Here is a 254,177-nt window from a genome sequence, read left to right as displayed (position 1 = left end):
AAGATGCTGAAAGCTATGTCATTAAAGGATTTGCCCCAAGTCACACAAGCAAGATAGTCACACAGCTAGGAACAGATTTGGGTCTTATTCACTTTGACCACAACCTCCTTGCAGTTCCTCAGGTTCTAAAATCTCCACTAAAGCTATGGAAAAAAAAAAAAAAAGCCTGAGGAAGAACAGGAAGTCTTAATGTCACATTTGCCCCAGCCAGCTAGTCCTCACTGCTACTGTTGAGATTACCTGCTGGGTCCATAAAAATCATGAGCCGAGACAAAACAGGAAGCTGAGGCTTTGAGGAGCCCCTGACAGGACAGCATGCTGTTCGTGGCAAAGCTCAGGATCTAAGAGGCATCATTCAGGGCAATATAGTCATCACAAGTGTGGTGGTTAAGGTTGCTTGTCAACTTGTCTGGGCCATGATTCTCAGTGGTTTGGCAGTTATGATGTAGTTTGACAGCTATGTAATGATGTAACATCTCCATAATGAGATCTGATACAACTATCTTCTTGATGAGATCTGCTATGAACAGCCATTCAGTTGAAAGGGAATTTCCTTGGGGATATGGACTGCATCCAATATATATGGACTTTTTGGAAATGCTCACTGGCTTTTGCTCACTCGTGATCCTACAGCTTGCTCATGTTCATCTGACCTCTGGTTCTTGGGACTTGAGCTAGCAGCTTACCTGCCAATCTTGGGATTCATCAACTTCTAGCAGCCTGTGAGCCAGTGGCCTACCATCTGACCCGCTGATCTTGAGTTTGCCGACCCCTATAGCTATGTAAGTCAGAAGCCTCCAGCCTGACCCATGGACTTGGGACTTTCCAGCTTCTACAACCGTGTGAGTCATTGCCTTGATATAAGTCTCTGTCTTTCTATATATATATATATATATATATGTTTATACACCACTGATTTTACTTCTCTAGAGAACCCAGCCTAAAACAATGGGATTGTGACTGCTGCTTTTGATAGCAAGTACTGTGACTGCATTTATTTTTATTCCAAAAGACCAAGATTTATTCCTTGGTAATTCCACCAGCAAAAAGTGGTCTATAAGAAAGATTGCCCCAGTATTAAAATATAAGTCAATAGGTGTATTAAAGTGGAGTTTTAATTAACAACCTTAAAATGTTTTAGTAAGTAGCCTTAATGTTTTTTTCTGAGAGTATATTAGTGTAAAAACAGCTTGGGAGTGGCGTCTGACCACCTCTAACTTCATTGGGAGGAAGGAGAATCAAGATCAAAAGTGCAAGGCTAATTCATATGAGGCAGATGTCATACATGCCTCCTCCCTCTGCCATCTTTACCAATTCTGACACCAATCATCCCTCCCACAGCACTCTCCACTTCTCTGCTGGGTTCAGTAATGCACTGCAAGGGCCACACAAAACTCACAGACAATACACATGATTATTGGGTTTGATAGGGAAATGCTGTTGTTGAGTGCCCCCAAGCCAATTCCGACTCACAGCGACCGTGTAGGACAAAATAGAACTGCCCCATAGGGTTTCCAAGGAGCGACTGGTGGATTTGAACTGCCGACCTTTTGGTTAGTAGCCGAGCTCTTAACCACTGCGCCACCAGGGCTCCTATTAGGGAAATAACAGGTTATAATTCAGGTTCGGGAACACTCAGCATACAGTTCTTTCATCAGGACAGCCTCTTTTCACCTGTGCCACAGACACACCTCTCTGTGGCCCCTTGGCCTCTGCCCTGTTCCTGCAAGAGTTACAAAGCTCTTTTATCTTGCAGATAAGTACCCCCAAGGTACCCCACTCCACCAGTAAGCCTTGGCTCAAAGGTTCTCAGATCTAGCTCCGTGGGTCAGCAAACCTAGCTCCATCAAGTGCCTAGAGGCACCCTACTCCACCAGCAAGCCTCCTGCCCAAAGGCACTCAGCTTTCTTGTTCCTTGAGCCAGGAAGCCCACCACACTTTCTCCTGCTGATCTCTCTCTCTCTCTCTTTATTGTGCTTTAAATGAAAGTTTACAATTCAGGTCAGTTTCTCATACATAAACTTATACACACATTATGTAACCCTAGTTGCTTTCCCTACAATGTGACAGCATACTCCTTCTCTCCACCCTGTATTGCCCGTGTCCATTCAACCAGCTCCTGTCCCCCTCTGCCTTCTCATCTCACCTCCAACCAGGAGCTGCCCATATAGTCTCATGTGTCTGCTTGAGCTAAGAAGCACACTCCTAACCAGTATCATTTTCTGTCTTATAGCCCAGCCTAATCTTTGTCTGAAGAGGTGGCTTCAGGAATGTTATCAGTTTGGGGCTTAACAGAGAGTCCAGCGGCCATGTCCTCTAGGGTCCCTCCAGTCTCAGTCAGACAACATTAAGTCACTTCGAGGTCTGCATCCCACTTTTCTCCTGCTCCGTCAGGGATTCTCTGTTATGTTCCCTGTCAGGGCAGTTATCGGTGGTAGCCGGGCACCATCTAGTTCTTCTAGTCTCTTCCTGCCGATCTGTCTTGCTGCTGTTTCTCTCCTACCTCTTCTTGCTGTCTTTCATGTTACAGCTCCCTCTCTCTCTTGGTCTTCTGGTTCCAGGAGGTTCTCAGTGCAGGGATCCCAGGTCCAAAGTTCATACTCTCTTCTTGGCCCTTCTTCCTTGCCGGTGGTGGGATCCTCTTCTCTCTACCTCTCAGATGGCTCATTTTAAGCCCAGCAGAATGGCAAAACTGACCAATTCCTTCATTAGGGTTCCATTTACCTTGTTAGCATGGTCCCACCCAATCATTTGGTGGGAGTTACAAGACCATGGCAAAAAAGGCCACACAAAAATGATCCACTGCACTGCACTTAGCCACAAGTCTTACCCAGAAGTACGTGGGATATATGGCCACTTGCTTAGCTAAGTAGATGCAACACTTCTGGACAAGAGTGATGCTAAGTGGCGGAGCTGATGTGCTGAAAAGAAGAGTAAGACTGGAAGAAACTCTGTGGTCAACATGGAGACTATCACGAAGACTGGTTAGATATGTTAAAGAACTTTGAATTTGTCATCTGTGGGGATCGATTCTCTGAAACATAGCCCAGATATCGCTGTACCAACCAGAGAATATGAAATCTTCTTGGTTTATACTTATAATGTAATACGGCAGGATTAATGAGAGGAAAACTGTATACATGATATTTGCCCCAGAGAAGGAAGCCTGGACTCCTGAACTAGCAAAGTGAGGAAACAGTGCACCGAGGGGACCAGGAGAGACTCCATTCTGTTAAGGAATTGGATACTTCCTCAAATGTTCTCACCATATAGGAAGAGATAATTTCTCTTAACTAGCAAGGGCCTAATGTGTGCGTCGAGTCAATTCAGACTCACAGCGAGATCCTTAGGGTTTTCTAGGTTGATATCTCTGTATATGCAAGCAGATTGCAAGGTCTTTTCTCCGGAGCAGCCGGAGGGTTGAACTGCCAACCTTTCTTAACCATTGCACCACCAGGGCTGCAAGGGCTTAATAGCCCTGCGCAAAGTCATCCCCAGTAGAAGGTATGTCACTATGTTAGTCACAGGCCTGAGGCAGTAGGCTACAAGCGATACCCATTTGAGACCATTAGGAAAGACCCAGAAGTGAACCTCTCCCCCAACTCTAGGGTAGGGCTGAAAAGGGGACAGGACACCACATTGGAGTGTTTGTTAGAGCAGAGGGGGCGTCAGAGGTGATTTTAGACTTTTTCTTCATCCCAGAATTGTTGGGCGAATTAGCCGTGAGGCTGTAAAGTGATTTAATTGCTTTAGAGAAAACAAGAACAGTATTGTTCTCAATTCCTATTTTTGCTTCTTTAAACTGTTCTCCAAAAATAAGGACCGTTTGGGAAAGCCTTATGTTTTCCTGTTGTTTTGTGCATCTAGGAAATTACAAACGTCTGTAGCACTGGTTCTTTGCGCTGGCTGCATATTAGAATTACCTGGGGAGCTTTAAAAAATACTAATGCCTGGGTTCTAACCCAGTCTAATTAAATCAAAATCTCTAAGGGTCGTGTCCAAGCACTAGGGTTTTCTAAAAGCTCCCCAGGTCATTCTACGTGCAGTTAGAGTTAAAACTATTGCTCTAGAGCCTTATATTGATACGTTAAAACGTGGCTAAAAGGATGTTTTTGGCAGAGTCGTGCGGTTTTTGCGCATGCCCACACCCCTTACGGCCCATGTGGCCCGGCCCACTAATGACATTTATTCAGCCACCGAAACTTAGTCTTTCCCCAATCACTGGAGGAAATAACAACAACGTCCCTTTCTCTCCCTTGAAATAAATCTCGAGTTGGCTCAGGCGGAAAGGCCGCGGACTCCGGCTTCGCCGTCGGCGCGGAGCTTTGTGCCCCCAAAGCGGCCTCTAGTGAGGCAACCCCAAGCGGCGTCAGGTCCCGCCCCTGCTCTGCCCAGTCCCGGCGCCCCGACCTGTTCCGGCCGTGGCGCAGGCGGCCCGGCACGGCCGACTACATTTCCCACAATGCACCCCGGGGGCGGACCAGGCCGAGAGGCTGGAGCCGGGTCTCTGCCGCGAGACCCGAGAGAGTTGTCTTCCTGGGCCGGAGGCCGGGCGAGGGGCGGCGGGAGAACGCAGTGCCCGCTCTGTGGCCATGTCTGCGTCCGCAGGAAGCCGTGGCCCCGCGAATCTGCGCCCTCAGGCCGAACCGGGCCGGACCCCCGCGCCCCCCCGGGAGCCCGGCAGAGGGCAGTGACCAGCACCTTCTGTGCGTCCTGGGTCCCCCCGGAGAAACAGGTGAGTCCGATTGTCAAGCCACGTGGCCCGGGGGTTCAGAGAGACCCGAGTGTTGTTATCCTTGGAGAGAGAGGGCTTCAAGACTGGGGGCCCCTGCGGCCTACGGTATGAGGACCAGGTCTCCCTGGAGTCCCTCAGCAGGCTAGTCCCCCAGCTGGGAAATACGTAACGCGAGGCCTGGAACCCATCCTTTGGCCGGGAGGGCGAGGTCCGGTCCCGGGCAGTGGCCACTTATATCCCGCCCCCAACGCACAGACAGAATCCTCTCAAAGAGGTGCAGAGGTGACTACTGGATGAGCCGCTTAGCCCCTGGAAGAGTCCCGGGGCTGGGACTTTGCTCTCAAGGATGCTCTGGCTTAGACAACCCAACTGCCCCTTGTACCAGCTGAACCACCCTTTCTGGGCTCCAGTTTACTGGGGGAGGGTGAGTGGCTTTTGTCAGAGAGGGGAGTGGCTGCCAGCAATGACATGGACCTGGCCTTATTCTCAGCCTGAGGGAATAGTGATCCTGCTGAAGCCACAGCACAGCCTTACCTGGGCCCTGTCTGCCACTTGTCGGCAGCAATCCCTGGCACCACCCTCCTGGTTGACCACCCCCTGAAGGATCAAGGCAGGAACCATCTAAGCTAAAAGAGAGAGCAAGGTGGTAGGGCACTAGTAGGGAGGGGCTCTTGCAGGCCCTCCCCTTCCAGTGCTTCCTAAGGGTGGGAGGCATGCTAGAAGGGTTGATCGAGTCAACCTGTTTGGTGACATTGCTTGCAGGCAGGGAAGGACGCTTTTAGGGAAAGTGCATAAGCCCTGAGGGCTTCAAGAGAGGTTGCTGGAGAAGAGGCCCAGTAGGGGAATCTGGGCAGGTTCCAGCAGACCTCCCTTGTCTAACTGCTTCAGGCCTAGCCTCCTAGAAGCTTCAGCTGCACAAGTTATGTGGGGTAGTTTTGCTGTGAGTCATTTGCCTTACGTACCTGAGTTTCCAGGGTAAGCCTCCAGAGAGTTTTTTGCTTTATCAGAGCTTCTGGCTGGACCCCCTAGACTTGGAGATGCTAAATGATCTCAGATGACAGGGGGACTGTCCTGAAGGAGATATTCACTAGCCCCCAGCCAGCTGATCCTGCACCCACAATGTAGGCAGCTTAGCCCACAGGAATCAGTTGGTGGTAGGCCCTCAGGTTAGGGGTAAGTTACTGTAGGGGTCTTTGAGTCAAAGGTGCAAAACCTTACATCAGCGTGTGGTAGACCAAGGAGTTCAACTTAGGAGAGACTTCCAGGGGCAGCCAGTGGCTTGTCCTTGAACTCCAGGGAAAGTAAATAGCCCGGTAGCCTGGAGGAACTCCCAGCCCTAGGGCTATTGATAGCTCTTCAGCCCCACATCATAGATGGGTCACTTTAGGCTACACCCTACCTGGCTCCATGGGATCAGAAGCATGTTTGGCATAGCCAGTTCACCCAGGACCTGGCTCAGACTGAGCAAACTCTCAAAGGTCTGATTTACCTGGCAGAGACTACTGAATTGGCATAAATACTCCTAAGTAAGAATAATGTGATGTACTAGTGGCACCAGCAAAGTGTACAAGTGCGTACTCTAGGTAGGGTAACTAAATTATATTGATTATCTCATTTAATCTTTCACAACCCAATGAATCAGTACTATTATTATCTCCATGTTAGATGAGAAAGCTGAGACCTATAAAACTGGGCCAGGTGAATCCAGGCTGCTGTGACTAAGATCCATTGCTTCTTAACAGTTGATTACTACCAAGGACAAGTCTTCCCACAGGCAGGGATTTCCAGAGGCCACATTGTAGATGTGAAGGAGTGGGTATTTCCTACAAATCTTTAACCGTCTCCCTTCCAAATATGTTTATTTGGCAAAAATTGATTAAACTCTTATGTGTGGAGCTGACACTCTGACACACCTTCAGTAGAGAGAAATAAAGCAGGGCAAGAGGGGTAAAGGGCCGAGGTATTACAGGAAGGCCTCTTTGATAAGGTGACACTTAAGTGGCAACCTGAAGGATGTGAGGGAATGAGTCATGTAGATACCTAACCCAGGCAGTGGAATAGGTGAGATGGGAGGCAGGGAGAAAAACAGGGAGATGTGGTCCAGGCAGAAAGGTCAACTAGGGCAAAGTTCTGAAGTGAAAGAGTGCTCAGGATGCTTAAGGAAAGCCATGAGGCTAGCATGTCTGGGCTGGAGCAGTGCGAGTGGAGGGAGACAGTAGGAGAAAAGGTCAAAGAAGTAATGGGGCGAGGGGGCATATGAGTAGGCTCTTGTGCACCACTGTGAGGAAATTGGCTTTCTCTCTGAGTAAGGTAGGAGCTATTACAGATTTATGAGGAGGTGAATTACATGGTCTGAGTTCTGTATCATTAGGATTAATCTGAGTGCTGTGAGAAGGGCAGACTGCAAGGGCAGAAGGGGGGAGACTGTTTAAGACACTGTTGCAACAGTATGGGGAAAGATAATGGTGGCTTGAAACAACATAGTAGTGGTGGAGGTGATGAGAAGTGGTCAGATTCCAAATTCTCACTTATAGGCATTTCTCACTTATATCAGTAATCTGTTCCATGAAAGTTAGACATTCTGCCTGGAAACCATATCTAGGAGTCTATTTCACATCATTTTAAGTGGTAAAATTATAACGCTTTACACATCAACCCCAGATCTCCAACAAATTTTCTAAAATAAAAGCTAAAATGCAGGGAAAACGTGTGATTTACATGGCAGAGACCACTGAATCAGTGTGTAAGGGGAGCCACACCTAGTCCGAATGCTAGATAAGAATAACTGTGATGTGCTAATGGCACAATACATATATTGTGTGTGTGTGTGTAATTTCCAGATACAAAATGCTTAAAACATTCGCTCCTCATCACCAACCATTTTTGTTGCTTTGACACACTATCCTGGCTGGCTTTTTTTTGGTGCCTGTAACAACCATGATGCAAGTAAGTCCTTAGGTTGACACTCAGTGATCTTCTATCAATTGTATTTGTAATATAATTTGAGGCTTCAATGCACATTATTTTGTTAAAAATGTAGATGAAGTTTTGGTGATGTAGATATACTTTTTTTTTTTATGTAAACATAAGCTGACTTTATTATATACAAATTTGGTGTATTAGTTATCTGTTGGTGTGTAACAAATTATCCCAAAACTTAGCACCTTAAAATAATAAACATTTACTATTTCATACAGTTCCTGTGGGTGAGGAATTTGGGAGCAGCTTAGCTGGATGGTTTAGGTTGAGGGTCTCCCATGAGGTTGTAGTCATCCAAAGGCATGACTGGGGCTAGATGATTTGCTTACAGAATGGCTCACTCACGTGACTGGCAAGTTGATAGTGGCTGTTGGTAGGAGGCCTCAGTTTCTTGCCATGTGGTTCTCTCCATAGGGCTGCTTGAGTGTCCTCACAACCTGGTTGATGAATTCTCCCAGAGAGAGTGATCTAACAGGGCAAGGCAGAGGCTACTATGTCTTTTACGACCTAACCTCAGAAGTCACACAGCATCATTTTCATACCATCCTATTGGTTACATAGATCAGCCCTGCTCAGTGTGGGAGGGAAGTATACAAGGCATGGATACCAGGAGTTGAGGATCAGTGGATGCCATCTTGAAGGCTGGGTACCACAGTTGGGTATTGTGATGGTTAAGGTTGTGTGTCGACTTGCCTGGGCCATGATTCTTAGTGGTTTGGCAGTCATATGATGTTGTAATCACTTCCATGATGAGATTTGATATAATGTGATCACCTCTATGATGGAATCTGCTGTGAGTAGCCAACCAGTTGAAAGGGAGTTTCCTTGGGTGTGTGGCCTGTATCAAATATATAAGTGGACATTGTGGCAAGGCTCATGGGCTTTTCCTCATTCTGGGTCGTGCAACTGGCTCCTGTTCATCTGACCTCTGGTTCTTGGAACTTGAGGTAGCAGCTTACCTGCGGACTTGCCTGCCAGTCTTGGGATTTGTCAATCTTTGCAGCCTGTGACCAAGAGCCCTGTGCTCTGACCTGCTGATCTTGGGTTTGCCAGCCCCTGGGGCTATGTGAATCAGAAACCTGTATCCTGACCCACAGACTTGGGACATTCCAGCCTCTACAATTTCATGAGCCATTTCCTTGATATATAAATCTCTCTATATGAGTCGGAATAGAGTCATTTTATAGAGAAATGCTAACTAGAAAGATGTTTTCCTGTGTGTGCCTGTATTCTGAAGTACGGCTGATAGGATTTGATGATGGTTTGGTTTATGAGGTATGGGGAAAAGAGAGACATGAGAGATGACTTTAAGGTTTTTGGGTGAACAACTGGAAGGATGAAGCTGTCTTTCACTGAGATGGTAAAAACTATAGGAGGAGCAACTTTTTAAGGGAATGATTAGGAGTTCAGTTTTGGACACATAATTTTGATTGTAAGATATCCAAGGGGAAGCATCAAGTAGACAGTTGGATGTGTGTACCTCTAGAAGTCAGAAGAGATATTGGGGATAGAAATAAAAATTGGAATGTGTAGATGGAATTTAAAACCACGAGACTGAATGAGATCACCAGGAGTTGAGTAAAGACAGAGAAGAGGTCCAAGGACTGAACCCTGGGTCCTTCCACTATAAAGGGAGTTACAAAGGGGACTCGAAAGGAGCAATCCATGGGGTAGAAGAGCCAAGAAAGGAAAGTAGTATGCCAGAAAAAAAGCCAAGAGGAAAAAGTATTTTAAGAGGGAGGAAATGATCAGATGTATCCATTGCTGCTTATGGGTGAAGTGAGGTGATCCTGGAAGTCATCAGCAACCTTGATGGGAACAATGTTGGTGGAGTGATGGGAGTGAAAGTCTGGTTGGAATGGGTTCAAGACAGGGTGGGAGAAATGGAAAGACTGTGGCAGAGACACTTACTGTTTACCAAGTATCCATGAGCTCCCCGCATTTCCCAATCCCTCCTTGGCTGTGTGACTAGTTTTGCCTAATCCAGGCTGAAGTATTTAAGAGCTGGCATACATGAAACCAAAAGAATTGGTTGGTGCTCAGCTACCATTACTGAACTTTTTGATCAAAGATCCTATAGAAGAATCCTGATCAAAAAGGAGAAACTGCTCTGCTAACTCAGAGCTGAAGCCACTCCTGAAGTCCACCTTTCAGCCAAAGATTAGACAGGGATATAAAACAAACAATAACACACATGAGGAATGTGCTTCTTAGTTCAATCAAGTAGATGAGATCAAATGGGCGACATGCCCAAAAGCAAAGACAAGAAGGCAGGCAGGGACAGGAAGACTGGATGAATGGACATGGGGAACCTGGGGTGGAAAGAGAAAGGGGGAGAGTGCTAACACAATGAGGGGATTGCAATCAAAGTCACAAAACAATTTGTGTATACATTTTTGAATGAGAAATTAATTTGCACTGTAAATGTTCACCTAAAGCCCAATAAAATTTTTTTAAAAAGAGGGGGAAGAATGCAGAACAGAATTTCAAATTCCCACGGACTCCAGACTTCCTGGAGCCATGGAGGCTGGATGAATCCCGGAAACTATTGCCCTGAGATAATCTTTAACCCTTAAACAAAAAATATCTCCTGAAGCCTTCTTAAAACTAAACAATAGCTTAACTAGTAAAAAACATCTGCCTTGAGCATTATGTACATTATGTTCTATTAAGAACTATATGGGATCAGAGTGACAACAGCAACTCAAAAGATTAGATAGGAACCTTAGGGCAGTGAGTTTATGTGAATGGGGGAGGAACAACTCAGAAAAGGAAAGTGAGAGTGGTTGCACACCTCGAAGAATGTAATCAATGTCACTGAATTGTATTTGTAGGAACTGTTGCATTGGTGTATGTTTTGCTGTGTATAAATAATCCTAACAACAAAATAAATACAATTTTTTTTTAAAGTTGGTACATGACCTTTGTCATGGATTGAATTGTGTCCCACCAAAAATATGTGTCAACTTGGTTAGGGCATGATTCCCAGTATTGTGTGGTTGTCCTCCATTTTGTGATTATAATTTTATGTTGAGAGGATTAGGGTGGGATCGTAATGCCCCCCTCACTCAGGTCACCTCCCTGATCCAAGGTAAAGGGAGTTTCCCTGGGGTGTGGCCTGTACCACCTTTTATCTCTCAAGAGATAAAAGGGAAGGAAAGCAAGCAGAGAGTTGGGGACCTCATGCCACCAAGAAAGCAACGCCAGGAGCAGGGTGCATCCTTTGGACACGGGGTCCCTGGGCCTGAGAAGCTCCTCGACCAGGGGAAGATTGAGGACAAGGACCTTTCTTCAGAGCCAACAAAGAGAGAAAGCCTTCCCCTGAGGCCAATGCCCTGAATTTGGACTTGTAACCTACTAGACTGTGAGAAAATAAATTTCTCTTTGTTAAAGCTATCCACTTGTATTTCTGTTGTAGCAGCACTAGATGACTAAGACAACCTTCCAGCTCTGTCTTCCCTTGGCAGGTGAAGTGAAAGGCACATTCATATTCCAAATGGCAGAGCTATAAGATGCCAGTAGCCTGGATTCCAGCATCACTGCTTGGAAGGGAGGAGCTACTCCAGACTGCTGCCAGGCCCATGGGAGACGTTGCATGAACAAAAAATAAGTCTTGATGTGTGAAGGTTCTACCATTTTGGGATTCATTTGTTATACAGCATAGCCTAGCCTAACCTGACTAATATAACCTCTAAGTATTATTTATTCTCAAGGATTTTTTTTTTTTTTTTAATAAAAGACAGCTGAAAAAATGGTGTGGTAGCTGGAGGGTAATGTAGAATTAAGGGGGGATTTGTTTTGTTTCAACTTTTTAAGTGACATAATAAATGTATACAGAAAAGTCCACGAATTCTAAGTACAACTCATTGAATTATCATAAAGTGGACACACCCAAGGGAGGGTGTTTTGAAGATGGAAGAAATGTCAGCATATCGGTGATGGATGGGAGAGAAGGGTAAACTGATGATCCAGCAGAGAGAGGGACAGCTGCTGATGCCATGTGCTTGCGTAGCTGAGAAGGGCTAGGATCTGGTGCACACGTGGAGGAGTGGCCTGCAGTGGAGCAGGGACAGCTTATCTTTATTAAGGGGGGGGGGGAAGGCAGTTTGGCAGGTAGGATGAGGTGGTGGTGGGAGTCTATGGAAGTTCTCTTCTGATGGCTTCTGTTTCCTCAGTGAAATGAAAGTCAATGTGTTCTGCTGAGAGTGAGCATGGGGGAAGGGTATGACAGAAATTTAGGAGAAAGAAGGTGTGAAGTTGTTGACTAGAGGAGTGGGAAAGTGAGTAGACATAGAAGTAAATGTAGGGCATTTCCATTTAAAGCAGTGGTTCTGGACCTTCTCCCCAGAAAAAACGCACATACCAATCCATGTCTGCAACTAGGGAGCCAGGTCTAGAAGCCCTGGCCACAACCCTTGAACTATCAGTAGCAGCTTACCCTCTACCTGGACATGGCAGACTCATTTCTCTGAGGTTACTCTCTCTACACAGAAGTACAGATCCCACCCTGGCTTCTAGGTTAGCAGTGTGAAATACTGGTCTATGAGATTCTCATGTGGTCTAGGTCTTCTTACTCAAGACCTGGACATGCCCTAATTTTCTTATCACCTACTACCCTGGGCTCTGTGGTGTGGCAGTGGCTGCTCTGGCCTGCTTTGGATTGCTTCTCTTGGTCTCAGTCAGATGGACCTCCCCAGGTTCCTGTTGAGGGCACATAGCCTCTCAGCTCCTCTGGCCCATTGTCACACAAGGTGGCTTATGCCTTGGTCTTCTTGGCTCTGACCCTTGCTGGGAACCATAACTCTTGATTGTTCCAATGGGAAGGACTGGTGGCCTAGAAAATTTCAAAAGGTTGATAATCTTCCTTTGGTCTTGCTCCGCATGGGACGATATCGTTGGCCAGTGGTCTTCCAACCTCTATGGCATGCCAGGGCTCAGTACAGGAGTGGCCAGAGGGCCAGTCTACAGGCCAGCCTCCTTGTTCCGTCTGTTTTACACATTGAGCTGCTGCAAAAAATTCACTTGAAGGAAGGATTCCATGGGTTAAAACAAAGATGACGAAAAAGAAGGGCTTGAAAGTTAGTTCTTTTGGCACATACACATAAGCTGCCTGACAGGAACTGTGGGAGGTCCAGAGAGTGTGTTCTTGGACATAGACAAGCTGGGGCTGCACAGATGCACCTGATGGGGTAGCTAGGGGCCCGACAGCCTCATGCTTCAATCCTCAGGGGGCTCTGAGATCACTCTTTTCATGAACATTTTTTAAGCAGGCTCAAGGTGGAGTCATTTGCCCAAGGTCACAGAGCTAGTAAAAGACAAAGCCTCAGGTATTCCCACTGGACCCTGTGCTCTGGGAGGGTAGAGGTGGGTTCTGCTTTGCTCACACTAACACCAGTCCATCCTAGGCCCCTGGCCTGCCTGCAGAATCCTCCTCAGGAAACTCCAAGTGGCTAGCCTCCACTGCCCTTCTCGTCCATCCAGCCAGATCTCTCTTCCCTAAAGTGTTGGTGCCTTGAATGGAACCCCTTCCCCAAAACCCCTCAGCCTGCCACTCAGGGCCCTGATAGGGGCTGACCCCAAGTGGGCTATCCAGCTTGATTACCCCTAATGTCCACTGTGGCCACCCCCGCCTGGCCCTGAGGCTGAGGAAGGACTGGGAGTCTAGGCTGAGTCTGTCCTGGTCATTGAGTGGGCACTGAGAATGGTTGTGTCTGTAGTTGTTTTTCACTGGAAAGGCAAGTCCTGGTGCCAAATTCAAAAGGTACCAAAGGGTATTCAGAGAAAAGCAAGGCTCCAGCCTGAAGACAGGCCTGTTTGCTGTGACTCATTTCTTTCACTGCATGTACCCAAATATCCAAAAAGAACTATCAATTAACTCAGCCTTGAATGGGGAAATGTTCATGGTATAATGTGGAGTGAAATAGATCAGGATACAGGATTGTTTCAGTTCTCAGCTCCAATGCTTCCTTCCTGTAGTGACAGTGGGCAAGTTATACTCTCTTAGCCTCAATTCCTTCATCTATAAGCTAGGCTAATAGGAGCACCTGCCTTAGAGAGGAGTGATCTAAGACTAGAAAACTTAATCTCGGTAAATTTCATAGCATGCTGCTTTAGTACTCAATAAGTGTTAGCTGCTAAAAAAAAAAAAAAAAAGGTACATTTTATATATATTTAAAAAAGACTGGGAGGAAATATACTATAGTGGATGATTCTGAGTGGTGGAAATATGGTGACTTATTTCTTTATACATCTCTGTGTTTTCCAAGTTTTCTACAATGAATTTATTTCCCTTTTATAATCATACTTAATTTTTTAAAAGGAAATACTCAGAATCCATTCCCCAGGGGTTTGAGTTAGCTGGGTCTTAAAGAGTTCAGCTTTTTATTAAACATGTTACAAAAGGAGTTTATCAGAAAGACCAAAGCCCATGTCAGCATTATTGGACTACTCATATTCTTATTTCTTTGCTTCTACTTTCTTCTCAGCTGGGGTAGCAGTGGTGAGGGGCAGCTCTTCCTGCTGGTGCAGCGCCAGCTGTTGGTGCAGGTCCACCAGTCCTAACATTGCAGATGAGGCTCCCCTTGTTGACATTAGCCAGGGCCTTTGCAAACGAGCCAGGCCAGAAAGGTTCAACATTTTACAGTGGCTGCTTTAATGAGGACATTGATATTAAGATCTTGTGATGGTCACCTCATCATTGTGTAAGGTGAAGGCCAAGTAGATGCAGGTGAGCTTGGAGCTGGTGTGGGCAAGTGCTGGACTGGCAACTGCTGGGCACGATGCTAGTTCCCGGCTAAAGTGAGAGCCTCACCGCAACGCGGCTTTAGCTTCCTCAGAAGAACCGAGCACCTTAGTGGAAGCTGAGGCAAGGGGTCCACTTTCCTGTTTACCACAGTTAACTATGCCAGTGACCCTGGCAACAGCACACCCTTCCCCTCCACCCCCTGACACCTTTGTTTGCCCCACAGGAAAGCCGGAGGGATGGCAACTGACATGCAGAGGAAGAGAAGCGGCGAATGCCCTGATGGCACGTTGGCTCCTTCTGATGGGCAGAGTGTGGAAAGAGCTGAGAGCCCCACACCAGGACTGGCCCAGGGAATGGAGCCAGGTATGGCAGGCTGTGCAGCCACAGCCAGCTGACAGCTGGAGCAGCCACAGGGGAATTGGGATTCCTGGCCACTTTTTTCCTCCCACTCATTCATGCATTTGTTCACTCACTCATTGAATATTTGCCAGGTGCTGGGGATACTGCAGGGAGCAGGGTTCACTCTGTGCCCTGTCTTCCTCTCCACTTCATGTGGTGCCACTTGCCCTGTGCTGTCTGGCTGCCCATGTGGGCTCTCCTCCTTCTGTTCCCTGTGTCTCTAGCGCACCCGCCTTGTCTCTCAGCTTAAATGTTACCTTCTTATAAGTTAGGCCTTGCTCTACCACCCTCTGTGCAGGGCACTGGAGTTGTTTTGTAATTTTATTTGCCAGTGTATGTATTGCCCACTTCTCTCTTCCACAAGATTGTGAGCTCTTTGAGCACAGAACAACTGTATCCCCAATGCCTGACACATTGCCAAGTTTGTAATACCAAAAAACTCAAACCAAACCTGTTGCTGTTGATTCCAACTCATAGTGACCCTATAGAACAGAGTAGAACTGCCCCATAGAGTTTCCAAGGAGTGGCTGGTGGATTCGAACTGCTGACATTTTGATTAGCAGCTGAGCTCTTAACCACTGTGCCATCAGGGTTCTGGGTTTGTAATAGAGGCTGAAAGTATATCTGTTGAACTATTCTGCCAAAAAATAAAAAATCAGTAAAGGACAACTGACATAGTCCCTGCCCTGGAGGAGCTATTACAGTGAAATTTGCTAGAAGCTATGGGCTGAGAGAGAGTGATTTACTGAGCACAGTGCTGGGCATACAGCAATGAACAACCAGGTTCCTGCCCTTGGAGGGGATCCCATTGTAGTTGGGGAGAATAGCTGTTAAGTACCACAAGAGAAATCAAAGAGGGACATAAGATAGAGTGCCTGAGGTTGGAAGTCAGGTGAGGAGGTAACATCTGAGCTGAGAGCTGAAGTACAACAGGGGCCCAGCCATGCTAGCAGGTGACAGTGTCTTCTAAGCAGAGGGAACAGCAGGTACAGAGGCCCTGAGGTGGGGGCATGTTGAGGGTGTTCAAAGAGCAGAAGGATGAAGGCCAGCGTACCTGGGATAAGCCTTGGGTGGGCTTCGAGATAGGAGTGGGAGAGGTAGGCAGATACCAGCTGTCACCACTGCTGTGAGTGGTGGGTCTTATTCTCAGTGTGATGGGAGAAGACTGGTGGTCTGTAAGTTGCATGACCTGTGGCAGACGGTGGCAGGAGCACAGAGTGGCTTGAACCCAGGAGGACAGTCAGTCAAGCTAGAGTGGCCATGTTAGGCACCTTGCTGGCGAGGGGGTCTGCCAGAGGCTTCCCCTCTAAGCACCAGTGCTTTTGCCTGCAGGTGCCGGGCAGGAGGGTGCCATGTTTGTCCACGCCCGTTCCTATGAGGATCTGACTGAGTCTGAGGATGGGGAGGCATCTGGGGAGACCCCCAAGGAAGGTGTTGGAGGTCCCCCACCACTGCCTGCAGACATGCGCCAGATTAGCCAGGACTTCAGCGAGCTGAGCACCCAGCTAACAGGTGTGGCCCGTGACCTGCAGGAGGAGATGCTGCCTGGAAGCTCTGAGGACTGGCTGGAGCCCCCAGGGACAACAGGGCGACCAGCCACAGAACCCCTCAGGGAGGGCACAGCTGAAGGGGATGAGGAGGATGCTACCGAGGCATGGCGCCTACACCAGAAGCACGTCTTTGTGCTGAGCGAGGCGGGCAAGCCGGTGTACTCCCGATATGGGTCGGAGGAGGCACTCTCCAGCACCATGGGTGTCATGGTGGCCCTGGTATCCTTTCTGGAGGCAGACAAGAATGCCATTCGCTCCATTCATGCAGGTGAGCCACCTATGGAGGGTAGCAGTGAGGGCTCCCCTGGCCAGGGTTAACTCATATCAAGCTTTGGACCCCTTGGGCTAGAGAACTGGGATGTGCTGTGTGACCAAGGGCAAGTCCCTCCACCTCTCTGAGCCTCAAGGTCCTCATCTGTACATGAGATAATAACACTGCCAGCCTCATGGAGTTGTTGTGAGGGCCAAAGGTGGCTTTACCCTTGGAGAGGGTGAGAATCACAAGAGGAGGTGACAAAAAAATCCCAGGTCCTGAGCCCCACCCAACTCTTGGCAGTTGACTTAGCCCTTGGGAGGGGGAAGTAGGGATCCAAGAACATGTTTTTCAGAAGTGCCTCCATGTTTCAGCAGAAGCCAGTCTGTGAAGCAAATGGCAGGAACAGGCCTGGAGTCCTCAGGAAAATGGGCTGTCTTTACCCGCATCATCCTTAAGCCCCTACTGTGCCCAGAGCTCTGAGCCAGGGTGGAGAGGATATAGGAGGCTTTGGGCTCCTAGGAGGGCCAATCCGAGAGGGCCTTTCCAGAGAGGGTCTAAGGCTGACACCCGTCCCCCCACCCACCCTCAGATGGCTACAAGGTGGTATTCGTGCGCCGGAGCCCACTGGTGCTGGTGGCGGTGGCGCGCACGCGGCAGTCAGCACAGGAGCTGGCTCAGGAGCTGCTCTACATCTACTACCAGATCCTCAGCCTTCTCACGGGTGCGCAGCTGAGCCACATCTTCCAGCAGAAGCAGAACTACGACCTGCGACGCCTGCTCTCGGGCTCCGAGCGTATCACCGACAACCTGCTACAGCTCATGGCACGTGACCCCAGCTTCCTGATGGGGGCAGCGCGCTGTCTGCCCCTGGCCTCAGCCGTGCGCGACGTCGTGAGCGCCAGTCTGCAGCAGGCGCGGGTGCGCAGCCTTGTCTTCTCCATCCTACTGGCGCGAAACCAGCTTGTGGCTCTTGTGCGCCGCAAGGACCAATTCCTGCACCCTATCGATCTGCACCTGCTCTTCAACCTCATCAGTTCCTCCTCATCCTTCCGTGAGGGCGAGGCCTGGACACCTGTGTGCCTACCCAAATTCAATGCCGCAGGCTTCTTCCACGCACACATCTCATACCTAGAGCCTGATACTGACCTCTGTCTGCTGCTGATTTCCACCGACCGTGAGGACTTCTTTGCTGTCTCCGACTGCCGTCGCCGCTTCCAGGAGCGCCTGCGCAAGCGAGGAGCCCATCTGGCCCTGCGCGAGGCACTGCGCACACCTTACTACAGCGTGGCTCAAGTGGGCATCCCGGACCTGCGCCACTTCCTCTATAAGTCAAAGAGCTCAGGACTGTTCACCAGGTGAGGGAGGGCGTTGGGGGCACCAGTTGAGGCAGGGACGATAGGAGGGGGGAAGAATTGGGTGGGGCCTGAACCCGGGGGGACAGTCTTGGGCCCCTCTGGGAATGGACCGGAATGATGGATCTATTTTGCTGTGGCCCCAGGGACCCGGACTTCCAACACCGCTCTTTCCATGGGCGTACACCTCTCTACTTCATTGCCCAGAAGGCCTGAAAATGCCCAATATACACAGGAAGGAAGCTAGAATAGAGGTCTCTCGGGTCCCTTGCCCTGGAGCAACTGTGCCTTAAGCCTCATTCTGGTTCAGCCAGGATGCAGAGCCTCTCCCCCACCCCCTCCCTTCTTGACAGAGGGGCTGGGACTGGGCTGGAGTCAGGTGTGGAAGTTTCTCCTCCCTTTACCCTGTTTTGGCCCAGAGGGTTCCCAGCTCACCTTTCCTCCATTCCACACCTGTCACTCTCAGTCTTTGACACCTAAACTCAGATTGCCTTCTCCAAGGGAGGGTCAGCAAAGACACCATGAATTTGGGGGGTGGGGGTGGGCATCTGGAGAGTAGGACTAGTGGTAGACTCTCCCTGGCTGGAAATAGCTGTTTCTAAAGCTCCAGAGAAGGCAATAGAAGTCATCCTTTTGCAAATTGCACCCCACCCCCCCCCTCAGCCCTGAGATTGAGGCCCCGTACACAAGTGAAGAAGAGCAGGAACGGCTGTTGGGCCTCTACCAGTACCTGCACAGCCGTGCCCACAATGCCTCCCGCCCCCTCAAGACCATCTACTACACAGGACCCAACGAGAACCTCCTGGCCTGGGTAAGGCAGCCCTGGGCTAGGCTGGGCTTCACTGGGGCTCTGGGGAGGGGCCATGAGGGACCACCAGCCTGGATGACCACCCTCTGCCCCCTCCCCCAGGTGACAGGCGCCTTTGAGCTCTACATGTGCTACAGCCCCCTGGGGACCAAGGCTTCTGCTGTCAGTGCCATTCATAAGCTGATGCGCTGGATCCGCAAAGAGGAAGACCGCCTCTTCATTCTTACGCCCCTCACCTACTGATGGGAATGTGTGCAGGCTCAGCCCTCCTGGGCCCACTGGGACATGGGAAGCCATGGGAGCCTCCAGGTGGGGCTAGCCTTTTCCTACCCAGCAAGCAGGCAGGGACTGTGGGTTGGCGTGTGCATTAAAATCCTTTGGGGAAGATATTTGTCAACCCTGTTGCTGTGTACTTCATCCAGCCACTCCTACTCACACACATAAACACTAGATCCTCCTCCCTAGGCTCTGCACATGTCTCCCATGCACAGGGGCACGTGCAAACTTGGGCCCTATTCCTCCCTCCCTTGCACTGGCATCAGGCCACATATGCTCAGAATCAGGCCTCGGGCAGGGACTGTTTTGGTTCCGCTGAAGCGCTGCCCCACGTAAAGGGTTCTCAGGTGCCCCACTGACCTTGCCTCCATAGCCCCACCCCCGTACTCTCTGTGAGCCTCTGTTGCCTCGCCTCTCACTCCTGGTTGGGGTCTCAGCTTCATATCTCAAAGAAACCAACCACTCTGGGAGCCCTGGCCATACAGCTATTTGACAGGCTGCTGTAGTTCAGCAGGAACTGAGCTGAGTGAGACAGGGACAATCAGGGTGGGGGGAATCTGAGCCCCACCATGGGTGGGAGCCCTTGGCGAGACAGCCCAGTGCTTAACAGATAAATCCAGAGTTCAGCTTCCCTGTACCTCACGGGCCTCTGGGGAAACTGTCCTTGCTTAGCCCTTCCCATGAAGGGCTTCTTTCATAGCTTCCTTACCTCCACCCAGTGCATTCCTTGAAATGTCCCCTAGAGTGAGCCGGAGGCCTGAAAGAAGGCCCAGCTGACCTCAGGGCAGGAGTAGACCCTGCCCTAAGAAGGGCTGAGTCCTTTAGGTACACCTAGGGCCCTTTTCAAGCACCTATTCCTTGTCACAGTCAGGTCTGTATGGGGCACATGGACATTCCAGGGGACTCAGCAGTGAAGGCCTGGCCCTGTTCTCTCTACCATGAACCTCTTTGTGGGCAGAGCCCAGGGCACGGTATAGAAAACCTGCACCTTGCTGCTGGGAAGCTCTCCCAGCTCTGCCACAACTTAACCATCTCATTGGCCAGGGGGAATGAAAGGCCTAGGAGTGTTTATGAGAGAGACGTGTCCATTGAATGTGGTCTTCATACCGTCAGAAGGAATCACCCTCATGCAGTCTCTGAGAGCTGGGTCAGGGTATTCTGCCACTAAAACCAACCCAGGCTGGAGGATGTGCCTGTATTGGAGGCATGGGCAAAGAGTGCCCTGGAATGATTCTACTTACTATCTTAGGAAATGACACCATAGCCCCTGCTCTTGGCCCCATCCTGAATCACATAGGAACAGGCATGGCACCAGACCACCCACCTAGACCCCAAGGTCCCTGGGGAGCTGCCACAGGGTTGGTGGGTACTGCTCACCCCGCTCACTTGCTCTGGTCCCTTTTCTTCTGTTCCTCCCCTTGCTCCTGGCCAGGGCACCAAACCAGTGCCTTTGGGGCCGGGATAGTGCCAGGTTGGCTGTCGGTGACAGCTCTGGTGTTATGGTGAGTAGTCAGCCACTAAGTGCCCCTGCTGACTGCCCTAACCCCTGTAGGATCCTTAGTTTCTCTGTAGCTCAGCACCTGTTCTGAGTAGGAGAAGCAGAGGTGCTCACAGTTAGATGAGGACAATGGGGCACTTAGGAGTATGGGGTTACCTGGTTGGGGGTCAGGGGAGGGATGATAGGCAAATAGGAAAGTGCTCCTGGTGGAGGGACATGGTAAAGAACCTAGTATAACTGCTTTACAGTGAAGCTGGAGGAATCTGCAAGGCCTGGGGTTCCGAGATTCCAGCTGAGTCTGGCAGTGAGGAACCACCGAAGGTGTTAGAGCTGTGGATTGATGTGGTCATATTGTGGCTAGAGATTTCCCCCAGACTGAACTCTTCGGGTTGGAGAAAGAGGCTAGATCTAGTTCTCAGGAGTACTGTCTGAAGAGGAGTGAGAACCTGTGGAGGGTAGAGTAGCTAGCCCTCCCTCAAGTTAGCAGTTGGGTAGGTGCTCAGCTGACTGGCTATAGGGCAGGCCTGTTGCCTTCACCTTGGGAGAACATACGTACTCCACCCTGCAGGGCCCCATTAGCTGCCCTTCACCACACAGCTTGCCTACCTCCCTCCTGCAGAGCAGTCAGATGAGGAGGTGGGAAGGGGTACTCTTGTGGGCTTCTGCTATGGAAGAGTAGAGTCCTTGCTGCAGAGAGGGTGCTGGCCTGAGGTCAGCCATCAGCATGGCCACACGGGGGCAGTCGAGAACCAACTGATGGCTGCTTCACTCCTACCCCATAAATGGGGTGGGAGGGGCGACCTAGAAGGGCTAGACCCCACCCCCAGATGTCTCTTAGAACACCCTTCAGGCAGGGTGGAGGTCTCAGGGAACCGAAGTCCCAGAATGAACAGGAGAGTGTTTCAGTTTTACCCAGCATGACTATCTTTAGACATGTAGACTGTGGAATGCAGAAACCACGCCCTGATTTTCACGGGATGTTTATTCCAATTTTATGTTGCTTCCGGGGTGGTATCCTCTCTGCACTGGGTGTGGCCGCCCTGTGCTATTTTCTTTCCCTATCACCGACTTCTCACGGAGCTCCAGCCTGGAGGATGGAAGGAGAAGGAAAGGTAAAGTCAAGCATTCAGAGTGAACTATGCTGGTTGAGTGTATAGCACGGGGACTGTGGGACACAAGAGAGGGGCCTGTTGCACCCTGGGTCAGAAAGTCTTCCCGGACGAGGTGTCATCCAAGCTGCAAGAGGAGGAAGGGAAAAGGTGGTCCCGGAAGAAGGAACAAAGTCTAAAGGAGCCCTAGTGGTGCAATGGTTAAGTTCTTGGCTGCTAAGGGAAAAGTTGGCAGTTCAAACCCACCCAGCTGCTCCACCTAATGATCTGCTCCTATAAAGATTACAGCCTAGAAAACCCTATGGGGCAGTTCTGCTCTGTTAAATGGGGTCGCTGAGTTGAAATTGACTCAATGGAACCTAACAACAACACAACATTTTGTATTACACCAAGGACGCAGGCACCTGGAGCTGGACAGGTGCTGGGTGGGGTGGGGAAGATACAGCTCCCTAAGCCAGACTGAATCATGTGGGGTGAAGGGCTTCTCTCTTCCCCACATCCCATCCCACCCCATCCCTGGGACCCAACTTCACAGGTCCTAAGACCTCAACCCAGGATTACCCTGTGAAGCTTCCCCTCCCTCTAGGGTCTGTGCTGGGGTGGCTGAGGGGCTGTCAGGCTGAGGATGTCTCCCAGAGCCCACCTCCAGTGTCGGGGAACCAGTTACCATGAGGTAGCTGCTAAGGTGAGGGAAATGATGAGAGAGAGACCTACCCCCCACCACACACACACACACACAAAAACACACATACACAGAGAGCTCTGGGTAGCCACCTAGCCAAAACTACATCCTTATTTCACAAAGTGAGAGACTGAGGCCTGGCAAGGCTTACAGAGCAGGTAAGATGTGCCTTGAGGGCCAGTACCCATGCTTCTGTCATATCACAGGGGCACTGGAGCAGGGGTGGAAAGCAGAGGGGCCATCTTGAAAACTAGCATTATGAATTTTGTTATCGCCTGTCCTGCAGCTTCCACACACTGAGGCAGTAGCCCAGGAACCAGAGCCAGTGATGGGCCTCCAGATAGGCTGCCTTTCCCCCAACTCCAATATCCAGCCAGCAGTCTGTGCCCCATTCTATACCCCCCTACTGCTCAGGGTGGGTGGGGAGCAACGCATCACCCTCTGACACCAACCTGATACCCACAGCCCATGGCAGGCCCAACACCCATCGCGTTTTCCCACGTCTCACCTCGCATCCTACACATATGGCTGATCTCTGCTTCCCACGTGGGTGGGCTTCTCCGGCCCCCTGTGCTGTCACCAGCGTCTGTGTGAAGTTGGGAGTGTTGCTGTAAACTGGGTCCAGCGAAAGAAAAGAGCCAGGTTGTCCCTCACCCCTTACTGGTGCTGGGGCCAGCCAGACCACCCCCTCCCCACCTCAGCCTAGTTGGTCGTGGGGCGAGGTATGGTACAGCTCAGGCCTGCTCATCTCTCTACAGGCCACCCCATGCACACACACCCATAAGCCGCTGATAAAAAGGTGCCCAAGAGAAGGCACAAGACCCAGGCCTCCGAGGACCGGGAGAGTCGGGTGGGCGGAGGAGCTTGGCTAGGCCAGACCTTCGACACCGCCCGTCCCCAGCCCCGCCCCTCTCTCTGGTCCGGGCTGCCCAGCCCACGCCCTCTAGTAGACTTTGCTCTGAACGCCCGCTGGATGCAGCAACTGGACCGGCAGGTGAGGCGGCTTCTCCATTCCTTTCTTTCTGTCCGCCGGCTCGCCCAAAGTGCTCAGACCCGGGAGAGGACCGGGGGTTGGGCTTCATAGGAGCCCCGGGCGCGGGCGTCTGCCCCGGGGCTCTAAGGATAGGCGCTGGAGGCTGGACCCTGGCCGCAGCCCAAGTCTCGAGTCGGCTCCCAGCCCGGCCCGCGCCTACAAGGATCCTTGCAGGGCCCCAGGCCAGGCTCAATGGCGCTCCTCCTTCCGCCGTCGCCACAGCTCTCCCTGTTGCTGTTGATGCTGCTGCCGACGACGACGATACCCGCGGCGGACCGGTGCCAGAGCAACCAGCAATGCTCGCGAATCTCCTACTCTGCCTCCCGCGACTTCGACGTGGAGTACTCTGTGCCCAGCTTTTCTGCCGGTGGCCGAGTACAGGCCGTGGCGACCTACGAGGACGGGGACGAGAGGGCCGTTTTCGTGGCCACGCGCAACCGCCTGCATGTGCTGGGGCCGGGCCTGCAGCCGGTCCAGAGCCTGGCGACCGGCCCCGTCGGAGATCCTGGCTGCCAGACGTGCTCAGCCTGTGGCCCGGGTCCCCATGGCCCGCCAGGCGACACAGACACGCAGGTGCTGGTGCTGGAGCCGGGGCTGCCCGCGCTGATCAGCTGCGGTTCGAGCCTACAAGGCCGCTGCTTCCTGCATGAGGTGGAGCTCATAGAGAAGACCGTACGCCTGGCGCCGCCAGCCTGCCTCTTCTCAGCCCGCCACAACCTGCCCGAGAACTGCCCTGATTGTGTGGCCAGCCCGCTGGGCACCCGCGTGACCGTGGTCGAGCAGGGCCAGGCTTCCTACTTGTACGTGGCGTCGTCTCTGAACGCAGCGGTGGCCGCCAGCTTCAGCCCGCGCTCAGTGTCCATCCGGCGCCTCAAGGCAGACGCTTCGGGATTCGACCCCGGCTTTGAGGCGCTGTCTGTGCTACCAGCGCACCTCGCCTCCTACGGTATAGAATATGTGCACAGCTTTCGCTCAGGAGCATTCGTTTATTTTCTGACTGTGCAGCCGGCCAGTGTGGAGGCTGCGCCGGGCGCCCTGCACACGCGCCTTGCTCGGCTTAGCGCCACTGAGGTAGAGCTGGGTGACTACCGCGAGCTGGTCCTCGACTGCCGTTTTGAGCCTAAACGCAGGCGCCGCGGGGTCCCCGAGGGCAGACAACCTTACCCGGTGCTGCGTGCAGCCCATGCTGCTCCTGTGGGCGCCCAACTGGCCATGGAGCTGAGCATCACCGAGGGCCAGGTCGTGCTATTCGGAGTCTTCACAGGGAGTAGGGACCGTGGTCCCAGCGAAGGCCCCAACTCTGTCGTCTGTGCCTTCCCCATCGACCTGATGGATACCCTCATCGAGCAGGGTGTGGAGCGCTGCTGCCAGCCCCCGGTCCCCCCGGGCCTCCGGAGAGGTCTTGACTTCTTCCAGCTACCCAGCTTGTGCCCCAATCCGGTGAGCAGAAAGAACGATGGGATCCTCTCCTTGAGCAGTGTGTACATGGCTGAACCCAGGCTGCTTCTCCTTCCACCACTGAGAGAGTCTGGGAGGGGGAGGGGAAGAGCAGGCATGGAGAAGCCATCTCTTCCATTCAATTCCTCAGTGCTGGGGGTAGTGCACGGGATCAAACAAAGGCAAGCCCAGCCTCCTGATCTGGCCAGACTGGCCTCTCTCTCTGCCCCATCTTGCTCTTCTACCTTCCCACCCTGGTTTCCCTTGTTATGTGAGGTTTGGATTGCATCATAACTGTCTTTCTGCTAGACACAGATTGAAAACTGAGTAGAATGGTGGACATCTCCACCTACTCCCCTGCCCGCCTGCTTATCACACACACCTTTAGGGACATACACACCCAGAAAAGCAGCCCCTTACACACTACACACACCATCAGGGACACACATACCCACAGGAAAACAGCTCCCTACATGCACACAAATAATACATAGGCAGATGCTGGAAAACTGCACACACACTCGCGCAGCTGCTGGAAGTTTTGCTTTCCCTGTGACAGCACCCCTTTTGCTCCACTTTCCAAAGGGAGTAGGGCAAGAGTTGTCAGAGAATGCACCCCTCTCACGGCCCCCCACCCGCTGGGTTCCAGGAAGTCTCTTGGGCCTTAGAAGACTGGGGGCTTGTTGTGGAGCCCATATGACCTGAGCTTCACAGAACCACCCACCCCTGCTTGTCATCCTTGGGGTGATTGGGAGAAGGCCTGGTTACCAGAATGCAATTTGGCTTTAGAAGTTTCCAGAAGGCTCACTCCAGGCCTGTGCAGGGGATGAGCAAAGGTAGACAGGGGTTGATTAGAATTGGTCCACCAGGCAGGAGTCCCTAGATGTTCTACAGTAATTGGGGCCCTGTCACAGGCAGGAGGCTCCAAGTTGGAGAGGCCTTAGTTTTCAGCTCCTTCCAGCAGACCGTGCCCAGTTTTTCTCTAGCTATGGTGTCAGGTAGTTGGAACAGAAACAAACTTAAAATACTACCCTGAGGGCAAAGCCAAACCAATCCCTTGAAACCGTTGGATCAGTTCCACCCAAGATCATAAGAGATTAAACCAAGGAAATGGGGTGAATGGAGTGTTGGACAAGTAGCTTTTCAGTGAGCTGAACCACAGCCACAGCTCTCAGGGTTTTTGGCTGTCCTGTGGTTTTGGCCGTGCTGTGACATTCTTAGCTGACTCCTTTCCAGTTCCTACTGATGCTCCAGAGGTGGACAGAGAACTTACATCAGGGTGGGGGTGAGGGGTCCTTCAGCCACCCTCCCACAACTGAGTCCATCTGGGTTGAGGAGATCCTGGTGGTGGGGACCCTTGTCTGGGCCTCCTGCCTGCCCTCTATTTTTTCCCGCCAGGAAGTCAGAACCTTTCCCTGACTTGGCTAGTTGTCAGTGGGTCAGTAGATACTCGCACAACAGGTTAGTGCCAGGCTCCACGAGGACTAATCTCAGGGCCTGCCCAATAGTCTGGCCAGCCCCCTGAGAGGTGTGTGAATCAACCCTGTACAGTCTTTGTCCAGTGACTTTGGGCATGAAGCCACCAGGACAGCAGGAACTAGGGGCCCCCAGACAAGCCTGGGAACCCGGGGCCCAGGGGCAAGCAGACAAGGATGTGGCCTCTTTTCTGCCCCATCTGTCCCTGAGTCATGCTGAAAACACCTAGCTGGTTTCCGGCTAGGGCCAGGCCTCTCACCTACCTCAAGCAAGGACAGGATCCTAGTCTAAACCCACTCACCCAGGTGACAGGCCCAGTGTGTGTGTGGAGTGTCTGGGCCTAGCTCTGTACCTGCCCTTGCACCCAGAGTCTGTGATCTGCACTGAGGGCTCAGGATTGGGTTAAACCTACTTGGTCTTACAGGGGCTTCAGAGGCTCCAGCTTTGAAGAGTGTCCTTGAGGCTGGTGAGGGAGAGTCTAAGCGCCTGAGGCTGCTGAGCCCGGACCGTACTTCTTTGTTGTTGTTAGTTGCTGTTGAGTCAATTCTGACTCAAGGCAACCCCATGTGTGCAGAGTAGAACTGCTCCATAGGGTTTTCAAGGCTGTGACCTTTCAGAAACAGATCACCAGACCTCTCTTCCGAGGCACCTCCAGGTAGGTTCCAGCCATCAACCTTTCAGCTAGCATGCTTAAACATTTGTGCCACCCAAGGACTGATTGTATCTCTATCCAGCTCCAATACCTGGCACTCACAACCTGACTTCCTAGTTTCCCAGAAGCTTCCACAGTCCTGCCCTAGGGCACTGGGTGCAGCCTTCAACTACCCCCCTGCTAAGATCGGGGAAGGGGTTAGCATCTCCTGGTACCCAGGCCTTTGGGCCTCTGTTTATCTCTTTTGTACCCTGAAGAAAGAGGTCAGGATGACCTTGAAGTCTTGGGGAGAGGGACACTGTTAACTGGTGCTGGCCAACTAGCCCAGAGTACAGCCCCTTGTGCAGGTGGGGAAATCAAGGCCCAACATAGGGACAGGTTTGCTGAAGTGCACATGGAGAGGCAGGGCAGAGCCAGCAGACAGCATGAGAGGCCTCTGGTTAAGAGCTTAAACTTCAAACCTGGCTCCTCTCCTGAAGGGCTCTGAGGCCTTAACAAATGACCAGACTTCTCTGAGCCTGTTCCCTGATCTATAAAATGGGAGTGGTGAGAGTACTCACTCTACAGGGTGGTTGTGAGGACAGAATGGGGTTGGTCTATAAGACTCAGTAACATTATCAGATTGAACACAGCAGGACAGGTTAGGGAGTAGGGGAAGCCGGCTTTCCAGCCCAGACCTCCCTTCCTACCCCTGCTACCTCTGAGAGCCATGAGTATGGCGAGGTGGCTGGCAGGCTTTGGGCCCTCTCTAGTCAGACTGAGTGAGGGGTGACATTCTTGAGCTGCTATGGTCGCTGACAGAGGCCCCAAGGGGTCAGTGTGTGGGGCTGAGCCTTGACCCCCTTCCTGAACCTCCCCAGCCTGGCCTGGCGGCCCCCAACCCCAACATCAGCTGCCATCATTTCCCTCTGCTGGTCAGCAGCAGCTTCTCCCGTGTGGACCTATTCAACGGGCTGCTGGGAATGATGCAAATCACTGCACTACATGTGACACGCATAGAGAATGTCACGGTGGCGCACATGGGCACGGCTGATGGACGCATCCTGCAGGTGAGCTTCTCATCCCCACAGGTACCTGGGTCCAGGTCCCCATCCCTATACCCGTTCCCATTTTGCTCACAGCTGAACTGTCTCAGGTGGAGTTGGCCAGATCACTCAACTACTTGTTATATGTGTCCAACTTCTCGCTGGGCAGCAATGGGCAGCCCGTGCAGCGGGATGTCAGTCGCCTCGGGGATCAGCTGCTCTTTGCCTCTGGAGACCAGGTAAAGTGAACCAGGCTCAAGGGATGAGGTCAGGGCTGTGGGAATACAGCCTCCCCATCCAAACCAGGTAAGCACTGACAAACTCAGGTTCTACCACCCTGACTTAGAATAGGACTGGGGAGTCTATGAGGTCAAGGCCCCCCACTTCTGAGCCACCCGTCTACCACCCAAGGTCTTCCAGGTACCCATCCGGGGCCCTGGCTGCCATCACTTCCTCACCTGTTGGCGTTGCCTACGGGCTAAGCGCTTCATGGGCTGTGGCTGGTGTGGGAACATGTGTGGCCAGCAGAAAGAGTGTCCCAGGTCCTGGCAGCAGGATCACTGCCCACCTGAGCTCACTGAGGTATGGCTTCCCTGGCACAGGTAAGGATGGAACAAGCTGGGCCTAGGGTGGGTTAGCAGGTCTTGACCACGATCTTCCTCAGGCCTGGGGTGTCTTCAGTATCTATAAGGAGGGCATTCTTGGCAGAGGGGATGGCACATGCAAAGAGGTGGGAAAGTGCTTGAGTGTTTGAGGACTAATACGTCACCCAGAGTGGCTGGAGTGTGGGATGGGCGAGGGGTTTGGCAGGAGACTTTGGGGGACACTGGCAGGGCTGAGAGAACCCAGGCCCACACAGAGACTCAGGCTATCTGTCCTTCCCCTCAGTTCCATCCCCACAGTGGGCCCCTAAGGGGCAGCACGAGGCTGACACTGTGTGGCTCCAATTTCTACCTGCACCCTGCTGGCCTGGTGCCTAAGGGCAACCATCAGGTCACTGTGGGCCAAAGTCCCTGCCGGCTGCTGCCCAAGGACACCTCAAACCTCAGGTACAGCCTGGTCCCTGTGCTTCTACCCTTGCCAGGGCACCGAGCAGCTCCTTCCCTGTGAAACTCTGTCCTGTGCTTTCCTGGGGTATGAGGCAAGCTGCAGGCTCTGGCTACTATGTCTGGGGAAACATCTCTGTTCCTTTCTGAGCCTGCATATGTCCTACCCCTCTGTTGAGTCATGGACCAGGCAAGGTTGTTCTCTGCCCCATTAGATCCTGCTTACCCCAGAAGAGGGCATGGGAGATGTCATTCTTGGGCTCAGAGGAGGCCTGTAACTTGTGGCAAGTATGTAGCCAGGCCTGTGTGACCCCCAGCTAACCTCAGGGGTTCCCCCATGCCTCAGACCAGTGCCCCAGAAGGACTTTGTAGAGGAGCTTGAGTGTGAGCTGGAGCCCTTGGGTGTGCAGGCAGCTGGGCCTGCCAACATCAGCCTCACTGTGACCAACATGACAGCAGGCAAGCGCTTCCGGGTAGACGGCACCTCTGTGTTGCAAGGCTTCTTTTTCATGGTGAGACCACCTTGCCCCTTCTGTGCCCTTGGCTGGCTGGGCAGTACAGGCAGGAAAGGGCATAGAGGAGAGGGCCTGTTCCAGCTAAGTCACCTTTATGCCTTCTTAGGAGCCAGCGCTGACAGCCGTGCAGCCCCTGTTTGGCCCTCGGGCAGGGGGCACCCTCCTCACCCTCAAAGGTCAGGGTCTGTGTGTAGGTACCAGCCGAGCTGTGCTGGTCAATGGGACCGAGTGCCTGCTAGAACAGTAAGTACTAGCATGCAAAGAGATGGGAGGCTATGGGACCCTGCCCAGGGGAGCCCTCACCAGTGGGAACCTGGATCCCTGTCAAAATGTAGGGAGGAGGGCTCAGACACTGTTGATGTGGGGAGTAGGTCCATGAAAAAGAGTCTGCTGCCCCCTCCATCCCAGAGGTGGCTTGTTTCCAGCACATGTGCTGGCATGGGTTGGCAAGAGAGCTCATTGCAGAATCCATGGGATCCAGCCAAGGTTGTGAGGAACCTGTTCCCTCCTGGCCCTCTTGTGGTTCTCAATGGGACCACCCTGTTTTCAGACAGACCAATGGGTTCCAGGCATGTAGGGGAAATGACCAACAGAGGAACTGAGAGGATGGACAAGCCCCTGTAGGAGATGGGCCTGGCCACCACACAGTGGTGCCTCTGAGCCCAATCCCCATTCTGCAGGGTCAGCGAGGGGCAGCTTCTATGTGCCACACCCCCTGGGGCTGCCACGGCCAGCGTTCCCCTTCACCTGCAGGTGGGGGGTGCTAAGGTGCCTGGCCCCTGGACCTTTGACTACCGGGAAGACCCCATTGTGCTGGGGATCAGCCCCAACTGTGGCTACACGTAAGTGCCACCTCTCTGCCCACCTGACTTCTGAGGGGTTAAGGAGCCACCCTGTGAGAGCTCCCAAGCCCATCACCCTGCCCTCCCCAACAGTGGCTCCCATGTCACCATCCGCGGCCAGCACCTGACTTCAGCGTGGAACCTAGTGCTATCATTCCATGATGGGCTTGGGGCAGTGAAAAACAGGGTAAGCGGGCATCAGCCAGGAGGGAGGAAGGCCGGACCAGTCCCCCAAGCTCCAGCTCTACCCCATGCTGGGCTGAGGAGACTGGAGCAATCATAGGTGGAACACCTGGCTAACCACCATCCTCTGGGCCCCAGCAGTGTGAACAGCAGCTTCCGGAGCAGCAGAAGTGCTGCCTGCCTGAATACATGGTCCAAGGCCCCCAGGAGTGGGTGACAGGGAGCCTGAGTGCCCAGGGGGATGGTGCTGCTGGCTTCACACTGCCTGGCTTTCGCTTCCTGCCCCCACCCCAACTGCCCAACACTGACCTGGCCCCATTGAAGCCTGAGGAACATGCCATTAAGTTCCAGGTAGGTGTGGGAGATGGTTGGGGGTGGGCATTGGGAGGGTTAGGGCTGAAGCCTCCCCAGTGGAGGCAGGGGCCACTGGCCAGTCCTCACGATCATCTCTGCAGTATATCGGGCTGGGTGCTGTGGCTGACTGCGTGAGTGTGAACGTGACCGTGGGTGGTGAGAGCTGTCAGCACGAGTTCCGGGGGGATGTGGTCATCTGCTCCCTGCCTCCCTCCCTGGAACTTGGCAAGAGTGGTGCCCTGCTGCAGGTAGGTAGCCCAGCTGGCCTTCCACAAGAGACTTGGGTCAATAAAGAGCCTGGAGGCTGGGCCTGAGCTGCCACCTGCCCCCAGGTTTGCGTGGATAGCGTGTGTCACATCCTGGGCAAGGTGATGCGGCTGGGCCCAACAGGGGTCCCACAGGGCATACTTCTTGGTGTCCTGCTGGTCCTGCTCCTGCTTGTGGCTGCACTGGTCATCACTCTGGTCTTCAGCTACTGGTGGCGGAGGAAGCAACTAGGTGAGCCTCCAACCTCTGTCCCGACTCAGCTCCTACCACCAAACAATGGCAGCTCCAAGTCCCTGTGCCATCATTCTGCCTGGGCCTTGGGAGTTTGCCAATACCTCATGGATGGGAGCAGGCTCCGAGAAACTTTGAGAGGCTGACTGTCAGAGGCCATCGTTCCACAGTCCTTTCTTCCAACCTGGATAACCTGGCATCCCTGGACCATACCTCTGGAGACATCCCCCTGCCTCTCCTCCACTCAGGTTCTGACTACAGAAATAGCCTTGGTGAGGCTGTGGAGGTGCTGGAAGCTGGAGCCATCCCCTCTGCCCTCCAAGCCCCTCATTCCCTCTCTCCCACAGCACCCCCTGCCACTGAGGGTCTGGGCCCTGCCACCCAGGGCCACGGAGTGTCCTCCTCAGATGACATGGATGGGTCCTGTGTCCTGCTGCTCCAGACAGAGTCCATCCAACTCCAGGACCTAGATCCCAAGCTCCTGGCTGAAGTCAAGGATGTGCTGATCCCCCATGAGCAAGTGGTCACCCACAGTGACCAAGTCATTGGCAAAGGTGTGGGATTAGGCTGGGCTGGGCTGGGGCAGAGATGGAGTCCTAAGACGATATGGGCTCAAGGGACAGTTGGGCTGGCCTCTGCTCTGGTCTTCTCACCAACTTGTGTGATCTTGCACATACTGCTTAACCTCTCTGAGTCTCCATTTGCTCAGCTTTGAAATACGGATTAGAAGTTTTCTGTCTTTAGTGGGTTCTGGTATGGATTAAGTGGGCATTGGAGGGGTGCAGGCTCTTTCAGCAGATGGCTGCTGCTTATTTTTAATGTTGGATTGGTCAGAGGTCTGGTTGCCAGTAAAAGGGTATGGTGCAAGTCCTGGGGATTGGGGGCCTTCTCACCACCTCCCCCTCTCCAGGCCACTTTGGAGTTGTCTACCATGGGGAATACACAGACCAGGCCCAGAATCGAATCCACTGTGCCGTCAAGTCGCTGAGTCGTAAGTGGGCTGGGAGCTGAGAAGTCAAGGGGAGAAGCACCAGGCTGGGAGGGTCCTCATCCCTGCTGTGCCACCACCTTGCTGCGTGACCCTGAACAAGAGACTTCTCCATTGCCCCATCTGACCCTTGTAAGGGGCCTCCCTGCCCTGGGCCTGACTCAAACCACTCTGTAGGCATCACTGAGGTGCAAGAGGTAGAGGCCTTCCTGCGCGAGGGGCTGCTCATGAGCCGCCTGCACCATCCAAACGTGCTGGCTCTCATCGGTATCGTGCTGCCACCTAAGGGACTGCCCCAAGTGCTGCTGCCCTATATGCACCACGGAGACCTGCGCCAGTTCATTCGTTCACCCCAGCAGGTCAGTACTCAGGGGGCCTGGGTTGGGGGACTCAGGCAGCAGCTGGGGATGGAGCTGCTCTGCTCTTGCCCACCAACCTATCTGTGTCCCCAGAACCCCACAGTGAAGGACCTCATCAACTTCGGCCTGCAGGTAGCCCGCGGCATGGAGTACCTGGCAGAGCAGAAATTTGTGCACAGGGACCTGGCTGCTCGGAATTGCATGTGAGGGGCTGGAGCACCTAGGGTGAAGCAAGGGGGCAGGGCACCAGGTTATGCAGCTGCCCAAGGGTGTCTTAGGGAAGAGCCCAAACTCCAGCCCTTGCTATGCAGCCCTGGGCATGCCCTCTCCCTCCATTTCTGGGCCTGAGTTTTCCTGTCTGCCCAGTGCAGTCTTGGATTGGGCACTCTGGCCCTGAAACCTGTATGATCCTGGAACGGGTGGGTTCAGGGCCTGATGTGGGCCAGTCTTGAGTGTGATCCCCCCTTCCAGGCTGGATGAGTCATTCACAGTCAAGGTGGCTGACTTCGGTCTGACCCGTGGCATCCTGGACAAGGAGTACTACAGTGTTAGACTGTACAGCCACGCTCGCCTACCTGTCAAATGGATGGCACTGGAGAGCCTGCAGACCTACAGGTTCACCACCAAGTCGGACGTGGTGAGGCCCCTCCTGCCCCAGAGTTTGCATGGCCTCAGTGCTTTGGAAGACCACTCGCCTTGCCCATTCAGCTCCCAATGATGATCTGAGCCCAGGAAATCCATAGGCTGGGCGACCCCCATAGCCCATTCACCTACTTCTTGGGCAGGCATAAAAAGGAACCTGACTTCCGCCAGGGCAAGAGGAGGCTGTGAACTCACTGGCTTCTCATGGACAATCTAGCCCCTGCCCAATCACAACTCAATTGTTTCCTCTGAAAAATAATCCAAGGCTGAGGTGGTGGGAGGGGACAGAGGGAAGACATTGGAAAGTATTGAGGGATGGGTTCTAAATGTGGGATGAGGTCCCCCATACCTACCTCTGGGAGGTAGAGGACATAAGGAGCCACCTGCCCCAAAATTTGGGGTAGGATTTGAGTCCCTTGTCTTCCCTTTCTCTACAGTGGTCATTTGGTGTGCTGCTCTGGGAGTTGCTGACACGGGGTGCCCCACCATACCCTAATATCAACCCCTTTGACCTTACTGACTTCCTGGCCCAGGGGCGGCGCCTTCCCCAGCCTGAGTATTGCCCTGATTCCCTGTGAGTATGAGGGAGTAGTTGGGCAGCAGACAGAGCTCCTGGTCAGGCCCTTTGTCCAACTCTCTCTTTGACCCAAGCAGGGACACTCTCTGGGCCTCAGGTTCCTCATCTGCAGACTGTTGGTTCCCATCCCCATGCAAGGCAGGGTGCTGGGAGGCTATCATGGTTGCCATGGTAACGGCATTCCCAACTAAGAGTCTGGGTTGAGGCCAGTGATTTGATTTCCTCTATCCTCACCCCCGCTAAGGAGGGCTGTTTCCTATCTTTTCCACCCGGCTTCACGGAAAGCTTCCATCAGCTCCCACACCAGCCCCTTCATTGTCTCCAGATCAAGTGTTTTTCATTGGATATAGTTTCAGATTCCCCATTCATGGAGGGATGGCCACTGCTATGTTGTTATTGGTTCCTGAGGAGTGGGTTTGATGCTGAGGTTCAGCTTCATAAGCAGCACGCCAGCCTCAGCCGTGCCCAGGTCTGCGCTGTTAGAACAGGGAGAACCAGGTCACAGATAAAAGTAGTTGATGACTCCTGTCTTGGGCGGGGCTCCTGGAAGGGTGAGTACCCCTTCCTCACAGCCCTGGCTGCCTTGGGTTTGATCTCTGTTATTCACTTCATTAATGCATCTGGTTTGAAGTAAGAGACATTAATTTCACTGTGTACATGTGTTCAGCTCGGGCTCCCTGAAACAGACTCTGAGACAGAGATTTGTGTACAGGGAGTTTATTGGGAGGTTATGGGTAGTGCAAGTAGTTTGTGATCGGTTGCTAACTGAAAGGTTGGTGGTTTGAATCCACTCAGCAGCTCCGTAGAAGAAAAGGCCTGGCAATCTGCTTCCATAAAGATTACAGCCAAGAAAACCCTATGGGGAAGTTCTATTCTGTAACACATGGGGTCGCCATGAGCCAGGGCCAACTCAATGGCAGCTAACAACAGGGGCAAGGAAGCAGGACTGAGCAGAGGGAGAAGTTGGGATGCCACGCAGATGCAACAGAAGCTGCAACCCATCCCACTGGGATTTCTTAAGCTGGAATGGTCCTTTAGAGTGTTATAAAATTGAGACCAAAGGGCAGGTCTTTATATCAAGCATCAACCACTGACCATGGCTGCCCCCAGGGAGGAGGGTGTGAGCTTTGGGAGGCAGTTCCCAGAGAGGGCCCCAGCCAAGAGCTGTCAGAAGGTGACACTCCCAGGCACTAGGAGAAGGGAGAGGGAAATCTGGGTGGCATAGCGCAGCATCTGTTTTGCCAGGGCAAGTCCCATCCCCTCCCTGAATCTGTTTCCTCATCTGCAAAGTGAGTACAGTAACAGTACCACCCTTGGAAAGTCTGAGAATTACATGAGACAATATGTGTAGGGCACCTAGAATGTCATTTAAGGCAGGTAATGGGGTATGCATTAGGACCCACTGGACAAACCCAGCGAACCTCTGCTTGAGAACCATGGTACCACTGGTACTGCCCCACAGGCCCATCCCAGGACTTTTAATCCCCATTTCACCAGATCCAGGCTTCTTTGGTGGAAGGTGTGTAATGATAACCGTGATAGCTCATGAGCTGAACCCTGTGCTAAGCATTTCACAGTCATGCTCTCACCTTATGCCCCAATAGCCCTGTGATCAGAGGAAAACCTGGAGGAACAGAGAGGTTAAGGAACCTGCTCAGGATCACACAGCCTAGGCCACAGGGCTCAGAGGCCCAAGTTCTTAACCCCCTAAACAGCCCTGCCCCAGGCAATTCAACCTCCACCAGGGTTGAAAGGCAGGACTAGAACAGCAATCACAGTGATGAACAGAGCTGTCCCTGACGGGGTAATGCTGAACACCAGGCCCTGTCACCTATTCTCGATGCCATTTTTTGAGCCAGAGGTTTAACGGTAGGTGGACAGCTAGGAGGAAGCCTTAGGTAAGGAATTCCCCTGTCCCTGATGCTCCCTGTCCCCTTGCAGGTATGCAGTGATGCAGCGCTGCTGGGCCACAGAGCCAGGGGCCCGACCTACCTTTGGGGAGCTGGTGCAGGAAGTAGAATGTGTGGCGGCCATGCTGGATGGGAACCACTACGTGCAGTTGCCTGCAGCCTATGTGAACCTGGGCCCTGGTGCCACGGACTGGGCAAACGCACCCGTGGAACAGCTACCGTCCCCTCCAGTGCCTCCAGTGCGTAGGAGTATGGGTCGTCCCCGGCCCCTCTCAGAGCCACTGTGACCCACATGACCACAGCTCCAGGCCCCTGGGGGACAGACCTGTCTAGTGGCTTCCACCAAACCCCAAGCTGCCCCTGGGACATGTCAGGCTGGAGGGAGGCCCCAGCTGGCCTCACCCTGTCCCTACCCCCTAACCTCCAGTGGCAGTGGGGCCTGAGCAGGGCACATTTGGCCCCTCACTCCACAGAGGAAGCAAGTGAGGCGGATCCTTCATACAATGAATATTTATGAAGTGCCTGCTGTGTACCTGGCCCTCTGGCCGAAGGGAACTCAACTGACTCAGCAGTGACCACACAGACACTGGCTTTTGAACCAGTAAATGAACTAATGAATATTCAAGTACAAATTGTGGTAAATGCTATGAAAGAAAAAGACAGGCAGCTGCTTTGAGGGAGTGGAAGACTGCCTTAGATAGCAAGTTGAGAGAGGCCTCCCCAGGGGGTGACATTTGTGCTAAGGCCTGAATGGTGGGAAAGAACCAGGGCAGTGTTGGGGGAGGAAAGTTTTGGGGCAGAGTGAGCAGCACATGTAAAACCCGGAAGCTGAAAACAGGTTGGGAGAGCAAGAAGGCTCCGGAAAGCAGGAACCGGGCAAGGCCCAGAATCCAGGATACAGAGCCCCAGGGGCTGTCGAATGGGACCAAAGAAGAGGTGGGTTGAGTACCATGGCATGCTGCAGCCTAGCCCTCCTGTTCCCCTTCCCCAGGTCCTGATCCCTCTGCAGGACTCCCTGCTCCACCTGCTGCACCCCTCGTACACACACACACACAGACTGTCAGGGCATGGAGACCTACCCCTCCCACACCTCCCCCTGCCAACTCTGCCAGCATTGCCCCAGCAGCCTTGAGAGAGACAAGCCAACAGTAAGGCCTCAGCTCCACACTTTCAAGGCGCCAACTGCAAGGTGCCGACTGCCTAGGCTATTTATACTCACCAAGGCCACTGCACAATAGCTGCTTGGGGGGAGGGGGCAGGCTCTACTGGAGGAGGAGAGCAGCTCCCCTTCCCACTGCCCCCGCCACCACTTCACTGCTGGGAGGGGGACAGCTGAGCTCTCCTGGTGCAGAGATACCTAGGGTGCCTGGGCCCAGGCTGTGGATCATGATGGTTCCTCTCCCTTGCTCAGGAGCCATTTGGCCCCCATCCTACCAGCTGGGAGACCCAGCTCACCTAAGAGGGAAGGCTCTTTCTCCCAGTTCTGTGCCGCTGTTACACATGGTCCAGTGGGGTTGGGGCAAGAGTTCACTGGTGACCTGAGTAGGGGTCTCCTTGGGACCAGAGCTGCCCAGCTGTTCTCCATCCATACTGGCTGCCTACTTTGTCACGTCAGGCTGGAGAGAGGCCCCTTAAGGACCCTGAGGACTGGTGGGTGAGGCTTAAAAGAGGACTTTTCTGCCTGGGGCAGGGGTGCAATGATCAGGAACCTATGTGCTGGAGGGGGCAGAGACAGTCTGTCCACCTGGTCACCACTGTATCCCTGATGCCCACTGTAGGCTCGGCCATTGTCCCCTTGTCCCTGTGTAGGGTGGGGAGGAACAGTTGTGTCATCCCTGATTGAGGCTGGGAGAGAGATGAGTGGAATGTCCTCGGACAACCGTCCCCCACCAACTGTGACCCCCAAACCAGTTGAAAATGATTGTATCCACCTCCAACTTGCTGTTCACATCCCCTAGCACCATCCTAGGGATCTAAGGGTCACCCAGAGCTCCAAGCCTTGGAGAAAGGAGGAGAGGAGGGAGGGGACTCTTAGGGGTTTCTCTGAAACTGGACTGTGGCTCTCTCCACCAAACCTCTGTGGCTCATGGACCACTGGCTCACTTGTTCACAAGAAAGGGGCCCAGAGAGGAAGGGATCTCTGGATGGGAAGTGAGCTTAGATGGGAGAGCTCAGAAGGAAAGATCTCAGCAGGGTGTCGGTTGTCCTGTGCAGCTAGAATGTGGGACTTCGAGTCTGTTTCTGGGTCGAGGGCCTCCAGGGCCAGAACTCTCCAGGGAGAGGTCCCACTTAAGCAGGCTCCTGGGCTTCCTTCTGGATCGTGGTACAGCTGCCCTTCCCCCCACTGACTGATGTGGCCCCCTAAGGCCTGAGCTGTAGCCTCAGAGTCTCCTGACAGTCCCAAGCCCACCTGGAGTGTCAGGGGCTGGAACTATCTCAGAGTTTCAAATTCTTGACTAGACTTCCAGGGAGGACAGGAAGCGAGGGGTAGTTTCAGGCCCCCAAGAGTAGTGTCTGAGGGGACCAAAAGATTCCTGGGTGGCTTCCAGGACTGGTCAAGGCTGGGCCACCCCTTCCAGAGGGAGGCCTGGGTAGTCCTCAGGGATGGTAGGCAGCCAGTGCAAGAGGAAAGTTGCTGGTGGTCCTGGTAGACCTGGGCCTGCCATCAGGGTGGGGATGGGGTGAGCAGAGCTTTCTTCTAGGGAGTTGGGAATCTGGCCTTCCCACCATGAGCTGTGGGGAACAGGTGCCAGCACCTCTGCCTCATCTCCTCTGTCACAGCCCAGAGAAAAGCAGGTGCCAGTAAAGGCTGAGGTGGAGGCCAGCCTGGGAACTGGGGCCTAGAAGACACCAAGTGACTCACACCCTCCTGACTGCCCATTAGTGTCAATGTTGTCTGGCACCTGGAGGGCATGCATGGGGCAGACTAACTCAGTTTGTTGAGGGACCATGAATCTGGCCTGAGATTCCCCTTACACCTCAGCCCCAGCCTTTGGGGCAATTTTCCCAGGGATTCAAGGCTTTCTGGGTAGGAGGACACACCTGAGTACTCCAGATATAGCCCATTCCAAACCCTGGCTCCTTCATGGGACAGTGGCCTCACCAGCCATTCCCTCAGCATAGCCTATTTCATCACCTAACTCCCTTCACCTGAGGGAGAGAGCAGGACCCCCCGGTGCCTATTGGGAGGGGGAGGGAGAGAGTGCTGCTGGAAATGGCTGAGGCTTGGAGAGGCCTGGCTACAGCTCTTGCACTTACCACCTCCACCTGGGGAGAAGCAGCTCTAGGAGTCAGTAGTTAAGAAGTAAACTTCCATAGGCCAGTCTGTAACACGTGAAAAATACTATCCGCACTGGGCTGGAGAACTCCCCTCCAAGAAGAACTCAGGAGCAGAGATCTCCTCACCCAGAACCTCAGCTCTGCCCATGTGGGAGTCCAACCACCCCAGAGGTGTGGGTTATCAGCCTGGGGGAGTGGGGATGACTCCACAAAGAACCCCCACTCTCTTTTGAGGTTTATTCCCAGCTGTCAGGGTTTTTAACCCAATGAGCACAGATGCCAGGAGAGCCTGGGCAGCAGCCACATTCACCTCTGGCTGCAGTGGCCCCCTGAGTGGGCTGGCTTCTTGACTAATGATCTGGAGCCCAGCCCCCACGCTTGGTACTCCACTCCCCTGGTGGGAGTCCCTAGCCCAAATCTAGGCAGCAGGTGCCCAGTGGGTGACAGAGCCTGCCTGACTCAGTTCAGTTTATAGGTGTGGCACCTGAATTCCAGCCACCTCATATCACCACCCTTGGACGCCATCAGAAATAACAATTTCCCCTGACTACCTATTCCCATTAGTCCATCCCAGACAGGAACTCAAATTCCAAGCCTCTCTATAGGAAGGGGTGACTGTGGTCTGAGCCTTACCAAGGCCTCTCCATCTTGCTCTGTTCTTTCAGTGCCCTCAGCATCCTCTGTCCCATTCCAGGATGTTCATGCCAGACCTATCAGAGACTGTGCAGCCGCCCTGGGGAGAGAGGCAACAAAAGCATTCAGAAAAACTTGGGCAGAGGGAGAGCAAGGAGTGACCACACCAGAGTGGGAGCTGCATCCCTCCTCACTCTCCTCTTGGTAGGATGAGGACCCCAGCACTGAATTCCTGCCCCGCCACAATCTCCTGTCCCCCTACTACCTCTGCTGTACCCATCTGGCAGCCCTGCCTCTGGAAGGGAAACAAAGTTCTAATGGCGCTGATGGCCTGCCATTTGCTGGGCAAGTGGCAGGAGGGCCCTAGTATTTGGCCCTTATCAGTCCCCTTGTTGCTTCATGGGAGCTCAGAGGCCAGGTTCACGGCAGTTCCTATTTTGAGTTCAGGTTGTGGAAGCTGAGGGAAAGTGCTGAACCCCTGGTGGGCTCAGCATGGGTAGCGGCAGAGGGGCTGGTGTGCACCGGAGGCTCCCAATATCCAGGGCGTTCTTATCTCCTCTGTCAGGTTGGTACAGCTACCTGCACACTTGTGGCCTCTTAGACTGGGTGCTTGGGATCTGGGGGATGTATCAGGGAAGGCAGGGGATCAAAGCAGCTGCTGGCCAAGATCACAGGGCTCAGCTTCTTAGCCAATATTCCTCCCGCATGCCGCAAGCCCTTCCTGGGTTGTTGTGACCTGAACTGTGGTGACCCGGAGGCCCCAAAGGAGCCAGCTCCACACCTGAGCCCCATGGCAGTGACAGCTTTAGCAAGGTATCAGTTCTGCTGACTTGTGAGGAGTCCCCCCCTTCAAAGGGGGAAAGGAGTCCTTTGGGTAGCTCCAGTCACCCTGCCCACATGGGCTTACGTCAGCCCCCCACCAACTGGGCCTGGATCCTGCAGGGACCCTGAGGGAGGGCAGCCCTCTGCACATCCCCTCTGCAGGCATGGTTGGAGGTCTCTGCTTGGCAGTCAGGAGTCATGTGTGCTTCCGGCAGCACTTCCTTTGCCCCCACGGATGCTGGCTCCTGGAGGCACTGCTCCCAGGGAGGGTGAGTAGCTTGCTCAGCCCCTAAGCCAGTTGTGGAGCCCCTAAGCCAGCTGCGGAGCTGTGCTGCTGCCCTCCCTCCATTCTGGTATGGCTGGCCATCTTTCACGCAGGGTTACGTAAGCTTGAGTCAATTGGGGCTCAGAGCGGTTCATTGTGGGCTATTTTTAAGCTGTAACACATCACAGCAGAGGGGTCACTGCACTGCCGGCTTGCAGGGAAGGTTGTTTAAACATCTGTTATTTAAATTTCCCTGTGCCTTAGAGATTGGAAACCACATCCTCCTGGCATGGTTGGGTTCTGCCTTTCCCATCCCAGATTAGGAGGTTATTGCCCCCCACTTCCTCTACAGGTCCCCCTAGGGCTGGGGTTCACCACGCCCTGACTGTCTTCCTCTGGGGTCAAGTCGGAGGGCCAGAGACCTGGAGGTGCCAACTCTTTTAGAGCATGGTGCTGCCTCTGTGGAACGGGAGCATCCTGGTCAGGAGAGGCTTCAGGGAAGCAGGAGGGCTAGGGTTCACAGGTTGCTTGGATAGCTCCAGGAAGAAGGGCTGGAGAGGATGACAGGACAGAGCACTGGCCATGGAGCTAGGAGACTGAGAATGCATGCCTTCCTACTCGGGGGCCTCAGTTATCCCATTAGCACTGAGAGAGGGTTGGATCACAAGATCCTTTTCAGAAGCCTGCCTTTGCCTGGGCTTGCTCCTACCTGGAATGCCCTCTCTTCACATATCTAAATGCTCCCCATCTGTAGCCTCTGGGGCAGCAGGGCTGGAATATGAGCCCCTGGACAGTAGCAGGGCAGAGATGCCTCTCTGGGGGGACAGACTTCCCTTTTTGCTCCATTATCAAGTGAATGGCGGTACTGGGTGCCCTTTAAAGCTCTTTCTGATCCTAGTTTTTTGGAGATGTCCAGCACCTTCCCAGGGCACAGGGAGGGGAGGGCAGGTGGACTGGAAAGGTGTAAGGCCAGGAACTTGATAGAGCTGCCTCCTGAGAATGCAGTGGAGTTGAAAATATCTCTGTGTTAGAGAAGCAGACCTGGGGGACTTGGCTGGCCACGAGCTCCTGGTAGAGCAAAGACTTCTGTGTTCTCCCATCCATGCCCTTCCTGCCACTCCCCCCTATCCTCAAGGCTGCCTGGGTGAGAAGTTTCCAGCCTGATCCATGGGGGAAAAGGGCTTTTCAGGACAACCTGACTCTTCTCACCTCCTAAAGTCCCACCCTCTCCACAAGGGGGTTGTCCTGGCTTTTTCCCCAAGCCTACCTGGAGGGGCAAGAGGGAAGGCAATGCTAGGACTTGTCCTCTCAGAGAAACCGGGCCTCCTCCTCAGACTGAGCTCTTCTTAGTTCCTCCTTGTTCCCTCCACCACTGACAGCACTCAGACTGGGGAATGGGCTCAGCCTGGGGGAGGGGCTCTCCAGGTTGCCATGGAAACATACTGGCCCTCCTCACTTCCCAGAATTGGAAATAGAATTGGATGCCCTTCTTCTTGGTGAGAGACTATTTAAAAATATGTGGGGGTAGGGAGGCACAGAGATGTCATCCATGCACAATCTCTAGGAGCTGAGAGAAGGGGCCCGGCTTGGGAGTCCTTCTACCTACTCTGCTGCCCCTCCCACCAACAGTGAGAATGGGCTCTTGGCCAGCTGAGGATTTTGAGTAAAAGAGACTCAACCTAGGCCCATAGGGTGTATAGCTGACCTATACTCAACCCCACCAGGTTCCTAAGGGGGCACTGGCTTAGGGATGCTATCAGCGAAAATGCCTCCTCCTGGGCCTGAGCACCTGCTAAGCTATTGGGAGGAGAAACAGGTCTCTGCAGAATACAAGCTTGGGTGTGGGACTTGGAGCTGCAGTACTGGCAGGGAGGCATGCTGACTCCCCTCTGGCAGGACCAAAGCCTACACATGCCTCCCTGGTGGGAAGGGCCATCTCCTCTCTCCTGGCTGCCTCCTTTGGGCCTTCTTTCATGGGCCAGACCCTTCAGCCCCTCTACTCCCTTCACTTGGGAGCCATCAGGCCAGTTGTTCACAAAGGCTCCTTAGCACCTGGAAAGAAGTGTTATACCTCACTTCTGTAGTCAATGAGGGATGGTTCAGTGGTTAAACAGGCCAGGGTCTCTCAGGGCCTCCTTCCATACCTCCCCAGCCCTCCCAGGCACAGCCTAGCTCAAATGTTGCACAGGCACCAGGGGCTGCTACTGGCGTCTCTGTCGTGGAAAAAAACAACTTGCCTAGGGCCAGGGATCGATGAAGTGCATAGTGTTCAGTATGGCAACGGACTAGAGGAAGAGTGAGTGTTTGCGTACATGTGCATGCATGCAGGCCACAAACCCTTGTGCTCTGTCACCTTCCTGGGCCACGTCATGAGGGTGAGCAGTTCCTCCTCCATCTGTCCCCATTCTTAACCAAAGGCAGCATCCAGAGAAGGGGGAAGGGACCCAGGGGGGCTGAGACATGGCTGAGCCAGGCTTTGCCCAGTGCCGAGTCAGGAAGGTACAGATGTAATGCAATGCTAGCCTTGGCCACTGGTCATATAGCCTTGCACCCCACGGCCAAATGGAAGGACTATTTTCAGCCTCTGTGAAAGCAGACTGCTTTGGAGAACAACCCTGCAGCAGCACTCTTCACCAACCTATTTCCTAGGTGGAAAGACTGAGGCCTGAAAGGACACAGACTTGGTGCACAGAGGAAGGTGGACCAGAGATCAAAGCTGGGGGGAAGGAGGATGGCCTGATCCCACCCCAGGTCAGAACCTCTAGATGCTGGTCTATGGCAACGGGAGGTTCCCCAAACTGCTGTCTAGGCCTGTTCTCTGTGGCTACAGGGTACCTCTGGACCTGGGCTGGTGGCTTAGGCAGGCTCTGCCCCCTTACCCCTGTTTCCCTATCTAAGAAATGGAGAATAGAACTGGCCACCTAGTCTGCTACCTTATATTTCTTACATGCATGCTTTGTGTCCAATCCTGTGTTGAACTTGTCCTCACTGTATACACAGCTCTGTGGCTACTGTGCTCCTACTCCTGTGCCCTGCCATGTTGCCACTATGTGAACAGCCACTTGGTCACTGTGTGGCCAGTCCTGAGCCTACCACGTCCCCATTGTATGCTGAGCCCTGTGCCTTCCATATCCAAACTGTTTGACCCATCCTGGGCCCACCGTGTCCTCATTATGTGGCCAGCTCTGTGTCCACTGTGTAGCCAATCTTGTACCTGCCACATCACCACTGTGTCCCCACCATATCCCTACTGTTTAGCCAGCCCTGTGCCCAGCCCTGTGCTTGCCATATCCCCACTATGTACCCTGTCCTGTGCCCAACATGTCTCCCCTGCATGGACAGCCCTGTACCCACAACATCCTTACCATTTGCTCAGGTTTGTCCCAGCCACATCCCCACTGTGTGGCCAGCCCTGTGCTCACTGTGTCTCTACTGTGTGCCTCATCCTGTAATCACCACTTACCTGGCTCTGTGGCCACTGTAGCCTAGCCCTATGCCCAGTGCCCTTGTTCTGCCCCCCGTCTGACCAAGGAAAAGCTGACACAATGTGACAAGAGCTAGAACATTCTTATTTGAGGATTCTGAGCTGTGGCCCCACCCATGCCCTTGCCACCCCTGTCTCCACCCCTGCAGGATACTGGTCCTGGACTTCAGGGACTTACGGCTCTGGGGAGGGGGCTGTATGAGGCACAGGCAGAACAGAACCATCTGGAGCAGCAGAGACTGCCAAAGAGCTGCTTGTCCCTGGAGCGGAAGCTGGGGAATGCGGGGGAGGGGAACTTGGGCCTGAGCCTGGGCCCCTCACCGCCTTCTGCCTCCCAGGAAGAAGTGGTAAAGGGGCTTTGGCCTCCTAGAAGGCCTCTTGTCCACATGTATAGAACTGCATTCCTGCGTCAAGGCTTGGGTCTCAGGTTGCTACATGGGAAATGAGAAGAAAGAGTAAGTCCTGGCATCTCGTATGGGCTGGGAGCCCAGGGGCTTCCTCAGTCTCCCCTGTCTTTCTCCTCTAGCCTTATACTGGATCACCCCTCCCCCTGGGGGCACTGTCCTCCCTCTGGGATTGGCCTGGGCAGAGTGGTCTCCTGGCTAGTAAGGGAAGAAGAGCTTGACCTGGAGCTGGCAGACCTCACTAGGGTCCCTGGGTCTTTGTGCCTCCCAAGGCTTACTGGGTAGGCCCCCATTCCTCAGGGGGTGGGGCCCCTTGGCTTCCCACACTCTGTTGTCCCCCAGGTCACTGGGGGCTGTGATGTGTGGGGTTGCCATGGCAATGAATGGGGGCAGGGCACCTAGGGCATGGAGCAGGACTATGGAAGCCACCAAGAAGGTGGGGGGCCCTGATCCATCAGGCCCCCAAGGCCACCCCTCAGCTGGAAACCAGCAGCTGGGGGGTGACTTCGGAGGATCTCAGGGGCCATGGATAAGCTCAGGATCCCTATACTTTAGGCAGGGGTTGTCATTGTCCACTGAGCCCATTATCAAAGGGGCCTGTGGCCCAGCCTCCCAGGCTCAAACCCCTGAGCCCATTCACCAGTTACCCCAGGACCCTTCCGGGGCTAGCTCCCAATGGGGCTGCGTGCAGGCCTCCCAGAATGCCCCAAGTCTCTCCCCAAATGACCTGCTCCAGAGCCCCATCGCGGGAGACCAGCCACATCTCATCATGGAGGATGGGACCCTGGCTCTACCTGTGCGCACGTGCAGTGACAACAGCACCATCAGTGACGTGACCCAGCATGGATGCTGCCACCCCCGGCTTAAGGTGCAGGTTAGGGGGGAGGGCAAGACCCCATCCAAAGTCCTCGTGGGCTGGGGCAAAGGCCCCAGCATCGCTGAACAGATGGCCCCCTTGGGCACTAGAAAGAGCCGGTGGCTACCGTACTTCCCCTCGGGGGAGGATGGGGCAGCCATAGCCCAGGGTCTTCTTCCAGATTCAGCTCAGGTTCCTGCCAAGGTTCCAGCACAAGGTCAGGGCCAAGGCAAGTGCCCATGCCCAGCTCAAGCTACAGCTTCTTCTACATCGCTGCCTCCTTCAACTCCAGCTCGGGCTACTACTCCAGGTCTGGATGTGGCTGCAGTGCCCACTGTGATTGAACCTTATATCTGCACCCTTAACAACCTGACTAACACCATCGCCATCACCAAGAATCTGTCCCAAGATCTCCTGCTCAGGAAGTGTGGCAACCAATGGTCAGTCCCCTTGGAGTCTTCCAAAATGGGCACATCCTGCCAGGACGAAGTGAGTTTCCAGCCTCAGGAGGAGTCTTTAACCCCACTACCCACTCGATTGGAGGCCCCAGACCGTGTCCAGGAACACACGGTTACTAGAAGACAAGTGCTACCTGAGCAACCTGAGAACCTGGTGGAGAAGCCCCTGGTTGGACCATGCAACCCAACACCAGGCCCAGAGCCCCCAGGCACCCCCAAGCCCCAGAGAATTGGCCAAGAAGGTTGCAACTCTCAACCAGACCAGCAGCTCCTAAACATCTGCAACAATACCTGCGCCAATGTGCCACTGCCTGCCTACCAAACAACCTGCCACAGGCAGCCCCCATTCCAGTCTCCCAGGGAAGCCATGCCGATCCGCCCTTCCAGTGCTCCCACCTGCCAGCTCCGGGAAGCCATGGAAGACCGTGTGCTGGTGTTTGATATGGCCACGGGCAACACCAGGATGGGGCTGCTGTGCCATGACCCCGCGGGCTCACGGGCAGTGCTGGTGGGCGTCATGCCCAACCACTCATCCATCTATGTCCCTGAGAATATGCGGTCATTGGCCATGCCCATCCACTCCCCTGATAACAATCACTCCAGCTTCTGGTCCACCACACCCATGCTGTCCAGCCCCGTGCCTTCAAGCCTCTCCTCTGGCAGCTACCGAGAGGTAGCCCTACTTCCCAAGGAGGCCAGGATCCACCTGGAGTCACAGAACTCTCCTGGTACTGAGACTCCCATCAGGGTCGGAATGCTCACTGGGCCCGTCCCACTGGCAATACCACTCCAGTTTGGTGAGAGGATACTGACCCATGTCCCCAATCCTGGCTGGTCCAAACCCGATGCAGAAAAAAATGAACCCAGTCATACCATCTGGATGCTGGACACCTCCAGGTTGCCAGATGCCAACATGGTCCAGACCAAGAAACTGCGGTGGATAAGCTCAGAGCAGATTCCAGAGCCTGCTCCACCAGCCAGTGCACAGGCAGTGCCCAGAACCCAGCTCCAGGAGGACATAAGCAGTCACAACAAGAAAGAGGACACTACTGTGCACCTTGACAATTCTCTAGCCGAAGGTGCTGGGAAGGTCCCCCTCACTGATCAGCCCCCACTAGCTGAGCAGCACCCCCTTGCCAAGAAGATCCCCCCTGCTGGCCAGCCTCTTCCAGCTGACCAGCCCCCCTACACTGAGCAGGCCTCTATCACTGGTCAGGCCCTCCACACCGGGCAGACACAGCCCCCCTCCACCAAGCAGCCTCCCCTTCCTGGTCAACTCCCCCTTACTGGGCAGCTTCTTCTCACTAGGCAGGTAACTCTCACTGGGCAGCCCCCTTTTTCCAGAGAATCCCTCTCCACCAAAGACCCCTCTCCCTCAAAAGGGTCCCCTATCATCAGGGAGCCTGGACAGACCTCCATCCTGTGCCAGGAAGGTGAGTCCTTGGGCCTGCCCACTCATGTGGGGGTACTTCGGGTGCCCCTGGCCCCTGAGGAGACCTGTATCTATGTGAGCAGAGAGAAGGTCAGCATTGGGGCTACTCAAAGTTCCAGTATGCATCGGCTCGGATGGCATTCTGATAGCTCCCCCAGGGCCCGGGAGGAACAGCTTTCCCTGATCACATTCACTACGCCTAGCACTGGCAAGGTCTTGCCCATGGCCATGGTGGGCACTGAGCCCCAAGGTCCTCGGCTCAAGATGACAGCTGAGGACATCACACACTCATCAGTAGTCACGCACCTCGGCCTGCTCCGTGGGACCTGCAATGAGCTGGTGTCCACCATGGGTGCTCTGCCAGTGCAGTCCCCAGCAATCTGCCGCCACTCCCTGGGCCCCTACCAGGACATGGCAGCCATAGTGATAGACACAGGCACAGGCTTCACCAAATGTGGGCTGGCTGGGGAGGACCATGTCCTCAGTGTGGTGCCTTCACGTGTCCAGCTGCTGCGGCACTCAGCCCAGGGCCAGCCCCAGTATGTGGTGCCTGAGAACCAAGAGGGCTCCTACCCAGTGCTGAACCGAGGTGTGATCTCTGACTGGGATGCACTGGAAGTGTTGTGGCAACACCTGTTCTACTGCAGGCTGGGCGTGCAGCCTGAGGAGCTGGCTGTGCTTGTGGCGGACTCACCTATCTCACCGCGCACCAACCGAGAAAAGGTAGCTGAGATACTCTTTGAGCGTTTCCATGTGCCTGCTATGCAGACAGTACATCAGGCCCTGCTGGCGCTCTATGCTTATGGGCGCACCACTGGGCTAGTGCTCGGCAGTGGCCATGGCACTTCCTATGTGGCACCCATCCTCACTGGGGACCTGGCCCCAATTGACACCTACCAGCTGGACGTTGCTGGTTATGACCTCACTGAATACTTGGCTCAGCTGCTGCTGGCAGGTGGCCACTCACTGCCCAAGGCAGGGCTGGTCAACCAGATTAAGGAGGCCAGCTGCTATGTGGCTATGGATATGGCAGCAGAGATGGCCAGCATCCAGGCCCAGGCTTGTGTGGACTTTGTTCTCCCAGACAAGCAGGTCATCACACTGGGCTCTGAGCGCTTTCGCTGCCCTGAGGCCCTTTTCCAGCCCAACCTGCTAGGCCTCAACCAGCCGGGCCTCCCACAGCTGGCCCTCCTAAGCATCAGCCAACTGGAAGCCAAGCAACAAGAGCAGCTGCTGGCCAATGTGGTGCTGGATGGTGGCAGCACCCTGTTGAAAGGTTTTCCTGAGCGCCTGAGACAGGAGCTGGGCCCCCGTGCCACCGTACTAGGGTCTCCCCACCGTGCTGTCGCTGCCTGGCTTGGGGGCTCTATCATGGCATCCCGGGACTCCTTCCAGAGCCTGTGGCTCAGCCGTCGTGAGTACGAGGAGGAGGGCCCGTGGGCCATCTATAAGTACCATCTGTGAGCGCATAAAAGTTATGGTTCTGCTTACTTTGAACACTGTAGCATGTTTTGGGCACAGGGTGGTGAAGGGAAGAATAGGGGTTTGGGCGTGGGGTTGGAGGTAGAGACCCTGGCACTTCCAAGGCGTATCCTGCCTCTGCACACAAACTCCATGGGCCCTGGCAATCCCACCCTTTTCAGGAAGCCTCCAAGCCCCTTGGTTGACATTGGCTCTGGTCTAGCCTGACCTTTACTGCACCCCAAGGGCAACCACAGAGAGTGGCTGGTGTGGGTTTTGCCCTGTTGCCCTGGTGACAAGTGCAATTACTCTTGATTGCCAGTTGGTTGCCATGGCAATTTCAAACATAATGTAATAACCCACACAGCCTAAAGTGAGTCACAATGGGGATGGGGTGGGGGGAGAAGGATGAAGGTGGGGGAGCCCACTCCCCAAGCTCTAGAGGAAAGATGCTTGCTACCCCACTTCTTGGGCCCTCTCCTGGGGGTGGAGGCCAGTGACATGAACAACCACCAAGCAGTTCCAAAGAAAACTGGGGACCTGGAGTGTTTGTTGCCCCAGGAAAAGTCCATGTCAGAGTCTGGGCTTCTTGGGGAGCTGGCCTGGTGATGCAGGTGCTATCTGGGTCTTGGTTGGAGTTCCATTTTGGGTTTGCAGGGGCTCCTGCTGGCCAGCCAGAGCGTGAGGGTATGGGAGTGCCAGCCTTTGGTGTCCCAGGGCAGGAGGGGAGCAGATAAGTTCTGGATCATGGGTGGGAGGTACAACCTGAGCTGAAGGATGAGGCTCTGCTCTGCCCAGAGTGGATATGGAGGCTCATACCCTGTCCTGGCACCCTGACTGTCTCTCTCTGGTCACAAGCCAGACTTGTAAACATTGGGCCCCCTTTTTCTCCTCAGTCCCCTAACCAAGGCAGCCTCTGTTTGCAGGGTGTCAGGCAGAGGCCTCCTCAAGAGGGTCCTCATAGAGGCTACTGGGAAATGCCAATGCTAACTGCCCTGCTCTTGTCCCAAATTCTGCCTGGGGCTGCGGGGACTCCTACCACCCCTCTGGCCAGTAGGGTGGCTAGAAGCAATGGCTCCTGGCTCCATCTGGCTCTGAATGTGGGTAGGAATGAAGCTCTGCATCAGCCCGGTCCATTGCCTGGAAGAGCTTAGAGAATAGTGTTCAGCTGTTGCTGCTACCCCTTCGCCCTACCAGGAGGGCAGCTAGAGGTTGCAGCCAAAACACTGGAGTTGGCCCTTCCCTTCATGTGCCTCCCTGCCTGGAGGCTGATGGGACAAGCCATGCCCTAGCCACAACCCTAGGTTCTCGTCTACATACTTGTGAGGGGCTGCTCTGGGTGGGGGTACTGGGAGCAGCCAACCATGTAGGGTCATCACAGCCCCTGGCTGCCTCTGGGCATGGTCCAGCCTCTTCCATGCCCTGCTGTCCCACCCTAATGGTCCTCCCCCAGATTCAGCCTCCAGAATCCTGTCAGGAAGGGAGGCAGGGAGGACCAGTGGCTCCAGGGCCAGCTACAGCATCCGCATACACGTGCCAGCAAGCATGCCTGGGTGCACACAGAATGCAGACACACGTGCCCCTGAGCACCACTGCACACACTGTGCTGTTGCCATCTCCCTCAGCACAAGAGCACACACACACACGTGTACTCATACACCCTGCCATGTGCTCTCACCCACACGCACACGGTGTGTGCACAGGACCAAGAAGAGGTGGAGTACTGCCAGCAGCAGCAGGGCTCCAGGGAGTCAACCTTTTCCCTGCATCTAAATCTCCCATTCCAGCTTTTCCTTGGCCCCTAGGCTTCCCACTCCTGACTGCCTGGATAGCCATGACCTCGGCAAAGGTAGGAAACATGTGTGACATGCTTCAGTTGCACCACACAACTCAGAGACCTATTGTTTCACAGACAGTCAGCAGATCACAGGAAGGACTGAGTGCCAGGCCATTCATTCATTCTGCAGATGTTAACTGACCAAACTGAGATGAGAAGCCAGACTTGCCCTGCAGATCCCCAGCACTCCAGGAGATGCTGACCCAGTGGTAAAGCTGGTGCTGGGACTGAGACCCAAAGAGCCCAGAGGCCTGAAGGAGGTAACCCAAAGCCAGGGAAAGATTTGAAGGGCTCTTTGACACCCCTTCTGGAGGAAGAATTTGAGGGGCCTTGTTTGAGGCATTCCTTAGGCTAGCCTTCCAGCCGCAACCACAGCCCTGGCCCTGGCTTCCTCACCTGGGCAATCCCTCCTGCCATCATCTATGGGGAACCGTGCAAGGGAAATCAAGTCTCACTGGGTAAGCTAGGGAAAACCACTCGACATGGGTGAGGGTTTGGGGATAACTCTGTCCTACTAGGGCCAGGTCAGAAGAATCACTGGGAGGGGTGAAATGGGATGGGGTTGAGCCTAGTGCCAGGCACTGTGAGGCCTAGGTCTGGCCTTCAGGATGATCCTCAGGGCTTGTGAGAGTGGCGGTTCAGGCACTGGGTTTATCTGCCTTCCCACAAGGTACAAAGAAATGGCCAAAGGCTTCCTTGAAAGTTTCTTGCTTGCAGTTCTGAGCTTCCTCCAGACAGGGGTCAAGCCTGGCAGGGCACCTCCGTGCCACTGTTCTCCCAGGTCTCTTATGCTGCTCTTCCTCACGAAATGTTTGAGGTTGATTAGACTTGAAAGAAAGCAGAATCCACACCATATTGTAGGTGACTTTTACAGCTTGGGAAGTTCTGTGCCACACAGGAGGGTGCAGACTGAACCAGCCACCCTGGTTGGGACTTGGGAATGGAGAAGACTTTGGCCTTGCAGGATTGGGAGGCAGGATGGGATAGGAAGCTCTGCCACCACAGTTGGGGCTCTAACTATGCTGCACACTGAAAACCCACTCACACTCCCCATGTCTTCCTAGTCAGGCAATGCCAGTCTGTGAAGCAGCCTGCTCTAGCGACTGTCCACGTGGTTTTGCCCTTTCGGTCAGGTTTGGGGAGCTGGACAGTGCCCCATCCCCTGGGGACTACTGCCTGTCAAGGGACTTTTGTGCAGCTCCAGGCCTCAGGCTCCCTCCCAAACCCAACCCCTGCCTCTTACAATGGGCATAGGAAGTTTCCCTTCGGCCCTTGTTGCCCGGTCAGGAGTCTGAGGGCCTAAAGGAGCATTTGAGAGCCCGGCCGGGGCTAGGGAGGCCAGCGCTCACGGGCTTCGCTGCCATCCCGCGTCTGCTGGCCAGCGCGTGAGATCCCGGCCTCAGGCTCCTCCTGGGCCCGGGGCGGGGCTGGCTAAGGGAGGCCCCGCCCCCAGCCCGCCCCCGGCCCGGGGTGCGAATCCGATGCCGGCTAGCGGCTGGCGATGCTAGAGGTTCGCGAGCCGAAGCGGCTGCAGCTGGCGCCGCGTCTGCCCCGCGTGCCCGGAGCGGATTCTGCCCGCCGCCCCCGGAGCGCCTGGCGCCCAGCTGAGCCCGCGGTCGCTTCCTCCCCGTGACGGACCGGCGCTGCAGGTGGGGAGCGGGCCGGGCCGGGGGGGCTTCCTGAACGCACGTTGGGGGGCTCTGGGGGACTGAGTCCCGCCGGCTCGAGGTTCGGGGCGCAGAATGCGCGGGGGCGCGGCGAGGACGCGGGGTCTTGGCGGGGCTAGAACGCGCGGGCTCTGCAGATCCGGGGGCGGCGTGCAGGGTTGATCTAAAGTTCCCTGTCTCCTTGGACGGCTTGGGGGTCCCTGGGGAAGATGGGGCCTGTCCGACTTAAGTACAGGCTAATACCCCGCGCCACCCTAGTCCGTCTCGCTGGGCTTCGAATTGTGAAAACATTAACCCTCGAAGATTCGTGGTGCCTCCCGGGGGTGGGGGCCGAGGGTAGAGCCGTCCCTCCCAGCTCTCAGAGCTGCCTCCAGCCCCTCCCAGCTGCCCCCGGCCCCCTCCCTCCCGCTAAGCAGTCACTAATTTCCATGACAACGGAGAGTTCTTTATTGGAGACAACCCGTAGGGGGCTGGGCGGGGCTGCCGCGGGGTGGGGAAGGAGGCCCCAACTCTCTGGGGACCACGGCCCCCCAGCCTACTTCCAGCTGCCAAGCCTTGACGTGGAGGCCAGCCGGGGGTCTGGGGCACAGTCCCACGTGCGGGGTGGGGGTGGCACATGTTCCCGCTGGGATGCGGGGCTTGGTGCTCACACGTGTGCCTCCCGCATGTGTGTGCTGTGCCAGCGGAGGCGAGGAGCGCTGGGGAAGGGGGTCAAGGTGGCACCACGGTGAGGGGCAGGGCCCCTGCGGTGGAGGGTCGGGGGGTGAGACAATGTGAGCCGAGCCTGTAGTGTCTCGAAGAGACCCCAGGCTCTTGAGTCCCAGCCCCCCACAGCTCTGCCAAACTGCCTTTGTCGCACCCCCCCCCCCCACTCCCACGGGGCAGAGCCTGTTCCACCAGGTTCCCTCCTAGGGAGCAGGGCCTCTGTCTTTCATCAAAAGCTCAGACCCCGTAGCATTCCAGCCCCTGTCCTGACTCCCCTCTCCCAGCCTTAGGCTTTGAGCACCCCCCAGGCCCACCAGCAGAGACTTGACACCCCCAGTTGATTTTTGCCAGCTCCAGCTGCCTGCTGGGCCCTCATTACCTCAACTGGGAAATTTGTGATTCCTCCTCCCTCAGTGCCAGCCTAATCCCAGGGTGGGGCCAGGGTCTCTTCTCCCTTTTTTTTTTTTTTTTTTACTGCATTTGGGATGGGCACCCAGGTGCCCTACGGTTGGCTGTTGACATGTCTGCCACTTTCCCTCTTCTCTGGCCCCATGTCCTGGCCACCATTCACAGGCAGGCAGGTAGTCCTCCATCCTGGGAGGAAGCCACTGAGTCCTTGATCTCTGCCCTGGGAAGCTGAGGCATAGAGGGAGGGCTGTGCAGTTGTTATCCAGTTGAGTTGCTTGGGGTGCCACTCCTAGCCCTCTCCTGACAGGATCCACTACAGGGGGACTAGGCTGTTACAGGAGGGGCCCTAGGGACTCAAGGCCTGGAGAAGACAGCAGATGGGGGGGGGGCCTGGCTGGGTGGGGGGCAGAGCTGGATCAGCTGAGAGGAGGGCCATAAAAGGAGGCAGCCAGTTCTCCAAACCTCATTTCCATCCCTCCCCCTACCCCTTGTGCCTTCAACATGTTAGATCTGCCTTACTCTGATGACAGGGAGAGGGACTGAGGGCTGCCCTGGCTGAGGGGCTGCAACAGTTTACTTCTTCCCCAGGGCCCTGTCTCCCACACCAAGCTCAGGGGATATAGGAGGGTTTGGTGCCAAAGATCCAGGCACCAGGGACAGCTTCTGGCACAGGTGTTCAGAGCACACGGCTATGGAAGCCTTAGGGCTCTGCTGGGCACCCATAGGCCCCTCAGAGCCCCCTACTCACCTCCCTCCCCCTTCTGCCTGTGCCCCTTTTTCTCTGTGGCCTCCTTGCTCCCCCTCAATCACAGGTTCTGCCTTTGTCTCCCTGTGTCCCTGCCTCTCTCTCTCTTTTCTAAAGTCTCTCTGTACTCCCACATCCCCTTCCTTGATGGGGACCCATGTCACAGAACCTTCCCAGTGGGGAAGGAACCAGGCCAAAGTCTCAGAGTTATTGGAGAGGAGGCCTGACCAACACCTCACTCCTCCCCTGCCCCATGTTTTAAAACTTCCATCACCATAGCAACCCTTTACTCCAGTGCCTTCCTCTGCATTTCCCCTCCTCCCATCCACAGGGAAGCAAGGGTTCAAAGAGTCCCTCTAAGGGCAGCAGGTTGAGGGCTGAGCTTTCTAGTGGCAACACTGGACTGAATACCCACACCCAAGACTGAAGAGACCCCCCCCAATACCCTCTACTTAGAGGGGGGAGAGTAAGCCCCAGGAACCATTGTCATCCATGGTTTAGCTGGAGCCTCATGCCCCAGGGTACCTCCCTCCCCAATTCCTGAAGCTGCTGGATGGTGGGCTAGAACCTTGGCTCTACCTCGTGACACAGATTCTTCAGGTAAGGCCTCCACCTCCCCTGGCCCTGTGAGTGAAGCCTCAGCTGTAGACACGCAGGGCTTGGGCCTGGGTTTGTCCATTGCAGCAGGAAACCTTGCCCCAGGCCCAGAGAGAGACAGAGAACAGGGAAGGGGAGGGGGTGCCAGCAGGCTGGTATTCACAGCTGCCACTAAATCGGGAGGTGTTGCCCATAGTCGTTGGGAGGCAGCTGGAGGCCTCCTGGGTGCCTCTTGGACTCCCTAGATTTACAGCAAGCTCTGGAGTCCCCCATGGGGCAGGGGCCAGGGCAAAGGGAAACTCCTGTAAATGACTAGGAAAGGTGGGGTCTGAGCTAGGCTGACCCCAGTAGAGGAAGGGGCCGGACCCTGATGTGGGGTATCTGGGCCTCGAGCTGGCTTCTGCCCCACTCAGGCTTTCCCTGGGCCAGACTCACCTAAGGCTGCAGTAGGGCCCCAAGGGAACCATTTATTACCATGGCACAGTAGGTAGAGGGTCCCTCAGAATTGCTTGAGGCCCAATTCTCTGAGCCCAGTGGTCAGGCCCAACGGGCAGGCAGTAACTGGGGAGTGGTTGGCCCTGAGGCTTTCTAAGAGGCAGCTGGAGGCAGTGGCAGGGCCATGCTCTGCAGTCCCCGCAAGCTGCTTTTTCATACTGTTCAGTTCTTCTGCAGCCAGTGAAGGGTGTCACATCTCCAGGGAAATGGCTGCTGTGGGGCTCCTGTGCCCTCCCATGATGTCCCAATGTGGACCTGAGGCAGAGCCTAGGTCTCGTGTTGCCTTAAGGAGAACTTTCTCTTCTTAGGGGTTGGGTCTGGATTATCTGGGCAACAGGAAGTGAGAAACACAAATGCCATTCTGCCAGCGGCCCCCCTCATTATAAGCAAGCAGCAAAGGCTTGATGCATACAGCCGAGGCCTCCCAGGCAGCAGCAGTGGGGAGCAGATGGTATAATGGGTGGGGGTAGAAGGGACCAAGGCGCTAATCAGAAGTAGAGCCCCCCCCCCCCCGCTCCATTTCTCCTTTCTCTGCCCTGGGGCCAGTTCTGGGCAAGCCCAAGCAAGTGCAGTTGGACTGTTAAGAAGGGGCAGTGACTGGCTGAGATCAGGGTAGCCATAGTGGGAGGGGACAGATCTGTCCCTGCCCCTGTTCTGCCCCTGCCCCAGCCATGAGGCCTGTAGGACATGGCTCCAGGCCTATGTGACTGAGTTTTTGTTGGTGGAGGCAGACTGCTAGACCTGCCCTGGGCCCTCTTGGACACCAGTGCACATGCATGGCAGCAAAAAGCTGGGGGTAGGATTGGGGACAGGCATACACAAAACCTCCCACACCTTCCCTGCGGGGCAGGGAGCTGTTGGTGATGGGGGTGGGGCGGAGGCTGAGGAAGTGTCTCAGAGGAATAACATTTTGAGTCTGGCCTTGGAGCATCAGAAATGTTTTAGACACTGTATTGCACAAACAACCTTATAGTGTCAGAAATCACAATGAAAGGAGAGATTCAGCCCTGGTCTCAGCATCTCACTCATACAGAGGCTGTGCCAAAGGGAAGCTGAGGTGGGCAGCACCCTGGCTAGTGCCCACACTTTCTGCCATTGAGTGGACACAAACTGGCAAATCACCTGTTGTTGGACATTTAGGTAGTTGCTGATTTTTTTTATGTTATAAATAACTCTGCTGTGACAAATCATGGGATTCTGATGGGAGGCATTGGGGGAAGGGCACTCCCACCAGAGGGAACGATCGATATAAGCAAAGCAACAGATCTGGGACATGGGCCCCTCCCAGCTCCTCCTGGGGTACATGCAGGCTGAGGTACCACCCTCCTGCCCAGTGCATGGCCCTCAGAACCCAGCCTGGGAAGGGAATTGCTGCCCACCAGAGCCGTTGGGAGGACTGATGCTGTCCTCTCCCCTAGACTGTTATGGCACAGAGAAAGGTGGCTGGCAGTGGTGGGAGGCTGTGCCACTACTCTCAACCACGAGAGCAGGATTCCAGCCACGCTCTCTTCCCCGCAGACCTAGGAGCAGGACTGTGGCTGTGGTGGCAAAAACACTCAGTTGGGGATGATTTTCAAAGCTTCTCTTGTTTGCCTCTTTGATGTCTCACAAGATGGCTTAAGCCCTGACTTAAATGATGCTGATGAAATGTGTTGTGTTTTCTGAGCCCAAGCAACCCAGATAAGGGAATGATGGAATTTATTTTCCAATGCTGTAGGCCGATTTGAGGAAGAACTTCCCAGGACCACGAGCCCTGGGAAGTAGGTTGACTGGCCTCTGCCTGGGAGGAAGCGAGCAGCAGCCAGGGCTAGGCACAGGGCTTATCTGGCCCTGGCCCTTCATCCCGGCTGGCAGAGCCCCTCTGGCCCAAACTGCACTCTCTGGGAAGAGGAGGGATGGTGTCCCCCCCTTCTCTACTACTCTGAGGCTCCCTCCAGGCAGAGGAGCATCTAGTTAGCCAAGGCCCCACCCCAGGCCCTGTGCACAGTAAGTGCTAATCGCTGTGGAGGGAGAACTTGCACAGTCAGCAGAGGCAGAGCAATTTCAATGCAGCCTCAGAGCAGAGCTTGCTGTGGCCGCAGTGTCACACTGACCAGACGCTGGGGAGGCAGGCTCTGGGGGCAAGTCTGCAAAGGTCTAGAGACTATCACCAAGCCACCTTCCCACCCCTCCAAGCATACCGCAGAGCAAGGGCTTCCAGTGCCTTTTCCATTGGGTGCGGGAGTCTCTTAACTATTTCGGATGTGGCTATAGCTCGTTCATTTCCATTGCTGTATAATATTTTATTGTGTGACTATACCGCAAGGGAGCCCTCGTGGCACAATGGTTAAGAGCTCGGATGCTAACCAAAAGGTCGGCAGTTCGAATCCATCACCTGCTCCTTGGAAACCCCGTGAGGCAGTTCTACTCTGTCCTGTAAGGTCACTATGAGTCGGAATCTACTCTACAGCAATGGGTTTGAGTTTTATACCACAATACATTCTTCGGTTGTTGGATATTTGGGCTGTTTCCAGTTTGGAGCAATTATGAGTATTGCCTCTATGAACATTCTTTGTATGAGCATCCTGATGCACAAATATACATGCTTCTTTAGGTATATATTTAGAAGTACGATTGCTAGTTCCTAGAGTATGTTTGACTTTAGTAGCTTTACCAAACTATTGCAAAGGAGAGAGTTGCCTTCTACCAGCAGTATTACATTCTCTACATCTTCACCCACACTTGGTATCCTTAGGCTTTTATCTCTGGTAGTCTGGTGGGTGGTAGTTACAGTCCCTTTCACCTGTGAAATAGTTGCAGTTTAAAGATTTTTTTAAAAAGAGATCTTTTGAGAAATCATTTTTGAATGTATATGATGCAAAACTATTCTCCGATATATCCGTTTTATACATTTTTCATTGATGGTGGTGGTAGTTGCCATTGAGTTAGCCCTGACAAATGGAGACCCTGTGCACAACGGAACGAGATGCTGCCCACTCCTGAACCATCCCCATGATCAGTTGCAGGTGAGACCTTTGTGGTCCATAGTGGTTTTCATTGGCTAATTTTTGGAAGTAGATCTCCAGGGCTTTCTTTCTAGTCCACCTTAGTGTGGAAGCTCCATTGAAACCTGTTCAGCTTCATAGGTCTCCCTCATAGAAGGTGAGAATTCTACCACTGAACCACTGCTACCCTCACAGTTTTCGTAAGTGGGGGCTATTGTTTTATTGTAGCCCAGGCAGCCAAGCTGAGTGGCCAGAGGTGTGGCTAGAAAAGCAGGGGTAGAATCTGAGCCTACTTAACCTTTAGCCCCTCCTGGTGGGAGTCTCTGCCCTTGGCTTGGCTTGAGCCAGCCTAGGGTATCCCAGAGGCAGCCACTGTATTGTGAGAAGTGGGGAATGGTACAGCTGAGCCAGACCTATTATGTCCGCAGCTCAGGGCCTGGCAATGCCGTTTGGGTGTGTGACTCTGGGCGATAAGAAGAACTATAACCAGCCATCGGAGGTGACTGACAGATATGATTTGGGACAGGTCATCAAGACGTGAGTGCTGGGCCTGGTGGGCAAGGGTCGGCAGGCTGGGGCTGGGGGAAGGGGAACAGATGGCAGCCTATAATCAGGCCAGGGCTGAGTGGGGTACCTTCTCGCTGCAGTGAAGAGTTTTGTGAGATCTTCCGGGCCAAGGACAAGACAACAGGCAAGCTGCACACCTGCAAGAAGTTCCAGAAGCGGGATGGCCGTAAGGTGCGGAAGGCAGCCAAGAACGAGATAGGCATCCTCAAGATGTGAGTGTGAGGCTTGGGGCCGGGGTGGGGGGGCGGGCAGGAGGCAGCAGGTAAGGGCTTGGAGGGCAAGTGGCCTCAGGCAGTATCAACCTCTGGCCAGTTAACTTGCTGCAGCCCTTAATGGCAACCAGACCCTCTCCCAGGGGTTCACCCAGCCCTAACTACTGACTTACTGCCAGGGTGAAGCATCCCAATATCCTGCAACTGGTGGATGTGTTTGTGACTCGCAAGGAGTACTTCATTTTCTTGGAGCTGTGAGTTTGGGTCTGGGGTCCCAGGATTCCCCGGGCCCCAGGGCCTTCACCTGCCCCACCCTCTGTACCCAGGGAAAATTCTCTTTCTGGACCCCTTGGGTCCCAGGTCCCTGTGCCTTGCCCAGCCAGCTGCCTGGTGCAGGTAGCCCTCCCAAGCACTCTCCCCAACCCCCATCCTGGTCACTCCGAGCTCAGGGGCTGGTGTCCCTCAGGGCCACAGGGAGGGAGGTGTTTGACTGGATCCTGGACCAGGGCTATTACTCAGAGCGAGACACAAGCAACGTGGTGCGGCAGGTCCTGGAGGCCGTGGCCTACCTGCATTCACTCAAGATTGTACACAGGAACCTCAAGGTGAGGCCATGGTCTAGAGTCAATGGACTGCCGGGCTGGGGCTGGACAACACCTTGGGGCCTTGATCTGGCCTCTAAGGCCCTCATGGTGTCTTCCTTTGCCCACCCTCATGCCATTCCCGGCTGGAATAGCTGGAGAACCTGGTTTACTATAACCGACTGAAGAACTCGAAGATTGTCATCAGCGACTTCCATCTGGCCAAGCTGGAGAATGGCCTCATCAAGGACCCCTGTGGGACTCCTGAGTACCTGGGCAAGCAGGGAGAGGGAACAGGGACAGGGCAGGGTTGGGGTAGCCTTCAAGGAGCTGCTCTGGGTAAGGTGGAATGAAGTCCCCATTGCAGGAAGTGGGTGCATATGGTACCGGGCAGGTACTGGCCCAGCCAGGTGCAATGCTGACCAGCAGATGGACATTGTTTCCAGCCCCTGAGGTGGTAGGTCGGCAGCGGTACGGACGGCCTGTGGATTGCTGGGCCATCGGAGTCATCATGTACATCCTGTGAGTGGATGGGCAGGCGAGTAGGCTCAGCCAGGCAGGGCGGGAGCCTGTGTCTGTGGCCTTCCTGGGTGACCCTGCCCTTCCATCTCCACACAGGCTTTCAGGGAACCCGCCCTTCTACGAGGAGGTGGAGGAAGATGACTATGAGAACCATGATAAAAATCTCTTCCGCAAAATCCTGGCTGGCGACTATGAGTTTGACTCTCCATACTGGGATGACATTTCGCAGGCAGGTAAGGAGGTGCCTGGCATGCCAGTAGAGTGCAGTGTGGGGTGGGGGTGTTGGTCACAGCTTCCTCTGCTGGACTACGCTCTTGCCTTGTAGTCCATTCAACTACCCCTAGACTGTTACATAGGGGTGCCCATGTGTAGCCCCTCCCTGGCTTTGTCCCCAGCCAAAGACCTGGTCACCCGGCTGATGGAGGTGGAGCAAGACCAACGGATTACTGCGGAGGAGGCCATCTCCCATGAATGGTGAGCACGGTCAGAGGTGGATGAGAGGAGGAAGATGATTAACACTGGGTTCCCTCAGCCTCTGTCCTCCTCCCACCTAGCAGCCTCCATCCATGAGGCCTTGAGTGGGTGGGGGCACCCAGAGCTCAGGCCAGCCCAAAGGCTCTGTCTGGTAGTCTCTGGATCCCACAGGGAAGTGTTGGGCAGAGTCTCCATGGAGGCCCATACCCCCCAGAACCAGATGCACTCAAGTCTTTTCTAGGATTTCTGGCAATGCTGCTTCCGACAAGAACATTAAAGATGGTGTCTGTGCCCAGATTGAAAAGAATTTTGCCAGGGCCAAGTGGAAGGTAAGGCTTGGATAGCTTTCTTTCCTGGTCTGACCCCAAGTGCTCCTTTGAGCAGTTGCCTCTTGCCCGCACCACATAAACTTTTCTTTAGCCATCAGGAGTGGCTATAGCCAGTCACTGCCTTAAAGCAGGCATGTTGAGCAGCTGGGTCCTTGGCCCTAGGGCAGCTGGGGGCACCACAGAAGGGGCTGGGTTTGGCTACTGCCAGGGAATGAGTCCAGCTTCTGAAAGTCTCACCCCGAGCCTCTCCCCACTCTCCTTCAGAAGGCTGTCCGAGTGACCACCCTCATGAAACGGCTCCGGGCGCCGGAACAGTCCAGCACTGCAGCCCAGTCTGCCCCAGCCACAGATACTGCCACCCCTGGGGCTGTAGGCGGGACCACAGGTGCGGCTGCGAGTGGGGCCGCCCTAGCCCCAACAGCGGAGGGCAATGCTGCTCTTGTGACAAAGAGTGAGAATGTGGCCTCCGCAGACCGTAGTGCCACCCCAGCCACGGATGGCAGTGCTACCCCAGCCACTGATGGGAGTGTTACCCCAGCCACAGATGGGAGCATTACCCCAGCCACTGATGGAAGTGTCACCCCAGCCACCGACAGGAGTGCCACTCCAGCCACAGAAGAGGGCTCCATGCCCACCACCCAAAGCAGTGCCACACCAGCCCCCAAATCAGCTGCTACCCCTGAGCCGGCTCTGGCCCAGCCGGACAGCACAGCCCCAGTGGGTGCAAGAGGCCAGGCTCTACCCTCTAGTAAAGGGGAAGAGGCTGCTGGTCGTGCCCAGGAGTCTCAAAGGGAGACCAGCTGAGTAGGCAGGCTGGTGGCTGGTGGACAGGGGATGGCAGGAGGGTGGAAGAGTGGATGGGGGGTTCTCACTGTACATAGTCACAGCATGATGCCCTCCTTCCCTGCCCCTCTGCCTCCCAGCACGGGGCATACCTGGTGGCCACGGGAAAGCAGTCTCGTCTCCCGTGTGTATGTGTGTGAGTGGTGGGCAGGCCAGAGGCAGGGCCGGCCCAGCCCCTGCATGGATTCCCTATGGCTTTTCAGTCTTTTGCTAGCTTCACCAGTTTCTGTTCCTTGTGGGATGCTGCTCTAAGGATACTCAGGGGCTCCCTGCTCCCCTTTCCCATCCCTTCTTGCCTCATGATTCCCCCAGTCAGTCCCTGCGGGTCCCCTCCTTTCCTAGGCCCCAAACTCAGGTGGCCTTGCTCTGAGAGCTAGCCCTCCAGCAGGGCCCTGTCAACAATCTTAGGCTCTTGCACATGAAGGTGTATGCCCATGGTGTGTGGGCTGCTCTAGGAGTAGACACAGACTGATACAGAGGATGTGGAAGTGTAGGGCTGTGTGCTTTGGGACAAGACTGGTTGCAAGGGCCCATGGGGGCCCTCAGAAGTGGAAAAGAGTGAGTAGTAGGGTAGAAACTTCCATCTTTGGCCCTCAGAAGTCCATCCCAAGATCCCTGTGTCATTTCCTGTCCTCCTACATCCTGCAATGGGTTCCCCTGGACCCCAAGCCTAATAAGCCTGTAAGTGAGAGGAGCATTAAGTATATGGCAATGAGACACTCTGGGAGGGCAGAGTGCAGGCCTAGCCCTCAGTGCTCCAGCCCAGCTTGGTCCTTAGCCTGGGCCACATGGAGGGCTGATATCCCTTTGCTCTTCCCAAATACCTTCCTCCTCAGGCTCAGCCCTTAAGTCTCCTCCATCTCAGCATGCCTGCCTCATGGCAGTGCCCCATAGTCTATGATTTGGGGGTTTGCTCTTTACACAGGCATATTATCTGTCCTCTGAACTCAACAACAAAATGGAGTGGAACCCCCTCTTTCTACAGCCCACTTCCCCTTCTCTCAGAGCTTGGAGGGAGGCCCAGGCACCTCTGAGCCATGCTGAGTTGCTTTTGTTGAGATGAGGAAGTGGAACAAGGCCTCCCCCAGTTCCTTGATGGACACTCCTGGCAGGTACCCTGTGTTAGACCCCACTACAGTCTGGGCAGGCAGCCATTCCAATCCCAGACCCTGCTCAGCTCTCCTTGGCGGTCCTGCCTTTCTCCCTGCATGCCTGTGGGTCTACTCTGGTGTGTGTGTGAAGGTCGGTAGGCTAACTGTGTGCCTGCTGAACCTGGCAAATAAACATTACCCTGCCAAAGCCTCTGGCCACCCTCTCGAGTTTGCTTCCTCTGTCCTACTGGGGAGGGACCCTTGGAAAGTAGTGGGGAGGGGGAGTGTAGGAACAGGTTTGGTGGTAGCCTGTGCTCAGTGCCATGTGAATTGCCTGGGCTGGGAGTGAAGACCATCCCACTACAGCATGTTTTTCTCCAGCCCCTTGGTATGTGTGTGTGGTGGGGAGAGAAGGGGGGAGTGCCCTCTGGACGCTAGAAATCCATGTGGGTGGCAGGTCCTGGACTGGGCTTGGGCCAAGGAATACCCTGGGCTGAGAGCTTGAGTCAGGGCTATTGTTCTGATGATTCCCGCTGACTTGTCTTGATTTGGACTTAGAGCTGGAACTCACCCAGGGCCAGCCAACACAGGGAGACACCTTGCGCATGGCCAAAGTGGGCTTCCCTGGGCTGGGGAAATGGTGCAGGTGGGCACTGCACAAAGGTTCTCTGTTGCCCTGTGTGTCGATTCCTCCTTTCTGTGAACAACACCTGTGCTTTTCGCACAGGCCCAAAAGACTTCCATCTGGGGCTACTTCAACTGGAGCAGATCAGCTTTAAAATATGAGTTTCTGTATAAGGTTTCTCCTGGGGAAGGGAAAAGGAACACTGCAAAAGATAGTGTGAAAACCCCTGGGCCACATCGAGACTTGCTCCAGCCCAGACTGGCCCAGGTGAACTCACCAGGGATGGTACTCTCTCTCAGGGAGGACCTCAAAGATAACTTCTCAGATGTGGGAATGAGAAAAAAGGGTTTGTTAGCCCCTGGTGTTAGTCACTTGTCCATGAACATCAGGACCTTAAAAATTCCAATCTTCTGCAGTCCCAGAGGCACAACTGATCTTCCTTAGCTCCTGGAAGCTAAGAGAAAACTCAGGGATGTCATGCCTTGCTTGGACACAGCTAGAGTGTCCCGAGGAGTTAGGGTTTATGTGTCAAATTTCCAAGACCACCCAGAGCGGGTGGAACATTCTTTTGGCCTGCGGAAACCATGGGCTGCCAGTGGATGGCCCAATACTGCCTAGAGCCTAGGGAACCCGCTTCTCATCGGGGCTATCGTCCCATCCTCCTGCAGCCACTGTCTTCTCGACCCTCCCGAATGGCTGCCCAGGGAGAACAGGGCTGAGGGTCCCATGCCCAGCCCACCTCATATCAAGTCTGGCTTGGGATCAGCATGCCCCGCCTGGAGAAGGGCCCAGCTGGTGGTGCGGCTGCTCCCCGTCCTAATGCTCTGGGGATGTCGGCCGAGTCCTAGGAACCGCCGGAGGGCGGCTGGAAGCCCTGGAGCTCTGGGACCCGACAGCGCCCGTGCGCGGCCGTAAGCTCCTCTACGGTACGAAAGGGGCCAAGCCCCTCCCCTGGTGGCTCGCCCAATCCGGGGCTAATCTTTAGGCTCCACCTCCGGGTTTGAGTCGTCATTTCCGGCCCGTTCCCGGAAGCTGCGCAGTGGAGCCAAATTTGAACGGAGCCGGGGTGTGGGGGCGCAGCGGTGAAGCTCGACCTGCCGCGGTTTCCTTGGCTACCCCGGCCACTTGAGTCCGGTCGCCATGCCTATCCGTGCGCTGTGCACCATCTGCTCCGACTTCTTCGACCACTCTCGCGACGTGGCCGCCATCCACTGCGGCCACACCTTCCACCTGCAGTGGTGAGTGAACGCTGGGGTCGGGGCCCGGCGCTCGCCCGGGTGCGATCTCCGGGCCGTGGGGTCTCAGGCCTCCCAACGACATGTCCCTGGAATCCAGATGGGTGACGACGACGGCACTAGACGGACCCCCACGGGAGGTTCCCGACCTGGTCAAAGCGGATTAGGGCAGGCTTCCCGGAGAAGGTGACAGTTGAGCCGAATCCGGGGAAGGGACTTCCTTGATAAGCTGTGCATAGAAGTCTGTCTTCAAAACTATTAGCTCGGACAGACGTGAACTTTCACCACATTAACGACCCCTTTTTATTTCTTCTTGGCAGAAACCCGATAGGCCCCTGCCTGCATGAGAGAGCTTGCTGTGGTTTGCTTGATGGTTTGGAATGATTCTATCCAGAGTCATCTCATTGGTCAAACATCCAGTGTATTCACAGATGCCACAAACCCATTTTAACATCAAACAGCAGGGAGATCTCCTCATTAAGGGGTCTTGCTGACCCTGTGAGACCATTCTGTTGAGTGTACAGCTGGCGTGGAAAGATTACCTACCAGCTGTGGACAGACTGGTTTGGAGCCACCAGCAAAGGAGTTAGGCAGAGTGATCCCTGGGCACTTTTGGGGCAAAAGCCGGGGGTGACAGCATCCATGCTGGGTCACGTCACTGATGGTGCTGTTGTCACTGCACGTGTGCACAGGTAGAGCCAGGGTCCCATCCTCCATGATGAGATGTGGCTGGTCTCCCGCGATGGGGCTCTGGAGCAGGTCATTTGGGGAGAGTCTTGGGGCATTCTGGGAGGCCTGCTCACAGCCCCATTGGGAGCTAGCCCAGGGAGGGTCCTGGGGTAACTGGTGAATGGGCTCAGGGGTTTGAGCCTGGGAGGCTGGGCCACAGGCCCCTTTGATAATGGGCTCAGTGGACAATGACAACCCCTGCCTAAAGTATAGGGATCCTGAGCTTATCCATGGCCCCTGAGATCCTCTGAAGTCACCCACCACCATGATGAGGGAGCTATTGCTGTTCTGTCAGACTGGAAATCAAGCCTCTACGAGCTATTCTGTATTTACTCTGGGTGCTCTTCTTCCATGATTTTATTTTCAGTTTCACTGTGTATTTATGTTTTACATGTATCTCTTGAAAACAGCATTTAGTTGTTCTTATTTTTTAAATCCAGCCTGACAATCTTTGTGTTTAATTAGACCATTTATTCTACTTAAAATTATTGCAATTACTGGTATATTGGGGTTTAAATTTACTGTCTTATCTGGTATTTTCTTTTTCGATCTGCTCACTTTTTTTCCTGCCTATTATTCTTTCTTGTCTTGGCTAGGATTGGTTGAATATTCTTTCACTCTCCATTTTCCTGCTTGATTAATTTGGAAGTTATGTATTCTATTTTCATTATTTTAGTGGTTATCGTAGAAATTAAAATAACCCACTACCCACTGCCGTTGAGTCGATTCCAACTCATAGCAACCCTATAGGACAGGGTAGAACTGCCCCATAGAGTTTCCAAGGAGCGCCTGGTGGATTCGAACTGCCGACCTCTTGGTTAGCAGACATAACACTTAACCACTACACCACCATGGTTTCCGAAATTAAAATACGTGTCCTTTTTTCTTATAACTTATTTAAAATTTTTTGTTGCTGAGAATATACACAGCAGAACATACACCAATTCAACAGTTTCTACATGTACAATTCAGTGACTGACATTGATTACATTCTTCAAGTTGTTCAACCATTCTCATCCTTCTTTTGAGTCATTCCTCCCCCATTAACATAAACCCACTGCCCCCTAAGTTTCCTATCTTTTGAGTTGCTGTTGTCAATTTGATACCACGTAGATATTAAAAGATCTTAAAACAGTATGCTAAAGACAGATGTTCTTTACTAGTTAAGCTAAACTATTGTTTGGTTTTTAGAAGTCTTCAGGGGATATTTTTTGTTTAAGGGTTTAAAGATTATCTCAGGGCAATAGTTTTGGGAGTTCATCCAGCCTCTATGGCTCCAGAAGTCTGGAGTCCATGAGGATTAGAAATTCTGTTCTACATTTTCCTCCTTTTGATCAGGATTCTTCTATAGAATCTTTGATCGAAATGTTTAATAATGGTAGCTGGGCACCATCCAGTTCTTCTGGTCTCATGGCAAAGGAGGCAGTTATTCATGGAGGCAGTTAGCCACACATTTCATTTCCTCCTCCTAATCCTGGCTCTTCTTCCTCTGTTGCCAAAATATGTGTCCTTAACCTACCAAGTTCAAATGTTAATCAGCACCTTTTTCATTCTTCCAGGCATCTTTGCAGGGGGTAGAGGAAGGTAGGGATGGGGAGGTATTATTCTGCTTACTACACTTTCTTTCTGAAACTCCCAGTTATATGTATATTAGATAGACCTTCTCACATTATTTTCTATGTTTCTTATCATCTCATATATATTTTCCATCTTTTTAATTCTCAGTGTTTTCTCTGACCTAGCTTTCAGTTTAGTGATTCTTCATCTGTGTCTAAACTGCTGTTAAACTCATCTATTGAATTCTTAATTTTGGCCATTTTTCAGTTTTAGAATTCCTATTTCGTTCTTTTTCAAATCTGCTATGTGATTACTTTTTAGTTTCTAATTCTGTACTGATGTATTCAAGCTTCATTTATACTTCTAGCATAACTGCGTAATGGTCTGTGTTTGACAATTCCAGTATGTGAAGTCTTTGTGGGTATGCTTTTCTAGGTTTTTTTTTCACAGTGTTTTGTACTTTGTGTGCCTGTTTACTTTAAAAAAAAATTATCATGGTATAATATAGTTACAGAAAAGTACACATATAATGAGCGTATGGCTTGTAAAATTTTCACAAAGAGCACACCCACGCAACCAGAATTCACATCAAGCAGCAGGACATTATCAGCACCACAGGAGCCTCCTCATGCTGTCTTCAGTTACCCCTCCCCTCCACACACATATAAGGATAATCACTGCCCCAACTTCCAGCAGCAGAGAGGAGTTTTGCCTTTTTTTTTTTTTCACTTTATGTAAATAGAGTCATGCAGAATGTACTTTTTTGTGTCTGATTTATTTTTCTCAATGTTTATGTGATTCGCTCTTAGTGTTCTTCTTAGCTGTAGACTCATTCATTCTCATTGTTGTGGAGTATTCCATTGTGTTTGGTTCACTTTGATTATATGCTGTACAGGGTATTTGAAAAATAATTTATAGGAAAAATTTGAGGCCTGGGATGATAGTATCTTATTCCAGAGGGAATTTTGTTTCTCCCTGCTCCCAGTCTACTACTAGGAGACTACCTTAATTCATGTTTAAGTCTTGAGGTTTCTGAATGAGCTAGACAGGTGATGTGAAGCTGGGCTGTGTTTTGCTTTTACTGCTCTTTACCTTTATTTCTAGTTTACACTTGCCTTGAAAGTATAGCCGTTTGGGGTCCCAGCTGAAAGTGGTCTCAGACTCCTGCCCTCCAGTCAAACCCCAGAAGGTTGCTAAAAGATTAGCTCAGGGGTTGTTGTTATTGTTAGTTGCTGTCAAATTGATTCTGACTCATGGTGACCCCATGTGTGCAGAGTAGAACTGCTCCATAGGGTTTTCAAGGCTGCGACCTTTCAGAAGTAGATCTCCAGGCCTGTCTCCTCAGGTGCCTCTGGGTGGGTTCAAACCACCAACCTTTTGGCTACTAGTCAAGCTTTTAACCATATGCACCACCCAGGCATGGCCAAACCAGCAGAGCCAAAAAAGGGGCCAGCTGGTTTGAGTGCTGAGAACTGGTTAGGCCTTGTCTGGTATGCTGTCATCACCTGCAATGCTGCCATCCTATGCAGGCAGTTGTTGGGTTGAAGAGGACCTGAACAGACCTCATTGTTAGCAGAGCAGCTGCCTGACCTCTGTGTCCCCAGCCAAGCCAGAGTTCACCAATCTGTTTTTCTGCTTCTCATTCCAGCCTGATTCAGTGGTTTGAGACAGCGCCAAGTCGGACCTGCCCGCAATGCCGAATCCAGGTAAGGGTGTTGGCGTGGGACCACCTTAGCTGAAGATATCTTCTCCTTGCCAGGAAGCAGGAATGAGGAAAGATCTCTGAAAAAGAGCAGTGTTTCCATCCTTTTTGGACTCTTATGATTTGAGGCCAGTTGAGCCTCACTTGCCATGCCCTTGAGTGGCTCCGGAGGCCTGCTTACAATCCAAGGGTAGCTGGCAGATGGACTCGTTGCCTAGGCCAATGTTCACCTGCATAGATTTAGCCACTTTCCCTACCTTTCCCCATTTCCCCAATTCCCCAGCACCTAGAGTTGGAGTATCTTCGGAGCAGTTACCACACGGGTCTGTAGTGACATGACTTCAGCAACCACCAAACTAGCAGTCCTGGCTTGGGTTGCCTGCAAAGTTGGAAAGGTCTTCAGCCTCCAAGGGATGTGCTGTGAAAAGTGAGACTTGGGCACAGGCTTGGCATGCATATTAGGTGGGCAGTCAGACCCATGCACACCCCACTTGTTTGTGACTCAGCCATGCAGTCATACTCTCTCTTGTTCTCCCATCCAGGTTGGCAAAAGAACCATTATCAATAAGCTCTTCTTTGACCTTGCCCAGGAGGAGGAGAGTGCCTTGGATGCAGAATTCTTAAAGGTACCTAGAACCTATCTCATCCCACTGAAGCTCAGGCCTTCTGGGAGTCCACTCCCCGCTCTCACCCAGGGAGGATGCCTAGAACATGGAGATGGGGTTATTATAGAGAGATTTGGTGGAGATTTCAGGGCGGGAGCGAGGACAGCAGAGGACAAATAATGATGAGGGATGGGGTGAGACATAGCCATGAGAGACGTATGCTGTTAGGGAAGAAGGGGAACGCTCCGCTGTGAGCCTTCCCCTTGGGATTTCAGGGCAATTCTGACCCAAAGGCAGAGTGCTTCTCCCAAAGGCAGAAGACTGCAGCTATCTTGCCCAACCTACTTTGCTGCTAGGACAGTTACAGACAGGTTAGAAAACTATTCCACTCAGCCAGGGAAAATGTGTGGACCCACTGTTCCCAAAACTGGCTGTGCCTTAAAACTGCCTGGGTAGCTTGGTGTAAACCCAGGTGCCTGAGCCTTCCCCAGATTGGAGACAGAAGGCAGAGCCCCTGGAATCAAGATATGTAGCCAGGGTAGAAACCCACACTGCAGGGATAGGTGGCTTCCCTCCTATACTTCTACTACTTTTCTTTCGAGTCTAAAATTTAGCTTTTTTGTGCATGAGGGGCTGGCAGAAACTTCTCGGGGGTGTTGGTTTTGGGCTCACAAGTAATCCCAGGACTCCGAAGGTTAATTTGTATCTGTCAGATTAGGGTTTGTTCAGTCCTGGCCCGGGGGTGTCGTGATGTCCTTGGAGCCCCATTGCTTCAAGCACATCTTTGTGCTTACAGCTAGCATGTTCATCATCATGGTAACGGCTTCTAGTTATAAGTGGTGTCCTCCCTGTGATGAAGCCAACAAAGGCAATTTCATTTCTATCTGGCTTTCAAAGCCAGGTTGAGGAGACAGGGAGAAAATATCTCGAGTAGCTTGGAGCTATGGTTTAGAAGGCACTCTGCTGGGTGGAAGGGGACCATGGGTAGTGGTGCAGCCGCCTTGGACTGTTGTCTGTTCTTAGGCAGCTCCTTTCCCTATCCCCTATCTTGATCGTCAGCTGTTCAGCCCACACTGACCAGCCTGGCCACCAGAAGCTCCTGCCCCAGAGTCCTGGTAGAGCATTTGATAGCAGGGGGCATGTCCGCTCCTCGGGACCAAGCCTTAGTATGGGTCACTTTTGAGATTCTAAGTTTGTGTATCGATCTGGGAAGGGTTATCTGGTAGAGGGTTTGCCTGGTTCCATATAGCTACTACCATGGCACTTGGCCAAGCCTTTCAGATCTGTATTGCTTGATTTTCCTGCTTGTGGAGTATGCACCTTTCTTGCCCACAGGGATGTTGATTGCTCTGGATTCCTGAATGGGAGAAGGACTCAGTTCTGCCCCAGGCTCTTGGTAGTTCTGCAGGCAGTATCTCTAGAATGTGTGCATGGACTTCAAAAGGCTTACTTGACCCTCATGACAGCTGATTAGAACCTAGCACGTATGAGGTTTCATCCAGGGGTGCACAGTTGTCCTGATTCACCTATCCTAGCTAGTACCTCCTATTGGATTCTGGGGCTGGAGGGCTTATAGTCCACAGTGCCAGCCTGGAGCTTGGAGGGAGGCAGGCTGTGAAGCAGGCAAGACACTGGGTAGGAGGAGGGGTGGTGGCCCAAGGTCCTTGGCCATTCCTACTCTGTGTCCCTTGTGAGTGCAGCTGATGCCCAGAGAGAGTGAGGGTCAGCACAGGGCCAAGGAAGCAATGGATGCCTCTGCTGTTGAGAGTGATCACACAGGCCCAACTTCACTTCTTCCCGTTTTGTATCACCCTCCTGTCCTGGCTTCTTGCTCCTGAGATTGTTTCCCTACCGTGTCTACTTTTAAAGGCACATAGAGATAAGCAATGCTTGATGGCTTTAAGGTACAGCAGGGTCCATGCCTCCCTGGACCTACGGGCCTCACTGTCCCCTTTTGGGGCTCCCCTTAGCCTTATAGGAGGCCATGTGGAGGCCAGTTACGATGCTTTCCTGCTGCTTATTGTGGATATTACCTTGCAGAATGAACTGGACGATGCCAGAGCCCAGCTTTCCCGGAAAGGTACATTAGCAAGAGACAAGGGCCCCTGGGAAGCCCCTGACTTAGGGTTAGAGGGAGGGGTCCTGGGAGGAAGGTCTCCCATTTTCTGGCAGAGCTGGGAACTTTCCCTGCTTTATCCCTGAGTCTTACTCGCTCCTCTGACTGGCAGAAAAGCAGAGGAAAGGGGTTTGGTTAAAACTGGCCACCAAGACAAGGTGAGCTTCTTGCCCAAGACTCAGGCCGGGGGACTTGGAAGATATGATGGGATAGAATATCCAAAGGAGAGGGCTTAGCTGCTGAGTTTGGCAAGAACCTGTTTAAGTTTGGGGATGATGAGGTAACTAAGTCCATGGGAGGAGGGAGCAGTGGAATGTTTTTTCCAAGTAATCCCAAGCACCAGAAAGAAGGTCTTATCCCCTGACTGAAGAGACTCTGGCTCAGCTTCCCTGATTTAGCACATGCCAGAGAGAAGAGTGGGCAGCCCAGTTTTCTGGCCGGAGCCCTGACAAATCACCTGGCTCATGAGTAGGGTACTGGAGCCCAGGTTCTCATGCAGGATGGGCTTCCTGCTCTGATCCTCTCTTCAGAGAAAGAAAAGCGAGACAACCAGTCTATCATTGACAATCTGCGGGACAAGCTGGAAGAGCGCAACGCCACTGTGGAATCTCTGCAGCAGGCCTTAGACAAAGCTGAGATGCTGTGCTCCACCCTCAAGGTAGGTCCCCTGGTCCTATGGGCAGAGTTGGCAGGGAGGTAGCCCCAGTCCTGTGTTCATCACTCTGGGTTGAGCATTTGGCTCTGCATTGGTCAATTCCTTGGTTTGTGCAGTTGTAAAATGAAAGTAAATCCCTTTTTCCCCAGGCCCTCCCATACTGTACCCATCCAGCCCATAAGAAAATATCTGTGTTGGATTTTGTACTAGGTAGCTTGGAGAGGTGAGGCCTTCCCAATGCTCCATGGAGGAGCTGTTCAGCCAAGACTTGGTGAGGCTGGGTCACGTTTCCAAAAGTGGTTCATACTCCACTGACAAGGCCAACCTGAAGAGCCTTCCATTAGCACTCCAGTTCTTGGCTGGGCTGCTCTCTGGAGCCAGATCAAACAGCATCCCAGGGAGAAGCAGGAGCCTTTGAAGTCGGCTGTGCCGAGCTGACTGGGCAGATGAAAGCCTGCAGAGCAAGCGGCCCCAGACCCAGATAAATTTTGTATCAATCTGGGTTGGTGAGCCTCTTGCTCTCCAAGGGGTATGAGGTGATTGATCTGAACCTATAATTGATATTCTGGCCTCGCAGGCAGGAGCAGCCCTTACTGGATGCCATTTGAAAGGGGAAGGGAGAGCCGTCTCTGTGAACAGACAAGGCCGCAGGATGTTCATTGTCTCTGCTCCTGCTCACGGGCTGGGCTGGATCATGTGGTCTGGCTGGTGGAAGGGAGGGAGCAAACCAGCACCTGCTGCAGAGCATGAGTCTCTGAAGGTATTCCCAGGACGGAAGTAGAGTGGTTTTGTGCTGAGGGCTGCCTGACCAGCTGCCTCTGGCTCAGCTCTTTTATCCTGACAACTGTCCATGGGTCTAGATAGTGGATGGTGAGGCCTGGGTTGTGCCCTGGGTTTCTCCAGCTACCTATACAACATGTACTGTGAGGCCAGGTCAAGGACCTCAGCAGCCCACAGTGGGCCTGCAGATGCTGTCAGTGGGCTGTGCTATACTGAGAGATATCTCAGGAAGAAGCAGACAGGGAGATAAGGATACAGCTGGCCTAGGACCTCTCAGCAGAGTAAGTACAAGCCAGAGTAGAGCCCAGGAGCCTTGCCTCCTGAGGGCTGGGGACACACGGGTATCAGCATTTTCAAAAGATGTAGGGGAGACAGTTCTAGGTCAGAGTTCTACCAGTGACCTTAGCCATGGCCTCCTGGGCACCTCCAAGTAACAGGTATGGGCATGCTTGCTCTTCAGAAGCAGATGAAGTACTTGGAACAGCAGCAGGATGAGACCAAACAAGCACGGGAGGAAGCCCGCCGACTCAGGAGCAAGATGAAGACCATGGAGCGGTGAGCTTTAAGCCAGGGCCTACCCTGTGTCTTTGCACCCAGGATCCCCAGGTGGCACAGCTCTCAGGACTGTGGCAGGGAGTGGGGTTGGGCTACCTCTGTAGCTCAGATCTCTATAGGCCATGGAGGGCTCCAGCCAGTTGGGCATGGGGACAGGTCTCCTTGCTCAGCTTCTGTGGTTTCCACCACTTTCCATAGGGGCCCTTGCCACAATCCTCCCTGTCCCTGCTGCTTGTGGCCAGATGACCTGGCAGGCCTTTCCCTCTGGAAACCTCTCTAGGAATCCCTGTCCTTAAGGTCCTTCTGCCAGTACCCCTTTTTCTCCAGCAGCCTCCCTGGAGCTGTGCTCATCTCTGCTGTGGGGCCTGTTGTTGGGCAGACCCACCTGCTGAAGCATCCTAGCAGCCGAGGCTGTCTCTATAGCAACGGCAGCAAAGAGAAGCAGAGCTGTACTGGGTAACTACCCATCAGCCTCCAGATTTCAAATGCCGTGGGCCGGGTGTTTTTCAGGATTGAACTCCTACTCCAGAGCCAGCGGCCTGAGGTGGAGGAGATGATCCGAGACATGGGTGTGGGACAGTCAGCGGTGGAGCAGTTGGCTGTGTATTGCGTGTCCCTTAAGAAGTGCGTTCTCTGGCCCCTCTCTCCAAGCCCAGGAGCCAGGCCGTGGGGCCCCACCCATGCCTCTCCATCTGTTGCCCATGCCTTGTAAAGCAAAGCAGACAGAGTTAAGGGGCAAGCTCTGGAGCCACGCTACCTCAGTGTGAACCCTGAGTCCACCTCACACTGGCTGTGTTGCCTGGGGCCAGCTTCTTAGCCCCTCTGACCCTTAGCTTCCTGAATGGAGATGGTAATAGACCTGGTTCATAGGGTAGTTGAGAGAGTTGAGTGGGTACTATAAGTGTTATTTCTAAAGGGATTGTCACAGCTCTCTGAACTGTAAGCCCCATCTCTATATCTGGAGTTTGTTTCCCTCAGCGCTGTTACTGACCCTGCCTGGCTTGGATCAGAAATTTTGTTCAGATTCTCCACTCTTAACCCCGTGTTTCAGTAGCAGTAGGGTCTCTGCTAGGACTGTGGTGAGTTTATTGGTGAGGAGGTGGCCACTTGGCTGACAGGTATGGGGGCTGGGTGGTATGGGGGCACCCTTAGTGAGGCCGGGGCTCCCTGCTCTCCAGGCAGGGAATGGAGTCTCCAGCTCTTTTGCGTTCAGTGCAGGACCCTCCACAGCACTGCCTGGTCCCTGCTGGGCCCAGCTGTCAGAGTAGAGGTGAGAGTAAGCTGAGGGGTGGGGCTACACTTTGTGTTATGTTGATGGCTCAGGTTGACTGTCAGGACAGCAGAGTGCAGAAGTCTGGCATCCTGATCTCCTTCCATACCTGCTTTGCAGAGAGTATGAGAACCTAAAAGAGGCACGGAAGGCCTCAGGAGAGCTGGCTGAGAAGCTGAGGAAGGACTTGTTTTCTTCCAGGAGCAAGGTAACTTAGTGGGAGCAGAGAGGGAGGGGAGAGGCCAGTTCCTCAGAGGTGGCTCTCCTTTTGTCATTCTCACTTGAGTCTTCTGAGCGAGGCCGTGGGCGTGATGGCACAGCCTCCACAAGGCTGTTGGATGACTTGCAGGGACTGGTCCTTACTAGGCATTGTGGCTTGTCCGCTTGGGGTGGCAGATCATGGAGGTATCCCCCCAACCCATGCACGCTCATTCTCCCCTCTACTCTTCTGGCTCCAGGGCACTGCTCTGCAGGCTGGAGTATAGGCCCCAAATGTGACAGCTTAAAGGCCTGTTCTTGTACCAGACCTGGAGTACAAGGGCTTCTGGAACCTGATTTAGTCGGCACAGCTGGCCTCACTTCTGGGTGTGGTGTGTCCATGGATTGCAGGGTATAGGAAATAACCCCACCTCCTAGGCAGCTCCAGAGGTACTTTGCCAGACTGAGGCCTAGCTCCAAAGAGCTGGGGTCTCCCCAACCCCAGTCTCTTCTGTACCCTGGACCACCCTGACCATGCACAGGGTTGCAGCAAGTTGGGCAGGGCAGATGGCCACCCCATGGGTCTTCCTTTTCCCCTGCATTTTCTTGTAGTTGCAGACAGTCTACTCTGAACTGGACCAGGCCAAGTTGGAGCTGAAGTCATCCCAAAAGGACCTACAGAGTGCTGACAAGGAAATCACAGTGAGGAACATCCCTGGCCTGAGAGGAATGAGGGCTGGCTTGTGTGCCCTTCAAGAGCAGGGCTAGGCTATCTCTTCCCAGGCGCCAATCAGTGGTGGAGGTTCTGGGCTCCGTCCTCCAGGGGCAGACTAGATCAGGGTGTGCACCTTGGTCCTGAGCTGGAGCCTGTTTGTCAGAGGGGAGACAGCAAACTGGGTCTTCCCTCACAGTCTGTCCTATATCCCTGGGGTCTTTACTCACCAGAGGAAGGGCTGTACCACGGGAGGGGTTCTGGAGCCTGGTGGTCCTGGTCATCTGAGTCTGGTGCTGGAGTTTCAGGCCTTGCTCTGTTCCCTGTGGGCCTGCCCCTCATGCAGGCTGCTCATGACCTGTGTACTCTCTCTGGACTTGGTGCCTCAGCAGGCATCCTTCTTTCACACCCTTCTCTTTCTTTCCCCAAGAGCCTAAAAAAGAAGCTAACGATGCTTCAGGAAACCCTGAACCTGCCGGCAGTGGCCAGTGAAACTGTCAACCGCTTGGTCTTAGAAAGGTTTGTTGGGCCTCTGGGGTGGGAGTAGGGGTGGGAGTCAGAGGCTGTGGAGTACCCACTGGTAAGAGTCTTCACTCCTCCTGACTTTGGTGGGATGTGTGGTACATGCAGCCCTAAAAGCTATGGACCTCCTGCCCTGGGAGCCAGCCCTGGGGCTTGGTGGGAAAGCAGCTTCAAGTACAAGCGCTCTCTCTTGAGGAGAGGCCAGGGTAGGCCAGAGAGGAGCTGCGGCTGGTCTGAGAATGGGCAGGAGGACTGGCTGTCTTGGGGCATTCTGTTTATGGAATGGCTTGCCAAATGCATTGTTGTCACTTGCCTCAAATTCTGAAAGAAACTTGAAAGAAACGACTCTGAATTCAGTTCCCTTGGGTCCCAGGAACATGTACTTTAAAGCTACCAGCAGAGGGAGCCAAAAGGCAGAGGAACTGGTGGCCCTCCTTGGCTTGGCTCCCATTCCTCTTCATGAGTGTTTTACAGAAGCCGCCTTGTTGAGAGCACCCAGAGCTATCTCCTGCCTGCAAGACGACCCCAGCTGATAACCCAGAAAGAGCACACAACTCCTCCCAGTCTTTTATTAGAGCTACTTTTCATTGTTTTTCAGAAAATCAATAGCTCCTTCCCTCCCACATCCAGTGCGTTGCTAGAGCCTGTCCATCCAACCTCTTTGTGCTTCCCGACCCTTCCCCTGACACCACCTCCACACACTGCTGTGACCCATGCCCTTGCCTCTCCTGTCTGCCCAGCACACTAGCCCCCGAGAGACTTCTCTGAAACACAGCTCTGGGCATCATGCCACCCCCAAATACTCCTAAACCCCTTGGCTTTGCAGGCCAGCTGACCCTTCACTGTGGGAAAGAGTCGAAGCAAAGCCACAGAGATGGGAAGGCAAGGATTCCTCCTGCTGTGTCTGACAGTGTGGTTTGGTCAAAGCCTAAAGATAAACTCTAGCCCACAAGGCTCGTTCATGAGTGCCTTGGGCACAGTGCCAGGGGGCTTGAATAATGTTGAGGGAGGTGACATGTCACCAGCTTGATGGGTGTCATCCTAGACCTCTGCTTTACTACAGATGAAGACTCCCATGAGACATACACTGCAGTGTGGCGTGATTTTGAGGTTTGATTTTAGGCGTTTCTTGATACCTTGATGTCATTCTATAACTTAAAGTATGACTCCCTAAGGCCTTGGAGATATATCCAGGTGAATACACAGAGATCCATGTTGTTTCTCCTGCCACCCAGTGCTTGTGGAGCAACAAACTATGTCTACTCAGATGTTCCCTGACATTCAGGATGGTTCCAGTTTTCAGGCTGACAGCACCATAGGGAACACCCAAGGGTGCAAGGGCGAGGCGGCCTGGTAAGGCAGTCACTCTGGGACTTCCCTAATTCTCTCCTGGATTGGAGCCACTATTTCCTTTGTCTCATGTTTTACTTTTTCTTGATTTACTTCCTTGTTTTGTTGAAGTTCATCTTGAAATAATTCCTGAGGAAGGAAGCTTGGCTGCGTGTCAAAATACCTTCATAGCTTTTTGCCTAGATTGCCAGTTTGAATTCTAGGATTAAAGTTATCCTACCTCCGAACCTTGAAGGCCTTGCTTTCCAGCATCTAGAATGCAGCATTGCCTCTGAGAAGCCAATGCCTATCTGACTTTTTTTTTTTTTTTTGGTAAAAATATAACACAGCATTTGCCAATTCAACATTTTTCACGTGTACAATTTGGTGTCACCAATTACATTAATCATGTTGTGCAGCTATCACCAATATCTGTTGCCAATTTTTCCCTCACCAGAAACAGAAGTTCTATGCTTCCTGAACAGTGACTCCCCTTTTCCCTCTCCCTCCCGCCCTTAGTAACCACTAATACGCTTTGGTCTCAATACATTTGCCTATTCTAGATATTTAATGTAAGTGAGATCATACAATACTTCTCCTTTTGTGAAAAGACTCAGCATCATGTTTTCAAGGTTACCATGTTGTAGCTTGTATCAGGACTTCATTTCTCTTTCTGGCTGAGTAGTGTTCCGTTATATATATGGACCACATTTTGTTCATTCATCAGTGGATGGACATTTAGGCTGTTTCTATCTTTTCACTATTGTGAACAGTTCCACAAGAAACATCGGTATATCGCCTGATTCTTGATCCTTTTGTAAGTGAACGTGTTTTCAGTCTCTGGACAGTGTAGGATCCTTCCTTTATCCTTGACTTCTGTGATTTCACTGTGATGTGCCTGGATGGTTTTTTGCTATTCGTGTTGCTCAGCCCTTGGCAGGTCCTTTCGGTGTGAACACTCGAGTCTCCCTTCAGCTCCGGGAACTTTCTTGTCTTGTTCCTTTGAGAATCTCCTGCACTCCAATGTCTCTGTCCTCTCTCCCTGGAACTCCTGCAGGTCTAATGTATGACCTCCTGGGCTGGTCCTTTGTGTTTTTGTCTTAGTACTCTACATTCTGGGAGTGTTTCTTAATTTCTACTTAGAATTTCTTAATTTTTATAATCTTTATTTCAGCAATCGCATCATTAATCCTAACAGTTTTTTTCTTGCTTTTGGGTGCATCCTTTGCAAAACGTGCTGTTCTTGTTCTGTGGTCTCACGTTTGTTTCTCCCAGCATCAGTGTTTGTGCATCACGGCTTTTCTTTTGGGCTTCCCTCCCAAGCCTGGGGGTTGTTGACTGCCTGTGACCCTCTAAGGAGGAGGTAACAGGAAAGCTGCCTAGGAACCCGACCTATGTGGGCAGGGTTTATGGGGAGCGTGCAGCAAGCTGGTATCACGCTGGGTCTTACCTGAACCCAGGATGCAGAGGGCTTTGCCGTTGGATCCGATACTGGCGGCACTAGGTCACTATAGATGGTTTTCTTTGTGTCTTTGGGAAAGGCCGCTCCATTTCTCGGCCTGGGATAGTAGGCTGGCCGCCTGGTATTCCTCCAGTGCAGATGTACAAAGGGAGTGGAGCTGACCTCATATCTTCCATCAGTTCTCCAGTTTTCAGTCCTGCTTAATACTCCTCCTGTGAGTCCAGAGCTCCTCCAGCCTTCCCTTGAATTCGCAGCTCCCTCCTTGAGGGTCCTGGCTGCTGTGTCAGTCCCTCATTCCCAAGCCACACTCTTCCTCCCAGAATTTTGTAGAGATTTCTGGATGCCGATGGTGGTTTCCTGTTTTATTTGTTGCAATACGATTATCCTTCACCCTTTGTCATTCTAGGAGGCCTCAGTAGGTAGGGGTAGCCATTGCCCCACTGTGGAAGGGATAATAGGACAACCTCTCTTATGGGCCCCAAGGACCCAACCTCCAGGCTAGAGGGAGTTGAGGAGGCCTTTGTTTAGGGTAGGTCTGCCAGGAGGAACCATGAGTTCTTGAAGAAGACGTTGACTGGCCCCATGTCATGCAGGTGTTGGGTCTGCCCAGGGCTTTGGCTCTGCCTTGGAAAGGGGGTCTTTGAGTACGTTGCCATGCCTCCTGAGACCTCTGGCATAAGCCCTGTGAGTTGGCCATGGGTGAGTGTCCCAGGGGTGATGGTATTAACCCAGGAAGGCCTCAATCCAGGCCCTTAACTAGTGAGGGAAGGGTTAATTGGGTCCCAGGCTATTCCTCCCCATAGGACTGACAGAGGTGGGAAGGAAAGAAAGTGGACCCTTGGCAAGAAGGGGAACAGGGCTCAAGCTCATAAAGAAAGAAAGGTATACAGAAGATGATCTGAGCATTCTGGGGGAACAAGAAATGTGTCCATATAAGCCAGATGTGGGTATGAGAGGTGAGGGGGCACTGTGAGAACCTCCTGAGTCTTGAGTTTAGTGTTATGGATGGCCAGGAGGTACAAGTGAAGAAGACTGGCTTGCCTTGACCCAAGGCTGGGCACATGCACTGGGCAAGGCCCAAAGGTATGGCAGCAGGAAGCCCTGCTGAGAGCTACCTGGAAGGCATAATGGCTGCACCCAGCCAGATCGGATAGGTCCAAGACCCTGCCTACCTCTTGAGTGCACCTCTTCTTACTAGGCCTGGAATTTTTGGGGTTGGTAAATGGTGGCAGAATGGCAGATACTGTGAAAAGTTGGCATAAGTGGTCTTGGCTGTTGCTTTTTGCAGTGACTCCCAGAGGGAGAAGCAAAGCATCTGACACACAATGTGGAATTGAGATGGATTTGTGCAGCTTTCATTTCTACTTGAGGGTTGGGAGGAGGGCAGAGCTTCCAGGGGCCTGGCCAGGGGGAGGCTTCCCAAATGGCTTACCATCTAAATTGGTGCAAGTAACTCCCTTTACCCTGATTTGCGTATCCCAGTGGGCCTTTGGCAGGCCCTCAGAGTGGCTCACCCTGGAGACTGACATCCCCACAGCTCTGACCAGTGGGAGTAGGGCTCTGGCATAGCCCTGAAGGGATCCTGAGGGAAGAAAGAAGAGAGCATGTCCTTGAGGCTGCCCCACCCCTCACCAGGGTTCTGTCCAGACCACAGTAGCTGTGGATGGCCTGGAAAAATCCTGTTGGCTGCAGTTTTCTAATAGAATAAAACTCTCCCCGCCCCTCAATTATAGCAGTTAAAGTATACTTATTGTTGAGAATTTGGAATATATGGAGTTTTCACAGATAGTCACTTTTGGCGTAAGGTATATTTCCTTCCGGTCCTTTTTCTGTATGAGGGTGTATGTGTACAAATCATGTGATTGTATAATACATAGAGTCTTGTGTTACTTTTTAAATTTAACATATGAGCATTTTTCTATTATTAAATTTATTCTCCATAAATGCCACTTTAATGCCTGTATCATATTCAGTTATGGAAATGCCTGTCCTCTGGGCATTTCTTTTGAATTATGGTGTTGGTGAAGAATATTGAATATACCGCGGACTGCCAGAAAAATGAACAAATCTGTCTTGGAAGAAGTACAGCCAGTATGCTCCTTAGAAGTGAGGACGATGAGATTTCGTCTCCCATACTTTGGACATGGTATTAGGAGGGACCAATCCCTGGAGAAGGACATCATGCTTGGTAAAGTAGAGGGTCAGTGAAAAAGAGGAAGACCCTCAACGGGATGGATTCACATAGTGGCTGCAACAGTGGGCTCAAACATAGCAACAGTTGTGAGGATGATATGGGACTGGGCAGTGTTTCGTTCTGTTGTACATAGAGTCACTACGAGTCAGAACCGACTCGATAGGACCTAACAACAACAACAACCAGGAGAGTCACTTCAGCAGTTTCTAATATTGTGCCATTTGCCATGATAATTAATACTGGTGAGGGAACAACCATCTGCATCAGACTGGCCACATCTGACTGGCTCCTTGGGCTGTGTTCTGAGAAATGAGGCTACTTGTTCAACTGGCAGTTCTTTTGTTTGACTGTTTGTTTTGTCTGGCTTTTTGCTTGCTTCCTTCTGTATCTTCCAGACTTATATTCCTCACATGACTGTGCAAAGGGGTGAGCCAAGTGGTTTGTTCTGTAGAAATTAGGGTTTCCTTTGGGGGTGACCCTGTGCCAGGAATTGGCTCCAGTCCCCTGGAGCTATTTTTGACACTTGAGGGGCTCTTGTCCTTCTGCGCTGCCTCTGTGGTGTTGAGTGACCAGGCCATCCCTGCCCTCAGCCCAGCTCCTGTAGAGATGCTAAACCCGAAGCTCCGCCGGCCAGCCTTCAGTGATGACATTGACCTCAATGCCACCTTCGATGTGGACACCCCACCGGCCCGGCCCTCTAGCTCCCAGCCTGGCCTTGCCAAGAAGCTCTGCCTGGAGAAGGCACAGTAAGTGGCAGTCCCTGGCCCTGTTTGTGACCTGAAGGAGAGATGGCTAAGACATCTCTGCAGGCCCTGTCCTGAGAGCTTGAGTGGCTGATGGTGGGGCAGCAAGGGCCACCTGGACTTGGCTGTGGCTTTGATTCCCACCCACTTCTTTCCTTTCCTGAGCACTCACTCTCCACAAGCCCTTCTCTTGCTTATATCATTAATCCATACCATCAAAGCCTTTGAGATGCTGAGCTGACAGTGGAGGGAACACAGGGACCCGGTGGGGGTGGATCTGGGCTGGCCGGGTTGGGAAGGAGCTCCTGGCACCTTGAATGCCTGTCCACCAGAGTCTTGAGCCAGGGATGCTCTGATTTTCCTTTCTTTGTGTGCCTCTGAGGCTTAGGCTTGAGGTGGGCCCATCTCAAACCACAGAGCCAAATGTGGCTATCTAGCTGTCCACAGACCTGCACTTCAGATGGGGGTCACTGAGGTGCCTTGCCCAGCACACAGCCATGACAGCCACACAATGGCTCCCCAGTGGTGTGTGCTGAGCCCGGCTCACCTGCCCCTTGCCTTCACATCTCCCATTTGCAGCTCTCCAGATCAGGACGTCCACAAGACGATTCCAAAAGGCCCTAAGCAGGTAAGAGCTTCCCAGAAGCTCAGGCAGTCACCATCCAGTCCTTACCAGAACTGGGCATGAAGCTAGACTTCTAGAAGTCAGAGTCTTGCCAGAGCATCTCACTTCTGACCCAGGACAGAAGCACTTCAGAGCCACCCTTGGGACCCTCCTTGTTAACCTTTGTGCCTTCTGGCGAGGGATCAAAGATCCTGATCCTGCTCCTCTACTTTCTCCCCCAGTCAGCAGCCCCCATTCTTCTCTGCTGCCATCAGGCTTATCAAGTCTAGCCCTGGCGTCTTCTTTATAGGATTTCCAGCTCTCATTGGGTGGCCAGTGCTGTGCAGGAGAGCCAGATGAGGAACTAGCTGGTGCCTTCCCTGTCTTCATCCGGAATGCCATCCTGGGTCACAAACAGCCCAAGAAGACTAGGGTAGAGTCCTTTTGCAGCACAGATGCGGTGAGTGTGGCTTACCACAAGTGATAGGTGGCAGCCTTCTCGATGGGAGCTGGGCAGCCAATCCCCTAGCCCATTGACCTGGGCCCATTCACCAATTCCTTCTGTCCTAGATAAGGACAGGCTTCGATGGACTTGGAGGCCGGACAAAGTTCATCCAACCCGTATCCTTGTTCTGTGGTGCTGGGCTGGGTGAAGTGAGCTGTAGGCCTACACAATCCCTCACTGGTACCCCCAGGCCCCCACCTGCCAGTGCCTATAGCCTTAGGTGTGCAGAGCTGGGCCTTGCTCAGTGTAGCAGGGCTGCCCACCTCTAGGTCTGAGCCTTTCCTGCTCTGTTCAGTCACCTCTCAGTCCTTTTCCTTGACATCTACTCCAGACTGACTCGGCTGTAATCCGCCCACTGCCTGTTAAGCACAAAACCAAGGCTAAGCAAAGAATGGGGATGAGAACAGTTTCCCCTCCCTCCCAGGCTAAGCTGGACACCTTCCTGAGGTAGCTCAGGGGCCCTGACCTTGGCCTCCTGGGGTTAGGGCAAGGACAGTGAATCTGATTAGTGGCTGGCTACATGACTTCAACTCATAGACCAAGGGTTGGGCAGGCAGGGGGCTGCTGGGGGACAGCCCCTATTCCAGGACCAGCCCTGATGGCAGGGACAGACTGGCAGGTGGGAATGAAAGTGAGGCCAGAAGCTGCATTTTTCCTGCACTCACCCTGCCCCAGCCTCACCGTACTAGAGCTGAAGGGACCAGCTCATTGTTCCTACTAGTGAGGTCTGCTCCTGTTTTTAGGCTTCTGCTTATAACCACGATCAGAGGCAGCCGGGCTGCTTCTGGTCCTTGAGACCAGGGTCTGTTGTTGACTGTATGGACCAAAGTGCTTGACGCTTCTCAGGCAGTCTCAGGCTGGAGCTCCTGCCTGTCTCCAACTTTTGCTGGGCATGGCCTAGGCCAGGCACAGTGGGGAGTTGGGATGGTGGTAGGGAGGGGATGGGGAAAGATTTCTATGTAAAATAAAAAGATGGCACCTCTTCCTGGCTCTGGAATGTAAATTCATACCAACAGTTTGGAAAACTGCTTGCCCTGATGACTTTCTAAAGTGAGACCTTTATCTAAACTCATATCTAGCAGTTCAACCCCTAGGGGTGTGCCTTCTCCCAGGCTAAAGAGAAACTCTAGCAAGAATGAGATCTGCAGCTTTTGCCTATAGCCTCTAAACTGGACATAGCCTAAAGGCTGTCAGCAGCAGTGTAAATGGGTAAACTGAGGTCTATCCACACAGACAACTCACACAGTAAGCACAACAAATAACCAGTGACACCCGCCCCAAGTCGAATTTCTGGCTTTGACTGCCAGCCAAATTTCTAGCCTTTGGGTCTTGGCTTCAAGGGTACTTTCTTATAGAGGACTTCCCTTCTTAAACCCTAGCCTGGGTGAGGTCCCCTAAACTTTCCCTTCTCCCACTACTGGGCAGGGAATTCACCTCTTTCCCCAGGGCTCAGTATGAGCCTGGCACAGGTAGTGAGTTGTTGCTGTTAGTTGCCATTGAGTTGATTCTGATCCATGGCGACCCCATGTGTATAGAGTAGAACTGTGCTCCAGAGGGTTTTCAAGGCTGTGACATTTTGGAAGTAGATCACCAGGACTGTCTTCCGAGGTGCCTCTGGGTGTGTTCAAACTGCCAACCTTTCAGTACTTATAATCCTGTGAGGTGTTTGGTTATGTCTATGCAGTATATGTAATTGTACCCCAATGTGCTTTATTATCTATATGAATATATGTGCATACAGTCACCTAGATAAATATACATATGCATACACATATATCTACATACATACATATATACCTATTGCTGTCGAGTCGAATCTGACTCATAGCGACCCTTAGGACAGAGTAGAACTGCCCCGTAGGGTTTCCAAGGCTGTAATCTTCACAGGGGCAGACTGTCTCATCTTCCACCGAGTGGCTGGTAGGTTTGAACCATTGACTTTTTAGTTAGCAGTTGAGCACTTAATCACTGCACCACCAGGGCCCCTTACATACATATATATACCTGCACATATATTTTTTGGTTGTTTTTGCTGTTGTTTCAAAAATTATATATACCATAGCAATTACCAACAGGTATTTTTTTCTTGTTTACATTTCAGTGACATTGTTTACCTTTGTCAAGCTGTGTACACTGCACTCTCATTCAGCGTTAAACCTTTCCCACCACCAAAAATAACAAGTGTCTGCTATTGACAGAGTGAATTCCCCCTAACCCCAACCCCTGACCACTAATGAACATTAATTTATATATATTTATGTGTTCATGTCATTTCATAAAAGTGAGAACATACATTTTTTGTGTGTGTGTGTGATTGACTTATTTTGCTCCAGAACACTTAATTGTGCACATGAGGAATCCGTACATGGATCAAGAGGCAGTCGTTTGAACAGAATAAGGGGATACTGCATGGTTTAAATTCAGGAAGGGTATGCATCAGTGTTGTATCCTTTCACGATACGTATTCAATCTGTATGCTGAGCAAATAATCTGAGAAGCTGGACTATATGAAGAAGAACGGGGCATCGGGATTGGTAGAAGACTCATTAACAACCTGCGTTATGCAGATGACACAACCTTGCTTGCTGAAAGTGAAGAGGACTTGAAGCACTTACTGTTGAAGATCAAAGACCACAGCCTTCAGTATGGATTACACCTCAACATAAAGAAAACCAAAATCCTCACCACTGGATCAATAAGCAACATCATGATAAACAGAAAAGATTGAGGTCCTCAAGGATTTCATTTTACTTGAATCCACAATCAACACCCATGGACAGCAGTCAAGAAATCAAAAGACGCATTGCATTGGGCAAATCTGCTGCAAAAGACCTCTTTAAAGTGTTGAAAAGCAAGGATGTCACCTTGAGGACTAAGGTGCGCCTGACCCAAGTCATGGTGTTTTCAGTTGCCTCGTATGCATACAAAAGCTGGACAATGAATAAGGAAGACCGAAGAAGAATTGATGCCTTTGAATTATGGTGTTGGCGAAGACTGTTGAATATACCATGGACTGCCAAACCCATTCCCATTGCCGTCTTGTCTATTCCAACTCATAGCGACCCATAGGACAGAGTAGAACTGCACCCTGGGGTTTCCAAGGAGCGCCTGGTGGATTTGAACTGCTGACCTTTTGGCTAGCAGCTGTAGCTCTTAACCACTACCACCAGGGTTTCCATGGACTGCCAAAAGAATGAAAAAATCTGTTTTAGAAGAAGTACAACCAGAATGATCCTTAGAAGCAAGGATGGCAAGACTGTGTCTCACATACTTTGGACATGGTATCAGGAGGGCTCAGTCCCTGGAGAAGGACATCATGCTTGGTAAAGTAGAGGGTCATCAAGAAAGAGGAAGACCTTCAATGAAATGGATTGACACAGTGGCTGCAACAGTGGGCTCAAGCACAGTAACAATTGTGAGGATGGCGCAGGACCAGGCAGTGTTTCGTTCTGTTGTGCACAGGGTCACTATGAGTCGGAACGAATTCAAAGGCACCTAACAACAACATTGAAAGATTTAAGGAACAGAACCTTGAAAACAATATGCTAAGTGAAGTAAGTCAAACACAAAATGACAAATATTGATCTCACTGACATGAAATATCTAGAATAGGCAAATGCCTACAGAACAAATCAAGTTACCAGGGGCTAGGGGAAGAGGTGAATGAGGAGTTATTGCTTAAAAGGTACTGAGTTTCTGTGGCAGGGGTTTGGGGACCATGGTTTCAGGGGACATCTAAGTCAACTGCCATCATAAAATCTATTAAGAAAACGTTCTGCATCCCACTTTGAAGAGTGGCATCTGGGGTCTTAAATGCTAGCAAGCAGCCATCTAAGATGCATCAATTGGACTCAACCCACCTGGATCAAAGGAGAATGAAGAGCACCAAGGACACAAGGTAATTACGAGGCCAAGAGACAGAAAGGGCCACATGAACCAGAGACTACATCATCCTGAGACCAGAACTAGATGGTGCCAGGCTACAACTGATGACTGCCCTGACAGGGAACACAATAGAGAACCCCTGAGGGAGCAGAAGAGCAGTGGGATGCAGACCCCAAATTCTCATAAAAAGACCAGACTTAATGGTCTGACTGAGACTAGAAGGACCCTGGTGGTCATAGCCCCCAGACCTTCTGTTGGCCCAGGTCAGGAACCATTCCCCATGTCAACTCTTCAGACATGGATTGGACTGGACAATGGGTTGGAGAGGGATGCTGGTGAGGAGTGAGCTTCTTGGATCAGGTGGACACTTGAGACTATGTTGGCATCTCCAGCCTGGAGGAGAGATGACAGGGTGGAAGGGGTTAGAAGCTGGCGAAATGGACACGAGAAGAGAGAGTGGAGGGAGAGAGCAGGCTGTCTCATTAGGGGGAGAGTAATTGGGAGTATGTAGCTGGGTGTGTGTACGTTTTTGTGTGAGAGACTGACTTGATTTGTAAACTTTCACTTAAAGCCAATAAAAATTATAAAAAGAAGAAAAAAGGTACTGAGTTTCTGTTAAAGCTGATAAAGAAAAATTTGGAAATTGAATAGTGGTGATGGCTGCGCAACATGGTGAACATAATTAAAATTAGTGTCACTGAATAGTACATATAAAAATGGTTGAAATAGCAAATGTTTTGTTCTATGTATTTTACTACAATAAAAAATTTTAAAATAAGACAAAAAAAAAAAATCCTTTCATTCCTGAGAATAAACCTAACTGATTTAGGATATATTATCCTTTACATGTATTGCTGGACTTGACTTGCTAAAATTTGGCTTAGGATTTTTTTGTGTCTGTGTTGATGAATGAGATTGGCCTGTCATTTGCCTTTCTGAAACTGTTATTGGGTTCTGGTAACAAGGTTATAAGAAACTATTTGCTGTTGAGTCAACTCCAACTCATGGCAACCTCACATCTGTCAGAATAGAATTGTGCCCTGTAAGGTTTTCAATGACTGATTTTTTAAAAGTAGATCACTGGACCTTTCTTCCAAGACACTTCAGGGTAGACCTTTCAGTTAACAGCCAAGCACATTCACATTTTGTACCACCCAGGGACCCCCCAAGGATATATGAGCCTCTTAAAATGAGTTTGGGAATATCCCATCTATTTCCAGTCTCTAAGAAATTGGAGCTGTTTTTTTTCCTTAAATGTTTAGCGGAATTCAACCGTGAAACCGTCTAGGCCTGGAGCTTTAATAGTATTTGTTTTCTTTTTCTTCTGTATCAATTTTGATAAGTTGTGTTTTCAGGGAACTTATCCCTTTTATTTAAATGTTAAAACGTATGACATACTGGGGTTTTGAAAGCCTGTGAGCGGCCACCTAGTACACTCCGCTGGTCCCACCCCTTCGGTAGCAAGGAATAATGAAGAAAACTAAAGATACAAGGGAAAGATTAGTTCAAAGGACCAATGGACCACAACTACCATGGCCTCCACCAGACTGAGTCCAGTACAACTAGATGGTGCCCGGCTACCACCACTGACTGCTCTGACAGGGATCACAATAGAGGATACTGGAGAGAGCTGGAGAAATTTGTAGAAGAAAACTCTAACTCACACACAAAAAAAGACCAGACAGCTACAACCGATGACTGCCCTGACAGGGAACACAACAGAGAACCCCTGAGGGATCAGGAGAACAGTGGGATGCAGACCCCAAATTCTCATAAAAAGACCATACTTAATGGTCTGACTGAGACTAGAGGAATCCCAGCAGCCATGCTCCCCAGACCTTCTGTCGGCACAGGACAGGAACCATCCCTGAAGACAACTCATCAGACATGAAAGGGACTGGTCAGCGGGTGGGAGAGAGATGCTGATGAAGAGTGAGCTAATTATATCAGGTGGACACTTGAGAGTGTGTTGGCAACTCTTGTCTGGAGGGGGGATGGGAGGATAGAGAGAGAGGGAAGCTGGCAAAATTGTCACGAAAGGAGAGACTGAAAGGGCTGACTCAATAGGGGAAGAGCAAGTGGGAGTACGGAGAAAGATGTATGTAAACTTATACGTGACAGACTGATTGGATTTGTAAACGTTCACTTGAAGCTTAATAAAAGTTAAAAAAAAAAAAAAAAGGACCAGACTTAATGGTCTGACTGGGACTAGAAGGACCCCAGTGGTCATGGCCCCCAGACCTTCTGTTGGCCCAGGACAGGAACCATTCCAGAAGTCAACTGGTCAGACATGGCTTGGATTGGACAATGGGTAGGAGAGGGATGCTTGTGAGGAGTGAGCTACTTGGATCAGATGAACACTTGAGACTATGTTGGCACCTCCTGCCTGGAGGGGATATGGGAGGATAGGGGGGCTTAGAAGCTGCCAAAATGGACACGAAAAGAAAGAGTGGAAGGAGGGAGCGGGCTATATCATTGGAGAGAGAGTAATTGGGAGTATGTAGCAAGGTGTATATAAGTTTTTATGTGAGAGACTGACTTGATTTGTAAACTTACACTTAAGGCACAATAAAAATTATTAAAAAAAAAAACAGACTTACTGGCCTGACAGAGACTGGAGAAATCCTGGGAGTATGGCCCCCAGATACCCTTTTAACTTAGTAATGAAGTCACTCCATAGGTTTACCCTTCAGCCAAAGATTAGACAGGCTGCACATAAAACAAAATAAGACTAAAGGGGCACACCAGCCCAGGGGCAAGGACTAGAAGGCAGGAGGGGACAGGAAAGCTGGTAATAGGGATCCCAGGGTCGAGAAGGGAGAGTCTTGACATGTCATGGGCTTATTCACCAACGTCATGAAACAATGTATGTACTGTTTAGTGAGAAACTAGTTTCTTCTGTGAACCTTCATCTAAAGTAGAATAAAATCAAATGTATGACATAAAGTTCATCATAACTAATAAATTTCTCACTACATTAGAAAAAGAAAGTTGGGATATTACTACTGATTTCACAGAAATAAAGACGATTTTAAGAGAATAGTATGGGGAATTGTATACCAACAAACCGGACAACTCAGATGAAATCAACAAATTTCTAGAAACAAACAAATGACCAAAATGAACTCAAGAAGAAAAAGAAAATCTGAGCAGACTTTTAACAAGCAAGGAGATTGAATCAGTACTGAAAAACCTCCCAACAAAGAAAAGTCCAGGACCAGATGGTATCGGTGAATTCTACCAAACATTTAAAGAAGAATTAACACCAATCCTTCTCAAACTCTTCCAGAAAATTGAAGAGGAGGGACTACCTCCTAATTCACTTTATGAAGGCTAACATTACCCTAATACCAAAGCCAAAGACACTACAAAAAAGGCCAATATCCCTTATGAATATAGATGCAAAAATCCTCAACAAAATGCTAGCAAACCAAATTCAGCAGCACTTCTGTATAACATAGTAATGGAAGTTCTAGCCAAAGCAATTAGGCAAGAAAAAAAAAAAGATAACCCAATTGGAAAAGAAGTAAAATTATCTCTTTTCACAGATAGCATGATCTTATATATAGAAAGCCCTAAAGAATACACACACACACACACACAAAACCTGTAAGAACTAATAAATGAGTTCATCAAAGTTGCAGGATACAAAATAAACACAAAAATCAGGTGTATTTTTCTGTACTAGCAATGAACAACCTAAAAAAGAAATTAGGAAAACAACTGTATTTACAATAGCATCAAAAAATAAAATACATATGCACACCCATGTTTATTGCAGCACTGTTTACAATAGCAAAAAGCTGGAAGCAACCAAGGTATCTGTCAACGGATGAATGGTTAAATAAATTATGGTATATTCACACAATGGAATACTATGCATCGATAAAAAACAGTGACGAATCTGTGAAACATTTCATAACACAGAGGAACCTGGAAGGCATTATGCTGAGTGAAATTAGTCAGATGCAAAAGGACAAATATTGTATAAGACCACTATTATAAGATCTTGAGAAATAGCATAAACTGAGAAGAACACATTCTTTTGTGGTTACGAGAGGGGGGAAGAAGGGAGGGTGGGAGAGGGTTATTTACTGATTAGATTGTAGATAAGAACTGCTTTAGGTGAAGGGAAGGACAATACTTAATACAGGGAAGGTCAGCTCAACTGGACTGGACCAAAAGCAAAGAAGTTTCTGGGATAAACTGAATGCTTCAAAGGTCAGCAGAGCAAGGGCTGGGGTTTGGGGACTACAGCTTAAGGGGACTTCTAAGTCAGTTGGCAAAATAAATTCTATTATGAAAACATTCTGCACCCTACTTTGAAGTGTGGCATCTGGGGTCTTAAATGCTAACAAGCGGCCATCTAAGATGCATCAACTGGTCTCAACCCACCTGGATCAAAGGAGAATGAAGAACACCAAGGTCACACGATAACGATGAGCCCAAGAGACAGAAAGGGCCACTTGAACTAGAGACTTACATCATCCTGAGACCAGAAGAACTAGATGGTGCCCGGCCACAACCGATGACTGCCCTGACAGGGAGCACAACAGAGAACCCCTGAGGGAGCAGGAGAACAGTGGGATGCAGACCCCAAATTCTCATAAAAAGACCAGACTTAATGGTCTGACTGAGACTAGAAGAATCCTGGCGGTCATGGTCCCCAAACCTTCTGTTGGCCCAGGACATGAACCATTCCCAAAGACAACTCATCAGCCATGGAAGGGACTGGCTGGAGAATGGGTTGGAGAGAGATGCTGATGAAGAGTGAGCTACTTGTATCAGGTGGACACTTGAGACGTGCTGGCATCTCCTGTCTGGAGGGGAGATGGGAGGGTAGAGAGGGTTAGAAACCGGCAAAACGGTCACGAAAGGAGAGACAGGAAGGAGGGAGCGGGCTGACTCGTTAGGGGGAGAGTAAATGGGAGTATGTAAGGTGTATATAAGTTTATATGTGACAGACTGACTTGATTTGTAAACTTTCACTTAAAGCACAATAAAAATTATTTAAAAAAAAAAAAAAAGAAGTGTGCTTATAACAAAATGTATTAGGAAAACGTTCCACATCCCACTTTGGTGAGTGGCATCTGGGATCTTAAACACTAGCAAGCAGCCATCTAGATGCATCAATTTGTCTCAACCCACCTGGAGCAAAGGAGAATGAAGAACAACAAAGACATAAGATAAAGAGCCCAAGAGACAGAAAGGGCCACATAAACCAGAGACTATATCGGCCCCAGACCAGAAGAACTAGATGGTGCCTGACTACCACCGATGACTGCCCTGACAGGGAATACAACAGAGAATCCCCGACGGAGCAGGAGAATAGTGGGACGCAGACCTCAAATTCTCAGAAAAGACCAGGCTTAATGGTCTGACTGAGACTAGTGGGACCCCAGAGGTCATGGTCCCTGGACCCTTTGTTAGCCCAGGACTGGAACCATTCCCAAAGCCAACTATTCAGACAGGGATTGGACTGGACCATAAGATAGAAGATGATACTGGTGAGGAGTGAGCTTCTTGGCTCAAGTAGACACATACGACTATGTGGGCAACTCCTGTCTGGAGGTGAAATGAGAAGGCAGAGGGGGATAAGAGCTGGTTGAACGGACACAGGGAATACAAGGTGGAGAGGAAGAGTGTGCTGTCTCACTAGGGGGAGAGCAACTAGGAGTACATACCAAGGTATGTATAAGTTTTTGTATGAGAAACTGACTTGATTTGTAAACTTTCACTTAAAGCACAGTAAAGAAAAAAAAGGAAGTGTGCTTATCCAGTACTCAAGCATATCAAGAAACTTGCCATGAAGGAGATGGGAACACCAGATGTACACATTGACACTAGGCTTAACAAAGCAGTCTGGGCCAAAGGAATAAGGAATGTCCTATACCATATCTGTGTATGTTATTTAGAAAACATAATGAGGATGAAGATTCACCAAACAAGCTCTATACATTGGTTACCTACATACCTGTCACCACTTTCAAAAACCTACAGTCAATGTAGATGAAAACTAAGAGCTGGTTATCAAATAAAGTTTTTTGTTTTGTTTTGTTTTTTAATTGCTGAAAGAAATTAAAGAAGAGCTAAATAAATGGAAAGACATCACATGTACATGGATTGGAAGACTTACTATTAAGTGACAGTACTACCCAGAGCAATACAAAGATTTAATGCAATCCCTATCAAAATCTCAATGTGTGTGTGTGTGAGGAATGGAAAAACCCATCCTAAAATTCATATGGAATTATAAGTGACCCTGAATAGCCAAAAGAATCTTGTAAAAGAAGAACAAAGTTGGAAAACTCAGACTTTCTGATTTGAAAACTTACTGCAAAGTTACAGTAATCAAAACAATATAGTACTTGCATAAGCATAGACATATAGACTAATGGAATAAAATAGAGAGCCCAGAAATAAACCATTGCTTATATGGTCGATTGATTTTTTTAAAAAATATTTTATTGTGTTTTTGGTGAAAGTTTACACTGCAAATTAGGTTCCCATTTAACAATTACTACACAATTTGTCAGACATTGGTTACCTTTTTCACAATGTGTTAACATTCTCATTAATTCCTCTCTGGATGTTTTGCTTCCAGTAATCTGGTTTTCCGGTCTCATTACCCTTTCGTCTTTGCTTTTGAGTAACTGTTGACTTGGTCAACTGATTTTTGACAAGGTGTCAAAATAATTCAGTGGGAAAGGATTGTCTCTTTAACAAATGGTGCTGTGACAACTGGATGTTGTTGTTAGGTGCCATCGAGTCGATTCCGACTCATAGCGACCCTATGCACAACAGAATGAAACACTGCCCAGTACTGAGCCATCCTCACAATCGTTGCTATGCTTGAGCTCATTGTTGCAGCCACTGTGTCAATCCACCTCATTGAGGGTCTTCCTCTTTTCCGCTGACCCTGTACTCTCCCAAGTATGATGTCCTTTTCCAGGGACTGATCCCTCCTGACAATATGTCCAAAGCAGTTTCGCTGTCCTTGCTTCTAAGGAGCATCCTGGTTGTACTTCTTCTAAGACAAATTTGTTCGTTCTTTTGGCAGTCCATGGTATATTCAATATTCTTTTCTCCAACACCACAATTCAAAGGCATCAATTCTTCTTTAGTCTTCCTTATTCATTGTCCAGCTTTCAAATGCATGTGATGCGATTGAAAATACCATGGCTTGGGTCAGGCGCACCTTAGTCTTCAAAGTGACATCTTTGCTTTTCAACACTTTAGAGGTCCTTTGCAGCAGATTTACCCAATGCAATGCGTCTTTTGATTTCTTGACTGCTGTTTCCATGGTTGTTGATTGCGGATCCAAGTAAAATGAAATCCTTGACAACTTCAATCTTTTCTCCATTTATCATGATGTTGTTCATCAGTCCAGTTGTGAGGATTTTTGTTTTCTTTATGTTGAGGTGTAATCCATACTGAAGACTGTGGTCTTTGATCTTCAACAGTGAGTGCTTCAAGTCCTCTTCACTTTCAGCAGGCAAGGTTGTATCATCTGCATAATGCAGGTAGTTAATGAGTCTTCCTCCAATCCTGATGCTCTGTTCCTCTTCATATAGTCCAGCTTCTCAGATTATTTGCTCAGCATACAGACTGAATAGGTATGCTGAAAGAATACCACCCTGGCCCACACCTTTCCTGACTTTAAATCAATCAGTATCCCCTTGTTTTGTCCAAACAACTGCCTCTTGATCTACGTAAGGGTTCCTCATGAGCACAATTAAGTGTTCTGGAATTCCCATTCTTTGCAATGTTATCCATAATTTGTTATGATCCACACAGTTGAATGCCTTTGCATAGTCAATAAAACACCAGTTAACATCCTTCTGGTATTCTCTGTTTTCAGCCAGGATCCATCTGACATCACCAATGATACCCCTGGTTCCACACCCTCTTCTGAAACCGGCCTGAATTTCTGGCAGTTCCCTGTTGATATACTGCTACAGCTGTTTTTGAATGATCTTCAGCAAAATTTTGCTTGCGTGTGATATTAATGATATTGTTCTGTAAGTTCCACATTTGGTTGGATCACCTTTCTTGGGAATAGGCATAAATACGGATCTCTTCCAGTTGTTTGGCCAGGAAGCTGTCTTCCATATTTCTTGGCAAAGACGAGTGAACACCTCCAGTGCTGTATCTGTTTGTTGAAACATCTCAATTGATATTCCATCAATTCCTGGAGCCTTGTGTCTGTCAGTTTGTTGTACTGCGGGGTCTTGCGTGTGGCTGTGATGCTGGAAGCTGTGCCACCGGTATTCAGCTATCAGCAGGGTCGCCCATAGAGGACAGGTTTCAGCTGAGCTTCCAGACTAAGACAGACTAGGAAGAAGGACCCGGCAGTCTTCTTCTGAAAAGCATTAGCCAGTGAAAACCTTATGAATAGCAGCGGAACACTGTCTGATATAGTGCTGGAAGATGAGCCCCCCAGGTTGGAAGGCTCTCAAAAGATGACTGGGGAAGAGCTGCCTCCTCAAAGTAGAGTCAACCTTAATGACGTGGATGGAGTCAAGCTTTCAGGACCTTCACTTGCTGATGTGCCACGACTCAAAATGAGAAGAAACAGCTGCAAACATCCATTAATAATTGGAACCTGGAATGTACAAAGTATGAATCTACGAAAATTGGAAACTGTGAAAAATGAAATGGAATGCATAAACATCGATATCCTAGGCATTAGTGAGCTGAAATGGACTGGTATTGGCCATTTTGAATCAGACAATCATATAGTCTACTATGCTGGGAATGACAAATCAAAGAGCAATGGTGTTGCATTCATCGTCAAAAAGAACGTTTCAAGATCCATCCTGCAGTGCAACGCTGTCAGCAATAGGATGATACCCATACGCCTACAAGGAAGACCAGTTAATACGACTATTATTCAAATTTACACACCAACCACTAAGGCCAAAGAGGAAGAAATAGAAGATTTTCATCAGCTGCTGCAGTCTGAAATTGATCGAACATGCAATCAAGATGCATTGATAATTACTGGCGACTGGAATGTGAAAGATGGAAACAAAGAAGAAGGATCAGTAGTTGGAAACTATGGCCTTGGTGACAGAAACAATGCCGGAGATTGAATGATAGAATTTTGCAAGACCAACGACTTCTTCATTGCAAATACCGTCTTTCACCAACACAAACGGCGACTCTACACATGGACCTCACCAGATGAAACACACAGAAATCGAATTGACTACATCTGTGGAAAGAGATGATGGAAAGCTCAATATCATCAGTTGGAACAAGGCCAGGGGCCGACTGTGGAACAGACCATCAATTGCTCATGTGCAAGTTCAAGCTGAAACTGAAGAAAATCAGAGCAAGTCCACGAGAGCCAAAATATGACCTTGAGTATATCCCACCTGAATTTAGAGACCATCTGAAGAATAGATTTGATGCATTGAACGCTAGTGACCGAAGACCAGACGAGTTGTGGAATGACATCAAGGACATCAAACATGAAGAAAGCAAGACGTCATCGAAAAGGCAGGAAAGAAAGAAAAGACCAAGATGGATGCCAGAGGAGACTCTGAAACTTGCTCTCAAATGTCAAGCAGCTAAAGCAAAAGGAAGAATTGATGAAGTAAAAGAACTGAACAGAAGATTTCAAAGGGTGGCTCCAGAAGAGAAAGTAAAGTATTATAATGACATGTGCAAAGAGCTGGAGCTGGAAAACCAAAAGGGGAGAACACGCTCGGTGTTTCTAAAGCTGAAAGAACTGAAGATAAAATTCAAGCAAGTTGCAATAGTGATGGATTCTATGGGGAAACTATTAAACGACACAGGAAGCATTGAAAGAAGATGGAGAGAATACACAGAGTCATTATACCAAAAAGAATTAGTCGATGTTCAAGCATTTCAAGAGGTGGCATATGATCAGGAACCGATGGTACTGAAGGAAGAAGTCCAAGCTGCTCTGAAGGCATTGGCGAAAAACAAGGTGACAACTGTATATATGCATGTAAAAGAATCAAGTTGGACCCATACCTCAGACCATATACAAAAATTAACTTAAAATAGATCAAAGACCTAAATTTAAGAGCTAGAACTATAAAATTCTTCGAAGAAGACACGTGACCTTGGATTTGGAAATGGTTTCTTAAATATGACACAAAAAGCACAGGTGACAAAATAAAAAACAGATAAGTTAAGCTTCCTTAAAATTAAAATCCTTTGTGCATCAAAGGACAATATCATAATGTGAAAAGATAAGTTACATAATGGGGGAAAATATTTGCAAATCATATATCCAATAAGGGTCTAATATCCAGACTATATAAAGAACTCCTACAATTTGACAATGAAAACACAAACAACCCAATTTAAAAATGTGCAAAGGACTTAAGTTGATATTTTTCCAAAGAAGATATACAAATTGCCAATAAGCACATGAAAAGATGCTCAACATCTCAATATCATTAGTTGTTAGAGAAATGCAAATCAAATCTGCAATGAGATATACTAGGATGACTTTTATTAAAAAAAGAAAAAACAACAACAAAGCAAAATGAAAAACAGCAAGTGTTGGTGAGGAAGTGAAGAAAATGAAACCTTCATGCATTGCTGGAGGAAATGTAAAATGGTACAGCTGCAGTGGAAAACAGTTCGTTGGTTCCTCAAAAATCTAAACACAGAATTACCATACCTTACCTGTTGCTGTCGAGTTGATTCCGACTCATAGTGATCCTGTAGGACAGAGTAGAGCTGCCCCATAGGGTTTCGAAGGAGCGACTGGTGGATTGCAACTGCCGACCTTTCGCTTAGCAGCCGTAACTCGCCATACCTCTTAACCGCTGTACCACCAGGGCTCCAGAATTACCATATGACCTAGCACTTCTACTCCTAGATACATATCTAAAAGAATTGAAACCAGGGACTCAGAGGGACATAGCTATTGTTATACATATTTTTTACCGCAATAATTTTTTTTAATGGGCAAAGGATCTGAATAGACGTTTCTTCAGAGAATATATACAAACGGCCAACAGCATGTGAAAAGATGTTCAACATCATTAGTCATCAGAGAATTGCAAATGAAAAGCACATGAGCTACTACTGCACCTCCACTGGGTGATTACAGTCAAAAAGAGGTTAATGCTGTCAAGATGTGGAGAAATTGGAATCCTCAGATACAGCTGGTGGCAATGTAAAATGGTGCAGCCACCTTGGAAATCAGGCTGGCAGTTCCACAAACAATTAAACATAGAGTTACCATACAATCCAGCAATTCCACTCCTAGGTATCTGCCCAAGAGAAAAGAAAACTTATGTCCACACAAAAACTTGTACAGAAACGTCCATAGCAGCATTATTTATAATAGCCAAAACGTGGAAACAACTCAAATGTCCATGAACTGATAAATGATAAACAAAATGTGTTACATTCACACAATGGAATATTATTTGGCCGTTAAAAAAGTACTGATGCATGCTACAACATGGATGAAACTTGGAAACAGTATACTGACTGAAAGAAGCCATTTGTATGAAATGTCCAGAATAGGCAAATCTATAGAGACAGAAAGTAGAAAGTGGTTGCTTAGAGCCAGGGCTATAGTAGAGTAGAGGAGTGATGGCTAAAGGGCATGGGGTTTCTTCTTGAGGTGACGAAAATGTTCTAAAATTATCAGTGGTGATGGTTTTACGTATCTGTGACTATACCAAAAAACATTGAACCGTACATTTTAAATGGGTGGGTTGTATAGTATGTGAATTATATTTCAATAAAACTGTTATTTAAAAAGAAAAGAAAAGCAGCGAAATCCTAATACATGCTACAACGGGGATGAACCCGGAAGACATTATGCTAAATGAAAGAAGCCAGACAAAAAAGGCCACATATTCCATTTATTTATAATATCTAGAAAAGGAAAATCCACAAAGATAGAAAGTAGGTTAGTGGTTGCCAAGGGCTAGGTGGAGGGTGGAATGGGGAGTGATTGCTTAATGGATACGGGGTTTTCTTTTTGGGGCGATGAAAATGTTTTGGAATTAGATAGTGGTGATGGTTCCACAACATTGTGAATATTTAAAAACCACTGAATTATAACTTTAAAATGGACTTCTGTTACATAAATTTTACCAAAATTTTTTTAAAACGTTGTTTATACACAAAAGAACTTATGACAGCATCTGGCACGTGACCATCGCTTAGTAGAGGTTAGCTGTTGTGTTAGCTGTTATGGAGTGTTTGGGAAGCTGTGGCCCACACTCTAGAAAACTGACCCCAAGTAAAAGGACACTCGTACACAGGACCTCTCTGTACTATTTCTGCAACTTCCCCTGAGCCTACCATTATTTCAAAACAAAAAGTTAAAAAAAAAATAAGGATACAGGGTAATGCAGTTACTCCATACCTCCCACTTTCACATCCAGCACTCAGAGACCAACCGTCACCTTGGAGGCCTGGGGCTCATCCCAGGTGGAACACCCTGACTGGCCCACCAAGGGCTGTCATCTACCCTGGTCTGGCAGCTGTGGGCAGGTGGTAATCTGATTCCCTGAGGAGATGGCTCAGGGCTGGGCAGATGCTCCCAAAGACGTTAGGCTACTCCAGGAGTCTGCAGTTTCGGGGCTGAGGGTGAGAGAGTGTAACCCCAGAAACCCCCACTACCACTGGGGTGGGGCTGGCTCTGCCTCTGCCTCTGTGTGGTGGGCAGCAGGTCATCAAGTCCCCAGGATGAGGGAGTTCTTACCAGGGCTCTGTGGGCAGGAAGTCCGTTCAGACAGAGGCAGCCGCAGGGGATAGGAGCCTGGAGGTTTGGGACACCTGTGGAGCCATGGGAGATGGCCCCATCTGGCCCACATAGGCCCTTCCCATGGCTCTGCCCCTCCCCATGAGAGGCACTTCCTCTCTCAAGCCAAAGGGACCTAGAAACTCTGTCCCACCTTGCCTGTGTAGCCCTAGGGCTGCAAAGACTTGCTGAAGTCAGAGTGGGTTGCCCAATATCTGGAGCAGGGCCAGCAGCCGACTAAGAGTTTAGTTTCACTTTTGTTTTCCCTGAAATGACAGAGGAGCCAGAAAAAGAGCTGTGACTAGCAGTGTCCTTCACTCCCTTGGCCTTGGTGCTTGCTTGCACTAGTCCTTGCTGGCACCACCACCCAGACAGAGGCCCTGCCTGTGAGCATTACAGCCCACTGTCTAACCTGGACCTCAGGATGGACATCCTAGAGACCTCCAAGTTACTGGATGAGGAACTGTATTCACGGCAGCTGTAAGGCCAGAGGTGGGGTGGGGAGTGGGGTGGCTTTCTTATCTCTGGTTTCCAACCTGCCCTCCTACTCCCCATCCACAGGTATGTACTGGGCTCAGAGGCCATGCAGAGGATTCAGGGAGCCAAGGTCCTGCTGTCAGGCCTGCGGGGCCTGGGGGCTGAGGTGGCGAAGAACCTGGTGCTGATGGGTGTGGGCAGCCTCACTCTACATGACCCCCACCCCACCTGCTGGTCAGACCTGACTGCCCAGGTGAGGATCCTGGGGAGTTGTGGGCTCCCAGCCCAGAATAGGGGCAGGGCCCAAGAGGGGTCTCCCTGCTCAGGCCGGACTGGCCTTCTCCCTAGTTCTTCCTTTCAGAGGAAGACTTGGGGAAGAGCAGGGCTGAGGCCTCTCAAAAGCCTGTGTCTCAGCTCAATGGAGCCGTCCAGGTCTGTGTCCACACAGGCGCCATCACTGAGGACCTTCTGCTGGACTTCCAGGTGACCCCCCCACCCCCACTCTCCAGGCTGGCCCAGTCCCCTTCTCCATCCTCCACCTAATCCTGCCCTCAAAAGCCCACCCCAGAGAGGGCTGGGCAGTGGTTCTGGCCCTGCTGATTATAAAGTCCCACCCAGGTGGTGGTTCTGACTACCTCAGAGCTGGAGGAGCAGTTGAGGGTGGGCAATTTCTGCCACCAGCACAGGATCTGCTTTGTGATGGCTGACACCCGAGGCCTTGTGGGGTGAGTGAGACTGCCTGCCCAGTTTGTCACATGAAAGTCAGCAACCAGTCCCAGAGCCAGCCCCAACTCCAGGCTTGTCCCATTGCTCCCTCCCCGGCCCCCCACCGACTCTGGTCTCCAGGCTCACTCCTCAGCTTCCTTCCCAGCCTCCAAACCCACTCCAGTAACCCCCTCCACCTCCAGCTTCCAAGCCTCTCCCAGCATTCCCTTCCTAATTCTGGCCCTCTGGGCCTGCCCTAGTATCCCCCACCCTTAATCACAGTAGCTGAGCCACCTCAGTCACCCCTGCCACCCCGCCCCAGGCAGTTGTTCTGTGACTTTGGTGAGAACTTCACTGTATGGGACCCCACAGAGGCAGAACCACTGATGGCCACCATCCGGCACATCTCCCAGGTGGGTGCTGAGGTGTCAGCACTACCTGCTGCCCAGGGAGGGGCTGCCGATGCCTGGGAAAGGTAGGTATAGGCGCCCCTGAGACAAGCCATCACTTACTCAGGGCTCTCCTGGTGTTGTCACCCTGAGAGAGGCTGATGTCCACTTCCAAGACGAGGACTTGGTGACTTTCTCAGGCATTGAGGGCATGGTTGAGCTCAATGGCTGTACTCAGCCCATCCGCGTACAGGGTAAGCCAGCCCCACTCTAACCCCAGTCTCAGCGCCTAGGCCCCCACTGAGGGTAGACATAGCCTGATCCTTGGGGGAACATTCCCCCCCCTGACCTTCCTTGGTGGAGCAAGGTCGGGGACACAGATGCAAGACAGGACAAGGCATGGGGAATTACTCTGGGTCAGGGGTCATACTGACTAGGCTTGATATACCCCAGAAGATGGGACCTTGGAGGTTGGGGACACGACAACCTTTTCCCGTTACCTTCGTGGTGGAGCTGTCACTGAAGTCAAGAAACACAAGACCGTGAGCCATGTGAGAGCAGGTTCACCTGAGATGGGGGAACTTGGATACCTCGCGGGGCCCACATCATTCTGGGTCTAACTCTGAGCTGAGCACCCTCTGCAGGAATCCCTGGCTGCAGCCCTGCTCCAGCCCCGTGTGGTTGCCCAGAGTCCCCGGGAAGTCCGCCGCGCCTGCTGCCTGCATCAGGCCTTCCGTGCACTGCATGAGTTCCAGGCCTGCACTGGCCGCCCACCCAAGCCCTGGCATCCTGTAAGTGGCCCCATCATCCTCCACCCCCACCACCCCTGCCTCTGTCTTATTGGGGTCTCACCTGCCAAGCGGTGACAATTACCATATCACAAATCCAAGTTTGAATCTCGGAGGAAGTTTTACCACTTGTAAAAGTGAGATGATAAGGACTGTCTTGAGGCCAGAGCCTGGTCCATGACAGCAGCAGATACACGGCACAGACACTCAGTGTGTGTGAGGCAACAGGGCCAGGCCCTCCCCCTCAATATTCTGCATCCTCTTTTGTGGAACAGGGTGGATGACTGCCCACAGGATTTATGAGGGGTTGAAGCTCAGGCTAGGGCTGTCGTGTCCACGGTGTCCCATCCTGCAGGGTGATGCAGAGGCTGTGGTGCGTCTGGCCCAGGCCCTGGGACCATTGCAGAGGACACAGGAAGAGCTACTGGACGAGGCCCTGGTACGGGCAGTCGCCATGTGTAGCACCGGTGACCTGAGCCCCATGGCAGCCATGCTGGGTGCAGTAGCCGCCCAGGAGGTGCTGAAGGTGAGCTTGGGCATGGGCCGAGTGGGCTGGGGAGGGTACAGAGGTCAGTGTGGGTGCCATACTGTGCAGAGCCACCAGAGGGCGCCAAGCACCAGAAAGCAGCCCCGGAGGCTTCACTAACTTGAGTGCAGTCTCCAGCAGGGATCTGAGGGGGTGAGGAGGTAGTAGCGGTCCCCCAGCTAAAGTGTCGACCCCCAGGCAATCTCCAGGAAGTTCATGCCCCTGGACCAGTGGCTGTATTTTGATGCTCTCGAATGCCTTCCAGAAGATGGGGAGCCCCTTCCCAGCCCCGAGGATTGCGCTCCAGTAAGAACTGCCGGTGGAGGTTTAAGCCCTGTCCAAGGCCAGGACTGGGGCAGAGATAGGATGAATGGGCCTGGGGCACTGGCCCAGAAAACTCAGTGTGATAAAGAGACTCAGCACAGGTCAGTGGCCATCACTGACCCCCATCTGTGTCCCCCAGAGAAGCTGCCGCTATGACGGGCAAATTGCAGTATTTGGGGCTGGTTTTCAGGAGAAGCTGAGCTGCCAGCGCTACCTTCTGGTGAGCTGGGGGGTGAGGTTGGGAGTGTCTGGGCAGGCTAGTCCAGGCCCTCAGGGCTAAGGCCTCTCCCTCTGGCAGGTGGGCGCAGGCGCAATTGGCTGTGAGCTGCTCAAAGGCTTTGCCCTAATGGGCCTGGGGGCCAGTGACAGCGGGAGCATCACTGTTGCTGACATGGACCACATAGAGCGCTCCAACCTCAGCCGTCAGTTCCTCTTCAGGCCCCAGGACATTGGTGTGAGTGCCAGCCCTTCCCCACACCCATGTCCTGACTTCCCCACAATGCCCCCCACAAATGCCCTCCTGCCTTCTTCCCAGAGTCCCAAAGCAAAGGTGGCTGCAGAGGCTGCCAGTCGCCTGAACCGAGGCTTGCAGGTGACCCCGCTCACCCACCCGCTGGACCGCACCACAGAGCACATCTTTGGGGACAGCTTCTTCTCCCGTGTGGACGGTGTGGCTGCTGCCCTAGACAGTTTCCAGGCCAGTGAGTGCCCAGCCTTGGAACTCAGCCCCAGGCTGTGCCAGCCCCACCTCTGACCCTCTGCCCCCCTTGCCAGGAAGCTATGTGGCTGCTCGCTGCGCCCACTATCTGAAGCCACTGCTGGAGGCAGGCACCCAGGGCACCTGGGGCAGTGCTGCAGTGTTCGTGCCCCATGTGACTGAGCCCTACAGAGCCCCCGTCTCGGCTGCAGCTTCTGAGGATGCCTCCAACCCTGTCTGTACTGTGCGGTTCTTCCCCAGCACAGTTGAGCACACTCTGGAGGTGGGAAGTACCCCAGAGACCCCTGCTCCAGCGAGCCTAGCCCTCTGCTATAAACCTGTTCCACACCTGACACCTCCTTGCTTCCCTTTCCCCACAGTGGGCCCGGAATGAGTTTGAGGGGCTCTTCCGACTGTCTGCCGAGGCCATCAAGTGCCATCAACAGTAAGGCCACCAACTGAAGTGGATGGGAGTCCAGGGCCCCTGGGACCGGAGTATGCAGGATTCAACCTCAAACTTCCCCTCTCTCCACAGGGCACCCACTTCCCTGGCAGACGTGGATGGGCCGCAGGTGCTGACTCTGCTGCAGCCCGTGCTGGGTGTCCTGAGGGTGCGTCCACAGACCTGGCAAGACTGCGTGGCATGGGCACGTGGGCACTGGCAACTATGTTTCCATGACAGCATTACACAGCTCTTGAAGTGCTTCCCACCCGATAAGGTGGTTAGCTGGCGGCTTGGGGGCTGAAGGCTCAGGGGGACAAGGAAGGGGGCCAGCCTGAGGCCAACAGCCTCTATTTCCCCAGGTGCTTGAGGACGGAACACCCTTCTGGTCCGGTTCCAAACAGTGTCCTCAGCCCCTGGAGTTTGACGCCAACCAAGTGAGTGGGGTTCCCTGGACAGCCCTGAGATGGGGATGTGGCTCCTCAGAGGAGAGGTGGGCACCTCCAGATTCTGCAGAGAGGCACTTGTGCCGAGGGAGACATGTTTGTACACATGTGGTGTCCACATGGGAAGCAGAGCCAGGCACTCACACAGATCCACAAAGGGCTGGTGCTCCCCTCCCCCATGTTCCCATACATGCTCACTGGAGCCCATGCATCTGCCCCTACTCTGAGTCTCGCTGCAGGACATGCACTTCTTCTACGTGCTAGCAGCTGCCAACCTGTATGCCCAGATGCACGGGCTGCCTGGCTCAAAGGATCAGACTGCACTCCGGAGGCTGCTAAAGTTGCTGCCACCGCCCAGTCCACAGCACCTGGCCCCCATCTTTGCCAGTGACCTGGAGCTAGCTCAGGCTTCCACCACGTTTGGTAAGACCCCTTGCCCTGCCCCTTATGCTGCCACCCACAGGTCTGACCCTGCCCTCAGCCTGTGCTGAAGAGGAAGATGGCACCTGGGGCCCCTGCAGCCAACCCACTGCCTCTCAGGCCCTCTGACCCTGCTTCTCTCTAGGCTTGGGCCCATCCTCTGGCCCCTCTGCAGGTCCTCTCCCTTTGACCCTCAGCACCCTCAGCTCTCTTGACAGATTTTCAGCAAATAAAAAACACTCCATTGGCCCCTGGAAATCCCCTAGCTATGGCCCCCCAGGGAGGACAGAGTCACAAGGCACATGCACGGGTGAGGGCTGGGGCTGCTGGAGAGGAGTTTATAGCATCAGTCAAGGGGGCTTCATGGAAGCACTGAGTGAAAGGCTTGGCAGAGATCAAGAATAGGTGCCAGGCTACAGACATGAGTGCTGGAGAGAGGGGCTAAGGACTGCTCCAACATCTTCCTCCCCTGGTAGGCCCTGAGCAGTTGAAAGAATTGCACAAAGCCCTGGAAGTCTGGAACGAGGGCCCTCCCCTACAGCCTCTGCTGTTTGAGAAGGTAGGAGCCCAAGTGGGTGTGAGAGCCTGGGCTGGGAAGATTGTGGGTGGGAAGTCAGGAGCTAAGAGGGTGGGTTTGGAGCCCTTCGGCTTGAGTTCTCCTCCCAACAGGGCCCCTGGAAGAGGCTCGCCCTCCCTGAGCCTCAGTCCCCTTACCTGATAAATGGGGAGATGGGGAGCACTCACACCATAGAACTGGGTGAAGACCTGTGCAGTTGGCCCTGTGAGAAGCAGTTGTTGCAGTGTGAATATTACTTGTGACTTGGGCCTCACAGGATGATGACAGCAATTTCCATGTTGACTTTGTGGTGGCAGCGGCTAGCCTACGAGCTCAGAACTATGGGATCCCACCAGCCAACCGTGCCCAGGTAACCCTACCACTTGAGACCTGGACAATGTGGGTCAAACTCTAATTCCATACCTTGAGCCTGAAGTGAATCTCCTGTCCTTGGCAGAGCAAGCGCATCGTGGGACAGATTATCCCAGCCATTGCCACTGCAACAGCAGCTGTGGCAGGCCTGGTGGGCCTGGAGCTGTATAAGGTGGTGGGCGGGCCGACACCCCTTGGTGCCTTCCGGCACAGCTATCTGCACCTGGCTGAAAACTACCTCAGCCGCTGGGTGCCTTATGCCCCAGCCATCCAGACGGTGAGCCCTGGTTTCCTCCACCTCTCCAGTCCTGGGTTTTCCCTGAACCTCCCCAAACAGGCCCTGCTGTGGCTGCCTGCCTTCATCTGGGCCCAGACTGTGGGGGAGTCCTTAAGACTCCCTCCAGCTCCCTTCCTGCTGTGAAGCCAGGCTGGGACCTGTCAGACACAGGAAGCAGCCGTCAGCTACCCCCAACCCCCACCTCCTACAGCCTAGGGTCTGGGGGAGCAGCAGCTTTAACTCATTAGTGGAGCCAGACATCCCCCTATACCCGCCTCCTTCTCAGGAGTGTCCCTGAGGGGGAAGTGGTGGGACTAGGGCCCCAGCTCCAGACAACAGAGCCTAGCTTCTCCTCGCGTGGTATGGGGGCCCTGGCTGCCTCTCCCAGCCTTGTGGGGATGTGTACCTTCCCATCACAGGTGGGAGGGCGTGGCGTGGGTGGGGAAGGGTGTCTGGGAATCCCTGGCCCACGTGGGCATGGAGGGATCAGGCTTGCACATCTGTATGCTAGGTGAGAGTACAGGGCTCTTCCTCAGTGTGGGCCTGCCTGGGTGTGCATGTGGGTACATATGTGATGTTCCTTATGCACATGTATGTTCCTTCAAGTACAGGCGGTGAGTGCTGGACCCTGTATCTAGGCTCCGCGGTAGTTGGCATTTCCTTGGGGCACAGGAGAGGGAGTGGAGGGAATTCCCTCACTAGGGGAGAGGACAGAGGTCATGGACAGGCACTGGGATTTGCTGAACAGTCCTGGGGTCCCTCCAGGCACAGCGCACAGAGCCCTTTTGTGAAAGACCAGCCTCTAGGCAGCACACAGGCTGCCTTTGTCTATGGTGGAGGGGAGGGGAGGAGCCCCCCATCTCACCTCTGGTCTCATCTCAGCTTAACCCCAGTGTGGTTTCTGGGGGGATGGCAGGGCCCTCCTAATCTGATGCCTGGCTACCCACCATCCTTCTACCCTCAGCCTCAGGCACCAAAACTCCAAGACCCTTGGGATAGGGAGGAAAGAGGGGACAGAAAGAGAAGGCCCTTATGGACTGTGTCCCTGCTGGGGCCTCTGAGCCATTAGAGCCCCAGTGGTCATTGTGCTTCTCACCCATGTGCCCATGAGTAGTCCAAGACCCTGAAGGAGCAGGATGGGGGGGACATCCTGTCCCCTCCAGCTACAAGCAGCCTTATCCGAGACTATAGCGGCCCTGCCCCCACTTCCTCAGGAAGCATCCCCCCCAACACACACACACACACACACACACACACACACACAAGACTGGCCTGTGTGATGGATCGCTTGTTTCCCTTTGTGGGCCCCGTTTCCTGTGCTGGCCCCAGCACAGGCAGGGAGGGGGGCTGAGACTCTGGGCCCAGAGCCTACCTTCTACCTCCACCCCTGGCTCCTGCTTTCTGCCTCCCAACCAGACCTGCTCCTCCCCCAGCAAAGGGGCCATTGACTGCTAGTAACTGGGGTGGGGGGTGAGGGGGTAAGAGGTCTCTCACTCCTTCCTACCCCTCCCAGTTCCGTCACTTGACGTGGACTTGCTGGGACCGCCTGAAGGTGCCTGCTGGGCAGCCTGAGAGGACTCTAGAGTCACTGCTGGCCCATCTCCAGGTATGCCTTGTCCCTGCCTGCCCTCAGGCCCAGCCAGACATGGCCTGGCCCAGCTGGCACTTGACTTACCTCTCCTCTAGGAGCAACATGGGCTGCAGGTGAGGATGCTACTGTATGGTCCAGCCGTGCTCTACTCAACGAGATGGCCCCATGACAGGCAGGCCCAGCACTTGCCCCTCAAGTGAGTCCATGCCTGGGCTCAGCCAGACCCCGTACCATCCCTGAGGTGGGGGTGGGGGACACAGGGCCTCTCCTCCTCCTACCCCCATTCTGGGCCCCTCACACCTTCCTGAAACTTTTTTTTGCCAAATGGAGCCAGCAAATGGGCTGGGGGCAGGGCAAGGAGTCGCCTGCTTGGCCAGCTCCACCAGCTCCCCCACACCCTGCAAAACCCCCCCTTCACAGCCCACTCCCAGGGGACCTGTGGCTTCCTGCCTCCTGCCCGCCCCACCAGCCACTCCTAAAATAGTTTCAGATGTTTCCTGTCTTGAGCTGCTCTGGCTCCTGGCTTGGGCTCCTGATGGCCCACCAGCACCCTCCACTCCATGCCAGGTCACTTGCTCTCTGGCTGCCATTGTTCACTTACACACTTCCCTCAACCCCTGCCTCCCCCGCCAGGGTGACAGAGCTGGTGCAGCGGGTGACAGGGCAGGTGCCTGAGCCTGGGCAGCAGGTCCTGGTACTGGAGCTGAGCTGTGAGGGTGAGGAGGAGGACACTGCTTTCCCGCCTCTGCACTATGAGCTGTGATAAGGCAGCAGCCCTGACACCTGGCTCTACCAAACCCACACCTGCATCCTGAGCCCACAGCAGGCCTTCAATAAATGCTTACTGAAGACCTAAGTGCAGAGGATGGATGATGGGACACATGGAGCATGACATGGGCATGACAGGGACCCCAACCTGGACGGGAAAAGTTCTTTAGGTTCTCTCGACTCAGTTGTGCCTCTTGGGGCTGAAGCTACTTCCTGGAGCCTCAGGGGTATGGAGCCAGGACAGTCCAGAGAAAGGCCTTTATTGTCCCCAGGTTGGGGGCAGGGTCAGAGGTAGCTGATGACATCATTGCAGATGATGGGCTGACGGCTGCGGCAGCTCATGAGGGCAGCAAAGCGTGAGACGTCAGCAGGCAGCTCAGGCTCCGGGCGAGGTGGGCACGACAGCCGCTTTCCCGCCATAGCTGCCCTCCGTGCCCCAGCCAGCCGGCGCCGCAGCTGCTCGGAGAGGCCAAGCAAGAATTGCGGGGGCCGAGTGCGGGCACGGGGCCCACCCCCGCCCCCACTGCCCCCCTCACTCGCTGTCTCGGGCAGTTCCATCCAGTTGTGCACCAGGTCAGCGAAGCAGTTGTCCCCCAGCACCAGTGGCTGGCGACTGCGACCCCTGCTCAGCAGGGCTGCTGTCCAGTCCTCCGCGTCCAGTCCCTGCCAATGCTCCAGGCAGGCATCAGGGGTGGACTTGGGCCGTGGTCTGTGGGCAGGTGGTGCACTGGCCAAAGAGGCCCTGCTAGGCAGGGGGAGGCCATTGGCTGAGAGGCGCTGGCTGTCCGGGGGCCGTGCTGGGGGTGTTGGGCGCTGTAATACGGGCAGCTCTTCCTCTTGCCATGTGCTCCCTGACACCTCTGAGAAGCCAGAGTCCCAGTCCAGGGTGTGCTCCCTGGGGCCCCTCAAGGCTGCACCCCTGTCCCCTGTCATCATGACTTCTTCCTCATCCTCCTCTTCCACACAGCAGGCCGAATCCTCTTCTGAGGCATCTGAGGCCCTGAGCCGGTGGCTGGGCTGCACACCTTGGCCAGGTTTGGGGGATGGCTTCAGGGAGCCAGGCATCTGGGGTGAGCCTGTGTCCCGGCCACACAGCTGCAGAGGAAGAGAGAGCACAAGTCGGAGCAGCAGCACTTATTAGCCCTGCCTACCTGCCTGGCCCAGCGAGCCCTGAGAACAGAGAGCCAAGGAGAGCTGGAGAGATCTGCTGGCCTGGGTGGCAAGGCTGCTGGGGGGCACAGGGCCAGTGTTGGGGTGCTGGCACACGAAGCCAGTGTGGCTCCCATCTGCCCACCTGGTGGCAGTCCAGCAGGCTGCAGCACGCAGGGCCAGGCAAGTCAGTACCCGCCACTAAGGCGGGCCGGCAGGGGTGTGGGCCTGCACAGCGAAGTAGGGCCTGCCCAGTGCTGGGGGAGGCATCCCACAGCTCTTGGGGGATTCAACTCTCCCAAGGCCACAGCTTCTTTCAGAGGAGGTTACAGTGTTTTCCAGGTAAGGAGTGGAGGAAAGAGGGACAGGCCAGCCCGGGGTAGGGGGAGTCCACAACACTAGCGCCTCTTCAGTCCCTTGGTTTGTCCTGCCTGGCCCCAAAAAAGGTTTCTCCCCCACCACCACTACCCCCCGCCGTCCTGGCAGCACGGCCAGCTGGGTGGCTTGTTACCTGATGCCCAGCACAGCTCCCAACTGTCCGAAACCCGACGCGGGCCATCTGGGCCATTTGCGCCGCCCCGCCCCCATCCCTCCTCGGATGGGCACTCGGGACAACCCCCACCCGTCCACTTTCGGGACAGGCGGCAGCAGAGCATCCCCCACTCGTCCCCACGAACCACACCCGCGCCCAAGCCTCACCAGTTCCCAGCGGAGCTGGCCCAGGAAGCTGTCAAGTCGAGCGCTGTGCATACCCGTGCCGGAGTCTCTGTCAGGCCTGCCCCCTTCTCCTCGAACCGCTGCACGAGCGGCGCAGAGAGGGCCTGGCGGGCGGGCCAGCGGGGCCCTCGCCCTCCGCCTCGAGCCGCAGCTCCTCGCTCTCCGTAGCTCCCGCCGCCGCCGCCCCAACATCTGGCAGCAGCACCCCGCCCCCGGAGCCTTAGCCAATGGGGGCGGGGCGGGACTGAAATGACCCCGCCCCTCGGGCCGGCAAGCGGGGCGGCCCGGAGGCCTCCTCTCCCTCCTCTGCCCTGGCCTGGGGAGGCGGGGCTGTGGCTGGAAGCTGGGTGGGGTCCGACCCGGAACCCCTCCCCCGACGCCCTGATTGGTTGAGCTAACCCGGGGTTCGTCGCATGACACAGGGCAAGTCGCTTCCCCGCGGCGGCTTCTGCTTCCCTGTGGGACCCAGGATAGGACGGCGGTCCCTCCTACGTAGGCCCCGTGAGCGCGGGTCCCCCCGCGGCGTCCACGTGCCCGCCCGGCGGGGCAGTGAGCATCCCGAGTCGTCCGGCCCGGCCATGCTGTGGCCTTCTGGGGGCCAGACCGGCTGGACCCGCTTCGCTGGACCTCGACAATCGCTGGAAGTGATGGGAAGGCGACCGGGCCGAATTCGGGGGACGCGGAACCTTGCGTCAGCGCAGGGGGAGGTCCTCAGCCAGGAACCAGCCCAGCCCTCCCTGCCGCTCCGAGTTAGGCAGGGTCGCCCCCTGGTGGGGGGCGCGCGATTAGCCGCGAGTCCCGCCGCTATTCGGGTCCACCGCATACTCTGTGCGACAGCCCCTCTGCAAAGCACCACATGCATACTGAGGATCAGTGCGGGGGGGCAGTGGGAGAGCGGGAAGAAAGAGTGCCACTCATCTGACGGGATGGCCAGAGTCGGTCCCCTTGAGGGTGCTCTGTGATCAGAGGCTAGGCTCAAGGGTACAGTCTAACTGGAGACAGAGTAGACACCAGCAGACAAGAAAATGTCCGGAATGAGGGCCATGGGCTAGCTTGGGAAGGGGGTTCTTGGAGGAGTTGGTACTCAGGATGAGATCTGGGTGAGCCATCATGGGGCAGACCTGAGGAGGGGCATTCTAGGTGGAGGGACCAGCCGGTGTAAAGACCCTGAGGCAGGAATGGAGCTGGACAGGGCAGAACACAGATCTCTGCTGGTGGGGGGGTGGGGGTGGGGGTGGGGGTGGGGGTGGGGGTGGTGGTGAAGAGGTTAAGAAAACCAGACTCCCTGCAACCTTAGAGAGAAATGCATGTTTTGTTTTGGGTGTGCTGGGGAGCACTGGGATACTTTGAGCAGGGAATTACCTGGCGTGTCTCCTTTTTAAAGAATTCTGGCTGCTGTAGGAGAACCAACTGTGTAATCAGAGTGGAAGCTCCTGCCCTCATGCAGGCAAGGGAGGGGATTGGCCTGGATCTGCGAGGAGCAGGTTCACAGAAGGTGTCAGTTTGGGGTATATTTTGGACCTAAAACCAAGCCTTGCTAATGCATGGATGTGGATAGGAAAAGAAAGGCATCAAGCATGACTCCTAGATTTCTGGCCTAAATGACTAGTTGAATGGAGTTTGCATGAACTGATCTGGGAAATACTGAGGAAGAGTGAGTTTGGAGAGGAAAATTAAATGATCATTTGTGGATTTGAGATGCCCATTAGACATCCAAGAGGGAATGCAGGGTTGATCTTGGGCTGTGTGACTCCGGAGTTTGGGAGAGAGGCCAGTACTGGATGCTTGGATCTGGGAGACAAAGTAAGTGGATGTTATTTAAGGCCATGGGCCTGTATGAGATGGGAAGAGATAAGTGTAGACAGAGGAGGGCAGCAGGTAGGACTGAGTTCTGGAACATTCCACCATTAGGAGGTTGAGGATATGAAGCAGAACCAGCAAAGGAGCTGGGCAGGAGTGGCCAGGGAGGTGGGAGGATACCAGAAAGAGTGTGGGATTTGGAAGCCAATGGGAGCAAACATCAAACAATCCTGAGGAATCACCAATCCCAAGGAAGTGAGTAGAAGCCACTGGATTCAGCAGTGTGCAGGTCACTGAGGACCCTGACCAGGGAAGTTTTGTGGAAGGAGGGACGAACCTGACTACAGTGGGTACAGAGAGTGAGAGGTGAGGAACTGGAGAGTACAAGTGTAGCCACTTTTACAAAATTGACATGTAACATAAATACGATAAACAGAAAAATCTCAAAGGTACAAGGAGCCCTCGTGGCACAGTGGTTAACCACTTGGCTGCTAACCAGAAGGTTGGTGGTTCGAACACACCTGCTGCTCAGTGGGAAAAAGATGTGGCAGTCTTCCATAAAGATTTAAGGTCTTGAAAACCCTATGGGGCAGTTCTACTCTATCCTATAGGGTCACTGTGAATTGGGATCAACTCGATGGCAGTGGGTTTGCTTTTTTAGTTTTCAGAGGTACAGCTCAATAAATGTTGAAATCTGTAGACCCCTGTGCACTGGACACCCAGGTGAAGATATAGAACATCCCCACACCTCCAGAAGGCCACCTCGTACCCCTCCTAGCTGATAATTCCAGAGGTAACTACTAATTTGATTTCTATTCTATCCCAATGATTCCTTTTCCTTGTTGAATGTAGACAACTTTTGAGAGATTTTGCTGATGGTTGGAACTCAGGTGTCATGGGCAGATCATGTTCTCATGAGGGTAGAGAGGAGACAGCTAGAGTTCATGTGCTGTGTGTGGGGTAACATACCCTGGGCCCAATTTTCCTGGGCACTGTGCTTGCTCTGTCTCCAAGGACTGAGCGATCAGGATTTCCCCAAGCCTCAGTTTCCCCATCTGAATCTTTATCCTCCTCCTTTCGTGTTCCGTTAGGGTTGTGGTAATGAATGGGTTGGGGACAGTGGGAAATGGGATTGTCTATGCCTACCTGGGATCTACAGCTCAGTCACCAGGGATGGGCGGGGCTAGAATCTGGTTGGTCCAGGAGTCCTGCCTGCCCAGCTGTGTCTGAGCAACTGACCTGGCAACCAGGTAAGCCTGTCAAACACATCAAGCTTTCTGGAGTGCTGACTGTATCTTCTGGCCACCATGGAGCTACTCAGGCCCCTCGTGCTCCTTCTTGCTCTGGGTGTCTTTGGTGAGGAGCTGGTGGGTAGGGGAGCCCCAGTTCTCACCTCCAACTCCACAGTGGAGTTCTGGCCTTTCTTAGATAAGCTACTGTGGAGGACAGGGACTGGGGAAGAGCCAGGAAAGGGCAGGGGTAAGAGCCTCTGACCCTCATTTCTCATCTTGGTTGCTTCCTCAACCAAGTCTGTGAAATGAGCTGACCCACATTTAGATGGGGGGGACAGAGAAGGGCTTTGGCTGCTTGGCCCCAAGACTGCAGTAGACAGGCAGGGCTATGCTCACATCTGTGGTTCTGTGAGCATAGGCGGGCCTCCGGCCTGAATCACCTGCCCCTTGCAGACCTCCACAGCCAGCCCTGGTTCATGAATATCTCTGAGAGCCTGGGCCCTGGCACAGTTCTTGAGCCTTTCCCCTTCAACTGCACCTCCTCCGCACCCACCTTGGAGCTGCTCTATGTGCAGCCACCCACCACCTTCTTCAACCCACCCAGCCTCAGGAGGCAAGGCTCCTACTATGTGGGCACGGTATGGCTTTGGGCACAGCTGGGGACCATGGGGACACAGGGTGGACCTGAAATTCCCAAAGTTGAAGGTGGTATAGGGAAACAGAGAGCCTAGACCCCACGTGGCCTGCCCACATGCCATAGGTGACTTTCAGCAGCTCGGTTCGGCTTGATGCTCTAGCAGTAAACCACTACAGACTGCAGCTGCGATTCAAGTGTGGCATCCATGTGACTGAGGGGCCACTCTTTTTGGATGTGCAGCGGGATCCCAGTCATGTCCAGTGTGCCGGCCGATTTGCCAGCCCAGGTGAGGCTGGGGGCAGCTGGCAGGGGGTGGGCAGGCATGACCTGAGCAGAGCCTCCCTAACCTCCCTTCTGCTCAGCTGGGGAAATCATTGAGGTGCCAGAGACGGTCACACCGGGGGCCCGGCTGTACACTTTGCTGCTCCCAGGCCTGGAACTCAAAGGAGCCCAGGTGAGCCCAACACACGGGGCAGAGAGAAGTTACAGGGAGATGGGAGACCAAGCCACAGGGTCATCTCAGGGGTTCTTTCAAGTTCTCCTGTGTGTTCTGAGTTTTCCATGACAATTCAGTATCACTTTTATAATCAAAAAAAGAAATGCAGTTTAAAAACAAAATAATTGGTTTAAAAGCAGAGAGGATTGTGGATAAGGACCAAGGGTCAGGTGGAGGGAGGGGAGCCCAGCCTGGTGTGAGGGCCAAGGGCTGGAGCATGGGAGAGTTGGGTGGGGTGGGTGCCTGTCAGGTTGTTGGAGGATGTTGACAGGGGTGCTTGGAGCACGAGGAAGCAGATGGAGCTTCCAGCATCTCTGTCCTGTCAGATGAGCATCACCAGTGCCCAGGACCCTTCATACTTCCCTGGATCTTTCTCCATCAATCAGCAGGGTTGGCTGCAGGTGCCAGCCCAGGGCCTCAAAGGCCAGTCTCAAAAGGTGAGCATGACCTGGGACCTGGGGGGTATCCATGGACTGGGGATGCAATGGGTAGAGACTCTACCCCCTGGAGATTTCTTTGTTCTTGGCATTCTCGATTATGCTGCTGCTTCCAGACCTAGCCCATACCCTGAACCTGCTGCTGCATGCTGGCTGTCCCCATCTTGGCCTGGTTCTGTGCTGGTATCTGGAATCCAGAGAGAAGAAGGGTCCCTGGCTCTTAAAGCTCATAGTTGCTGTAATAGAAAGGAAATTGTTGAGGGCAATCACCTAAAGGGAAAGTTCTGGGTAAAGTGGCCAGTGTAGTCTGGAGGAGGTTAGAGAAATCCCTTCCTTAAAATTTTCACCTCTTGATGATTGGCTCTTAGCAACTCTAAGATGATAATTCACATTGTGAATGACTCAGATATCATTCTTGGGCTATCTGTATCCTAACAGAAGAACTTATGGTCCAAAGGAATGGGGCTCAAAGGTATACCTGTCAGCAGAGTGACTGGTCATGGGGAGGGTGAGTGTTGGGGCTCCTTGAGAGGGGAAGTGGGCATAGACTATAGAAGAACACATATCATGGTTCCCTTCTGGTTGTGTGCACCGCAGGTCTTCCAGCTGCGGATCTCAGTGGCTTTCGGACAGGGCCAAAACTGCCAGGGGATGCTGACAGTGAAGGTTTTGCCTGTCCCCTCCAGTCAGGTCTCCTTCCAGTAAGCCTCCCCAACCTTGGGAACAGTGGGGGAGGCAGGACATGGCCCCAGGACATCAGTGGCAGGGGTAGGGTATGGGCAAGGGTGCGAGGCTGCTGGAGTGGCCTTAACTTACTCCAGGAGCCTAGGGAAGGGGCAGGCCTGTGGATTGGGCCAGAAATGGACAGGAGTGGGTGGGAGCCAGTGCCGCCCTTTTGGCTCAGGCAGCCGGCCCAGAACATCACCATCCTCGAGAACCTAGCCCCCGGAGAAAAAGTGATTCAGGTCCGGGCCCAGGGCTTAGATGTGCGCTACGAAATCGTCTCCCCGGTGCCCTGTCCGTTCTACTCCATAGGACACGGTGAGGGGCTTGGGAGGGGAGGGCGAAAGGCAGATGCTTCTGCCTCTGCAGCATAACCTCCTAGCCCCCGTGAGAAACCGGGGCGGGGGCGGGGCGGGGATTGCCACAGAGGTCGGGTTTGCTGCAGAGGTGTAGCCAGGGTAACGAGTGCCCGGGCGGTAATCTCTAAACTTGCGCCCCCCGCCCCCTCTGGCCTCGTCGACCGGGGAGGGCGGTGATTCACTGGCCTTGTCTGGTAACCCGCTTGGACTTGCGCCCGGGTGCAAATGCCCCCTTCTAGCCCCACACCAGTCGTCACTCCTCTGGCTTGTGGGCCTGGCCAGAGTTAGAGGCGGGTTTTGGAGGGGGTGGCAGGAGTAGCCAGGCTCAGCGCCCAGCCGGCTCCGCGGACCCTCGGGGGCCCGGGGCGTGGGGCCGAGCTGCGGGCGGGACCGGACGCTGAGTCCCCACCCCTCTCCCCGCCCAGCCGACGGCGTGCTCCGCCTCACTGCGCCGCTGGAGTTAGCTCGGGCCCCGGTAGCGGCGTTCACCAGGCTGCAGGTGAAGGCCTTCGAGAGACTCCGCCCGTGGGCCAGCGCCGAGCTCGATCTCACCGTCAGCGTGCGGTCGGTTAACCGCTGGCCTCCGCGTTGCCTCCCGGCGCTGCTGGTGTGAGTACCCGGGAGCCTTAACCTGGGCTGCTGGGGCGAGAACCACGGCTCACTCCCTGGCCCGGCTCCCGCTCTGCCGCCCACCCTCCACTCCTAGGGCTCAAATCCCTGAGACCGCGCCCGTGGGCACTGTGCTGAACACCCTCACTTGCACCGACCCTGACTCTGCCAGCACCACCCTCGACTACCAGTTGTGGTTTCACAGCCCTCCCGGCCGGGCTAGCCTCTGCCTTCGCGACAGGGTCCTGGAGGTGACTAGCCCCTGCCCCCAGAGCCATGTGCAGGGTGCTTGATGCTGGAAGAGACCGGTGGGCCAAGGGCTTGTGGAAGTCTAGTTGGGGGAGGGGTTGTGGTGGTGGTGGTGGAAGGGCCAAAAAGAGGATCAGAGTAAGCTTATCTGTGGATGTCCTGGCCTTAGGCAGCTAAAAGTTGTTCAAAACTCTCCCAGGCCATGTCTGGGCCTCACTCTCTGGCCCCTCTGGCCAGGTGAACACCACGCTGGACTGTGACACTCCAGGGGCCTGTTTCCAGCATACAGCCTCCATTCTGGTGTTTGATGATGGTCAGCCTCCCATGACCAGTGAGTGACCATACTAGGCTGGCCCATGTCACCTCAGACAAAGCCCCCTGCCTGGACATTCGAGACAGGGCTGTGTTTGCCTGTTCCCATCCCCGCACTCCTAGGACAGGTTTCTCTCTCCTCAGAAACCAGTAAGACAGGGTTGTCTGCACTTTAGACCCCTAGGGTGGGGCACAGCTCCTCTCTTGGACCCCCAGCAGGGAAGAGCCTAGGGGCAGCACTGGGAACTGCAGGCCAGCTCCTTGACTGCCACATGGTTCACAGCTGAGGTGCCAGTACTGGTGATGGTGACACCCATCAATGAGTTCTCTCCAACCTGTGCCCCACGCACGTTCCGGGTTCGTGAGGATGCAAGGCCCCATGCACTGCTGGGTTCTGTGGTGGGCGTGGACATGGATTACCCACATGACAGCATTGAGTACTATGCTTCTGGCAGGCCTGCCACCTTTACTGTGGACCGTCTCAGTGGTACTCCCATCCCAGGGCTAGGATGGAGGGGTGGGGCCAGAGTCGGCTCTGCAGGCTGAGGCCATGGCTACCCCTTCTAGGGGAGGTTCACCTCCTGGGAACTTTGGACTATGAGCAGCAGAGGTTGTACAGGCTCACTGTCCAGCTGATTGACCATGGCCAGGACCAGGACCCCACCAGCCACCGCTCAGGCTCCTGCACCATTACTATCGAAGTTGAGGTAATTCAGCCCGGTGGCCTTGGAAAGAATCAGAAAGACAAGGGTTCAAATCTTCTGGCACTCTGCATTCCCACTTTGTGCCTCAGTTTTCTGATTGGCTGACTGGACAGGGATGGGGCCTCCTTTGTGGAAAGCTTTGGAGCCTGATACCTGACACTTAGACTCTGGCTGTGGTGGGAGGAGGTTGAGGGGCTAGCCTGGTGATTTCGGGAGTGGGTTGTCCCCACCCCTAACCTGGCTGGTTTTCTGCAGGATGTGAACGACCATGCACCTGAGTGTGAGCCCCCATACCAGGAACTCACCATCCACACACCCCCAGGCCGTAGTGTGGAGGTGATCAATGTGTCATGCCGAATACCCCAGGAGCCACAGCGCCTCACCTTCTCCTACAGCATTGTAGGAGGTAAGGGCCATGGGAGACCACCAGGTTATGAGGAAGGGGCAGATCAAGGCCAGGAATGGTCACCTCCCCCTGTCACTCTGTTTGCAGGGAATACCCAGAGCCGATTCAGCCTGAAAGGTGCCATGCTGGTGCACAGCGACCCTGTTCCCAGCCCCCCCTGGTCACAACAGCCCAACACCTACGAGCTGTTGATCCGCGTGACTGATGCAGGTCCCTCCATCCCCTACCTCAGCACCACAGCCACCATCATTGTGCATCTGGTTCCCTGGAGGGCCAGCACAGTGGCCACGAGCACCCACAGAACCACAGTGAGGGGGTCCTCAGACCCTTGGGGGGTGGTGTGGGGAGAGAAGACCTTGGAGGATGAGAAGACCCAGTTTTCCAGGTAGAGCAATGGGGGAAGGCATTCTAGAGGGAACCGTAAGTGCAAAGAGCCTGGGAATACAGAAAAGTGAATCTGAGGTGTGCGGTGGCTCAGCCATGGAGGGGTTTGAAGGCTGGATGGTCAGGGTGTTTGGCAGGGCAGTGTTGAGGCTGTGACCTCCATTTCAGATGCCCTCAATGATGACACCCCTGCTTGTGACAGACACAAAGGTTTTCTGGCAGCCGGAGCCCTGGTTTGTGGTGGTGCTGACAGTGACTGGTGCCCTTCTCCTCTTTGCTCTGGGCTGTCTCCTCAGCAGGCTCCTCAGGGGGTAGGGCTCCTATTCTCGCACTTCTCTCCGTCCCTCTGTCCGCCTATGGACGCTGGCAGTGGGTAGGTGATTTTGCCTCAGATTCGATGACAATCCCCACGTTGATGGGGCAGACAAACTGCCCCTTCAAAAAATATATTGTAGAGGGCTCCCTTCCCTCCAGAGGTCTTCAGATTAGAGTCAGAGAGACACTGGGAGGAAACTGTCCCCATTGGTGGTGGAGCTCAGTATAGGTGTAGATGAGGACCGGGGCTCAAGACTCTAATTTTGTCATCCATTGAGCATTAATCCCTATTCCTGACCCTTGATTCTCACTTGAAACCTGTCCTGGTCCTGTAGACTCTGAATTCCTGATGATCGCAGGGCTGAGCCCAGGGGAGGGTGGGGTAAAATGTGGCCATCACATTGACTATCCCCAGTATAAAGTGGCAGATAGATGCCAGTTCCTGAAGCTATTAGGCTGGTCGTCCTCACTGCTTGGTCCCTCCTTCTGGCATTTTAGCGTGGCCCCGTTGCTACAGACACCAAACAAATCAGCCCAGGATTTGCTGCTGAACAGGTCAGCTGTCTTTATTCACCCCAGCCCCTGGGAGCCCACATCTGAAATTCAGGCTGGAGCCTAGAACCTTATCCTGTACTCCTGCTCCTACTTTGTCATAGCATCCAGGGAACTGAGGGGTCCACTGAGGGGTTCATGGAGGCACCAAGGATGGAGACACCCCAGGTACCAAAGCAGCGTCATGATCCTGGTATGGCAATCCCCCACTGAAGTAGTGGGCACTGAGGCTACTCCAGAGTCCTTTCCGTCCTTGCCAAGTGTATCCCTATCCCAGTGGGTGGCTGCTCCTGTAGGAGCACCCACTCTAGCATCATCAGGATGGAGGAAGCAGGTGGGCTTCTGGCTCCTTCCGGGGGAGGTCAACTTATTGCACCCTCTCAATCTTTCCCTCAGCAGTCTTTTGATGGCAGAGCACAGGACCCCCGTGAGTCATTCTCGTCCCAAACCGGTCTCTACCTGGGCCCACCTTCTCTCATCCCATCTCTATATCTCCTACCTCTGGGCATCTGCCATTTACCCTTTCCCTGAGTAGGGTCTGCTCTCCCCACTCATTCTTCAGCCAACGTCCCCCCCGACTCAACCCTCAGCCAATGTTGACTAAACACCTTTGGTGCCAGGAGATGACCCAGATCTGGTCTGGTCCCTACCCATGGGGAGGGGAGGATATATAGAGAGGCCCCCAGCTTACTGCAGTGTTATTCGTGAATTATGGCATAGTGATCTGGCACTTAGGAGGGTTGGTATCTATTTTGGGGGTTCATTTTTGGAGAATCAAGGAAATTTGCTGTGCATTTGAGCCAGGCCTCAGAGGACTTCCTGAGATGAGAAGGGAAGAAGAGGACAAGTTGGATCCCAAAAGAAGGGGGGGGGGAGGGTCACACCAAGGGTCCTGAAATGCCTCCCCCTGCGTTCAGCGGAGGAGGCCAGTCCTGCTGAGCCAGTATTGCTCTCTCTTTCTCATCACCATCTGGGCTCAGGTACAGGCAGAGATTACCTGTTCAACACGTGCACAGGAGCCCGGCGCTGGCTCTGAGGCCAACCAGCTACGTCACTATCAGTGGAATTTCTTCTTCACATGATCATGGGCTGGGTTTTCAAGTTGATTCAGTAATAAACAAAATTACAAACAGAAAAGTTCCAGCCTTATAATGTACATGTGGGAGAAGATCTGAGATTCCTTGTTCTCACTTGGAGAATGCATTACCTTATGGGCACGCTCTAGGGAGTAGTAGGGTTACAGTTATTTTTCTTTGGAGAAGGCATTGTATGGTACTCTGATGGATGTTCCATGAAGGTAAGAGGCTGTTATCCTTGTCAGTGACTGAGGGGGCCTCCAGCTGCCTGTCCCCTCAGAGGTCACCTGCTCTGGCAGGTGGGGAGGGCCCAGGAATTTCTTTTTCCCACAGAGAGGAGGACATTGTTGCTGCTTGAGCATCCTCCAGGGAAGTTTGCTGACTGTGTGCTTTATCGGGAGGGATCTGGAACTTTTGCCCTGAGGTGAGGGGTGGTGCAGACTTGAGAATCCTGTGGCATGGCAGGCCATGGAGGGGTTGATGGCAGTCCTTTCTGTGGGGGTGTCCCGTTTCTTCCTTATCTCTTCTGGTTACTCAGCTTTTGATGCTTCTGGCATTGAGCTGAGCTGTTGCACATAGCCATGTAGCCTACAGTACAGTAACCTACAGGAGGGCAAATCCCGCTTAGCTCCATACTCAGCCTGGCATTAGTCTTGGATTACTGCCAGTTCTCCAAGAGGACGTGCTCTCTGGGTGAGGCTACCTTTAAACTCAGGCTGCGGCCCAGAGGTTCTTTCCGAAATGCTTAACCACGGCGCCAACCAGGGCTTCATGGTGTCCCTAGGTTCTTTCAACCTTTCAATCCTCTGCCGAGCCTGTGGGCCTGAACCCTTTCAGGGCACTGCAGACTTTACTTCTGAGCCAGTTATGGTATTCCAGACTGTGGAGTAACAGGCCAGGGGGTAGAAGCTGCGTATCTTCTGGGAGGGGAAAAAAAGGCTTCACAGGGCTTTCACTAAAGTGAGAGCATCAGAACAGGCATCAGGGACAGCAACCTGGGAGCATGCTATTATAGGAAGTGGGTGCAGACGGACTTTTCCTGAGCACTTACCCTGCTCTAGAGATATAAGATTAAAAAAAAAGAAAAAGATTAGGGGATCATTAAATCTTTACCATCATCTCTGAGGAGCTTGACTGTTACCCTCATTTTACAGATGCAGCAACCAAGGCTAGGAGAGGAGACTCAAAAGTCACATAGCTAGCTAGTCCCAGTACTTGGATGTGGACCTGGTGGTGCGACTGTATCCGGGCTCCTAATCCTGGAGCCAAGCCAGGTGTTTGTTGTGGGGGACCAGGGTTGACTGTACTCCGAGGACACATAGTTCAGGGCAGGCTGCCTGACAGGCAGGTCATGACAGTCGAGGGCACGATATGCTGGCATAGGAACACAAGATGCTTAGGGCAGAGAGGAGGAAGTGCTTGCTGTGTGCCAGGGCTTGCTCTGGGGCAGAGCTCCAGGCAGAAAGAACAGCGTTGGTACAGAGCCAAGGGCTGCTGGGCACAGCACAGAAGGCTGCGCCTCAGGACTGGTGAGAGGCAAAGCTGGGGAAGCTGCTGGGAAGAGAGCTTCTAGCCTGGAGCCAGTAAGAGGAGGTGCGAGACCTAAAGCTTTCACTAACAGGGGTAGTATGACCTTGGCCCGGCCTCCCCTCTCTGAGCCTCAGTTTCCTCGCCAATGAACTAGGGACAATCCCCCGCCTCCTATGGCAGGTGATTAAAAAAAAAAAAAAGGCAAATAGCATACATAGAGCATTTCCTAGGCGTGTGCGCCTGTGTGAAAACATGATGCAGCCCCGAAAGGGGACCACGCACGCAAAGAAGCCAAGAGCGCTAGGACTCCGGAGTCGCTGACAAGAGCTCTGCAAACAACTCAGAGCCCGGCGCGCACGCGCTAACTCGTGCCGTCACAGTCACGTGTCTCAGGCGTTCGGCACGGACCAAGGGAGGGGGCAGGCTCTGACTGACAGGCCAGTCGGCCTGTCAGCGGGAATCACTCTTCAGAGCGGCGGGCGCAGAGGCCGTTGATTGGGAACAGCCGCAGTTAGGGGAGGGTTCTTTGCAGTTCTGGTTGCTATGACGCCCGGCCCCTGCCCCCTCGGCCGGCCGCCATCTTGTTGTTGATCCGTACCCAGTGGGCAGCGCCGGGAGCTGGACGGAGCGGCCGGTAAGGGGCCGCTGCTGCGGGGCTCAGCCGCCTGCGCCGCCTGCCAGGGGGCGGGCCGAAACCTGGAGGCCTGGGGGGCCCAGCTCCCGTGGGGAGCCGTGGGCACCCGCTGTCCAGGCCGGGACGGTGAGTGACAAGAGCCGGCCTGAAAGGCCGGCCTTACAGATGTGGGGCGGGCGGCGGCGGGCGCAGGGTCGGAACCGGAGGGCGCGGGGTTGGAGAATCGGCGAAGCATCACTCGAACATCGCTCGAGAGTCATGAAAGACTGCCCTCAGGGCCTCCCAGATGCTGGCGCCGAGTCCGAAGGGACGTTCAAAGTAGAGGTCGGAAAGCCTGCCTGGCCGGCGGGGTAGGGGGAAGCCGGCTTGTCCGACAAACCCCAGGGCTCCGTTGATCCGGGGCGCTGAAGCGTGTCTAGTGCCAGCCGGAATCTGGGGCGTTGTGTTGCTCCGCGTGGGAATATACGTATTTCTTTTTTAGATGTCGCTCCTGTGAGTGATTTTCAGATCGTTTGATACTAAGACTTGAAGCAGGAGAAAGCCAGGTAGGCTGGTGTCACGGCTCTGTGATTCTGGCAGGGTGAGGGCCTTCTGCGTGGCTGCCTGGCGCCTTCCTCTCGAGACTTACTCGCAGCCGCCAGTGCTCCTCGGAGCTCAGTACCCGTTTGCTTCTTCCTGAAAGGCCTGGTTAAATGCCCATGATGTCTGAATTTTACTTTGTCATGTAATTTCTTTGGTTTTCGACCACCACTTTTTGGAGTGTGGTAAGGTCTTAATCGTTTTGCTCTCTAGGAGAAAGCGAATATTATGGTGATAACTTCGTTGATTTTATCTCCTAAAGAGATTTTTCCACCACTTTGATCAGAAGACACAGGAAATACAGGAGTGTGTTAAGAATTGAACTTGTTTTTGTTGTTGTGGATGGTATTGAACTGCCAAATTAACAGTACTAAATTTATCTTGCCCGATGAAAACAGACTGTCAAGTTTCCTTTCCCTCTGTGAGGGTGGGAGGAGGGAAAGGCGTACAGGACTTGGAACAGTTCTGACAGCTCCAAAATGCGTTTCTCTTTTCCTGTGATCCCTTAAGTTCTCCATACAGGTTCCTTGTATGTGGTCAGACAACAAGCTTGCATGAGATAACTAGGAAGACAAGCAACAGTACTTTGTGTGCTCGGGTCCGGATCTTGTCACCTCATAATGTTTAACTTTGAAAGAAACCAGCTGCCTTCTCAGGAGGTCCTTTTGGAAAGGCGATACTGAAACCAGAGGAAGGTGGTGGCCTGTTCCTTTTCACCTGAGATTATACTTGTGAGAAGAGAGAGAAGCTGAGTATTTTTTAGCTACTTATTTTATTGCCCTTATCACCACCATTTTTTGAAACTTTAATGAGTTTGGACCAGGTTCTTGGGCAGTTCTTCACAAGAAAGTAGGGAGATAGTAAAATTTTGGGGGCTCCTCAAAGTTGTCCCAAGCTAACTTCCCCCACTTTGATTAACACTCCCTTTTGAAAGTAAGGTAGTAGCCACAGGGTTAAATTCTTGCTGGTTTCTAATAAAATAACCCTAAGTTAGGTACCTGTCCTGTTTTGGATATCAGACCTCCAGCAGATGACTCTTGGAAAGTTTACTGACTTTTGTGTACCATTTTAAGGGGCTCAAGGACCCATTAGTCCTTTCCATACCCTAAACCTATGTTAGAACTGTTGCCCTAAGGAGATATGGAATATCCAAAAAGTTTATTGTTCTTGCTTAATGCCCTTGGTACCACATGACTATTTGGTATTGATTTAGCATGATAGTGTACAGAGGTAGCTAATAGCAGTACTTCTGGCTTGGACATTTTTAAGTGCAGTTAAATGAGACTTGTTATAATAGTGGACCTTCCACTCACTTTAACTTGTTTGTTTTTAATTCACCTGTAAATGTCATCACTTTTAACTATTATGGGCCACAGACAGCTTCACAGAATATGGGCGTCCTACAGTGAAGTCAGGAACTATTGCAGGTTTAAGGGATTGAGATCTGATGGCCTAATGTTGCATTCAAGGTGTTACTGCCCAGCTGGCCCCAGTCCACCTCCCCAGGGCTTATCCTAATCTCCACTAACCAAGTGGTTTGCTAAACATTGTGTGCACATTTTTTTCCCATCCTCTCACCAGCTGAATCCTAGAGCCTTTCCCCTGTTCGGGATGACCTTTTCCTTCAACTCCACGTCTCTTTCCTCTGGGGTTCAGCTCAAGTCCCACCTACCAAAACATTCTAGCCCTGGGGCATACTCTCTCAGAACTGCTGTAGCATTATTGCCCTTTTGGCTCTTAAAACAAAACAAAAACACAAGGTAGTAATTGCTCTTCTAAAAATATTTTTTGTTTTCTCTGATAGGACCTAAACTCCCTACTACAGGAACTGTATTTTATACCTTTTTGTGTCTTCTACCATTACCCAAGTGATGTCTGGCCATCTACTTCCTTAAACACTATAGCCAAGAAAACCTTATGGAACTTAGTTTTACACTGTAACACACAGAGTCACCATGTGCCAAAATCGACTTACTGACAGCGGATTTGTGTGTGCATGTGCTTTCTTGCACCTGTACATAGTAGATGATTACTAAATGTTTAGAAAGATGTGCTAAATTTATCTGAGTTGGAAACACCCGCTGTAATTAAACAGGGAAATGGAGGGTGTGGGCAGGTAAACTAGGGATTCAGTGGCCGTGGATTTCAGCCTCCTACCCTCGGTCCTATAGGGTCACTATGAGTCGGAATCAACTCGACGGCACTGGGTTTACCCTAAAGTGGAGCCCTGGTGGCACAGTAGTTAAAAGCTTGGTTGCTATCCAAAAGGTTGGCAGTTCAAATCCACCAGCCATTCGTTGGAAACCGTATGGGGCAGTTCTGCTCTGTTCTGTAGGGTCACTATGAGTTGGAATTGACTTGGCAGCAATGAGTTTGGTTTTGGTTTATCCTGTCTAAAGGAGCCTTGGTGGTACAGTGGTTAAGCGGTGGGTTGCTAACCGAAAGCTTGGCAGTTAGAACCCACCCTGTGGCTCTGAGGGAAAAGAGACCTGATGATCTGCTCCCGTAAAGATTATCGTCTAGGAAACCCTATGGAGTAGTTCTACTCCGTCTCATTGGGTTGCTATGAGTCAAAAATTGACTTGACGGCACCTGACAACCATACAACTCTGTCTAAAGTCCTTGAACATGTTCATGCTAGTGCCTTAGGGAGGCAGGCCCAACGTCAGTGCTTCAGAACAGAGGCAGAACTCCTTCAATGCAGAACTGAGGCCTAAAAACAGAAAGTAATTCTGCGTGTCAGAAGGTGCTGTATGGCCCACCCTCCTTCCTGGCTAAGCTGCTGTTTTTGTGTATGTGTGTGTTTTAAGTGAAAGCTTACAATTCAAGTCAGTTTCTCATACAAAAACTTGCATACACGTTATTATGTGACCCTAGTTGCTCTCCCTACAATGTGACAGACAACACACTCCTCTCCACCCTGTATTTCCAATGTCCCTTCAACAAGCTCCCGTCCACGCTCTGCCTCCTCATCTCGCCTCCAGACAGGAGCTGCACATGTAGTCTACTTGAGCTAAGAAGCACGCTTCTCACCAGTATCATTTTATGTCTTACAGTTCAGTCTAATCTTTGTCTGAAGAGTTGGCTTCGGAAATAGTTTTAGTTTTGGGCTAACAGAGAGTGGGGGGGGGGCTGTGGCCTCTGGGGTCCCTCCAGTCTTAGTCATGCCATTAAGTCTGGTGTTTTTACTGGAATTTGAGGTCTGCATCCCATTTTTCTCCTGCTCCACCAGGGATTCTCTGTTGTGTTCCCTGTCAGGGCAGTCATTGGTGATAGCTGAGCACCATCTAGTTGTCTGTAAGATGCCATTTTTGACTCTTGGAAAATACGTGCTGGGTGACCATGGCACTGGGTGCCAAGATTCTTAGACCCTCATCTTGGTTGAGTCTTGGAATGCTGTAAACGTGTTGGTAGTATTTGCTGCTTGCCTTTCTGTCAGTGCTGTCCTGAGAATATAAAAAGCAGTGATGGGCAAAGTGGGGAAAGGCTGCACAGTGCATTCTGCCTCTGGTTTGGGACAAGGGAACAGTCAGGCATTAGTATGTTTGTGCACTAGACCTGTACTCTTGCACTTGATTTTAAATTTCGGTACTATTATAGCAGGATTTGAGCATTAGATTCTGGGTGGGAAAACCTCAGACATCTTGGTTCTTTTATAGAAGATGAGAGATGAAGAACTCTCATATTTGCTATTATGGTCTGAGGTTACATTTGTGCAGGAGGCATTACAAATGAATTTTGATGGGAGTACCTGTTCACTTCAGTGCTGGATCCCTGTTAGGGATTTTGTTTTTTTGAGTGCTTGGGAAATCTACTTCTGATCTTTTTGAGCAAACTTCTGTAAAATTTTGTTGTGAGTGGAAGTTTAGCTCATTTATTTTCTTAACTCCTCATTACATGAAAGATGAGCAGAATAGGGGAACAGTTCTAGGACTGGACTCTTTCAAGTTTAAAATTTGATGTGAGTGAATAAGAGCACTTTGAAGTCCATAAAAAACTGGGCATATTATAATTGAACACTTATAAGCAATTTACTCAACAACTAGTAAGTCAGAAAATAACAAGTATTGACAAGGATGTGGAGAAATCGAAACCCTCCTATATAGCTGGTGGAAATATAAAATGGTGAAGCCACTTTGGAAAACAGGGTGGCAGTACCTTACACATAGAGTTACTGTAAAACCAAAAAACAAACTCAGTGCTGTCGAGTCGATTCCGACTTGTAGTGACCCTATAGAACAGAGTAGAACTGCCCCGTAGAGTTTCCAAGGGACGCCTGGTGGATTTGAACTGCTGACCCTTTGGTTAGCAGCCATAGCACTTAACCAGTACGCCACCAGAGTTACTATACCCAAACCAAAAACCCAGTGCTGTCGAGTCGATTCCGACTCATAGCGACCCTATAGGACAGAGTAGAACTGCCCCATAGAGTTTCCAAGGAGCACCTGGCGGATTCGAACTGCTAGCCCTTTGGTTAGCAGCTGTAGCACTTAACCACTACGCCACCAGGGCTTCCAGAGTTGCTATGTGACCTAGCAATTCCATTCCTTGGTGTCTGCCCAAGAGAAATGAAAACATACAGTCACACAAAAACTTGTAGTGAATATTCGTAGGAGCATTATTCATAATAGCTAAAGGGAGAGATAACCCAAATGCTATCAGTGGCTGAATGGATAAATAAAATATGGTATTTAAATGCAGTGGAATATTATTTGGCCATAAAAAAGGGTGAAGTACTGATGAATGACACAACATAGCTGAATCTTGAAAACATACCGAGTGAAAGAAGCCAGTCACAAAAGATGACATGTTACATGATTGTGTTTTTATGGAATGTTCAGAATAGGCAATTCCATACAGACAGAAAGTGATTAGTGGTTGCTTAGGGCTTAGGGGTAGGTTGGGGAATGGGGGTGATAGCTAAAGAGTACACTCAGGGTTTCTTTTTGAGGTGATGAATATGTTCTAAAATTGACTGTGGTGATGGTTTTATATGTCCATGACTATACTAAAGGCCATTGAATTGTACACTTTAAATGGGTAAATTGTATGGTATGTGCATTATATCTCAGTAAAGCTTTTATTAAAAAAAACAACTTATCATTATATTAATAATATGTGTTCATTAGCGCTCACCTCAAGTGCCAGCTGGCAGTGAATGAGGGAAGTAGGGCTAAGGGCAGTGGGAAGTGGTGGGGACCTGGGTGAACAGGCCCTATCTAAAGAGTTAGGTGTTGCTCAATGTTAGCCAGGTGTTGTATTACCAGATATTGTGATTTTTTTTTTTTAAGGGAAACAGAAATCTGGATTTTTATGGAAGTTTTCTGACTTTTAAATTAGGCAATGAATTAAAAAAATTGAGGCCACATCACTGGTCAAAGAAAACCCTCTGCAGATTAGAAATGGCCTATAGATCTTTTATCTCTGATCTTTATATCATTGTTCTTAATGATTTTCCAATTTTATTGAGGTATAATTTCTATATGGTAAAATTATCCAAGTATACATCCAGTTCAATGAGCCTTTTTTTTTTTTTTTTTCATTCAATGAGCTCTGACAAATATATATATCCATGTAAACACCTCAGTGGAAACATTTTCTCAGTCACAGAAGCTTCTTTTCCCCAACTCAGTCAACCCCAACCTGCTCCTCTAGGCACAGATAACCACTAATTTGTCAATGCGGATTATGTTTGTGTTTTTGGAGTATTATATAAATGGAATTATGTGTCTGAATGATTTTTTTTTTTAATTGTGCTGTAAGTGAAAGTTTACAGTTGAAGTTAATGCGTGATGTTTTTGAGGTTCATCTGTTTTGTTGCCTTCCTTTGTATTGCTGAGTAGGTTTCTGCTATATAGCTATACTGTGAGTTATTTATCTGTTCATTTACTGATGGACATTTACGTTGTTACTAGTGTTTGGCAGTTATGCATAAAGATGTAATAAATGTTTGTAAAAAGTCTTTGTGTGTACATTTGTGTTCACTTCTCTTGGATGAATATCTAAGAGTAAAATTGCTCCAACCCTGGACTACATCAAAGGGACACTGTCCCAGGAGAAGTGAAAAGCAATCATATGGGCTCTGGGCCCAATAATGTTTCAGAGTCCTTAGCTTTATTTTCCATTTTTGTCAGATTCCCAGATCTACCCATATTGAGTCAAGACTAATGGATAACCTATTGAGATGGGAGGTTGAAATAACCAGGAACTGTTGTAAGAAGACACAAGTTTCTAGAATGAGAGGGTCTGTTTTCCAGATCTACGTGTACATAGATAGACCAAGAGGCAGTCATTCTGTCAGAATAAGAGGATACTGTGTGGCTTAAGGGGCCCTAGTGGTGCAGTGGTTAAGAGCTGTGGCTGCTAACCAAAAGGTCGGCAGTTCAAATTCAGCAGCTGTTCCTTGGAAACCCTGTGGGGCAATTCTGCTCTGTCCTGTAGGGTCGCTGTGAGTCGAAATCGCCTCGATGGCGATAGGTTTGGTGTTATGGTTGTGGTTTAAAATCAGAAAAGCTATGTGTCAGGGTTGTATCCTTTCACCTCACCATACTTAATCTATATGCTAAGCAAATAATCTGAGAAACTGGAATATATGGAGAAGAGCATGGCATTAGGATTGGAGGAAGATTCATTAACAACCAGCGATAGCAGATGACACAATTTTGCTTGCTGAAAGAGGACGTGAAGCACTTACTGATGAAGATCAAAGACTACAGCCTTCAGAATGGATTACACCTCAACGCAAAGAAAAAAACCCTCACAACTGGACCTGTAAGCAACATCATAATAAATGGAGAAAATATTGAAGGTGTCGAGGATTTAATTTTACTTGGATCAACAGTCAATGCCCATGGAAACAGCAGTCAAGAATTCAGACGACATATTTTTTACATAGGGCAGATCTGCTGCAAAAGACCTCTTTAAAGTGTTCCAAAGCAAAGATGTCACTTTGAGGACTAAGATGCCCCTGACCCAAGCCATGGTATTTTCAGTTGCCTCATATGCATTTGAAAGCTGGACAATGAATAAGGAAGATCGAAGAAGAACTGATGCCTTTGAATTGTGCTGTTGGCGAAGAGTGTTGAATATACCATACCATGGACTGTCAAAAGAATGAACAGATCTGTCTTGGGAGAAGTATAGCCAGAATGCCTCTTAGAAGAGAGGTGCTGAGACTTCCTCTCACGTACTTTGGACGTGTTATCAGGAGGGACCAGTCCCTGGAGGAGGATATCATGCTTGGCAAACTAGAGGGTCAGCGAAAAAGAATAAGACCATCAGCTGGATGGATTGACACCGTGGCTGCAGCAGTGGGCTCAAACATGCCGACGATTGTGATAATGGCACGGGATGGGTCACCATTTCCTTCTGTTACACATAGCGTCACCATGAGCTGGAGCTGGCTCTGCAGCACCTAACGATGCGACAACAGTTGCTTCAGAACTTGCTTCACTACTTGTCACGTTTATAGGTTTCTGTTAATATAGGCCAGGTGGGTATTTGGTCATCCACAAGGATCATGAAATTCATCCTTAATCTCTCTGTGGAGTCTGGCCTTGGTGATTTGTGCCTTTGTAAGTGTCCTGGTCCAGTTGCCACAGCGGGCACTGCCTCTTTAACCTCTTGGTCATCTGGCACGTATTTTGCTATTTTAAAGAATTATGTGTGAATTAATTTTTGGAACTTAAGGCGTCCTTGTCTGATATCTATCCATGTGTGGGATTTAAGAACTAATATCAACCAGAGGTTTCCAGCTAAGTGGTCTAGATTTTACTCTCTGGGAGTAGCTGGCGGTGCTTTTGGTGATGAGATTCATCCTTTAAATCTTCCTCTCCAAAGGTTGCCTGTTATGCATATCTCAGTTGGGGATAGTGTGTTCTTTTCACCACTGACTTCTTGGGCCAGTATTCAGTGACTAGTTTCTTTGTAGCCAAGACTTCGTTATTAGAAATCTTCTTTAAAGCTTCCCAAATCTTTTACAGAATTAAATTCATTCTTATGGAGTGGATAAGATGACTTTTTTTTTTTTGCTATCTACATTATGTACATAGCCTTTTGTGTCTGTAAGCTTGTATCTCCTTGGGTGAAGATTTAAGATGAATTTAAAAATGTCCAGTTTATTTATAGTTTACTGTATTTTTTGTAATACAAAATTTGCCATTTTAACAAATTTTTAAATTATCGTATTTTGGTAAAAATATATATAACAAAACATTTGCCAGTTCACCATTTTTTTACACATACAATTCAGTGATCTTGATTATATTCATCATGTTGGGGGACCATTACCACCATCCGTTTCTAAATTATTCTACTGCCATTAAGAGAAACTCGATGCCCTCTAAGCAAGGACTTCCCCTGGTAACCACTAATAAATTTTGGTCTTTATACATTTGCTGTTCTAGGTAGTTTTTTTTTTAATTAATTTTTATTGTGCTTTAAGTGAAAGTTTACAAATCAGGCCAGTCTCTCATACAAAAATTTACATACACCTTGCTGTACACTCCTAATTGCTCTCCCTCTAATGAGATAGCACAGTTTTTCCCTCTATTCTCTCTCCTTGTGTCCATTCGGGTAGCTTCTGGCCGCCTCTGCCCTCTCATCTCCCCTCCAGACAGGAGATGCCAACACAGTCTCATAGATCTACTTGATCCAAGAAGCTCGTTCTTCACCAGTATCATTTTCTATCCCATATTCCAGTCCAATCCCTGTCTGAAGAGTTGGCTTTGGGAATGGTTCCTGTCTTGGGCTAACAGAAGGGCTGGGGACCATGGCCTCTGGGGTCCTTCTAGTCCCAGTCTGACCATTAAGTCTGGTGTTTTTACGAGAATTTGGGGTCTGCATCCCACTGCTCTCCTGCTCCCTCAAGGGTTCTCTGTTGTGTTCCTTGTCAGGGCAGTCATCGGTTGTGACTGGGCACGATCTAGTTGTTCCAGTCTCAGGCTGATGTAGTCTCTGGTTTATGTGGTCTTTTCTGTCTCTTAGGCTCATAATTACCTTGTGTCTTTGGTGTTCTTTATTCTTCCTTGTTCCAGGTGGGTTGAGACAAATTGATGTATCTCAGATGGGTGCTTGCTAGCGTTTAAGACCCCAGATGCCAGTCTCCAAAGTGGGATGCAGAATGTTTTCTTAATAGATTTCATTATGCCAACTGACTGAGGTGTCGCCTGAAACCATGGTCCTCAGACCTGCGCCCCTGCTACGCTGGCCTTTGAAGCATTCAGTTTATTCAGGAAACTTCTTTGCTCTTGGTTTAGTCCAGTTGTGTTGACCTCTCCTGTATTGTGTATTGTCTTTCCCTTCACCTAAAATAAAACCTATCTACTAATTAGTGGATAGTGTTCTCCTTCCCTCCCTCCCTCCCCCCTTCATAACCATCAAAGAATATTTTCTTCTCTGTTTAAACTGTTTCTTGAGTTCTTATTGTAGTGGTCTTACATAGTATTTGTCCTTTTGCAACTGACTGATTTCACTCAGCATAACGTCTTCCAGATTTCTCCATGTTACGAAATGTTTCACGGATTCATCATTGTTCATTATCGATGTGTAGCATTCCATTGTGTGAATATACCATAATTTATCCATTCATCCGTTGATAGGCACCTTGGTTGCTTCCAACTTTTTGCTATTGTAAACAGTGCTGCAGTGAACATGGGTGTGCATATATCTGTTTGTGTAAAGGTTCTTATTTCTCTAGGATATATTCCAAGGAGTGGGATTGCTGGATTGTATGGTAGTTCTATTTCTAGTTTTTTTTTTTTTTAATAACTTTTATTAAGCTTCAAGTGAACGTTTACAAATCCAATCAGTCTGTCACATATAAGTTTACATACATCTCACTCCCTACTCCCACTTGCTCTCCCCCTCTTGAGTCAGCCCTTTCAGTCTCTCCTTTCTTGACAATTTTGCCTGCTTCCCTCTCTCTCTATCCTCCCATCCCCCCTCCAGACAAGAGTTGCCAACACAATCTCAAGTGTCTACCTGATATAATTAGCTCACTCTTCATCAGCGTCTCTCTCCCACCCGCTGACCAGTCCCTTTCATGTCTGATGAGTTGTCTTCAGGGATGGTTCCTGTCCTGTGCCAACAGAAGGTCTGGGGAGCATGGCCGCCGGGATTCCTCTAGTCTCAGTCAGACCATTAAGTTTGGTCTTTTTATGAGAATTTGGGGTCTGTATCCCACTGATCTCCTGCTCCCTCAGGGGTCCTCTGCTGTGCTCCCTGTCAGGGCAGTCATCGATTGTGGCCGGGCACCAACTAGTTCTTCTGGTCTCAGGATGATGTAGGTCTCTGGTTCATGTGGCCCTTTCTGTCTCTTGGGCTCTTAGTTGTCGTGTGGCCTTGGTGTTCTTCATTTTCCTATTTCTAGTTTTTTAAGGAAGTGCCAAATCGAGTTCCAAAGTGGTTGTACGGTTTTACTTTCCCCCCAGCAGTGTTGCAGTCTCTCCACAACCTTTCCAACATTTATTATTCTGTGTTTTTTGGATTAATGCCAGCCTTGTTGGACTGAGATGGAATCTCATTGTAGTTTTGATTTGCATTTCTCTAATGGCTGATGATAGTGAGCATTTCCTCATGTATCTGTTAGCTACCTGAATGTCTTCTTCAGTGAAGTACCTGTTCATATCCTTTGCCCATTTTTTAATTGAGTTATATGTCTTTTTGTGGTTGAGTTTTAGCAGAATCATGTAGGTTTTAGAGATCAGGCGCTGATCAGAAATGTCATAGCTAAAAACTTTTTCCCAGTCTGTAGGTAGTCTTTTTATTTTTAGGTAGTTAATATGAGTAGGATTATATACTATTTGTCCTTTTGTGACTGACTTGTTTCACTCAGCATAATGTTTTCAAGGTTCATCCATGTTGTAGCATGTCAGGACTTCATTTCTCTTTATGGCTGAGTAGTATTCTGTTTTATATATGTACTACATTATGTTTCTCTGTTCGTCTGTTGATGGACAATTGGGTTGTTTCCACCTTTTGGCTATTGTGAACAGTGCTGCAGTGAACACTGGTGTACAAGTTTCTGCTAGCCTTCCAGCCTTCAGTTCTTTTGGATATATACCTAGGATCAGGATCGCTGGGTCGTTTGGTAGTTTGGTGTTAAACTTTTTGAGGAACCACCAAACTGTATTCCATAACGGCTACACCATTTAAAAAAATTATAATAATAAATTTTTTTTTTTTTTACTAGCAGTGTATGAGGATTCCATTTTCTCTGCATCCTATCCAGCACTTGTTATTTTCTGTTTTATTTTTTTATTTTTTATGTCTTAAAATCACCATCCTGGTAGATGTGAAGTGGTACCGTTCCATGTTCTTATTGGCCATTTGGAGATACGTCTATTGAAGTCTTTTGTTCATTTATTTACTTGGCATATTTTTTAATTGGGTCGTCTGTCTTTTTGCTGTTGAGTTCTTGGTATTTTTTATATAGTCTGGATAGTAGATCCTTATCAGATGTATAATTTGCAAATATTTGCTCCCATTCAGTGGGTTGTCTTTTCACTCTCTTGATAGTGTCCTTTGATGCACACAAGTTTTAAATGTTGGTAAAGCCCATATTATCTGTTTTTATTGTTGTTGTTACCTGTGTTTTTGGTGTTATATTTTAGAAATCATTTCCAAATCCAGGCTCATGAAGATTTGTCCCTGTGTTTTCTACAAAAGTTTTACAGTTCTAGCTCTCAAATTTAGGTCTTTGATCTATTTTGAATTAATTTTTGTATATGGTCTAAGATAAGGATTCAACTTCATTCTTTTTGCATGTGGATATCCAGTTTTCCCAGCACTGTTTGTTGAAAGGACTCTTCTTCTCCCATTGAATGATCTTGGCACCCTTGTCAAAAATCAATTGACCTGGTCTCAACCTACCTGGAGCAAAGGAAAATGAAGACACCAAAAGACATTGTAAAGATGAGCCCAAGAGACAGAAAGGGGCACATAAACCAGAGACTCCATCAGCCAGAGACTGAAAGAACTAGATGGTGCCCTGCTATCACCAATCGCTGCCCTGACAGGGAACACAACAGAGAATCCCTGATGGAGCAGGAGAACAGTGGGGTGCAGATTTCAAATTCTCGTGAAAAGACCAGGCTTAATGGTCTGACTGAGACTGGAGGAACCCTGATGGTCATGGTTCCTGGACCCTTTGTTAGCCCAAGATTGGAACCATTCCCGAAGCCGACTCTCCAGACAGGGATTGGACTGGACTGTGAGACAGTGATACTGGTGAGGATTGAGCTTCTTGGCTGAAGTAGACATATGAGACTATGTGGGCAACTCCTGTCTGGTGGAGACACGAGAAGGAAGAGGGGGACACAGCTGGTTGAATGGACATAGGGAATACAGGGTGGAGAGAAGGAATGTGTTATCTCATTAGGAGGAGAGCAGCTAGGAGCACATAGCAAGGTGTGTATAACTTTATGAGAGACTGACTTGTAAATTTTCACCTCAAGCACAATGAATAAATAAATAAATTTAAAAAACCAATTGACCATATATATATGCGTAGGTTTATTTCTGGGCTCTCTTCTATTCCATTGGTCTATGTGTCTGTGCACATGGCAGTATTATACTGTTTTGAATACGTAGCTTTGTAGTAAGTTTTGAAATTGGGAAGTATGAGTCCTTCAGCTTTATTCTTTTCTAAGATTCCTTAGTTTGAAATTCATGTGAATTTTAGGATGGATTTTTCCATTTCTACTAAAAGCACTGTTGAGATTTTGATAGGGATTGCATTGAATCTGTTTGGGTATATCACTTTGGGTAGTATTTCATCTTAACCATATTAAGTTTTCTAATTTATAAACATAGCATGTCTTTCCATTTATTTAAGTCTTCTTTAAAACTTTCAGCATTGTTTCGTAGTTTCAGTGTGCAAGTCTTGCTCCTCCTCAGATTTATTCCTGTTTTATTCTTTAGGATGCTATTATAAATGGAATTTTTTCTTAATTTGCTTTTCAGATTTTTTGTTGCTAGCTTGTAGAGAAATACGATTGATTTTTGTGTGTTGATTTTGTATCCCTTTACTTTGCTGAATTTGTTAGCTCTTAACAGTTTTTTTAAATAGATTCATTTGCAAACAGAGGTAGTTTTACTGTAATTTCTTTTTCAGCAGCCCTGTGAGACAAGTGGAGTCCCGGGGTAGTATAAATGGTTAATGTGTTCTACTGCTAACTGAAAGGATGAAGTTTGAGTCCACCCAGAGGTGCCTTGGAAGAAAGGCCTGGAGATTTACTTCTAAAAAATCAACCACTGAGAACCCCATGGGGCACAGTTCTACTGTTGACACACCTGGGCTTCCCCTGAGTCGGAGTCGACTTGACAGCAGCTGATTTTTTAGTTTAATGAGCCAAGTACTAGTACATCTATTTTACATTTGAGGAAAATGAGAATAAGCTGTTCATGACTCACAGCCAGTGAGTATCAGTGCTCAGACAAAGCATGTGCCTTGTTACGATAGACGGGCTCTGCCTTTCAGGGTTGGTTTAGGCATAGATGTATATGTTTTTCCCCCTCCAGTGATTACTTTGCCCTGTTAAATTTTAGTTTTCCTCTTTAATAACTTTTATTGATGTATAAAATACATATATAAATACATGAAATGTATTTAAAATGCATAAAATTTGATGATTTTTGTGCATTTATGCACATTTGTAATTGCTAAAATAAAAAAAAAAAAGCTCATTGCAGTTGAGTTGATTCCAAATCAGGGCAACACACGTGTTTCGGGGTAGAATTGTGCTCCATAAGGTTTTCACTACCTAGGTAAAATAGAACTTTTTAAATAATTTGTTTTGTATACAAAAAGATTTTGTTGCTTGCATTTTCCTTAGGATGAAAAACTCTCTTTAAAGAAGAGTAACATGGCATTTCATATTTGTTATGACATCAGATGGGCATTTAGATTCAGAAGCTGTTATAAGATGGTCCAAATGCAGCTTTCTCCTTTTTTCACTTTAGCTTTCATCTGCTTATCTTCTTTGTACTTTAGCTTCCACATCTATTTAACTGTAGGCAGCTTCTCTTTTCCTCTTAAACAGCTTTACAGCCTGGAGTGATACCTGGGAAAAAGGGCTGTCTGTGGGGCCCTGGTGGCACGATGGCTGAGAGATCAGCTGCCAGACAAAAAGGTGGGCAGTCCTAATCCACCAGCTGTTCTTTGGAAACCCTGTGGGGCCGTTCTCCTCTGTCCTGTAGGGTTGCTGTGAGTTGGAGTTGACTTGACAGCTATGGGTTTGATTTTATTTATTTATTTTTTGGTGAGTAGGTAATCATTTTACCTGGAAAAATGTAATCTGTGCAGTTGAGTGCCTTATTGCCGTTCTTTGGCCCTTGTTGAAATACTGGCCCATGTGAGCTGTGAGGGCCTATGTTTGTAAAACTTCTGCATGGTAAAATTTTATCAAGAATCAGGGATCTGAGATTTAGGTAAAAATACTCAGAGGTGGTAAAAATGCATAAAAAGCAACTCTCCTTTAAGAATTTCATCTTCTCACATATAAGACTATGTAGACAGAGCTGCTGTTGAGTTGGCTCCAACTCACGGTAACCCTATGTGCAACAGAAGGAAATATTGCCCAGTCCAGCGTCATCCTCAGGATCACCAGCATGTTTCAGTCCGTGATTGTGGCTGTTGTGCCAGTCCATCTCACGGAGGATCTCCCTTGCCCTTGCTGGCCTTCTATTTCACCAAACATGATTCCTCCTGATGATGCGTCCAAAGCAAGTGAGTCAGACAATGTTCTGTCGTGATCCATAAGATTTTTCATTGGCTGATTTTTAGAAGTAGATCACCAGGCTTTTCTTTCTGTTCTGGAAGCTCTGCTGAAGTCTGCCCAGCATGGGTGACCTGCTGGTATTTGAAATACTGGTAGCATCGCTTCCAGCATCACAGCAACATACAAGCTAACCACAGTACCATAAGCTGACAGACAGTGATGCTATAGTTAGGGTCATACCCATGGAATAGAGCAAGTTTTTTTCTAGTCCTCATAAAACCGAGATTAAGATAAAATTCTTTTTGAGAAAAAAGTTCAGATAATTGGTTCTGTAATTTTTCATTTGACTAATAAACCATAAAAGTCAGGAAGGGGGTTTTCTCTTCTCTGCTCGTCTTTTTTTTTTTTTTTTCTGGGTCTTATTTTCATGCTCCCCTTTCCCTTCTCTCCCTGTCTCGCTCTATCTGTCTTTCAGATCTCAGTTTAGATGCCATACCAAGAAGCCTTCTCTGACCCCTACTCTCTGTCTTGGTTAATGATCATTCCCAGTGTTCACACAGTACCTTCCTTGTTGTAATATTTGTCTTACTGTATTAAAATTGCTTAATCACCTCTCATCTCTGCCTGCCCTCAGTCCTCACTTTCAGTACTCTGAGGGCAGGAACTGTGTTTGTCTTAGTACAGTATTTGTTTGTATAGTGTCTGACTTATCATAGATTCTCAATATGTACTCAATTAAACAAATACTTAAAGTTTTTTTCAGATTTTATTTTAATGGTCCCTGATTGATTTGGAGACTTTATAGTTGCTATTTGGACACAACTGGTTTGGTCGAGAGTATTTTCAAACTTACTTATAAAGACATCAGCTCAAATGTAGGATGTTGTATGAGTCAGGGCCAAGCAGCACACTGGATATTTCAGACGCACACAGGAAATGCATAGGCTGCTTTGGCTCACTGTTGTTGATGTCCTGCAGGGAACCAATGCAGCAAAAATTAAAATGATTTCATTAGCATAGGAAATATTATAATGACTGCTAAAAAGTTTCTTCTCTCTTTGGGAAGCTGTATAATAAAATATATGCTTGTGTTCAATATTTGATGATTGTCTTCAAAGAAAATACTGACCTTGGTCTCAATGAGCCGAATAGTAATCTTGAGTAACTTTATGAAGCAGAGTGTAACAGGTAGGGCTGCTTGAACTCTTTTTTTTTTTTTTTTTTAACTCTTAAAATATATTAGCTTAGCTGATTATAGTGTTGTATTACTTTCCGTTGATAAGAATTATGAATAAAGTATATGGATTTTATGTAGTTAATAAAATTTCTCATTTTTGGTTTATGCTACTTAGGATTTTCAACTCATTGAAACAACTGTCAAGGTCCATTCAGGAGACGGAAACTGCATAGTAAATTTGAACAGGTAAAGTTTAATATAAAGAATTATTAACTGTTACAGGGCATTGAAGTAATGAGGGATTGGCTAGGAAGTAGAGAAAACTCTGAAGAATATAGGAATAGCAAAACGTGGGAGCGGCCAATATGCCTAGGTCTGAGATAGCATGTTCAAGGAAGTCACCTTCCCAGGGCTGAGTGGCCATGCCTAAGTGGATGACAGAGAAGTTCACTGTGATGCCATGTTGGCACAACATGCTGGAAACCCACCATCTAGAATGTTAGAGAAGGAGCCCTGGTGGTGCAGTCGTTAAATGCTTGGCTGCTAACCGAAAGGTCGGTGGTTTGAACCCACCAGCCGCTCTGCGGGAGAAAGATGTGACAGTCTGCTTCCATAAAGATTGCAGCCTCGGAAACCCTATGAAGCAGTTTTACTCTGTCCTGTAGGGCCGGTGTGAGTCAGAATCAACTAGTCTGCATTGGGTTTTAGGATATTAGAGAAATCCGTTTGAAGGGAGGTGTCTTACCTCAAGCACTCTGCCAAGAAACCTCTTGAGGGTGGGTGTTAGAGGAGGCCATTGGCTGCTGGATGCTGCTGATGACTGTACACTTTGGGACTCAGGCACCCAGCAGAGGCTGGGCACTTGGGGAAGCTGATTTTGTGGGATGGGGGCAGGGAGGGAGGTGAGTGTGAGAGGAGCATACTGGAACCAGGAAAAGAAGCCCCTTCCTTTCGTAATGTCTCTCCAGTGCCCTCTACCGACTAAGCTTAGTATCATGCCTGTTGGCAAAGGAAAAATTTTTAATAGGCCCATCTCCATTTTTACAGAGCAGGCAATGAAGAGTGGATTTGCACTGAGAGGCAATACATTGACAATTGACACAACTGCTATTATGCAGAGTTATAGGAAAAACTCATTAATAGTTTTTTTTTCATTAATAACCTAGTATTTTTTTTCTCAACAGGATACTCTTGGTTACTACCATTTTATATTTTAAATATTTCTTTAATATAGGAATTAATTTAAACTGCTATGCCAGAGGCACCCACTGCTCTTATTTTTTTTTTTATTATAGATGAGTTTGGTTTGTTCTAAAACTTTTATATACATGGAATCGTACAATATGCACTCTTGTGTAAGGTTTCTTTCATATAGTATGATGTTTTGGGGATTTATTCATGCTATTGAAAAAAAATTTTTTTTTTTTTTTTTTTACTGCTGGTATGGAAACCCTGGTGGCATAGTGGTTAAGTGCTACAGCTGCTAACCAAAGGATTGGCAGTTCGAATCTGCCAGGCGCTCCTCGGAAACTCTATGGGGCAGTTCTACTCTGTCCTATAGGGTCGCTATGAGTTGGGATTGACTCGATGGCACTGGGTGTCTGGGATTGCTGGTATTAGTAGTTCATTCCTTTTTTATTGCTGTGTACTATTAATATTTCATTGCATGAAAGGAGGCCTCAGTTCCTTAACATTTGAGCCTCTCTACAATGCTCTCTGAGCACCCCATGGCATACAGCTATCTCCCCAGAACAAATGATCAAAGATGAAGCAAGGAAGAAGTCATGATGCCTTTTATGACCTAGTCACACAGTGTCACTTCTGCCACATTCCATTCATTAGAATTGAGTCACTAAGTCCAGCTCATTCTCAAGGAGAGGGAAGGGCTCTGCCTTTGGAGGGAGGAATATGGAAATATTTGACGTATTTTAAAACCACCACCATTTTTCCTCCTCATTTGTTTGCTTTGGCACTTTTGTAAAAAAACCAATGAACTATATAACTATGGACCTATTTCTGGGATCTCTATTCTGTTTCATATGGTCTATTTGTCAGTATGCCAGTATCACACTGTTGTAGCTTTATAGTGAGTCTTCAAGTCAGGCAGTATAAGTTGTCTAACTTCATTCTTTATCAAGATTGATTTGGGCATTCTAGGCTCTGTATTTCCATGTAAATTTTAGATTAAGTTTGTCAATTTGTACAAAAAAGTCTGCTGGCATTGTGATTGGGATTCCATTGAATCTATAGATTCATTTGGGGAGAATTGACATCTTAACAATACTGAGTTTTCTAATCCATATACATGTTATATCTATTTATTTAGGTCTTTAATTTCTCTCTGCATAGTTTTGCAGTTTTCAATGTAAAGGTCTTTCACTTATTTTGTTAAGTTTATTCCAAGATATTTGATGTTATCCTAAGTGGAACTGTTTTTGTTTTTTAAATTTCGTTTTCTGGTTGTTTGCTGCTAGTATATAAAGATATAATTGATTTTTATATATTGACCTTGTATCCTGTGACCTTGCTAAATTTACTTATTACTTCTAGAAGTTGTTTTGTAGTTTCCTAAAAGGATTTTCTATGTAAACAATCTTCTCACTTATGAATAGAGAAAGTTTTATTTCTTCCTTTCCTTTTTATGCCTTTTATTTCTCTTTCTTGGCTACTGTACTGGCTAGTATGCAATATTTAATAGAAATAGTATTTTTTACTATATGGAGGAAATGTTCAAATTTTTAAATTGAGTACAATGTTAGCTATAGGTTTTTCATAAATGCTCTTTATCAGATGAGGAAGCTTCCTTCTATTTCTAGTTCATTGAGAGTTTTTAGTCATAAATGAATGTTGAGTTTTGTCAAGGTTTTTCTTTTTGTATTGAGATGATGATATGGTTTTTCTTTTTTATTCTGTTAACATGGTGAATTACATTGATTTTTTTATATGTTTAATCAGTCTTGCATCCCTAGGATAAACCTTGCTTTGCCATGGTGTATTACTCTTTTTACCTATCGTTGAATTTGGTTAGGTAAAATTTTGTTAAGAGTTTTTTGTGTATGTTCATGAGGGATATTTGTCTGTAATTTTTTAAAAATAATTTTGTGTTTAAGGTGAAAGTTTTCACAGCAGATTAGGTTCCTATTTAACAATTTCTACACAAATGATTTAGTTACATTGGTTGCATTTTTTACAATGTGTCATTCATTCAGTTCTGGTTGTAGCACATCTGGTATTCTGGTTTCCCTAGAATACCGGTGGCTTTAGAGTGATTTTTGACCAGTTGGTCTTATATATATGATTTTTTTCAGGCAGCATATTCTGTATTTTATGAGGCCCCCCTCCCCATTTTTTTTAAGGTTTTACTGACTGACTCATAGAACAAGAACATAGAGAGTAGTCTCTTAGTTTTTTGGAAGAGTTTGTGTAAGATTGGTGAATTTTCTTCCTTAAGTGTTTGGATTTAGTGGATGTTTGAATTCACTAGTAAAAGCATCTGAGCCTGGAGTTTTCCTTGTGGAAAGGTTTTTGTAAATAACAAATTCAATTTTCTTAATAGATACAGGGCTATTCAGATTTTATATTTAATCTTGTGTCAGTTTTGTTAAGTTGTATTTTTTGAGAAATTTATCCATTTTCTTTAAGTTGTTGAATTTATTGGCATAAAATTGTATGTACTATTCCCATATTATTCTTTTAATGTCTATAGGATCTGTAGTGATGTTCCTTTATTCCCGGTATTGGCAACTTGCGTTTTCTCTTTTTATCATCAGTTTCTCTAGGGGCTTATCAATTTTATTGCTCTTTGCAAAAGACCAACTTTTGGCTTTGTTAATTTTCTCCATTTTTCTATCTTACTGAGTTCTGCCCGTATGTTTATTATTTTCTTCCTTTTACTTACTTTAAACCCTGGTGGCGTAGTGGTTAAGTGCTACGGCTGCTAACCAAAAGGTTGGCAGTTTGAATCTTCCAGGGGCTCCTTGGAAACTCTACGGGGCAGTTCTGCTCTGTCCTGTGGGCTCGCTATGAGTCGGAATCGACTCCACGGCACTAGGTTTGGTTTTGGTTTGGTTTACTTACTTTGGGTTTACTTTGGTCTTTTTCTGGCTTCTTAAGGAGAGCCTTAGGTCATTTATTTTGTTCTCTTTTTTCCTAATACTTTTAAAGCTATTAAGTTTCTTGTTGCTTTAGCTACATCAGTATAGCAGATACTTTTAAAGTGTTTTCACATGTATTATCTTACCCTGAGAATTAAGTAGGACAAGTAGTCTCAAATCTAACTTATTGATGGGAAAATAGCTGAACTGGTGTACTGAAGAATACATAACTTGTTAACCGTGGGATTGATGCTTGCTTCCAGAGTGAGGTCTACTCTTCAGTTTTTTCACATTGTTTATGACTCCCAGATTTCTGAGAGCTTTACATGTTTAGGCTTTTCAGATCCTGATGTCATAACAAGGATCAGGAAAAGAAGCTGAGAGCAGAGAGGTTTGGAACCTTTTTTTATTAAGCACTAAGGTATCTTTGGAGCTGTCCCTCCACTTTTCAAAGTCAGGAAGTTGTTGATGCCTTTGTGTAGGTGAAAGACGGTCTCTGTCTATCTGGAACTAAGGGGTGGCCATGAGATAGAAGTGCTTTTCTAAGTTTAAAGGTGTTTAAAAATAGTAATTCTGGTATTTTACTGTAGGGTAAAAGACAGCTGGAATCTAATCTGCTTGAAGCAGTCAAGCTCTGTCATATTTTGGGAGGCATTAAACCACTTAATCACTTATTCTGTTTATAGGTTTTGCATGTGGTTTCCACCAATTTGTATGTTGCCAATCTGCTTCTTGGTACCCTCTAATAAAGTCTTTATCCACATGATGGATGTTTAGATGGTCGTTGTATGGCTTCCAGGAGTGCGTGATGTCTAAAAGGAGGGAATTTCTATAGAGTTTGTGCTTTGAAGTTTCCTTGCATGGCTTTCTGAATGTCTAAGGAATTATGCTTTGTGTGCCTTGAAGGGGAGAGTTTCCGTAGGAGGACAGGAACATAGGATGCCAGGATCATGGTCCTTGGAGGAGAGAACCTGAGCTGGCCCCAGCCCGTAAGTAGGGGTAGCAGTAGGTTATCCCAAAAGAACAAAATTCACCAGAGCTATATTTTGTGGTGGACACTTTCCTGTACCTCCCAGTTACATCTGAATACCATTCAGTGTCCATGTCTGAGGAATTTTTTAAAAACTTTTGTGTCCGCTTTAGGTGAACGTTTACAGTGCAAATTAGTTTCTCATTAAACAATTAATACACATTGTTTTGTGACATTGGTTGCCAACCCCATGATGTGTCAACACTCTCCCCTTCTTGACTTCAGATTCCCCATTTCCATTAGTCCAACATGTCTGTCCCTTCCTGCCTTCTTGTCTTTGCGTTTGGGCTGGTGTGCCTATTTAGTCTCGTATACATGGGTGAACTGTGTTATTATTATTTGTTTTATACCCATTGCCTTCGAGTCGGTTCCGACTCATAGTTTGTTTTATAGGCCTGTCTGATCTTTGGGCGAAGGGTGAACATCAGGAATGACTTCAGTACTGAGTTAAAAGGATGTCTGGGGGCCGTACTCTCAGGGTTTCTCCAGTCAGACCAGTAAGTCTGGTCTTTTTTTAGTGAGTTTGAATTTTGTTCTACATTTTTCTCCCGCTCTGTTGAAAAAAAAAAAAAAAACCATTGCCATTGAATCGATTCTGACTCATAGTGACCTTATTGGACAGAGTAGAACTGCCCCATAGAGTTTCCAAGGAGTGGCTGGGGGATTTAAACCGCTAATCTTTTGGTTAGCAGCTGTAGCTCTTGACCACTGTGCCACCAGAGTTCCTCCCACTATGTCCATGACTCTTTATTGTAATTCCTGTCAGAGTAGTCGGTGGTGGTAGCCGGACACCATCTGTTTGTGCTAGATTCAATCCGGTGGAGGCTGTGGTAGTTGTGGTCCATTAGTCCTTTGGACTAATCTTTCCTTTGTGTCTTTGGTTTTCTTATGTCTGAGAAATTTAATCTTAGATTATATTTTTAGATAATCTGTAGAGTAGCATAGCATCAAGACGTTTAAGTGTGTAATTTCACCCCTAAAGGAGGAGTCCTTTGGATTGTAGCCATATCTGATTTTTAGGTGTATGTTGCCTCTTGGTACCTCTTTTGAAATAGCACAGTATTCAATGATTTAAAACACTTTTGGAATCCTAACACTTTTGTGGTGTCATTGAGACACCACAGGAAAAACAGGAGCTTTTTCATGGTTGCATAATTTCTTACTCTGGAGATTTTTCTTGCTTTAAACTAGTAATCGTCTTTGATGGGGAGTTCTAAATGAGCCCCTTAGATAACCTGGAAAGGTTACTGCTGTAGACAGATCTGTGGCTTAGCTTCTCTTAGGTATGGGACTTTATTTCCAGGTTTTACCTCTGTAATAGTAGGACTATCGTAGTACAAGTTAGCAGATTTATACCTGAAATGATTGCTAGTTGTAAACCCAGTGTTACAGCTAATTGAAATTAGTGCTAGTGACAAAATTATTGTTCTTTTGTTTCTGTTCTGTAGAGAGATAGAGTAGATGCTGTTCAAAAGATGTTAGCATAAAGGAAAACCTCAAGTAGGGATGTTTCCACACTGGTTTCCCAGTTGTCTTAGGGTGTGTTCACCTCTGCCTCAGGCCTGTCAGCTTGCCTGCCCTGTGCTCAGCTGCTTTTTTAGTTGAGCTATAATGGGATGCTCCAGTGTGTCTGTCAGTTTGTTGTACTCTGGGGGGTTGTGTGTTGCTGTGATGCTGGAAGCTATGCCACTGGTATTCAGAAACCAGCAGGGTCACTCATGGTGGACAGGTTTCGGCTGAGCTTCCAGACTAAGACAGACTAGGAAGAAGGACCTGGCAGTCTACTTCTGAAAAGAATAAGCCAGTAAAAAGCTTATGAATAGTAGTGGAACATTGTGTAATATAGTGCCAGAAGATGAGCCCTCAGGCTGGAAGGCACTCAAAAGAATCCTGGGGAAGAGCTGCCTCCTCAAAGTAGAGTCGACTTTAATGATGTGAATGGAGTCAAGCTTTTGGGACTTTCATTTGCTGATGTGGCACAACTCAAAATGAGAAGAAACAGTTGCAAACATCCATTAATAACGGGAACCTGGAATGTATGAACTATGGATCTAGGAAAATTGGGCATCGGCAGAAATGAAATGGAAGGCGTAAAGATCGATATCCTGGCATTAGTGAGCTAAAATGGACTGGTCTTGGCCATTTTGAATCGGACAGTCATATGGTCTACTATGCCGGGAATGACAGCTTGAAGAGGAGTGGTGTTGCATTCATCATCAAAAAAACATTTCAAGATCTATCCTGAAGTATAACGCTGTCAGTAATAGGATAATATCCATACGCCTACAAGGAAAACTAGTTAATTCGACTTTTATTCAAATGTACATACTAACCACTAAAGCCAAAGGTGAAGAAACAAGATTTTTACCAACTTCTGTAGCTCGAAATGATTGAACATGCAATCAGGATGCATTGTTAATTACTGGTGATTGGCATTTGAAAGTTAGAAACAAAGAAGAGGGATTGGTAGTTGGAATATATGACCTTGGGGATAGGAATGATGCCGGAGATCGCATGATAGAATTTTGCAAGACCAACGAGTTCGTCATTGCAAATACCTTCTTTCACCAACATAAACGGCGACTATACACATGGACCTCACCAGATGGAATACACAGGAATCAGATGGACTAAATCTTTGGAAAGAGACGATGGAAAAGCTCAATATGATCAGTCAGAGCAAGGCCAGGGGCTGACTGTGGATCAGACCATCAATTACTCATATGCAAGTTCAGGTTGAAGCTGAAGAAAATTAGAACAGGTCCATGAGAGCCAAAGTATGTTTGAGTATATCCCACCTGAATTTAGAGACCATCTCAAGGATAGATTTGACACGTTGAACACTAATGATCGAAGACCAGACGAGTTGTGGGATGACATCAAGGACATCATACATGAAGAAAGCAAGAGGTCATTAAAAAGACAGGAAGGAAAAAAGGGATCAAAATGGATGTCAGAAGAGACTCTGAAACTTGCTCTTGAACATCAAGTAGCTAAAGCAGGAGGAAGAAATGATGAAATAAAAGAACTGAACAGATTTCAAAGGGTGGCTCGAGAAGACGAAGTAAAATATTATAATGACATGTACAAAGAGCTGGAGATAGAAAACCGAAAGGAATACGCTTGGCATTTCTTCAGCTGAAAGAACTGAAGAAAAAATTCAAGCCTCGAGTTATTATAGTGAAGGATTCTATGGGGAAAATATTAGACGATGCAGGAAGCATCAAAAGAAGATGGAAGGAATACACAGAGTCATTATACCAAAAAGAATTGGTCGATGTTCAGCCATTTCAGGAGATGGCATGTGACCAGGAACTGATGGTACTCAAGGAAGAAGTCCAAGCTGCACTGAAGGCATTGGCGAAAAACAAGGCTCCAGAAATTGATGGCATATCAATTGAGATGTTTCAGCAAATGGATGCAACATTGGAAGTGCCCACTCATCTATGCCAAGAAATTTGGAAGATAGCTACCTGGCCAATCGACTAGAAGAGATCCATATTTATGCCCATCCCCAAGAAAGGTGATCCCACCAAATGCGGGAATTATCAAACGATATCATTAATACCACATGCAAGTAAAATTTTGCTGAAGGTCATTCAAAAGTGGCTGCAGCAGTATATCGACAGGGAACTTCCAGAAATTCAGGCCGAATTGAGAAGAGGACGTTGAACCAGGGATATCTTTGCTGATATCAGATGGATCTTGGCTGAAAGCAGGGAATACCAGAAAGATGTCTTCCTGTGTTTTATGGACTGTGCAAAGGCATTCGACTGTGGGGATCATAACAAATTACGGATAACATTGCGAAGAACGGGCATTCCAGAACACTTAATTGTGCTCATGAGGAACCTGTACATAGATCAAGAGGCAGTTGTTCGGACAGAACAAGGGGATACTACGTGGTTTAAAGTCAGGAAAGGTAAGCATCAGGGTTATATCCTTTCACCATACCTATTCAGTCTGTATGCTGAACAGATAATCTGAGAAGCTGGACTGTATGAAGAACGGGGCAGCAGAATTGGAGGAAGACTCATTAAGAACTTGTGTTATGCAGGTGACACAACCTTGCTTGCTGAAAGTGAAGAGGACTTGAAGCACTTACTGGTGAACATCAAAGACCACAGCCTTCAGCATGGATTGCACCTCAATGTAAAGAAAAAAAAAATCCTCACAGCTGGACCAATGAGCAACATCATGATAAACGGAGAAAATACTGAAGTTGTCAAGGATTTCATTTTACTTGGATCCACAATCAACACCTACGGAAGCGTAGTCAAGAAGTCAAAAGATGCATTGCATTGGGCAAATCTGCTGCAAAAGACCTCTTTAAAGTGTTGAAAAAGCAAAGATGTCACCTCGAAGACTAAGGTGTGCCTGACCCAAGCCATGGTATTTTCAACAGCATCATGGGCATGTGAAAGCTGGACAGTGAATAAGGAAGACAGAAGAAGAATTGATGGCTTTCAGTTATAGTGTTGGCTAAGAATATTGAATATACCATGGACTGCCGAAAGAACAAATCTATCTTGGAGGAAGTACAGCCAGAATGCTCCTTAGAGGCAAGGATGGCAAGACTGTGTCTTACATACTTTGGACATGTTGTCAGGAGAGAAGAGTCCCTGGAGAAGGACATCATGCTTGGTAAAATACAGGGTCAACGAAAAAGAGGAAGACCCTCAACGTGATGGATTGACACAGTGGCTGCAACAATGGGCTCAAGTATTACAGTGATTACGGGCATGGGGCAGGAGTGGGCAGTGAGTGTTTCATTCTGCTGTAAATAGGGTTGCTATGAGTCGGAACTGACTTGATGGCACCTAACAACACTACCACCACAATGGGATGGAAGTGAAGAAAATGAACCAGGGTTTACCAGTCATACCAGAAACCTAGGCTGTGAGAAGAGGCCCAGTACTGTGCCTTTGGGTCTTTCAGTTCTGTAGAAGCTTCTCTCTTCAGCTTTTGGGTACTCAGTGGGATCGGTGGTAGTAGATAAGTCCAAGAAGCTCGCCATTCAGTATTTCAGCATTTTAGACGTTAACATTTTAAAAATTGTTTTACCGTCGTAAAAAAAAAAAATACAAATTGAACATTTTTTACATGCACAATTCAGTGACAATGGTTATATTCACCATGTTATGCAGCCGTCACCACTGTCGGTTTCTAAAGTATTCCACCACCACTGACAAAAACTGGGAAAGTTTTCTCTCCAATCCCTGGTAACCACTAATAAACTTTGGTTTCTGTACATTTGTCTGTTTCATATAAGTTGGATCAGACAATATTTGTCATTTTGTGATTGACTTATTTCACTCAGCATAATGTTCTCTAGATCTCTCCGTGTTGTAGCATGTATCAGGACTTCATTTCTCCTTATGGCTGATTAATAGCCCATTGTGTGTATATACCACATTATGTTTATTCATTCATCTATTGATGGACATTTAGGTTGATGTCACCACCTGGCTGTTGTGACTGATGCTGCCGTGAACATTGGTATACAAGTTCAGTACACCTGCTTTCACGTCTTTTGGGTGTATACATAGGACTGGGATTGCTGGGTCATATGGTAGTTCTGTGTTTAACTTTTTGTGGAACTGTCAAGCTGTTTCCTTAGACATTCACATTTTAGCTGTTCTTGTAGTATTGTGATTTCTTTTACAACAGTTCTCCCACCTTAAAAGGATGTGCTTTCTTGGTGTGGCCATGTTTGGATTCAATTGTAAATGTGCTAGGTGGAAAGTTTACCTCATTCAAGTATAGCTCACCTATACTGAATATTTAGTCACAGCACAAATACTCCTGTGGCCTCTTGTTAGAGGACAATCTGGTACAAATCGCAACTTGAGAATGTTTCTGAAGGATAAGTTTCAGATGAAAAGGGATAGGGCACTTTAGTCTGTCCTTTCTTTTGGGGTTTTCTCATTTTTATTTCCTTTATCATTTTGGGCCTATGCTCTTCTTTAAATTTATCCTTAAATCCCCTTTTTTCACTTTCCATTTCTTAGTACGGCTGAGACAGCAATTTTCAAAACAATCTTTATTAAAAAAAGTGTATCTAGCAAGCACAGGTTTCTGATCTTTAGAAATCCATTAAATACTGTAGAGGTTCACTGAACTCTGGATCCTCTTCTTGTACTAAATTAAGTCCATTCTGACTGTTAATGGGCTGACATATCTCAGGCCGCCTGCCAACTTTCTTTTCCTCCCTCCCTATTTGCTCTCAGCCAGGTGGCCTTAGGATGCCACTGTGTCCCTAGCTCTTAGGAGGGGGGACCCAGGAGTCTAAACAATCCATTATCTCATCCCTGAGAACAAATGACAAAATAGATCCTGTTAAACCTTCCCTTGTTTCAAATCTCCCAGACTGCTCCAGGCCTCTGAATATATACCTGGTTTCTAGGCAAGGGATATGCCCATCCAGCCAAGGTAGATTGGAAGGGCAGGCTTAGGTTGGCAGCCTTACTTAGGACAAGAACATTCCCTGTATTTCCTTCCTCAAAAGAGAGGTTCATGACCATCTGCTTGAAATAACTGGTGGAGTTAGGGGAAGGAGAATTGTTCTCTCTCACCATCATAAGTACACCTCATGTATATCAGTGTTAGTATCAATGCCTGTGGTCTCATATGTAAAGGCAAGAATGGACTTTAGGAAAGCTTTGGGGTTCCTTGGTTATATGTTTTAGGGAACAAACACGCCTTCATGTTAGTTTTCTTCTGTATATATGTATATTTTTTTGTATATGAATTTGAGGTGTTTTGGTATCTGCTTATTTATTTCTGAAATTAAGTTAGAAATTGGTTTTCACAATCCAGAGCTGTACAACCCAAGTTTTATGTGTTGTTCTTTTCTGTTAGTGTGGCTTAATTCATTGTGTTCTTCTCAGAGGGATTTTTGCTATTTTCCCTTTGGATCGTATCAGATAGTAAAAGACTAAAGACTCATAATACTATAGCCAAAAATTTGCTTTACATTCCTGACTTACCAAGTTTAATTAAAAAAAAAAAAAAGAACTAAAATTAAAAAATACAAAACAAAACAAAATATACTTCCCTTTTCTTTTTAAATGGGCATGATCTTTTGTCATGATTCTTTAGTGGTTCAGATGAATATGTTTAATTTTAGAAGCGGTAATAGAAATACTGGCTGTATAAACCAATTTTTATGAAAATTTGAGGAAATAAAAAAACGAGGAAATCTGCAAATATACGTGTGGAATGTAAAGGTATCCAGGTATCAAAGGTATCACTCTATAAAATGATTGGACATCAAACCTGAGTGGTTAATCTGAGGTTATAAAGTTACGTTGGCTGCAGAATTCGAAATTGTAACTGAGCTTTTCAGAGTGGATGCCTGTCAATATACATTTTGAGTGTGTTTACCCGCCTGATTAGAGAACCTGGTCACCAGGTATTGTCTTGCTCTTGCTGTGGAGACAGTGCCCTTCTAGTTCTTAAAATAGTCTGACCTTGTTTGTCACCATAACTGATTGCAGTTTCTCTTTCTTTCACAGGGTTTTTTTTTATCTGTTGCTACTTTCTAGGCTTTTTACGTTGTTGAATTTGTTAAAAAAAGAAAAACTACTTATATTGTATCTTCTAAATTTGAATCAACAAATTCTTTGATCTGGTTCATCCTTTATAGTTGTGATTGTTTTTGTCTGATCCCTTCCCCTTTGTTTTTCTTTTGTATCATTGATAAAAACAGTCTAATCCTCCTCCTCATAGGCTGTATTCTTTTTTCTTTCCATACTTTGTTTAGTATTTTTTTGGAGGGGGCTAGTTATACGTGTTTTTCTTTGATTGCTGTGTTGTTGTGGCCATCAAGTCAGTTCCAACTCATACCGACCCTATAGGACAGAGTAGAACTGCCCCATAGGGTTTCCAAGGCTGTGACCTTTACAGAAGCAGACTGCCGCGTCTTTCTCCTGCAGAGCAGCTGGTGGGTGTGAACCGCCAACCTTTCAGTTAGCAGCCAGGCACTTAACCACTGTGCCACCAGAGCTATTTTTTTTCTTTATTATGATGTATCACATCTTTTTAGAGTTAAGATACAGAAGTTTGCATTCCCTTTATTTGTTAATTTGGAATTCTGTCAAGTGGCCAACATACTCCGTTTTTCTGTGAAGCCACATTTGCTGTTGGTTCTGTTTTTGGTAGCCCTAGACTAGAAGAATATAAACTTCTTTGATTTACAACCCTAGTATTAAAAAAAAAAGGAACTTATCCCTCCATAAACATTTTTTGTGTAAGTTATATACTATACAATTATATACATGTGTACATCTCCTGTGTGTGTCTATTATAGACACCTGTTATGTATGTATATCGTAAACATACATTTATTCACTTAATTATGTAAATTATGTGGCCTCCATTTGCTAAGCCCTGTTCTGGGCATTTAGGATAATATACCAGTGAACAAAACAAAGAGCCCTACTTTTATGCTGACATCATAATAAATAAGAAACAATAGACATTCTGAATAAGTAAAGCATGTAATATGTCAGAAGGAGATGAATTCCATGAAAAAAAGAGCAGATTAAGGAGGATGGAGAGTGCAGGTGGAGTTGCAGTTTAAAATAATGTTAGGGCAGGGCTCATTGAGAAAGAGACTTGAAGGGGGTGAGGGACTTAGGCATATGGATATCTGGAGGAAGAATGTTCGAGGCAAAGGGAATGACTGGTGCAGAGACCCCAAAGTGAAAATATGCTTGGTTGTTTGAGGAACAGCATGGAGGCTAGTGTGGCTAGAGTAAAGGAGATGAGGTCAGAGAGAAAATGAGGTGATGAGGGTTAGGGAGGATGCAGGTCTTGTGGGGCCTTATGCTTATAGACTGTGGTAAGGAGCTGGGCTTTTACTCTGAGTTGGGAGCCATCGCAGGATTTTGAACAGAGAAGTCACATGCTCTGACTCTCAGCTTAACAGTCACTGTGGCTACTGTGTTGAGAACAGACTGCAAAAGGGCCATGATAGAAGCAGGGAGGCCAGTTAGGAGATGGGAGGTGTTGGGGATTAACAGGATGGTGGCAGTGGAGGTAGTGAGAAGTAGCTGGATTCTGGATATGTTCTGAAGGTAGAAGCTATAGGATTACATGATACGGGGTATGAGAGAAAGAGAAGAATCAAGAATGACTGTCAGTATTTGGGTGAGAACAGATGTTAAAATGGAGTTGAGGGTGTAGCAGAGAGAGTTTTTGAGGCAGAAGATGAATCTGTTGAACTGCGTTAAATTTAGACATCCTAGACTGAGTAGGCAGTTGGATATTTGAATCTGGTATTCAAGAGGGAGGACTGAACTCAAGTGTAGCTAGGCAAGAGAAGACCAAGCATTGAGCTCTGAGACGTCTAACTTTGAGAGGTTGGGAAGAGGAGGAAGAACCAGCAAAACAGATTGAGTAACAGGAAGACTAGGAGAGTTGGTGCTTGGAGGCCAGGTCAAGAAAACAGATCAAGGAATTCTAATATTTTCTTACCAACTTCCAGGGTACTGCAGTGGTATTCATACCCCACATTGGAACTATTGCTAGTATGTTCTTTCACCTATTATTTGCCGTTTATTGACATCAGACTTCTAGCACTATAGAAGTTTTGTTCTTTTATGAAATAAAAGTTCAGAGAATAGCATGTACTTGATACACAGATTTTAAAATGTTAGCATTTTACTACATTTGCTTCAAACTTGAAAAAAAAATTACAGGTAGAACTGAAGTCCCCTTCCCCTCCTAGATCCCAATCCCCATCTTTTCTCTCCTCCTTGAAAGTTGGTACATATTCTTCCATTCCATGTTGTTGTTCTTGTTAATACGTGTATGTGTTCATAAATTTATATATAATATAGTATTGTTTTATGTACTTAATTTACAGTGACATCATGTTAGAAATATCATTCCTGAACTTGCTTTTTCCAGTTTGTTTTTTTTAAGTTATTCATGTTGGTATATGTAGTCATTCAATTCAATACTGTATACTTTATGGATTTGTTTATCCATTCCCCCTTGATGGACATTTAGGTGATTTCCAATTTTTCTGTTACAACAATGCTGCAGTGAACATCCTTGAACCTGCCATCTTGAGCATGTGCTGGATTGTGGAGGGTGTTCATCATTGGTTTTGGGTTGCCATCAGCAGAATAGCAAAAACAAAAACCAAACTCGTTTTGACCCTCGTAGCGACCCTGTAAGACAGAGTAGAATTGCCCCAAAGGGTTTCCAAGGAGTGGCTGGTGGATTTGAACTGCCAACCTTTTGGTTAGCAGCCGAGCTCTTAACCACTATACTACCAGGGCTCCATCAGTAGAATAGGTGGAGCCATTTCTTCCTGCCCTGCTAATGCCTGGTATGTCCAGACTTTTTTTTTTTTTTTAACCAATCATATAGGAATGAAATGATTTCTTATTTTAATTTGCGTTTCCCTGATTGCTTGTGAAGTGGGCCATCTTTTTACTTGTTTATTGGCCATCCGAGTCTCCTCTTCTGTGACTTGCCTTTGTACTTTTTTTTTCCTACTTTAATTTATAGGTGTTCTTACCACTTTTTTTTGCTGATTAAAATTTCATCTAGTCTGCTTGACTCTATCTTCATTTATGGCTCTCTTATACAAAAAATGAATTTTAATGTGGCTGGGGGTTAGAATGAGGGGATTTATAAGTGAGCACAATGGATCTTTTGGGGATGATAGAAATGTTCTAAACTGGATTGCGGAGATGGTTGTACCACTCTTCAAATTTGCTAAAAATCATTACACTGTACATTTAAATGAGTAAATTTTACGGCATGTAAATTATGCCTCGCACCACCTATCTTTGTCAGTTTTGTACTGTAATGGCTTGCATGTTGTTTTGATGCTGGAAGCTATGCCACTGGTATTTCAAATCCTAGTAGGGTCACCCACAGTGGACAGGTTTCAGCGGTGCTTCCAGGCTAAGACAGATTAGACAGAAAGGGCCTGGCCATCTACTGCTGAAAATTAGCCAGTGAAAACCCTATGGATTACAACAGAATACTGTCTGATACAATGCAGTAAGATGAACCCCCTAGGTTGAGGGGTGGGGGTGGAACAAGCCCGTTGCTGTCGAGTCGATTCTGACTCATAGTTACCCTATAGGACAGAGTAGGACTGCCCCATAGGGTTTCCGAGGAGCACCTGGTGGATTCAAACTGCTGACCTTTTGGTTAGCAGTCGTAGCTTTTAATCACTATGCCACCAGGATTTATACCTAGTGGTCTCAATAATAGACTTGAACATATAAAAGATCTCGAAGGTGACACAGGATCAGGCAATATTTTGTTCTGCTGTACATGGGGTCACCATGAGTTGGAGCTGACTCGATGAAAACTGACAATAACAACGTTATGCCTCAATTAAAACTTAAAAATTCTAATGCATCGGTGTTTTCAATTATGGTTTGTTATTTTAATGTCTTACTAAATTGGTGGTTCAGTGGGTAGAATTCTTGCCTTCCACGTGGAAGACTTTGGTTTGATTCTAGCCAATGCATCTCCTGTGCAGCTATCTCCCGTCTGTCAGTGGAGGTTTGCATGTTGCTATGATGCTGAACATGTTTCAGTGAGGCTTACAGACTAAGGTGGACTAGGAAGAAAGGCCTGGGAATCTACTTCTGAAAATCAGCCAAAGAAAACCCTGTGGCACAACAGTCAGATCTGCAACTGATCATGGGGATGGTGCAGGACTGGGCAGTGTTTTATTGCATTGTGCATGGGGTCACCATCAGTTGGGGCCAACTCAATGGCATCTAATAACAACATTGTTAAAAGGCATTCACATTTTTTTCTGATTATCTTAAAGTTTTATTTCGCACATTTAGGTTCTTAATTCGTTGAGAATTTGTGGGTGTTGTCAGAGTCAGTGATACAATTTTATTCGTATCTGTGTATCAGTTATTACAGTGCAGTACATGACATTGGAATTTTGATTGAAGTTACATTATATTTCATTATTGAGCCCACCCACAAATGAAATAGTGTATTTATGTCTTCTTTTAAGTCCTTCAGAAAAGTTTTATTATTGGTCTGGTATAATTTTTTTTTTCTTTTTTTTTGGAGGGGGTACCAAATTACTTAGTTTGAAGGAATGGTACAAATAAAAGAACTTCAGTGAATGTTTTAGTACAATTTATAGAAAAGGTAAAGGTAAATCCAACATGCATGTGCTGTCTTGGTGACCACGGAAGTCACCCCTGTGGCTATGGAGAAGCCAGGCTAAAGCTTAGCTATCTCCGTCAGTCTCTCCCAAGGTGTGCTTGTCAAAGAGATACTCTGCCAGGCCAGATTTCTGGGCCCCCATTTTGTGCAAATTGGTGGTCACTCAGTTCTTTGATGGATCTCACCTCATTTAGGTGAGGCGTCTCAGTGAAGTTACACAGTGGGAGTCATTCTTGTCAGTGGCCTGTTTGTGCTGTTCCAGTAGTGAGTGAGTCACGCTTTTTTCTAAGTGTAAGGCACACTCCATTGTATTCAGCCCACTGTCCCAGTCGTCAGGGTGTGATTTCTTGGTACCCTGAAGGAAGATTTGGCTGCCTTGTTAGTTCTGGAGCTTCATCAGTTTCTCAGCATGTTCCCTATTTGGCAGAATTCTTCAAAGCCACTTCATCGCAGTTGACATGTAAGACACGGACAGTTAGATATAGGAAGTTTACAGCTCCAGGTTCATCTGGTGGCTGATGGCAGCCTCCGAGTCCTGATTGTAGTTCTGGCGCACCTGCAACAGGGATGTGGTGCTCATGGTGGCAGTTGAGGAGAGGTAGAAGAGGCTGCATGGGCAGAGACCTTGGAACGTCAACGGGCACTGCTGTGAGGAGGTGGCAGAGGGCTGGCTGGGAGCTGCTGATTGGGGGAAGTTTGGCAAGCGCAGGGTTCATTTCAAACACTGTTGGAGCAGGAGACCACGGCAACTCTGTGAAGAACGTCTCTGGTTTGGCGTAATTTTCAAAGATTTATAGGTACTTTACAGTTTTGGATGCTGTTGTGAATGGGATCGTTTAAACAGTTTTCATTTTCTAATTGTTTTTGCTGGTTCAAGGGGACACTATTGATTTTTTCTTTGTTATGAATTTCTAACTAATTAAGCTGTGTAATTAAGCTCTTTCTAAGATGCACCAATATCAGTCCGTTTCAGCTCACTGATGCCTAGGATATTGATCTTTATTCGTCCCATTTCAATTTTGACAACTTCCAATTTTCCTAGACTCATACTTCACACGTTCCACATTCTGATTACTAATGGATGTTCGCAACTGTTTCTTCTCATTTTGAGCTGTGCCACATCAGCAAAGGAAGGTCCCAAAAGCTTTACTCTCTCTCCACATCATTAAGGTCAACTCTACTTTGAGAAGGCGGCTCTTCCCCAGCCATATTTTGATTACTTTCCAACCTGAGTGGCTCATCTTCTGGCACTATATCAGACAGCGTTCTGCGGCTATTCATAAGGTTTTCACTGGCCAGCTTTTTCAGAAGTAGATAGTGATGTCTTTCTTCCTAGTCTGTCTTAGTCTGGAAGCTCAGCTGAAACCTGTCCACCATGGGTGACCCTGCTGGTATTTAAAATACCAGTGACATAGCTTCCAGCATCACAGCAACATGTAAGTCACCACAGCACAACAAACTAACAGATGAGTGGTAGGCAGTCACTTTAGTCCTTCTTAATCTAACATCCATACTTGCTCCCTTTCAACCACGTATAATTCTCACAAGGCTGGTGACAATGTTGAAGAAAGAATGCAGTCATCGTTAACGACCCCATAAGTCAAGTCAGTATTCACCTGGTTAGGCCATGGTCCATTCACAATAAAAGGAAAAAGAACTGGAACCTCGTCTTGTATTTAGGACATAGGAGTTATCTACTAGGGATTATAGCGTTTTTTTCCCTCAGTTTTTTTTTTTTTTTTAATTGTACTTTAGATGAAGTTTTATGGAACAAACTAGCTTCTCATTAAGCAGTTAGTAAGTACACATATTGTCTTGTGACGTTGGTTGCTAACCCCAAGACATGTCAACACTCTCCCCTTCTTGACCTTGGTTTGCCTGTTACCAGCTTTCCTGTCCCCTCCTGTCTTTCCCCCTGGCCTGGTATGTCTGTTTAGTCTCTTTTTGTTTTATGAGTCTATCTGATCTTTGGCTGAAAGGTGAACCTCAGGAGTGATTTTATTACTGAGCTAAAAGAGTGTCTGGGGGCCATACTCTGAGGGTTTCTCTGGTCTCTGTCAGATCAGCAAGTCTGGTCTTTTTTTTTTTTTTGGTGAGTTAGAATTTTGTTCTACATTTTTCTCCGACTCTTTTTGGGACCCTCCCCATTGTAATACCTGTCAGAGCAGTTGGTGGTGGTAGCCAGGCAGCATCTGGTTGTGCTGGACTTAGTCTGGTAGAGGCCATAGTACTTGTGGTCCGTCATTCATTTGGACTAATCTTCCCCTCGTGTCTTTGGTTTTCTTCATTCTCCCTTGTTCTGGGTGGGTTGAGACCAGCGGAGTATCTTAGATGGCCACTCACAGTCTTCTAAGACCCCAGATGCTACTCACCAAAGTAGAATGTAGAACATCGTCTTTATAAGCTATGTTATGCCAATTGAGCTGTGTGTTCCCCAAGACCATGGTCCCCACAGCCCTCAGCCCAGTAATTCAGTCCTTCAGGGAATTTGGATGTGTCTCTGGAGCTTCCATGGCCTTGCCTTAGACAAGTGTGCTGACTTCTAGAGATGATAGTTTTAATAACAGTATGGTTTTGCCCAAACCCAAAACTTCTTCTTGGACAAAGTATCTGTTTTGGGAAACTAAAACCTATCTTGGTGCTATCCTTTTCCCCCTTCCCTAAGATCTGATTCAGACCCAAATGCAAACAACCTAGTAAAATCAGACATAGTGGGTTAAACATCTGATGTACTAGATGATATTCTTGATTCATTTCTGTTTTTCAAGATTGTTTCATCAGAAAGGAGCTTTACTATTACATACTAACGTGTTGGACAGGCCTCACCAGTACGAACTTCCCTGTTTTTAAACATTTAAAAGAACTTTCTATCTAGTACACACACAGCTTGTACAGTACTTTCCATAGAAAAGTACAAGATTCTTCTAATAAAAACAAGATTTCCTCACCCAGTAGCTACCAAGTCATCACTGAAAGGGTGAAGACTCATCAGAAAAAGAACAAGTACTCTGGAAGCAGAGCTTGAAACACTGATCATGATTTCCTGAGGATCCTTCTCAGTACCCTAGGGATGCTTCGCACTGCAGCTGCTCCTTAAGGCCACACAGATGAAAGGGGCAGGGAGGAGAAAGACTTAGAAATTCCCCTTCATCTCTAAATCTAGGCAAATGCCACCTCAGACTTGCATGTCAAAGAATTAGGCTATAGAAAGTAAGTACTAATTGCAGCTGCTTTTTACTTTTGTGGGAAAAAAAAAGGGGGGGGGGGCATCAGAATCACTGGGGAGACTAGGTGCCTCTTTGTTCCTGGGGATCCGTTTTAGTAAATGCCAGCTTTCTACCAGTCTTGAAAACTGTGGTAATAGGTTACAAGTTCTTCCACATCTATAGTGGCTGGGTCTAGACACATTTGAAGGGTGGAATTGAAGTAGCTGTTTTGTAACATTCAGGTTACCACCTTTTATTTCTTTACTTGACACCCAGCGTAGAGGTGTGTATCCATAGGGATTCTGCCTTTCCAGAGAGAATTGTAATGAGTATTATTTGGAAAGCCGAACAAGACAGGTGACTTGGGAACACAGTACTTGGGACTAATTCTACCTAGGGAAAACTTGGCCATGATTTCTGTAGTGATGGATCCCTCAGGTAATAGACTCCAGGAAGAAACACTGTAAAACACACGTCTCCATTTAGATTTCCCTCTGCCCAGAGCTTACAGCCCTCCTCACTGCAGACATGTCCTCCTGCTCCTGGACAGCTAATCACAATTCCCTGTATAAGGAACCACTCTGAGATGTGGAAATGCAGGGAGACACTTGATTACGCTCCTGCCCTTCATCTGGTATGTCACAAGTTTCTGACACTGCTGGGGAACAGGGGAGGGAATTGCAGAACAAGTCTCTTCCTGTCTTCTAGACTCTACACACCATAACAGTTTACACTGTACAGGTTTGCCTAACTCTGCTGGATGTACTGAAAGATCTTTTAAGATGTTGCTTGGGCCAAATGGATAGTCTCCATGCTGGGGGAAGTGATGCTGTTCTGGGATTTCTCTGGTCTGTTCTGAGAGAAAGTGACAGGGAGAAAGAAAGTGCTCTCTGCCTTGCTGGTTGGCATCGTGCTTGGTTACTTGGATTTTGTGCTGGAAGAGCTTCAGGATAGCTGTCGTTAATGCCTAGAATGATAGTGCTAGTGACAGGGAAAGACTGTCGGACCGTGATCTTCTAGGTGGCATTGGCAGCTGAATAGCTCAGAGGGCTGATGAGGTTGAAGATGTTGAAGGTGATGGCATTCTGGGCAGTTACAGAAGTCACTGACAGTGACAGCCAGGAGCAGAAGTATCTGGAGTCACTGGAGATATAGTCAAGTCATGGCTTACAGAGATCACAGTTGCAGTGGGATCTTCTACAGCAGAGGCTTTTTAACTGCCAGTTAATTCCAGAGTGGGGGGGCGGGGGCGGGGATAAACCTGGGCATTGCTTTCCTTCAGCTGCCTCCAGGTGACTCATTGCTTTGGAGACAAAAGGTTCTCTAGTTTGTGAGTGGAATGTCAGATGCATTGTTGGTGCTTGCAGGAGCTACTCGTGAATGGACTGCTGTCCAGGGCTAAGCCAGCTCAAAGGTAGGCCTGTTCGGGCTTGAAAATACTGCCTTTGTAAAGCACCTTTCCCACGGAAGCTTGGGGAAATTAGAACAACTGGGCTTTTTTTTTTTTTTTTTTTTTAAAGTCATATTTAATTGTGTTTTCAGTGAACGTTTACACAGCAAATTAAGTTCCCGTTTGACAATTTCTATACACATTGTTCAGTGACATTAGTACAACAACTTGGCTCTTAATTGACCTTTTGCTCTTTATCCTTGTCCAGCTTAGCAGTGATTCCAAGAAGTGACTCCTGCCCTCCACCCCTTTTTTCTGGTCTCTTGGCATCATTTTAAACTGTTAGGTTCTTTTTGTCCCATTGTCCTTGTAGTATTTACATACCTTACGAGGTCCACAGGAAGGGAGGATTCTTTCTGCTCCCCTAATTCTTTTCTGAAACCTGTGTGACTGCCTGATGAGAGGAGTGGACAAGGCTTTTGAAGAAATAGCAAAATGAGAAATTGCAGTTGCATTTAAGGGAACAAAGAACATTTTTGGGAACAAGAGAGAATTTCTTTATCTGAGCTGTGTTAATTATAAAGCGAAGTGATTTTTCAGGGGAAAAAAAAATCACAAGAGGAGAGAGGCCAAGAAGATGTTCCAGAGTGAAGAAACATGAGAACTAAATGCAGTACATGATCCTGGACGGACCTTGGATGGAGGAGAGGGACAATGTATTTGTTTCCTAGGGCTACCATAACCAATTACCACAGACTTGGTGGCATTTATTCTCTCATAGTTCTCACAGAAGTCTGAAATCAGGGTGTTGGCAGAGTTGGTTCCTTTTGGAGGCTCTGAGGGGACATCCATTCCATGCCTTTCTCCTAGCTTCTGGTGACTGCCAGCACCCCTTGGTGTTCCCTGGAGTTAGAACTTTATAACTCCAGTCTTTGCCTCTGTCTTCTCATGGCCTTCCCTTCTGTTTTCTTCTTTTCTTAAGAGTTTTTTAAAATAAGCTTTATACTGAAGTGTAACATGTATATAGAGAAGTGTACACATCTGCTGACCACCACCCAGAATAAGAAATAGAACATCACCAGCACTCCAGACGTGCCCCCTTGTGCCTCTCCTAGGTACTACCCGCCTTCTTGGGAAGGCCATGTCCACCCTAAAGATAACCATCATCCTGGCTTCCAACACATAGGTGAGACCATTTGCTTGAAGTTGCACCACGAGTAAAGGGCCTGGTGCCAGTTTTACTACCCTGTTCTGTAGCAGGAGCCCCAAAGGTGGACAAGTTCTGTGTGGGCAGTGGCAAAAGTGATGGGCTGGCTTCATAATTCTGCTGCATCCTGGCTGTAACTAGGTGTAGGCGTGAACATCTGCGAGTCTGGGGAGAAGGCCATGTCTTTCTCAGGAATCAGAGAAGGGTCCGCCAGGGAAGTTCCTCTCAATCTGCCTCAGCCAGGAGCTTGGTCTTTAAGACATGTGCAGTACAGCACACACACACACCCTTATGATCTGCTTATAGCTTGAAGGATGGTTGCGACTGCAGACCCTCTCAGTAAATCTCTGACCTCTCAGGAAAGCTATTAGGAACTTACTGGAAGGAAAGCTTTTTTTTTTTTTTTTTGGTAAATTATGGTAAAAATAAAACAAGGTGTTTGCCAACTCAACATTTTTTACATTTACAATTGAGGGACAGTGGTTCTATTCATGTTGTGTAACCATTACTACTCTCTTTCCAAATTTTTCTATCACATTGACAGAAACTCAGTACCCCCGACCAGTGACTTCTTTCTCCTTTCCTCTTGTCCCTGGTAACCACTAACAAACTTTGATCTCTATATACTTACCTATTCTAGATATTTCATATAAGTGGGATCATACAATATTTGTCCTTTGGTGGCTGGCTGACTTTGTTCAGCATAATGTTCTCAAGGTTCAGCCATGTTGTAGCATGTATCAGCACTTCTTTTCTCTTTAGAGCTGAGCTGTGTTCCATTGTATGTATATACCACATTTTGTTTATTCATCTGTTGATGGACATTTCGGTGGTTTATCTCTTGCAGGTAGAGTCATATTCCTACTCTGCAAATTTTTTATTTTTTCTCATCTTGATCTTTCAGATGTATGTAATCTTGCCAACTCTACACACCTAATTTAGAAAATATACTCAGTATTAAAGAAGTTGCTAACTACTTTAACTGTCTTGAGAGAAAATTGGCGTCACAAGGAGGGTGTTTGAGCACAAAGATAAAGCTTTTCCCACTGGTGAGTAGAGAGTCAGGCAAAAAGGGAAGTTCTGTGGTGCTAGACACGGTCATAACTTGACAGCCATAGATTTAAACTAGAAGAGATATGAAACCAGAATTCTTTCGAGAAAAGCAAAACCTTTTTTGATTCTGTAACTCAAATGGCTGTCCCACCCTGGTTCTTGGCACCTTCAGCACAAAAGTTGGGGATCTACTGTTACTTGATTTTTCTGGAAAAAATGCTTCCTTTGAGGCAGGGAGAGATCCTTAGCAGGTATTAGCTATCTTGAGAAATCTGAACAGAATAAATTCGTGTTGCCCCTGTTTTTTTTCCTGAACTCTTCAACTTTGTGAGGTAAACAGGGAATTAGTCGCCTTCTTGATGTTTATAACGTTGTAGCTCTAAAATAAAATCCTTTAGACAACTTACAAGGAATCCAAGAATTAGAAAAGGAAGAGACTGTGGGCTTCTGTGCACAAAATGACGACAGGGCCCAGAGTTGCAACAGTCAACAAAAATTTACTGACTGCTTCTCACGCACCAGGCAGTGTTGTACGTGCTGGGGATACACAAAGCAGGGAACAAAACAGAGTCCCTGTTCTCACTCACAGAGCAGATATTCTGTGAACTCCAGGGAGATTGTATCTTGCCAGATGTTTTAATTCCTTCTTTTTCTCTGTTCCTTTCCATAGGACATAAGAATAAGCTGAACAGACTCTGACAACTGGCTTTCAGCTCTCCAGGACTTTCTATCCAGTTCTCCTTTTGTGGCCCATGTGCTGCATCCTCTGCCCTCAGTGTGCAGCCGGCCCCCAACGCAATGTGTGTTTGTCAAACCATGGAAGTGGGGCAGTATGGCAAGAACACAAGTCGGGCTGGAGACCGGGGAGTCCTCCTGGAACCCTTCATCCACCAGGTGGGCGGACACAGCAGCATGATGCGCTACGACGACCACACTGTGTGCAAGCCCCTCATCTCCCGGGAGCAGCGCTTCTATGAGTCCCTCCCTCCTGAAATGAAGGAGTTCACCCCTGAGTACAAAGGTCAGTTGCTGGCCAGTTTGATGAGAGCAGTAGCCTCAAGCCTGCGGGCACTTGACTGAGTTTTCCTTGTTTTGTTGGCCATGTGATGTGATTGTAGGTCTCCATTGTCTCAAAGAAGCTGAGTTACTTTGTTAACCAAAAGCGTCAGCAAGGCTGAAAGCATCAGCAGAGTCTTTATGTTTTGAAAATTGAATTCATTGGTAGGTAAACTAAGAAGAATTCACACCCTTAAGTCCCATTGGTGGAGAAGAACATGCTGTAGTCAAGGATGTTTCCCCTGTTTGCTCTTAAAATCTAGAAGAGAAGGGAGTGGCACTTCTTTGGCTCCTGAGGAGGAAGAATTGCATGTTATCCAGGTTATGGCTGTGAAATGGCTGGCAAGGAGGCTCTGTGAGCCTGTGTCTATATGTGCTGGGGGAATGAATTGATGTTAAGAAATTTAGAGAAGGCAGGAACCTCAAGGTCCTAAGTTTTGAAGAGAAAATAATTTGTTTTAAAGTATAAATTGTTGTTGTTGTTAGGTGCTGTCTTAGTCATTTAGTACTGCTGTAACAGAAATACCACAAGTGGATGGCTTTAACAAAGAGAAGTTTATTCTCTCAGAGTCCAATAAGCTAGAAGTCTGAATTCAGGGCACCAGTTCCAGGGGACAGCTTTCTCTCTCTGGTGGCTTTGGAGGGAGGTCCTAGTCGTCAGTCTTCCCTTGGATGTATTCTGCTCCCGGCACTGCTTTCTTGGTGGTATGAGGTTCCCCTGTCTCTCTGCTCGCGTCTCTCTTTTATATCTCAAAAGAGATTGGCTTAAGACACTACCTAATCTTGTAGACCTCCTCAATATAACTGCTGCTAATCCATCTTATTACATCACAGTGATAGGATTTCAAACACATAAGGAAATCACATCAGAAGATAAAATGGTAGACAATCATATAGTCACGCAAGGGAATCATGACTTAGCCAAGTTGACATATTTTGGGGGGACAAAATTTAATCCATGACAGGTGGTGTCTTAGTCATCTAGTGCTGCTATAAAAGAAATATCACAAGTGGATGGTTTTAACAAAGAAGTTTACTAGTAGGCTACAAGTCCAAATTCAGGGCATCAGCTCCACAGGAAGGCTTTCTCTTCTGTTGGCTTTGGAGGAAGATCCTTGTGTTCAATCTTCCCCTGGACTGGGAGCTTCTCCACACGGGAACCCTGGGTCCAAAGGACCCGCTCTGCTCCTGACACTGTTTACTTGATGGTGTGAGGTCTTCCACGCTCTCCGCTCACTTCTCTCTTTTATATCTCAAAAGAGATTAGTTTAAGACACAGTGTAATCTTGTAGATCCCATCAGCATAACTGCTGCTAATCCATCTCATTAACATTGTGGAGATAGGATTTACAATACATAGAGAAATCACATCAGATGACAAAATGATAGACAGTCATGCAGTACTGGGAATCATGGCCTAACCAAGTTGACACATGTTTTTTGGGGACCATTCAATCCATGACAGGTGCCATTGAGTCGATTCTGACTCATAGTGACCCTGTATACAACAGGACAAAACACTGCCCAGTTCTGTGCCATCCTCACAATCGTTATGTTTGAGCCTATTGTTGCAGCCACTGTGTCAATCCATGTCATTGAGGGTCTTCCTTTTTTTTTTTTTTTAATAATTTTTATTGAGCTTTAAGTGAACGTTTACAAATCAAGTCAGTCTGTCACATATAAGCTTATATACACCTTACTCCATACTCCCACTTACTCTCCCCCTAATGAGTCAGCCTGCTCCCTCCTTCCAGTCTCTCCTTTTGTGACAATTTTGCCAGTTTCTAACCCTCTCCACCCTCCTATCTCCCCTTTCCTTTTTTTTACTTACCCTATATTTTACCGAGCATGATATCCTCCAGGGACTGGTCCCTCCTGATAACATGTCCAAAGTATATGAGACATAGTCTCTCCATCTTCACTTCTAAGGAGCATTCTGGCTGTACTTCTTCCGGGACAGATTTGTTTGTTCTCTTTGCAGTCCATGGTATATTCAGTATTCTTCACTAACACCATAATTCAAAGGGATCAATTCTTCATGGATATATAGCAGAACTAAGTCATTTTATTTTTTCATTATTTAATTCTGGACTCTGTAGCACTGTTTGCAACTTTCTATACTTCATTTTCTTTTAATCTGAATTATAATTTAAATTCCAATTAAAAATTTTTATTGTGTTTTAGGTGAAAGTTTATAGTGCAGATTAGTTTCTCATTCAAAAATTTATGCACAAATTGTTTTGTGACATTGTTTCAATCCCCACAGTGTGTCAGCACTCTCCCCGTTTTGCTTTCCATCCTGGGTTCTCCACGTCCATTTGTCCAGTTTTCCTGTCTCTTCCTGCCTTCTCGTCTTTGCTTTTTGGCAGGTGTTACCCACTTGGTCTCATATCCTTGATTGAACTAAGAAGCATATTCCTCACATATGTTATTGTTTTATAGGCCTGCCTAATCTTTGGCTGAAAGGTGGACTTCGGAAGTGGCTTCAGTTCTGAGTTAGCAGAGTATCCGGGGGCATAGTCTCAGGGGTTCTCCCAGTCTTGTGTCAGACCAGTAAGTCTGATCTTTTTTGTGGATTTGAATTTTGTTCTATATTTTTCTCCCGCTCTGTGTTAGACCCTCTATCGTGATCCCTGTCAGAGTAGTCGGTGATGGTACCTGGGTATCATTTAGTTCTTCTGGGCTCAGGCTGGTGGAGGCTGTGGTTCATGTGGTCCATTAGTCCTCTGGACTAATAATTTTCCTTGTGTCTTTGGTTTTCTTCATTCTTTGCTCTGGACAGGATGAAATCAATAGCTGTACCTTAGGTAGCTGCTCACAAGCTTTAAAACCCTAGATGCTACCCTCAGAAGTTGGATGTAGAACATTTTCTTTATGAACTATGTTATGCCAATTGACTTTGATGTCCTCCAAGACCATGGTTCCCAGCCCTCAGCCCCAGTAACTCAAGGTGTTTGGATGTGTCTAGGAAACCTCTTTGACTTTACCTTGGTCAAGTTGTGCTGACTTCATCTATTACACTTCAACGTAAAGAAAAATTCTCACAACTGAACCAATAAGTGACATCACGATAAAGGGAGAAAAGATTGAAATTGTCAAGGATTTCATTTTACTTAGATCCACAGTCAATGCCCATGGATGCAGCAGTCAGGAAGTCAAATGATGTATTGCATTGGGAAAATCTGCAAAAGACCTCTTTGGAGTGTTACAAAGCAGAGATGTCACTTTGAGGACTAGGGTGCCCCTGACCCAAGCCATGGTGTTTTCAATCGTCTTATATGCCTGTGAAAATAGGACAATACATAAGGAAGGCTAAGAAGAACTGACGCCTTTGAATTATGGTGTTGGTGAAGAATATACCACAGACTGCCAAAAGATTGAGCAAATCTGCCTTGGAAAGAGTACAACCCGAATGCTCCTTAGAGGCAAGGATGGCGAGACTTTGTCTCACATACTTTGGACACGTTATAAGGAGGGACCAGTCCCTGGAGAAGGACATCATTCAAAAGAGAGTAAGACCCTCAATGAGGTGGAATGACATAGTCACTGCAACAATGGGCTCAGTATAATAACGATTACAAGGATGGGGCAGGACTGGGCAGTGTTTGGATCTAACAACAACAGCGATGGCAAGCATCCCTTCATGTATTTGTTGGCTGCCTGTATGTCTCTGGTGAAGTGTCTGTTCATGTTCTTTGCCCATTTTTTAATTAGATTGTTTGTCTCTTTGTTGTTAAGGTGTTGAAGTTTCCTACAGATTTTAGAAATTTGTCCCTTGTCAGATGTGTCATTGCCAAAATTTTTTTCTCAGTCTGTAGTTTCTCTTTTTACTCTTTTGGAGAAGTCTTTTGATGGATATAAGTGTTTAATTTTTAGGAGGTCCAAGTCATCTAGTTTATCCTCTGCTATTTGCATTTTTAGTTATGTTTGATAGTCTATTTATGCCATAAATTAGGGTCCTTAGGTGTTATGAATTGAATTGTGTCCTACGAAAATATGTGTCAACTTGGTTAGACCATGATTCCCAGTAGTGTGTGGTTGTCCTCCATTTTATGATTGATGTAATTTTTCTAATTACATCAATACTAATTAATTAAATCCTTATCTATGCCTTTGGTTAATGAGGTAGGATTGAGTTATGTTGAAGAGAGTTAGGGTGGGCTGGAACACCCTTACTCAGATCACATCCCTGGGAGTTTCCCTGGGGTATAGCCTGCATCACCTTTTATCTTACAAGAAATAAAAGGAAAGAGAAGTGAGCAGAGATACGGGGACCTCATACAACAAGAAAACAGTGCCAGGAGCAGAGCATGTCCTTTGGACTCGAGGTTCCTGTGTGGAGAAGCCCCTAGACAAGGGAAAGATTGATGACAGGTTTCTTCCCCCAGAGCTGACAGAGAGAGAAAATCTTCCCCTGGAGCTAACATCCTGAATTTGGACTTCTAGCCTACTAGACTATGAGAGGATAAATTTCTCTTTGTTAAAGACATCTACTTGTAGTATTTCTGTTAGAGCAGTACTAGATAACCAAGACACTAGGTTTGCCCTTTTTTTTTTCTTCCATGATCTTTATAGTTTTAGGTTTTATGTTTAGGTCTTTGATCCATCTTGAGTTGGTTTTTGTATATGGTGTGCGGTATGGATCCTGTTTCATTTTTCTGCAAATGGATGTCCAGTTTTGGTTTGTTTGCATCTCTAAGTATAAGGTGTGTCTCTTGTAGGCAGCATATAAGTGGATTGTGTTTTTTTATCCATTCCACCACTCTGTCTGTTTATTGGTGCTTTTAGTCCATTTATGTTCAGCATTATTACTGATAAGTATGAATTTAGTGCTGTCATTTTGATGTATTTTTTATTGTGTTGTTGGATGGTTTCTTTGTTCCACTTAATTTTCTGTGCTGAGTCATTTTTCTTTATGTATTTTCATTGTTGATTTTGTGTTTAGTGAGCCTTTATGTTTTTCTCGTTTTTCATTTGGATGTGTAGGATTGTTAGTTTCCTTTGTGGTTACCTTAATATTTACCCCTGTTTTTCTAAGTTTAAACCAATCTTTTATTTCTTTATATTGCCTTGACTTCCTCTACATATGTAAGATCTATAACTACATTATTTAGTCCGTCCTTTTTGTTTTAATGTTGTCATCTTTTACATATTGACATCTCTGTTTCCCTGTTTTCAGTGTTTTAGCTTTGGTTTATTCTTGTGACTTCCCTATCTGGGTTGATATCTCGTTGTTGTGTCCTGTGTTCTAGTTATGGATTGTTATCTGATGTTACTGATTTTCTAACCAGAGAACTCCCTTTAGTATTTCTTGTAATTTTGGCTTGGTATTTACAAATTCCCTAAACTTCTGTTTATCTGGAAATGCCCTAATTTTGCCATCATATTTGAGAGATAGTTTTGCTGGATATATAATTCTTGGCTGGCAATTGTTTTCCTTCAAGGCTTTATATATGTCATCCCATTGCCTTTTTGCCTGCATGGTTTCTGCTGAGTAGTCCGAGCTTAGTCTTAATGACTCTCCTTTGTAGATGATTTTTCATTTATCCCTAGCTGCTCTTAAAATTCCCTTTTTATCTTCGGTTTTGGCAGGTTTGATTATAATATGTCTTGGCGACTTTCTTTTGGGATCTGCCTCGTGTGGGGTTCGATGAGCTTCTTGGATAGATATCTTCTTATCTTTCACAATATCAAGAAAGTTATCTCCCAACAAATCTTCAACAATTCTCTCTGTATTTTCTGTTATCCACTCCCCGCCGGGCCCATACTGGTACTCCATCCACTCGTGGGTTATTCCTCTTGATAGAGTTCCACATAATTCTTAGAGTTTTCTCATTTTTTAAAAATTATTTTATCTGATTTTACCTCAGATAAGGTGGGGTCAAATGCTTTATCTTCAATCTCACTAATTCCATTACCTCAGTTTTATACCTGTGACTTTTTATTGAGATGCCTAACTGAAATTTTATTGTTAATCTTTTGGATTTCTGTTTGCTGTCTCTCTGTGGATTCTTGTAGCCTGTTAAATTTGTCAGTAAGGTCTTGCATAACCTTCTTAAGTTCCTCTTGTATTCCCTGGCTTGTTCTGCATTTTGCCTGATCTTCCTGATCTCTTGAAGAGCTTTGTTGATTAATCTTTTGAATTCTACCCCTGGTATTTCCAAAATATTATCTTCCTCTGGAAGGTTTCTTGATTCTTTGTTTTGAGCACTTGCTGAAGCCATCATGGTCTGCCTCTTTATGTGATTTGATATTGGATGTTGTCTCCAAGCCATCAATAAGTTATTTTATGTTTGCTTACTGTGTCCTCGCTTCTTGTTTTGTTTTGATATGCCCAAATAGGCTGGTTGTGTGAGCTAGTTTGATTATTGGTGTTTTTGAAGCTCTCACATCCTGTCACCAGGTGGTTAGAGCTGTTACTAGGTATGGGAGCCCAGGAGTCTGTTTACTTTTCCTGTATGGATTCAGCTTAGGTGTCCAGGTTGTCAGTCACTAAGTGTGTGGTGCAGGCTCTGACTTACAGTCCTAGATGGGCAGGGGTGATTGGAATAGGCACAGATATCTGGCTGCAGTAGGGTATCATGTGCTGAGCAAGGCCAGGGGGCTGACCGCTGCCCCTGAGTGTCTGTGAGAAGAGTGCATCCTTGTTCCCTAGAGTGCAGAGGTGGGTGGGTTTTGCACCTGGACTATGGGCACCCAGTGCTGTTGGCTGTAAGGATCAGGAGGCATCACTTATTCTTGGACCCCTGTCATGGGTGCCTAGGTGGTATGGGTGGAGCCACCAGTCTTCCAGCCCCTGATGAGGGTAGGTGAGGACCCAGCTTAATGGGCAGAGCAGTGTCAAATGTCACAAATCTGCCACTCCCCCTTATAGCTGATATAGTTGAAAATAGGCTTCAGGTGTATACCCTGTTGTACTGTGCTAATAAGGGCCTACGCTGTTGAAATGGCACCACAGAGATCTATGCAGGGGTGAAAGGCATTCAGAGTCCATGGACCACTTGTGCTTGTGCCTGGACAAACGGCCTGTGCCTTCCCTGAGTTCCTGGCTTAGGGGAGCTGGCAGATTATTTTTTCCTGTTGGTTAATTTGTTCCCTCTCTAAAACCGGGAGAATGGCTCTGGACGTGCAACAGGTCTTAATTCCCGCCCAGGGGACACGGCAGTCACTGAAGCTGGCCCGACCTGGTGCAGAGTGGGGAGGGTGCAGGTAAATGGGAGAGAGGTTCTTCCCAAAGGGGGTGTTTTTTGGCTCTATGCGGTAGATTAGAGGCATGTTCTCACCTTTTGCCAGTTGAGTACCACTTCTTGCTGGTTCTAGAGGGTTGAGCAGACCCTCCACCACTTGGTGTCTCCTGCTGTGGAAGGCACATCCCAAGTGCCACTGCTTGCCTCCCCATGCATACCTGCCATTCCCACCTGCAGGGTGCTGGTTCCCACTGAGTCAAGTCTGGCAACTCCTTGCTGCTTCTGAACCATCTGCACCCTCCTCATGCTGCTCAGTCCAATTCCTCAACTTTGTCTTTGATGTTCGGAGTTCCTAGACTGTCAACATAATTGATTCACTTGTTTTTTCAGGTCTTCGATGTAAGAGGGACCACAGGAAGCATCTGACTACTCCGCCATTTTGGTCCCACCTCCTGGATGTCCACTTTTGCCAGCACCATTTGTTAAAGAGACTGTCTCTTCCCCATTTAATGAATTCCAGCCCTTTGTCAAAGATCACCTGTCCATAGGTGGATGGAACTGGGTCCTCAGTTCTGCCCTGTTGGTCTGTGTGTCTGTTGTTGTGCCAGTACCAGGCTATTTTGACTACAGTGGCTGTATAGTAGATTCTGAGATTGGGAATTGTGAGGCCTTCCATTTCATTGTTATTCTTCAGTAGTGCTTTGCTTATCTGGCGTCTCTTTCCATATAAAGCTGGTGGTTAGTTTTTCTTTCTCTTTAAAGAATGTTGATGGAATCTGGATTGGGATTGCATTATATCTATAGGTCCCTTTCGGTAGTATTGACATTTTCACATGTTAAGTCTTCCTATCTATGAGCATGGTATGTTCTTCCATTTATGTAGGTCTCTCTTGGTTTCTTGCAATAGTGTTTGTAGTTTTCTTTGTGTAAGTCTTTTACATCCCTGGTTAGGTTTATTCCTAAGTATTTAATCTTTTGGAGTGCTTTTGTAAATGGTATTATTTTCCTGACTTACTTTTCAGAGTTCTTTGTTAGTGTAGAGGAATCTGATTTTTGCATGTCGATCTTGTACCTTGATACTTTGCTGAATCCCTCCATTGGTTCCAGTAGCTTTGTTGTAAAGTTTCTGGGATATTCTATGTATAGGATCATATCATCTGCAAAAAGCGATAATTTTATTTCTTCCTTACCAATTTGGGTACCTTTTATTTCCTTTTCTTACTTTATTGCTTTCTAACCATACTGACTTCCAGTACAGTACTGAATAAGGGTGATGATAAAGGCCATCCTTGTCTGGTTCATTCTCACAGGGAATGCTTTCAGCTTCTCTCTGTTGAGAATTACCTTGACTGTTGGTTTTGTATATATGCCCTTAATTATGTTGAGGGATTTCGTTTCTATTCCTGTTTGGCTGAGAGTTTTTATCAGGAATGGACGTTAGATTTTTATACTTGTTTTTCAAGGTATAAAATCATGTTTTTCATTTTAAGGTTAAATTTTCAAGTACTATCAGGGCCATCATTTTTTAGCAACAACTTTAGGCCATTTTTTTTTTCTTATTGTGGTAAAAATATCCACAACAAAATCTTCACCAGCTCAACAATTGCCACATGTAAAATTCAGTGATACCGATCACATTCTTCATGTTGTGCAACCTTTATTGCTATACTTTTCCAAATTATTCTACCACTATTTACATAAACTCTATGCCCCCCAAGCAAAAATTTCCCCTTTCTCCCTCTCTCCTACTACTGGTAACCATTGATCTTTTGTTTCTATATATTTGTTTCATGTAAGTGAGATCATACAATATTTGTCCTTTTGTGACTGATTTATTTCACTTAGTATAATGTTTTCTAGGCTCACCCATGTTGTGGCGTGCATCAGAACTTCATTTCTCTTTATGGATGAGTAATATTCCGTTGTATGCATATACCATGTGTTTATCCATTTGTGCGTTGATGGATATTTTGATTGTTTCCACCTTTTGCCTATTGTGAAAAGTGCTGCAGTGAACATGTGTACACCTTTCTGTTTGCGTTCCTGCTTTCACTCCTGGGTATATACCTAGAATTGGGATTGCTTGGTCATAATGGTATTTCTGTGTTCAACTTCTTTTTTTTTTTATTTTTATGTTCAGCTTCTTGAGGAACCACCAAACTGTTCTCCACAGTGGCTGTATCATTTCACAATTCTACCAGCAAGGGATGAGGGTTCCAATTCCTCTACAACCTTGCCAACACCTGCTACTTTCTATTTTTATTTTTTGATCATTGCCATTGTAATGGGGATAAGGTGGTGTATATCATATATCATTGTGGTTTTAATTTGCATCTCCCTAATGGCTAATGATGTTGAGCATCTTTTCATGTGCTCTTTGGCCATTTGAATGCCCTCTGTTGTGAGATGTTTGTTTAAGCAAAAGCATCAGCAAGCATCTGCCCATTCTTTATTGTTTGTTTTTTTGTTATTACCTTTGGAAGTTTTTATATATTTTGGGTATTAGACCCTTATCAGGTATGTTGTCAGTTGTTGTTGAGTTGGCTCCAAATCGTAACAACTTGATGTATAACAACGAAACGTGGCCTTGTCCTGTGCCATGTTCACAGTTGTTCACAGTCGTTGGTATGTTTGAGCCCATTGTTGCAGCCGCTGTGTCAGTCCATGTCATTGAGGATCTCCCTCTTTTTTACTGACCCTCTACTAAGCATGCTGTCCTCCAGGGATTGGCTCCCCCTGATGACATGTCCAAAGTGAGATGAAGTCTCACCATCCTCACTTCTAAGGAGCTGTGCTTCTTCTAAGACCAATTTATTAGTTCTTCTGGCAGTCTATGGTATATTCAGTATTCTTTGCCAACACCACAATTTGAATACCGTTCCTATTTCTTCAGTCTTCCTTATTTATTGTCCATCTTTCACATGTGTATGAGGCAATTGAAAAGACCATAGCTTGGGTCCGGTGCACCTTAATCATCAAAGTGACGTCTTTTCTTTTTAAAATTTTACAGAAGTCTTTTGCAGCAGATTTGCCCAAAGCAATACGTTACATCATTTGATTTCTTGACTGCTGCTCCCGTGGGCGTTGGTTGTTGATTCAAGTAGAATGAAATCTTTGACAACTTCAATTTCTGCACCATTTTTCACGATAATGTTTGGCCCAGTTGTGACAATTTTCATTTCTTCACATTCAGGTATAATCCATACTGAATGCTGTAGTCTTTTACCTTCATCGGTAAGCCCTTCAAATCATCTTCATTTTTGGCAAGCAGGATTATGTCATCTGCATATCACAGGTTGTTAATGAGTCGTCCTCTAATCCTAATGCCCCGTTCTTCTTCGTATAGTCCAACTTTTCAGGCATATGTATTGGATATGTGGTTTCTAAAAATTATTTCCTCATCTGTAGGCTGTCTTTTCACTTTATTAATAAAGTTCTTTCATTAACCAAAGTATTTAATTTTTATGAGGTACCATTTATCTATTTTGTCTTTTGCAGCTTGTGCTTTTATTGTCATACCTGATAATTCATTTTCAGAAACTAGGCCCCACAGATGTGCCTCTTCATTTTCTTCTAAAAATTTCATGTTTTTAGTATTCACATTTAGGTCCTTCATCCATTTTGAATTGGTTTTTGTGTATGGTGTGAGATATGGATCTTGATTCGTTCTTTTGCATGTGAAAATCCAATTTTCCCAGGCATTTGTTGAAGAGACTTCCTTCCCTATTGAATGAACTTAGCCAGCACTCTTGTTGAAAATCAGTTGACCACAGATGTTTGGATTTATTTCTGGACGCTCTGTTCTCTTCCATTGGTCTATATGTCTGTTATTATACCATTATCAACCAAAAACCCATTGCCGAAAGTAGATTCTGACTCATAATGACCCTATAGGACAGAGTAGAACTGCCTCATAGGGTTTCCAAGGAGCGTCTGGTAGATTCAAACCTTGGACCTTTCGGTTAGCAGCCAAATTCTTAACTACTGCTCCACTCGGGCTCCATACCATTATCGGGCTGTTTTAATTACTATAGCTTTATAGTATGTCTTGAAACTGGGAAGTATGAGTCTTCCTACTTTATTCTTCTTAAAGATTGCTTTAGCTGTTTGAGGTCCCTTGCCCTTCCATATAAATTTGAGAATTGGCTTTTATATTTATGCAGAGAAGGCTGTTAGAATTTTGATTGCATTGAATTTATAGATTACTTTGGGTAGTATTGACAACTGTATTAAGTCTTCTAATCCATGAACATGGAGTGCGCTTCCGTTTATTTAGGTCTTCTTTAGTAACATTTTCTAGTTTCTAGTCTTTTACCTTCCTGGTCAAATTTATTCCTAGGTACTTTATTCTTTTAGATGCTCTTGTAAATGGTAATATTTTCTTAATTTCGTTTTCAGCCTGCTATTTGCTGATGTATAGAAACGCAACTGATTTTCATTTGTTGGTCTCATATCCTGCCACTTTGCTGAATTCCTTTATTAGTTCTAATAGCTTTCTTGTAGAATCTTTGGGGTTTTCTCTGTATAGGATCATGTTATCTACAAAAAGAGATAGTTTGACTTCCTCTTTCCAGATTTGAATACCATTTATTTTTTTCTGGTCTCCTCTGGCTAGGACTTCCAGAGCAATGTTGAATAGTAGTGATGAGAGTGGGCATCCTGATCTTAAGGAGAAAGCTCTCAGTGTTTCTCCATTGAGATATAATGTTAGCTGTGGGTTTTTCGTATATACCCTTTATTGTATTGAAGAATGTCCCTTCTATTCCTATCTTGTTGAATGCTTTTATTATGAAACTGCCGAAGTTTATCAAATGCCTTTTCTTCATCTATCGAGATGACTATGTGATTCTTTTCCTTTGTTCTATTAATTGATGCTTTACATTGATTTTCTATAGTCATTTTATTTTAGAACCTGATCTTTGTCACTATGTTTGTATATTTTTATGACTGTCCGTCAATGTTTAAGTTATATTTTTTTGTATTCTGCTTTTTAACTTTTTCAAAGTTGACACCGTCCTTTATTGGGGTTCCTCAATTTAGAAGGAAATTAGAAAGGAAAATCAATCCCTATCAGTGTTGATTTTTTTTCTTTAATTCTTAATTGGCAAAAAGAGGTAAAGCAGTTTGTGGAACACCCCAAGTGTTCTTTACTTATGTCTGGAATGTTCTTTCCATTGCCATTTACCCACAATTTCCCCTCATCCTTCAGTCCTTCGGGTCTTCCCAGAGACTCCTTCCCTGATCATCCTATATCAAGTTTTCTGCCCAGGAAGCCTTATTATTTTCTATTGGAGTAACCTTATTTAGTTTCATCTTAGCACTTGTCACAAAATACAAGTGTTTTGTCTAAGCATTTGTTTACTGTGTTTTTCACATTAGGGTATAAGCTCCATCAAGGTCCTGGCCTTATCTGTTGTTTACACTAATGAGCACAAGGCCTGGAACCTGGTAGATGCTCAGTAAATACTTGATAAATGAATGAAATGACGCTAAGGGCTTATTTGCATAAGGATACAGAAACCTTGGACTTCACATTTAGCAGTGTGAGCATTAACACTGATGATTGTAGCTGATCATACTAAAATAAATAAAAATCTACTTTTAAGCTTCCTGCCAAGGTATGGGATATTACGGATACTTTTCCTTAGCTTGGTTTTCAGCTCCCTGTGGCTTTCTACCCAGTTCTCCTTTTGTGGCCTGTCTGCTACATCATCTGTCCTCAGTGTGCAACCAACTTTAAAAAATACTTGTGCTGTGGAAATAAATAGATGTGTATAGATACGTGTGTATGTGTGGGTTAGTATTCATTCATACAGCGTTTTCTAGATCTGTCCACTGAAACAGCCTAGAAGCAATGATATCCCAGTGACAATGAGCACATCTAGTGCCAAGATCCTGGCTTTTTAAAATACCATTCCTACAATAAGAGGAAAGGGCTCCTTAGAGGAAATAGTTGGTTTCTGGGTTGGGGCAGGAAAAAATAAAAGATGAGCCTGGAGCATCTTGTGATGATGGAAAGTAAAGAATTGGTAAAAAATGACAGAGGTGCATGTCAAAAGTACATAAGTGCCAAATTAAAGGATTCCCAGTAGCCAGACCTGGGAGAATTTGAGCAATAAAGTTAATATCCCAAAGTCCACACTAATATAACTAAACAAAACAAATCTGTGTTTTTTTATGAGAAGGGATAGTTCTTCCTTATAGTAAAATTTTTTTTTTTAAGTTTTCATTTTTCTTGTACTTTAGATGAAGGTTTATAGTGCAAATTAGTTTCTTGTTAAACAATTAATACACATTCTGTTTTGTGACATTGGTTTCCAATCCTATGACATGTCAACACTCTTCCCTTCTTGACCTTGGGTTCCCCGTTACCAGCTTTCCTGTCTCCTCCTGCCTCTCGTCCTTCCCCCGGGGCTGGTGTGCCCGTTTAGTCTTGTTTTGTTTTATGGGTCTGTCTAATCTTTGGCTGAAAGACGAACCTCAGGAGTGATTTCAGTACTGAGTGAAAGGGGGCTGTGCTCTAGGGGTTTCTCCAGTCTCTGTCAGACCAGTAAGTCTGGTCTTTTTTTGTGAGTTAGAATTTTGTTCTACATTTTTCTCCAGCTCTGTCCAGGACCCCCTGTTGTGATCCCTGTCAGAGCAGTTGGTGGTGGTAGCCAGGCACCATCTAGTTGTGCTGGACTCTGACTGGTTGAGCCTGTGGTAGTTGTGGTCCCTTAGTTCTTTGGACTGATCTTTCTCTTGTGTCTGATTTTCTTCATTCTCCCTTGTTCCAGATGGGGTGGGACCAGTGGAGCACCTTTGATGGCCACTCAGAAGCTTTTAAGACTTTCTCAGACGCTGCTCACCAAAGTAGGATGTAGAACATTTTTTTTATAAACTACGTTATGCCAGTTGAGCTAGACATCCCCTGAGACCATAGTCCCAGCCCTTAGCCCAATAATTCGGTTCCTCAGGGAATTTGGATGTGTCTATGAAGCTTCCGTGACCTTGCCTTGGGTCATGTTGTGATGGCTTTCCCAATATTGCGTACTGTCTTACCATTCACCAAAGTTACCACTTATCTATTGTCTAGTGAGTATTTTTCCCTCCCCTCCCTAGTAACCATCAAAGATTGTTTCTTTCTGTGTGTAAACCTTTTCATGAGTTTTTATAATAGTGGTCTCATACATTTGTCATTTTGTGATTGACTTATTTCACTCAGCATAATGTGCTCCAGATTGATCCATGTTGTGAGAAGTTTTGCAGATTTATCATTGTTCTTTATTATTGTATAGTATTCCATTGTACATTCGTACCATAGTGTGTTTATCCACTCATCTGTTGATAGGTACTTAGGTTTTTCCATCTTTTTGCTATTGTGAGTTATGCTACAGTGAACATGAGTGTGCATTTATATGTCTGTGTGTGAAAGGGCTCTTATTTCTGTAGGATATGTTCCTAGGAGTAGAATTGCTGGATCGTATGGTATTTGTGTCTAGCTTTTTAAGGAATGGTCATATCGTCTTCCAAAATGATTGTATCATTTTACATTCCTACAAGCAGTGCATAAGAGTTCCAAGTTCCCCACAGCTTCTCCAACATTTGTTATTTTCTGTTTCTTTTTGTATGTGTGCCAGTAATGTTCGGGTGAGATGGTATTTTATTGTAGTTTTGATTTGCATTTCTCTAATGGTTAGTGATCTCAAGCATTTCCTCATGTATCTGTTAGCCACCTTAATGTCTTCTTTGGTAAATTGTACGTATCTTGGTAAATTCGGTAAATTGTCAGTACATATCTTTTGCCTATCTTTTAATTGGATTGTCTTTTTGTTGTAGAGATGTTGGATATTCCTATAGATTTTAGAGATTAGACCTTTGCCTAATGTGTCATAGACAAAAATTTTTTCCCAGTCTGTTGGTTCTCTTTTTACTCTTTTGGTGAAGTCTTTTGATGAGCATAAGTATTTAATTTTTAGAAGATCCTCGTTATCTAGCTTATCTTCTGGTGTTTGTATGCTATTTATGCTGTGTATTAGGGTGTGTAGCGTTGACCCTATTTTGTCTTCTATGATCTTTATAGTTTTTGGTTTTATATTTAGGTCTTTGATCCATTTTGAATTAGTTTTTGTGTATGGTGTAAGGTATGGGTCTTGTTTCTTTTTTTTTTTTTTAATAGGTGGTGGACCTCCAGTTTTGCCAGCACCATTTGTTAAAAAAGACTTTTCCCCACTTAATGGACTTTGGGCCTTTGCCGAAGATAAGGTGACTGTAGGTGGATGGATTTATATCTGGGTTCTTGATTCTGCTCCATTGGACTATGTGTCTGTCATTGTACCAGTATGAGGCTGTTTTGACTACTGTAGCTGTGTAGTAGGTTCTGAGGTCAGGTAGTGTGAGTTCTCCTACTTTATTGTTTTTCTTCAGTAGTGCTTTACTTACCCAGGGCCTCATTCCTTTCCATGTAAAGTTAATGATTAGTTTTTCCATCTTGTTAAAGAATGCTATTGGTATTTGGATCGAGATTGCATTGTATTTGAAGATTGCTTTGGGTTCAGTTGACATTTTAACAATGTTGAGTCTGCCTATCCATGAGCATGGCATACCATTTATGTAGGTATTGTTTGGTTTCTTGCAATAGTGTTTTGTAGTTTTCTTTGTATAGGTCTTTTATGTTTTTGGTTAGATTTATTCATAAGTATTTTATTTTGGGGGGCCCTGATGGCACAGTGGTTAAGTGTTTGGCTGCTAACCAAAGGATTGGCAGTTTGAATCTACCAGCCACTCCTTGGAAACCCTGTGGGGCAGTTCTGTTCTGTCCTGTAGGGTTGCTATGAGTCGGAGTGTCTCGGCAGCAACAGGTACAGCTATTTTACTTTTTTAGGGGCTATTATTTATTTATTTATTTATAAATTATAAATGGTGTTGTTTTCCTAATTTCCTTTTCATAGTTCTCTTTATTGGTGTATAGCAATCCAACTGATTTTTACATGTTTGTCTGGTATCCTGTTACTCTGCTGAATCTTTCTATTAGTTCTAGTAGTTTTCTTGTGGAGTCCTTTGGGTTCTCTATGTATAGTATATCATCCCCAAATAGGGATAGTTTTACTTCTTCCTGACCAATTTGGATGCCTGTTATTTCTTTTTCTTGCCTTATTGCTCTAGGTAGGACTTCCAGCACAATGTTAAATAGGAGTGGTGGCAAAGGGCATCCTTTTCTTGTTCCTGTTGTCAGAGGCTATGTTTTCAGCCTCTCTCCGTTAAGAATAAAAACCCTGGTGGTGTAAGTAGTTAAGTGCTATGGCTGCTAACCAAAAGGCCGGCAGTTCAAATTGACTAGGCTTTCCTTGGAAACTGTATGGGGCAGTTCTACTCTGTCCTGTAGTGTCATTATGAGTCGGAATTAACTCGACGGCAGTGGGTTTGGTTTTTGGTTTGGTCTGTTAAGAATGATGTTGGCTGTTGGTTTTGCATAGATGTCCTTTATTATGTTGAGGAATTTCCTCTGTACCTATTTTATTGAGAATTTTTATCAGAAATGGGTGTTGGATTTTATCAAATGCCTTTTCTGCATCGATGGAGATGATTGTGTGAGCCTTTGCTTGGTCATGGCATGTTATTTTTTTGATATGATGCTGAGTTCTGTTGGCTAGATAATTTTTTCATCTATTTCATGAGAGATACTGGTCTGTAGTTTTCTTTCTTTGTGGTGTCTTTGCCTGGTTTTGGTATCAGGGTTATGCTGGCTTCATAGAATGAATTTGGAAGTACCTCTTCCTTTTCTGTGTTCTGAACTAGTTTGAGTACGTACTGCTGCAAGCTCTTCTCTGAATGTTTGGTAGAATTTTCCAACGAAGGCATCTAGGCCAGGGCTTTTTTTTTTGGCAGTTTTTTAAATTCCCTTTGCAATTTCTTCTCTTTTTATGGGTCTTCTCAGATTTTCTCCTTCAGTTTGTGTTAGTTTAGGTAGGTACGGTGTTTCTAGAAATTTGTCCATTTTCCCTAGGTTTTCAAATTTATTGGAGTATAGTTTTTCATAGTACTCTGTTATGATCCTTTGTATTTCAGTTGAGTCTGTTGTAATGTCCCCCATTTCATTTCTTATTTGGGTTATTTGCATCCTCTCCTGTTTTCTTTTGTCAAGATTGGCCAGTGGTTTGTCAATTTTTTTTTTTTTTTTTTTGGTTTGTCAATTTTGTTGATCCTTTCCAAGAACCAACTTTTGATTTTGTTGATTCTTTCTGTTGTTTTTCTATTCTCTATTTCATTTATTTCTGCTCTGATCTTTATTTCCTTTCTTCAGGTGGCTGTGTGCTTCTTTTGCTGTTCTCTTTTGTTTGAATTGTGTAGCTAATGTTTTGATTTTGTCCCTTTCTTTTTTGATGTGTGCATCTATTGCTATAAATTGACCTCTGAGCAGCACTGCCTTTGTTGTGTGCCAGAGGTTTTCATATGATGTATTTTCATTCTTGTTTGATTCTAGGAATTTTTGTTTTCCGTCTTTGATTTCTTCTGTTACCCACTGGTTTTTAAGCACGTTGTTATTCACCTTCCATGTACTTGATTCTTTTCCCTTCCTCTTCCTGTTACTAATTTCTACTTTTGTGGTGTGATCAGAGAAGATGTTTTGTATTATCTCAGTGTATTGGATTTTGTTGAAGGTTGTTTTGTAGCCTGTTCTGGAGAATGTTCCATGTGTGTTGGAAAAGAATGTGTACTTTGCTGCTGTTGGGTGGTGTTCTATATTTATCTATGAGGTCAGGTTGGTTGATTGTGGCCTTTAGATCTTCTGTATCTTTGTTGTTCTTTCTAGATGGTCTGTCCTTTACTGAGAGTGGTGTTGAAGTCTTGTACTGTTATTGTGGAACTGTCGATTTCTCTTTTCAGTGCCGTTAAGAGTTTTATGTATTTTGGAGCCCTGTCATTGGGTGCGTAGATGTTTATTATGTTCTTGTCTTCATGGTAGATTGTCCCTTTAATCATTATATAATGTCCTTGTCATTTATAGTGGGTTTTGTTTTAAAATCTGTTTTATCTGAGAGTGGTATTGCCACTGCTGCTCTTTTTTGGTGGCTGTTTGCTTGATATATTTTTTTCTATCCTTTGATTGTGAGTGTATTTATATCTTTGTTTCTAAGGTGTGCTCTTGTAGACAGAATATTGATGGGTCCTGTTTTTTTTTAATCCATTCTGTCACCCTCTGTCTCTTTATGGGTGCGTTTAATCCATTTGCATTCAGTGTGATTATTAATAGGTGTGAGCTTATTGCTGTCATTTTGTAGTACTTTTTTTGTGGTATTGACATTTTCTTTGTTCCTCTTCTGTGCTGAATTCCTTTTGTTTGTGGGTTTTTTTGTTTTGTTTTTTTGTAGACTCTGTTTACTGACAGTTTATGTTTTTCTTCTTTATTTTGATGAGTAGGTTTATTTTCTTTGTGGTTTACTTTGAATTTACCCGTATTTTCCCAAGTTTAAACAGTCTTTTATTACTTGATAACTCCTTGACTTCCTCTCCATTTGAATATTCTATACGTACACTGTTTATTCCCTCTTTGATTATTCTGACATTGTTGTCATTTACAGATTGACCTCTCTGGTTCCCTGTTGTAAATTTTTTAGTTTTGTTTTATCCTTGAGAGTTCATTAGCTAGGTTGGTATCTGGCTGATACTGTTTATGTCCTAGATTCAGGTTTTCGTCTGATGTTGTTGGTTCTCTAACTGAAGGACTCTCTTTAATTTTTGTAAATCTGGTTTGGTTTTTATGTATTCCCTTGATTTCTGTTTGTCTGCAAATATCCTAGTTTCACCATCGTATTTGAGCAAGAGTTTTGCAGGATATATTATTTTTGGTTGGCAGTTTTTTCTTTCAAGATTTTCTATATGTCATTCCATTGCCTTCTTGCCTGCATGGTTTCTGCCGAGTTAGCAGAGTTTAGTCTTATTGTTTGCCCTTTGTATGTAACTTTTTGTTTTTCACGTGCTCCTCTCAGGATTCTTTCTTTGTCTTTGGTTTCAGTGAGTGTGATTATGATACGTCTTTTTGTTTTTCTTTTGGGGTCTATCCTATATGAGGTTCATTGAGAGCTTCTTGAAAGGTTGACTTTTCTTTCGTCTTTCATGGTATTAGGGAAGTTTTCTGTCAGCAAATCTTCAATGATCTTCTCTTTGGTTTCCATTTTCTTCCCCTGTTCTAGAACTCCTATCGCACGCAACTTCACACAACTTTTTGCTTTTGATTGTATTCCACATCATTCTCAGGGTTTCTTCATTTTTCTTCATTCTTTTCTCTCATATTTCCTCAAACACAGTGGTATCTTAAAGATTTGTTTTTAATTTTGCTGATCTTGTCTTTTATTGTTTCGGATTTGCTCCTGAAACATTCTATTGCACTGTCCATTTCTGAAATATTGTTATCTTTTGGATTTCTAATTGCTGTTTTTGTATAATTTCTAGTTGTTTGTTTATTTTGACATTTTGTCCCTGTGTTATTTTCCTGAATTCTTGCATTGCCTTGTCTGTGTTTTCCCTGATTTTGTCTATTTTGTCCTTATTTTTGTCTGTATTTTCCTTCATCTGTTGGAGAACCCTGAATATTAGAGTTTTACATTCTCTGTCAGAAGGTCATCTAGTGTTTTATTTTGATCGCTTTCTGGAGGTATCCTCTCCTGTTTTTTTTTTTTTTTTTTTTAATGTTTTGATATAGTCTGTTGTTTCTGGGACATTTAGGAATTATTTTCCTCGTTTATTGATTGTTGAGTTGATTGTTTCATCCTGCTTTTTTGTTATATATTTGGTTATGTCTGGGCAGGTGGGCTGAGGGTGTTTTGTTGCTTGCTTGCCTGTGGGCACGATACTTCTCACCACCTTGTCCAGGTGAGCAGAGCTGGTAACTCAGCTATGGTGCAGCAGGGTGGGTCCAGCAGGGGTAGAGGGGTGGAGATGGGCAGTTTGCAGCATGAACTGGGGCTAATAAGGCATGGCTGGGGGTTAGTGCAGGGTAGGGTCCAGGGGACTGCATTGCTGCCACTCGGAGGCATGGTGCTCGTTGCATGGTTCAGATAGGCAGGAGGGAAAGGAGAAGATGTGATGTGCACAACTGAGTGGGTGGGTGAAAGAGGAGAAATTAAAAAAAGGGAAAAAAATGGAGTAAAAGAAAAAAGTAAAATGGTGGTGTGGTAGGATTCAATGGGTGGGGGTAAGACAGACCTGGTGAGGCTGTGTGCCCATGGCTTTCTAGCTGAGTGGGGTGGCTTGGCCTATTGAGAAGGGGCACGGGTGGCACATGGGGCTGGGTGGGCGGGGGAAAGGAAAGGAAAGAGGGGAAAGAGAAAGAAGAAACCGGCAAACAAATAAATAAACAACAGCAAAATGAAAAAATATGGTGGTAGCAGAGCCAGCCCTTGGAGGCAGGGCAGAATTGGCGAGCTGATGTCTCTTTCTCCAGGTGGCATGGCATGGCCGATCAGGAAGGCAGTGCAGGGCCTAGGTGGGAGAGGGAAGGAAAAGGGAGAAGGGGAAAGATAAAGAAAAATAAAAAGAATGGTGCTGAGGGAGCCAACTGTGGGGGCAGTGCAGACCTGGGGAAGCCATGTGCCAGAGGCTCTGCAGCCGAGCAGTACAGCATAGCCCACCAAGAAGGGGGCGGGGAGTGGCACATGGGGCTAGTTGGGTGGGAGAAGGAAAAGGGAAAGAGAGAGAGAGAAGAAACAACAACAAAAACAAAAAATAAATAAAATGCCATTGAGGGAGCCGGTCAGTGATGGCAGCACAGACCTGGGGAGGCCATGTACAGTGACTCTCCAGCTGATTGATGCAGCACAGCCCCTTGAGAAAGGGCAGGGGTGGTGCACAGGGCTGAGTAGGCAGGAGAAAGTAAAGGAGAGAGAGAAAAGAAACAAACAACAAAAAAAAGAACAAAGCAAACAAACCAAAAAATCATAACCCATCAAGAAGGGGCAGGGGGATGGCACATGAGGTTAACTGGGTGGGAGAAAGGAAAGGAAGGAAGAGAGAGAGAAGCAAAAAAATGTGTGTGTGTGTGTGTGTGTATATATATATATATACACAAAAAAATGGCACTGAAGGGGCCGGCTGGCGGGGGCGGGGGTGGACCCTGGCAGCAGTGAACTGGTGTCTCCCTGGCCAAACGACCGAGGCCCGTTGGAAGGTGGTGGAGGCCACATATAGGGAAGAAGGGTGGGGTGGGAAAGCATGTATCCCTCATTACCTGGTGCTTCCTGTACTCTGCAGTCCTTGGTGGCTGAGGTCCAAGATGAAGAATCTGGGTGGCAGCGATCTGGTCTCTCTCCAGTTGAGCAGCCGTGGCCCGTTGGAAAGTGGCAGAGGCCTCATACAGTGAAGAAGAGTGGGGGGTGAGAAAGCATGTGTCCCTGGTTACCAAGTACTCTGTCTCCTGTTGGGTGCTCTGAGAGGTTGCGTCCCATACTCCCTGTCTGTGATCCTTGGTGGCTGAGGTCCAAGATGGCAAATCCGTGCCATGTTAGCTGGTAGGAAACCTCCGCTCTGTAGCCCTCCTTGTTATCTGTTCTCTGTCAGTTTCTTACTCCATTTGGTGCTTGATTGAGTTCTTTATTCCTTCATTTGGTGTTGATGTCTGTATCTGTTTTACTTCGTTTTGCGGGTCTTTGCTATAGAGGGATGGCATGGTGCTTCTGTCTATAGTGCCATGTTTGCTGCGTGTCTTCCTTACAGTAAAATTCTGATTAATAAATATAGGAGTGATGGAAACAGAAATCACCATTAGGCAAACAATATGGTAGTAATTGTTGCAGGCAAGAACCATCAGTGGATTCTAAAATTAGTGGGCTAAAGTACAATAATAAGCAGGATATTTAGAGAATCTCAAAGTATCTCCCTGTAAGATGCTCATTAATTATAACAAGAAAAATAATAGCTTTGCAGTGAAGAGACCTGGTAAACACCACTGTAACCAAGTGATTAAAGTTATCATCGCTAGTAATAAGGAATGTACCTACTAGCATGAGCTGAGGAGAACACAGGATCACTTCTGTTGCCCAAAATACATAACCTAAATCAAATCAGGAGAAAACATCAGACAAACTCGAAGTAAGGAACATTCTAAAAAGTAAATGGCAAGTGCTCTTCAAAAATGTCAAAATCATGAAAGACGAAGATTGAGGAACTGTCCCAGATTGGAGGAGACTTAAGGAGACATCAGAACTAAATGTAATGTGAGATTCTGGACCAGAAAAAGGAAAAATATGGAGAAAGCACTGAAATTTGAATAAAGTATATAGATTAGCTAGTAGGATTGTATCAGTGTTATTTCCTGGTTTTGATAATTGTTAATTGCACTATGATTGTGTAAGATGTTAGCATTAGAGGAAGCTAGGGGAGGGTATATGGGACTCTAATATTTTTATAGCCTTTCTGTCATTTTAAATATATTTCAAAATAAAAAGTAAAACCCTGTGCTGTAGGTCTTTGAAATATATTAATTTGACCAATAGTATCTTTTACTTTCATTTTCTGTGAAAAATTGGGCCTCATTTGACTTAGAAAGGAGGGATTAATTGTAATTTTGTGGAATCATACTTTTGAGAAAGTATATTCTTTCCTAGTGAAAATGGCAGCCTGAGGAAGGAAAACAGGATTTGTTATGGCCTTTAAAGACATCTGTTCCCCTAATCTGAGAGAAGGTAGGGGAAAATGGAACAGTGCCACTGACTAAGAATCCGTCCCTGGGAGACACCATGAGTTTCTAACATGTCTTGTCCCAATTCTGGTAGTTGTTGTGATTTAGAGAACATTATTCTGGAGCTGGGGCTGGACTACCTTTAAGTCCTTCCTTAGCATCAGAAGGACTCCATGAGCTAGCTAACAGGGCCTGCAGTTCTTTCTGGTTTTGGCATATTTACAGCAGAAGGTTTGGCCATGGATTTGTTGAGTGTGGAGGGGTAGGTGACTGAAGCTGCATTTGTAAGTGTAACTGTTGTTTCTTAGACACTTAGAGAAGGTAGTACATTTGATTCTGGATTCTCATTTTGCAGCTGTAAAACATTTATTCCTTCAAATCCAGTATTGTTTGCTTCTTGTTTTAAAATAATAGCAAAACCTCCACCCAAAGGTAGCCTGTGTCTATTTAAATCAACTTAAAAAAAGCCAAGAAAATGAGGGCTTATATCAGATGAATTTAAAGAATATTGGTTTTTGTTTTCCTACCTGTATTCTAACCTAGATATGTGTAAGCAAAGAGGTTAAAAAAAAAGTACCAAAAAATACTGAAAGAAAAAAATGTCTTTAAACTAAAAGTAGATTGCATGGCTCAATTACCAAATCCCACTTGTTCTTGAAGGGAGCATCTTCCTGCCTTTACCCGTAGCCATTTCTTTCCTGCTCAGGTATGCTGCTGTGTCTCCCTGAGGTATGTTGGGGTGCACCAGTACATGTTCCTGTAGAGAGTGAAAAGTTTCCAGAGTAGCTTTCGATGGCCCTGCAAGTAAGAAAGAGCTAGTTGTAAAAGGAAGGAATAATACACTTTATTTATAAAATTAAAAACTTACGGTAATCAAAATATACCTTTAAAAAAATGAAGAGATAAAGATGTTACCAGGTGGAAACCCCAGGTTCTTACTCGGTATGACTCATAAAAAAAAAAAAAATATTGGCCAATAAATGAGAGACCCAGGTGAGAGAATAAAAAAGGCACCTTTATTTCTCTGTACAAGGAAATGGAGTCATTCGCTGCTTACTGCTGCCAAGACTGCTTATGAAGGGTGGGCAGGCACGTTACTTTTAAAAGGGATTTATAAGTAGAGAGTTCATACAAGTTAGGTCAGCAACATTCTTGATCATACTACGCAGGCACCGTGGGGTTTACATATAACCTCAAAGCAAAAGCAGGATTCAGATGCAAAGCTGGTGGGGGTGAGGGATAGCTCAGCAAAGGAAATGATTTTGCAATATAACACTGTAGGGGAGGAAGCCAAGTAAAGAATACAGCACTGTGGGGGTTCTGTCTCAAAGATACATATAACTGACAAAGGATTAGTTTACAGAATATATATTTTAAAAAACAAAAACAAAAGTTCCTGTAAGTCAATAAGAAAAAGACAAAAAATTAATAGAAAAATGGGAAAAAATAATGGAACCAAAAGATGTTTCTATGAAAAAAATCAATAAAATTGGTAAACTTCTACCCAGACTGATCAGGGGGAAAGAAAGAGAAGATATAAATTACCAATATCAGGAATGGTCTAGGTGTCATTACTACAGATTCTGCTGATATTAAAAAACATAAGAATATCTTGAACTTTATGCCAGTAAGTTCTACAACTTAGGTGAAATGGACAAATTCCTCGAAAGACAAAAACTACCAAAGCTCACTCAAGAAGAAATGGATAACCTGAATAGGTCTGTGTACTAAACAAATTGAAACTGGGGTTTAGAACATTTTTTACAGAGAAAACTCTAGGCCAAGATGGTTTCACTAGTGAATTCTACTAGCTGTTTAAAGGAAGAAATACTACCAGTTTGTCGATTGAATTGTGTCCCCCAAAAATGTGTGTATCAATTTGGCTGCGCCATGATTCCCTGTATTGTATGATTGTCTGCCATTTTGTCATTGTGATTTTTCTTTGTAACTTCTGCCTCTATGATGTTAATAAGGGGGGATGGGTGGCAGTTGTATTGATGAGGCAGGACTCAATCTATGGGATTGGATTGTGTCTGGAGCCGGTTTCTTCTAGGGTATAATAGAAGCGTTCAGAGAGGCAGGGGACCTCATACCACCAAGAAAGCAGTGCCAGGAGCAGAGCATATTCTTTGGACCTGGGCTTCCTGTGCGGAGAAGCTCCCAGTTCAAAGGAAGATTGAAGAGAAGGACCTTCCTCCAGAGCCAACAGAGAGAGAAAGGCTTCCCCTTGAAGCCGACACCCTGAATTAGCTTACTTCACCCTGAGGAAATAAATTTCTCTTTGTTAAAGCCATCCACTTGTAGTATTTCTGTTATAGCAGCACTAGATAACTAAGACCCAGTTCTACACAAACTCTTCCAAAAAAAATTGAAAGGGTATAATTTCCACTTCCTTCTATGAAGTCATTACAAGAAAAGAAAAAAGCCACTCATAAGCCTAGGTATAAAAAATTTGAACAAAATTGTAGTGAATAGAACCTAGCAGTTAAAACGATGATACATCATGACCAAGTTGGGTTTATCTGAGGAATGCAGGGTTGGTTTAACTGTCATAAATCACTGTTAGTAGACAAGAACTATTATAGGTGAACAGAAAGACAACACACAATACAGGAGAGGTCAGCACAACTGGACTAAACTAAAAACAAAGAAGTTTCCTGAATACAACTAAATGCTTCGAAAGCCAGAGTAGCAGGGACGTGGGTTTGAGACCATGGTTTCAGGGGACATCTAGGTCAATTGGCATAACAATATGTATTAAGAAAACATTCTGCATCCCCCTTTGGTGAGTGGCATCTTGGGTCTTAAACACTAGCAAGCAGCCATCTAAGATGCATCAATTGGCCTCAGCCCACCTGGAGCAAAGGAGAATGAAGAACACCAAAGGCATAAGATAAAGATGAGCCCAAGGAACAGAAAGAGCCACATAAACCAGAGACTACATCAGCCTGGGACGAGAAGAACTAGATAGTGCATGGCTACCACAGATGACTACCCTAACAGGGAACACAGCAGAAAATCCCTGATGCAGGAGAATAGCGGGATACAGATCTCAAATTCTCCTAAAAAGACCAGACTTAATGATCTGACTGCGACTAGAGGAACCCCAGAGGTCATGGTTCCTGCACTCTTTGTTGGCCCAAGACTGGAACCATTCCCGAAGCCAACTCTCCAGACAGGGATTGGACTGGACTATAAGACAGAAAATGTTGCTGGTAAGGAGTGAGCTTCTTGGCTCAAGTACACACATGAGACTATGTGGGCAGCTCCTGTCTACAGGCAAGATGAGAAGGAAGCTGGGGACAGGAGCTGGTTGAATGGACACGGGCAATACAGGGTGGAGAGGAGGAATGTGCTGTCTCATTAGGGGGAGAGCAGCTAAGAGTACATAGCAAGGTGTGTGTATAACTTTTTGTATGAGAGACTGACGATTTGTAAATTTTCATTTAAAGCACAATAAAAAACTCAATGTAAGTCACTGTGTTAACAGACTAAAAAAAAAAAAATCATCTGACCATCTCAGTAGATGCAGAAGAAGTGAGAAAATCTAACATCCATTCTTGATTAAAAAACAAAAAAACTCAACAAACTAGGAATAGAAGGAAACTTCCTCAACCTGATAAAGGGCAACCTATAACTAGCATCATACTTAACGATGAAATGATTGCTTTCCCTCTAAGATTAGGATCAAGACAAGGATGTCCATGCACATCATTTCTAGTCAACATTGTAGTGGAGGTTCTGGCCAATGCAATTAGGGGAGAAATGAAGTCATCCAGATTGGAAAGCTAGAAGTAAAACTGTCTTGCAGACAACATAGAATTCAGTTTTCAGTCAGACTCTCAGTCAATTGTTGGAGCAGAATAAAGTCATGCAAAAGACTCAGAAAAATGACTTCCTAACACTCTTTCTTAATTTACTTGGAAATGCACTGTGGAGAAAAAAGGAATAAACCGAGAAAGCGGAAAACTAGAGGATCCTAGAAGGAATGACTCTCACCTCAGGTCATCTGCAGTAGATGGGAGCTGTCTACCAGGCCTGGAGAACAGTCTAGATCAGAGCATGAGTGGGAGTCCGGGAGACAAATGGGAATGTACCCCAGAGGGTATCAAGCTTAAAATTGAGGCTCTGTTAAAGACAAAGAGAAGAAGATAAAAAGATAGTAACCAGCAGAAGAGGCAGCCATCTATGTAAGAAAGCCTAGCACATATATGAAGCTGACTAAAGTGAGCTATTATTTTTTTTTTTTTTTTTTATTTTTTATAATAACTTTTATTAAGCTTCAAGTGAACGTTTACAAATCCAATCAGTCTGTCACATATAAGTTTACATACATCTCACTCCCTACTCCCACTTACTCTCCCCGTCTTGAGTCAGCCCTTTCAGTCTCTCCTTTCTTGACAATTTTGCCGGCTTCCCTCTCTCTCTATCCTCCCATCCCCCCTCCAGACAAGAGTTGCCAACACAATCTCAAGTGTACACCTGATATAATTAGCTCACTCTTCATCAGCGTCTCTCTCCCACCCGCTGACCAGTCCCTTTCATGTCTGATGAGTTGTCTTCAGGGATGGTTCCTGTCCTGTGTCAACAGAAGGTCTGGAGAGCATGACCGCCGGGATTCCTCTAGTCTCAGTCAGACCATTAAGTTTGGTCTTCTTATGAGAATTTGGGGTCTGCATCCCACTGCTCTCCTGCTCCCTCAGGGGTCCTCTGCTGAGCTCCCTGTCAGGGCAGTCATCGATTGTGGCCGGGCACCAACTAGTTCTTCTGGTCTCAGGATGATGTAGGTCTCTGGTTCATGTGGCCCTTTCTGGTGAGCTATTATTTTAAGAAGTGTGATGGGAATGTAAGAAAAAAAACCCATTTTACCTTGGTGTTAGAAGACTTTTTCTTCTAAATGTGCCCAGGAATTGGGGGCAGCGCTGACCTGGAGAAGGAAATGGACCAAAGAGAAGGATACTCTTGGTCTGGCATATTGACATACTCATAAATACTTCTAACCAATTATTGGATTGTAAATATTGAGAGTAGAAATGTAGCTGACAGAAGGTGGGGTGTAGAAGTAGGCAAAGGACAGCCTGGACCTTTTTTTTTTCCTTTTAATCTCTTCCTTTTTTGAACTAGGTTTCTAGGTATTGTTTGTTTTTTAACTTCTTTGATAATGATCCAGAAGAAATTATGACCAGCCTGTTTGTTAAAATGGACACAATGAACTGTTTTCCATAAGCACAACATGGAAACCAGAAAGATGTTTCAGCTTAAAGATGCCAGTGGTTTGGTGGGGTGGAAGTTCTGTGTGGTGAGGCTGGGATGGGCTGATGCTCAGTGTGGGCAGAACACATAATTTTGGGACTGTCTTGGAGGGAGAAGTGTTGATGTCTCTCTGGGTGACACTGTTGTGGAGAAGGAAACCAGATCTAAAGGACACAGACAGGAATTGGCAGCATCATAAGGCAGTTTAAATAAGTAGAGTGTTAAATAATATCAGGTGTGGATGTCACTTAGAGAACACAGTTCTTCTGAATAGTACAGAAATCAGTATTTGAGAGTGAGATGGCTAGGTGAGAAAGTGGGAAATAAATATCGGTTTATCCAGGATCAGAAGTAAGGAGCAGATGTAGAGTGGGAGTGGGTGGTCAACTCTCTTCTGGGAGGTGATGTCCACTGGTCATTGTTCCCACATTGATCTTCACTTGGTTCAGGGCAGGTAATGTTTGTCTGCTGTGGGAGATGAAGTGTGGCAGTCTGTGCTGCGTGGACCCAGCCTGTGCCAACATTGACGTGGCTGCCTTTTTGTCAATAGGCGTGGTGTCTGTCTGTTTTGAGGGGGACAGTGATGGTTACATCAACCTGGTGGCCTATCCTTACGTGGAAAGTGAGACTGTGGAGCAGGATGACACACCAGAGCGGGAGCAACCTCGGCGCAAACACTCCCGCCGGAGCCTGCACCGGTCGGGCAGTGGCAGTGACCACAAGGAGGAGAAAGCCAGCCTGTCCCTGGAGACCTCTGAGAGGTAAGGGGTTGGTGAGCAGGGCTGCATATGTGTGTCTGATCCTGTTGGCACAAGCAGTCAGGACATCTCTAGAGTCCTGACACATCATGGGAAGCACGGCTCAAGGTTGAGCTGTCATACTTGGGCCACCCACAAAGGTGTGGCCAGCCCCCTGACTGCCACATGTCCCAGTGATGCCTCATTCTGGGCATGAGCTGTAGCTGGATGAGAAAGAGTAAAGCCCTCTCAGCCCTTTGTAAGCAGGGATGCCCTGTGCTGGTGACAACAGGGTCTCTGGCATAAGGTTGATATGCATCAGTCCACAGTACTTCTCCTGTTTCTTGCTGACACAGGAGAGAGCCAAAGGGCTGTGAGAGGCCATCCAGACAGGTGTCCTTAGCCGTTTTGGATATCAGACCCCTCTGATAATCTGATGTCTACCTTGGACCCTGTCCCTGCACATAAAATTTAGTTGATTGCATTGGAAATTAATTTTATTATATAGATTAGAAAAATAGTCTTTACGAAGAATCATGTTTCTTGACATTTCATGCAAAAAATGTGAACTTCTACTAGGATGGCTATAATCAAAAGGATGAACAATAACAAGTGTTGACAAAGATGTGGAGAGATTGGAACCCTCTTCCCTTGCTGGTAGGAATGTAGAATGGTGCAGCTGCTTTGGAAAGCACTTTGGCAGTAACTCATAAAGTTAAACCCAGCAGTTCCACTACTAGGTATATATCCAAAAAAATTGAAAACATATGTTCATACAGAAACTTATACATGAATGTTCATAGCATTATTCACAATAGCCAGAAAGTAGAAATGAATGATGAATAAATAAGTAAATGTGGTGTGTCCACACAATGAAATATTACTCGGCCATAAAAAGGAATGACGTACTGGTACTTGCTATAACATGGATAACCTTGAAAATATTATGTTCGGTGAAATAATCCAGTTACAAAAGATCACATGTTGTATGATTCCATTTTATACAAAATGTCCAAAGTAGACAAATCCACAGAGACACAAAGTAGATTAGTGGTTGCCAGAGGCTGTGGGGAGGAGGGAAAGGCATGAGATTTCTTTCTGGGGTGATGAAAATGTTCTGAAATTAGATAGCGGTGATGTTTCACAACTTGGTGAATGTACTAAAAACCTCTGATTTTTTTTTTTTTAAAGGAAAAAAAAAGAATTAAAAACAACATGAACTTCCTTAAATTAAAAATTTTGTGGTTAAATTATAATCATGATTAATTTCATCAAAAATAAATTTCAGTGCTCTTTTAAGAACTATTTATACGGGCTTAGATTGACAATAGGAACTCGAAAGATAGGGACCTTGGGGCAGTGAGTTTATGTTTATGCGAGAGGAGTAACTCAGAGAGGAGGGTGGGAATGATGACACAACTGGACAAATCCATCCATTGTCACTATATAGTACATGTGGAAACTGTTGAATTGGTGTATATTTTGCTGTGTATATTCCCAACAACAACAAAATAAAGTTATCTATAAAAAAAAAAATGACAGTGAGTAGAATACTCTGTGACTTGACTTAGAGGTTGAAATTGGGAATTTTCTTTGATGCGGCAGCAGATAATTTCTCTCTGACATCAGATCGGTTCAGCAGCATGTGCTTTACACCCTGAGCTGAAGCTTTGTAAGGGCCCACATGTTCCAGCTTTCTTCAGAACTTAACTCTGGTGAGCGTGTGATGGTTCATTTCCCGTGTCTCCAGTCTCTCTGGCCAGGTCTGCATCACTGATGTAAGGAGAGGGCTTCATACCACTACTTAGTGAGCAGGGTCTCCAATGTGGAATGTTCTTGTGGACAAATGGACTCTAGCCTGCAAAAGCACTTTACTAGTGCCCCCCTCCACCCCGCCCCTAAGGGGCATCCTCTTGATTGATGACTCTGGTCCAGGTGACTAGAAATGTTCCCCAACTCCACCAAGCCGTGGCTGGCAGTTGGTGGCTCTCTTTCAATGACTCTCTTGAGTCAGCTTTCTTCTGCCCTCCAAAGGTACAAAAGGTGTTTCATGAGTCATCTAGTAAAAAGCCAGTGAACACAGAAAAATGTCAAGGTCTGCCTGTGTCCCAGACTCAAGGCTGTACCTGCAGTGACCAAACTTCTGTCTGGCCTGTTAGCAGTACCTCTTAAGTCACCCCAGGGGATGGTGCTTGTTTCTTCACCAGGGCTGCAACACCAATGGTAGTGCCAGGTGCCACAGGAGCCCCATCCAGGTACAGAGAACTTGTTTGGGTTTACTTGGAAAATTAGTAAAAAAAAAAAAAATCTTGCTGTTTCCTAAAGGGATCATAAAATGAGGCATCTGTGAATGGCCTAGACAATGTCTTTGCCAGAAGAAAATGCAGGCTTTGTCATGCTAAGAGTCATTGGTGGGCTCCTCTACTTCGTGCTAAAGGGAAGTGGGGTCCCTGCCATTGCCTCTTAACCAGTGTCACCCAGCCACCCTGCAGGGGGAAGTTAGCATGTTCAGTGCATACTAGCCCTCTGACTCATTCTACAGTTAGAAGCAAAGTCAGTTCTGAAGGTGAGGGTGGCATTTGACATTGCTGTAGTGCCCTGCCTTTGCTTGGAGCCCAAGACTTGCTCTACCATTGCCAGAACACATGGCTTCACCAGTACTGTGTGTATTTTTTTTCTTTGCCTAGCAGTATGATAAGCAGCATTGAAAGTTACTTCAAGCAAAATGAAATTGTGGTAAAATTCCAGTATTTTCTGTATGAATCACCTTCCCACCAAAACCCCTTGTGGTTTTCTAAGTAAAATTCCCTCCCTCAAATGGCTTCGTGCTTTCCACAGACGGGAACCTCCGGGGCCTGTCAGGGCAAAGTCTGTCCTGCTATTTCTGATGTTTTTCAACTTTTCCAGGCCTGGAGGCAAAGACAGACATCCATAAGCATAATGTTAGCATATGCTTTCCTTAAGCCTTATTAAAGGAAGTGATTCTAGACATTGCGGACAAAGATGGGACAATTACTAGTGTCCTGACAGTTGCAGCCCATGCTCCACTCCACCCTGTGCTTGTTTGGTGTGAAACTGCATCTTCACCACATCACTGGACAAAAATTATTTTTCAAAGACAGTCTTCAGAGACATGGGAAGAACATTCCTTATACCATTTACTCACTTTTGTTGGCCCTGGCCTCTGGGGCCCCTGTCATCAGGGTCTCTGGCGGCAGGATCGTCCCAGTCCAAGCTTCCCCTGTCCTGTGCAGTAAGACCCCAGAATGGGGGTGACTTGTTTGAGCCCCTTAGTGATGTGTATGTTCCCCCCCTTCCTTTTTAGCTCCCAGGAGGCAAAGAGTCCGAAGATGGAACTACACAGCCACTCAGATGTCCCTTTCCAGATGCTGGATGGCAACAGTGGTCTGAGTTCTGAGAAGATCAGCCACAACCCCTGGAGCCTGCGGTGCCACAAGCAGCAGCTGAGCCGCATGCGCTCCGAGTCCAAGGACCGAAAGCTCTACAGTATCCTTGTTGTTCTGCCGCAGCGTCCTCTACTGGCACCACGAGTCCTGTGTTGGGGCTCCCTCCAGGCCCAGGGCTAAGGCCCCTCTCTGTGCAGGGACCCCTCTTTTATTTTCCTCTTCCTTCCTCATAGGTTCCTCTTCCTCTGGGTGTCACCTTTCTTACTTTCATCAACATGAATTTGTCTTTTCTGTTTTTGGGGGCTGATAAAACTGAAGCTTAAAACTTAGCCATCTAGACCAGTGCTGTCCAATAGAGCTTTCTGTGATGACGGAACTGTTCTATATCTGTGCTCTCCAACAGCCACCAGCCACTTTGACAGCTGAAATATGACACCTGTGACTGAGGAACTGAACTTTTTATTTTAATTAAAAATTAAATTGAAATAGTACCATGTGGCTAGCGGCTGTCATATTGTGATTAGAATAAGGGAGCTGTGTGTGCGCAAGTGCCCGCGCACGTGCTGTTTCTCCCCGCCCAAAGGATTAATCAGGAGTTAAAACGTAATATGCTCGATTTTGGTGGGGGTTTTTTTGGTTTAAAGATAAATAACCCTCCGCGTGTAACATAAGAATAGTTTTAAGATATTAAAGGTGAAGTTTTATGGAATGGGTATTTTTATATCATTTAGTGTTTTGAAGCAGTGGACAAATGATGCAGAGCAGCTGACGGGAAGTGTGCTGAGCTCTTCGTATGCGTTGGCTCAGTAAATCTTTATAGCGATCTTGTGAGGGAGGAATGATGGTTATTCACATTTTACAGGTGAGGAAATGGAAGCACAGAGAGGTTGAGTGTTTGTCAGGAGCCAGTGATTGGCTGAGGCAGGATTCAAGAGCCTGTGCTGGGAGCACAGGAAGCTATTTCTGCAGCCACCTTCAAGTTTTATCATCACTTGCTTATAGGTTACAGCATGCTAAGAGATTTATCAAAGTCCCAGTAGAATTTTTTTTGAACATTTGATTGTTGTTTAGGTGAAAGTTTACAGAGCAAATTAGTTTCCCATTCAACAATTTACACACAGCTTGTTCCGTGACATTGGTTGCAAACCCCTGAATGTGTTAGCACTCTCCCTGCTTCCTCCCTGGGTTCCTTGTGTCTGTTCACCCTGCTTTCTATCCCTCCTGTCCTTCTGAACTTTGCTTTTGTGCAGATGCTGCCCTTTAGGTCTTGTACAGTTGGTTATTCTGAGGTGTACATCCCTCACTGGTGGTATTGTTCATTTTATAGGTCTGTCTATTGTATGGCTATAATGTGATCTCTGGAAGTGATTTCAGTTCCAACTTTGAAGGGTCAAAGTCTCAGGGGTTCTTCCAGTTTCTATCAGACCAGTAAGTCCTGGTCTTAGTTGTGAGTTTGAATTTTGTTCTACATTTCTCTCCCACTCTGTCCATGACTTAATATTGTGGTCCCAGTCAGAACAGTTGGTAGTGGTAGCTGGGGACCATCTAGTTCTTCTGGTCTTGGGCTAGTATATAATGGTTTTTTATAATTTAAGAGGAATTAGGAAATGTTAAAATGTTCACCGTCAGAATGATGCTGTGCGTCTGTCCTTCAAGACTCCATGATTGCTTCATAGCACCCAAATATGGAATTGCCCAGTACCAGTGATATTTGGCAGACAAATGACAAGCCTATACCTTTAACCAGAAGTGCAAGTAAACATTAGATTGTTGTGGACAGTAGATTTAGATGAAGACACAGACATAGATGCCAGAAGGTTGGGACCATAGAGCTGTTTTGAGCAGAAGGTCCTAGACGTTATTAAGGGAGAAGTTTATAGTTCCCTGTTTTGAAATTTAGTGAGAAAATGGCAAGGTAGAAATTCAAATCCAGCTTTTTCCAGAGATTCTTACTTGGAAATATTAGTATCTGATTTCCCCCCCTTTTTTTTTTTAATTTAGTAGAATTTATTTCTGTTTTGGCTATAGAAAATATAACAGCAGCACATAACTCTAGTTCAGCAATTTTTACATGCACAATTTGGTGACTTTGATTACATTCTTCAAGTTGTACAACCAGTTTCACCCTCCTTTTCTGCGTTATTCCTCCCCACTTAACGTGACCTCAGCGGGCAGCAGCTCATTTGTGTCATCTCTCTCTCTCTCCTTTTTAATTTTGGTGAAAATATACACAGCAGAACATGTACCCATTCATCAGTTTCTACACATACAGTTCAGTGACATGGGTTACATTCTTCAGGTTGTGTCACCATTCTTAGTATCTCTGGATACATTGTTTCACCACCATTGACTTAGACTATCCCCTAAACTTTTCATTTGTGGTTTAAAGTTATTGTTGACCATTTGATCTCATAGAGATAATTCTTTAAAAGAGTGCGGTGCTCGTGGCCAACATTTCTTTATTAATTTAGCTAAACAGTTGTGTAGTTGGAAGATGAATTCAGGGGGGTCTTTTCGGTTCATGGTTTGAAGATTTTCTCAGAGTGATAGATTTGGTGGTTCCTCCAGTCTCAGTAGGTCCAGAAAGTCTGGATTCTTTAAGAATTTTAAGTTCTGTTCTACATTTTCCCCCATTTGATCAGGATTCATCTATTGACTCTTTCATCAAAACGTTCAGTAATTGTAGCTGGGTACCATCCAGTTCTTCTGCTCTCATGGCTAAGGATGTGTCTTATCTTTTGTGTGTCATATCTCTACCAGTCCAATTCCTTGCACCAAACCAAAACCAAACCTGTTGCCACCAAGGCTGTTGTGGCTTGTGGTGACCTCAAGTGTTAGAGTAGAACTGAGCTCCATAGTGTTTTGTTTTGTTTTTTGTACTTTAGATGAAGGTTTACAGAACAAACTAGCATCTCATTAAACAATACACATACTGTTTTGTGACATTGGTTACCAACCCCACGACATGTCAACACTCTCCCCTCCTTGACTTTGGGTTCCTTCTTACCAGCTTTCCTGTCCTCTCCTGCCTTCTAGTCCTTGCCCCTGGGCTGGTGTACCCCTTCAGTCTTGTTTTGTTTTGTGGGCGTGTCCAATCTTTGGCTGAAGGGTAAACCTCAGAAGTGACTCCATTACTGAGCTAAAACGGTATCGGGGGCTGTACTCTCAGGGTTTCTCCAGTCTCTTTCAGGCCAGTAAGTCTGGTCTTTTTTTATGAGCTGGAATTCTGTTCTACATTTTTCTCTACCTCTGTCCAGGACCCTCTATTGTAATCCCTGTCAGAGTAGTCACTAGTGGTAGCTAGGCACCTTCTAGTTGTGCTGGACTCAGTCTGGTGGAGGCTTTGGTAGTTGTCATCCATTGGTCCTTTGGACTAATCTTTGCCTTGTGTCTTTGGTTTTCTTCATCCTCCCGTGCTCGTGACAGGGTGAGACCACTCACAAGCTTTCAAGACCCCAGATGCTACTCACCAAAGTAGGATGTAAAAACATATTCTTTATAAGCTGTGTTATGTCAATTGAGCTAGATGTTCCCTGAGTAAGAGCCTAGTAATTCGGTCCTTCAGGGAGCTGATTCCGCATTTCTGTAGTAGTGCTGCAAAGACATCTTCCTTATTTCTTAGGCCTGGGTGAGGTGCTGGCCTGAGTAGGGCTTTAGTTTATCAATAGTAACAGGGATGTGCCTGAGTCTGCCAAGTCTTTAGTTTGTGTATTGCCTGCAAGACAATTCTGAAGAATGACATAAAAGTAGTAAGTCACTAGTGTGAAACTCTCATTTGAGTCAGTGGAGGTGAATGCGGACTGCCCCTTTTTGTAGAAAATCTTGGTTGTGTTTTCCTGGCTGGGTTAATGGTGAGTGTGGTTGTCACTCTTCTTGACTGTGACCCAGAGTTCCTTCTCCTTGAGAATGTGGTGCACCACTTCAAGTACCCTTGCGTGCTGGACCTGAAGATGGGCACCCGGCAGCACGGCGATGATGCATCTGCTGAGAAGGCGGCCCGGCAGATGAGGAAGTGTGAGCAGAGCACGTCTGCTACACTGGGTGTCAGGGTTTGTGGTATGCAGGTGAGTTGCCCCTGGTGAGAGCCTAGGTGCATGTACCTGCCTGCCACCCATGCTGTGTCGTCTTCCCGCACCAGTCCAGAGGCTCCTCTGAAATGATGAGTCCGCCACAGGATTCTGAACATGCCCTTACAGGTGCATTCCCTGAGGCCTCTTGTCCTTACTGGTTGACCTTGATTTGGGTACCAGGCCCTGGCCTCTCCGAGAGCCCTCACTGTGACAGCCTGCTGCCTTGACCTTGGGGCAGCTGGGACCCTTGTCTGTCAGCAAGATGCCCCAGGGCAGCTTTGAGGAGAGTTCCAAAGCCATGGCAGGGAACCTGTAATCCTGGTCTTGGCTTTAACATGGGAAACGCAGGTATGACATGATCTGCCCCGCTCCAGGGAGGAGTAGAAAAGCTCAGGCTGGTCAGACGTGTTTTCCAAACAGTGCTCACCCAGGACACCATGGGGTCGTTAGACCTCCTGGCACTCACCCTGTTTTCTGGGGTTTCAGGTGTACCAGCTGGACACAGGGCATTACCTCTGCAGGAACAAATATTATGGCCGCGGGCTCTCCATTGAAGGCTTCCGCAACGCCCTCTACCAGTACCTGCACAATGGCCTGGACCTGCGGCGTGACCTCTTTGAGCCCATCTTGAGCAAACTGCAGGGCCTGAAAGCTGTGCTGGAGCGGCAGGCCTCCTACCGCTTCTACTCTAGCTCCCTGCTGGTCATCTATGACGGCAAGGAGTGCCGGGCTGAGCCCTATGTGGACCGCTGGTCTGAGATGCGTCACAAGCACCTGGACACGGGGCTCTCAGAGGTGGCATCACCCTGTGGCTCCAGCACCAGCCCCAGCAGCACCAGCCCTGAGGCAGGCCCCTCCTCTCCGCCCAAGGTGGACGTCCGCATGATCGACTTTGCACACAGCACGTTCAAGGGTTTCCGGGATGACCCCACTGTGCATGACGGGCCGGACCGAGGTTATGTGTTTGGCCTGGAGAACCTCATCAGCATCATGGAACAGATGCGGGACGAGAACCAGTAGGCCCAGCTCCGGGCCCCCAGAACCCCTTCCTCTTCACCCACAGGCAGGGACCATCGCTCTGAACTTGCCATGAGGACACACAGACTTTGCTTTTAAAGGGTTATATTTCTCTTTGGTGTAAACTAAAAGAAATGTTTTTAGCTGTAGCCTGGAATCCATATATATAAAGTGAGGAGGGCAGAACACGTATCCTCCCAGCCAGGCTCCTTAGCTCTACCGCTCTGACTGCTGTGTCCAGGCTAATGTAGGAAGGAAGAGGTGCCCCTGGTGGGCTTGGCACCAGGGACAAGGGTACCCTTGGACACGGGTGTCTCTTGCCTAGGTCTTTGGGTCTGTGACTGCAGAGCCCTGGGGATTGTAGGGTGAAGCCCTGGGCTAACACAGGGCCCCTCCATGCCCACTTGTCTGTTGTTTCCCGGACGTAGAGAGGACTGGGTGCCTGTCTCTTGAGGGCTTTCCAGTGTTCTGGCTGTCAGCCAGCTCTTTAACCGATGTCCCCAGGGTGCCACTGGGCTGACTGCACACAGCTGGACCCTGCTCCTCAGTTCTGACCTTGGTGAGGGGGCCAGATTCATGAATCTGGGTTGAGGCCACTCACGCAGAGGACAGGCCCTTGGGTTCCCTAGGCACTCCTTGGCACTTGAACCTGTTCCTCTGCCTGCTGTCGTGCCCTAACTAGCCTCTTTCACTAAGACCTCTGCCCTTAGAGACCACCCCCTCTTGTCTCCTGAAGGAGGTTCAGCTCTCTTTGCTGAGAAAAGGCAGTGTCCCAGCAGGCCTTAGGGCCTCTGTTGGCTCTGGCCCAGACAGTGTTTGCAGCTCTTGTGCTGTCGGTGGGAGTCTTCCTCTAACGTGGGCAGCTGTGCTGCCTCTGAATGGGCTGCTTCTTCTGGGTTCAAGGGCTGTAATCCACTCAGGGTCTCATATTTCCCCAGGGTGAGCTCAAGTCCACAGCCCGTGTGAAGAAGGTTCAGGAAGAACTTTCTTGTCTGCTCACAGGGACACTGTCTGGGCCCTGGATGTAGGTACCTGGATTCTGCTAATGAAAGCTTTGTCTGATCAGACCTGGGGTCCATCCGTCTGTCCATTTGTCCGTCTGCCTGCCCATCTCTGGGGGTCCCTCCTCGGAGGTGTAGCCTAGCTCATAAGTAGATACTGCTTTCCTCTATACTTTCCTCAGCGAAATTCCCATTCTTTCTGAGGTGAGCTTTTGCCCTTGTGCCCTTCCTCAGCAGGTGCTTACCTTTTTATAAAGAACTGGTAACAGAGTTATAAGAGGCATTTCCCTGCTGGCTCAGCACCTTCTTTGTGGGCCTGGTGTGTGGGCCCCCTCAACACTGGCAGTGGTGCAGTGAAGGCCCAAGTGGCAATCCCCTCCCCCATGATTTTAGTCATTTTTGCTTCCAGCCTTTAATGACAGACACCTCCTGACTCTAAAGCCCATGATCAGCAGGTGATGCTGCATCCACCTAACCATTACCAACCCATCCAGAGCACCCTAACTTCCAAGCCTAGGGCCACTGCCATTGTCACTTAGGGCACATCCCTGTTTTGGCATTAACGGTAAGCCTGCCAGCCTGTGTCTGTTGAGAGGGCTTGGTAATGTTGGGCTAATTTTTCCCAGCTCTTCCCAGTGAGATGGAGCCTCACTTCTTAAATGAGCTCCTTGCATCCCTGCATCTCTTGGCCTTCTGACCCTGTGCCAGTGGTGGGCAGGTTCCCATTCCTTGCGGCTGGGAGGAGCAGCTTGCCTGTTTCTGGTCAGTAATGACCGTTCTCTCTCTTGTACCATTCTGGAGGTAGTAACTGTTGGCTAGTGTAGACAGTCATTTCCTGTCAGGACAAAGGACAAGACATAGGGGTCTGGGGTCACTCTGAACTCCCTTGATTGAAACTGTCCTGCCTAGCCATGTGCTGGGACCTCTTGAGTTCCAAGATTCTGGGAGCAGATGCTGCCCTCTTCTGCTGCTCCTCATAGTGAGGGAGGCTGCACCCACTTAACATTCAGTGTTTTCCTGGCACTAAAAAGAGCAAAAGGGCCCGGGATTTGCTGCTCTTCCCCCAAGGCAGGGCTCCTCTTTTTAGCACTTTGGACACCTGGAGGCAAAACCTTGTAATCTAGGGTGGGGTGGGTTGGTGGGCCTGTTTGTGTGCACACACACAGCTCTTGCCACTGATGTTTCTCCATCTCTCCCCCACCCCCGCCACTCCGTTCCAGGCCAGAGAGCCCTGTTCCTGCCAGGGTCTGCCTTCCCAGCCCCAACTTGGGACCAAACTGCAACGCGGGATCACGGGTTGGGGCGCTCAGGTGACCCCTCTCCATAGTGCTTCCCAGGGCCAAGCTGACACCAGCCCTCAGGGTATGGGAGGGGCGAGCAGGGGCGGTGCTTAAGAGGAAGGGGACCAGTGTAACAACTTGCCAGGGGCCCCACCCCTCTCAGGGCTTGTGCAGGGCGCGTGGGGATTTCCCCCAAGGGGCCAGGGGTCTGGGCTAGATCTTCAGCCGTTGCTCACGCCTGGCCACATGCATGTTCTCTAGAAGCAAGATTGCTTTGAACTTAATTTGGTTTTGTGACGATTTAAAAAATGTTTTAATGAAAAAAAAAAAAATCGAGACCCCTAGAAAAGATCTGCCTGGTTCTTTTGCTTCTCGGGGAACAGTAAGGCCTCGCCTTCTGGAAATCGCTGCCTGCTCCTCTTTTCTGGAAGCTAAACAAGCCCGTCCACGCTGCCGAGGCCTGCGCCCTGATGCTACACGTGGCTCCGACCCCGACTCCGCGCAATTGCGTTTTCTCCAGGACCGGGCGTGCGGAGAGGGGGAGGCTCAGGTGGAGCCCCGCCTCTTCCTGTGCACCTGGCGCTGCCCGCCCCGCTTGTGTCTGAGGTCGTGTATGTCAAAATAAAGCCGCTACAAACGGAGGCGAGTCCGCGTCTGTTTGTGAGCCTTACGGCCTCCGGGGGTCCTGGCCAGCAGCCCGCCCCACGCCCGCGCCCCAAACTGCCTGCCCCATCGTCCGGCCCGCGGACCTGAGCGGAGGGGCGGGGCCGGAAGCGGCCTTACCCGTCTGGCCGGGAACGAAGCCTCGCCCTTGGCGCCAGTTCCGCCTTTGGATCCGCCAATGGACAGCTGACCCGCATGTCCGGGTGCCGGTCCCCATGGCAGCCGGACGCGCTCGGGCCCTCATTGGCTACGTCTGCCGAAGCGCCGCGCTCCAGCATTACGTCGCCGGCGGCCGTGCCACGTACGCGGTAGCCGATTGGCCCACCAGGGTTACGTCACTGTCGCGCCAGGTCCAGCCCGAGTTTCGAGCCAGCCGCGATCTGTCCCACGGCGCGTCCTGGCTTGTGGCGGGGTCTCGCATCCCGCGTTAGGGCAGACCAGGCAGACGAGGCGGAGTCAGAGTTCATCAGTTTGGCAAGTGAAGGGCGCGGGGCTGGGCATGGCGTCGGGCGTGCGCGGCAAGGGTCGGCCAGGTGGGCCCGGGCACGTCGGAGGCCAGGACTTACTGTCCCGCCGCCCGCAGGCGCGATGAAGGCACTGATCTTGGTGGGCGGCTATGGGACGCGGCTGCGGCCACTGACGCTGAGCATCCCGAAACCACTGGTGGACTTCTGCAACAAGCCCATCTTGCTGCATCAAGTGGAGGCGCTGGCCGCGGTAAGGGCCGGAGTCGGTCGGACCTGGTGGGGCGAGGGACGGCTAGCGACCGCAGGGCAGGGGTTCCCGCCCCTTTCCGTTGAGCCCGCCTGTCAGTTCGCGCTGTTCTGTCCGACAGGCAGGTGTGGACCACGTGATCCTGGCCGTGAGCTACATGTCTCAGGTGTTGGAGAAGGAAATGAAGGCGCAGGAGCAGAAGGTAAGGCGCGGACTCAGCCTTTTTCCTTGCTTCCCGCTCAATCTCCTACGCCTGGGTGGGAGGAACCTGACTGTGGTTTCGCCCTTCCAGCTAGGGATCCGCATTTCTATGTCCCATGAAGAGGAACCTCTGGGAACAGGTCAGTAAAGAGAGAAGGGTCCCTTGGGGAGGGTGTAGGGCCAGGCAAGCAACAAAACCCAGCCTGGGCTGGGCCTGCTGAGCCTGAATCCAGGGGTCAGACCGCCCCCCCACCCCACCCCCCGCCAGCAAGGTGGTGACCTGCTCCCCTCCCCCAGCTGGGCCACTGGCACTGGCCCGAGACCTGCTGTCTGAGACTGAAGACGCCTTCTTCGTCCTCAACAGCGATGTGATCTGCGATTTCCCCTTCCAAGCCATGGTGCAGTTTCATCGGCACCACGGCCAGGAGGGCTCCATCGTGGTAAGTTCTTGTCTGAGACTCAGACCCCCATTGCCAGCTTCTTCCACCCCCAACCTTGAACTGTCACCTCACGTGGTGGGAGCAGAGGTGTGCAGTATGTGTCTTTAAGCATTTATGGCACATCCCCTGAGCTTTGGGACAGCATGAATATCAAGTGGCAGGAGCACTGGACTAGGCCTGAGGTCCTTCTGCGCTCAGGTGACCAAGGTGGAGGAACCCTCCAAGTATGGTGTGGTGGTATGTGAGGCTGACACAGGCCGCATTCACCGCTTCGTGGAGAAGCCGCAGGTGTTTGTGTCCAACAAGATCAATGCAGGCATGTACATTCTGAGCCCTGCGGTGCTGCGGCGCATCCAGGTGTGTGGGAGCCAGCTGCTGGGTGGCCTGGGATGGGGCAGGCCACTGCTGCCATGACTCTGCTCACAAGATGCCCACTCCCACAGCTGCAGCCCACGTCCATTGAGAAGGAGGTCTTCCCGGTAATGGCCAAAGAGGGGCAGCTGTATGCCATGGAACTGCAGGGTGAGGCAGGGAGGCCATAGTGCGGGGGTGGTCTGTGGCTGGGCTGAGCCCCCTGACGCAGCCTTTTCTACAGGCTTTTGGATGGACATCGGGCAGCCCAAGGATTTCCTCACTGGCATGTGCCTTTTTCTACAGTCACTGCGACAGAAGCAGCCTGAGCAACTCTGCTCGGGCCCAGGCATTGTGGGCAACGTGCTGGTGGTGAGGCCCTTGCTCAGTTCAGCCCATCATTAACCCTCTCAGTCTCGGGATAAGTGGCCCACTTGTAATCTATCTGCCTCACTGCCCTCAGGACCCGAGTGCCCGCATTGGCCAGAACTGCAGCATTGGTCCCAATGTGAGCCTGGGCCCTGGTGTGGTAGTGGAGGATGGCGTGTGTATCCGGCGGTGCACAGTGCTGCGGGACGCCCACATCCGCTCCCACTCCTGGCTTGAGTCCTGCATTGTGGGCTGGCGCTGCCGCGTGGGCCAGTGGGTAAGTCTGTAGGCTGGGCCACGTGGGTAGAGAGGGGCAGGGCACATATCTGCCTCACTGATAGCCTGGTCCTCCCCGCTAAGGTGCGCATGGAGAATGTGACAGTGCTGGGCGAAGATGTCATCGTTAACGACGAGCTCTACCTCAATGGGGCCAGCGTGCTGCCCCACAAGTCTATTGGCGAGTCAGTGCCGGAGCCTCGCATCATCATGTGAGAGCGTGCTGTGGGGCCTGTGGAGCCCTCATTTCCCCATTAGCAAGGGGAGGACTGGCTTCACACATTAGAAGGCCCTGCCATTTGTCTGGGGGCTTGGATGAGGCTGACGCTGGACACTTGCCTTCTCATGTGGGCATACCTGGCAGGATCCCTGCTGTGGGAACCCCAAATACTGCACTCCTCAAGAAGCCCAGGCCAGGGCTGTATGGAATAATAATTTAATGCTCACTGTGGCCCTGACTGAAAGTCAAGCTCAGGCACAATTGGGGCTGTAGCTGGGCTCCCACCAATGAGGCTACACGCAGGCAAGATGGGGGTTGGAGGACACAGCAGGGGACCCTGGGGAATAGGGCAAGAGGAGCTCATAAATAGGGCCCAGCCTGGGCTGGGTTTGAGGGTGCAGGGTCCAGAATGGCGCAGACTGTGTGGACCAGGCAGGTCTAGGCGGCCGAGGAGGTGGTACTTGAATTGGCTGATTTTTCCCAGTCTTCCACAGACACAATGGTGGCCTTGCAGAAGAAGCAGTCCTTATTGTTCATCAGGTGCTGGTCGATGCAGGCTCTGCCACAGGAGAGAGGATGAGGGCTGCCCCGTAGTCTCCTGCTCCCTGCCTCCACCCGCCTTCCAGTGCCCAGGGCCCCCTTACTTGCAGGACTTATGGCCGCAGGGCTGGAACACAGCAGAGATGGGGTGGGCGTAACAGATGGGGCACAGGTCTTCCTCGCTGGTGGGCTGCAGGGAGGAGAGTGCAAGGCAGGCTGGGTTTGGGTCCCTGGACAGAAGTAGACATGTGCTATGCCAACATGCATTCAGGTGGCATGGGCCTGTGTGCTGTGGCCACACTCACCAGAGAGGCAGCAGCTGCCTGGGCAGATGCAGAGGTCAGGTGTGCCAGCATCTGTTCCACCTGGGTCAGCTCTTCTGCACTGACGTAATCCGTGTCTGGAGGGTGGGAGGAGGTGTGTGGCCAAATGTGCTCTTAGAATTTTGTGCCTCTTGAGACCCTTGGCTTGGCCCAACCCCACCCAAATACCTCTCCCCTGCTACCACGCCCCAGCCCTCACTTCTGTAGGAAGAGGTGCTTCCCTCCACTCACAGCTCTGCAGGGAGAAGTGCTTCCGGTCAGGGGTAGGCAGGGCCGTGCCAGGTGCTGGGGGCTCTGACTGCCCCAGGAGATAGCATATGGAGCGGAGCTGGAAGCAGGGATCAGCCAGGAGCACAGAAGTGGCTTTCTCTTTCCTGGGGGAGGGTGCAAGGGTGGTGTCAGGGAGCTCAGCGCTGGTGGGAAAGTACTCTACTGAAGAGGTGGTACACTCACCTAGACCAACTGCGATACTGACCCCTTCATCCCACTCCACCTCCCTGCTTCTTACCAGTCTGCTAAGTCCTGGATCGCAGTAAAGACCCATACAGCCTGGGTGCCAGTTTAGGGGTCTCAGGGGAGCTACCAGAAGACAATGAATGTCCACCAGCCATGTGACACACGTTAACCCTTCAAAATTACTCCAAATAAATACAAACTAAGGAATATTCGTAGCAGCTTAAAGATGTGCTTTCCAGCCTGTGCCTGGACGGGCTACCACTCCGGGGAAATGAAGGCTGCGGAAAACTGTTGGTCAAATAATTGTTGGGGTCGCCCTCGCGCCCCCCCTGGCGGCCACGCGGCGCCGTTGGACGCGGCTGCCCCGCCCCCTCCGACAGGAGCCAATGGGGGGCCGAGGTTCCGCCCCCTGAGCCACAGCCTCGGCGAGTATTTAGCCGGGTGACAAGGAAAGTACCGGGAGAGCGAGGGGAGCCCGGGAAGGGAGTGCCGAGCGGGGCGCGGCCCCACCTTGCTGCCTGGAAGCTGGAGAGCAGGAGCAGCCGGCCGAGCGGGGCGGAGCCCGCGTCCTAGCTTCCCGGCCATGACCCATCCGGCACCGCGCACGTCGAGCCAGAGCAGAAGGGGGTGAGTCCCGGATCCGAGCCCTGCACAGGAGCTGCCCTGCCCCATCCCTGGTGGCCACCGCCATGGCCTGGCTGATGCTGCTGGGCGCACTGCTGTGCATGCTGCGCGTCGGGTTAGGCACCCCGGACTACTCCGAGGCCCCTCTGTCCCCTAAGCCCCACAACTGCCCTGATCAATGTGTCTGCGCGGCCGACCTGCTGAGCTGTGCAGGCCTTGGGTTGCAGGACGTGCCGGCCGCGTTACCCGTCGCTGCTGCGGACCTTGACCTGAGCCACAACGCGCTCCAGCGCCTGCACCCCGGCTGGTTGGCGCCCCTCTCCCGGCTGCGCGCGCTGCGCCTAGGCCACAACGAGCTGGGTGCGCTGGGTCGCGGTGTCTTCTCCAACGCCAGCGGTCTGAGGCTGCTCGACCTATCATCTAATGCTCTGCGGGCGCTTGGCCGCCACGACCTCGACGGGCTGGGGGCGCTCGAGATGCTGCTTCTGTTCAATAACCGCCTGGCCCACTTGGACGAGCACGCCTTTCACGGCCTGGGAGCGCTCAGGAGGCTCTACCTGGGCTGCAACGAACTCGCGTTCTTCTCTTTCAACCACCTGCACGGTCTGGGCACCGCCCGCCTGCGCACTCTGGACCTCTCTTCCAACCAGCTGGGGCACATCCTAGTGCCCGAGCTGGCGGCGCTGCCGGCCTTTCTCAAGAACGGCCTCTACTTGCACAACAACCCCTTGCCCTGCGACTGCCGCCTCTACCACCTGCTGCTGCGCTGGCATCAGCGGGGCCTGAGCGCCGTGCGGGACTTTGCACGGGACTACATGTGCCTGGCTTTCAAGGTACCAGCATCCCGCGTGCGCTTCTTCGAGCACGCCCGAGTCTTTGAGAACTGCTCAGTTGCCACTGCCCGTGGCTTGGAGCAGCCAGAAGAACAGCTGCACGTGCAAGTGGGCCAGTCCCTGCGGCTGCACTGCAATGCCAGTGCCCCAGCCGTTGGCACTGCCTGGGTCTCCCCACAGCATGAGCTGCTTCTGGCGCCAGGATCCCGAGATGGTAGCATTGAGCTGCTGGCTGATGGCAGCTTGGCCATTGAAAATGTGCAGCCGCAGCACCAGGGCATCTTCGTGTGCCTGGCCACTGGGCCTCGCCTGCACAACCAGACACATGAATACAACGTGAGCGTGCACCATCCTCGCCCTGAGCCCGAGGTCTTCAGTACAAGCTACACCACGCTGCTGGGCTGTGCCGTGGGCCTGGTGCTGGTGCTGCTCTACCTGTTCATGCCACCTTGCCGTGGCTGCTGCCGTGGCTGCTGCCGCTGCTGTCGCCAAGCCTGCTGCTGCCGTCACTGGTCACGAGCACCCAGCCCTCTCCAGGACCTCAGTGCACAGTCCTCGGAGCTCAGCACCACATCACCAGATGCACCCAGTCGCAAGGCCAGCACCCACAAGCACGTAGTCTTTCTGGAGCCAGGCAGGAGGGGCCTCAATGGCCGTGTGCAGCTGGCCATAGCTGAGGACTTTGACCTCTGCAACCTTGGGGGCCTGCAGTTCAAGGTCAGCTCAGAGTCTGCTAGCTCTACAGGCTCTGAGGGTCCGGTGATGACCTAGGCTGCCCAGAGTCCCCCTACCCAGGCCACCACCCTGCCTGCTGCTTGCCCTGCTCCCTGCTGCAGTCCAGATAACTGCCAGATGCTGATGGGAAGCCCTGACCTGGCCTCACAACCTACTGGGTTGGCCTTGGCCTGAACCACAAGGGCTCTGCTCCTTGGTGGAGGGCTGGAGTCCCCAGCCTTCTCCTGCTCTGCCTCAGCAAAGGACTTAAAGGCCCCGGGCCCTAGCAGGGCCTTTTTGTGCCCGCTGCCCCATCAGGATTGGGGGCTGAGGCTCATCTAGAAGAACGTTTGCACTGGAGCCCCAGCAGTTGTCAAGGGGTGGCACCGAAGAGCTGAGGCATAACCACCTTCCCCTTCCCAAGGGCGTAGGAGGGAGTGGGCCGCAGAGAACTAGGAGGAAGCTCCGAAGGAAGACCTCTCGGGAAATAGGACTCCCTGTCCGCCAACTTCCAACCTACTTAAAGCTTCACAACTCAACCCACAGTCTGGTAGGCAGGCACAGTTCCTGGCTTAAGTCCCAGAAAGACTGGTCCTGCTCTCTGGCCAGGGGCATCTAGAGGCCGTTGAGTGTAGGGCCCACCCCATGGCTGCAACTCACAAGGCAGTGCTGAGGGGCACCATGACCTGTGACCCCAGCTTTTCAGCAGCAAAAAGCCTGCCAGGCATAGCCAAGCTGGGAGGGGAACTTGCTGAGCCGGAACTTGCTGTCCCTCGAGGGCAGTAGCCTCTTAAGGGCTGGCGCTGGTCTCAGCCTAATGACTGAGGTGGCGCCCTGCCTTCATGCATCTCACCACCCCCACTGCAGGGGGCTGAGCTGGGCCCCTGTGGGTGTCCTGGACCCAGCTTGTCAAGAAGTTTCTCAATAAAGGCAGGATATGCCCATGGCTGGAGCCTTCGCAGATGCAGATACCAGCGTATGTGTGTTCACCTTTTAGCTCCCACAGTGCCACCAGGCCCCGCTCAGCCATCGCAGGGTGACCTGAGAGTCCTAGCTCCCCTGCCTCTGCCTGAGGCATGGCCACAGCCAATGGCTCTGACCATGGACCAGGATACCTTGTCCTGCTGGGGTCCCTGATGCGTTTACCTAGAGCTGCTGCCACCTCTTTAGGCAGTTCATACCTCACCATGTCCCCTCCACCTTGAGAAGCTGGTACTGGGGTCCAGTTTACAGATGAGGGAGCTGAGGTGCAGGGAGGCCCTGCTCAGCCCCCTTTCATCAGACACACCTGGCTCTCATGGGGCCCACTGTCCCCAGCACTCACCCTGAAGCTGGCCCATGTACCAGGAGCTGTACCAGGATGCCTGTCACTGCCACCAGAATGGGGTAGTGGTCCACACTCTCCAAGCCTAAGGGGAAGGGAAGGAGGGCATGAGCCACGCACATACACCTGCTGCAGGGCCTCCAGGCCCCGCTGATCCTGTCCACCTCCTGCCTCTCCTCCCACATAAGGGCACACTGAGGCTGGGGCGCAGGCCTGGCTGTCCTGACGCAGCCTGGAGGATAGGGCATCACTGCTCCTGGCAGAGGAACCAAGGCCCGTGGGGTATTGGGGTGCAGGGTGTCTGAGTCCTCACCAGGCAGCCGTAGGGTGACCACACGGTCAAACAGGTTCCTCTCAGCTGTCACCCGGTTCAGCACCTGGTTCAGCAGCTGTGAGTGCAGAAGCCCGTTGGTGGATGAGCAGGCTCGCCACCGGGGTGTCCCCAGGATCCCACCCTGCTTGCCCAGAGAGATATACCTGCGCAAGACGCCGCAGCAGCATTTCAGAGGTAGGCCGGGTCCAGTCGAGGAATATCTCAGGCACCAGTGTAATGGTCATCTCCAAGACACGCAGCAGGCTGACTGAGAGGTCAAAGCAGGTGGCACATACCTTGAGCTGCCGGCTGTCCACAAAGTTCCGCTCCAGACGTTCAGCCGCCTGTTGGATCTGAGCCACCAGCAGGTGGGCAGGCAGCTGTCAGTGGCCTGGCTACACCCCAAGGCCAGCCCTTGTTCCCACACCACCCTGGCCTACAAGACCCCACCACAGCTCACCTCCTGGATCATGCCGATGAACTCTGAGAAGGCCCAGTTGAGCTGGTTGAGGACGCTGTTGAGGAAGCTGGGTGCCACGTCGGGGCCCTGGCGCAGCAGGTCTGCCATGTGCTGCTGCAGCAGCGTTGAGGGGCAGGGCTCTGTAGAGCACGGTGGGGTGGTGTCATCGGGGATGCCAGAGGAGTGGCCCCTGCCTAACTGCCTCTGTCCTCAGCACTGGGCCACTAGCGTCGAGACAGCTCCCTGAGACTACACAAGTCATGAGGGTAGGGAGACAGGGTGCTGTACTAGCTGGGGGCCGAGGCTGCATCTGACTGCTCCCTCTGTGGGGGCAAGCCACAGCTGCAGTTGTTCCTGCCCCCATACCACACCACTCCCCTACCCCTGCAGGCCCCTCAGCCTGAAGCAGCCACACAACCCCAGCTGGACCCTTCGAATGGGATTAGACCTAAACAGGGCCACTTGGGTCAAGGCCAGCTTCCCCGAGGGTCTGCTCTGAACTAGAACCCTGCTGTAAGCCCTCTCCTGTCCTCTGTTGCCCTTGGCCTGGCCTTGGCATATGGGAGAGGGGGTGGGCGCCAAGTCTGGGGCTGGCAGGCAGCAGTAACCAGAGCCCTCAGCCGAGGCTGGGACCAGCATACCTTCCCCACCCCTCCTGATGCAAATCAATAGTCCCTGTAGCAGCAGGACGCAGACCTGCCCCCAATGCTGCTTCTCCACTTGCAGCTCAGTTCTGCCCAGGGCAGGACCGAGGCAGCTGCCAAAGACCTGCTGTGTGACTTTGCCCAAGGCACCCGGCTGCTCTGGGGACACCCCTCACACCAAAACACTGCCCACCAGGGCAGCCATATACCACATTGGCCACGGACAGCCACTACGTGGGGTAAACAGTGTGTGGCAGGCAGACCCTGCAAGCTGCACAGCTTGAGACCCCTGGCCAAGCCTAGGTAAAGGTCCTCAGGCTCCCGAAGCTTTGCAGGACCACAGCCCCAGGACAGCACAGTACCCGCTCCCAACCAAATGGGCCTGCTTCTAGAAAACCTCATGGATACCACCTGAGGCCTGACTGACCCCTAGTCCGTGCCCCGCCCCCCGACTTAGGTCGACATGGTGCTGGGATAAGGCTGGAGGTCGGGGAGGTGGCTCAGTGAGCAAGGGACAGGATCCTCACCCTGCATGAGCCTGGGAAGATGCTGCCCTTGCCACTGTGACCCACACAGAGCACTTGGGCCCAAAGGCACACACAGGATGGCACTCTGTCCCCCACACTACCCTGGCCCACGAAGGGGTGTAGTCCCAGAGTGTCAGTGAGTTTTGGGTCCAGCTGGAAGAAGTGGGTGAGTCTGAGAGAACCCTAGCATGGTGGGTGAGGAGCTGCCCGACCGGATACTCACTCTGGAGGCTGGGCAGATTGGCGTCCTCAGGTTTGGTTTTCAGCAGGTGTGGCAGCCGTGTATAGCGGTACCCGAACCCACAGCCCTGAGGGTGGGGCCAGTGGGGGGTCAGTGGGGCAGGACAACTCCTTCCTCCAGCCAGCTTTAGCCACCACTTCTCCAGTCAAGCTTACCCTCCAGAGCCGCACCAGGATCCAGTTGGTCTGGGCCCAGGGCCGCTGCTCGTAGGGTGCCAGGAGATTCCTCACCATGGCGATGCGCCTGTGAGGGCAAAGGGTGGTGAGCAAAGGGTGAGGCTGGTTGTGGTGCTGTGCAGGGCAGGTGCATGCCCCCCACCCCAGCTCCACTCACTGCTCCTCAGGGATCCGCTCCACGGCCCGCAGGGAGTGTGGGTAACACACATAGCTGGCCAGGGCCTGCATCAGCGAGTCACGGATGTCTGCTGGGAGAAGTCATGCCTCAGTAGGTGCCTAGCATGGGCCCCGGCCCCCATGCCTCATGCCCACCCAGCCAGCATTCTGCACTGAAAACAGCCAGCCAGAGGTGACATCCTGCCCAATCCCCCTGGCCCACTGTAGGGTGCCTCACCAGTGCCTACGATGCGTGTGTCAGCAAAATGTTTGGCAAGGATGGCGGCCAGGCGGGTCAGGGTCTCTTCATAGCCTGCAGGGTAGGTGGGGTAGTGGAAGCTGTTGGCCACAGGCGGGGCTCCAGAGGCAGGCCTGTCCCTTGGCAGGGTGGGTAGACTTGGGCAGCAGGCTCCAAGGGCCAGTCTGGGCCTGGGCTGGTGTCTGGGAACACTGGGCATGGCACTCACTGGCAGTTGGTGAGGGACTATGGCACAAACTCACTGTGGGGGGTAGGGGGAGGTCCTGGCCAGAGTCCTGACCTGAGTGCAAACCCATCTCAGCACACACACTTGAAGACCCAGCAGTCAAGGCCCCTTGGTCCCCCACAGCTCCGTCTTTGGGGACAAAGCCTGCACCTGGGCCTGGGGTGGGGCAGGGGGTCAGACCAGAGGCCTGACAGCCCACACCTGGATCCAAACATAAACCAAAAAGCCCAGCCTGGAATCAGTAGTCTTCAAGAAACCTACTGTGATTTACAGACATAAACCACTCTGCCCCACAAAAGCGGCCACATATCGTGGCCAGTGCCAGGGTAGCAGGGCCAGGGGCCAGCTGGTTCCTGGAGCCGCAGGAAGGGAGTGAAAGCAGAGGGTCCCTACCCCATGGTCCATGTTGTCTGCTTCCCTCTCAGCACTATGAGGGACCGCTGGTTCTGTGGCTGCTGGTCCCAGGGCAGGGTTTGCCATGTACGGCTTTTGCAAATGTTTGTCTAACACAGGCCAAAAGGAGTAGGGGCTGTCTCATCCCCCCCAACGTGGATGGGCGCTGCTGGGCTATGGATGGCTCAGACCAGGGATCCAAGAGCTCATGACAAAGGCCGCCTATTCTGTCCCCTCCCAGCCCAAGTGACCCCATCACCTGGAAGCTCCTCCATGCTGTGCACAGGGCCAAAGTAATTCTTGAGGGCGCTGTAGCTGTTTATGGCCACGTTCAGGTAGAACTCAGGCATGAAGGCAAAGAGAGGGCCTGTGCGGTCGCCATGCTCAATGGTCCGTAGGCAGACGCGCAACAGCCAGTAAATGTCCAGCATCTTCTCCTGTGGGGGCACATGTGGAGGGTCACAGGGGGCATGACCTGGTCTAGAGGTCAGGAAAGGCCTCCTCACGAATATGACATCAGAGCTGAGACCTGGATTCCAGGAAGTGGGAGCAACAGCTCAGGCTGGGGCAAGGAACACTTGGTGGGCACGAAAGCCTGTGTTGCTGGGGCCTGGGGAGGCCTGTGGGTGGGGAGGCAGAGGTGTCTGGCCTGCAGAGGGCAGCACTGTGACTCACCTGACCCTGGGTTTGTATTTTGTAAAGTACAGAAGTTGGTAAGCAAAGGGTGACATGCCCAGAAGAGTGTGAACGCTATCAAGTGCAGAGGAGCTGCAGGGCAAGTGGGGCAGGACAGTTAGGAAGCCATGGCCCCCTCCAGGCTGCACTGATGGGAATGCCAAGAATGGGGCCATGTTTCTGGGAGTAGTGGAGCCTCCATGGAGGTTGCAGGTGCTGGAGAAGCAGGCCTGGCACAGAGCGGAGGGGGAGTGTGGCTCAGGACACGTGGAGCATGAGGTGCCTGGAGATGCTCCCAAAAATGTGGTGGTGAGAAGGTAGAAAAACGGGCAAAATCTTCCCCACAGTGTGGTGGGGTTCCCATGTTCTCAGACAGCCTGTGTCAGGATGACACCAAAGGGCACAGGAGGGGTTGCCAACCAGCATGAGGCCCCGGGCCCTCGCCCAGACCCAAGGCATATGCATCTCTTGACATGGAGCCAGAGCATCCGGACTTCACACCAGGTCAGGGTGTGCCAGGAAGCCCAGAGGGCCCCAGCAGGAGCCTGCTACCACAGAAGGCGGAGTCTGAGGAAGGGGACAGATGCCACCAAGGGACCAACACGATGAGGACGGGGATGTGCTCACAAGGAGGAAACAAGAAGGTCATTAGAGACCATGGCGAGACTATTCTAGAAGACTGAGAAGCCTATGCTGGGCTGAGCGTGAGGGGATGGGAGCTAAGACACAGCTCCTTCAAGATGTGAACAGAGAAGGGAGGAGACAGTGGTAGCTGTAAGCAGACACAGTCAAGGAAAGGCCTTGAGGGCTTTTCCCTTTGATGGGAGAAACTGGATGAGAAGAAGGCAGTAGAGTGCGCACTGAAGACACAGAAGAAGGCTGAGACGAGAAACCCAAGCAGAAGACGGCAGGCTGGAGATGGGGCCGCCCCAGGCCTTGATCACCCAGTTCTGGGGGAGGAGCAGGCCCAAGAGAGGCAGATGTGCTGACACAGAATACCCAGAAGAACCACAGGACATCACTGGTGGGAAGAGGCCCCAGGCAGGGTGGAAGGGGCAACAAGGACTTGGGGGTCTAGAGCCTGGGGGCAAAGCACGGTCACAGTGGGAGTGCACTGTCTGGCCATCTGCCTATCCCAGGAGGCCAAGTGCCCTGGGAAGCCTGAGGCTCCTCTTTCCGGTTAACCAGTGTCTTAGTGCCCACGATGGCACCTGCCATTCTCTAGGCTTCAGGCACACATTGTTGAATGAATGAGTGAGTGAATGAGTGCGTGAGGAGAGGAACAAGACAGTGGCCTGGAGGGTGGGAGGTGTGTCAGAGAGAAGCAGACTCAGACACGGAGTGAGGCCCAGGGAGAGGAGGATGGACCAAGGAACTGGAAGGGGGGGCAGGGGAGAGGGCAGATCCTGTTCCTCAAAGGAAGGATTTAGGAGCTGAAGGGGAACCCAGGGTCTAAAAATGGCACCACTTCAAGTCCATGGGGCGTAACAGTTACAGGGGAAGGGGCATGGAGCTGGGGGGGAGTGTGAGGGATGAGGGAGGGGCATGTGAGCCAGGGCAGGGAGCAGCTGGGGGCCCTGCCCAACCCCACTGGCCAGTCACATGTGGTCCAGAATGTACGGCTGGGAAGGGGAGTAACCACGGGCCAAGGCCACACCTAGGCACCTGGGAATAGAGAGTGGCATGGACCCAGGCAAGACGGCGGCTCAGGTGGTCCAGCTTTTCCGAGAAAACCTTCTGGCTCTTAGACAGCTCTGCAAGGATGTCCTTCCTCTGCCACACCAGGGGAGAAGACAATTAGGACACAGCCCCATACACCAGCTCCGTTCCCCCAGGCCTGAGGTCTGTCATCACACTGCCAGTCTTGGGAGGGAGGCTCTGCTGGTGCCTGGAGCAGGCAAGGGCTTGGGAGACCGGGGCTCCACTCTTCAAAACCCTGTTTTGCCACTGACCCGCCAGTGAGCCTAGGCAAGCCTCAGAACAGGGCATAGGCGTCTCCTCAGGGGGTGGAAGTGAGACCCAGCTGGGGGTCCTAAGGCCCAAGCCAGGCGCCCTGGGACTCGATGCCCCAAGTGCAGCTCCAGTGGCTGTTCTCGCCTGGGCCAGGCCCACGGCTCTGCCCACAGGTGGGGGCAGGTGGGGCTGCCAGGGAAGCACGGACTGGGCCTGCCTGGCCCCACTCCCCAGGCTGGGACAGCCACAGCAGAGGGGATCCAGTGTGTGCGAGGAGCCAGGCCTTGCTTCCTGCTGAATCTGCAAGCGGCGGCCTAGGCAGCACTCAGGGTCGAATCCATTATTGATGAGGAGACTGGGTGTGCATCAGCACTTAACGGACTGGGGGCACCTTGGCTGCAGCAGCTTGATGGGGCTGAGGCCGTGCCAGGCCCTGCTGCCAGCCCTTCACTGACTCGTGGTGTGCTCAGGGCGGGGGTGGGGACAAAGAATGCTGGGGCAGTCCCCAGAGGCAGGGCCAAGGCAGCACAGAGTTCCTTTGTGGGCTGCCCTGCGGACCCTGAGTGGGCAAGCTGCCTCTCCCCTCATCCCCAAAGGCCCACCTGCATATTCAGGACTTACTCCCTTGGGGCACCGGCGGAGTTTGTCTTCCGTGTCCCTCAGAGCCATCGCATACTCGTTGACATCATCAGACACGCCCACCATCTAGAGCATTGGGCACCACACATCCAGGATAACCCTTGGTAGCACCTCACTCAGGCTCCTCCAGAGCCAGTCTGGACCCCAGTCCTGCCAAGCACCCGACCTCAGGCCCAGGGCACCTCCCCTCCCACAAGTCAACCAGGTCAGGCCTAAACAGCGTCAGCAAGAACTAATCTTACTGAGCCACAGGCACACGCAGCACCCCTGCAGACACATGTGCACGTGTAGGTACACACATGCGTGCACACACGTATCTGGGCAAGCAGAACCCTCCCACAAGTGTGTAGTTGACCAGGGTGCAAGACCTTGCCCAGCTGCTGGTGGACGCTGAGATTATACATCATGATGGCACCGTCAAGGATTTCCAGCAGTGAGTTCTCAGTGAGGGGCTGCTCTGGTTCCTCAGGTGGCCGCCCCAGCAGGAGGCCTTCATTCCAGTGGCTACCCTCGACTGGGGGGTGGGAGAAGGGCAGGGTCAGGGCCGGGGCTATCTCAGCTCTCTCTTAGGCCTGAGGGACCAGGATGAGCCTCACAGTAAAGGGGAATCCACTCTCCCCATTCCTGTGCCCAAGGAGGGACCTGCAGGGAGAGCATGGGGGCAGGACAAGGCCTGGCAACTCTAGGACCTATTTCTGTAACATCGATTTCCTACCCTCAGAATGTGCTTCCCGTGCCCTTGAGATACTGCCAGGCCACAGGGCCGGAAGGGCACGGAATGTACCTTGGCTTTGCCTAGGGTCAGGGGTTGAACTCAGTACAAGGGTCCTTCAGTGCTCTGCTAGGCCCCGTCTGGCACCTACTGTCCTCACGGGTCCTCTGCTCCACGCTCAGCGTTCGGACCTTCACTTTCTCCATGGCACTCAGAGGCCGCCGTGGGGTCATGAGGCTCACAGCCGCTGTGCTGAGGAAGCGGTTGGCTCGGCCCAGGGTTGGGGAACTGAGCCAGCTGGGCCGGGGCAGGGGCAGTGCCCCCCCCATGGGTAGGGCCTGCATGGGGCGCTGCGGTAGAGAGAGGAGGCCAGAGGCCACTCAGCTCCCCAAGACCAGGACCCACTCAAGCCTCCCCTGATCCGTGGGGCTGGGTGGGGGGGCTCTTGTCTCCACCCACAGCCAAGGGAACCTGTCTGGAGGGACATTCCTTGCCTGCATGGAGGTGGAGATGGTCTTGTGTGATACCCCTGCCCACATGACAGAGGAGAAGCCCCACACGAAGCCCCCCACCTGCCCCTACCGCGGCACCTGGGCCACAGCTGGGGCTGGCTCCTCATCCTCATCCAAGTCATCCATGGTGGCCGCCTGGAGCTCCAGGGGGTCGATCAGGATGTTGGCCTTGGAAGCAAGGTCATCTAGGGAGAAAGGCAGGAGGTCCTCAGGCCAGGAGAGGGGCGAGGGCCACCGGATGGAACTTTCTAGGACAGCAGGGAAGTATCAGCTGGTGGGCAAGAGGCCTTGCAGGGCCCGCTGACCACTGTGCCTGCCCCACACCCCTCCAGTCCAGCCTTTACTCTGCAGCTCAGGGGCCCCGAGTCTCACAGTTCCTCCTCAGCAGGAGGCATTTCCAACCACAAACCTCCTGTCAGCCCGTCACTGGTGCCCGTGGCCTCACATTCTCCCGGGCCTCCCCTATGTCTCCCTCCTTTGTCTGTCCCATAAACAAAAGGAGATCCCAGGGTGCTCGGCTCCCTCCGCACACTCCCCAGAGAGCTGGGCCTTAACCAGGTCTGTGCCCAAATTTATGCTGACAGCTGATCAAACCACCTCTGCCTATAGTCCGGGCCTCGCTCCTAGCTGTGTCCCTGGGCACCTCAATCACACTGAATCCAACACTGAACTTGTCACCTCAGCCGCATCGTGCAGTCCCTCTCCCTGCTGGTGCCCATTCTCCACACTACAGTTGTCAGAGGGAGCTTCCTAAAATGCAGACTCCCTCATACAATAAACGGTATCACCCGAGTACTATGCTCCTTTAAAACATTATCTATATGAGACCAAACGGTCAACGTTTACTCTAAAGCAAAGAAGAGAAGACAAGGGAGCAGGGAAACTAGGTCACTGGAAACTGAACAACCAGAATGGAAATAATGAGAAGGCTGACACACTGAAAAATGGAACCAATGTCACTGAGCAAATTATGAAGAAATTGTTAAAGGGGAACCTAATTTGCTGTGTAACATTTCACCAAAAATACAATAAAATATTATTTGAAAAAACAAAATGCAGACTCCTCTATTGCAGTCCCTGGTCCTGGGGTAAGTCCACATCTGCTGTGTGGCCTGCAAGGCCCTGAGACTCCACCTGGAGACCTGTAGCCTTCCCACCACCCCTGCCTCGTCTTCTACAACAGCACACCAACTGCTTTCCATCTCCAGGCCACGTGGGGCTGTGCCTATGTCCCTGCCTTTGCTGACGCTATGTCATCTGCCCTTTTCACCGGGCAACTGTGCTCACCCGTGAAGGCAGAGCAGGCAGCACCTGCACCCCCACCAGGATCCCAGAGTCTCCCCTCTGCAACATACCTGCCCCCTTATTTCATTACAGGGCCCCCAGCCTTCTGCTGTGGTGGCTGCTCCAGGAAGGGCATGGTGGACCCAAGACCGCAGGCAGGGAGATGCTGGTTAGCATCTCCCCTCTCTAGCAGCTGGAGAGCCTTGGGCGCCCTCTGGTGGGCACAGGATAGCTCAGCACCCGCACTCACCCCAGACCTGCGCGTACCTTTGAGGGTTTTCCGAAGGTGCGAAAGGAGGCCCCCCAGACGCTGCAGGTCGAAGTAGTCCACCTTGCCATTATAGAAGACCTGAGGTGGGATGTAGGCCTCTGCGAGGAGTTAGAAGCCCAGGTCAACAATCCAGGCCCAGCATAAGGATGCTCCCAGAGACCTCCCCTCCACTCTTGCCTAGCACAGCTGCGGCCCCCTGGCCTTGGCCACCCACCTGCGCAGGCAGACAGTGTAGTCGGAGCCCAGCTCCGCCTCCCCCACAATTTTCAGGTCAGTGCCCACAACTGCACAACTTGGGATGAAGGGCACATTACTGGCTGCTGGTCACTCGGGAGAAGAGAGAGAGTCCTGACCCAGCCGTGTGGGATATCCCCCAATCCAGGGCAGGTGAGGCTCCTGCTGACTCTTGGGGGTTCCATCTTATATAAAAATAGGGCTCCCCAACGCCCTGGAACCCATCCAAGGCAGCTCGTACAAAGGGCTGCTCAAACGGCTGGGTAGGCTAGGACTGAGGCAGGGAGCCCAGAGGGGCAGAGCCTCTGAGGACAGTCAGTGTGAAGGTGGGCTCCTGCTGGCCCAGTGGGGAGGCTGCCTATAGGTGGGGTGGGCCTCAGCGGGGTAGGAGCTTGGACCATCCCCCCTACTCCACACCAATACTAGGGGCTGCCCTAAGCCTGGCTCTGCCTGGCCTTGCTGATCTAAGGCTCCAGCCCCACTCACCTTCACTGAAGGAAGCGCGGGGGTTCAAAGCCTTGTATTCGTCCCAGTAGTAGCGCAGGGCAGAGATCAGCCGGTGCAAGAAGCAGACCATGTACTCAGGAGGGCAGAGCATAGGCACGTTCTGTGGGCACAGGGCATAAGACATGATTTGTGCCAGCCCAGAGCCCAGCCCCCTCCTTACCCATTGCCCTGCCCCAGGGTCCTGGGCTGAGCAGGGAGCAAAGGGCTGCAAGGCTGGGCAGGAATGAGGCAGGCTGAAAGGGGCCAGAAGCCAGAGACCTGGACCCTGCAACACAGCCAGAGTCTGGCCAGGTGGGCACCTACCCCCCGGCCGCTAGCGTTCTCCTGCAGAAACTTTCGGAACTTGGTCAGGAAGATGTACCTGGAAGCTTCACCCTTCCAGGGAAGGAAAAACAAGGCTGCGATGAGTGATGAGCTGAGAATGAGGAAGCTCAGTACCATACCTGACCCTAGGCCCTGCCATGGGAACATGAGCCAGCCTCTGTCCTCTGGGCCTTGGGGTCCAACATAGCACCCCTCCCCACCAGGGACCCAAACAGGGGTCTAGGGGGCCACTCACCCCATTGTCATCTTTATTGTTCAACAGCAGTTTCAGGATCTGGACCTGTAGCTCTTCTACCACTGGGGGATGGAGGAGAAGAAGGGACGTGGTGCTGAGCCCTCCTCAGGCTGGGCCTTGCTCTCAGGGATTGGACAGGGAGTAGCAGGCTTGGTTGGGGCTCCACCATCAGGGCTTCCTGAACCCAACCTAGTGCCCCAGGAACATACGTGCATGTATCCCCGTCCACCCCTACCCAGTGCCTGAGGCGGGGAGCCAACCTTCGATACGCTTCTTGAGCCTTTGGCAGCCCCGTTCATAGGCACGCCGCCGCAGCCGCTCCTCTGCAGTCTCTTCCCTCACCTCCTTGCTCTCTTTGCCCTGGGCAGGGATGGGGGTGGGATAGCAGGGCTCACCCAGGCCTACTTCAGACAGAAGACCCCACTCTCACCCCCACAACTCCAGGGACCAGAACTGGGGCAGGAGTTTCACATGCTAAGAGCCAGGTAGCTCAGACACCCTGGACCAGCCCTCACTATGCCCACTGCCCGCCCACCTGGGGTTGCCCACCTCTCTGCTGGAGCGGTGCGGCCACCAGGTGGTAGGAATGAGCTCCTGCAGGCCGGCCTCCTCTACACGCAGGGGGCTCTTGATGTAAAAGAATACAACGGACCGGAGCACATCGAAGCTGGTGGTCGTTAAGGCAGAGCTCTGTTCACCAAAGGGGCCCTGTACACCTTCCTCTGTCCTCTCTCATCAGCTCTCCCGAACACCACACTGCAGGTGTGCCCACCACAGCTCTCCACCCCCAAAAGTGCCATTGTTGCTACATGCCGTCTCCCAGGCCACCAGGCCCGATACACACCAAGTGGACAAGAAAGGCCTATCATGAGAACAGATGACTGGGGTACAGGCTGGTGAGCAGGCCTGGTGGCTTCTCCCCGGCCCCAACTCTGGGCCTTTGTGTCTCCCAGCTTTGTTTCTGCCTCCTTGAGGCTGGAAAATCCCAGACTCAGAAGACGGGTGACAGCACTGGCTTCCCAGCCAGTGGCCTAAAGCTAGGCTCTCCCTCCTCCTTGTACAGGTTTCAGCTTTTCGGAGAAGAAAGGAAGAGCTGCCTCCCTAATGGTCTTGTAGGAACCCTCGCCGTGGACTGTGGATAAGAATGCAGTGCTTTGGCGGAAAAGAGCAGGCTCTGGTGGCCCCTGCACCTCCACGTAGCCCGTGTCTGCAGCCATCTGGAAACCCTGCCAGGCTGGCCCGTGGGCCTGGGTTCTTTGCTGTACTTTCCCTGCTCTGTAGAGAAAGTGTCCGGGAGGGCTGGGCCTGGGGATGCAGGACTCACAGGGCTTCTGGAGCTTCCCTAGGAACCAGTGGTTAGATGGCCACTGCCTTCCCTGGTCTCTGCTGATTCTGGGGGGTACCACATGCTGGCCTGCCTGGCAGCAAGGGGAGGATACAGGACGTTGCTAAGCAGAAACTTGCGGGACTTCTGATGCCTCAGGATGGCGATAGTGAGCCGCAGGTAGTGGATCTGTGGGGAGAGGGTGCTCAGAGTAAGGGAGGCAAGGCCTAGGACACTCAGGACAGGGGAAGGGTCGGGGCTCCTACCTGCAGCCCCAGGTCTGGAACAATGGGTGAGAACCGGTACAGCCGTAGCAGGGACATCATCAACTGCTTGAGGCAATCCTGTACCTCATAGTCCTGGGGGAGAGACACCAGGCTGTGCACCAACCACGGAGGGCAGGCTCCAGGGCTGCCATTCTTGGGGGCTTTTCCAAGCCTCTCCCTGTATCCCCCACCCCAGCAGAACCTGACATCCTGGCCTGAGCTCCAGGGAGCCCGGATCAAGGGCCTCACCTCCATGAAGAGCCACAGGAGGTCGAGGACCTGGTGCACCACCAACTGTGCCTTTGCAGGTGTGCCTGCCTCCACAACGCCCAGCAGGAAGTTCATGAGCACAGCCTCCACCAGGTACACCATGCGCTGCACCAGAGGGTGGGCGCTGATGAGGTGGTGGCCTTCTGCCCCGCTCAGGGCACCCTGGCCTGGCATGTAGCCAAGATAATGCTTGAGGACTCAGGCCACAGGCACAGATGGACTCTTGGGACCCCTCAAGCAACCCCAACACAGAGATAAGCCCTTTTTCAGGGTCTGACTGAAGGATAAGAAGGGCCACTGTCCACATCTCTCTGGGGCTTTGCACATGCAAGTCCCTTGGCCTGTGGCATCATTCCCCCATGGAATTTCTTTCTAGGACATCCTCTGATACCCTCAGCTGGAAGCGTCTCCTCCTCCCTTGGGTGTTATCCTTGGGGTCTGAGGGCTCTGATCACGTGGGCCCCTGCCAGGTGATGGTCCTGGGCCTCACACGCCTCAGCATCCCAGCCCCTAGCACGGACATATCTACCACAAACTGCCTCCTGCCCTCCCGAGAGTCCCCTCACCAGAAGGGGTGCAAAGTGGTGGAAGATGTGGGCCAGCGTCAGGAGGATGGTGGGCTGGCCCTGCAACTGCCACTCGGAGTTCTCCTTCTCCACTAGCCGTCCTTCCTGTGTGCGGGGGAGGAGAGGAAGCTGTGAAGGGCAGAGGGCTGTGCAAGGCCACCAGTTTGCCCACCCAGACCATGGCTCACCACAGGGTCCAGCTCCATGCTAAGCACTGCCCGGAAGCAGCCAAGCAACCTCTGTGCCCGTACCAGGTCGGCCCTCGGTGGGTCCTGCAGGGGCCGGTAGCCCGCCACTGGGTAGGTGCCAAAGAGTTAAGCCAGCAGTGCCTGATCTATGACCTAGACATGCCTGGCCCCTCTCCAATAAGACCCCTGAGGAGGGGCCTGGGGCTCTAGGGCAAGGTCATGGAGTCAGACGGCCTGCTTTGCACCACAGCCCTCCCACTTATTCTCCATGGACTGTAATTTCCCTTGCTGATTCAGGTTCTTCATCTGAGAGACGGAGATAATGATACCCACCTAACAAGGTTGTTGCAAGGACTGCTGTCCTCGGTACCCCCTCAAGCTGCAACCTAGTCACTCCTTGTGGCAGCCAGGGCTTGCCACCAGCCCACACAAGTCCTAGGGCAGGGAGCCCCTCACCCAGCTCCCCCAAGAGCTCCCAAGCAGCCCACAGCCATCTTCCCAAAAGGATATCGCAAGGGGCGGCTGCCGAAGTTGAAGGCCACAGACTCCTTGAAGGAGAGGCTGATGGCTGGGAAGTAGGCCATGCCCAGGCCCCTGGATAGGTTCTCAAATGCAGTGCCCAGTGACACACCATTCCTGGAGCAGAAGGGCAAGCCTGTAAATCAGTACTAAGAAGAATGTGGCCAAGATGGGCCAGTTTGTTTGGGGCTGCCCACCCTCAGGCTACCACACTCAGCCTGGCCCCCTTATAGGGAGTGGGAGGCCAGGCCTGTGGACAGAGGTGGGAGACTCACAGGCAGAAGGATAGAGTGCCATCATCCAGGTCAATCAGGCAACTCACGATGTCCCCCGCCGCCCATGCCTGCCCAGGGGAGGGAGTCTTACAGGCAGGCAGAAGCCCAGCAACCTGTCCACTCTGCCCCTTCCGCTCTGTCTCCACTGCCACCCGGGGGAGACTGGCCACAAGTACAGAGGACCTAAGTTCCCATCTCCCCACCAGTGCCCTCCGATCCCTCACAGCTGCCCAGTGGCTCCAGCCAAGCTGAGGGGATGGACACAGGAAGGTGGTCCACAGGAGCTGGGCCCTCACCTTGCCATAATTTGTCGTAGTCACGTTCCACTTGCGTACCCGGTTGCCATCGTAGGCGTAGGAGTTGTGTGTATCTCCAACCCCCTCCTAGAGAAGAGCTGACTGTGAGGTCCCGGGGGTAGCAGCAGGGCCAGAGTCTACCAGCCACCTACCTTGGACCTACACGCTTTTAGAAAAGGGGGCTGATACTCCGAGGAGAGGCGGGGTGCCCTGGGAGGGATGGGGCACATTCCTCCTCCAGAAGGAGGGTCCTGAGCAGACCCTGGCCCTGTACAGTCTGCGGGGCTGCCCGAGCCCTGGTAACGCCTGCGGCAGAAGGTTGCCCTGAGAGGCGCTCCCACCTGATGCGTACCTCCTGATTGAAGCGGCAGTTGATGGTGCACCAGCCAATCTGCATGAGCCCCTGGGAGGAGATGAGCACCTCGTAGACCCATTTTCCTGGAAAGAGCTGAGTCAGAGGCTAGGACCTCACAGGTGGACAAAGATTGCCTCCTGACTCAGGCCTGGGTTCTCAAACTTCTTCCCAACTCCCTGGCCATCGCGGAGCACGGTCTCACCTTTGTAAACGCATGTGGTGGAACGGATAGTTCCAAAGTTGCTGTGTCCAATCACCTGGGTGAACAGTAGGCAGGTGTGTGCCTCCTCCCAGGCACAAAGACTGCCTCCCTAGGGAAGGGCCCCAGCCCACCTGAGCCAGCCCTAGCGGTGCTTGCCTGTCATGGTCAACACTGCACTGTGCCCCAGCAGGGTGGGAGGGGCAAGGTCTATGTCAGGGGGGTTCTGGACCAGGGCCATGATGGGAGGGACATGGGGCCCCATGAAGGTGACTGCAGAGACAAGGGCCACATCAGGAAGAACGTCGGGCTGTGTTAAGAAGGACTTGGACCTGGGGCCTCACACCTTGTCCTCACTCACCCCTAGGAGGTCATCATCAACCAAGAGAAGGCCTTCAAAGCCTCCTGTGTGGTCCAGGACCACAATGGATGGGCCAAGCCGCCCTTCGTCTTGTCCTGAAAAGGGGAGGGGTATGGGGTTGGGCAGGGTAGAGAGCCTGGCAGGATGCATAGGGTGCACTGAGCTCACCAGGGCAACCCCAAGGACCTCCCAGGTCTCAGCCTTAGCCCCCACCCACCCCAGAGGCTGCCACGTACCCTGGCTTTCCTCATCCTCACTGTCCACCTGTAGCAGCTGGTCCAAATGCTCTGGCAGGTTCTGGAAATTCAGGAGTTTCCTGAGGAGAGCAAGCGGCTGTGAGGGGTTTACAAGTCCCTGAAACCAGCCAGATGACACTAAACTCCTCTCCTACCCTCCTTCCCCTGAGCTTTAGAAGGTGGCTGCCTAAACTCCAGAAAATGGGTAATGCCCAGTCCTAGACTCTGTCATGCTTGGGGTCAGAAAACGAAAAATCTTACTAGTCCAATTTGGTGTACCTCCAACTGTTAGAAAATAGGAGACCTCTCTAAGCTTTAATTCCCTTGCCTGTCAAATGGGAACTGCAGCCGTATGTGGGAGCTGCTGTGGAAAACAAAGACTAATGCACGCTCTCTGCACAGCCCCCAACACAGCTGCTCTCGAAGACGGTTGCTCTGATTCTGTCTGGAAGAGGAAGGCCAGCTAGTCCGCTCCTTAGCCCCAGACTCGTGGTTCCTTTAGCGGCAGACTTCCAGTCTACCCACCAACCAGCCAGGGCAGTCCTTGTATTGAGTCAGACACCTGCTGGTAGTACAAAGGCCTCAGCTCTCTGCCCTCAGAGCTGCTGGCTGGCTCGCTCTGTCCTGCACCCATTTGCCCATGGATGGCCAGTGAAGCGCATGGCCACCTGCCCCCACCGAAAAAAAAAAAAAAATTTTTTTTTTAAAGGGGCTGGGAAAATCTCTCCAGGTGGCCCCATCCCCCAACACACATGCCCAAAGGAGAAAGGATTCCATATAATGCTGGCCAGCTCTGTCCTGAGCTCAGCTGCTAAGAATAGCAGGGAGTGAGGTGGTGGTAACCAGCAGGGCTTGGGCTAAGCACAGACCTGATGCCTTATCTGGGCCCAGCCCTCAGGCCTGCCAGTACCTGCTCATCCACCTCTAATTCTGACTCCTACCCCACTTGTTGACTAGATGGAGGCTCTGGGAAGGGATGCAGATGGGCCAATGCACCAACTCTCTGACAAGGTAACTTCAGCCCAAGCTCAGGGACCACGTGCTCCCTTCCCGTGAGCCATTACTGACCCTGAGCTGCAGGAGGTGGAGGTATATGTGCCCCAGGCCAAAGCCAGGTAGTGGCCCCACAGTGGGGTCCCCAACCAGCATCATGGAGGGCGGCAGCCAATCCTGTCTCTGAATACCCCAGTGGACCCAGGGATAACAGAGGCTTCTTTAATAGAGGCTTCTTTAATAGTTCTTATGGGCCCATGCTTGAGAGGGCTGCTCTAGTCTTATTCCTGTCCCTGGCAACAGACTGCCCATAACTGTGGGCAGCCAGCCTGAGCCTATCCTCCACTGAATGCCTGCTGCACCCTGTTTGGTCAACCCCAGCACTCGAGTACCCTTTCTGGATTTCCCAGGCCCCGGCCCAGGGCCCTGCATCCCCAAAACCACTGACTGATGGCCCTGCCACCTGCTCTCCCTCCTGGCGGCCACAGCACTGGCGGCAGCAGGACCATCTCTGGTATCACATGAGGCAGGGATCAGATGGCCCTGGGAACAGGCCAGGACTTGGGTGGGGATGGGGGTGGGTAGTAGCCCTCCACAAGTAGGAACCCTCTGACTACTACAGCCACTTAAATGCAACAGGTCTTTTGTACCTGCTCAGTGAGCAAAGACTGTGAAAGACACAATAGCTGAGGTTGGTGAGCGACAGACAGACAGGACACTCATGCCTCGCTGCAGGGAGTGAGGACCTACATGACCCTTTGAAGAAGTAACTTGGCAACAGTCTTAAAAGTGACTGCAGGTCAAATGCTCTCATCACATGATTCCAACCCCGGGCATCTTCACAGCACTGTTAACAACAGAAAAAAAACCCTCCTAACCAGGGCAGTGCTTAGGGCCATAGGAGACCCCTGGCCTAAAGGATGCCCACCAAGATCAATTTGTAATGTGAAAAAACCAGGGTTTCCGAAGCGAACCCCTGCTGAGAATTTGCATTTGAAACGAGTTCCCAGGAAATTATACATAAGAATCACCTGGGGATCTTGTTAAAATGTAAATTCCGATTCAGTATATCTGGGAGTGGAAATGCAAATTCTCAGCAGGGAACTTGTTAGAAATGCATATTCTCAGCAACAACAAAAAGACAAATAATCCAATTAAAAAATGGGCAAAGAATATGAACAGACACTTCACCAAAGAAGACATTCAGGCAGCTAACAGACACATGCGAAAACACTCACGATCGTTAGCAATTACAGAAATGCAAATCAAAACTACAATGAGATACCATCTCACTCTGACATTACTGGCATAAACCAAAAAAACAGAAAATAACAAATGTTGGCAAGGTTGCAGGGAGACTGGAACTCTTATGCGCTGCTGGTGTGAATGTAAAATGGTACAACCACTAAGGAAAATGATACGGCGCTTCCTTAAAAAGCTAGAAATAGAAATACCATACGATCCAGCAATTCCACTCCTAGGAATATATCCTAGAGAAATAAGACCCCTCACACAAGTAGACATGCACGCCCATGTTCATTGCAGCATTATTCACCATAGCAAAAAGATGGAAAAAACCTAAGTGTCCATCAACAGATGAATGGATAAACAAACTCTAGTACATACACACATGGAATGCTACCCAATGATTAAGAACAGTGATGAATCTGGGAAACATCTCACAACATGGATAAATCTGGAGGGCATTATGCTGAGTGAAATAAGTCAATCACAAAAGGACAAATATTGTATGAGACCACTATTACAAAAACCCAAGAAAAGGTTTACACACAGAAAAAAACAATCTTTGATGTTTACAAGGGAGGAGAGGAATAGAGAGGAGAAATCACGAACTAGACAGTAGACAAATGTTAACTTTCGTGAAGGGAAAAACAACATATAATATAGGGGAAGTCAGCACAACTTGACACATCCAAACACCTTAAGGGACCGAGTTACTGGGCCTGAGGGCTGGAGACCTAGACATCTTGGGAGATATCTAGGGTCAAGTGGCATAACATAGTTCATAAAGACAACACTGTACATCCTACTTTGGTGAGAAGAGTCTGGGGTCTTACAAGTTTGCGAGTGGCCATCTAAGATACATGTATTGTATCCAGAACAAAGAAGAATGAAGAAAACCAAAGACACAAGGAAAATATTAGTCCAGAGGACTAATGGACCACATGAGCCACAGCCTCCACCAGCCTGAGCCCAGAAGAACTAGATGGTGCCCAGCTACCACCACCAACCGCTCTGACAGAGATCACAATAAAGGGTCCCAGACAGAGTGGGAGAAAAATGTAGAACAACATTCAAATTAAAAAAAAAAAGATCAGACTTACTGGTCTGACACAGACTGGAGGAACCCCCGAGACTATGCCTCCCCGGACACCCTGCTAACTCAGAACTGTAGCTACTCCCGAAGTTCACCTTTCAGCCAAAGATTAGACAGGCCTATAAAACAAACAGTAATACATGTGAGGAACATGCTTCTCAGTTCAATCAAGTATACAGGACCAAATGGGCAACACCTGCCCAAAAACAATAACGAGAAGGCAGGAAGAGATGGGAAATCTGGATGAAAGGACACAAGGAAATCTGAGTGTAAAAAGAAAGGGGGAGAGTGGTGATACATTGCAGGGGATTGCAACTAATGTCACAAAACAATTTGTGTATAAATTTTTGAATGAAAAACTAATTTGTACTGTAAACTTTCACCTAAAACACAATCAAATTAAAAAAAAAAAAAAAAACCCTCGGCAGGGAACTTGTTAGAAGTAACAAATTCTAACCAATTCAAAGCCCTGGAAAAAACTCTCATGGGACATTTGGTGACAAAAATAGGATTCAAAATTCCACATACTTTTGGAGATGAGGGAAATGTTCATCACCCTGATGGTTTCATGGGTTACGCATATGTGAAAACATCAAACTGTACACTTTAAATATGTGCTATTTACTGTATGTCAATTATACCTCAACAAGGTTGTTTTTAAAAAAAAAAAGAAATGAAAGTAACAGACAGAAATATAAAAATTTTTTTCCTATACACCATTATCTAAACGGTATACATTGTAACATAAAGGAGACAGAAAGGAGTCACACTCAAATAGAAATGACAGGCACTTTTTCTACTTTTATCTGTTTCTAAGTTTCTGCTAAAGTACACTTGTAACTTTTATATAGATTAAACTTAAGCGTATTACGCTTGCAAGGAGAAGGGCCTGGCAGGGCTTGCACTTACAGATTCAGGCAGAGGCTACAAGGGGCCAGGGTGAGGAAGGGGTGTGGGCAGGTGGGCACAGGACCAGATGCTGAGTGTGAAGTAGGTACCAGGTGTTTTGCTGGGTGCTGAATGTGAACCACCTTCCCTGACCTCCATAATGCCCTCAGGAGGAAGGGACTAGCACTATCTGGAGAGATGAAGAAGCAGAGCTCAGAAGGAGGCTCTCTGACCAAAGGTCTCTGATAAGAGCAGTGGAATGAGAATGCAACCCAAGCCAGCCTGCCCAGAGCCTAGGCTTCCCTTCCCCATAACCCCTGTAGCCTCCAGCCTCTGGTCTGTCTGGTGGAGTGAGAAGGGGCTACCCACCCGACCATACCTGCTGGTGGCTGCAGGGGATGCATGATCAGGAGAGGAAAAGATGCGGTGCAGATAGTCATTCAGCAGCTTCTCCTCTACGATACCTGGGCCACAAGTCAGAAGGGAGAAGGGGGTCACATGGTCAGTACAGCTCATGGCCTCTGCCTGCCCCAGAGGTCCTCAGCCGGTGACAGGGGTCAGAAGAGCACCCACACTGGGTGCACTGCACCATGGTTACCAGTGAAGAAGAGCTGGCTCACAAGTACAAACAAACGGGCGCAGCAAGGCCTGAGGCTCATCAGAGCTGGGGCTTTACCACCTCTGCCCCTTCCTTCTCCTTCCCCCATCACAGGGAGTCCCCTCCCAGCCCTTACCTGTGACCTTGGCTTTCTCGGGGTCTGAGGTCAGCCTATAGCTTTTGTGGGAGAAAGACATTCCGGTCCCCTTGGATGCCATCCTTCATCTCTCAGTAGTCCTGGGGGCTGAGCCAGAGGCAGAGCCCATCTGCATGAAGCCAGCCATGGGCCCCCACACCTGACCCCAATCCTGGGACAGCAGGAAGGCTTGGGGGCAGGTGAGGATAGGTGCACGCACAGTCACACACATACCAACCGAGGGCAGAGGAAAGTATGGCTCCTGGCTTTCTATACAGGGGAGGATGGTTAGTATCCCTGGGCACTAGGCCTAAGACCATGTGACAGGGACCATGTCTTGTTGTCCTCTGTGTTCCAGTGCCCAGACAAGGCTCGACAAAGAACAAGGGCCAGATATATGTTTGTTGAACCACAACTAAATGCCTCAACCCTGGGGAAGTCAGACCAAAGTGTCCAAAGTAAGGTGGCCCTGTATTCATCTCAGCAGTAAGCCACACTGGGTCCAACTTATATTCAAAGAACCCTACACCACATTCCCCCAAGAGCATTCCACTACCAGGGGGCTTGATATCATCTCCCGCCACAAGTCCCTGTGACACCCCTAGGGCTGGAGCCTCCATCCTCAGCCCCAGGATCCTCCTATCCCTGGTCCATAGGCCTGCGAGTTTTCTTGTTCCCACTTACACACATATAGCCTTCTACCCTCTCCCGGCACCACCCTTGCCCAGTCCTCATCACAGACCCTACTGGACTTCTTACTGCTGTCCATCCTTCACATACCACGTAGATGGTGCAGCTGCTCCAGAACTGGCCCTAATTCCCTGGTGCTGGCTTTGTGATCTAGAGCTATGCTGTCCAATACAGTAGCCACTAGCCACATGTGGCTATACATTTGAACCAATTAAAGTTTTAAAAAATTAAAAATTCAATTCCTCAATTGTATTAGCCACATTGCAAGGGTTCAATGGCCACATGCAGCTACCATGCCGGACAGTGCACATATAGGACATTTCCATTATCACAAAAATTCTATTAGCGCCGGTCTACTGCCTGGCCCTCCAGCACTGCCTTAGCCAGCACCCTTTTATCTGCAGCTCACTATATTATCTCGCCCCACACAGGCCCTCTGTTCCCGCCACACACTCTTGCCATCCACAGTCCGCACCACGCCTGCTCCTGGGAAGGTGACTCCCTCACCCTGCCGCCCACCGAGGCCCCTCAGCGCGCGTCCATGACCGCTGCCCCCCTCAGACCAGAGCAGGTGCAGGGCTGATTAAACGAGGTCATTCATTTGATCAGCAAACCTTCCAGACACCCACTCTGGCTGTCAGGTGCTGAGGAGCCAGGTGTACGGTAGACCCTGACGCTGCCTGGGGACTCCCTGCCAGGGCCACTCCGTCCAGCCCCGCTGAGGGATACGGGCTCAGAACCGAACTGACCCCGTCCCGGGGCCCAAGGACGCTGAACGCAGCGCCTGGCTTCCCCAAGTTGCCCCCACCAGACCCCAAGCTCCGGAGGACCCTCCAGGTCAGCTCCAACCCGGGACACCGCACCACAGGCCGCGATCGTCGCGCGACGGGCGCCCTAGCACTGGGCAGGCCGAGGCTGCGAAAGGAGTCACAGGGACTCGCACCACTCGGAGCCTGGCCACCCCTCACTCACCCCCAGCCTCGGTGGCCTCGCCCCGGCTCACAACATCCGCCCAGCCTCTCGGCTACGGCGCCCGTCCAGGGCCAAACCGCGCGGCCTCCCGCGCACCGCGCCGCCCGTCGCGCACGCGCATCGACTCGCGCCCAGCCTCCACCAGGGGGCCCCCTCCACGAACTCCCGCCGAGAAGTTCTGGCCTTTGCCTCGCCCGACCGCCCGACCGCCCGACCGTCCGACCGCCCGACCGTCCGACCGCCTGCCCAACCGCCTCCAGTCCCCGCCCGCGCTGGGGGGTGCGCCTAGCCCAGCCGCCTGCCTCGGCTCCTACTCGTACTTGGAAGCCCTGCCCAGATGTTCCCTAGGATGGCTGCAAGGGCTGCGCTTGCCAGGGTCGCCACAACCCCTCACCCTCAACCCTGCTCTTATTCAGGCCCAATGGGAGGCCTCACTCACCCTTCCTGGGATGGCGCCTCTGAGGGGAGTCTTCCTGGGCTCTGGTGTCAGGGGCGTGGGCCTGACCTGCCACAGCTGCGGCCGATAAGGCAGCAAAAGGGGCAGGCGGGGCTGAGATGGGGGAAGGGACCGTTCTCTACAGGGTGAAGACTGAGGCTTGGCAAGTTTAAGGTTGCTGCCCAGGGTCTGGAATCCAGGCCTCTGGTAGCTCATCGCTCTGTCCCTGGGGGCAGCAGAGGCTGCAGCGGGGCTCCACCCCACCCCACCCCAGGGTACCTCAAGCCCCGCCACTGAACTTTCCCAACACCTGACCTAGAGGACCACTACATAGGGAGGTCTCTCAGGGGTCTAGTTGTTTAGGGTGAGGTCCCTTGCACCTGACCCAGGGGGGCTGAGTGTGGCCCCACCCCCTCCTGCCATAGGGTCTCTGGTCAGGCCCCAGCAGGCCTGCAGTGGGGGTGTGGAGCCAGAGCCACCCAATCCCGTAGAGACAAGTTTCACAACTTCTTGGATGGGGCTGCAGTGGGTCACAGTGCAGCTTCCAGCCAGAAAGATGGAGTGGCTCCCACTCTTGCTGCTTCTGACACAGTGTTCAGGCGCCCCTGGTGAGTGCTTCCCTCCCTGATCTGAATCTTCCTTCAGGAGGGAGTTGGCCCCAGGCCCATCCTGCCATTTGAGCCAGAAGCTCACTTTCCTACTGGGCATAGAACAGTGACCTTGGCCTTTTGTGTAGAGTTGGGCAGCCTCGGGAAAACACATACAAACTACCCACCCGGGTCTCTATTAACACACCTGCTGTAGCATTGAGGCAGTGTTGGGGCCACATAGATGCAGGCCCACATGAGGCAGTCACACATCCTGAGTCTGATCTACTCCTCTAACCCAGTATATGTCCTCATGCTTGTGAGAGCCCAGACTGAATGAGTCAAGTCAGAATGCCTGGACTGGGCAATGTGATGGCTCTGAGCTTTGGCATTCTTATCTGAGGGTTGAGATGAGGCAAGCTCCATCACCCACTGCTTTCATGGAGTGCATGTGACTGACCTGAACCCATTGCCTGGTCGACTAAATGGGGGCACTGGTGATAAATATCACATCTGGGCTTGCTTCCCTTACCCTGGGCAAGGGGTCAGCCCTTGAATGTGTCCACACGGTCCAACCCAGAGGCCTTCTGGAGCTTTGGTCCACTGCATGAACAAAGTGTGGACATGTGGATATACTCATATGTGGGTATAAATGCATGCCCACCTGCCTTGTGCCAACCACATCCCCATCCCACAGGGCAGCGCTCGCTACTGAATGACTTCCAGGTGCTCCGGGGTACAGAACTGCAGCACCTGCTACATGCAGTGAAGCCCGGGGCTTGGCAGGAGGATGTGGCAGACGCTGAGGAGTGTGCCGGGCGCTGTGGGCCCCTTCTGGACTGCCGGTGAGCGACCATGGGACCTAGATAAGGCTGAGGCAGGGGAGTCTGGGCTGCTGGCTGACCCTGTGCCCCTCCCCCCAGGGCCTTCCACTATAACGTGAGCAGTCATGGTTGCCAACTGCTGCCATGGACCCAGTACTCGCCCCACACAAGACTACAGCGTTCAGAGCGCTGTGATCTCTTCCAGAAGAAAGGCCAGTGACTGCGGAGAGGGGCGGGGGCGGGGATAGGGGAGCCCGGGCCTCAGGCTGCCTTGACCGTCCATCTCTTGCTCCCAGATTACGTGCGGAACTGCATCATGGGCAATGGGTCCGGGTATCGGGGCACAGTGGCCAGGACCGCGGGCGGCCTGCCCTGCCAGCGCTGGAACCGCAAGTTCCCGGTTGATCACAAGTGAGACAGACATCTCCCCTCCGGCCCTGCCCGGCCCCTGCCGCAGCACGTACTGTAAAGCCATACAACTCCCTCAGGTACGTGCCCACACTGCGAAACGGCCTGGAGGAGAACTTTTGCCGCAACCCTGAAGGGGACGCCGGAGGTCCTTGGTGCTACACGACAGACCCTGCCGTGCGCTTCCAGAGCTGCGGCATCAAGTCCTGCCGGGAAGGTAAGTGGCGCGGGGTCCAGCGGGGGGCGAGGGGGGTAGGCCCATGCCCATCCACGAACGCACAGGTCCCATACTTCCAGCCACTTGCGTTTGGTGCACTGGCGAGGATTACCGCGGCGAGGTGGACCGCACCGAGTCAGGACGCGAATGTCAGCGCTGGGACCTGCAACACCCGCACCCACACCCCTTCGAGCCGAGCAAGTACGCGTGGGCAGGATCGACGCCCTTGGGGGCCGGGTTAGGGGAGGGTTGAGACCCCAGGCGCGGGGTCGGGCGGGGCCTGAGGCCCAGGGTCTAGTTCATGCCTTGCTACCGCCCCCAGATTCCTCGACAAAAATCTGGACGACAACTACTGCCGGAATCCGGACGGCTCTGAGAGGCCCTGGTGCTACACCACTGACCCACTGGTCGAGCGAGAGTTCTGTGACCTCCCCAGCTGCGGTAGGGCGCGAGGCCCGGCCTGGGAGGGCCCTGGGGACTGTGGGGGCGTGTCCTGGAGGCGGCGGGGCCTGACTGGGAGATGGGCAGAGAGCAAATCCCAGGAGGACCAGAGACCCGCGAGGGCCGGGCTGGGACCCAGCCTGAGTCCCAGTTCCTGCCCGGGGTCCGACCTGCCTCGGTCTATCCAAGGGACCGAGACACAGCCGCGCCGGGCCACGACGCTTAACTGCTTCCGCGGGAAGGGCGAGGGCTACCGGGGCACGGCCAATACTACAGCCGCGGGCGTGCCCTGCCAGCGCTGGGATGCGCAGAGCCCGCATCAGCACCGTTTTGCGCCTGAGAAATACGCGTGCAAGTGAGGTGGTGGTGGGGGGCTCTGGGGACGTACTCCCGCGGGTGGGCCCGGAGGGGGCGGTCCCGAGGCGGGGCCTGAGGCGGAGCCGGAGGCGGGCTCCAGCCCAAGGCTGCCAGCCTGCGGCCTGGGGCCCCGCCAGGGCTGAGGGGCGCACCTGTGCAGGGACCTTCGGGAGAACTTCTGCCGGAACCCTGACGGCTCGGAGGCGCCCTGGTGCTTCACGTCGCGGCCCGGCATGCGCGTGGCCTTCTGCTACCAGATCCGGCGCTGCGCCGACGACGTGCGGCCCGAGGGTGAGGCCCCGGGCGGAGGGAACCGAGCCCGGGCTAGAGGCGCGGAGCCAGCCGGAGGGCCGGGCGGGGACCGGCGCTAACGGGCGCTGCCTACCCGCCACAGAATGCTACTACGGAGCCGGCGAGCAGTACCGCGGCTCGGTCAACAAGACCCGCAAGGGCGTCCCTTGCAAGCGCTGGGCTGCGGAGACGCCGCATAAGCCGCAGTGAGTCGATCCGGGCCCGGGTGGGAGCAAGGGCGTAGCGAGGGTAAGGAGCGCCCAGGGGCAATCTCTAAATTGGGGGGCACTCGAACGCCCTGAGGCAATCTCTAAGTTGGCGCCCCTGCCTCCAAATTTCAAGACGAATAGAAACTGATAGCAAAAACGAAAAGGAGCAGGCGAGCGCGCTTGTGTCCTGGGCAGTGGGCGGGCTGACAGGAGGGATCCCGGGTCGGCCAGGCCTCCTCCGGGCTGGTGAATCATCCCGGCAGACACTGAGAGCCTTGGCAGCAGAGAGCAGCGCTGAAACATGGCTGAAGCAGCAGGAGCTTTGGGCACAGCTCAAGTCCGGCATAGTTTGATCTTGGACTTATCTCTGGACCGTGTGATGTCACCCCCTCTATCAGTGTCACCTGGTGTGGTCTGCACACCCCTAGTGACCCACTGGCACCCCCTTGGACCTGTGCCCTGAGGCAAATGCCCCTCTCGGCCCCCCCCCTTCACATGCCTCTGGTGGGGTCTGGTGGCCATGCCGGGTCTAAGGCCCATCCTTGGGCTGTATGCTGCGGGGTTCTGGGAACAGAGCCCAGCAGGGTTTTGGGAGGACCTGCTGCAATATTATGCCCCCTCTTGTCTAGGTTCACCCCCACCTCGGGCCCACACGTGAAATTGGAGGAGAACTACTGCCGGAACCCAGATGGGGACCGCCACGGGCCCTGGTGCTACACTACAGACCCGGGGACCCCATTTGACTACTGTGCACTGCGACGCTGTGGTGAGCGCTGCCACGTGCCCCGCGGTCCCACCCCTAGTCCCTAGCACAGAGCCTACTTCTCTTAATCTGGTCAAACTTGGTCTTTCAGATGATGAACAGCCGCTGTCCACCTTGAAGCCCCCAGGTGCGCAGGTGGGCCAGGAGCCGGCTGGGCCCTTTTGCCTACCCCAGTGGGATCTCATCCCACCGACTCCATCCTCCAGACCAGGTGCTGTTTGAGGAGTGTGGCCTGAGGGTGGATCGGCCGGATCAGTGGCACTCCAAGCTGCGCATGATAGGGGGCCAGCCTGGAAACTCGCCCTGGACAGTCAGCCTGCGCAGCCGGTGAGGCACAACTGCGTGTCTCCGCAGGAGAAAGCTGAGGCTGTGTCCTCTGGGGTTATGCTAATGGAGGGTTGAAACCTGCCCCTTGCTTCAGGCATCCTAGTCAGATGATGGTAGGCCCAGCATGTGTCTCCTATCTGTCCCTTCCCCAGGCAGGGCCACCATTTCTGTGGTGGATCCCTAGTGAAGGAGCAGTGGGTGCTGACTGCCCGGCAGTGCTTCTCCTCCTGGTGAGCTTCCCTTGGGTTTTGGAACACAGTCCTACCACCTGACTTTGTCCCCTGCCAGCCACTTTACCCAGACAATCCAACAGGTGCTCCCTGAGGCAGCAGATTGGGAGACAAGACTGACCTATCAGGGCTTCTCTCCCAGCCGTGTGCCTCTCCTGGGCTATGAGGTGTGGTTGGGGATGATGTTCCAGAACCCGCAGCCTGGGGAGCCAGACCTGCAGCGGGTTCCAGTGGCCAAGATGGTGTGCGGACCCTCAGACTCCCAGCTTGTCCTGCTCAAGCTGGAGAGGTGTGTGGAGAGGTTGGGATGGTATGAGGCAGTGCTGGGCGTGTGGTCTCAGGCCTTGAATGCCCCCATTCCTACCATAGGCCTGTGACCCTGAACCAGCGCGTGGCCCTGATCTGTCTGCCCCCTGAGCGGTATGTGGTGCCTCCAGGGACCAAGTGTGAGATTGCAGGCTGGGGTGAAACAAAAGGTAGGAGCACAGTGTAAGGGCATGGTTGGTTCCCGGCCAAGAGGCCTAGCTCTGGATCCTGCCCAAGAGCCCTCTTCTTGTTCCCATACCCCCGATGCACACACATACATTGTAGGCACAGGTAATGGCATGGTTCTGAACGTGGCCTCGCTGAGAGTCATCTCCAACCAGGAGTGTAATGTCAAGCACCGAGGACGTGTAAAGGAGAGCGAGATGTGTACTTCAGGCCCGCTGGTCCCTGTGGGGGCCTGTGAGGTCAGTGGTAGGGCCCCTGGGCTAGCCTGAGGAGTGTGCGGGGAGCTGGAAATGGACTACTTCTTCCCCAAGGGGGCTAGTCTCTGCTGTTGTCCAGGGTCCCCTTACCAGTTCTCCTGCCTGCTAGGGTGACTACGGGAGCCCGCTTGCCTGCTTTACCCATGACTGCTGGGTCCTGGAGGGAATCGTAATCCCCAACCGAGTGTGCGCACGGCTTCGCTGGCCGGCCATCTTCACGCGTGTCTCCATGTTTGTGGACTGGATTCATAAGGTCATGCGGCTGGACTAGGCCTGGCCTTGGCCCCATGCGCCTTGGGGGAGGATGAAGCTTCCTGTCAGACATAAAGCCACCTTTCCTCTTTACGCCTGTGCAGGGTGCTTCTTAGCCTCTGCTTCTAGGGAACAAGTTGGTAACTCCTCTCTAGAGCTGACCCTGGGGCTACCTTAGCCTATGGATGCTGTAGAAGAAGAGGGTCTCACAAGTCCCTCAGACACACTTGGGAGAAGAAGGGTGGTGTAGGGCAGTTTCTGTCAGAAGGGGCTGCAGCAGAGGGAGCTAGCCCGGTAGAGAGTCCCAGTCAGGACAGGCAGGGGCTAAGCTGTACTGCCTCCTCCCTCCCACACTGGAGGTAGATGTAGCCTCGTGGCTACTGTACCCACAGCCTTGAGTCTCCCAACCCCAGGGTGAGGGTTGGGGATGACTTGGTACAAAATACCAGCAAGAACCAGGCTCCATGTCCTCATTTATTATGACCATAGAGCCCACACTCCTCTGTCCACCTATCCATGGAGTCCAGAGCAGGGGAACCCTCTTGCTGCTCTGAGAGGCCTTGGGGCCCCCCAAGAGTGACCAGGCTGACCCGCTCATGTCGGGGGCAGAGCTTCAACTGCCCAAGTGTGTGCGCAGCCAGAGCACAGCATTCATGAAGCTGTCCGACTCCACCTCCACCTCTGATAGTCCGTGGGTGCTCTTGGGATAGAGCAGGAGCCTGTAGGTGTGGGGGAGCAATGCTTGAGGTTTGGGGATCCTCCCCTGCTCACCTACCTACCAGCTGCCAGGACTTCCCTTGCTGGACTCACCGAACAGGTACTTTCCGGGCCTTGAGAGCACGGTAATACTCCATGCCCTGCTTGAAGGGCACACGCCGGTCCTCCTGGCCCAGCATCAAAAGCAGTGGAGTCTTCACCTGGGTGTGTGGGGAAGAATGGGGAGTGGTGGTGAGCAGGGCCCTGGGCTTTGGGTGGACAGGTGGCAGACAGGACAGGGAAGAGGACCACGTACCTGAGGGACATATTTGATGGGTGACTTGTCTAGCATCTCAGCCCACACACTGAGGTCTGGCAGGCAGTCACTGCTGTAGGGGAAACCAGCCTCCACCACACACCTGCAAGAGACAGAGCTGATGTAGTGCCAGGGTGGGCATCCAGGGCTCTGGGGCCTACAGGGTGGAGGGGAGGAGAGCAGGGTCCTGTGGGCACACTGACCAGTCAGGGATGTCGGTAGAACCCATCATAGAGGCAATGTTGATCACGGGGTTCCGGGCCACACAGGCACTGTAGGTCTCTGGGTACTGACCAATCAGGTGGCAGGAGAGGAAGCCACCATGGGAACCACCCATGAGGGCCACACGGCTTGCGCTGAAGTGCTCCTCCTGGAGGACCTGCTCTACTGCAAACTGCAGGGTGGGGCAGAGCACACTGTGGCCAGCTGCCTGCCCAGCTGGATGGAGCCACACCGCTGGCCCGCCTTCCAGGCTGTTTCCCCTGCCCTTCAGCCCCCAGCTACCTGGACGTCCTTCACATCCTGCTGGCCCACGTTGCCTGGGAGGGAGAGAATACTGTCCTGGCCAAAGCCCGTGGAGCCGCGATAGTTCACTGGAGGCCAAGGAGGGACCAGACGTGGTAGTCAGATAACATTTTTAGCTCCCGGGACACCCACCTATCTGTGAAGTGGGCCCCAGGACCAGCTACACCACAGACTGTCAAGGGGAAGTCATCGAGAGATTTGAGGCTGCTGCCCGGTGACCAGAGCACCTTTTCGATGAAGTCCTGAGTTGGTCCACGTTATTGCCATACTGTGGTGCCAGAGGCTGGGCCAGGGCAGTTTCTGGTAGTGGTTACCAGGTCCAAGCTACAGAGAGGCCTGGAGACTAGGGTGGCACCCATGGTGCTTGTACAAAGCAGATGGCAAACCAGGTCCACTCATCACCCCACCACAGCCCTATCCTGCTCACTCACCTAGCAGCACTGCAAAGCCCATCTTGCAAAGCAAGGCTGGGAACAGCATCCAGGCAGCGACAAAGGATGAATGGGGACCCCCTGCAGACATGGAGCAGAGGGTGAAAGGGCCAGCCAGGAGGGGCAGTGGGAGGGCAGGGGCTCTTAGGCCAGATGCTTACCATGGGGCATGACCACCATGGGGACCTGGGTCTTATCTGGAGGGTCACTGGGCTGTAGAAGGATGGCTTCAAAGTCAAGGCCAGCTGCACGGAAAGTACAGTGGTCAGCAAGGCCAGTGCAACTACCCAGGGGCTTCTTCAGCAAAGGCCTCAGCTATAGCTGCAGGTCTGGGGCTAACCTCTGATGCAGGGACCTGGCCAAGGTGGCCCACACTGTGACACAGAGACCCTGGGAGACGCACACTCCTGCCCTAGTCAGGGAACCTCAGTCTCTGCAGGGACAGCATTCTGGATGAAGTGTGGTCACAGACGCCCATGTAAGGCCTGTCTTCTTTGGGCCCTGGTTTTTCTACCACAGATGAACTGGCCTGGTAGTGCCTAGCTCTGGCACCCCGAGCACTTGCTCAGACACCTAGACGAGATCGCCCATAAGAGGGACAGAAAAGCTCTTAGAGGTGATTCCAGGAAAGCCCACGATATGAGATACAAAAAGATGCTGTGTGCTGGGGAACCTGGAGTGGGCATGCCTATGTCCCAGGCTCAGCTCACCATACTGCACATTCTCTTGCTCCAGGGGTGGCTGCAGCACCCGGATGCCCCACTGGATGTCGGGTATGGGCTCGGCCTCCTCCAGGGGCACCCAAAACACCGACTTCTCCTTCCCCGCAGGAGGCAGGAACCCAACTTTCTGTCAAGGGGAAGGAGTGTGTCACACATGGCTTAGCTGCTTCCTTTCCCTCTGCCTCTACCCAGGGTGAGAAACCGGCCCTTCCACCCACTTCCAGAGAGCACAGCATGGCCTCCTGTTGTGAGCTGGTATATACAAAGGTACTCACACTCACACACAGACCTAGCTCCTCAGCATCTAGGCTCTGCTATTTCCCTGTGTCCTGCAATACCAGAGGACTGGGCACTTCCCCAGGCAACCCTGTTCTGTATAGAGCAGACCCCAGCCCAGGACTTCCTCCCCATGGGTGCCAGAGCCTCGTGGACCAGCTCACTGTCTCAGGGAATCTGCCTGCATGGAACTACTGCTTCCTGGCCCTGGGCTCACCAGTGCTCACCAGGCTTGGGGGCTGGCTGGGCGTGGAGAACTGTGCCACCATGAGGTCTAGGTCAATTGTGAGAAGTTTCCAGCTTCCAGCTGGCTCCCCTGGGGAGGGTAGATGCCACTTAGCAGGGGGCACCACCTTTCCTATCTCCTACCTGCAGAGTCAAGTTCCAGGCTGGAGAATCTATGTCAAGTTACCCCTTCCACCCTGAGGGGCAAAGAGATACCTCTCACAAATGCCCAACTGCACATGGCCCTGGGTGAACCTCCTGCTCTGTCCCCCTATCTGGCAGACACTGGCCGTGCCCCCCCAGCTGGGCCAGGGGACACACCAGACCACCACAGCACATCTGCCCCTCAAGAATCACAGTCTGCAGGGGTGGCAGCTGGGCCCACAGGGCTGGGGGGAGGGGGGCGTTGCTGATTCTGGACAGTGGGGTCCATAATGATTCTTAAGCAAGGACTGTGAAATGTGATGAGCTGCACGTTTGAAACGATACTTTGGCAGCTTTGTGGAGGGGCAGGCACAGTCAGGGCAGGTGAAGAACTCAAAAGACATTTCAGGCACAGAACCACCAGGCCCGGGTATAAGGAAGATGGGGGAGCCAACACAGGGCTTCTCCTGAGCCCTGGGCGAGCAGAGCTGTCTCTGCCTAAAGTAGGGTACCCTAAAGGTTTGGGAGGGCAGAGGGACAACTCTGGCAAATCTTGGCCAGAGTTTTGTAGGAACAGTTTCAGGAGCAGGGATGGGGGCCATGCTAAGTCTGGGTAGAGTTGAGCGCTAAAGAGCAGTGGAGCAGGGGAAGTAGTTTGGTGGCTGGGTAAGGGTCCCGCCAGGGCAGGGCTTTCAGGAGACTGTCAGTAAAGGCTGCAGAACAGTCAGTAGTGCAGAGTGGCCAGGAGTGCCGCTACTGCCCCACATGCTCATATACCTACCCCTACCCCTGCAGCCCTGCTCACCAGCGGTCAGGGAAGTCACACTGCCCGTCTGGGTGTCCACAGCAAACAGGTCCTGCAGCAGAGAAGGCCAGGTGTGGCAACACATCCAAGAACCCTGAGCTTTGTGAGTGTCCCCGACCTCCTCTCTGCCCCTCTTAGGGACACCTGGGCCCGGGCTAGTGCTGTGAGCAGCTATGGTGATGGCTACTCAGTGCAGTAGGGAGTAGCCCAGGCCCTAGATTCAAATCCCAGCCCTATCACAACCTGCTGAGTGGCCCTGGGCAAGGTATGGAATGTTTTTTTGAGCTGGCATGAGGACCAAGTGATATCATACCCAAAAGGATCTTAGCATACCGTGGATGCACCCACCCCTATCCCTGCGGGACTCACTCCCATCTCCATCAGCTGCCCTTACAGGGTGCTCAGGGGCTCACCCTGGTTACAGTCCCCTTCTCCCCCAGCTGGAAATGCCTGGGAGGGGTCGCACTCCTGCCTCAGAAGAAAAGGTCAAAGGTTCTGTTGGGGAGCACCAGGGCAGCCACCCCCACAAAGGAGAAGGGAGTCCAGGACAGGTGCAGGCAAGATCTTAAGGGGCTGGTGGGACCTTGCGGCTGGGCATCCACCCAGGGGTGTGTGTGTGCTATGTCCCAGGGGCCTGAGGCTCCTAGGGGTGTCATAGGGGATGCCTCTCACGCGGACAGGGCCCCTTACCTGCCGGCTGCGCTGAGCAGAGTCAAAGACCACTCTCTGGCTGTCAGCCGACCAGCATCCCAGAGGCAGCAGACTACAGTAGATCCCAGAGAAGTCCTCTGCAAAGATGGGAGGGCTGGGAGCCACATCCAGGAGTGGAGGCTTGGGGGTTCCTCAAGCCTATGAGGCAGGTGGGGCTGTTTTGGGAATTCACCCAGGGCCCCTGCTCAGGCACCTGCAACTTGTGGTAGAGAGGCTGTCCCTGACATGAGGGTATCCTTGGCGATAAGGAGCTTCCTAACGCGGGGGCTGATGGGCAGAGGCCTCTGAGGGCCCAGAAGAGAGATGACCCGAGAAAACAAGAGATCCTCATTCTTGGGATGGTTCAGGGCCCCAGACAGAGCTGTGAGCACCTAACACCGCAGCTGAAGCCTGTTGGCCAAGAGCCACCCTCCCAGAGACCCTGCTGACCAGGAACTTGGCCTGAACAAAGGCTGCTGGGGTGGGAAAGGCAATGCGGTGCCCTTAGGCCCAGAACTTGTCGAGGAGGACACTCCAACCTAGTGGCCTTCTGAGATTCATTAAATGGGCCATGGCTTTAACCAACCACTGGAAAAACCAGAAAAATCTAACATGAGTTCCAGCACAGGAATGAAATCATCCAAATCTCCAGCAGCTTGGATCCCTCTGATCTCAGCTTTGGTCCAGCCAACTCCCTTCCATAGGAACTGTTCCCTGTGGTGATGACCCCACTCCCTGTGGAGGCTGGACATGGAGTTGGCCCAAAAGGGAGGGAGGAACCTCGGAAAGATCCCAGGATGGAACAGCTGGGGCACTGGCCCGGAACAGGGAAGAAACAGATGGGAGGGAAATACAGAGCCACGGGCTCCACTGCCCCCATCCAACCACGTACCCCTTACCTCCCAGCTGCCGAGGCACGATGTCCACCACCACCGAAGTGACCTTGGTGTACCAGTCATACTGCGAGAGAGTACAATGGTCAGGGACACCAGAGGATGGGTACTGCCCTCAGGGCACAGAGCTCTGCCATCAGTCCCCATCTCTGGTAGTCTCAGGGGAAGAAGGGGAGGACCTGATACTTGAGTGAACCGAATCTGATGCACCTCCGTTCTGGTGACCTGGACAAGATGCCCAGAGGGGCTCAGCTAGGCAGATACCTCTGACTTTCACCAGGGACCTGGAGCTTTTCTTGGGCAGGGGACTGGGACTCTATACCAGCCACTGCCATTGAGCTGATTATTGCAACTCCCGTGTGTCAGTAACTCCCCACTATATCCCAACCCCTTGCACACAGCCTGGTCATGTGCAGATGAGAAATCAATGGGAGGGGCATTTCTACAAACAGAAGATGGTCTCGAGGTGGTGAGCCCTGATGGTGCAAATTCCCCATGCCAATGCTCTCAGCCCCTAGCCCCTACCCGGAGAGCGCAGGCGGAACTCACATCGACATGCACCAGGACAGGAGGGCATCCAGTGGGGCCCATGTGGAGATGATGCTGGCCCTTCAGCTCTCATCCTCCATCCTCTCCTCTTGCTGTCCAATGCCCACCCCCGACCCCAAACTCCAGCTTACCAGGCACAGCTGGCTACACTGATGATGGGGGACCAGAGATGGGTACTTAAGGTAGACAATGCGACACTGGTCTGGGCTCAGCCGGGGAGAAGAGACAGCCAGGGAGTCATCCGAGAGGAGTTCTGGGCCAGATGGAAACAGTATCGATGGGCTGGCAAGGCCAGAGTGCGTCAGGAAAGCACACGCGGGCACCACTCACTTACCACACTTCCCCTCAGCGAGGTCCACATAGTACAAGGCTGACCTGGAACCGCCAGAGAGATACTCAGCTTCAAGACCAGCCTGGGCTGCAGGGCCCCCTGCCCTGCCCCACTTTCTCACCTGCGATTGGTGCAGAAGCGGACACCCAGTCGGAAGGGCTCATGCCACCAGCCCACGAACACTACACCTGTGTCTCCAGGAGCCCAGAATGCCTGTAAACAAGACCACAGGACAGGTGTGAGCAAGGGGGAGTAGCTCAGGTAGGGCCCCCAGGCTCCAGGAGTGACGTGGACCAAGTTGGCACTGACCTGTCCAGGGGACACATTTTCAGGAACCCCCTCAAGCACAGAGATGTTGCCACTCTCAACATCCAGCACACAGAGCACAGGGGTGCTTTTGGAAACCATGTTTTCTCCCCAGTCTTCATAAAACACAAACTGATCCCCCTGAGAATACGAGATACTTAGTGGCCAGGCCTGTCTGCAAGGCCCTGCCCTGCCTGCAGAAGCCAGTGCATCCCCTGTTCTGACAGGTGGTTTGGGCAGGGAGCACACTGAGCCCCGGGGCTGCACTGCAGGGCCTGCAGGGACTGGCCACGGCCATGAGCACCTTGATGGCCTGGTCTGGCTTCTTCAGCCTAGCCATTTCATCATCACTGGCACTGACGTCCAAGGCTTTGCTCTGAAAGAAGGACTCAGTCTTGGGGCGCTTCTTCTCTGCCACATACAATAAGTGTGTCTCCGAGTGCGACCAGGACAGGCAGCCAAAGCAGTCTGGGTGTACGAAGGGCCAATCAGGGGGAGCCCAGGGCTCTGGCTGCCCCTCCTGCCTACCTGGCCTGCTCACCAACCAGATGCCTCACCATCCTCGTACACGGGCCCATGTTTCTCCAGTGCTGACAAGTTGAAGCTCTTAAGCTTCCGGTTCTTCTCCCAGACCTGAGAATATTTGGGCGTCAGGCTGCCCCACCTCCAACAGAGCCTTATCTGTGGGGCTGAGCCCCCAGCCGCCCGCCCCCTGGCACCATGCAGACTCACTTCCAGGAACTGCTTCTCTTCCCCAGGGCTTGTGCCTCCAGCCTTACGCAGCACAGCTTTCATGGCACCTGATGGAGATTCTCTGCTCAGCAGTCTGAGAACATGGGGCATCAGGTTGGGATTGTCTCCCACCCACCAACAGCCCTGCCCAGGCCCCTCACTAGCCACAAGCTCTTAGACAAGATTCTTGAAGCTTTGGCCTCACACCAGCCCCTGCACACAACCCCCCCGCCCCCTGGCCCAGCCCCACCATGGCAGCTGGCCTTGCCTCTCCTCCCTGGGGCAGGGGCTCTACCCACTCCGGCCTCTCCCACACCCGTAGGCTCTAGACCAGCTAGGGGTTTGGAGCAAGCCTCCAGTGCTTATCAGGCCATGTCACCAGAGGCCAAATGAACTCCCCAGGGGCATGAACCTGGCTCCTGGCCTCTCTTCAACACCTTGCCTGTACTGGGGCACATGGTGGGCATTCACAAAAGGCTTGCAGATGGCTGTGGCCTTGTCCACAAGCTTCCTCCCTTGCACTTACTCCCCCCGGGTCTCCACGCTGCTGCCTGCAGGCCCTGCAAACACCACTGAGTCCCCGTCGTGGAACACCAGATACTGACGGCAGAATCGGATGTTCTCCATACGTTCAAGGTCCCTCTGGGTCCATTCTGCAAGGGGAGGCCTGACGCTGCCCAACCTGGACAGTCCCTTCCACAGCCCCTCACCCAGGAAAGCCCAGCTCCACATCCCCTCATCTGTCTCCACATACCCTGGGTGCAGGCCTCTCTTGGAGAGAACCCTCTACTGCCCCCAGAACCCACCCTGGATCCTGAGGGTAGCCTGGCTGCCCCAGATGGAGGCTCCAGGTGCACCCATGCCCCATGTGTATGGGAGGGTGGAGGGCCCTACAAGGCCCACACCCTACACCCAGGTCAGAGTTCTACTCCACAACCCTTGTGCACACTCTAGTGGCCTCACCCCATGCATTCATGGGCCCCATCTAATATCGGCTCAGTACACACTCCCCATACACCTGTGTACACAGACCAGTAATACCTTCCTATTTCTACACTCCTCCATCCCCACACCCCCCCAAACCCCACCTTCCTCCGACATCCGTGTACACCTTCAGGTAGCCAGCCCTCCACATTCCCGTTCTCTCCAACCCAGTGCACGGTGCTGGAGTGGGCCCGCCACCCTGATTCCCCTCCACACACACACCAGTGTGCACCGTCCGGTAGAGGCCCCCGTACTGCGTGGTGACCTCCGGGCCCAGGCAGGCGGCGCTCAGCGCGGGCTGGCGGCTAAGGCCCCGGTACAGCGCCGCCGCCTCTTCGGGCTCGTTCAGCAGCACCTGCGCAGGGGACACACCAGGGTCAGGCCCGGTCCGGGCTGCGGGGACCACGGGGACCGCGGGCCGAGCCCTCACCTGCCGCTCCATAATTGCTACTTGGCCGCCCGGGACAGGCGGGGAGCGCAGGCACCCGGAAGTGCGACTTAGAGGGGCGGAGCCTGGGGCGCAGCCAGTTTCCGCCACAGACCTCGGCGGCGACCTGGGAGGGCGGGGCCTTCAGCCAAAGGGCGTGGACCGTTGACCGAGGGGCGAGGCCTTTATGCTAAGGAAGCGGGGTGAGTCAGGAGAGCTGGAGGGGAGCGGGCGGGGACAGCGAGGAAAGAAGCGGGCCCTTTTAGGGGAGGATCAGGCTGGTGAGAGGCGGGATTTGTGGGCCGGGTCCCAGGCCTGTTACTGGGAGGGGAGTGTGTGGGACTTCCGAGGAGAGGGGTTGGCCCTGAGGAAGGAGAACATGGGGGCGGGCCAGGAAGGGACAGATCTGTGAAGAGTGAAAGGGCCTACGTGAGAGGGCCTACGCGAGCAGGCGCTGAGCCCTTAGGACAAGGCTGTGAGGCGAAAGAAGCGAGGTCGGACCGGCAGTGACTCTGCGCAGCCAAAGGGCTGGGTGCAAAGGAATGCGGACCAATGAATCTTTGAGCATGAGGGGCAGAAGCTGAGGTCTGTGAGGGCAGCCATCGAAGAACGCTTCAGGGTGAGGGGCGGGGCCGGGGACGGGGTGGGGCGGGAACTGCGGGCTGTGAGGAAGGCCATCAACGACACCGATTGGTGGAGGGGCGGGGCCACGGGGCGGGGCGGGCCAAGGCCCGCCCCAGGATGGGTCTCCCGCGGCTCCTGGGTCTGGCAAGCATTTTCTGGGCGCGGCTCCCAGGCAGACGGGGAGAGGAGGGCGCTCGTCAGCTCTGGGCGGGGCTCGAAGAGCAGAGCCCAGGGTGCAAGGGAAAGAGGGGCGGTTGCCAAGTTTTCCCGATGTCGCCTGGGTTTATCGGCCACCAGGCCTGCCCCAAGAGCTATCTGTTCCCGCAGCCCTCACCTGCCCCTCTCAGTGGTGCCTCGCTGGGATGGTGAGCGAGTGGAGCTTTGCCTGCCTCCCCAGGCCTCAGTCCAGGCTCTTGGATACATAGGACCTCGTAAGGACAAACGGCATCAAGAACCAGGGAGCTTACTGTGGAAAGAAGAGCCTGGGAAGGCCAAGAAGTCCTGAACATGGTGCAGGATTGAGTGGGCTACTGGGACAGTGGAGGTCTGGGAAAAGCCCCAGCAGAGGCCAGGCAGCAGTCAGGCTAGCAGGAATGTACTCTCCATCTCCTCGAAGCCTGGCTGGCCTTCCACGCCTCTGCATTACCTGTGCCACACCTTGCCTTTGACTGAGCTCTCACTCGCCTGGCCTTCGGTTTCCCCTTCCTCATCAACCACATTGGATTGGCTAAGTAAAAACAGTCCCCACTTTCTGAGGTCACTTGCATTTATAAGCACCCAAAGTGGGCAGGGCTGTGTCCCCAAAAGACCAGGACCTGGGAGCAGAAAAAGTGGCCTGGGCCACCAACCTGGGCGGAAAGGTTGGAAACTGGGATGTTCATCACAGTTCTGTTCAGAATAGGAAAACCGGGAACATGGTGCCTGTCCCTCAGAGTGTATGCAGTGGACTGCCTATAAGCTCACTGTGCATCTCTCTGGAGTCTGGGGATTTAAGGATGAACATGTAAAGTACCTGGAATAAGCATCTAGAAACAAATGGGGGCTGCACCTTCCTGCTGCTTCTTAAAAATGAAATAGGAATACAAACAGGAAAGGAAGGACAGGAATTAAAATATGAGCTGAGGGGGGTGGGCCTGAGGTGAGGCTGGTATTCTTTTTGCTTGTGTGCACTTAAAAATTTTTTTAGCAACTCTGGTAAGGAGGTACGCCCGTCTGTCTGGGGATGGACTTAGGTCTGGACTTAGAGTCTGAGGGTTGGAGTGGGCAGAGCCAGAACTGGAGGGAAGACAGGTGTAGAGCTTGTTGGCAGCACCAGGGGGCAGCACCTACTCACCTGCCTCTCTAAGCCCTGGCCCTGTGAAGCAGTGTGAAATAGCCTGGATACCTACAGGCAATGGAGGCATTGTTCTGCAATGACTTGTGCAGGTCCAAGCTTGGGACCTTCCTTGGGTGCCTTCATGGAGGCACACTGTCTGGACAGTTTGGTATGGACGCAGCTGGTACTTCTGCAACTTTGCCCTTCACTCTTTTCCTTTTAGCCTTGAACAGACAGGACTATCACAAATTTGGGGACTTTCTCCTCAGTCTCAAAGCCCCCTCACTTAAGAATAGTAAGCCTTTCCATTTCAGAAACCACCCTGGAGACAGTCTGCAGGTTGTTTATATCAAGTCCTTTTATTCTGATACCACAGAATTACCATGTCACGATACAGGGGGAGGGACACTGAAGTACCACGAGTTCTCACAGAGCACAGGAGGACGGCACACAATTCACAAGGTCATGTGAAGGACTCGGGTCATTGCACTTACAACTGTAAACTTGTTTGTTTGACTTTGTACAGCACTCTTCCCCCCTCAAATAAAGGAGAGAAGGAAAGAAAGGGAGGCAGGGAGGAAGGAGGGGGAAGCAAAAACAAGACATGGAAGCTAGCAGGGGAAAGGCATTGGGCTGCCACTACTCTCCGGGCACTGCACTTGGAGAGAAGGAGCTGGTTTGATCCCAGAGGCTAAAGGAGGCAGACACACACACACACACACACACACACACTCACACACATGTTCACGTGCACACACAATGTCTCATGACTTCCATGGCTCTCCAATGCCACCCCAGTGCACATGGCAGCAGGGCTGCTGGTACCCAGGGAGACAGAGATGGCATCTCCAGGGAGTTTCAGTGGATTAAGCCTATCCCTCTGACCCTGACAAAGTCTATGCTGATGAGTATTTACAGCATGAGGGGGCAGTGGGTAAGGGAGCAGGGGAGGGGCCAGCAGGGCAGGACTGTATTGCCATGGCAAAGACCTGGAAAAATCCCCCACAGGCTTCAGAAGATAGGCCATAGTTGCTGCCTCTGCTGCCCTCTCATAGTGGCGCTGAGACCGCACACTTTGCCCAAGGGCTGGAGGCAGGGGCTGGCTGTAAAGTGAGTACCTTGGGCCTGGATGTGGGCAGAAGAAATGCCCTTGCTTGTGATGCTGGGGAGGGTATGGCAAAAGCCTGGCCCACATCCCAGAGACCCCCTGCCCGTTTGGAGATACACCTGTTGTTCCCCACTGCCCCAGGCACCAAATGCTGGTCCCTCAGCCTCTGGCTGCAGTGGCCCTGGAGCCACAGCTGTATCCACACAAGGGCCAGAATACCCGTGGCCCAGAGGCCTGCTCTAGCCACCCTCACAAAGGGGCAATAACGTGTCCTGTGAGTAGAGTGGAGGGTGAGAGTGGGAGTGTGACAGATGTCAGAAATTTCAAACTCAGAGGGCTTGGCCAGGAAGGAAATTTGCTGAGAACTCAACACTTCAGAGCCTGAGACCTGGCATGCTGGAGGCTGCTCTGCTGCCATCTCGCCTGCTGTTCCCTGCTCCTGATCTTATCCCCTGGCCTTTAAAATAAAGGGCTACTGCCTTGGTCCTCCAAGTATCCAGCCCACTAGGCATGTCCCCACACAGACCTGAACTTGGGTGTTCAGAGATGCTCGATGGTGGTCCCCCTCAGCCCTTGCTCAGCTGGCTTCAGATGGTCCAGGCCTAACGCCCCATGGTTGAATGAGGCCCAATCCCATGAGGCCAGGGTCTCAGTCCACCACCAAGGTTGGCAGCCTTGGGACCCACCTACAGCTGCCAGAAGTAGGCCAGGATCCCTTTCTGAGGGGGCATGTAGACCTTATAGGAAAGCATGAGAAATATGGACCCCTGAGAAATGCATGGTGCAAACCAGAGCACTCTGGAGGAAGGCCAGGCTGCAAGGAGTCAGGCAGCTACTGCCTGCTGCACTCCTGGCTCAGTGTCAGAGAATCTAACAAGCAGTGGAACACTACAGCTTCAGAGATAGGGTAGGCAGGGATGATAGGTCCTAGGGACTGATACAGAGAGGGTCACACAGGACCTTCTGTGAGTTTTGTCATTGAGATGCTTCCCAGGAAATTCAGCTTGAAGCCATTGTGTATGTGAACAGCTCACCTGCTCTGGTCCCAGATGACACTGTCAGCTGTCCTCGAAACAATCACCAAAGGCCCGGCTTTTCCTGAACACCCTTTGGCCCCTTGACCCCAGCCCAGATCTCCTGGCTCAAAGATTTTTGAGCCTCCCAACCTCAGGGGCATTGGCACGGTGCAGGTGCAATCGGGAACTGGGTTCCTAGGACACAGCTAGGCCCTGCCCATGGCTGCCACCCCTCTGTCCGCAGATGCAGCCCAGCTCTGCCCCACTGTGAAGGTACAACCAGATGCCCCTGGCTCAGGGCTGGGGCAGGAGGAGCAACCAGATACAGATAGAAATCCTACAGCACGCTTTTAGAACACTCACACACATGCATCCTGTGCGGGCTCCTGCTGGGGTGCCAACTCCAGAGATTCCTTCTCACCTGCCCTTCTTGGTCAGAGAGACCTGCAGGGGTGTATGAGGCCTCGAACTGCCTGCTTCACAGCTTGGCAAGCTCAGGCAGCAATTCCAGCAGG

General features: G+C 50.3%; 14 protein-coding genes and 1 pseudogene across 59 annotated transcripts; 11 read left to right on the top strand and 4 right to left on the bottom strand.

Annotated features, from left to right (window-relative positions):
- Nucleotides 1–4,475: 4,475 nt before the first annotated feature.
- MON1A (MON1 homolog A, secretory trafficking associated) lies at nt 4,476–19,239 on the top strand. Its single transcript, XM_049863027.1, has 6 exons — nt 4,476–4,735; nt 14,683–14,822; nt 16,191–16,676; nt 17,254–18,019; nt 18,680–18,827; nt 18,927–19,239. Exons 2-6 carry the CDS (start codon nt 14,696–14,698, stop codon nt 19,065–19,067), a joined length of 1,668 nt encoding a protein of 555 aa, XP_049718984.1. The 5' UTR covers nt 4,476–4,735; nt 14,683–14,695; the 3' UTR covers nt 19,068–19,239.
- LOC126063635 (60S acidic ribosomal protein P1-like) lies at nt 14,108–14,467 on the bottom strand (annotated as a pseudogene).
- A 4,102-nt stretch (nt 19,240–23,341) lies between the features above and the next one.
- MST1R (macrophage stimulating 1 receptor) lies at nt 23,342–36,735 on the top strand. Of its 7 annotated transcripts, none has more exons than XM_049862920.1 (20): nt 23,342–23,383; nt 23,645–24,862; nt 27,848–28,036; nt 28,123–28,251; nt 28,424–28,594; nt 28,901–29,061; nt 29,405–29,570; nt 29,680–29,816; nt 30,254–30,415; nt 30,509–30,602; nt 30,737–30,949; nt 31,054–31,200; nt 31,285–31,450; nt 31,621–32,004; nt 32,361–32,441; nt 32,616–32,797; nt 32,891–33,000; nt 33,269–33,434; nt 33,877–34,013; nt 35,958–36,735. In XM_049862920.1, the coding sequence occupies exons 1-20, from the start codon at nt 23,363–23,365 to the stop codon at nt 36,211–36,213; spliced, it is 4,290 nt and encodes a 1,429-aa protein (XP_049718877.1). In that variant the 5' UTR covers nt 23,342–23,362; the 3' UTR covers nt 36,214–36,735. The 7 variants fall into 7 exon arrangements, with proteins under 7 accessions (XP_049718877.1, XP_049718880.1, XP_049718879.1 ...); XM_049862923.1 differs by lacking the exon at nt 23,342–23,383 and having other exon boundaries at nt 23,573–24,862; nt 30,740–30,949; nt 31,621–31,722; nt 31,798–32,004; XM_049862922.1 differs by lacking the exon at nt 23,342–23,383 and having other exon boundaries at nt 23,573–24,862; nt 31,621–31,722; nt 31,798–32,004.
- A 6,502-nt stretch (nt 36,736–43,237) lies between these two features.
- LOC126063634 (uncharacterized) lies at nt 43,238–49,023 on the top strand. Its single transcript, XM_049862071.1, has 3 exons — nt 43,238–43,300; nt 44,559–44,756; nt 45,466–49,023. The coding sequence occupies exons 1-3, from the start codon at nt 43,238–43,240 to the stop codon at nt 49,021–49,023; spliced, it is 3,819 nt and encodes a 1,272-aa protein (XP_049718028.1).
- Nucleotides 49,024–52,425: 3,402 nt separating this feature from the next.
- CAMKV (CaM kinase like vesicle associated) lies at nt 52,426–63,288 on the top strand. Its single transcript, XM_049862423.1, has 11 exons — nt 52,426–52,506; nt 58,887–58,995; nt 59,106–59,237; nt 59,417–59,491; nt 59,704–59,842; nt 59,974–60,094; nt 60,265–60,340; nt 60,437–60,573; nt 60,736–60,814; nt 61,056–61,143; nt 61,408–63,288. Exons 2-11 carry the CDS (start codon nt 58,901–58,903, stop codon nt 61,945–61,947), a joined length of 1,482 nt encoding a protein of 493 aa, XP_049718380.1. The 5' UTR covers nt 52,426–52,506; nt 58,887–58,900; the 3' UTR covers nt 61,948–63,288.
- A 1,465-nt stretch (nt 63,289–64,753) lies between these two features.
- Nucleotides 64,754–84,050, top strand: TRAIP (TRAF interacting protein). The gene is made up of 15 exons (XM_049862643.1): nt 64,754–64,940; nt 68,872–68,929; nt 69,468–69,551; nt 71,571–71,610; nt 72,177–72,304; nt 73,542–73,636; nt 74,147–74,260; nt 75,027–75,114; nt 75,717–75,806; nt 76,247–76,335; nt 81,914–82,069; nt 82,646–82,694; nt 82,981–83,130; nt 83,241–83,291; nt 83,507–84,050. The coding sequence occupies exons 1-15, from the start codon at nt 64,843–64,845 to the stop codon at nt 83,624–83,626; spliced, it is 1,410 nt and encodes a 469-aa protein (XP_049718600.1). The 5' UTR covers nt 64,754–64,842; the 3' UTR covers nt 83,627–84,050.
- Nucleotides 84,051–100,089: 16,039 nt separating this feature from the next.
- On the top strand, nt 100,090–108,672 carry UBA7 (ubiquitin like modifier activating enzyme 7). Of its 4 annotated transcripts, none has more exons than XM_049862639.1 (24): nt 100,090–100,291; nt 100,373–100,541; nt 100,637–100,771; nt 100,907–101,013; nt 101,316–101,406; nt 101,510–101,636; nt 101,839–101,933; nt 102,027–102,173; nt 102,526–102,696; nt 102,895–103,002; nt 103,160–103,240; nt 103,319–103,474; nt 103,556–103,721; nt 103,795–104,000; nt 104,098–104,162; nt 104,253–104,436; nt 104,522–104,596; nt 104,845–105,028; nt 105,502–105,584; nt 105,859–105,951; nt 106,039–106,230; nt 107,744–107,836; nt 107,917–108,017; nt 108,455–108,672. In XM_049862639.1, the coding sequence occupies exons 1-24, from the start codon at nt 100,236–100,238 to the stop codon at nt 108,582–108,584; spliced, it is 3,015 nt and encodes a 1,004-aa protein (XP_049718596.1). In that variant the 5' UTR covers nt 100,090–100,235; the 3' UTR covers nt 108,585–108,672. The 4 variants fall into 4 exon arrangements, with proteins under 4 accessions (XP_049718596.1, XP_049718595.1, XP_049718597.1 ...); XM_049862638.1 differs by having other exon boundaries at nt 101,836–101,933; XM_049862640.1 differs by lacking the exon at nt 102,895–103,002 and having other exon boundaries at nt 101,836–101,933.
- A 160-nt stretch (nt 108,673–108,832) lies between these two features.
- INKA1 (inka box actin regulator 1) lies at nt 108,833–110,733 on the bottom strand. 2 transcript variants are annotated; one of them, XM_049862644.1, is made up of 2 exons: nt 110,438–110,733; nt 108,833–109,684 (listed from the first exon to the last, which is right to left on the bottom strand). In XM_049862644.1, exons 1-2 carry the CDS (start codon nt 110,645–110,647, stop codon nt 108,875–108,877), a joined length of 1,020 nt encoding a protein of 339 aa, XP_049718601.1. In that variant the 5' UTR covers nt 110,648–110,733; the 3' UTR covers nt 108,833–108,874. The 2 variants fall into 2 exon arrangements, with proteins under 2 accessions (XP_049718601.1, XP_049718602.1); XM_049862645.1 differs by having other exon boundaries at nt 110,491–110,573.
- A 994-nt stretch (nt 110,734–111,727) lies between these two features.
- Nucleotides 111,728–120,916, top strand: CDHR4 (cadherin related family member 4). 14 transcript variants are annotated; one of them, XM_049863052.1, is made up of 20 exons: nt 111,728–113,611; nt 113,941–114,125; nt 114,248–114,410; nt 114,487–114,578; nt 114,947–115,057; nt 115,655–115,758; nt 115,962–116,098; nt 116,565–116,748; nt 116,846–116,999; nt 117,235–117,328; nt 117,593–117,796; nt 117,877–118,016; nt 118,269–118,419; nt 118,507–118,727; nt 118,972–119,114; nt 119,617–119,673; nt 119,775–119,851; nt 119,912–119,919; nt 120,067–120,097; nt 120,651–120,916. In XM_049863052.1, exons 1-20 carry the CDS (start codon nt 113,563–113,565, stop codon nt 120,704–120,706), a joined length of 2,361 nt encoding a protein of 786 aa, XP_049719009.1. In that variant the 5' UTR covers nt 111,728–113,562; the 3' UTR covers nt 120,707–120,916. The 14 variants fall into 14 exon arrangements, with proteins under 14 accessions (XP_049719009.1, XP_049718998.1, XP_049718997.1 ...); XM_049863041.1 differs by lacking the exon at nt 119,912–119,919 and having other exon boundaries at nt 119,775–119,838; nt 120,070–120,097; XM_049863040.1 differs by lacking the exon at nt 119,912–119,919 and having other exon boundaries at nt 119,775–119,838; nt 120,651–120,915.
- Nucleotides 120,917–122,838: 1,922 nt separating this feature from the next.
- Nucleotides 122,839–202,101, top strand: IP6K1 (inositol hexakisphosphate kinase 1). 5 transcript variants are annotated; one of them, XM_049863515.1, is made up of 7 exons: nt 122,839–123,036; nt 139,562–139,632; nt 164,205–164,555; nt 193,236–193,446; nt 196,748–196,929; nt 200,718–200,893; nt 201,386–202,101. In XM_049863515.1, the coding sequence occupies exons 3-7, from the start codon at nt 164,333–164,335 to the stop codon at nt 201,917–201,919; spliced, it is 1,326 nt and encodes a 441-aa protein (XP_049719472.1). In that variant the 5' UTR covers nt 122,839–123,036; nt 139,562–139,632; nt 164,205–164,332; the 3' UTR covers nt 201,920–202,101. The 5 variants fall into 5 exon arrangements, with proteins under 5 accessions (XP_049719472.1, XP_049719471.1, XP_049719473.1 ...); XM_049863514.1 differs by lacking the exon at nt 139,562–139,632; XM_049863516.1 differs by lacking the exons at nt 122,839–123,036; nt 139,562–139,632 and adding an exon at nt 163,374–163,530.
- A 3,078-nt stretch (nt 202,102–205,179) lies between these two features.
- GMPPB (GDP-mannose pyrophosphorylase B) lies at nt 205,180–207,427 on the top strand. Its single transcript, XM_049863519.1, has 10 exons — nt 205,180–205,334; nt 205,444–205,577; nt 205,696–205,776; nt 205,867–205,915; nt 206,073–206,215; nt 206,414–206,572; nt 206,659–206,737; nt 206,811–206,938; nt 207,030–207,212; nt 207,296–207,427. The coding sequence occupies exons 2-10, from the start codon at nt 205,449–205,451 to the stop codon at nt 207,425–207,427; spliced, it is 1,083 nt and encodes a 360-aa protein (XP_049719476.1). The 5' UTR covers nt 205,180–205,334; nt 205,444–205,448.
- RNF123 (ring finger protein 123) lies at nt 206,834–235,088 on the bottom strand. Of its 8 annotated transcripts, none has more exons than XM_049863494.1 (39): nt 234,896–235,088; nt 232,795–232,902; nt 232,440–232,524; nt 227,842–227,921; nt 227,606–227,700; nt 227,248–227,302; nt 227,043–227,128; nt 226,691–226,777; nt 226,395–226,462; nt 226,111–226,236; nt 225,601–225,715; nt 225,413–225,517; nt 224,826–224,951; nt 224,577–224,669; nt 224,426–224,499; nt 223,536–223,653; nt 223,247–223,346; nt 222,987–223,048; nt 222,731–222,802; nt 222,407–222,527; nt 221,683–221,784; nt 220,210–220,316; nt 219,771–219,969; nt 219,276–219,421; nt 218,890–218,973; nt 217,981–218,088; nt 215,900–216,077; nt 215,001–215,075; nt 214,764–214,851; nt 214,586–214,673; nt 214,413–214,497; nt 213,019–213,158; nt 212,723–212,911; nt 212,559–212,634; nt 212,246–212,330; nt 208,526–208,668; nt 208,277–208,371; nt 208,076–208,161; nt 206,834–207,990 (listed from the first exon to the last, which is right to left on the bottom strand). In XM_049863494.1, the coding sequence occupies exons 2-39, from the start codon at nt 232,874–232,876 to the stop codon at nt 207,870–207,872; spliced, it is 3,945 nt and encodes a 1,314-aa protein (XP_049719451.1). In that variant the 5' UTR covers nt 232,877–232,902; nt 234,896–235,088; the 3' UTR covers nt 206,834–207,869. The 8 variants fall into 8 exon arrangements, with proteins under 8 accessions (XP_049719451.1, XP_049719449.1, XP_049719453.1 ...); XM_049863492.1 differs by lacking the exon at nt 234,896–235,088 and adding an exon at nt 234,457–234,559; XM_049863496.1 differs by lacking the exon at nt 234,896–235,088 and adding an exon at nt 234,348–234,450.
- On the top strand, nt 209,430–212,232 carry AMIGO3 (adhesion molecule with Ig like domain 3). The gene has a single exon (XM_049863513.1). The coding sequence runs from the start codon at nt 209,440–209,442 to the stop codon at nt 210,976–210,978; it is 1,539 nt and encodes a 512-aa protein (XP_049719470.1). The 5' UTR covers nt 209,430–209,439; the 3' UTR covers nt 210,979–212,232.
- A 118-nt stretch (nt 235,089–235,206) lies between the features above and the next one.
- Nucleotides 235,207–240,913, top strand: MST1 (macrophage stimulating 1). Of its 7 annotated transcripts, none has more exons than XM_049863511.1 (18): nt 235,207–235,500; nt 236,177–236,324; nt 236,403–236,515; nt 236,600–236,714; nt 236,792–236,928; nt 237,009–237,125; nt 237,251–237,376; nt 237,559–237,724; nt 237,887–238,017; nt 238,121–238,223; nt 238,856–238,992; nt 239,081–239,116; nt 239,196–239,316; nt 239,469–239,546; nt 239,689–239,835; nt 239,916–240,022; nt 240,138–240,277; nt 240,405–240,913. In XM_049863511.1, the coding sequence occupies exons 1-18, from the start codon at nt 235,407–235,409 to the stop codon at nt 240,564–240,566; spliced, it is 2,178 nt and encodes a 725-aa protein (XP_049719468.1). In that variant the 5' UTR covers nt 235,207–235,406; the 3' UTR covers nt 240,567–240,913. The 7 variants fall into 7 exon arrangements, with proteins under 7 accessions (XP_049719468.1, XP_049719463.1, XP_049719469.1 ...); XM_049863506.1 differs by having other exon boundaries at nt 237,009–237,129; nt 237,251–237,369; XM_049863512.1 differs by lacking the exon at nt 237,887–238,017 and having other exon boundaries at nt 237,251–237,369.
- A 90-nt stretch (nt 240,914–241,003) lies between these two features.
- On the bottom strand, nt 241,004–249,706 carry APEH (acylaminoacyl-peptide hydrolase). Of its 6 annotated transcripts, none has more exons than XM_049863500.1 (22): nt 249,603–249,706; nt 249,395–249,527; nt 248,715–248,841; nt 248,189–248,282; nt 248,014–248,089; nt 247,761–247,924; nt 247,460–247,597; nt 247,272–247,363; nt 247,154–247,194; nt 246,951–247,072; nt 246,277–246,337; nt 245,378–245,475; nt 244,664–244,739; nt 243,741–243,829; nt 243,226–243,364; nt 242,677–242,760; nt 242,516–242,596; nt 242,064–242,152; nt 241,763–241,953; nt 241,560–241,662; nt 241,358–241,464; nt 241,004–241,266 (listed from the first exon to the last, which is right to left on the bottom strand). In XM_049863500.1, exons 1-22 carry the CDS (start codon nt 249,612–249,614, stop codon nt 241,161–241,163), a joined length of 2,223 nt encoding a protein of 740 aa, XP_049719457.1. In that variant the 5' UTR covers nt 249,615–249,706; the 3' UTR covers nt 241,004–241,160. The 6 variants fall into 6 exon arrangements, with proteins under 6 accessions (XP_049719457.1, XP_049719459.1, XP_049719458.1 ...); XM_049863502.1 differs by having other exon boundaries at nt 242,064–242,098; XM_049863501.1 differs by having other exon boundaries at nt 244,688–244,739.
- Nucleotides 249,707–254,177: the final 4,471 nt, after the last annotated feature.

The sequence above is a fragment of the Elephas maximus genome, chromosome 20, assembly GCF_024166365.1.
Source record: "Elephas maximus indicus isolate mEleMax1 chromosome 20, mEleMax1 primary haplotype, whole genome shotgun sequence".
Taxonomy (NCBI): Eukaryota; Metazoa; Chordata; class Mammalia; order Proboscidea; family Elephantidae; genus Elephas; species Elephas maximus.
This window is presented reverse-complemented; position numbering and strand designations above follow the sequence as displayed.

Coding starts and splice junctions, on each gene's coding strand:
- TRAIP (XM_049862643.1), top strand. CDS start 64,843: ATGCCTATCCGTGCGCTGTGCACCATCTGCTCCGACTTCTTCGACCAC. Junction 64,941..68,871: donor CACACCTTCCACCTGCAGTG/GTGAGTGAACGC, acceptor TTCTCATTCCAG/CCTGATTCAGTGGTTTGAGA. Junction 75,807..76,246: donor GTGCTGACAAGGAAATCACA/GTGAGGAACATC, acceptor TCTTTCCCCAAG/AGCCTAAAAAAGAAGCTAAC.
- RNF123 (XM_049863494.1), bottom strand. CDS start 232,876: ATGGCATCCAAGGGGACCGGAATGTCTTTCTCCCACAAAAGCTATAGG. Junction 225,716..226,110: donor TTCGGCAGCCGCCCCTTGCG/ATATCCTTTTGG, acceptor ACTCTTTGGCAC/CTACCCAGTGGCGGGCTACC. Junction 218,974..219,275: donor TCCACCAGCAGCTGGGCAAG/GTCTTGCACCCT, acceptor CCAATGCTCTAG/ATGGTGGGCGTGTCTGATGA.
- INKA1 (XM_049862644.1), bottom strand. CDS start 110,647: ATGTTGGGGCGGCGGCGGCGGGAGCTACGGAGAGCGAGGAGCTGCGGC. Junction 109,685..110,437: donor GCCAGCTCCGCTGGGAACTG/GTGAGGCTTGGG, acceptor CTTCCTCTGCAG/CTGTGTGGCCGGGACACAGG.
- AMIGO3 (XM_049863513.1), top strand. CDS start 209,440: ATGGCCTGGCTGATGCTGCTGGGCGCACTGCTGTGCATGCTGCGCGTC.
- CAMKV (XM_049862423.1), top strand. CDS start 58,901: ATGCCGTTTGGGTGTGTGACTCTGGGCGATAAGAAGAACTATAACCAG. Junction 58,996..59,105: donor TTGGGACAGGTCATCAAGAC/GTGAGTGCTGGG, acceptor TTCTCGCTGCAG/TGAAGAGTTTTGTGAGATCT. Junction 59,238..59,416: donor GAGATAGGCATCCTCAAGAT/GTGAGTGTGAGG, acceptor ACTTACTGCCAG/GGTGAAGCATCCCAATATCC.
- LOC126063634 (XM_049862071.1), top strand. CDS start 43,238: ATGTGCATGCATGCAGGCCACAAACCCTTGTGCTCTGTCACCTTCCTG. Junction 43,301..44,558: donor TCCTGGGCCACGTCATGAGG/GTGAGCAGTTCC, acceptor CCACCCCTGCAG/GATACTGGTCCTGGACTTCA. Junction 44,757..45,465: donor CTGCCTCCCAGGAAGAAGTG/GTAAAGGGGCTT, acceptor CAGTTACCCCAG/GACCCTTCCGGGGCTAGCTC.
- CDHR4 (XM_049863038.1), top strand. CDS start 113,563: ATGGAGCTACTCAGGCCCCTCGTGCTCCTTCTTGCTCTGGGTGTCTTT. Junction 117,797..117,876: donor TACTGTGGACCGTCTCAGTG/GTACTCCCATCC, acceptor TACCCCTTCTAG/GGGAGGTTCACCTCCTGGGA. Junction 119,115..119,616: donor CTCAGCAGGCTCCTCAGGGG/GTAGGGCTCCTA, acceptor CTGGCATTTTAG/CGTGGCCCCGTTGCTACAGA.
- UBA7 (XM_049862638.1), top strand. CDS start 100,236: ATGGACATCCTAGAGACCTCCAAGTTACTGGATGAGGAACTGTATTCA. Junction 101,407..101,509: donor CCATCCGGCACATCTCCCAG/GTGGGTGCTGAG, acceptor TCACTTACTCAG/GGCTCTCCTGGTGTTGTCAC. Junction 104,597..104,844: donor TGGAGTTTGACGCCAACCAA/GTGAGTGGGGTT, acceptor GTCTCGCTGCAG/GACATGCACTTCTTCTACGT.
- MST1R (XM_049862918.1), top strand. CDS start 23,615: ATGGCGCTCCTCCTTCCGCCGTCGCCACAGCTCTCCCTGTTGCTGTTG. Junction 28,037..28,122: donor CTGATGGACGCATCCTGCAG/GTGAGCTTCTCA, acceptor GAACTGTCTCAG/GTGGAGTTGGCCAGATCACT. Junction 32,005..32,360: donor TGACCAAGTCATTGGCAAAG/GTGTGGGATTAG, acceptor CCCCCTCTCCAG/GCCACTTTGGAGTTGTCTAC.
- IP6K1 (XM_049863514.1), top strand. CDS start 164,333: ATGTGTGTTTGTCAAACCATGGAAGTGGGGCAGTATGGCAAGAACACA. Junction 193,447..196,747: donor TCCCTGGAGACCTCTGAGAG/GTAAGGGGTTGG, acceptor CTTCCTTTTTAG/CTCCCAGGAGGCAAAGAGTC. Junction 200,894..201,385: donor TCAGGGTTTGTGGTATGCAG/GTGAGTTGCCCC, acceptor CTGGGGTTTCAG/GTGTACCAGCTGGACACAGG.
- APEH (XM_049863500.1), bottom strand. Junction 243,830..244,663: donor GCAGGGCTGCAGGGGTAGGG/GTAGGTATATGA, acceptor TACCCTCCCCAG/GGGAGCCAGCTGGAAGCTGG. Junction 242,597..242,676: donor CATGGTGGTCATGCCCCATG/GTAAGCATCTGG, acceptor CCATGTCTGCAG/GGGGTCCCCATTCATCCTTT.
- MON1A (XM_049863027.1), top strand. CDS start 14,696: ATGGCAACTGACATGCAGAGGAAGAGAAGCGGCGAATGCCCTGATGGC. Junction 16,677..17,253: donor CATTCGCTCCATTCATGCAG/GTGAGCCACCTA, acceptor ACCCACCCTCAG/ATGGCTACAAGGTGGTATTC. Junction 18,828..18,926: donor ACGAGAACCTCCTGGCCTGG/GTAAGGCAGCCC, acceptor CCCCTCCCCCAG/GTGACAGGCGCCTTTGAGCT.
- GMPPB (XM_049863519.1), top strand. CDS start 205,449: ATGAAGGCACTGATCTTGGTGGGCGGCTATGGGACGCGGCTGCGGCCA. Junction 205,777..205,866: donor TGAAGGCGCAGGAGCAGAAG/GTAAGGCGCGGA, acceptor TCGCCCTTCCAG/CTAGGGATCCGCATTTCTAT. Junction 207,213..207,295: donor GCTGCCGCGTGGGCCAGTGG/GTAAGTCTGTAG, acceptor CTCCCCGCTAAG/GTGCGCATGGAGAATGTGAC.
- MST1 (XM_049863511.1), top strand. CDS start 235,407: ATGGGGCTGCAGTGGGTCACAGTGCAGCTTCCAGCCAGAAAGATGGAG. Junction 235,501..236,176: donor ACAGTGTTCAGGCGCCCCTG/GTGAGTGCTTCC, acceptor CCCATCCCACAG/GGCAGCGCTCGCTACTGAAT. Junction 236,929..237,008: donor CATCAAGTCCTGCCGGGAAG/GTAAGTGGCGCG, acceptor CCATACTTCCAG/CCACTTGCGTTTGGTGCACT.